We start from the raw sequence: 271371 nt of genomic DNA, 5'->3' as shown, positions 1-271371 counted from the left end.
ACAGTGACTGCAATTCACGATACAATTTTGCAGGATTGTCAAACAGCATTGCAGTACACTGAAACCAAATTTGGAATCTCCCATGGGTGTGCTCATGACATTGTTGTGGATATTTTGGGAATGCGGAAAACTTCATCTCAGTGGGTCCCAAAAGACTTAAATGCAGATCAGAGACAGGAATGTGTGTAGTGTTGTGAAGAAGTCATCCACTAATTTGAAGCACATGAAGACGGGTTTCTTGCAGGTATGTGACAAAGGGCAAAAAGTGGGTTCACCACTTTGATCCTGAGGCAAAACAAGTCACAACAATGAAAACATCCTTCATCCCCTACTCCAAAAAACTTTCAGGTGCAAAAATCAGCCGGTAAGGTGATGGCATCAGTCTTCTGGGATGCAGTTGGGGTAATTATGGTGGATTACCTGCAAAAGAGCATAATTATCAATGCGCCGTACTATTGCACCCTCCTGCATCATTTGAGAGAAGAGAGAAAGAAAAAAGGCACAGAAAATTGTTGCGTGGAGTTCTTTTGCATCAGGACAATGCACCGGTTCACAAAGCCCCATCAGTCTCTTTTCTTTTTCCAAACCTAAAAGAAGACCTCAAAGGATGATTATTTGGCAATGATGATTCAATGATTGATGCTGTTAATGCTTGGTTGGACTCAAAGTCAAAGACCTTTTATTTGAATGGTTTGCAGAAGATATCTGAGCGTGTCCGCAAGTGTATTAGTGTACACGAGTATTATATTGAAAAATAAATTGGTATTAAGAAATTTCTATCATTCGTTATTTGTTAGGCTAGAAACTTTTTGACCTCCTTGTAAGTGAATTGTGCTGTCTAATTTGCTGGATTAAAACAACTAAATAAGTAGTAGTCAGTAACAGTGCAGGAGAGAGAAATCCTGCCAGAAGGATGAGGCCTCCACTATATAAGATTCCTGCTAACAGTGCTTGTAAGCCGTCCTTCAAAGCTGTTCTAATACCTAGGAGCACCCATGGCAAGGCTTTTGTGTACTGCTCCTTGTGGTGCATAATTGCTGCCTTGAGGGTAAGGTGCCATCACTACAATTGCTCTGTGGGTGGTAAGCTTCATTCTAAAGCCATTTGTTAAAACTGAACAAAGGTCCAGGCCCCGATGGAATCCATCAGATTCTGTACTGAATTTGTGGCTGAGTTAGCTCCTCTTCTAACTATAATCTATTGTAGAAACTTCAGACAAAAAACCATGCTCAGTTCTTGGAAAAATGCACAGGTCACACCCATCTACAAGAAGGGTAGTAGAAGTGGTCCAAAAAACTACTATCCAATGTCCCTGACATTGATTTGTTGTAGTATCTTGGAACATATTCTGAGCTCAAACGTACTGAGGTATCTTGAGTAGAATGACCTCAATGCCAACCAGCATGGATTTTGAAAACATCGATCGTGTGAAACCCAGCTCACGATTTTCTCACATGAAATACTGAAAGCTTTGGATCAAGGCAATCAAGTAGATGCAGTGTTTCTTGATTTCTGAAAAGCATTTGGACTTAGTAACGCACCTACGCTTATTGTGAAAAGTGTGATCGTATGGGGTATAAAGTGAAATTTGTAACTGGATTGAGGACTTTTTGTTAGGGAGGACACAGCATGTTATCTTCGGTGGAGAGTCATTGTCAGATGTGGAGGTAACTTTGGGTGTGCCCAGGAAAGTGTGCTGGGACCCTTGCTGTTCATATTGTATATCAATTACCTTGTAGACAATATTAATAGTTAAAACAGGCTTTTTTGCAGATGATGACATTATCTACAATGAAGAACTATTTTGAAAGAAGCTGCACAAATATTCAGTCAGATCTTGATAAGATTTCAGTGTGGTGCAAAGTCTAGCAACTTGCTCTACATGTTCAGAAATATAAAATTTTGCACTTAACAAAATAAAAAACAACAGTATCCTGTGACTACAATATCATAAATCACTGTTGGACTTGATCAACTCATACAAATACCTTGGTGTAAGATTTTGTAGGGACAGAAAATCGAATGATCACATAGTTGCAGACTTCAATTTATTGGTATGATATTGGGGAAGTGCAATCAGTCTATAAAGGAGATTGCTTACAACTCACTCATGTGACCAGTTCTAGAATGTTGCTCAGGTGTGTGGGACATGCACCAGATAGGACTAACAGAGGATATTGAACATACACAAAGGAGGACAGCATGAATGGTCGCAGGTTTGCTTAATCCACGGGAGAGCTTCACAGAGATACTGAACTGGCATACTCTTGAAGATAGTCATAAACTATGCAGAGAAAGTCTATTAACAAAATTTCAAGAACTGGCTTTAAATGATTGCTGTAGGAATATACTAATACCTCCTACGTATTGCTCACATGGGGATCATGAGGATAAGATTAGAATAATTACTGCACACACAGAGGTATTCAAACAATCATGCTCCCTGTGTGCCATACATGAATGGAACAGAGAGAAACCCTAATAACTGTTACAATGGGATGTACATTTTGCAGTGCACCTCATGGCGATTTGCAGAGTAGAGATGTAGATGTACCTGTAGAAGCACTGGACACTGCAAAGGCTGCAGAATCGTGAAAACAGGAGAGACTGGAACTGGCAGTCTTGGTCTGTTGTAATAGGCACAGGGCAGCCAAACTGCGATAAACCTGGTTTACAGTAACACGTTTGCCATTGTTTCTGCTGGAATAGCAGCTAGTGGCACCGCTTCTACTCAGCATGTTATACAATACGTGGTTATCGTGTATCTTAGGGCGGTAATAACACACTTTAGAGGGAAGCTTCCTCACTAGAACTCGTAATCGTCGTGCCAGCGCGGCAGTTGAAGACAGCGTCCAGTGTGAGAAGTGGGCACATTGGAAACTGTGCTGCCAGAGTCTCTTGTGTCAAACAGCTGTGTAAGCGGTGGAACGTCACTCGAAGTGTCTACAGCGTGGGGAGGCAGAGCGGCAGTGACGGCAGGCAGATTGGAAGCGTCGGAAAGCGGGATGGGGAGGGTCCATGCCAGCTTTAAGTGGTTAGCAGAAACTGTTTGAGGTCGTCTGTTCAGATGAATTATGAGCGTTTCACTCCATGGTGCGGGCCTGGATAAGGTGCTTGCAAGGTCGCTCACACGAAGTCCTTGTGCAGCATCATGAATTCACATGCAAGGTCCTTGTGGACGAACACCGGCGGCGTGGAATGAGGGTGAGGCAGGGGGGTGTGCAGTCAAGCAATGTGCACATGTACCCATTCCACAAGGGCCAGAAGATCCATGGCGACAGCCGGTGGTGCGCCCTCCACAAACTTTCCTGGAAGGAGGAGGCATTCTCTGTACAGAATCTCTGCCAGTGATGCATTCAGGCCTTCCTTATAGACAGAGCAGATGCCGCATAAGACCCAAGGTAGGGCCTCGGACCATAACCCACCATGGCAAATGAGCACGGCTTTGAGAGTTCGGTGCCACCGTTCGACCAGGCCGTTCACATGCAAGTGACAGACTGTGGTGTGGAATCTGGCTACACGGCACAGCTCGCACAGTGAAGCAAAAAGTGTGGATTTGAACTGTCGTTCCTGATGAGTAGTGAGGGGAAAAGGCCAGCCGAAGCTCACTAGCCACGTGGATATGAAAGAGCGAGCGATGGTCTGCTGTTATGTCAACGAGAGGGACCGCCTCGACCCAGTGAGTTATGTGGTCAATCATAGATAATATGTATTTGTAGCCCTCGGGAAGGGGGAGTGGCCCAACCACGTCAATGTGGACATGTTGAAGGCAACCCCTTGGGATACTGAACTTGCCTAGTGGAGGCTGCGTGTGGCTGCTGACTTTACTACTTTGGCATGGGACACATGCGCGAGTCCAAGTGTGGCAGTTGTGCAGCACGCCAGGCCACATGGAGCATTCAGTGACTAGCCTCATCGTGGCTTGCGTTCCGGGGTGGGCCAAGTTGTGTAAAGCACTGAAGATCCGGTGCCAAAGAGCGGGCGATACCAAGGGGCAACGAGTGACCGTAGAAACATCGCAAAGGTTAGGGCTCGTCGACCTGTGCAGACTAGAGGTTGGATAGCAAGTGATGACTCACTGTCTGAAACCAATTGCTGTGTATCATTGTATTCGGTCTAGAGTCAGGCAAGGTCATCTGAGTTCAAGGGTGCGGTAAGTGCCAAGATACAAGATAGATAGTCAGCTACAACATTCCCTGTGCCGCAGATGTAGCAAGCATCCGAGGAATGTTGATAAATATAGTCCATATGGTGGAAACATCTCAGTGGAAGGTCCTCAGCCAGGTAGTGTATTGCATCCACAAGAAGCTTGTGATCCGAGTAGATGAAGTTGCCCCTCGAGGTCACTCTAGAAGTGTTTGATTGCCTCATAAACCGCAAGAAATTCACGGATGAAAACCGACCACTTACACTGGCTCTTAGTTAGTTTCTTCAAAAAGGAGGGGGGCAGCTGGGTGGAGTTGATGGTGCACTGTTGTAAAACAATGCCCACAGCTGAGTCACTATCATCAGTTGTAATAGAAACAAGGGCCTCAGGATCGGGATGGGCGAGTGTGACAGCTTTGGCGAAGACAGTTTTGAGATTATCAAATGCATGGGTTTGGTCCAGTCCAACTTCCGTTTCCCCATGGTATTTTTGCTGGAGAGGGCGTCAGTGAGGGCCGATTGGACAGAGGCAATCTGAGGGATATGGCATCGGTAAAAGTTTATCCTATCGAGAAAACTAAAGAGTTGAGCATAATCTTCATGAAGAGGCAGGGCAAGAATGGTTTCGGCACAAGAATCCATTGGTTGGAGGCCATTGGCCAAGACAGTATGGCCTAGGAATGTATCTGATGTAGAATAGAGTTGAGATTTATTGTGGTTGGTCACCACACAATTGGCCATGAGGACCAAACGGACAGCACTGGTGCTCCTCGGCAGAGAAGGAAAAAATCAGAATGTCATCCAAATAAGCAAAAGCAAAAGGCAGAGATAGCAAAATGGAATCAATGAACCGCTGCCACATCTGCGCAGCATTTTTCAAGTCTAAGGCTGCGTTCACACTGCCGGCCGGGCCGAGCCGGGCTGACGCGTGCTGGCTCGGCTCGTGCCTACCCAGCTCAGGCCGACGTGTGGTGCATTCACAATTCGCGCCGCGCCGAGCCGGGACGGTGAAATGGGGGAAAATCCACTTCTCCGATTTTCATGTTCTAATAATTCTTAGCGGTATATAAGACTTCGCCACTTCGTTTTATGAACTTATTTTTTCCTTAAAAGCATTACTTACGTCGTGAAAAAAGAAAAAGTCTACTTTTCGTTTCGCGTGATTTCTTAGTTTCGTAACGCTTCCCAACCGATTTTGAAGAAAGTATGCTGCTAAAGAATCTGATTTTTGTACACGTGGTAGTGCAACATCTTAGCTTCGTATTGAATCATTTATCTTTCCATATTTCTTAACAGTCATTGTGAAATGATGCTATTTGTCAACGTTGTGCACTTGATTCACAAATCTTGTAGTGAAAAAGTTATGTAGCGGTTAGCTTACTGTTAGATCCGTTTTAGACCATACATTGTTGGGAATGAAATGTAGCTAAAAGTACCAAAAAGTTTTTGAAATGATAGTGATACTGATATCTGTCTCTGGTCTCAAGTAATGCGAGCTATTCAGTGGCGACAGTGCCGCATCCGCAAGCCACGGAGTTCGCGGGGTTACAGCTTGGTTTAGTGTAGTCATATAATTACTAGTGATCAGCGCAGACCTAGTGCCGGTACCTCTTATTATTTTAATGGTCTCATTCTCTAGATAAATCCAAATGTATAAGAATTTTTCCCTCGGCTACTGGACAATCATCTGCTATGCTTTTATAATTGGCCACACGTTGCATCACAAAAGACAATTATTTGTCATCAACATCCTACAATTAGTATGATGTACATTTCGTATTTCGAACTAAAAGATAACTGAAGCGCAATTCTGTAGTCTCGTTGTCTACTTTGACAGAAAAAATAATGGAGAGTTAATGAAACTACTGTAGATCGGCACAGATGTGCGTTTCATTGTTCTTCATTGTTTTTTTTTTTTTTTTCCTTCCTTGGCGGGCTGCGCTGCACTGTCAAGGTAATCCCCACTCTTTGGCTAAATGGCTGGCGGGAGGCCAAATAAATAAATTTAAAAAGATCTGCACCCTTCGACAGCTGACAAGCAAGTCAGTAGAAAACGCAGCTGCAGTCAACAGTTGCTCGCCTTTAGCTAGTCTGTGCTGTCGTGTAGAACAATGTCTTCACTCTTTTATTGGTATTGTTTTGACTCTGCAGTAACTCGTCGAGTTTTGAAGTACAGAAGAACTAGGAGGTTATGGATTCATCCTATGAATAGCGACAGACATTTAGGAGAGTTTTTTTCTTTATATGAAGAACTTAAAAACTATCCTGAAAAATTTTATTCAAATTACAGAATGAATCATAATACATTTCAGTATGTGCTGCAGAACATTCAAGACAAAATTTCTAAACAGAACACAAATTTTCACAGATGTATAACAGCAGAAGAAAAATTGTGTATAACGATAAGGTAAGATTCGTTAGTACACACTTTTTGGTTTGCAGTAGAACTTTGTACAGCATTCGCTACCTCCAGTTAATTGTAGTCATGCTTTTGTATTTTAAATTTCACAAACGCTAACCTCTGAGGGGAAGAGAGTTTATGGGACTCCTGAGAATCATTAGGAAGTAATTAGCTTCGTCATTTTGGGTAATGTCTTGCTGTGCCTTCAACGAAGAATCGCAGAAATACTCCTTCAGAATTTTCCAACTTTTTTCTTCTTTTTTCTTCATGATGCAGCGCTTGGCAGTGGTGATGGTTCATCATGTGGAGCCACTGATGACCTCACAGAATACTTTTCATTACCTTGTAAGATAGACATATTGATGGGCGAAGAGTTTTGAGATAATGCCCTTTGACTCAGTGGTTCTATCTCCACTGATAAGGAACTGCCACAGCATGACTTTACAATGCATTATCATCTGGTAGGGACACATTTCCGTCCCTCAGTGACACTCATATCTGTCTCCGTTTACAAGTAAATGCGAACTATTCAGTGGCGGCAATGCCGCGATCGCTGGCAAGCTATTGTTGTAAATGCATGTAAATACGGTAGATTAAATAAATGAAATAAAAGTAATTTCGCATGTATCATCATAATAAACGTAATTTTCCCTCACTGATTGTGAAATGTGAGGTAACATCTTAAAATAAAAGACGTATGCAGTCACACAGAAGGGAGACGTGTGATGCGTGTACAGCAGAAGCTGTAGTGCTGCTCCACAGGCTCGCGCCTGCGGTCGGCTCGCGCCGGCAATATTAAACACACGGGATGTCGCCGGCTCGGCTCCGGGAGGCTCACGCCGTGTCGGCGCGGCCCGGCCGCCAGTGTGAACACCGCAATTCAAAACCATGTGTTTGATATCGAAGCGGGCGGCGGCCCGGCCAGGCTCGGCTCGGCCCGGCCGGCAGTGTGAACGCAGCCTAAGGCATGTAACAGTATTCAAATAGGCCGTCTTCGGGATATCCGGCGTGTGCATAGGATTTGGTGATATGCCTTCAAACAATCTAAGACAGAGAAGAACTTGGAACCATGTAGTAATTGCGTGAAATCCTGGATATGAGGAATGGGATAGCTAATGATAATTGTCCAAGCATTAAGGGATCTGTAGTCCCCGCACATGCGTAAGGAGCTGTCCATCTTATGGACAAGGTAGATAGGTGAAGACCAGTTGCTGTTGGATGGTCAGAGCATGCCTGAAGCCAATAAATCGTGACCGATTTCTTTTGCACACAGAAGTTTGGAAGCATTAAGATGCCTAGCTTTCTAACGTACAGGTGGTGGTGTGGATTCTATGACAAATGCCATTGCTTTTGGCCGATACCTGCAAAGATAGGCAGGCAGGGGTGAGCGAGAAGGGGGCGGGGCAGATGTGACGACAGTTCACTGACCTTGCCAGGCCAGAACGGCATGGGCGGGGTGTCGGGTGCAGATGATGAGGGAAAGCGTGGCGCAGCAGCCACGTGATGCGAGGAATCCCGCAAAGTGAGAAGAATGTGATCATCCTGTACAATAACCAGCGGCAACACGGAACCGGCAGCAGGCAGAGGAAAGCTCGACACAGGAGCAATGTAGTGTGAAGACACAGTAGATGCGAATGTTGGTTCCTCTTGTTGTGGCTCTGCAGACAGGCTGCGAATCTTACTCCATGCGTGTGACAATTCAGCAGAGACGCTGACAATGCGGGTGTGTAATGCCTTGTTCTGTGTGCGGAGCTCATCGATTTGTGGGCATACATCTGACAAGTCAGAGAGCCATGCAGTAATATGCTCGAGCAAAGATGCAGATGAGCAAAGCATAGCGAGGGATGTGGAGAGCGCAGTCATGCTTAACGCGTTTGATCACGGAACAGTAGAACTAGATGCATGGCAGAGCGCAGCAGCCTGCAGGTCTGGTGAAAGTTCATAATGGTGTAGAAAGTCCAACCTGATCACAGGTTCATCCATGTCAGCGACATGGAAAGTCCAAGGGGAGATGGCAACAAGTGATAGGCGAAGTGACCTCTTGATGGAGCCAAGGACCGCGATAGGGGAATGATAAGCAGCGATAAAAGCAAGGTTAGCAGGGGAAAGCATCTTGGCCGGGATAATGCTGATGACGGCGCTAGTTTTGATGAGAAAGCAAGTGCCCGATGGCAAGTCAGTAACGTAGAGATGTCGCACCGCTGGAGTGAGTGGTGTGGTAGGCGCCATGAAGGATCATGTCAGGAAGTGGTGCCTAAACGTACCCACCGGAATCATTTGGGTAGCCACAAGGTGCGCGACAGTTATGTGCGGCATCCCCATAAGTAGCATGGTATCAGCATAGTGGGTAAGCTTGAAGGTGAGGAGTGGGAGGAGGCCACAGCTGGCTAAATCGTTGCTTGCGGCCACTTGGGCTGCTGCTCGGGCGGGGTCGGCTGCTGTTGAGAGGCTGCAGGCAGTACCTCCTGTGGGCCACTAGGTGGCAGCTCCTGACAGGCTGCTGAGGTGTTGAGGCGAGTGTGCTGGCCTCTGTCAGCAAAGCACAGAACCAAAGGTGCAGGCATGCCAACTGATGGCGATGGAGATGTCGTCCGTGGTAGTGTTGGTGACAAATGATAGCGTAGGCTTGGTCGGTGATGCGTAGGTGAAACTCGAGAGGGTCAGCAACATGAGATAGCAGATGAAGTTGTAGGTCTGAAAGCAGTTTGACCATCCACAAGGTCCAAAGCGCATCATCAGGTAATGCTTGATCATCAATTAATGCACGAAGGCACCGCCAAAGCTGCGAGGGTGTGCGGTCGTCAAGGTGCTCATCGTGAATAATGTGGTGGATATCCTCTGGCGGTGGGTGAGAAAGGCGCTCGATGAGCAAGTTTTTGCCGTCAAATACTTGGGCGAGGCAGGCGGAGAGAGCAGCAGATCACTGATAAGGTCTGGGTGAGTGTGGAGGTGACTCACCAGGCAGACAAAATGTGCATTGGTGTCCAAAATCCCAGGGATATCCAGTAGGTGATCCACCAAGCCCTATGGTTGTCCTTTTGCAAAGCAGGCAGCTTCGTAAACCTGCCGGGTAACACATGTTATGCAGCACTGGCAGACAAAGATCTGTGCATGCAGGGCAGGAAGCCCCCGACACTGGGAGTGAAGTAGCGGTGGACGGTGTGTCACATGAGGTATGCATGGGGAGGTGGCCACAAGCAGCACACAATGTGGAGTGAGCAGCTGCAACAGACGGCACGATGTGTCCCAATTGCAGGCCCAATGATGAACACAGTGAAGGTGTAATGTCTGGTGCCGTTTCAACAGTGGGCAGAAGGCGGTCGCAGTGCAGCTACGGTGGGGGAGGCTCATCCAGTAACCGGCACAGGCAGAACGGTCGGTGCCACTACAAAAGTGGGCGGAAGGTGGTCATGGTGTAACCACGGAGTGACAGTTGCGGAAACCGGCACGGTTGAGGTGACTGGCGTCACCGAAATGGTGTGCGGGAGGGGAAAGGGGGGGTGGGATGTTGTGACATTAGGTATATAAGAATGTGCAACCCCATGCACTGGAATGTTCGATTCACAGTTCTGGAACTTCATTGGCACATCAAACCAAACCTAAAGGAGACTGTGTAGCCGGTGAGTAAACCACAAAATCCTTGACTCAGTTGTCATTCACAGTGTCACTAGGCAGTGTGCACTGTCCATGTAGTGGCCGTTGTTGCATAGTTGCACTTGATGGTGGCTGTGTTGAGCCAGTTAATATTAAGTGGCTGCTGGCGTGGCTGGGCGTAAACGATTGTTCACTTTTAACTAAACACAGATTTGGTACACTTGATCACTCGTGCTCACAAGCACAGTTAATAGGATGCATAGTACTAGCATCGAAAGACACTGGTAGATCCATTGTTCTGAAGACAATGTGGGTTGGCACACAAAGTCTGTTAATGATGAATAGAAGCACGAAATAACGAACATATGACGACGATTTCAGGGTCTCCACTGTGGTTATCACACATAATAGGGCAGCAGTAACACACTTTAGATGTCGTTTATACATTTATTTAGCACTGAAGTAAGCAAGAACAACATGGCAGTACAAAAGTTGCACACCGAGGGAGCGTAGAACAAAAGGTAGTTCAAAGATGCTAGAGTTCAAAGATATGGTGCTTTATGCCAGAGGCCCCACAGATATATTGCCAGGAGTATGTAATGATAACTTTCTGATTCAGTCAGAGGTCTTAAAAGACCAAGACAGACAAGTTGCAACCACTCTTTTCGTATTTGATATTTGCTGTGCCTGCAGTACACTTGGCAGCCTACTTTACTCCATTGACAGCTGATGCAAACTTGGGTGCTCAGCTTGCAGCCTATCTTCACTTTGGCCAGACAAAATGTTTCATTATTAATTTTTTAGCTGGTCATACCCCTGGGTGACACATGTTATGCAGATTGTTGAAATGGTTGTACAAAATTTTTGTGGGACTACCAGACATAACCGATTTTGGAAGACATCACACCATAATTGAGTAGCTGTTCTGGGGATCATAACTGCTCTAATGTAAGTCCTGCAGCCACCTCTTGTAGCAATTCCTTGATTTGCAGGTCTATCTGTTGCATTGTAGTGAGCTCTTCATAACTGATGCTGACTGTTGCTGCATTAAGCAATGAAAGAAAATCAGATGAGGTGTTGTTCCCACTCTGAGGATACTGAACATCCATAGTGAACTGGCCAATAAAGTCAAGGTGGCAGAATTGGCATGAGGTACAGTCCTTGCCTGGATTAAGAAAGTGTACTAATGGGAATGGAACATAAAAATTGTTACTTGTCTGCTTTCAATGTCTTCTCAGAAATACCTGACCACCTCATAAAGTGCTAACAGTTGCTTGTCATAAGCTGACTACTTATATTGCAATGCCATGAGCTATTGAGAGAAAAACTATATCAGCTGTTACTGACCCATGACTTTGCTGTAGGACTGCACCTACAGCAGTTTTGCTAGCATCAGTGGTAACTGACAAAGGCACTGATTACACCGGATGTGCCATGTTATGGCTTGGTGTAAACTACCTTTTATTCAGTCAAATGCATGCTGCATTTTACTGGTTCATAACAGTTTGTTTGCCATGAGCACTTTGACAGCAAAATGTGTCAGTTAATGACACTTGTATTCCTGCAGCCTGTGGTATGTGTCAACAATAGAAACTGATTGTACCGATCAAGTGTCTCAAATCATGGAAGTTTTCTTGTGAAGGCATGTGTAAGATAATTTCCATATGTAGCTGTGTGGGTCTAATCCCTTTCTTTGTCTCCAAGTGGCCTAGAAAGATTTATGAAGTTGACATTTTTCCCCTTCCACACTATTAAAAATTGTTGCAAGGCTTCAAAAATTAGGTGTAGGTGGTCTTTTTGCTCTTAGAGAAATCTAAAAAATACTAGGATTTTGTCTAGACAAGAAAAATAAAATGGGTAATTATGGAGGACTTTATCTACAAAATATCAACAAGTCTGTGTGACATTTTTTAATCGATAGAGCACAAAAAGAAACTTGTGTAGCCCAAACGGTGTAATTATCAGGGGTTGTCGTGTGTCTTCATAGGCCACAGGACTTTGCAAATATGCTTTCTGCCAGTCAGACACACTGAATATGGAGGCTCCTGGTAACATATGCAAAATCTTGTACATTAGATGTAATGAGCTGAATGGGTACACTTTGGGAATTAAGAGCTCAGTAATTCCCACATAGGCAGTATGAACTGCCCTTTTCTTTGCTCTAAATGTATGGGGTTGACCACAGGTGAACTATTTCTGCTTGTACTAATTCATTTGTAATGGCCTTGGTGGCTCATGACCTGTCCAGCGCTAGCCAGCAAGGCTTGGTCTAGTCTTGTCTTGTATAGTATTTAACTTGTGTACCATATCATGTTTAACGGTCCTCGTTATCCAAGGAACACTTGTAACACAGGGAATACTGGGAAGAGTAGCATGTGCACTGTTATTTGCATTTGCAGTACTGACCTGCATGTATGTGCTTGTAGGCAGTCTGCCAATGATTCGTGCCAATGAATCTCCAATGTTGGTGTGCCTAAGTTTACCATCTGCACCCAGTAGCAACTGATTTACAAGGTGCATTCAAGTTCTAAGGCCTCCGATTTTTTTTCTAATTAACTACTCACCCAAAATCGATGAAACTGGCATTACTTCTCGACGTAATCGCCCTGCAGACGTACACATTTTTCACAACGCTGACGCCACGATTCCATGGCAGCAGCGAAGGCTTCTTTAGGAGTCTGTTTTGACCACTGGAAAATCGCTGAGGCAATAGCAGCACGGCTGGTGAATGTGCGGCCACAGAGAGTGTCTTTCATTGTTGGAAAAACCCAAAAGTCACTAGGAGCCAGGTCAAGTGAGTAGGGAGCACGAGGAATCACTTCAAAGTTGTTATCATGAAGAAACTGTTGCGTAACGTTAGCTCGATGTTCGGGTGCGTTGTCTTGGTGAAACAGCACACGCGCAGCCCTTCCTGGACGTTTTTGTTGCAGTGCAGGAAGGAATTTGTTCTTCGAAACATTTTCATAGGATGCACCTATTACCGTAGTGCCCTTTGGAACGCAATGGGTAAGGATTACGCCCTCGCTGTCCCAAAACATGGACACCATCATTTTTTCAGCACTGGCGGTTACCCGAAATTTTTTTGGTGGCAGTGAATCTGTGTGCTTCCATTGAGCTGACTGGCGCTTTGTTTCTGGATTGAAAAATGGCATCCACATCTCATCCATTGTCACAACCGACGAAAAGAAAGTCCCATTCATGCTGTCGTTGCGTGTCAACATTGCTTGGCAACATGCCACACGGGCAGCCGTGTGGTCGTCCGTCAGCATTCGTGGCACCCACCTGGATGACACTTTTCGCATTTTCAGGTCGTCATGCAGGATTGTGTGCACAGAACCCACAGAAATGCCAACTCTGGAGGCGATCTGTTCAACAGTCATTCGGCGATCCCCCAAAACAATTCTCTCCACTTTCTCGATCATGTCGTCAGACCGGCTTGTGCGAGCCCGAGGTTGTTTCGGTTTGTTGTCACACGATGTTCTGCCTTCATTAAACTGTCACACCCACGAACGCACTTTCGACACATCCATAACTCCATCACCACATGTCTCCTTCAACTGTCGATGAATTTCAATTGGTTTCACACCACGCAAATTCAGAAAAAGAATGATTGCACGCTGTTCAAGTAAGGAAAACGTCATCATTTCAAGTATTTAAAACAGTTCTCATTCTCGCCGCTGACGGTAAAATTCCATCTGCTGTATGGTGCTGCCATCTCTGGGATGTATTGACAATGAACGCGGCCTCATTTTAAAACAATGCGCATGTTTCTATCTCTTTCCAGTCCGGAGAAAAAAAATCGGAGGCCTTAGAACTTGAATGCACCTCATACATCCACAATTGTGAAATGCAAGGTGAAAACTTCATGCAGTCCAAGGTCCACTGTGAGTGCAACAGTTCATACAGTTTGATGTTTGTGTCACTGGCAGTGTGCAACTGGAGTATGGTAGCCAAAATCTCTGCTTGAGATGCTTCTTTGGGAACGGTGTTTGCCTCTGAACTGTTGTCAATAAGAAGATGCTGGTTTGATCTTTCGTCCATGACATAGAAACTGCAGCTGTCCTCCTTAGGTCATCCTAAATTTATTTGGCCAACCCATCTCTACTGGTGTGCCATGACCCACAATACCTATCGTAGGCTACACCTGACATTTGTCAGACTGCGTCAAGTACTCCCACTTGTTGTTGCACCCTTGTTTTTTCTGTGACATCATTGACATATACTTCCATGAGCACTCAGTTCCATTCAGCAACTTGTTGCTGTAGCTGGTGGGTTGGGGACTACTGCTACCATTGTTGTCCCTTCCATAACAGTATTGCTTTTGTTGCAGATTTGCAAAAATTCTATTCCTTATTTGTAATTTGATTTCTCATGTGTCATTTTCATATGAAATCATCACTGATTGAGTATGCAGTGGTCTTACTTACCCAAAGTGTCCAAAGTGAACTATCTGACATGTTTTTCACATCTATCAGTTTACATGTCTCCGAAACTGTGAAGGCATGCTGCTGCACAGGTTTTCTGTGTGTACCAGTCACAATATCTGCTGTTCTGGGAACCTAGCTAATTGCTCAAGCAAGGTAGCTTTTGCCATATCAATTTTGTCAGCAGCAGATGGCTTTTGTATCATGTCACTAATAATAGTAGCATATTCATCGCCATAGCCGAGTAATGTGCAATACTTCCAATCATCTTCCACTATCTCAAGACAGCCAAGAATGATTTCTGTGATAGAAAATGTGTCATCAGGTGATCTGACTGGAAAGGAAGTAGTTTAGGGTGAAAACAATCTCTCACACATACTTTGTGAAAATCATTTGTGTTCAGCACTTGTTTTACCAAATGAAACCCCAGTCGGCAGGGCTCCATATTTTTGTACTAATCAGTTCAGCTGCATTATTCTTGGTGTGGTTGAACTAATAAAAGTACACAGAGTACTGTTGCACAGATCTGAATTTCCAAGCACAACAGACTTTTGTGCATGAGCACTGTCCCCACACTGTCCTGTAATAGTAGAACATGATCTTAATCATGTTTGAAGTCACTGAGAAGATAAACTGTTCTGAACATTGTCTATGCAAATGTTTTATACTGTTGTCACTAGAAGAAGGTTGTGAAAGTTTGCCACTTTCCATTTTCACAATATTCATTGTCTGTTCAGATTTGTTAAAAACATTTTGAGAGCCAAAATTAAAGTCCTGCTAGTAAAAATGTTCAGATAAAAGTTGCTCATTGTAAGACACACTGTTGTCGCAAAGCATTCTGTTGCATATCTTGAATTTTGCTGAAAATAATTTTCTTGTTTGTCAAGGATCACCGCTGTGGATTCCAGGTAGGTAGGTAGGTAGCAGGAATGACACGCGCATTGGTTGCAGGTAAAATATTAACGGTACTTGGTCATAGAGTTGTGGGGCACATGTACAAGACATTCGCATTATCGAACAGCTAAAAATGAACTTAACTCTCATGCAACATTCCAAAGATATCACTAAACTCAAAAGAATTTCTGATAAACATAATTACACAGTTTGTACACAATAAGTTGTTGCTTGGAGGCTGAAGTCCCCGTACATTCATAGTTAGTTCTAACCCTTCCATGTTCTCTCCACTCATGCCATATGGGATTACATCACAATAGTGGAGATTCAGTAAAATGAGTTATGCAAAAGTGTACATTTCACATCTTGTGGAAACAGCTTTCAAAAAATTTTGAGGGTATAGAGACAAGCACAATACTTTCTGCATGTGATCACCATATTTTCTGTCCAGATGAGGTGCTCATTCAAGGTTACAACCAATTTCTGCACTGTCTTCTGATATGGCACTGAAATACCATTGAGAAGTATACGAGACAATTGTTTGCAGAATACTGGACTTATTAGTTTCTAATGTGATAGCACTATTACTTGGGCCTTCTTTGCATTTAGTTTAAGTCCCAGGTTTTGCACCAATCTTAACACTGAAGACTCATCTGGAGAACTGCAGTATTGATATCTTCAGATGAGGCACTTAGGTAAAGCTGGAGATCATGGACATAGAAATGATATTCGCACAAGGACAGAACTGATAAGAAATAATTGACTTACAACAGAAACAATAATGGGTCAAGAACTGACCACTACAACACTCCTGAGAGAATATGCTTGAAGGAACACTTTTCATACCCACAGACTACACACTGCTGTCTGATTTTCAACTAGCTTTCAAACCATTCCAGTGTACTATCCAAAAGTTTTAGCTTTCACATGTTTCTGAGCAGTATGTCAAAATTGGATGAATCAAAGGCTTAGCCGAAGTCTATAAGTGGAAGATGTGCATGGCATATTTCAGGTCATCAGTTACCTTAATGTAGTGTTTGTAAGTCAGACTAATGTTTGTCCCATAAGTTGAATTTGCAAAAGTGTTCAGTAATTTTGTCATGAACAATATATTTCAGGGTTTTGGGTACAGTGGATAGAATGCTGATTGGTTACCATTCCTAGGGATGGGTCAGGCTATGCTTCTTTTCCATGGAGAGAGATTCATAAGAAAGAAATTAAATGTGTCTGAAAAACAGATATTAAGCTATCAGCAGCATACTTGATCATGGTTATGCTGATACCATCATCATCTGTCACTTCATAACAGAGTGTCATCATTGTTTTTCTTATGTTTATAGTAATGAGTTTTAGGTCGAAAGTGTCATCGTTGGATTCTTTGCATCAGAGGGGTTGGCCGCTGCTGAGAAACAGTCATTCAGTTTATCAGCTGAGAGCTGAAAAACAGTTTCTGACTTTGCCTTTCCATGGAATTGCAGGTCTTGTATCAATGCACACAAAGGAATGAGCAAAATCGTGACACATTGTTTAACATTTTTTTGCAGCTTTCTGCATTTCTCATAGCTTTCTGGTTTTGGATCTAACATGAAACTTCTGTGAGCAGCATTCCTGTTGTTCATTATTGGGCAGATATCAGCTGTCAGTCAAGGAGCACGAATTTTTCTTATGCAGATTGTATGTGTAGGAGTAAATTTGGCATAGGAGTAAAGTTCACGGATTTTCCCATCTATTGTGGGTGCCCTGATTATACGGTGCCAACGGGTTCCTGAGCAGTCAGCTGTTAGAGCATTAAGACTACATATTTTATGTTCCTACAGATTATATGGCATGATTTGAGCTTTGGGTGCTTTTAGGATTATATGAGGAGAGAGGCCTGGAGCTGAAATCTGACCTACATATATCTCTTACTCTGTCAGTCTTTTCACTGAGATTACATCTATGGGAATCAGGTCACTTAGCTGCTGTAATAACCTGAACGCCACTGGTATGAAAGCTCGTATTTATTCTAACTGCACAATTACACACATACACACGCAAACAAGCCTTGCGAGCGTCACCGGTCGAAATGTAAACACACACTGCCCAAAGGCGCGTGCCAAGACCCGCATCCTAAGAGCGTGTCAGTGCACAGCGATACCACTCTGCTCTATTCCGGTGGTTGGTGACACCCCCCCCCCCCCCCCCTTTCCAGTGTGGAGCACGGTGAGAGGAGGTGATGTAGGTCGGCGTGGTGATTGGTCTGTTGTGATGAAGTCGCGGTGCCACGCCGGTGGGCGTAGCAGGCGGCCGAAACGGGAAACTGGTATCAAGCAGCCTGGCGATGCAGGGGCGTGGTGTGCAGTGAGTGGCACGCAAATGCAGAGGTGGCCGTCCTCATTGATCGAAGCAGTGATTGCCGGCTCCTCTGCATCTGTCGGTACAGCAAACGTGCGTAGGAGTGTAACCTGGGCAGCTGAATCGTCCAATGTGTGTGGGGGGAATGTGCAGGACGAACAGTGTCCCATCTCATAGCTGGAGAGACAGGTCCTTGACCGGAAAAGGTGACACGTGGACGTGGTAAATGGCGACGCTGGCGTCGTCGGTCTGCATCAGCAGGGCGATGTAAACACTAAGGTAAGGGCAGGGAGGGGTGAAACCTTCACACATGACCTTTCCTGCAGCCTCTGAGCTGGGGGGAGAACACGAACCCCTGGTGTCACACGCATCATCACACGCATCGTCACATGTGTCACGGGTACCGGAGGGAGGGTTCGGTGCGTTTGAAGTATTCGAGATGGAAGGTGGCACGAGAATGTGGTCGGGGTGGAAGTTGTATTCTGAAGTTGCCTCATCGTTCAGGTGCCAAGCTGGTTTAAGGTGAGAGATGGACACTGATTGTATTCTACCGTTGCACAGAATGTCAAAGGTCTGCGGCGAGCAGCTTATCACTTTGTGTGGGCCCGAGTAGGGCGGGTGTAGTGCGGGTCGTACCATATCATCGTGCAGTATCATGTAATCGCAAATGTGTAGGTCTTTCTGCATGAAGGCACGAGGGACCGTGTGTGCTCTTGGGGGTGGGGGGCCTACATTCGCGGCGCAGTGTCGGACGCGTTCTATAAGCGTCGGAAGTTCTGACTGAGGGGGAGGATCGGAATCCTTGATGAATTGTGCTGGGACGACGAGGGGTTCCCTGTACAACAATTCCGCTAGGGAGCCTTGCAAATCGTCTTTGTAAGCCGAACGGGCACCTAGTAGTATCCAGGGGAGGGCTTCAGACCAAGATCTGTTGTGGCACATCAGAGCCGCTTTTAATGTGTGGTGCTTGCGCTCGACCAACCCATTGCTTTGGCGGTGGTAGGTGGTTGTACGTAATTTGTTTGCACCACATAGATCGCATAATTTGTCAAAGTGCACAGCTTCAAATTGTCATCCTTGGTCCGTCGTGACCGAAGATGGGCAACAGAACCGCACAATCCAGGAGGCAATGAAGGCCTATGCGACATAGTCGGCAGTGATGTCTGTTATTGGAATCGCCTCTACCCACCGACTAACACGGTCGATGATAGATAAAATGTATCAGAAACCCTCGGAAGGAGGAAGCGGTCCGACCAGGTCAAGATGGACGTGACAGAACCTGCCTTTCGGTACCTCAAACGAGCCCAATGCATGACGGCTGACCTTAACGCGTTGGCAAGGTATGCATGCCCGTGTCCAGTTTTTGCAGTCTGCTCTAACCCCAGTCCAGTCGAATCGCTCTGTTATGAGGCGTGTGGTAGCCCGAATACTGGGATGTGCAAATAACTTACGGTGCAAGGCGGCTGGTACTAGGGGGCGGACAGTACCCGTGGAGACATCACAGAGGGCTGGTAAGGCCGAACCTGGAATTCAGCGGAGCTCAATTGAGAGTGAGGTGGACTCGTTATTCAGTAACTGTTGAATGTCATCATCCGCTTGTTGTTGGGCAGCTAGGTCGTCGAAGTCCCAAGAAAACGAGATCGTACCGACCCGTGACATGTAGTCAGCAATGACGCCTCGATATAACAGACGTCTGTTGTGAATTTACATATTAGGTCCATGTGTCTGAAGTGGTGGGGTGGGGAGGGAGGGGGCGGGGGGGGGGGAGGGGGGGAGGTTGTGGGATTACGCACAGCGTCCGCCAACGGTTTGTGGTCTGTATATATGGCCGCTGACCTACTCTCAATGTCCTCCCGGAAATGCCGAACTGCCTCGTAAATAGCAAAGAGTTCTCGGTCAAAAGTGGACCACTTACGCTGGGAGACTGACAACTTCCGTGAGAAGAAACGTAGTGGTTGTGTGGAGCCTGCCACCTGCTGCAGGAGCACAACACCGATAGCAGCGTCGCTTGCGTCAGCTGTGATTGATATTGGGGCGTCAGATACCGGGTGCGCGAGCGCGTCAGTGTTTGCTAGTGCCGTTTTTAGTGCGACGAACGCGTGTCGCATGTCGTCACCCCACGGGACCTTGCAGAGCCCTGAAGTATTCTTTCCAACGAGTGCGTCGGTCAACGGAGCCGGTAGGGATGCGGCGTGTGGGATGTGCCGCCGGAAAAAATTTATCATCCCTAAAAAACGACATAGGTCATGGTAAGTCTCGGGCAGGGGGAGGTCGCGTATAAAAGCGACTCTGTCTGACATGGGGTGGGTCCCTTCCACGGAAACAGTATAGCCCAAAAGTGTCACACTAGCGGACCGTAACTGAGATTTATCGTCGTTGATTTGGACTCCATTCTTGGCGAGAATACTAAGAACTGTTGATAGGTGCTGTTCGTGTTCCTCGAGGGTAGTTGAAATGAGGATGTCGTCCAAATACGCATAACAGTATGGGAGTGAGAAAAGGATGGAGTCGATGAACCGTTGCCAAGTCTGAGCGGCGTTTTTGAGGCCGTACGGCATGTAACAGTATTCGTACAGTCCGAAAGGGGTGATAATTGCTGTTTTAGGGATGTCGTACTGGTACATGGGGATCTGATGGTACGCTTTCCGGCAACCAAGTACACTGAAAATGGGTGCACCATGGAGTTGTTGGGCGAAATCTTGTATGTTTGGTATTGGGTAGTTGTCTAAAATCGTTCTGGCGTTCAACTGTCATTAGTCGCCACACAGACGAAATCAACCGTCCTTCTTTGGCACTAGATGGATAGGCGAGGATCAACTGCTGTTGGATGGATGGACAATACATGTATCTAACAGCTCCTGCGCAGCAGTTTTTGCATGCTGTAATTTGGTGGCAATAAGGCGTCGAGCCTTGTTGCGTACTGGGGGGCCTTCCATGATGTTCAAACGGTGACAGGTACCATTAGTAATCGCACCTATCACCTGCGGGACACCGGGGTAACACGCACTACATTAGAGGCAGGAATGTCACTGACCTGCGGGAAAATGCTTCGTTGTGGAGGTATCTGCACCTCGGTGGAGTTCTCGTGGGTGTATCCCCGCAGTGCAGAAGCGTCCCCTGCTGCCTCCCATGTGCGTGACAGTTCGGCTGACGTGGTGGTGATCAGCTGTTGCAGGCGCGCGTTTTCAGCGTGAAGGTCGGTGATCTCGAGACGCCGGGTTGTCAGGCGCGACTGGGCGGAGGAGAGCTCTGTCGTGAGATGAGCACGTTTGGCTGTCACGGTGGGCAAGGTATCACAGTGTGTGGCAGGGGGCCGGAGGAAGGTGGTGAAAATCCCTGGTATCCTGTTGCCAGAAGCGTGATGCAGGAGGGCTGCTGCCTTGAGGTCTGGCGAGAGCCCGAAGTTATGCAGGAAATCCACACCGATAATGGGGCAGTCGACATCCGCGACGCAAAATGTCCAGGTGCAGCGTAAATCAGGCGAGAGATTTAGTTGGAGTTCGGATGAACTGTGGACGCGAATTGCGGAATTGTTGGCTGCTCACAGTGGCATGGCAGGCGTCAATGTCGAAGATGGGGTGCTCGACTTAGGAATGATGATAGCATCGGCACCCGTGTCCAGGAGGAAATAGAGTGTGCTCGTCCTGTCATGGATGTACAGTCTACCGGCACGGTGGGCAGCGGGGATGGTCAGTCGATAATGTTCTTGGCACACTAAACTGCCGGTGTGAGCCGTGGCGCCTATTCTGACTCGCGCTTCCCGTTTGGGTAGTTGCAGGGTGCACGACAAGAATGCGCAGCATCGCCGAACGTGATATGATACCAGCATAGTGGGTATGCTGGGTGTTGTGCCTGAGCCGGCGAGCCGGCAATGTCACGTGGCATGTTCTATAGCGCCCGCGTGGAGGTGGGGCAACCGGCTGAGGAACCGTAACAAGTACGGCCGTCTGGTCACCAGGGGGCTAGATCGGCTGTTGCTGCAAGCTGCGCGCCCAGCCTCTGCTGGCCGGCCGGTGAAACGTAGTAGACGTGACGGCAGTGTCGCCAACATTCGGAGTGTTGGAAAAACAGGAGGACGCAACCTGGCGATGTTTGATGATGGAATGTGCCTGGTCTGCCAGTCGTTTTTCCTCCAGAGAGGCGTTTTGGTAAGCCAACAGGTGTAACTGGAGGTCTGGCGGTAATTTCACAAGCCACAATGCCCAGAATACGAGGTCGAGGAGTTGCTCCTTGCCCACCTGGGCCCTTAAATGGCGCCAAAGTTGTGAAGGCGTACGGTTCCCTATTGGCACATCATGAATTATGTAGTGGATGGCTTCTGCTGGAGGGTGCGATAAGCACTCGATGATGCGAGCTCTTGCGATGGCATATTTGTGCTGGCTTGGTGGCGAGAGCAATAGGTCACTGACCAGGTCCAGTTTGTCGTGGAGGTAGGTAATTAAACTAATGAAACGTGCGTCGTCTCCCTACACTCTGTGAATGTCCAGAATATTGTCCACTAACACAAACCATGATATAGCGTTGTCCTTCTGTAGTTGTGGGAGCTTCAGAAACTGCCCTACAGGTGGCTGCTGTGGCGTTGTGGGAAGATGGCGATGGGGGGGAGGGGGGGGGGGGACAGCAGAGGCCCGGAAACTGGTATAGGGTTGAGTGTCTGTACTGTAGCGCAATTAGGCCTGTGACCACATGACACACACGGTGCGGGAGCAAACGCGGTAGGCGCAGGTGTCGCAGCTGCTGCAAACGTGGTCGCATGCTGTTGGTATGTCGGGAACGTAGCGGTATCCGCTTCAGGCGAAAGTACCTGGTCATGTGTCGGGCTGGTATGTAACATATTTATACGGGATGTTGCTGAGCACTGTGGTGAGGGAAGTTCTTGTTTCACTGCGGTATGATGTCCGGAAACTGACACGCGTTTGGATGCACTGCAACATGTGTGGGCCACGGTGCATGAACTGTACTAGTGGGGTTATGTTGTGCACACGGGTTTAACACTGTAGTCGGAGCCGTTGATGGCTGAATTACCGGCAATTCATCCATGAATGAAATTGTAGGCAAACTCATGGCGAGCTCTGGGTCACAAATTATGTGGTCGTTCATCGGTGTGTAACGGTGGTAGGAGGAAAGATGAGAAATGGGTGTACTGTGGTCGTATCGAAAAAGTCCGGGGTCACCACTATGGGAATCAGGTCGCTTAGCTGCCGTAATAACCTGAACACCACTTGTATGAAACTCATATTTATTCTAACTGCACAATTAGACATATACACACATAAACAAACCTTGTGAGTGTCACCGGTCGAAACGCAAACACACACTGCCCAAAGGCGCGCGCCAAGACCTGCGTCCTAAGAGCGTGTCAGTGCGCAGAGATACCACTCTGCTCTATTCTGGTGGTCGATGACTGCCACACATCTAAAGGAGAGTGACTGTGTAGTGTGTGGGTTGCAATGGAAGAAAGCTCATGTTGTTGCATCTGCACAATCTTCTTAGGTTTATTGAGGATGGAAAGTCTCTCAGCCAATCTTTATTCATGTCTCCCATTATGATGATGTGCTCATATTGACACTGAAGTGAATGTATTTATGACTGTAAGGAAGTATTTGTGTTTATAGACTACACCATTAAGTGGTGCTTCTGGCTCTGTAAACTTATTTCAATGAACATGAGTTCAGTCTGTCTTTCTCTGATATGGTTCAATGTGGTTAAGACCATGGGTTTGAGGTTGATCATACATGTGCACCAACATCCCCACCACATTTCTTTGGCCTCTCAGCACTGAGAAATGTATGTCCCAGGAAATGTGTTATTTTAGCCAGACAGGATGATTGTGTAAAAGTTTTGTTGATAAAAAAGAAGGCTTAGTTCTTCTTAATGTGAGGGCAAGGACTGGACATCACAGTGAGCTACTAACAGCTCTGACATGCTCTTCCAGATGGACTTTGTTCACATTTCAAGGAAGTGGCGTAGCTCATGGGTGATCAGAATTCTGCACACTGGAGGTGATTCTTACTTACAGTCACTGTATGAGAGTAGGTCACAGAGTTAGGGTTCTCTGAGATTACACAAATATGTGAAATAGAGAATAAATATTCAGTATTATGAGAAGGAAAACTGCTACTCACCATATAGCGGAGATGTTGAGTTGCAGATAAGCATAACAAAAAGACTCTCACAATTATAGCTTTTGGCTGTTAAGACCTTCGTCAACAGAAGCAGACATATGCACCCACCCACCCTCCCACCCACACACACACACACACACCCACACCCACCCACCCACACACACACACACACACACACACACACACACACACACACACACACATGGAAACGCAACTCACACACACAACTGCAGTCTCAGGCAACCGAAACTGCAGTTGTGTGTGTGTGTGTGTGTGTGTGTGTGTGTGTGTGTGTGTGTGTGTGTGTGTGGTGTTGTTTACAAAGGCCTTAACAGCTGAAAGCTACAATTGTGAGAGTGTTTTTGTTGTGCTTATCTGCAACTTAGCATCTCCACTATATGGTGAGTAGCAACTTTCCTTCTCATAATATTGACTTTCCTTCTCGTAATATTGTTACAGTCCATCCTGGATTTTCCACTGTTTGAGAATAAATATTCACTGTGAGGAAATAAAGCCAGATAGAGACTAGTATGAAACAATTCAATCCTCTCTCTTAAAGGATGAAGTGTAATTAGTGTATCATACAGCTTAGAGTGGAAAGAAACAGAAGAATGATTTATGGAGCTAATGCTACCAGCAGAGAAAAGTAAACTTCATAACTACAAAGGAGGAGAAGGAGGAGGAGGAGGAGGAGGGGGAGGAAGAGGAGTTTAGAGTTTAATGTCCTGTTGACAGTGAGGTAATCAGAGGTGGAGTACAAGCTCAGATCAGGTAAGGATGGAGAAGGAAAGTGACCATGGTCTTTCAAATGAACCATATTGGCATTTGCCTTAAGCAATTTAGGGAAACCATGGAAAACCTAAATCAGGATGGCCAGGCGCAGGTTTGAGCCATTGTCCTCCAGAATGAATAATTACAAGATTAGCACTGGAAGCTAGAATTTAATTACAAATAACTATAATGAAACTTGTTGTGGTTTCCCTAATTAGGAGTTCAGAAAAGAGATAACCAAGAAAACATGTGAGAAATGAAAGCAGGGAAAAAGAGCAATAATCACAGTGTCACTAGTCAAAATAGACCGAAAATTAAAAATAGAAATATTTGTAGTAACTAAAGTTAAGTAATAAGTACAGAACAATAGGTGAAGGTACAAGTACATTTGCTAATTACTGAAACAATACAGTTGCAAGATAGTATTTCAGAGAAAAAAGGGTATTACACTAGTTCAGTAGTTTACACCTTGGTTTGTGTAGTTTCACTTTATTTTTCAGTCTTTTCACATTTTTAAGGGATATAAGAGACACTGGCACCCCCCGCCCCCCTCCTCCCCTCCTCCCAATCATCAGTCTTTTGACTGGTTTGATGTGCTCCTCTTTTGTGCCAACCTCTTTATCTCAAAGTAGCACTTCCATCCTACATTCTCAATTATTTGTCAGATGTATTCTAATTTCTGTCTTCCCTTACAATTTTTACCCTCTACAGCTCACTTTAGAACCACAGAAGTTATTTCCTGATGTCTTGACACTCATCCTACCATTTTGTCCCTCTTTCTTGCCAGTGTTTTCCGTATGTTCCTTTGTTCACCAATTCTGTGGGGAATGTCACCATTTCTTGTTTTATCAGTCAACCTAGTTTTCAATATCTTTCTACAGCACCACATCTGAAACAACTTCAATTTTCTTCTTTTCCAGTTTTCCCATAGTCTGTGATTCACTTCCATGCAGTGCTGTGCTTGAAACATACATTCTCAGAATTTGTTCCTCAATTAAGGCCACTGTTTCATACTATTATACTTCTTTTAGCCAGGAATGCCCTCTTTGCCACTGCTGATGTGCTTTTTATATCTGCCTGCAATGTGTTATTTTGCATCCAAGTTAGCTGAATTCCTTTACCTCATATACTTCATAGTCCCTATGTTAAATTTATTGCAAATCTCATTTCTGCTACTCATCATAACTTTCATCCTTTTTCAATTTACTCTTAATCCATACACTGTACTCATTAGACTGTTCACTCCATTCAACATGTCCTGTAATTCTTCTTCACTTTAACTGACCATAGCCATCTCATCAGTGAATTTTATCATTGATTCCCTTTTACTCTGAATTTTATCCCCACTTTTGAACCTTTTTTTTATTCCTAGCATCACTCCTTTGATGTATGTATTGAACAGTAGGAGTGAAAAACTAGATCCCTGTCTTACACCCTTTTTAATCTGAGCACTTCATTCTTGGTCTTCCATTCCCTCTTGATTGTTGTACAAATTGTATATATACTACCAGTATTTCCTATTTTTCTCATAATTTTGATCATCTTGCAGTTATGTACACTGCTGAACATTGTTACAGATCGATAAATCCTATGAACATGTCTTGATTTTTTCAAGTCTTACTTCCAATATCAATTGCAATGTCAGAACTGCATCCCTGGTGGTCCTACCTTTCCAAAAGCCAATTTGATTGTCTTTCCCATTCTACTGTATATTATTATTGTCAGCAACTTGGATGCTTGTGTAATAGTTCTCATATTTTCTGCCCTTGCTTTCTTCAGGAATGTGTGGATGATATTTTGCTGTAAGTGTGGTGGTATGTCTCACATTCATAGATTCTACACATAAACTTAAATAGTCACTTGATTGCTCCTTCCCCCGACAATTTCAGAAATTCTGAAGGAACATCATCTATCCCTTCTGCCTTATTTGATCTCAAGTCTTCCAAAGTTTTGTTAAACTCTAATACTGGATTGCCCATGTCTTCCATATCAACTCGCATTTCTTCCTCACTCATGTCATCAGACAAGTCATCCCCCTCACACAGGCCTTCAGTGTACTTTTTCCCCTTATCTGATATCTCCTGTGTACTTAACAGTGGAATTCCCATTACATTCTTAATGTTGATGTCTTTGCTTTTAATTTAATTGAAGGTTGTTTCAACTTCTATTAGCTGAATCAGTACTTTCAACACCAAATTCTAGCTGGATTTCTTCTAAAGTCATTTTGCCTCAGTTACTCTGCACTTCCTATTTAGTTCATTCCTAAGTCACCTGTATTTCTATATTTCCAAATTTCCGTAAATATTTTCCATTTCCTTCTTCAGATGATCAATTAAAGTGTTTCATTGGTTACCCAAATCTTCTTCACAGTTACCTCCCTTGTACTTATGTTTATCCATCCAACTCATGTGATTGCCCTTTTTAGAGACATACATTCCTCTTCAACTGAACTGCCTTCTATGTTACCCATTATTGCAGTATCTCAGAAAATTTCAAATGCATTTCATCATTTAACAGTACAAAAGTATCTCACTTCATTACACACTGATTCTTTTGGACAAGTCTTTTAAACTTCAGCCTACTCTTCATCATTATTGAGTTGTGATCCAAGCCTACATCTGCTCCTAGGTATGCCTTACAATCGAATATTTAATTTTGGAATCTCTGTATGACCACGATGTAAGCCAGCTGAAACCTTCTTGTATAACCAGGCCTTTTCCAAGCATACCTTCTCCTCTTGTGGTTTTTGAACAGTGTGTAACATCAATATCAATTTTAAGTAGTTTATACAGTGTAATTATGTGTATGTGACTATGAAGTGGTTGTTCTTTACTAGTTAAGATCTTTGAATTGTCAGAGGGAAGTTGAAGTTTGTAATGTACTTATTATAAAAAAACTTAATAATGGTTAAAAGTAATGAAACTTTATAAAATATTATTGTTAAGAAAGAGAAATGTGTTTGTAAAAAACTGGTTCATACATAGGGATCTTGTATTGTATAGTAAAAATGGTGTAGGGAACCCCCTCCGCTACGGAAGTGGCCTGGCATGCGCTAAAAGGTGGGTTTGGCAGTCGATATGGATGGCTACTGGGGGAGCATGCTACACAGTCAGTGGCTAGTCGTTGTACTGTTAACAGTGAGGGTGCCAAGTGAGGCATCTGAAAGCGAATTTATATTGAAATTGCCTCAGATGTAGTTTCAGCTGTTGTATGGTGCTCTTGTTATTATGGAATGGCTCTAAAACGAGGGTAATTCATTGCCAAGGAGAATTTATAAAGAGCATTCAACAGTAAGAGTGTGAGGCCAGATAGCCGTCACGTGCTTGCCACCACTATTGTGCCACTGCTCCGCCTGCTTCAGGAATTCAGATATGTGTCACAGTATGGACCAGCATGTTTGTGTGAGTGGTTTTCAATAATAATTCCAGTGATATAAACATGTGTGTGAACCTTAAAATTGTCCTGATCATGAAACCAATGTAGGGTCCCATCCTAAACATGCAGAAGACCGAGTATCCTGTTTCTGAATAACTATTGATTTGTGTCTGCATTAAATATGCCAAAGTTCAGTGCCAAAGTGTAAAAATGTCAGTAGTTAAATTACCTGCTTCACAGGTAGTGAGAAAGGCACACAAATTGAACTTATACAAAAGTAATTTTGCTTTGATTATTACTATGACCTATTTTCTGAAGTTAATTGAACTTAATAGGTATTTGAATTACTTGCTTTAAAGTATGAACATATAATTTGTTTCAAGTGGGCTTAGAAATCAATATTGGCAAATTGCAATTTGTTTCTGAAATAGTCACAGAATTTGCCTGTAAAGACAGTTTCAGTTTATGGGTTCCCACTATATTCCCTTCTATTATAAGAAAGATAAATGGAATATTGCCCTTGCTAAAGAAATCTGACACATTTACATAATAGTGAGAGTATAAAAAGTGTTTATGTAGTGTTATTTAACTTCATTTGTGGTGCTTGTATATTAGTTAAACCAGGGCACTTGTCACACCCAATTTTAGTCTCATGATGTCTTGAGTAACATCTTAGTGCTGAACTGGTTAATGATTGAGATAGTAACTATAATTGCTATGAGTGAAATATCATTTAACTTCCTACGATTGCTGATTTGTGGTAATAGTAACTACTGCTAACCACTACTCGTTTCATCCGGTAGTGGTGTGTGTTCGTTGCACTATTTAAAAGGAGTATTAATGAAAGTCACTTTAGCAACTCAGTTTCATTTTTCTTTAAACCTAATGTTTCAAATTATTATGCCTAATTAGGCTGGCGACCATTTGTTGTTTCATTCAAGTGAACTTCACTACTTTCATTACTTCCAAAATAAAGCCTTTCAGTTTTCTATTAACTGCCATAGATATGCAATTACTGTTCAATACCTTCTACCCATTAGGAAAACACAGGTTCAAAACATTTCTAAATTCCTCCCAGAGTGTAACGCTAGCTTGCTATATAGTGTTATACATCAGAACTTAAGGTTCAGTTACAGGGATATTGCAGCTCACTTTATAAGTGTTTTTGCTGTTACTACCGTAAATGTACTGCAGAGCTCAATTAGTCTTTCTCCTCTCGTTCCTACTAACAAGCCCATATTCTATCTTCTGTCCCTTCTCCTAATACTGTGCTCCAATTCCCCATGATTATTAGATTATCATCTCTTTTTATATCCCAGACATTCAATACCCTCATGTAGTTCTCTTTCTCCTTGATTTTAACTTGTGATGTCAGTATGTATGCCTGAAGTGCTGTTGTTGACATTGGTCTGCTGTTGATTCTGATGAGAACAAACATACCACTGAACTGTTCACAGTAATTCACTCTCTGTTCCATTTACATACTCATAACAAATTCTACTCCTGTTGTACTATTTCCTGCCACTGTTGATGTTAACCTGTATTCGGCTGATCAGATAACCTTATCTTCATTCCATTGCACTATATCTAGGCTGAGCCTTTGCAGTTCTCTTTTCAGATTTTCTAGCTTCCCTACGACATTCAAACCTCTGAGTGTCATGCTGATTCATAGTATGTTACACTTTTGTTGGTTATTCAGTCTTTTACTCGTCATTATCTCCCACTTTGAAATCCCTTCCTAGAGGTCCAAATTGGGGTCAATGCAGAATATTTTGCCAATGGAGAAAGCATAATACTTTCTCAATTACAGGCCGTATGTCCTGTGGGTACACATTGCGTGACTTAATGCAGTAGTTTCCATTGCTTTCTGCATCCTCATACCATTGATCACTGCGAATTTTTCCACCAGTTTCCCACCCCAAGTGCAAGTTGCCTAGAAACTCTGCTCCTCTACCCTCTTTAACAAGGTCATTAGTAGAATGAGGGCAACTCCCCGTACAGGAGTCTTCAGCCACCATTGCTGATGATTGCTACTAATAATACAATTGTCTATGCCTCCTTCCCTTCCACCTCCTCCTATTGTCTTAGTCATTACCACAAGATAGGGAGAATTGTAGTGAGAAACTTTCTGAAAGCTGGCACCCTACTTCTGTGTAATTTGAAGGGTCACAGGACTCACACAGAGTAGCCAAATGTGTAGTTTGTCCGTGTGTGCCTCTGCAACTTCTTAACCCATCCCCACAGTCCAGTGGGGGTTCTATGGTACAGCTGTCATACATCCTCAGTCCTTGAACAAGGTTTTGGTATTGAACTACAAGAATTGGATTCAAAGATGTGAGTGTTAAAAGAGGGCATTGCACCAAGAAGTTCTTATATAGTTGGTGAAGCAGCTGGGAATCAAGTGTCAAAATGACCGAGACGGGCCAGCACATTACTTCTAGAATGTCTGACGATCTTCTAGATTTTTCAGAATGTTCCATTATCATGTTGTGGTTAAGATATGTTCCAGTTTAGAATGGTATATATAGGCAATGGAGAAATGCATACATCTGTTTACTTTTGTGCTTGTGGAGATGTGAGTGTTTGTAGTGGTCACTATCGTCCTGTGATGGACACCAGAACATCTTCTGTCTCTTTTGTGTCAATATATATTTCAAAGCAAAAACTTTGAAATCTATCTATATTATTCTCAAGCTTTTGGCTATTCTTGAATGTTGTAGACTACTCCAGTATTCAGTGTTTTCAAACATTCTTGGATGTTTTAAAATGTTCTGTAAAGTTCCAGTTTTCTTTAACATTCTCGAAAATTTTGAATTCTTTGGAATGTTCTTGATGTTCTATAAAGAAATGAATAGGAGAGCGGCAGAGTATTTTATCTCAAACTAGGGCAGTTTTGAATACTAACGTGGATTTAAGAGTACTGAAGAATATTTCTGAGTAATTGAGTGTGAAATGTTAACATTTTTATGATGTTTTTGAATGTTAATTTTTATGATGTTCTCAAGCGACCTTGAACAGTTTCTGAAAACAAATAAAAATAAAGACATGTGAAGAGGGTCTTTTCAAACTACTATCTTAATAAGGCAAACGCTGTATGCAAATGTCAACAAGAGACACACTTCATGCCATCTGATTCCCTAGTGTTGAGCAGATGAAAAAATGAAATGAAGTGTCATGTGGCGAGGGCTTCCCGTCGGGTAGACCGGTCACCTCGTGCAAGTCTTTTGAGCTGACGCCACTTTGGTGACTTGCATGTTGATGTGGATGATATGATGCTGATGATGATGACGATGATGATGAAGACGACACAATACCCAGTACCTGAGCGGAGAAAATCTCCAACCCAGCTATGAATCGAACCCGGACCCCCTTATAAGGTATCCTGTCGCACTGACCACTCAGCTATCAAGGCAGACCGAGCAGATGAAAGCTTTATAGCAGGGATGGCCCCAGTGTTTGCTGAGTTTGTCGATGACTTTTACCAGATGTCACCCATTACCTGACTACAAGCTGCATGTTCCACATGGAATACCAGCATACTGTGTTTACTTACATTCCACACACCCCTCCCCTCCAAACATATACAATCAAGCCCTCTAAAAGCTGAAGACTTGTCTCTCCCATATATGGATAAAGTTATACATTTTACAACCACACTTGGGTCATTCTCCACCACAGATATCATAAAATGCGCACCTGCCATGATATTTCTGTTTTATGGGAAGTGGTAAATGGCTTACATGCTACTGACCACTTCCCCTTCTTAATCCACCTGTATCAGGGGTGACCAAGGTTTTGGCCCATGGGCTATGCCCTGACACAAGTGCCATTGCGCTCAGCTTCGCTTCACATTTCTGCTACCGCCACACCACGCTGTCTGTGCGGGAGGAGAGGGTAGGGGGGGGGAACCATAACTGCCACATTTAAATGGCAGTGCAATTGCACAGCTTACGTGTTGGTTTTACATTTCATATTTCTGAACAATGTAGATCACAAGCACAACAAATTTTCAGTATATTTAATTATTTTTGGTGTACCAAAGACGTAATTTTTATCTGGTACGAACTGCTGGAATATAGACAGATGCAGACAATTTCATAGATTTGTGTACTCAAGTTGCCACATAATCATGACTTATTTAGTTGCATAACTGTGAAAAGGTCTTTCACACAAATATGTCAACTGAAATATTGTAGCCCTTCTGTAACGTCATTATGGAGACATGGAAACTCTACCTGAGGAGAGCAATGTAGATGTCCTGGACAGTTTTAACATAAAATGATTTGGAATTAAAACAGGAGTTCCATTTCAGGTCAATCAGTTACATCTGTACATGCACATGGGCTCTTTCAACAGAAACAGCAAATGGTCTCAAAAAAAAAAAAAAAAAGTAGGACTGAAAGTGTTCTCGAAACATTTAGAAAACAGTCTTTGTAATTCAAGGCCACAATGAATTTTTGACACCTCACACTTTCTTTAATGGCAGTGGGTTTAGGGAACTGGGCTGTGTTTGTCAAAATGAGTCCCTTTCTATAACACAATTTTCTTTTTAAAAGCATCTCCATCAAATCAGAAAGAAGTTGCTCCTCTCCTAGCAATATATTGCTGTGGGCAGTATGCAGTCAAGTCCACTTAAAATGCGAGGTCTGTAATTCAGTCCATATGTTCTCATGTTCATTCTTGCACTCATTTGTCCTTCATAAATTCAACAACAGCAAGCTTTAAGTTTAAAAAATCATTCCAGGACTGCCTCTTGACTTAACAAATTTACTCTGCAGTAATATATCTAAAGACAAAGATTCTGTAACTTAACAAACGAAAGCGTTGGTACGTTGATAGAGACAAAAAACACACACACACACACACACACACACACACACACACACACACACACACACACACACACACACACACACACATATTTCAAGCTTTCACAACCCACCGTTGCTTCATCAGGAAAGAGGAAAGGAGAGGGAAAGACAAAAGGATGTGGGTTTTAAGGGAGAGGGTAAGGAGTCATTCCAATCCCGGGAGCAGAAAGACTTACCTTGGGGGGAAAAACGGACAGGTATACACTCGTGCACACACACACATATCCATCCGCACATATACAGACACAAGCAGACATAGTCTCCATGCTCCTCATTCGGTTCAATCAAAAACAGTGACAAGTGCCAGTAGACTAATGTGAGCGACATCATGAATGTTACTATTCATACCACCAATATCTTCAGCTGCTGCATACCTGCAAATTTAGTAGAAAGTGCTTCTTGACGTACTGAACAGTGAATCCATTGGTCATTGTAGTTCTTTGCTCTTTCATTGTTAATTAAATCTTTAAATTCTTTCTGCATGGTGTTGTAATATCATTTCCTAACAAATCTGCAGTACCTGTTGTTTAGGGGACTACATAATGTATCTCGGAAATTCTACTCTCTCTCTTCAGTCATTCCCATTCATTCTTAAAGGCTTGTGATGAGAGGTTGCTGGACTGCCTCCTTCTGTGGAAAAATCAACTGGACCTGTGAATGTCCTTCATACCACAAACAAATAGTGAAGTGTAAACAGCACTGACACAACAAACTAAAGAGTGTTGTGCTGACTGGAAAATGCCCTATCACAATACTAAATGAAATATTGCACAGTACCAATTACTTCCAGGAAAGAATGAGACGGAGTCTTCACCCACTCATGGCCCACACTTTCAGCCTGCAAGAAGTTTGGCATGCTGTTGGCGGTCCTGATCTATATCAATCTTCCTAGCAGAGAGAGAGTGAGAACAGTTTTGGAAAGACAGCCACAAAATGGGTGTTCAGTAAGGCTAGCTAGGCACTGTATTCCCAGCTGGCTGTAATAAAACACCCTGACAACATCCAGGAATGTGAGTAACACTTAACAGAAGTGGTCCACAGGGCTGTTAATGCATCCATTGTAGAATTTGCCTCACATTTTAGGTGAAGGCTTGTTTTGTGGTAGCACCAAAAAACAGGTTATATTGGGGGACGGTGGGATGCACTGTGAAAATTCATAATAAGTCTACCTACAAGAAATCTAACAGTGTTTTGGATAGTTCAGATTAAAACAAGAAAGGGAGAAAAGAAGACATGAGTTCCATTTTCTCAACAAAAGTAAGGGAATCAATGAAGAGAATTTCTGGGAGTGCTAGTCCTTGTGGATTCCACTTCATAAACAATATCAAAACACTCCTTGCAAATTACCAGACTAGCCAGCCAAAATCTTATATTTTATGTGTGTCATGAAGCTGTAGAGAGGACGTGGAACATTTGGAATGAACAACCACATTCGCGGTGTTGGATGGTTTCAACTCTTTCAGTAGCCCATGATATCTCATGTGGTCCTGGGTTGGCCAAACTAAAATAATAATAGCACAGCATGTTACATCATCTTGACTTGCTATCAATTTAATAACCTAGAGGCCAACAATTTCTTAAACGTATCTCAGTCAACTTTGTGCCTACGTAACCAGATATCTGAAGCTTCCGCATGGCTGCTTCAAGAGTCATACTGGAAAGCATTGTAGAGAATGTGTTCTCTTGCCCATCTCCTTTACTAATGCTAAACCAATTGCTCAGTTCTCCATCCACTCGCACTGCAGCCTTGGAACCAGCCAATGTTGCTTCAATAAGTGAGACATACTTCAATGGTATACCAAGTAGCAGCAAATTATTTAGCATTTGAACTCTATTGAGACTACCAAAGGCCTGCTTGAAGTCTGCATAGAGGTTATAAAGCTCAAAGTTATACTCTTAGGCCTTTTCATGCATTTGCCCCAACACAAATATCTGGTCTGTTGTAGATCTATTAGGCCAAAATCCAAACTGACACTCCACAGAATCTCTTCTGCATATAGCACTAACTTGTAGATAATACTATAAGAAGATCTCATAGGTTACATTCAGCAGAGTAACTCCTCAGTAATATGAACAGCAGGTCTTGTGTCTTTTCTTGTTTATTGATTGAATTCTTCTGGGATTATTTCCTGATTCCATGTTGACTTAACAAGTTTGTGGCTCTGCTTAAGATCAGTTCACCCAGTTATTTCATAAACTCCTGATGCTCTGTAATTTTTTAGGCAATACACTACCTTCCTCTAATATCGGATCCTCTAATATCGGATCCTCTATTTCTGGATCTGTAGTATAACAGAGTGGCTGCTCATTCCTGGTAGGATTGCTTTCCAAAATTTCCTTGAAGTATTCTCACTGTCTATCCAGAACACCTAGTTTATCTGTCAGCAAACTTCCCTCTTTGTCGTTATAAGATGTTATTTTCGGTCTATATGCTTGAGTTCCTTCTTTAATTTTCTTGTAGAATTTTCTGCTTTCATTCCTTTGGTAGTGCTCTTCCATCTCCTCTGTCTTTCTCTTCATGGATTCCTTTTTTTCCCCGCCTACATACCCTTGCTGGCTCCATTATCTTTTCATTATGTAACACTTGATTTGATCTAGTTTTCTACTGTAAGCATTTCAGCCTTGCTTCCTTTTTCTGTTCCATTGCCTGTCTACATTCATCATCATACCAGTCTTCATTCCTGTCCCCTTGTTTCCCTCAGTATTTCATGTGCTGTTGTCCTAATGGTGTCTTTAATAGAGTTCCATTCTTTGTCTGTATCATCTCCACCATCTTTTGTTTGTAGGCCTGTCTTTCAGTTGTTCTATATTCCGTTTCTTTGCTCTTGTACTAGTTTCTTTGGCAGCCATGGCAAGTTTCTGTCTCATTGTGGCTCCTACTACGTAATGGTCAGTATCAGAATTAGCTCCTCGGAAAGTGCGGACATTTTCCATGTCGGATGCCCACCTCTTTGGTGTCAATATATGGTCTATTTGGTTTGCTTCATTTGTCCCTGGTATTTTCCATGTCCCTTTGTAGATATTTTTTCTTGGAAAACTGGTACTTACTGCCTTCAACTTGTTTGCAGAAGCAAACAAGGCAACCCTCATACCATTATTATTAGTTTCGTCATGCAGACTTTCCTTACCAAACACACTTCTAAACGCCTCTTCCTTTCCCAGTTTTGCATTATAGTCGCCAAGAACTATTTTGGAATCATATCTGGGTATTCTGTCACAAACCTCCTGTAGATGATCATAGATGTCCACAGTATCTTCATCTGATTCTTCCGTAGGTGCATATACATTCACAAAGGTAACACAGTGAAATTTGCCTTTCATATGAAGAGTACATATTCTTTCATTATTAAGGGGTGAAAGCAATAACAGATCTATGCATATCCTTGGAGACTATAGATTCAACCCCATGTTCCCCTTGTCTTTTGTTTCTTCCTGCATAATTCAGGGAGAATTTCTGCTTATAAATCTCTCCTCTTCCCTTCCACCTGATTGTCTGCAGTGCAACAACTCCCATCCATACCCTAGCATCTCTTCTGCAATACCATTCATCCCTCCTGTTTGCAACAGTGTACACATGTTTCTAATTTAAGCACCAATAAATCCATATTCCTGTTTCCCAGCACAGTTTATCGTCATGAGGGCAGTCTGGCATTCACAATAACCCTTAAATGCATGAATTTTTTAATCTTTCAAAAAAATAAATAAATATAAATTTCAATCATAGGGAAGAATAGTGAAAAAATTCCTATGTCACTAGTTTTCCAAAAAAAGCACACATCGTGTGTGTGTGTGTGTGTGTGTGTGTGTGTGTGTGTTTATACAGTAGTCAGTCGATATTCCACAAAATACAAAATAAAAAGACATCAGTTTTCAATAGTTGTTTCTTATTTATTTATTTATTGAAAATCAACCTATATACATATCCAAACATAATTGTATCTATTTAAGAAAATATATTTAACACATTATGGGTACGGTACCGTAGTGAATGAATTGTGATTAATTTTTTGTAAAAGCAAAGAGGCTAACTGGTTTCCCCGCTATTGGTGGAAATTAGTGTAGCAGTTCTTCCCCTTGTTGAAACAAAGGTATGCATTACATTTACTGCAAGTAATGAATGTATACCCTGTGCATCCTGGAAATTTGCATCTATTTCTTTTTGTATTCCACGTAGGCTAATGATCAGTGGAGTCACTTCGGACATCTTGTGGTGGGATAACAGCCCTGTAACACTTCTTCTTTCTTGCCTTCAGTTGATTCTGAATTTCATTACTTGCTCTACGCTCTTCGGTCCACATCTTCCTAGGCTACAAAGACATTGTACCAACTCAAGCCTGAATTGCTTCTGATTCAAGGGTTTTTCGGATGGTCTCTTGATCAGTAGTATTTCCTTGTAAAGGATCCACACATGTATAACTGCAAGATCAAGCAAGAGGTAAAACAGTCTGAAATACCACTTCTTGGATTTGGCTGTAATGGAATGACGAACCAAATGACTGTCCATAAGGTCTACTCCTTCCATGTGTTTGTTATACACTGTCACAATTTCAGGACAGTCAACTTCCTTGTGGGCTCTTAAACTTCGTTCATAGCCTCTTACTTTACTTTCGGCAATTTTCCCATGAATGTTGACAGAAGAGGCACACATCTGTTTTCCTTAAATATCACAGAAGAGATGTCCACACAATCCACACTGGCTACAAATTCTTCTGATGTACCTCTGGGCACCTTACTTAGCTCCTTCTCTGTTGGTAATTTGCAATTAGGAATTCGGTTTCTTAGGACCGTCCCTATAGACAATAAGCCCTTTTTATGCAAATACACCATAAGAGGTAATGCTGTATAATAGTTGTCAAAATAAATTTTATGATTGACATGTTTTGGAATGTACCTCGCAAGTCTGACAACAATATTTGAGCTTGCACCCAAATCTGGTTCTGTTGGTAATCTACTAGCAGGATTGTTCTCTTGTCCAGAGTAGATCTCAAATCCTGTGGTTGAGGAAAGAACAAACAACTTGTAGCCCCATTTATGGGGTTTGTTTAAAAGTACTGTTGAAGACTGTGTTTCACTTTTGTTGCACACATTTGTTCATCGAGTGACAAACACTCATCAATTCTAACTGATGAAAAGCTTTCCATCAGATATTCAATAATTGGCCTGATTTCATACAATTTATCATAACCTGTCTCACCTTTAGGAATCTGTTTAGAATTATCATTAAAATGCAGATGTGCTCAATTTTTTTCAAATGCATTCAAAGACGTAGTCTTCTACACCAAGTCATTTCCAATTCTAGCATTCCAAAAATCTCAAATGTTGCTACCATTGGTAACAGATGTCAACAAGCAGATCCCAAATATTTTTTCACATCAGATGATGTTATTTGAAAGACTTTAGTTGGAAGTTTTTGTGAGATATACAGCATACTTTCATCTTTTATTTTTTGAAACAGTTCATCTTTGAAAATATATTTGAAAAACTGATAAGGTGTTTACAGACTTTTTATTTCTTCAGAATAATCTAAGTTTCCCTTGAACTTCTTTTGATTCTTGCACAAGAAAAGATTTTTTTTTCTTCCACATACAATGAATGCATTTTGCAGTTGCTCTGATAGTTTTAGGTGCACCATTCGTCTGTGATTGGTTTTGTGAAGAATCAATACTTTTGTCATAATTATGATCAGTTAGTGGTGCAACAGAGTGAAAAACATACCCATCATCCACCCTTTGTGAAGTACTTGGAAATACATGGGATAACTCAACAGTTTCTGTTCTATCATCAGCTGAGTAATCACTGTTAGAACTGCCATGACCAAATAAATCATTTGGATTTACTGAAGGATCATCATCACTGCAACTACTGAAGCCACTTAAGTAATCATCATCACTGCCAGAAGGTAAATCTAGTAGCTGTCTTACTTCTTCTGGAGAAATATTTTTCTTCAAAATACCACTGTGATTGAACAATCAATCCATAATCTAAAAGTCAATGACCAACAATTAGACACCACAGCACCTATAATACCCTATACAATAATGTCCAATTTCCATACAGGATCAATGAATGAAAATATTCAAGCAAAAGTCACAAGAACATAAAATGACCACAGCGGCATGGTTTGTCAGTATTCAAGTGATGTTGCACATATGCAACATACGGTCGTTGTTATTTATAATTCAAATTTGGATAGTTTGCGCAATTTTTTTGCTTAATATGTTTCTATGAGGGGCATGAAAGGGAAGCAGTGGTTGGGAAAGGAGTGAGACAGGGTTGTAGCCTCTCCCCGATGTTATTCAATCTGTATATTGAGCAAGCAGTAAAGGAAACAAAAGAAAAATTCGGAGTAGGTATTAAAATCCATGGAGAAGAAATAAAAACTTTGAGGTTCGCCGATGACATTGTAATTCTGTCAGAGACAGCAAAGGATTTGGAAGAGCAGTTGAACGGAATAGACAGTGTCTTGAAAGGAGGATATAAGATGAACATCAACAAAAGCAAAACGAGGATAATGGAATGTAGTCAAATTAAATCGGGTGATGCTGAGGGGATTAGATTAGGAAATGAGACACTTAAAGTAGTAAAGGAGTTTTGCTATTTGGGGAGCAAAATAACTGATGATGGTCGAAGTACAGAGGATATAAAATGTAGACTGGCAATGGCAAGGAAAACGTTTCTGAAAAAGAGAAATTTGTTAACATCGAGAATAGATTTAAGTGTCAGGAAGCCGTTTCTGAAAGTATTTGTATGGAGTGTAGCCATGTATGGAAGTGAAACATGGACGATAACCAGTTTGGACAAGAAGAGAATAGAAGCTTTCAAAATGTGGTGCTACAGAAGAATGCTGAAGATAAGGTGGGTAGATCACGTAACTAATGAGGAGGTATTGAATAGGATTGGGGAGAAGAGAAGTTTGTGGCACAACTTGACTAAAAGAAGGGATCGGTTGGTAGGACATGTTTTGAGGCATCAAGGGATCACAAATTTAGCATCGGAGGGCAGCGTGGAGGGTAAAAATCGTAGAGGGAGACCAAGAGATCAATACACTAAGCAGATTCAGAAGGATGTAGGTTGCAGTAGGTACTGGGAGATGAAGAAGCTTGCACAGGATAGAGAGCTGCATCAAACCAGTCTCAGGACTGAAGACCACAACAACAACAACATACCTGTCTTAGATGGTGTGATTTTTTTCTCCTTTCAAAAGTGGCTCTTATATGGAAAACACAATTTCAAAAAACACAATATTTGATTTGAACACCACGATTTAATACAAGTTCACACTGCAGCCAACCTTGACACAACTAACACCATAGGCACTTTCTAGACACACTGGTGCATCTGTTAAACACATATTAGTTCACAACATTCCCACTGGAGGCACGCAACATAGTTTTATAATCAAAGTTGCAGATATGCAACACTATGCATTTAAGGGATAATAGATTTTTTTAGGGTATCAACCCTGCGATCAATCTCCAATCTGAAGGACCGAGCCTTCATTTTAGAGTTAGCTCCCCTAGAGGAGTTGATGACCTAGCCTATACAGTCCCCCTACCCTATGGTGTGGGACACACTTCATCCGGCTTCTCAGTCAAGACCACTCCAGCTTGGGTGACCCTGCCAGAAGCTATGCTGCCACTGGCACAGCTCTCGACCTCATCAAAGCATGCAGACCCTTCCTCCTGGCAGTGAAGGTGCCTACGACAAGGTGGTGTCCCATCGGAGGGAACAACTGCAGTGTTCCACTTTGACATTTTCCTTTAGTTCCGAAGATGAATCTTCAACATCTACACGTGACTACTGATGCTTCACAAATGAACATTACATTTGGTACAATATCAGCAGTATTGTCTCAATAATCATATCTGATACAAGTCAACACCAGTGACATGACAATAGGCAGATGAACCATCAATTTACTTTCAACATGTATTAATACTCCAGTAGAAAAATGCTACTGCTGAAGCACAAAAAAGGTGAATGTGTTCCTCTTTAAAAGAAATTGACAGAAAAATGGGGAACTGCTGCATAGATCCTCATTCCGCCTTCCTCACCAAAAACTTTGGCATGTGAACATATTCACACTCTTTTTAACATATAACATTCTAAATCCTGTTACCCAGTCTCTCTCTGTAGCTAAGTCTTCACACTCAGCATCTTCCTCTCACTGCCACTGTCTATATGTCTCTCTCCCAATGTCTCCTTTTTCTCCCACTGATTTATAGTATATCTCGCCCACTGTCTCCTCTTGTCTTTCTTTCCCACTGCCACTGTCTCCACCATACCTTAGCCACTCAGAAAATCTTTCTCTATACCCACACATTTAAAATTTTGGTCCAAAATGTGCTATCCCGTATACATAGGTGTTAAAGTTCGGCAGTCTGGGTTGGTCTAGACCTACAGGCCTATGTATGCTCTCCACTCACCTGTATTTTTTGCTTCCACTGTCTCCTCTCTCTTTTGCTACCACTGCTTATTTCTCCATCCATCCAGCCATCCATCCATCTCTCTTCTCTCTTTCTCAGCCACTGTCTCACTGACTGTCAATATCTCCACTCTCTCTCTCTCTCTCTGGCTTCTGTTCCTATTGTCTTCATCCATATCTCTTTCTCTTTCACTGCCACTTTTTCTTTCCCACCATCAATCCCTCTCTTCTCTTTCACTGACACGCACTGTCTCTATGCTACTCTCTTTTATCATCAAAAAGTGTGAATTATCTGCATGCCAAAATTTTTGACGACACAGTTGGAATGAGGTAGCTTGCTCCCTTAGTGTTTTAAACAAGTGCATATTAGCCATTTCAGTGTTCTTGCAGAAGCATTTTTCTCCAGGTTTCTTTCTTTTATTTCCATATATACTTCAACATATTTATATATTTTATATAAAAACAAAGATGAGGTGACTTACCAAACGAAAGCGCTGGCAGGTCGATAGACACACAAACAAACACAAACATACACACAAAATTCAAGCTTTCGCAACAAACTGTTGCCTCATCAGGAAAGAGGGAAGGAGAGGGGAAGACAAAAGGAAGTGGGTTTTAAGGGAGAGGGTAAGGAGTCATTCCAATCCCGGGAGCGGAAAGACTTACCTTAGGGGGAAAAAAGGACAGGTATACACTCGCACACACGCACATATCCATCCACACATACAGACACAAGCAGACATATTTAAAGACAAAGAGTTTGGGCAGAGATGTCAGTCGAGGCAGAAGTGTAGAGGCAAAGAAGTTGTTGAAAGACAGGTGAGGTATGAGTGGCGACAACTTGAAATTAGCGGAGATTGAGGACTGGCGGATGACGAGAAGAGAGGATATACTGAAGGGCAAGTTCCCATCTCCGGAGTTCGGATAGGTTGGTGTTGGTGGGAAGTATCCACATAACCCGGACGGTGTAACACTGTGCCAAGATGTGCTGGCTGTGCACCAAGGCATGTTTAGCCACAGGGTGATCCTCATTACCAACAAACACTCTGCCAAGATGTGCTGGCTGTGCACCAAGGCATGTTTAGCCACAGGGTGATCCTCATTACCAACAAACACTGTCTGCCTGTGTCCATTCATGTGAATGGACAGTTTGTTGCTGGTCATTCCCACATAGAATGCATCACAGTGTAGGCAGGTCAGTTGGTAAATCACGTGGGTGCTTTCACACGTGGCTCTACCTTTGATCGTGTACACCTTCCGGGTTACAGGACTGGAGTAGGTGGTGGTGCTAGGGTGCATGGGACAGGTTTTGCATCGGGGGCGGTTACAAGGATAGGAGCCAGAGGGTAGGGAAGGTGGTTTGGGGATTTCATAGGGATGAACTAACAGGTTACGAAGGTTAGGTGGACGGCGGAAAGACACTCTTGGCGGAGTGGGGAGGATTTCATGAAGGATGGATCTCATTTCAGGGCAGGATTTGAGGAAGTCGTATCCCTGCTGGAGAGCCACATTCAGAGTCTGGTCCAGTCCCGGAAAGTATCCTGTCACAAGTGGGGCACTTTTGTGGTTCTTCTGTGGGGGATTCTGGGTTTGAGGGGACGAGGAAGTGGCTCTGGTTATTTGCTTCTGTACCAGGTCGGGAGGGTAGTTGCGGGATGCGAAAGCTGTTTTCAGGTTGTTGGTGTAATGATTCAGGGATTCCGGACTGGAGCAGATTCGTTTTCCACGAAGACCTAGGCTGTAGGGAAGGGACCGTTTGATGTGGAATGGGTGGCAGCTGTCATAATGGAGGTACTGTTGCTTGTTGGTGGGTTTGATGTGGACGGACGTGTGAAGTTGGCCATTGGACAGGTGGAGGTTAACGTCAAGGAAAGTGGTGGTGGTGGTTGTTGGGATGTTTAAGGGGGACTAAACAGCGAAGGTCATCAGTCCCCCATTCCAAAATCAGGCAAGCCGAAAAGCAACAGAGCAGGTAAAAACCAAAGGGGGAGGAGATGTCCCCCCAGGCACGAAAAGAACACAAATGCAGCAACAAACACTACAGACAAGAACAGGACAGAGGAACACCAGACAGAAAGAAACAGAAGAAACAGAAGAAAGGAAGATGGCCGGAGACTGGTTGACTGACCACGAGAACAAAAATGGGAAAGAGTCAACCATCGCACGGCACACCAGAACAGCAACAGACACAAGGACAAAAGACACAGAAAGGGAAAGGTGCAGGACCTCCCTAAATCGAACCATAAAACGGACTACCACGGATAAAATTTAAAACGTCATCAGCCATGGAGGCATCATCGGATAAAACCAGAGCCAAAGTGCCCGGGAGATTAAAAGAATGCCGGAGTGTGCGCAGTCGAGGACACTCCAGCAAAATGTGGCCGACCGTCAGCCGGGACCCACACTGACACAGGGGGGGATCCTCCTGACGCAACAGATGGCCGTGCGTCAGGTATGTATGGCCGATGCGCAGCCGACACAGGACCACTGAGTCCCTGCGAGAAGCCCGCAGGGAGGAACGCCACACAGCGGTCGTCTCCTTGACAGCCCGCAGTTTATTCGGGGCTGTCATGCCACGCCACTCAGCTGCCCACATCCCAAGCACCTTACGGCGCAACACCAGCTGCTGGTCGCGAGCCGTAAGGCCGATCTCCAAAGCTGGGGCGTCTATCGCCCCTTTGGCCAGCCTGTCAACACGTTCGTTCCCTGGGATGCCAATGTGACCTGGCGTCCAAACAAAAACCACCAAACGACCAGAGTGGGTAATGGTGGAAACAGACTCCCGAATAGAGGACACCAGAGGAGAAGAGGGATAGCAGCGGTCGATGGCCTGGAGGCTGCTCAGGGAGTCACTGCAGATGACGATGGACGCACTTGAGCAGGAAAGCATATGCTCAAGAGCGCGCAAGATGGCCACCAGCTCTGCAGTAAAAACACTACAGCCAGCTGGCAAGGAGCGCTGTTCAACATGGGCAGCGTGAGCAAAAGCGTAGGCAGTGCGACCATCAACCAGGGAACCATCAGTGTAGACAGGCTCACAGCCCGGAAATGAGGCGAGGAGCGCAAGAAAACGGCGACGGAGGGCCACAGGCGGAACCGAGTCCTTGGGTCCCTGTGCCAAGTCCAGACGGACGGACGGCCGGGACAAACACCAGGGAGGCGTAGGTGCACGGACCCGGAAGGGAGGCGGAAGAGGGAATGAACCCAATTCCGACAGCAGGGACTGAACGCGGACAGCGACGGAAAGCCCAGACCTAGGTCGCCGTTCGGGCAGATGGAGGACCATGGCAGGGAAAAGCAAGCGACGATTGGGATGGCCTGGCGAGCAATGTACGTGGACAGCATAGTCGGCGAGCAGACGATGACGGCGAATCCGCAGCGGTGGAACCCCGGCCTCCACCAGTAGACTATCCACGGGGCTCGTTCGAAAAGCGCCAGTTGCAAGCCGGACCCCACAGTGGTGTATGGGGTCTAACAACTGCAACACTGAGGGTGATGCAGACCCATAAGCCAGGCTCCCATAATCAAGCCGAGACTGCACAAGGGCTCTGTACAATCGCAGCAGCGTGCAGCGATCCGCACCCCAAGACGTGTGGCTAAGGCAGCGGAGGGCGTTGAGGTGCCGCCAGCATTTTTGCTTCAGCCGAGTAACATGAGGAACCCATGTGAGCCGGGCATCAAACACGAGTCCCAAGAAGCGGCAAGTGTCCACCACTTCAAGCGGGTGGCCGTCAAGGTAAAGGTCAGGATGAGGGTGGACCGTCCGACGCCTGCAGAAGTGCATAACCCGAGTCTTGGCAGCAGAGAACTGAAAACCATGAGCCAGAGCCCATGATGCTGCCTTGCGAACGGCGACTTGCAACCTGCGTTCGGCGACTCCCGTAGTCGTGGAGCTAAATGAGATGCAGAAGTCGTCGGCATACAAAGAAGGAGACACCGACGACCCCACTGCTGCAGCCAGACCATTAATGGCCACTAGGAATAAGGACACACTCAACACCGAGCCCTGTGGGACCCCATTTTCCTGTGTATAAGAAGAACTAGAGACGGCACCGACTTGCACCCGGAAAGAGCGGTGCAATAGAAAGGTTTGAATAAAAGCCGGGAGCCGACCACGAAGACCCCACTCATACAACGTGGCGAGGATGTGATGCCTCCATGTGGTGTCATACGCCTTCCGCAGATCGAAAAATACAGCAACAAGATGCTGACGTCGGGCAAAAGCCGTACGGACAGCAGATTCCAGCCGCACCAAATTGTCCACTGCAGACCGGCCCCGACGGAAGCCACCCTGGGATCGAGCGAGGAGACCGCGCGACTCAAGGACCCAACACAAACGCCGCCCCACCATACGTTCGAGCAATTTGCACAAAACGTTGGTGAGGGTAATGGGACGATAGCTGTCCACCGCCAGTGGGTCCGCACCGGGTTTCAAGATGGGGACAATAACGCCCTCCCGCCATTGCGACGGGAACACGCCTTCGCTCCAAATGCGATTAAATATCGCGAGAATGTGTCTCTGGCAGTCCCTGGAGAGATGCTTCAGCATCTGCGCGTGGATGCTGTCTGGGCCTGGTGCTGTATCAGGGCAATCGGCGAGGGCGGCGAGGAATTCCCTCTCGCTGAAAGGAGCATTATATTTTTCAGAACGACGCGTGTGGAATGAGAACGGCGTCCGCTCGGCTCGCTCCTTTAGAGAGCGAAAGGCTGGGGGATAGGATGCAGTCGCAGAGCTCTGAGCAAAGTGCGCGGCTAGCCGTTCAGCAATGGCGGCAGCGTCCGTGCAGACAGCGCCGTCCAAGGAGAGCCCAGGGACACCCATAGGGGTCTGGGAGCCATAAATCCGCCGGATCCGGGACCACACGTGCGAGGACGAGACACGGGAGCCCAGGGAGGAGACGTACCTCTCCCAGCACTCCTGCTTACGCCGTGCAATAAGACGACGGGCGAAGGCACGGAGCCTCTTAAAGGCGATGAGGGTCTCCAGAGACGGGTGCCGCCTATGACGCTGGAGAGCCCGCCTACGGTCGCGAATAGCCTCAGCAATCTCCGGCGACCACCAGGGGACAGCCTTCCGCCGAGGGAGGCCAGAGGAACGGGGGATGGCAGCCTCGGCCGCCGAAATGATGGACGTGGTGAAAACACGGACCACCTCGTCAATGTCACCCTGTGGGGGAGACGCAATGGTTACAGCGGAAGTAAAAGCTGGCCAGTCAGCCCTGTGGAGAGCCCAGCGGGGCAAGCGCCCAGAAGAATGACACTGTGGCAGTGACAAATAGATGGGAAAATGGTCACTGCCACACAGGTCAGGATGCACCCTCCAGTGGAGGGATGGGACAAGTCCAGGGCTGCAAATAGAGAGATCGATGGCCGAGAACGAGCCATGGGCCACACTGAAATGCGTGGGAGCACCGGTGTTCAAGAGGCTAAGGTCGAGCTGAGCCAACACATGCTCCACGGTCCGACCGCGATCATCGGAGACAGTCCCACCCCATAGAGGATTGTGGGCATTCAAATCGCCCAGAAGCAGCAATGGTGGTGGGAGTTGAGCCAGCAGCGCAGCCAAGACATGGCGGGGGAGCTCCCCATCCGGAGGAATGTAAACAGAGCAAACAGTAATAGCCGGCGAGAGCTCAACCCTGGCAGCAACTGCCTCTAAAGGCGTCTGAAGGGGTACTGGCGAGCTACAGACAGAGTGGTGAACAAAGAGGCAAACCCCACCTGACGCTCGTTGACAGGCAGCACGGTTCTTATAGTATCCCCGATAACCGCGAAGGGCGGGGGTCCGCAGTGCAGGAAACCAAGTTTCCTGCAGAGCAATGCAGAGAACAGGGGAATCACTCAGAAGCATCCGGAGCTCTGGCAGGTGGCGGAAATAACCGCCGCAGTTCCATTGGAGAATGGAAGCAGGAAGGGACTGGGAGGGCGTGAAGGCGACTAAGAAGCAGACAGCGCTTCAGAGCCAACCGCCGCCACTAGGGGAGAGTCAGCTGAGTCCATAGGAGAGGCCTCCAAGGGTTCCGTGAGGGCGAGATCCGCGGCAGAGGCGAGGATCTCCCCCTCATCCCCGGAGCCAGGACTATGTACAGCAGGCGGTGCTGAAACCGCCGGAACGTCCTTCTTCTTGGACACATTCCGTTCCTTCTTCTCGCGTCTGCCCTTAGGGTGAGAGGGCTGGGAGAGCTTCTCTGAAGGAGCGTCGGAGGCTGACGACGACGCAGAAGCCCTACGACCAGCAGGTGGCGGAACCTTCAGCCACTGGCTGACATCTGGCTGGGAAGGAGAAGAAACGGAGGAAGGGACAGCCCCGAGGGACCCCTTCCGCGAGAGAGGAACCGGCGGAGGCAACGCCGCCGGAGAAGGAGGGGGAGGAATCGAGCCTCCCAGTTGTGGAGCAGATGTCACTCCCGAAGTAAGCTTGGGGGGAGCAACAGAAGAGGGTTTGCCCCCAACTGCTAAGGGGGCAAGAGAGGAAGGCTTGCCCCCAGGCACGAGGGGGGCAGACAGAGATACATGGCCCCGAGGGCCCACTGAAGGCGGCACAGATGAAGCGACAACCGTCGCTCGTGCGGGCGACGATAACGTGGCTGCAGCATAAGATGTTCGAAGGGAAGCAGGATACAACCTTTCATATTTCTGTTTAGCCTCTCGATAAGTAAGCCGGTCCAGGGTCTTAAATTCCATGATCTTCCGCTCCTTATGAAGAACGGGGCAATCCGGCGAGCATGGAGAGTGGTGCTCCCCACAGTTAACACATACAGGCGGAGGTGCACATGGAGAATCAGGATGAGAGGGGCGTCCGCAATCTCGACATGTAGCGCTGGATGGGCAACGGGAGGACATATGCCCAAACTTCCAGCACTGGAAGCACCGCATCGGGGGAGGCACGTATGGCTTGACGTCGCAACGGTAAACCATCACCTTGACCTTCTCGGGCAAGACATCACCCTCAAAGGCCAAGATAAAGGCACCGGTGGCCACCCTGTTTGTCTTGGGTCCTCGATGGACGCGACGGACAAAATGCACACCACGTCGTTCCAAGTCGGCTCTCAGCTCGTCATCGGATTGCAACAAGAGGTCACGATGGTAAATAATCCCCTGGACCATATTTAAGCTACTGTGGGGAGTGACGGTAACAGGGACGTCACCCAGCTTATCACACAAGAGCAACGCTCGTGACTGGGCTGGGGAGGACGTCTTGAGGAGGATGGACCCATTCCTCATTTTTGACAACCCCGCCACTTCCCCAAACTTATCCTCCAGGTGTTCCACAAAAAACATAGGCTTCGTCGGAAGAAAGGAGTCACCATCAGTCCTGCTGCAGACAAGGTATTGCGGTACGTAAGGCTCCCGCTTGGCACTAGATCGGCGTCCCTCCCATGGCGCAGCCAACGAGGGGAACGTCTGAGGGTCATACTGCGCAGCATCGAAGTCGACTCTACCTCGCTTAGAGACGCTGGTGGCCGTGCGACCACCAGCTTGATGTGATTTATTGCGCTGCATTGCGCCACATCCGCCCAGATGCCACCTACTCCGAACGAGGGCTCTCCCCAAGGGCGCCACCCAGCCAAAGCAACGGGTACCTGGCCGATATCCCGTTGCCCGGAGTCCCCGTGCCCCAGACAAGATGGGCACATACTCCTTGGCATGCATGGGGAGGAAACAGCTCAGGCATCTGTAGTGCGATCCCTGCGTGGTCAGGGGGCTACCACCAAGAGGGTACATGACGACCCCACCACAACGGACTGGCTACCGTGCTGGATTTTAGGTGTTTAAAGGGTCCACAGTAGTCGTAGGCGCTAAGAAGAAGAGTGCGCACAAGGCGAGAAGGAGACCACCCAGAAGATGTTGGGCGTAGTCCCCCCCACACGACAATAGGTAACATGCAAGATGGTGGAGCATGATGGACCAATACAAAAACACCACGTAAGGTGTCCTTCCCCAAATGGCACGCACTGACGACGGAAATTTGGAAGAAAAAAGGAGGTCAAACCCAAGAGGGGACCATCACAGAAGGCCGAAACGTTTGAGACTCCTTTTAGTCGCCTCTTACGACAGGCAGGAATACCGCGGGCCTATTCTTACCCCCGAACCCGCAGGGGGAGTCAAGGAAAGTGGCATGGGATTTGGAGTAGGACCAGGTGAATCTGATGGAACCAAAGGAGTTGAGGTTGAAGAGGAAATTCTGGAGTTCTTCTTCACTGTGAGTCCAGATCATGAAGATGTCATCAATAAATCTGTACCAAACTTTGGGTTGGCAGACTTGGGTAACCAAGAAGGCTTCCTCTAAGCGACCCATGAATAGGTTGGCGTACAAGGGGGGGGGGGGGGGGGGGCCATCCTGGTACCCATGGCTGTTCCCTTTAATTGTTGGTATGTCTGGCCTTCAAAAGTGAAGAAGTTGTGGGTCAGGATGAAGCTGGCTAAGGTAATGAGGAAAGAGGTTTTAGGTAGGGTGGCAGGTGATCGGCGTGAAAGGAAATGCTTCATCGCAGCGAGGCCCTGGACGTGCGGAATATTTGTGTATAAGGACAGGGCATCAATGGTTACAAGGATGGTTTCCGGGGGGTAACAGATTGGGTAAGGATTCCAGGCGTTCAAGGAAGTGGTTGGTGTCTTTGATGAAGGATGGGAGACTGCATGTAATGGGTTGAAGGTGTTGATCTACGTAGGCAGAGATACGTTCTGTGGGGGCTTGATAACCAGCTACAATGGGGCGGCCGGGATGATTGGGTTTGTGGATTTTAGGAAGAAGGTAGAAGGTAGGGGTGCGGGGTGTCGGTGGGGTCAGGAGGTTGATGGAGTCAGGTGAAAGGTTTTGCAGGGGGCCTATGGTTCTGAGGATTCCTTGAAGCTCCGCCTGGACATCGGGAATGGGGTTACCTTGGCAAACTTTGTATGTGGTGTTGTCTGAAAGCTGACGCAGTCCCGCTTTCAGCACTATCGCCGCTATAATATCCACCGTTTCTAGTTCACAAACAGCTCCTTTCACCTTTTAAACAACCATTTCGGCCAGTTCTAATAACTTTCGCTTTATTTCCATTTCCGTTTTTCCCACATCACTTATAATTTTTAGCCGCTTCCCACAGGTTTTAACGTCATTATTTCTTCGTCAGACAATTGTTAGCCTCATTTTCATAATCTGCCACCACAATACCACTTCTTTTAATATACTACACGCAGTTTTTTCGAACTTTTCCCGAATTTCTCCGTCCTTTAACGTGATTTGGCGGCACAACCACCTAACCTTTATGCACAACGTTGTCTACCAACCCAAGTCCAACATAGCCCAGCTGTAACCAACACCTTTTCGCCTTTTTTCATTCCAGATCTCCAGTTACTTTCCGGTTCACCTTTATCTCTCCCCATATATTTTTATTTTCATTTTCATTTCACCTCATGTTACACTTTCCCCTTCTAATACCATGTCACCCTCACAACACCCCCACAACGACCCCATTAAGTTTTATTTACATTCCCTCCGCAAACATGCCTTCGCCCTAGCCAGATTACGCTCCCATATTCTATTTTCTCAGGCTTGTCTGACATTTGGCATCACCCCCAAAGGCCTCACACTTAAAGTTCCCATCTCTGGCTGCAACCCTTCCTTCCATCAGTCCCTATACCAGTTCCAAACTGAACAATCCATTGCCCTCACCCACCTAATCCTTCACCTACACATCAACTCAGCCAATGAACACACCCGTCAACTCCTATCCTTAATAAAAGTCCTTAATCTTTCCTCTCCCACATCCACACCGGCTGTTCAGAGCATACTCCTACAGGCCAACCGTAAATTAGAACAGCATGCCACCCTCCACCTCAAAAAACTATCCAATCTCCTGGTTTCCCACCTCCGGAAAGGCAACTCACTCACCCTTCACAACCTTTCCAGCAAACCTCAACCTCCTCTCATTGCACACAAACCCAGTCTCTCCCATCTACTCCATCTCCCACTTCCAGCTCCACTCCCTCCAAAACCTCAAAATTCCGATCAACACAATCTAGAACCACAACACCCTAATTCAGTAGTTAACCTTTCCTCCAAACCTCTCTCCCAATCCGAAACCTCTGTCCTATCCAAAGGCCTCACCTTCAGCCCCACTCCCAGATTCAACCAAACAGCCCTCGTCAAAGATTTACTGTCCTACACTCGTACTCTCTGCTGGAAGTATCACTTTGCTACGAAGAAAAATGATCCTAATCCTACTCCTAATGATCCAACTCCTCAAGACACCATCCAAATTGAACCCTGCCTGGAACAGTTCCGTCCTCCGTCACAGCGGGACCCACCTCCTCTTCCTCAAAATCACCCTCTCCAAACCTACCAGGAATTTCTGACTTCCAGCCTTGCATCTCAATCCTTCTTAAAAAACCTTAATCCTACTCCCAACATCATCACTGCTGAAGCCCAGGCTATCCGTGATCTGAAGGCTGACCGATCCATCGTCATTCTTCCGGCGGACAAGGGTTCCACGACCATGGTACTTGATCGTCGGGAGTATGTGGCTGAGGCACTGCGTCAGCTTTCAGACAACACCACATACAAAGTTTGCCAAGGTAACCCCATTCCCGATGTCCAGGTGGAGCTTCAAGGAATCCTCAGAACTTTAGGCCCCCTGCAAAACCTTTCACCTGATTCCATCAACCTCCTGACACCACCGACACCCCGGACCCCTACCTTCTACCTTCTTCCTAAAATCCACAAACCCAATCATCCCGGCCGCCCCATTGTAGCTGGTTACCAAGCCCCCACAGAACGTATCTCTGCCTACGTAGATCAACACCTTCAACCCATTACATGCAGTCTCCCATCCTTCATCAAAGACACCAACCACTTCCTTGAACGCCTGGAATCCTTACCCAATCTGTTACCCCCGGAAACCATCCTTGTAACCATTGATGGCCTGTCCTTATACACAAATATTCCGCACGTCCAGGGCCTCGCTGCGATGGAGCATTTCCTTTCACGCCGATCACCTGCCACCCTACCTAAAACCTCTTTCCTCATTACCTTAGCCAGCTTCATCCTGACCCACAACTTCTTCACTTTTGAAGGCCAGACATACCAACAATTAAAGGGAACAGCCATGGGTACCAGGATGGCCCCCTCGTACGCCAACCTATTCATTGGTCGCTTAGAGGAAGCCTTCTTGGTTACCCAAGTCTGCCAACCCAAAGTTTGGTACAGATTTATTGATGACATCTTCATGATCTGGACTCACAGTGAAGAAGAACTCCAGAATTTCCTCTTCAACCTCAACTCCTTTGGTTCCATCAGATTCACCTGGTCCTACTCCAAATCCCATGCCACTTTCCTTGACTCCCCCTGCGGGTTCGAGGGTAAGAATAGGCCCGCGGTATTCCTGCCTGTCGTAAGAGGCGACTAAAAGGACCTTCGCTGTTTAATCCCCCTTAAACATCCCAACAACCACCACCACCACTTTCCTTGACGTTAACCTCCACCTGTCCAATGGCCAACTTCACACGTCCGTCCACATCAAACCCACCAACAAGCAACAGTACCTCCATTATGACAGCTACCACCCATTCCACATCAAACGGTCCCTTCCCTACAGCCTAGGTCTTCGTGGCAAACGAATCTGATCCAGTCCGGAATCCCTGAATCATTACACCAACAACCTGAAAACAGCTTTCGCATCCCGCAACTACCCTCCCGACCTGGTACAGAAGCAAATAACCAGAGCCACTTCCTCGTCCCCTCAAACCCAGAATCCCCCACAGAAGAACCACAAAAGTGCCCCACTTGTGACAGGATACTTTCCGGGACTGGACCAGACTCTGAATGTGGCTCTCCAGCAGGGATACGACTTCCTCAAATCCTGCCCTGAAATGAGATCCATCCTTCATGAAATCCTCCCCACTCCGCCAAGAGTGTCTTTCCGCCGTCCACCTAACCTTCGTAACCTGTTAGTTCATCCCTATGAAATCCCCAAACCACCTTCCCTACCCTCTGGCTCCTATCCTTGTAACCGCCCCCGATGCAAAACCTGTCCCATGAACCCTCCCACCACCACCTACTCCAGTCCTGTAACCCGGAAGGTGTACACGATCAGAGGCAGAGCCACGTGTGAAAGCACCCACGTGATTTACCAACTGACCTGCCTACACTGTGATGCATTCTATGTGGGAATGACCAGCAACAAACTGTCCATTCGCATGAATGGACACAGGCAGACAGTGTTTGTTGGTAATGAGGATCACCCTGTGGCTAAACATGCCTTGGTGCACAGCCAGCACATCTTGGCACAGTGTTACACCGTCCGGGTTATCTGGATACTTCCCACCAACACCAACCTATCCGAACTCCGGAGATGGGAACTTGCCCTTCAGTATATCCTCTCTTCTCGTCATCCGCCAGTCCTCAATCTCCGCTAATTTCAAGTTGCCGCCACTCATACCTCACCTGTCTTTCAACAACTTCTTTGCCTCTACACTTCTGCCTCGACTGACATCTCTGCCCAAACTCTTTGTCTTTAAATATGTCTGCTTGTGTCTGTATGTGTGGATGGATATGTGCGTGTGTGCGAGTGTATACCTGTCCTTTTTTCCCCCTAAGGTAAGTCTTTCCGCTCCTGGGATTGGAATGACTCCTTACCCTCTCCCTTAAAACCCACTTCCTTTCGTCTTCCCCTCTCCTTCCCTCTTTCCTGATGAGGCAACAGTTTGTTGCGAAAGCTTGAATTTTGTGTGTATGTTTGTGTTTGTTTGTGTGTCTATCGACCTGCCAGCGCTTTCGTTCGGTAAGTCACCTCATCTTTGTTTTTATATATAATTTTTCCCACGTGGAATGTTTCCTTCTATTATATTTATATATTTTGACACACATAAACAACAAACAAGTACAAATAAATAATGGTTCACACAAAATTGTTTGATTTACATTTTTTCTGGATACTTTGCTCATCGATCACAATTCATTGGAAATGACTGGCACTGATTTGCATCTTAAAAGAGTAAAAATGTCATTAGAAATATTTTACTGAATTTAGTCTCTCCAGTTTTACATGATTTTGGCAGTCATTTTAAGTTCTTTCCTGGCATGTTAAGAACTTTTTTGTCCATTTTTTCTCACTGAAATACCACTTTGAGCATATTTGTTTGCGTGTGAAGCACCCATGACATTGAGACAGCACGTCATGAAGTTTCATTGGTGAAAAACTGCTGAATAAAAACATATGCTGGTGACTACAGAATCCCTGCATTGATCTTAGAGCCCCTGTTATGTGTTCACTGTATCAGTTAAAACTGCATTTACACCTCAGAGCAGATATTCTGCGAGTGTTTCACATGCTTAATTACAGTAGCTTTGAACCTCTGGATCTCAGAGACAGATAATGATACTGAAAAAAAGTTTCAAAATTCCACTAGATCATCATCTTACCAAAACGGCCTTGCTGTGCTGGTACTGCGAACGGCTGAAAGCAAGGGGAAACTACAGCCGTAATTTTTCCCGAGGGCATGCAGCTTTACTGTATCATTACATGATGATGGCGTCCTCTTGGGTAAAATATTCCGGAGGTAAAATAGTCCCCCATTCGGATCTCCGGGCGGGGACTACTCAAGAGGATGTCGTTATCAGGAGAAAGAAAACTGGCGTTCTACGGATCGGAGCGTGGAATGTCAGATCCCTTAATCGGACAGGTAGGTTAGAAAATTTAAAAAGGGAAATGGATAGGTTGAAGTTAGATATAGTGGGAATTAGTGAAGTTCGGTGGCAGGAGGAACAAGACTTCTGGTCAGGTGACTACAGGGTTATAAACACAAAATCAAATAGGGGTAATGCAGGAGTAGGTTTAATAATGAATAGGAAAATAGGAATGCGGGTAAGCTACTACAAACAGCATAGTGAACGCATTATTGTGGCCAAGATAGATACGAAGCCCACACCTACTACAGTAGTACAAGTTTATATGCCAACTAGCTCTGCAGATGACGAAGAAATTGAAGAAATGTATGATGAAATAAAAGAAATTATTCAGATTGTGAAGGGAGACGAAAATTTAATAGTCATGGGTGACTGGAATTCGAGTGTAGGAAAAGGGAGAGAAGGAAACATAGTAGGTGAATATGGATTGGGGGACAGAAATGAAAGAGGAAGCCGCCTGGTAGAATTTTGCACAGAGCACAACATAATCATAACTAACACTTGGTTTAAGAATCATGAAAGAAGGTTATATACATGGAAGAACCCTGGAGATACTAAAAGGTATCAGATAGATTATATAATGGTAAGACAGAGATCTAGGAACCAGGTTTTAAATTGTAAGACATTTCCAGGGGCAGATGTGGACTCTGACCACAATCTATTGGTTATGACCTGTAGATTAAAACTGAAGAAACTGCAAAAAGGTGGGAATTTAAGGAGATGGGACCTGGATAAACTAAAAGAACCAGAGGTTGTACAGAGATTCAGGGAGAGTATAAGGGAGCAATTGACAGGAATGGGGGAAATAAATACAGTAGAAGAAGAATGGGTAGCTTTGAGGGATGAAGTAGTGAAGGCAGCAGAGGAACAAGTAGGTAAAAAGACGAGGGCTAGTAGAAATCCTTGGGTAACAGAAGAAATATTGAATTTAACTGATGAAAGGAGAAAATATAAAAATGCAGTAAATGAAGCAGGCAAAAAGGAATACAAACGTCTCAAAAATGAGATCGACAGGAAGTGCAAAATGGCTAAGCAGGGATGGCTAGAGGACAAATGTAAGGATGTAGAGGCCTATCTCACTAGGGGTAAGATAGATACCGCCTACAGGAAAATTAAAGAGACCTTTGGAGATAAGAGAACGACTTGTATGAATATCAAGAGCTCAGATGGAAACCCAGTTCTAAGCAAAGAAGGGAAAGCAGAAAGGTGGAAGGAGTATATAGAGGGTCTATACAAGGGCGATGTACTTAAGGACAATATTATGGAAATGGAAGAGGATGTAGATGAAGATGAAATGGGAGATATGATACTGCGTGAAGAGTTTGACAGAGCACTGAAAGACCTGAGTCGAAACAAGGCCCCCGGAGTAGACAATATTCCATTGGAACTACTGACGGCAGTGGGAGAGCCAGTCCTGACAAAACTCTACCATCTGGTGAGCAAGATGTATGAAACAGGCGAAATACCCTCAGACTTCAAGAAGAATATAATAATTCCAATCCCAAAGAAAGCAGGTGTTGACAGATGTGAAAATTACCGAACTATCAGCTTAATAAGTCACAGCTGCAAAATACTAACACGAATTCTTTACAGACGAATGGAAAAACTAGTAGAAGCCAACCTCGGGGAAGATCAGTTTGGATTCCGTAGAAACACTGGAACACGTGAGGCAATACTGACCTTACGACTTATCTTAGAAGAAAGAGTAAGGAAAGGCAAACCTACGTTTCTAGCATTTGTAGACTTAGAGAAAGCTTTTGATAATGTTGACTGGAATACTCTCTTTCAAATTCTAAAGGTGGCAGGGGTAAAATACAGGGAGCGAAAGGCTATTTACAATTTGTACAGAAACCAGATGGCAGTTATAAGAGTCGAGGGACATGAAAGGGAAGCAGTGGTTGGGAAAGGAGTGAGACAGGGTTGTAGCCTCTCCCCGATGTTGTTCAATCTGTATATTGAGCAAGCAGTAAAGGAAACAAAAGAAAAATTCGGAGTAGGTATTAAAATTCATGGAGAAGAAATAAAAACTTTGAGGTTCGCCGATGACATTGTAATTCTGTCAGAGACAGCAAAGGACTTGGAAGAGCAGTTGAATGGAATGGACAGTGTCTTGAAAGGAGGATATAAGATGAACATCAACAAAAGCAAAACAAGGATAATGGAATGTAGTCTAATTAAGTCGGGTGATGCTGAGGGAATTAGATTAGGAAATGAGGCACTTAAAGTAGTAAAGGAGTTTTGCTATTTGGGGAGCAAAATAACTGATGATGGTCGAAGTACAGAGGATATAAAATGTAGGCTGGCAATGGCAAGGAAAGCGTTTCTGAAGAAGAGGAATTTGTTAACATCCAGTACTGATTTAAGTGTCAGGAAGTCATTTCTGAAAGTATTCGTATGGAGTGTAGCCATGTATGGAAGTGAAACATGGACGATAAATAGTTTGGACAAGAAGAGAATAGAAGCTTTCGAAATGTGGTGCTACAGAAGAATGCTGAAAATTAGATGGGTAGATCACATAACTAATGAGGAAGTATTGAATAGGATTGGGGAGAAGAGAAGTTTGTGGCACAACTTGACCAGAAGAAGGGATCGGTTGGTAGGACATGTTCTGAGGCATCAAGGGATCACCAATTTAGTATTGGAGGGCAGCGTGGAGGGTAAAAATCGTAGAGGGAGACCAAGAGATGAATACACTAAGCAGATTCAGAAGGATGTAGGTTGCAGTAGGTACTGGGAGATGAAAAAGCTTGCACAGGATAGAGTAGCATGGAGAGCTGCATCAAACCAGTCTCAGGACTGAAGACCACAACAACAACAACATCATCTTACGAACATATGGTAAAAATTTTGTGAACTGCTATGAACAGAAATTACAGAACTGGCTGTCCGACGACTGGAACTGTCCATATAAAAAAAGTCATAGTTTTTCGAGGTTTCCACAGGAACCACCCATGAACAAATGGTGCTTTTATATTCCATGTAAGGTCCACCCTAGACCACACCTAATGCAAATAAATCAACTGATTTGCTCAATTTGCCGAGGCTGGAAGACGTATGTAACATTCAAATTTTGTCCCTGTACTCTTTGGTAGCTATAGTGTGCTCATTATTCCAATAAGCAGGCAAATGGTCACTAGGCTAAGGGCTACCCAAAACATTTAACCTCTTATCTCTGTGATCAATAGAACTCGAGATATGAGCCCCTGAAAAATCCCATTTTTGCATGTGGCTTTTTGGAACACATTGGTTCCACACGGGACCAATTCTTGAGGAACATTGTTACGCTTATCCTACTGGAACATGGATCGTTCGTTCTTGCCGACATTAAATCAATGAATTGTGTCATAAGCGGATGTTCAACACAAATACATAAAAAGTGAGGAAAAGCTTAAAAATGACATCATTCTTGAGGAACTGAATAAGCTAGGTATCTTTACGGAAAAAAAATGGAAAGTTAAATTTACATTTATAAAGTCAGAATTTTAGTACTCGTGAATAATGCTTAGATCATAAGGAAAGAAAGGTTACATGTCAACAAACTCTGATCATTACTAATCACCTATAATAAAATTTAATGATGCTGTCGATCGACTGGACTACCTGTGAACATTTGCACTATACTGCAAACAAGAGCAGTGCATGGAAGGCCCGTAGTATAGCTTAGCCAAATTTTACCTTCCTAGGGAACGAAAATCACTTTCCCATTTCCCATGTCACTAAGTATGAACAACTTCATAAATCACAGATGGCTACTGATGTAATAAAACAGTTTCACAAAAAACACATTCACAAAAGCCTATACAGTGTTATCAAACAAAAGAAAATCTAGGCTGGAATAATGGCAATATATTGTGTTAGGTTTCTTTTAATTTGCATTGGGAGTGTTCATTAATTTTGTACTGTGTGGCAGATGATCGTTATTCACTACTTGTCAATGGAAGTAGGAAGTTGTCGTTATTGGAACTACTGCCAACCTATGCAGTCTGATAGTGGGTGGCACTCATTGAGTAACTGTTGTACAACAGTCTTCATTTAATTAATTTCATAATAACTATTGCAAATGAGCACCACATTTGAACATGAACATCTCTATGATGTGCTGCCATGAAACTCAGCTGATAGGTGTGGCACAAGGATGCTGCCAGGAGTGAATGAAGTTGTCTCTCAATTTTTCCATAGTCAACAATGAGTTGCAAGTGAGGAGTGGTGCATGAGTGTGGTTTATCTAGAATTCTGTGCATTGTGAGGTGTAAAAGTACAGTGAATAGGAAGAAAGAATGACTGATATTCTTAAGTTTTTTGTACCTCATCAATTATAGAAAGCCAAAAATGAAACTGATGGAACTGAAAAATACACTACCTGTGATGACATATTATGAGAAAAGGGCGACTCAAAATTAAAGGTAGGAATACAATTAGTTGAGAAGCAGGCCTTATGACAGGACCAACAGAATATAACGTAAATGACAGGAAAATGCGAAATCTGGGAATGTAAAAACGTATTTTACTATAATTACTGTAATTATACTGCTAACTCATTTATGTTTTTAACATTGCCCAGGTACTAAAAGAGCACTATAGAAACCAATAAGAAAATAAGATGAGCAGACAACAATGTTCTGACAATTTCTAAATCATATGTACGGGGAAAATGTTTTGTCCCAACTGTCATGAAAACCTGTGTGTGCCCCTGCTTCTGAGTGAACACTATTTTCATCATAGAGACTTTTACTGACTATCATTAACAGAAACAGATCACCAACAAACAGACTTGCAAAACGTCTTTCCAGTCTACTTACTCTGCATGTGGACCACTATGTGCATCACATTAATAATATTAAACAATGGAAAGTCCAGGTTGGAATATCAACAATATGATCAAAAGGATAGACTGTTACTCACTGTCAAGATGACACTGTGTAGCTGACAGGCACACCAAACAAACTGTTACACGTCTAGCTTTCAGCCAAAGTCGTCTTCAGAAAGAAAGCCAGAAATTAAGAATTCAGTAATTTTTATCAGCAGAACTAGATGTCTGCATTTTGGACACATGATATTTAAGGTCAGTTTTGATGTGACCTCATTATTGTGTTCCCATTATAAATTTCATATATCTGCACTTCCAATTCTGTGATTGCACAGTGATGGATCTCTTCAACCACACCTTAATGTCATCATTTTTTTTTTTTTTTTTTTGTATGGTGGAAATCTTTTGATCGGATGGATGGTATTGTGATGGGTATCCCGTTAGCTCCAACTACAGTAAATCTGTTAACAGAGAATTATGAGTACATCACTTTGGAAATGGTTCCAACAGCTTATTACTGCACTGTTATGTAGAATGACAAATTTGGTTATATGCCCTGAGAAAAATGGGAATTTCTTGGATTCCTCAACAGCATCCATGACAAAGTCAAATTCACAATAAAGGTGAAAAAAAGACACTTCCTTGCTGTCCTCATTTGCTAAAAACTCTATGGGCATTTCAGCAACAACAAAATCACAAGCAGTTTCAGGAGATAGTCGAAAGGACAACACTAACAAGGAAGAGAATAAGTAGCTTCCACATCATAACATTTATCATGAATATGAGCCAAAGTACTTTAAATTAACTATGTAATTAAAAGTGAGATAACTAGCCACAGAGTTATATCATGAAACACGATCAATACAATGAAAGAAAATGGTACATTGACTCCATGCTGATGGTAAATGTGGGAAAAATTCTCTCCCAAATGGGTAGTGGCCCATACTCTGCTCCAGAAAACATCCTGTCTATGCACTGTACACCGAAGAGGTTTCTGAGGTGAGCTGTAATTAATCTGTGTCGGTGAGACGGGATAATTCAACAGACACTATAGGAGAACAAGTGTCTTGTACAGATCAGATGACAAAATAAATTGGCAGTAAGATAACTCATAAATAAATATGGCTGGCTTATGCAGAAGCCTAAAGATTTGCTAAGACAAATTTAAGAGAGGTGAATCTCAATCATCTATACAGGCTTCTATCCAACAGCAAGAGCCAGCATGCAAAATGACAATGTTCACAGATCAGTAAACATTTTAAGTAGAATAACATAATGCATCGACAGACTAATGTTACCAGACTTTCTGAGAGTAATAGCGCAATGTTGCAGCAGAAGCATCTAACTGATTTATTAATACAGGCAGTAACATAAGTCTGTGTGCTGTGAGGGAGTGATGTTTACAGGACTTCTTGCAGTTTAAGATGATGAATTATGTAATCGTTGCAGGGGACTGTGAGCATAATGTTTTAATACCTTAAGCTGCCTAAGGAAGAATCCACTTGTGAACTAATATGAAACATTACCTTATCACCTGCCACTGCAAAGTGTAGCTGACAGCACTACACCATAATTACTGCAACCAAAGTTATCATTGAGGAATTCTAGAGCTCCAACACTCAAATACTGCTTCTACTTGTTACACATTTTAGCGAGTAGGGCAGTTTTTATTCCTGTACCTTGAACATTAATGAGTTATCTATGACACTACTTCTTCCCAGTGCTACGTGTGTAGTTAATTTTCGTACAAGTAATATAGATATTTACTTACATACATTAATAAGTTAATGGCTGCTGCTCAAATTTACACTATTGATGGTCATTGGCTATCTATTGTGGTGTAACATATAACTTTGGGAAGGTGATATGTTGCACAACATCTACAGTACCTATGAATGATGATCACCACGTGTGAAAGTATTTTCTTTTACATACTGTCTTCTTTGTTTTTCAACCTCTTTTTTTCCTGCAGTTGCAGATATACAGTGGTGGTTAAATACTATCTTTTGCAAACTTGTTAAGATCAAACGTGTTCCTCTTTATTCTAAAGCATCTTCTATGGCCACTGTAACAATATGGGTGTAAGGTTTTGTTGAATTGTGTGTTAGAAACTGAAAAAACTGAGCCTTACTGTGATTTAGCATTAGTTTATTTTCTACAAGTCATGAACTTATGCCTTGAACTGCACTATTTGAAACAATGCCAATGTTGCACACAACGTCCTTTATTACCAAGCTAGTGTCATCAGCAAACAGAAATAGTTTAGAGTTACCTGTAGTACAAGAGGGCATATCATTTATACAAATAAGGAACAGGAGCGGCCCCAACACTGATCCCTGGTGCAACCCCCCCCCCCCCCCTCTTGACTGTACCCTACTCAGATCCCACATCACAGCCATTCTCAACACTGTGGATGACCTTTTGCTGTCTGTTGCTAAAGTGAGAGGTGAACCAATTGTGAGCTACTCCCTGTATTCTGTAACAGTACAACTTCTGGAGCAATATTTTGTGATCAACACAATCAAACACCTCAGTTAAAAAAAAAAAATGCCTTGCATTTGAAGCCTTTTGTTTAACCCATTCAGTATCTCACAGAGAAAAGAGACTATAGCATTTTCAGTTGTTTAACTGACTTCTAAAGCCAATCATGTGATATAAAATGATCAATCATCCTTACATACACAGCCTTTTCAATAACTTTAGCAAACACTGATGGCATAGAAATAGGTCTATAATTGTCTAAATTTTCCCTTTCTCCCTTTTTATAAAGCAGCTTTACTACTGAGTACTTTAATTGTTCAGGAAACTGACCATTTCTAAAGGAAAAATTACAATTATGGTTAAATACAGGGCTAACATGTGCAGCACAGTACTTTAATATTCTGCTACACTCATGCTCATAAATTAAGGATAATGCTGATTCATGGTGAAACAACGCTCTGGTGGGCAGTTTGCGGGTTTAAATCACCTTGGTGTATGACCATGAGGTGCATTTGACCTGTGGTGGTCGCTAGGTGGCGCTGGCAGCAGTCCACATGTGCAGAGGTGTGTTAGTGCATGTCAGAGTACGGTGCAGCAAGTAAATGTGCTGATGACGTTATGAGGGGTAGAATACTAGGGCGACTGGAGGCTGGTTAAACACAGCAGGTCATAGCACGGGCCCTCCATGTGCCACAAAGTGTGATCTCAAGATTATGGCAACGATTCCAGGAGACAGGAAATGTGTCCAGGCACTACAGTACGGAACGTCCACAGCGTACACCACCACAAGAAGACCGATATCTCACCATCAGTGTCCACAGACGGCCATGGAGTACTGCAGGTAGCCTTGTCCTGGACCTTACCACAGCCACTGGAACAGTTGTCTCCAGACACACAGTCTACAGACAACTGAACAGACATGGTTTATTCACCCGGAGACCTGCAAGGTGCATTCTATGGACCCCTGTGTCAAGAACACAGTACAAGGTCGTTGGAAGAGTGGTCCCAGGTTATGTTCACAGACGAGTCCAGATATAGTCTGAACAGTGATTCTCGCCGGGTTTTCATCTGGCGTGAACCAAGAACCAGATACCAACCCCTTAATGTCCTTGAAAGGGACCTGTATGATGGTGTGGGGTGGGATTATGATTGGTGCACGTACACCCCTGCATTGTCTTTGACAGAGGAACTGTAAGGTCAGGTGTATCGGGACGTCACTTTGTACCAGTATGTCCTCCTTTTCAGGGGTGCAGAGGGTCCCACCTTCCTCCTGATAACACATGGCCCACCAAGCTTCCATCATGGAGGAGTACCTTGAAACAGAAGATATCAGGCGAATGGAGTGGCTTGACTGTTCTCCAGACCTAAATCCCATTGAGCACATCTGGGATGCTCTTGGTCGACGTATCACTGCACGTCTTCAAACCCGTCAGACACTTCAGGAGCTCCGACAGACACTAGTGGAAGAACGGAGGCTATATCCCAGCAGCTGCTCAACCACCTGATCCAGAGTATGCCAACCCATTATGCGGCCTGTGTACGTGTGCAAGGTGATCATATCCCATATTGATGTCGGGGTACATGCACAGGAAACAGTGGCTTTTGTAGCACGTGTGTTTTGGGACAATTTTCTTAACTTATCACCAATACCGTGGGCTTACAAATCCGTGTCGTGTGTGTTCCCTATGTGCCTATCCTATTAGCGCCAGTTTTGTGTAGTGCCACATTGTGTGGCACCACATTCTGCAATTATCCTTAATTTATGAGCGTGAGTGTAAATACTCCACCATATCCATGAGAGTCCTTAGTCTTCGGTGATTTAATTATTGACTCAATCTCCCCCTTGTCTGTATCACAGAGGAGTATTTCAGACATCAATCTTGGAAAGACATTTGCCAAGAGAGTTATATGATTCCCTGTAGAAACTAAATTTTTACCAGCAATGCTCAAAAATTTATTGTTAAATACTGTACATATATCTCATTTATCACTAACAGAAATATTTTTACTGTGAACTGACTTTATATCGTCGAAGTTGTGCCGCTGACCAGTCACTTCCTCCACAAATGAACATATGGTTTTAATTTTATCCCGTGAATTAGCTATTCTATTTGCATACCACATACTCTCTGCCTTCTTAATAACACTTTTAAGCACCTTACAGTACTGTTTGTAATCGGCTACTGTAGCTTGATTGTGACTCCTCCTAACATTTTGCCATAAATCCTGCGTAGTTCTAAATGATATCCTTATCCCACTAGTCAGCCACCCGGGCAGCCTTTTACTGCTCCTAAGCCATTTAGAACGTTCTGATGGAAAGCATCTGATGCAGAAAATGTGTATCCACAATCCCAGCCAAAGAAACATTCAGAATAACAGAACAAGACCTAGATATTCAAATAACTATGCATGAGGTGGCATGAACTCTGTCCATCTGTTCTTTGACAAGTGTGAGATCAGGATTCCACGCAGAGCTTAAGCAAAAACCACCATCTCTATTGATAAGGTTCCTTGCTTATTTAATTTCAAGAGCTTCCTTAACAACACTATCCCAATAGCTGGAAGTGCATGCCAGAATCTCTCTGTTGTTATTTTCCATAGGACGACCAGTGACACGACAATTTACGGATTGACGGATTAGCTTGGCTGCATATGTGCCACTTAGGCTCAGTGCACAGGTCCTCCACAGTCCTGATAGTGTGACCAATATATGATGTGTCACTACTGCAATGAGTATGATAAACACTAACCTTACACAAATCAAGATCATCTTTTACAAAACCTAAAATGACCCTGATCTTAGATGGTGGTCAAAAAAACGCACGTCACACGTAATTCTGCTAGTCCAAAGCAATGATAGCATTGGCCCCGTCTGCAGGTAAAATAGCAATATCTGGCTCAACTTCTAAGTGAAGGTAAAGCAGCCCTCTCAGCTGTTGTGATATTGCTCTTGGGTGGATGTGCCTCAGTCAACACACAACATGCTTCCCTCCTAGCCCCCTCTGTAACATCAGGAGATGATTTAAAAACAGCCTGTTCAACAGAACCAATAAAATCAACCACTGGGGAACATTTGGGAGTTGGCACAAAATTTCATTTCCCTCGCATGGGTAAAGCCGCATTGTTGAAAGCTTTCTCAGTGAGAGTTACCACAGAATGTCAAAATATAGTATTAGACTCCAAGCCACAGAAAAGTTCAAACTTTGCCAAATGTCGGCCACTTACAGAATGAAATTCTCAATCAGATGGTGACCATGAAGCACCTTCCAGCCAGTCCCAAGGAAAACCCGAAATTTTTGAAGCCAACATTAAATGAAGCTGAAACAATTCCCTGGAAACAAACTTTAATTGCTGACAAGTGTAATGGATCCTTTAAAAGGCAAGAGCTAGGCCAGCACATTGCCTGATGTGACCGGCGGCAGGAGAATTAAGATAATGTACAATTTTGGCAAACAACGGAACAATATTTTGATCACGACACCTCAGCAAAACCAACAATACACACTCCAATCTTACTCTACTGCGAAGTTTATCCAACCTCTGTCTCTCCTGGCATATACAATGTTCAAATAACTTATGGAAAAGCAGCCTGATGATGACGGCATCGACAATTGCTGATATTTCAACAGGAGCATGCCCTGCCGTTTTCAAGGCGAAACTGCAGTAAGCAAGTAAGTGCTGTGAATTTAAAACCTCGATTTTCGGGGAAACACTGTGTAGATACAACACTCACTCTCTCTCTCTCTCTCTCTCTCTCTCTCTCTCTCTCTCTCTCGCTGTAAACACTACCTCCTGAAGTTGAAGAGGAGGCCACGGAGGGAGGCATGTTGCCTGTTGACTGGGGCATGTCCACCCAAGAGTAATATCACAGCAACTGAGGGCTGCTTTATGTCCACTCAAGAGTTGATCCGGATATTGTTATTTTTACCTGCAAACAAGGGGAATCCTACCGTTGTTTCAGACAAGCATAATTACATTCAAAGGATGCAGGTTTTACTGTCTGATTCAGCGTATTGCAGGATTGGTGCTGAACTCACAAAAAGTAGTGAGAGAAAGTCAACAGCCTCCTGAAGATAAGTTCCTTATTACAATAGACTATCAAGAATTTGAATTCTTACTGTACTGTTCATCTAGGTTATAAGGCTTCCCTAAGGCCCACAAGGAGGGGGTACTGTGAGTAACATTGGTACTCTGACATGTCATGTAGCAAAACATCTCGTAACTCTGTTGAGCCCTACAGCAGGTCGCTGAGAGCATCACATTAAGAACTTGGAAGGATTTCTTATGTCAATTAGAGGAAATTTATTTGAATGATTCTGATATTATAGTAAGTTTTTTGATGTGGTCTCACATGTTCCTCTGTTTGATTCATTATGGTTGTTTGGCGCTGAATTAATGAACCTATTCTGAAATGTGTAGATTTCTACTTTTTATTCAACGACCACTACTACGGGCAGACAGACTGAGTTGTGATGGGAAGCCTATTGTCACCTATTATGGCCAATTTGATTATGGAAGATTTCAAGAAACTCGCCTTGCACTCGGCAGCTTTGAAACTTGCATGTTTTTTTTTTTGCATATGCAGACGATACTTTTTTTGTTTTGCCTCATGGCAGCGATGCTTTGAATGACTTAAGAACACCCGAATCCAAACCAACCAAATATTCATTTTATGATTGAAGTGGAAAATGATGGCTATCTTCCCTTCCTTGATATATTGGTCAGGAGAAAGGTGGATGGTATGATGTGATGCTTACAACAGCCGAGCAAATACACCATCGCATAACATTGTCTTTGCAGTGGCCGTCCTATGGAATGTAACACCATGGAGATTCTGGCATGCACTTCTAGCTACTGGGATAGTGTTACTAAGGAAGCTGTTGAAATTAAATTAGAAGGTAATCTTATCAATAGAGATGGTGTTTTTTGTTTGAAATCTGCATGGAATCCTGATCTCTAAAAACTCCACCCACACAGGCCATAAGGTCCAACAGTACCGACCAGCCGCCACATCAACTACAGCCCAAGGTGTCACTGGATGCAGATATGAAGGGACATGTGGTCAGCACACCGCCCTCCCAGCACTTTTGTCAGTTTATGAGACCAGAGTTGCTACTTCTCAATCAAATAGTTCCTCAGTTTGCCTCACAAGGGCTGAGTGAACCTCGCTTGCGAACAGTGCTCGGCAGACCAGATGGTCACCCATCCAAGTGTTAGCCCAGCCTGACAGCACTTTACTTTGATGATTTGACAGGAAATGATGTTACCACTGTGGCAAGGCCATTGGTAATCCTGATCTCTCACTTGTCAAAAAACAGAGGGACAACATTTATGCTACTCAGCCACTGAGCATTAATTTCACTATCAATGACTTCTGACGTCAGTCATCTTTGGTTTGCGGTGGCTCTTGTGTTTACAGAGCGCGCTTGTTTCTCTGAAAATCAGAGGTTTTAAATTTGGTGTGGCAGCACTTACTTATTGCAGATTTGGCCTGAAAATTGCAGGGTGTGCTCCTGTCAGGATATTGGCAGTTGTCGATGACTTACCTGCTGCACTCCTGTAAGTTATTTGAACTTTGAATATGCTGGGAGAAACTAAGGTCTCACAAGACCTACATACATACAATCAGCTACCACAAGAACACACAACAGAGGTAAGCACAATCCTACACTTCGCTAATGACCAAAATTACTCTGAATTAAAGAATTCTGCTTGCACAAAAACAGATTGTCAATGGGAACCCCAATGCTAGCAAATATCTTTATGAGCAAAACAGAAAAAAGAATTTTCCACAAAATAGTATCATGAAAATAAAATATACTGTACTGGTGGAGATATGTGGATGATATCCTCTGCTTGGTAAATGAACCATAAAATAAAATAGAACAACAACATGCACAGATAGGCACATTACACAAATACAAAAAGTTCTCCAAGAGACAGAACCAGCAGTCGAAATAAACTTCTTAGATACATCCATCAGAAAGAAAAATAACCAACACTCACACAGCTTTTACAGAAAATACACTACAACAGGCAATATTACATCAATTGCCTAACCATCCACAGATTCAAAAAGAATTTGCCTACTGATATATGCTCCACAGACTAAACACAATACCACTCGACAAAATAACTATAATAAGGAGCTGGACATGACAATTCAGATAGCAAAAAATAATGGATACCAAGAATCCTCCAATAACATAATTGTACAAGAAAATCCTGGAAGAAAAAAAAATAAATAAATAAAATAAAATAAAAAATCCAGAGACCCCCCCCCCCCCCCACACACACACACACACACACGTGCACGTGCCATCATCCCTATCACTACACAGCAAGGGCACAACACAGGAACAAAACAGACAAGCTGTTAAACACTCCCATACTGAAAGAAACTTGACAAGCAAAACCGTGAACATCCTCAAGAAACAAGGAATAAAAATAGTATACCAAAGTAATAACACTTTACAGAATTGCCCACAAAAGGAAGATCACGCTGATACGTAACAAGAATCTGACATTTAGCATCTCCAGTGTAGCATTTGTTATGCTCTATACTTAGGGCAGATAGGCAGAACTTTGAAATATGATATAAAGAACACAAAAGAGTATGGAAATATTGTACCAGCCATTCAATATTAGCAGGGCACTTTTGGCAAGAAAACCATCACACCACAATAGGAAAGCACATGAAAATAGTCAGCTTCAGTAATAAGAAACATCTCCTAAATCTGCCAGAGAACTTCCAAAATGAAAAAGAAATAATAGAGATGATACACACAATAAATGACCAGACTGTTCATGATCTAGGCAAACAAAACTGTAAGAGAAAAAAAACCACATTGTTACAGTGACCATTGAAGAATGCTTTAGAATAAAGAGAAACACATTTGGTATTAATAAGACCTTCAATACATTTGTAAGACAATGGTATTTAACCTATATGATTTGTATTTTCTTTTAGTTAAGTGATTTAAAATGGAATACCGTTCAGAAGTTTGTTTTTCTATTTGCGCATGTATTCTGGTGTGGAGGGATGCTGCAAGTCTTCAAGTCTTCAAGACAGGATAATGAGAGCAGTTCCTCTTATGCTTGTGAGACCTACTTGTGTGAGGTTTATTCGCAGCAATCTTGTTCGAGCTCAGAGATGTGCCATACGTCATAGGGCTACAAGTACTATGACAATCGGTACTATGTCACGGGAACAATAGACGAAATTCACCTGTCAATCTAAACCAAACTGTCATGCCAATTGTACAAACTGCATTTTTTAAAATCAGTTTTCTGTCTGGTTCAACACATCCCACCCTGGATTCGTCTCCTGTGCTAACCTTTTCGTCTCACAGTAGCACTTGCAACCTATATCCTCAATTATTTGCCGAATGTATTCAAAGCTCTGTCTTCCCCTACAGTTATGACCCCCTATAGCTCCCTCTAGTACCGTTTAAGTTATCCCCTGATGTCTTAACAGCTGTTCTATCATCCAGTCCCTTCTTGTCAGTTTTTTCCATATATTCTTTTCCTCAAAGATTCTGCAGATAACTACTTCATCTTTATCTCATCAGTCCACCTCCATACTAGAACATCACCTCCTTCATATTTCTCTGTTTGCATTATACATTGTGGCAGGCAATGTTCTCAAGGCATTTGCCAAACCGCAACTCCTTCATCAGACTGCTAAAGGTAGAGTGTAGTTAATCATTCCAAATCCCTCACTGCCAGTGGTGGCTCTGCTCTTTGCATCACCTCAAACTTTGCTAAGCGCTGACTACATTAATGTGTGGCTTACGAGGAGCTGCTCGGCCACTGTATCCCATTCTTTTTAACTCCCAATGGACAGTTACTGTGCTAGCTGGACTACTCATAGCACTTCGAAAATCATGAGTGATTTGCTCTGCTGATATTTTTTTGCAACCACCTTTCGCAAAGTTTGATGGTCCTTGCCAATCAGTACCTGAGCTCTGCCTGGTCTTCGTTCAACTGTAGTACCTTTGTGTTTCCACTCGGTGCATACATCATAAACACCTCATCCAATGTTCATTAGATAAACACTTTCAGTGTTTCAACACAGAAACAGCTCCTGCACAGAAGACATCATCCATCTGAAGAACTACAATTCCAGAGAGATAGGTGGTGGTTGTTGGGATGTTTAAGGGGGACTAAACAGTTAAGGTCATTAGTCCCCCATTCCAAAAACAGGCGAGACAAAGTCGCGGAGCAGATAAAACCCCAAGGGGGAGGAGACCCCCCCTCCCCCCCCCCCCCAGGCACTAAAGAACACAAATTAGGCAACAAACACTACAGAAAATAAGAGTACAGACGAACACCAGACAGAAAGAAACAGAAGAAAATAAGATGGCCGGAGAATGGTTGACTGGCCACAAGAACAAAAAAAGGGAAAGAGTCAACCATCTGACGACACACCAAAACAGCAACCAAAAATGAGAGACGCGAGGACAAAAGACACAGAAAGGGAAAGGTGCAGGACCCCCCCTTAATGGAACCATAAAAAGGACTACGACGGATAAAATGTAAAACATTGTTAGCCATGGAGGCATTGTCGCATAAAATCAAAGGCAAAGTGCCCGGGAGATTAAAAGACTGCCGGAGGGTGCGCAGTCGGGGACACTCCAATAAAATGTGGACGAACGCCAGCCGGGACTCACACCGACACAGGGGGGGATCCTCCTGACGCAAAACATGGCCGTGCGTCAGGCAGATACGGCCGATGCGCAGCCGACACAAGATTACAGAGTCCCTGCGAGAAGGCCGCAGGGAGGAGCGCCACACATCGGTCGTCTCGTTGACAGCCCGCAGTTTACTCGGGGCTGTCATGCCACGCCACTCAACAGACCACATCCCAAGCACCTTACGGCGCAACACCAGCTGCTGATCACGAGCCGTAAGGCCGATCTCCAAAGTTGGGGCGCCGAGCGCCCCTTTGGCCAGCCTGTCAACACGTTCGTTCCCCGGGATGCCAACGTGACCTGGCGTCCAAACAAAGACCACCGAATGACCAGAGCGGGTAATGGTGGAAACAGACTCCCGAATAGAGGACACCAGAGGAGAAGAGGGATAGCAGCGGTCGATGGCCTGGAGGCTGCTCAGGGAGTCACTGCAGATGACGATGGACGTACCTGAGCAGGAACACATATGCTCAAGAGCGCGCAATATGGCCACCAGCTCTGCAGTAAAAATACTGCAGCCAGCCGGCAAGGAGCGCTGTTCAACATGGGCACCATGAGCAAAAGCGTAGGCAGTGCGACCATCAACCAGGGAACCATCAGTGTAGACAGGCTCACAGCCCGGAAATGAGGTGAGGAGCGCAAGGAAACGGCGACGGAGGGCCACAGGCGAAACCAAGTCCTTGGGTCCCTGTGCCAAGTCCAGACGGACGGACGGCCGGGGCAAACACCAGGGAGGCGTAGGTGCACGGACCCGGAAGGGAGGCAGAAGAGGGAATGCGCCCAGTTCCGACAGCAGGGACTGGACGCGGACAGCTATGGAAAGCCCAGACCTAGGTCACCGTTCGGGCAGATGGAGGACCACGACAGGGAAAAGCAGGCGATGGTTGGGATGGCCAGGCGAGCAATGCACGTGGACAGCATAGTCGGCAAGCAGGCGATGGCGGCGAATCCGGAGCGGGGGAACCCCGGCCTCCACCAGTAGACTATCCACGGGGCTCGTATGGAAAGCGCCAGTTGCAAGCTGCAACACTGAGGGTGATGCAGACCCATAGGCCAGGCTCCCATAACCAAACCGGGACTGCACAAGGGCTCTGTACAATCGCAACAGCGTGCAGCGATCTGCACTCCAAGACGTGTGGCTAAGGCAGCGGAGGGCGTTGAGGTGCCGCCAGCACTTCTGCTTCAGCTGAGTAATATGAGGAACCCATGTGAGCCGGGCATCAAACACGAGTCCCAAGAAGCGGCAAGTGTCCACCATGCCAAGCAGGTGGCCGTCGAGGTAAAGTTCAGGATGAGGGTGGACCGTCCGGCGCCTGCAGAAGTGCATAACTCGAGTCTTGGCTGCAGAGAACTGAAAACCATGAGTCAGAGCCCATGATGCTGCCTTGCGAATGGCGACTTGCAGCCAGCGTTCGGCGACTCCCGTAGTCGTGGAGCTAAATGAGATGCAGAAGTCGTCGGCATACAAAGAAGGAGACACCGATGACCCCACGGCTGCAGCCAGACCATTAATGGCCACTAGAAATAAGGAGACGCTCAACACCGAGCCCTGCGGGACCCCATTTTCCTGTGTATAAGATGAACTAGAGGCGGCACCGACTTGCATCCGGAAAGAGCGGCGCAATAAAAAGGTTTGAAGAAAAGCCGGGAGCTGACCACGAAGACCCCACTCATGCAACGTGGCGAGGATGTAATGCCTCCATGTGGTGTCATACGCCTTCCGCAGATCAAAAAATACAGCAACGAGATGCTGACGTCAGGCAAAGGCCGTACGAATAGCAGATTCCAGCCGCACCAAATTGTCTGTGGCAGACCGGCCCCGACGGAAGCCACCCTGGGATGGAGCGAGGAGACCGCGCGACTCAAGGACCCAACACAAACGCCACCCCACCATACATTCGAGCAATTTGTACAAAACGTTGGTGAGGGTAATGGGACGATAGCTGTCCACTGCCAGTGGGGCCGCACCGGGCTTCAAGATGGGGACAATAAGACCCCGTCGCCATTGCGACGGGAACACGCCCTCGCTCCAAATGCGGTTAAAGATGGTGAGGATGTGTGTCTGGCAGTCCCTGGAGAGATGCTTCAGCATCTGTGCGTGGATGCAGTCCGGTCCTGGTGCTGTATCAGGGCAATCGGCGAGGGCAGCGAGGAATTCCCTCTCGCTGAAAGGAGCATTATATTTTTCAGAACGACGCGTGCGGAACGATAACGGCGTCTGCTCGGCTCGCTCCTTGAGAGAGCGAAAGGCGGGGGGATAAGATGCAGTCGCAGAGCTCTTAGCAAAGTGCGCAGCAAGGTGTTCAGCAATGGCGGCAGCGTCCGTGCAGACAGCGCCGTCCAAGGAGATCCCAGGGACACCCATAGGGGTCTGGTGTCCATAAATCCACCGTATCCAGGACCACACGAGTGAGGGGGAGACACGGGAGCCCAAGGATGAGACATACCGCTCCCAGCACTCCTGCTTACGCCGTGTAATAAGACGACGAGCGAGGGCACGGAGCCGCTTAAAGGCGATGAGGGTCTCGAGAGACGGGTGCCGCTTATGACGCTGGAGAGCCCGCCGACGGTCGCGAATAGCCTCAGCAATCTCCGGCGACCACCAGGGTACAGCCTTCCTCCGAGGGAGGCCAGAAGAACGGGGGATGGCAGCCTCGGCCGCTGAAATGATGGACATGGTTAAAACACAGACCACCTCGTCGATGTCACCCTGTGGGGGAGACTCAACGGTTGCAGCGGAAGTAAAAGCCGGCCAGTCAGCCCTGTGGAGAGCCCAGCGGGGCAGGCGCCCAGAAGAATGACACTGGGGCAGTGACAAATAGATGGGAAAATAGTCACTACCACACAGGTCAGGATGCACTCTCCAGTGGAGGGATGGGACAAGTCCAGAGCTGCAAATAGAGAGATCGATGGCCGAGAACGAGCCATGGGCCATACTGAAATGCGTGGGAGCACCAGTGTTCAAGAGGCTAAGGTCGAGCTGAGCCAACACATGCTCCACGGCCCCACCGCGGTCATCGGAGACAGTCCCACCCCAGAGAGGGTTGTGGGCATTGAAATCGCCCAGAAGCAGCAAAGGTGGCGGGAGTTGAGCCAGCAGCGCAGCCAAGACATGTCGGGGGAGCTCCCCATGTAAACAGAGCAAACAGTAATAGCCGGCGAGAGCTCAACCTTGGCAGCAACTGCCTCTAAAGGCGTCAGAAGGGGTACTGGCGAGCTACAGACAGAGTGGTGAACAAAGAGGCAAACCCCACCTGAGGCTCGTTGACAGGCAGCACAGTTCTTATAGTATCCCCGATAACCGCGAAAGGCGGAGGTCCACATTGCCGGAAACCAAGTTTCCTGCAGAGCAATGCAGAGAACAGGGGAAACACTCAGAAGCATCCGGAGCTCAGGCAGGTGGCGGAAATAACCGCCGCAGTTCCACTGGAGAATGGAAGCAGGAAGGGACTGGGAGGGCGTGAATGCGACTAAGAGGCAGACAGCGCCTCAGAGCCAACTGCCGCCACTGGGGGAGAGTCAGCTGAGTCCATAGGAAAGGCCCCCAAGGGTTCCGTGAGGGCGAGATCCGCGGCAGAGGCGAGGATCTCCACCTCATCCCCGTAGCCAGGACTATGTACAGCAGGCGGTACTGAAACCGCCGGAACGTCCTTCTTCTTGGACACATTCCGTTCCTTCTTCTCACGTCGGCCCTTAGGGTGAGAGGGCTGGGAGAGCTTCTCTGAAGGAGCGTCGGAGGCTGACGACGACGCAGAAGCCCTACGACCAGCAGGTGGCGGAACCTTCAGCCACTGGCTGACATCCGGCTAGGTAGGAGAAGAAACGGAGGAAGGGAGAGCCCCGAGGGACCCCTTCCACGAGAGAGGAACCGGCAGAGGCAACGGCGGCAGAGAAGGAGGGGGAGGGATCGAGCCCCCCGGTTTTGGAGGAGATGTCACTCCCGAAGTAAGCGTGGGGGGAGCGACAGAAGAGGGTTTGCCCCCAACTGCTAAGGGGGCAACAGAGGATGGCTTGCCCCCAGGCACGAGGGGTGCAGACAGAGATACACGGCCCCGAGGGCCCACTGAAGGCGGCACAGATGAAGCAACAACCGTCGCTTGCGTGGGCGACGATAACATGGCTGCAGCATAAGACGTTCGAATGGAAGCAGGATACAACCTTTCATATTTCAGTTTTGTCTCTCGATAAGTAAGCTGGTCCAGAGTCTTAAATTCCATGATCTTCCTCTCCTTATGAAGAACAGGGCAATCCGGCGAGCATGGAGAGTGGTGCTCCCCACAGTTGACACATACAGGCAGAGGCGCACATGGAGAATCGGGATGAGAGGGGCGTCCGCAATCTCGACATGTAGCTCTGGATGGGCAACGGGAGGACATATGCCCAAACTTCCAGCACTGGAAGCACCGCGTCGGGGGAGGGACATATAGCTTGACGTCGCAACGGTAAACCATCACCTTGACCTTCTCGGGCAAGACATCACCCTTGAAGGCCAAGATAAAGGCACCGGTGGCCACCCTGTTAGTCTTGGGTCCTCTATGTACACGACGGACAGAATGTACACCACGTCGTTCCAAGTCGGCTCTCAGCTCGTCATCGGACTGTAACAAGAGGTCACGATGGTAAATAATCCCCTGGACCATATTTAAGCTACTGTGGGGAGTGACGGTAACAGGGACGTCACCCAGCTTATCACACAAGAGCAACGCTCGTGACTGGGCTGGGGAGGACGTCTTGAGGAGGATGGACCCATTCCTCATTTTAGACAACCCCGCCACTTCCCCAAACTTATCCTCCAGGTGTTCCACAAAAAACAGAGGCTTCGTCGTAAGAAAGGAGTCACCATCAGTCCTGCTGCAGACAAGGTATTGCGGTACGTAAGGCTCCCGCTTGGCACTAGATCGGCGTCCCTCCCATGGTGCAGCCAACGAGGGGAACGTCTGAGGGTCATATTGCGCAGCATCAAAGTCTACTCCACCTCGCTTAGAGACGTTGGTGGCCGTGCGACCACCAGCTTGGTGTGATTTATTGCGCCACATCCGCCCAGATGCCACCTACTCCGAACGAGGGCTCTCCCCAAGGGCGCCACCCAGCCAAAGCAACGGGTACCTGGCCGATATCCCATTGCCTGGAGTCCCCGTGCCCCAGACAAGATGGGCACATACTCCTTGGCATGCATGGGGAGGAAACAGCTCTGGCATCTGTAGTGCGATCCGTGTGTGGTCAGGGGGCTACCACCAAGAGGGTACATGACGACCCCACCACAACGGACTGGCTACCGTGCTGGATTTTAGGTGTTGAAAGGGTCCACAGTTGTCGTGGGTGCTAAGAAGAAGAGTGCGCACAAGGCGAGAAGGAGACAACCCAGAAGATGTTGGGCGTAGTCCCCCCCCCCACACGACAATAGGTAACATGCAAGATGGTGGAGCATGATGGACCAATAGAAAAACACCACGTAAGGTGTCCTTCCCCAAATGGCACGCACTAACAACGGAAATTTGGAAAAAAAAGGAGGTGAAACCCAAGAGGGGACCATCACAGAAGGCCGAAACGTTTGAGACTCCTTTTAGTCGCCTCTTACGACAGGCAGGAATACCGTGGGCCTATTCTTACCCCCGAACCCGCAGGGGGATCCAGAGAGATAAGTTCAGGATTTGAAGTTATCAGTGATTGTGATTTGACCCCACAATTATTTTCCACAAATGAAACACCTCACTATCCATTAATTATAATTGCCTGCCATATCATTCATTGAATAACCTGCTCTAACTGATAGCTTTTAGTCTGGTACCAGTATCATTACGGCCACTCGGTGAATTACTCCTTTCTTTTACAAAATTCTTTCGGATCACATGTTAATGAATTACACTATCTGATCAAAAGTACCTGGACACCTATTAGTGGACATTAATGCAGATGGCATGTGGATGCTGTCAAACTTTATGAAGGCTGTTGCTATGCTGGGGACATTTTCGATTGTTATCTCAATGTCTATGGAGAAATGGCAGCCCATTGTCCCTCAAAAATCGAAACCAGAGAGGATAGTGATGTTGGACATTGGGGTCTGGAGTTAAGTTGATGTTCTATCTCATCACAAAAGTGTTCCATTTAATTTAGGTCATGACTCTGGGTGCACTAGCCTACTTATGAAATGTTACTGTTAACAAATCATTGCCTGACAGGTACTGCTTTATGTGCATTGTCTTGCTGACACACACATTCTCTCTGAACTATTCCTCTACAGTTCCTAGTACACAATGCTGTAAAATGTGTTCATGTATTTCCCCATTTAGCATTTTCTTAAACGCAACAAGGGGGCCACACCATAATCACGGAAAACGCCTCCCGAACAGAGCATCACCTCCTCCATACTACACTGTTGACACTACATGTGATGGCACGTAAAGTTCTCCAAGCATTCGCCACACCCAGTCCCTTCCATCAGATTGCTACAGGGTAGTGTGGTATCACTCTTTGAATCACCTTAAGTATCAGTTAGCACTGATTCCAGAAATTTGTGGTTTATGACCAGCTGCTTGACCACTATATCTCATTCTTTTTAACTCCTGGTGGACAGCTATTGTGCTAGCTGGACTGCAGATAGTACTCTGGAAATCACGAGTGATTCCCTCCACTGATTTCGTGCAATGTTTTTGGAAACACCCTCTGCAAAGTTCGACTGTCCCTGTCTGTCAGCACAAGACATCTGCTTCGTCTTTAACTGTGGTTGTTCCTTTGCAAATCCAGTTCACAATCACACGACCAACAGTTGACTTGGGAGCTTTTGAAGGGTTCAAATGTCCCTGATGGATATCTTACTCAGAAAACATTCACTGACTGGCTCACACTAACTTACTGTGCTCTCTTGATTGACCGATTCTGTTGTTACTGCTTCTATACTGACAACACAATACTCCTTACCATTTTTAAGCTGGTGAGTCCACCTCTTGTGACACTAGTGGTCAGTTTCTCATTATACAACGGTACCTGCACACTTCTGATCAGATAATGTAATATTGTCTATTAATTGTGAAAAAAAAAAATCTTTCCAACAATGTATGACTGGGTGTACGCGGTATATTACAAGCACATGGACAAAATCTGTTAATCATACTGTGTAAAACAAAAGGAGGACTAGGAATTGTACATGAATACAGGAAGAATAGAAAGGAATTCATTGTTAATGAAATAGTAATCTGAATTATTTAGTAACTATATAGTAGCAATTTACAATAAAATAACAATTAACAGTAGCAACAATTTATAAAGATCATACAATGCAGTAACCTCATACATTAAAATATGAAAACTACAAGCAAAAACAATATGCACAAAGTCAACAGGTGTTTTCTCTTACCCAAGAATTGTGAGACGCAGTTCAAATACCATCTCCCCCACTCCAGTTGAAATAAACATGACTAGTCATATAGTTACTTAAAGAAAATATTCTTGCACATTTTACAATATTCACAATTAAAGCAGTATTTTTGGCACAAATACACACTGATATAAAGATACTATAACGCAGTAACAAGTAACCATATGAATTATATGTTTTAACAATTACTTCCAAAATTCCTTCAAGTGCCCCTTGTTATTTGTAATGTACATGGCATATGAGCACAAAAAAAAAAAAAAAGGAAGTTCAAATTACAGCAAAGTGAAATAAACATATTTTTTTTCTTTTTCATCATGCTCTCCTCCTACTTTCAACCCTCCCCCTCCCCCTCCCTCACACACACACACACACACACACACACACACACACACACACACACACACACACACACACAATATATGTATATACACTTCATTCATCAGACTTGGAACACATTCTGCAAGTCAGTTCCTTCTACAGAAAACTGGATAATACCCTAAATCATTCCCATTGTCAGTCATTCTTTGGTAACAAAATATCATCACAGATCTAAAATATCCTACAGAACAAAAGGAAGAAAAATATAAAACTGCATTTTTTTTCAATATGTCTGTCTGCAGACGTATTACATTTCTGTTTAGCTGCAGGGCTTTTACAGACCATATCGGAACTTCTGGTAAACATGATGATTATTTCATTTAAAAAAGAAAAGTAACATTTTTACATGTACACACAGTAACAAAATATAGTCTCTGAATAGATCTTACTACTTGATACACAAATGTGACACTTGTGAGAAACTACAAAGTCACTGAGCACACAACAAAGTTCTAATACAACAGACACAAAATCCGAAAGAAAATACTTTTGTATCATGCTGGCTCCTCAGGCACTCCAAAATATGTTAATGCTATAAGACTTAATACAGGATTAATTTTAACACAGCCATAATACTGGCCTGTTTTCTTTTTATGGTCTGCAAGATTCCTTCACTTTTTTAGTGATATAACGTATATGAGATATATGTGGCTACTATTTCATCATAATATTAATGTAGATCTTACACATAAGAACAGAACCACAGTGGCAGATTCGTAATTTCTCAGTGACCTGGTGAAAGCTGGAATCCCTTAGCATCAGTGAGAGAACAATTACTTTTTCTGCACACCGTTACACAAATATGATTCTTAGCCTGAGAATAAAATGCACAAGAAGAAAGACTGTTATTGTACATTTCAGAAATACTATGCAAGTACCATGGAAATATGTGTAGTAATTTCTCCAAGTCCCTTCCAGGCCATACTGCCATATTACACAACAGGTAATAGGTTTTCATTTGAATAACCTTTCTTCTGGTTGTACTGAGTAATGTCCACAATCATGCATCTCTTATATGCAGCTTGGATGCTTTGAGGGTAATCCCAAATTAGTGGAAAGAGAGGAAGGGGAAAGCAATGAGCAATAGTGCAAAACTATATCAGGATTATTTCAAACAGGACTATTAAATTTTATATTGAATAGACAGAACAAGCCTCAAAACAAGTAAAAATAGTCTGAAAAGAATGTTATTGATGACTGCAATTTAAACAATGGCTTATTTAGTGTACATTTTGGATTAATTTCAATGGTAAACAATTAATGGTCCAAATCAACAAAATGAATTTTCCTGCTGGTAATTTTGTACTTTTGCATAAAAGAAATACATGTTGGGGTGTTTTAAGGAGGTTCATTTTGCTGAGGTTATGTATAATTATGTACTTCTTGCAGTCAAAATTTAAAATGCATGCAATCTAAAATAAGTGACATAGGAATTTATAAAAGAAATGGTTACACAAAAATTATAGCACCAGAACAAAGAAGCAAAGAAGCATTTAAAATTAGGTTTACAGAAATACTGCCCCTCAACAGACTAAATAATATAACATTGTTCAATTAACAATGATTATCCAAATATTTGGAAAATATAAGGTCAAGTTTGTGTGTCTAAAATAATGAAAAAAACAATCATGCAGAAAGGAACTTACATACTGCTTACTCAAAATGTGAGCACAAAATTATTGCAATGCATACAACAGTCAAGTTTCACTATAAATTTAAGAAAAACTACAATTACAAAGGGAATTATAGAAATGAAAGAAATATAGGAGAAAACCAACAGATTACATACAATGAATAATCAGTTCACATATTACATATATTAAAAATGTCATTTATAAAATACTATACTCTGTCAATGGGCTTTCAATCAGTGAACAGCATTTTTGTCAACCAAAGCTTTTGCAGATTACAATTTAGTTTTTCACTGAAAGTGTAACGTGAGATTCTGTTGTCAATGAGACAGTGGACCTCATGGCTGGAAATGGAGCATTCTAACATTCCTGTCACACAGAATTTGTAGTTGACATATAAAGCTTTACTTTGCTTTCCTTCAATATACTGCGCCATTATTTACACAAGGCATTTCCACATTAAACATTATATGAAAATAAATAGACCTTAAGAGAGAAAATAGCTGTACATGACAACATAAAAACACAGAAGATTCATTGTTTGACAAGAACAAAACATGTTAGTTCTCATTTCCTCTCACTTCTCCATGTAAATGTACTGTCAAAGATGAAAGTTATGGTACTTGTTGTGGCCAAGATATTATCGCAGTACACGACCAACATTGTCTGATGCTTCTGGTGACTCAATATGTCGTAGTGCTGCCTTATTAAAGTTGCAAATTGATCCAAGGAGTGCAGACCGGCTGCTATCCATGGCGACTGATGTGGAGTGGGATGATTCGGAGGGTCCTGAACACATTAGTTGAGTAATCAGACACGATATGTTACACAAAAGATACAAATAATAAATTTTAACCCTTTAAAGATGATTTATTGCTACTTAAGAATCAGTTGCTAGCCAATGCACACACAAAAGAAATATTTTTCAGGATAAGGTGTTAGCTTCACTATTAACACATATGGAAAGGGTTATAGTAAACAAGATGGGTCGAAACAACATGTTGCAGGAGAGACAGGTGGTCAAGACAAGACGGTAAGCTACAATACAATGAAAATGATAGATTAAAAAAAAACAATTAAGTAAGACACAATTTTACACATTATTTTGGACTTATTTGATTTTTTATACTGAAAGAAAAGAGGAGGAGGAAGAAGAAGAAAACAGTAAGGAGCAGGAGGGGGTAAAGAAACAAGGCAAGAAAACAGCAAAGACTGAAATATAAAAGAAATGTTAAAATGAGAAATGAATAATTTATTGAGATGGGAATAATGGGAGTGGTAAAGACAGAAACATGGCTTACGACAGAAAATTGAAAATAGATAACGAAAAACATGAGGAACTGTATTATCTATGTTAGGACAATATTGGAATGCTATTTTCGTGACAACACATTGGATGATGTCAGGGTTAAGATAAAACTCAAATTTGTGATAACTTGTTCCGTTTTCATCATACAGAGCTGACAGACTTAACTGATACTATCGTCAATCATAACCAGAATCAACTCCAAATCCAAATGCTGGGTCGTCAATTAAGTACAACACTTAGCACTGAAAGCATATTTGTTATATACACCAACACACAGTTAGAACAGAACAAAACTGATTTCCTGGAGAGAGGATGCTCTCGTTTGTACAAACATTTAATATTCCAGAAAAAACAAACATTATAAACATAAGAAATTTTGAAAATCTTCCCCAAAAATGATAAACATTGCACAACAAATGATTGCTGGTGGTCATACTCGAACTGGAGAGCCTAAACCTGGTACCCAGTGACACTAACAGCTACACCACACAGCTTGTGGCATTGCTCCCTCTACTGTTTCAGACGTTCTGATTGGAGTAGACTACAACACCCCAGATCTATACCTTAACAACGACCCTCTGTGTGCCAAAGTTTAGTGATCATCAAGTGGGTCTTCAGTTTTCTTCAACAAGATGCCATGACAGTCCTGATCATAAGATTTTTTAATAGCCACCCAATTCTGCTGTACAAGTTGCACAATCATTCAAAGAAAGGCTATGCTCCGTAGCATGGAAGTATCCTCAGTGTCCAATATTAGTACATTGGCATTTTGTGCTGAGTTAATCCTGATTTGTGTGATGTGCCCACCCACCCACCCGCCTGCGCCGCCCCCCCCCCCTCCCCCCCCCCCCCCCCCCCACACACACACACACACACACACACACACACACACACACACACACACACACACACACACACACAGAGAGAGAGAGAGAGAGAGAGAGAGAGAGAGAGAGAGAGAGAGAGAGAGAGGCAGGCAAATAGTCACCACAGACTTAACATAGCTCTGAACATATTTTTTTGACACATATTCCTTAATTCTATATTTACTTAAGCCTGTAATCAAAAATCTATTGATGTCACCACTGTTCTAGGACCTGAATATTCAAAATCCCAAAGTAGCTAGATATCCACATTGAATGTCCTCCTCCCCTCCCCACACATTTATTTTGTTTTAGAAATGTTAATGATTGAACACAGAATTCATGCATCTCTTTTTGTGATTCAAGATCGGTTTGTCCAGTTTCTGTGACTGCTCTTTTTAGGGATGCGAATTCCTCCTCAACTGAATTGCTTACTGTGGTAGTCATTATTCTAGTATCAACAGTTCTGGAGTCCTTCAAATACACGATACCAATATTAGAGAAGGAAAGTTGTGGCTCACGATGTAGCAGAGATGCTGAGTCGCGATACGCACAACAGAAAGATTCACACAATTATGGATTTTGGCCATTAATGCCTTTGTCAACAATAGACACACATGCAGACACTTTCAGTTGGTTTCAGTTGTATGAGACTGTAGTCTTGAGAGCAAGTTGCGTTTGTGTGTGTGTGTGTGTGTGTGTGTGTGTGTGTGTGTGTGTGTGTTGTTGTTGTTGTTGTTGTTGTTGTTGACAAAGGCATTAATGGCCGAAAGCTGTAATTGTGTGAGTCTTTTTGTTGTGCCTACTGCAACTCAGCATCTCCACTATAAGGTTAGTAGCAACTTTCCTTCTCTAATATTGTTACATTCCATCCTGGATTTTCCATTGTTTGATAGATCATGGTACCATTGCTCAACACTTCATTACCCCACACATGGGTTCATCCTGACAATTTTCTTAAGCTTCAGCCTATTCTTTATTATTACAAAGCAGTGGTCTGAATACCCATTGAGTCCTGAGTATCAATCACAAACAAATATCTGATTTCAGAATCTCTCTTTCACCCTGATGTAATCCAGAAAGAATCTTCCTGTGTCTGCCAAGATTTTTCAAAGTATACCCCCTCCTCTTACAATTTTTGAAGAATGTATTTGCCATTAATACATGAAATTTATTTCAGAACTCTAAGAATCTTTCTCCTCTCTCATTCCTACTATCAAGCCTGTATTCTCCAGCGACTATGTCTTCTATTCCTCCCCCTACTATAGTGTTAATATGAATTTATTTAATTGCATAGATAAAAAGTCTACTCACCAAGCGGCAGCAGAACACACATATAAAAGACTGTTGTAATTAGCAAGCTTTTGGAGCCAGTGGATCCTTCTTCAGGCAGAAGGGTTGAAGGGGAAGGAAGAAGTGTGAAGGAAAAGGACTTGACAGGTCTAGAAAAAGGGGTTGATTTTGGGAAAGTCACCCAGAACTGCAGGTCAGGGGAGACTTACTGTATGTGACGAGAAGGAAAGACTGATTATTGGGGACTGCATCAGAGGAGAATTTAAAACCTCAGAGCTTAAAGGTGGAAGACAGGGTAATATGCAACACAGAGATTACTACTACAACGTTGTGCACGAGTTAATAAGAATGAAAAGCTAAGGGCATTGTACATAACAGAGGTGGGAAGGGGGTGGCGAAAAATAGATGGGAAAGACAAAGAATGATGTAGAAAATTAAATGAAGTGAAGCATAGAGTAGTTACAGTGAAAAAATGCTGAGATGAAACAAATTAATGTAAATTACGGCCAGGTGGGTGGGGAGAACCAAGGACATGTTGTAGTGTTAGTTCCCACCTGTGCAGTTCTGAGAAACTGGTGTCTGGGGGAAGAATCCAGATGGCGTATGTGGTGAAATAGGCACCGAGGTCACAAATGTCATGTTGTAGAGCATGCTCTGCAACAGGATATTGCGAGTTCCCAGTATACACCCTCTGCCTATGTCCGTTCACCCTGCTTGATAATTAGGTGGTAGTCATGCCGATGTAGAAGGCCAAACAGTGTTTACATAATAGCTGGTATATGACAGGTTGTTTAGCAGGTGGCCCTCCCTTTGATAGTATATGTTTTACCAGTTACAGGGCTATTATAGGTGGTGGTAGGAGGGTGCATAGGCAAGTCTTGCAGCAGGGACAGTCACAGGGGTAGGAGCCATAGGGTATGGAGATGGGTGCAGAAGGAACATAAGGTCTGACAAGAATATTGCCAAGATTGGGAGGGCGATGGAAAGCTTTTCTAGGTGTGGTGAGCAAAATTTCAGACAGAATGGCTCATTTCAGGGCGTGATTTTAGGAAGTCATGGCCCTGTCGAAATAGCTGATTAACACATTCCAGACCAGGATAATACTGAGTCACCAATGGTGTGCTCCAAAGCTGTTTTGTAGAGAGATCAGCAGTACCAGGATTGGATGTGATGGCCCAAGAAATTTGCTTTTTAACTAGGCTGGTGGGATAATTACGTGCAGTGAAGGCCGACGCGAGAATGATGGTGTGTATTGCTGTAAAGAGTCTGCATCTAAGCAAAATACGTTTGCCTCAGAAGCCAAGGCCATGTGGGAGGGAACGTTTGACATGGAAAGGATGGCAACTGTCAAAATGTAAGTATTGTTGTTTGCTGGTACATTTAATGTGGACAGAACTGTGTAGCTGGCTTTTGCTGAGGGCAAGATCAACATCAAGGAAAGTGGCATGGGATTCGGAATAGGAGCATGTGAAATTTAATTGGAAGAAGGTATTAAGAGATTCCAGGAATTTTAGCAGGCCAGCCTCACCATAAGTCCATACAGTAAAGATGTCATCAATGTATCTAAACCAAACCTGGGGCTGAAGACTTACGGATCCCAGTAAATTCCCTCCAAGCAACCCATGAAATGGTTGGCTTAGGAAGGAGCCATCCTGGTTCCCGTGACTGTACCCTGATCTGTCTGTATGTCTGCCCCTCAAAGGTGAAGTAGTTGTTTGTAAGTACAAAGTTGATGAAGGTGAGTAGGAAGGGTGTCATAGACTTGGAATTAGGCGGGCGCTGAGTGAGTAAATGTTCAGCAGCAGACAGACCACGTACGTGGGGGATGTCGGTATACATGGTGTTTTGGGAGTAAGGGTAAATATTTTAAACAGTAATGGTATAAGTAATCCTGAATAAAAAATGTTATATGAACATAGGTCCACAAATCCTTTGTTAGGGAGGTACGAGTATTGAAAGGAACTTTATTTCTGCAAAATTGGTGTGCACAACATGAACATATACGCAATGCTACTGGACTGTAGCATGATTTTCTTGCAAACAATGCACGGATACAAGCCATGTTTTACATGCAATGTTTACGCTATGTAGCCTACCACGTATTATGGTCATGTAACGTACGTAGTACAATCACCCGTTATTTGTGCAGTTGTGCTGTGTAAGCCACATTGTGTAGTATACCGGCGACAAATCGGTTAGCTGTATAGTGTATGGTGTTAACTGTGTTTGTACAAGTGCTGCTAACAATGCCACACGTCTACAGTAATGTGGAGTATGCAGATATGGGTTATGTTTATGGCTTCTGTGATGGTAGTGCTACCGCTGCAAGAGAAGAATACCACAGGCGCTTTCTGACTCGGCGATTACCTCATCACACGGTGTTTACCAAAGAGTTTGTCACTTTGCGTGCAACAGTAGACAAGTAGACATTTTTCGCCTGAGCGTGCACGTCAACTAACTTTGAAATAACAGGAACAAATTATCGCAAGTGTTGAGCAAAGTCCCAGTACGAGCATATGAAGAATGTTCCTGCGTATGAATGTCCCACAGACACTTGTATGGGAAACATTACACGCGGAAAACCTGTATCCATTTCACATAGAGCGTGTCCAAAATCTCCACGTTGGCGACAATGCCCCATGACTTCAATTCTGTCACTGGGTAATTGAGAATAGTCATTTGCTTCCATACATACTATTCACTGATGAAGCCTAGTTTTCACGACATGGAATAAACAACACACACAGTAATCATCGATGGTCATCGGAACATACACACGCTTTAGTGGATAGCAATTTCCAAGTTCGTTTTGCCATCAGTGTTTAGTGTGGCAGGACTGGTAACCTTTTGGTAGGTCCCTTTATTATCAATCAGTGGGAGAGAGGTACTTGCATTTTTTGGAAAATTCATTTGTGGAACTATTGGAAGACGTCCCTTTAGCCAAGTGAACTGAAATGTACTTTCAACATGACAGCGCCCCTCGACATGTTACCTTAACACGTGAGGGACCATCTCAATCGCACCTACCCTAATTGCTGGATTGGGCGTGGCGGTGCTATATGGCCTCCAAGATCACCTGACCTTACACCTTTAGATTTCTGTTTATGGGGTTGGATGAAATCATAGGCGCACAAAGTCAAGGTAAATACATGAGATGAACTGCTTCGTCGCATCATGGGCGCTGCTGAATTGATTAGGAACCAACCAGAGGCAACTGAACAAGCAACACAACATGTTATCATTAGAGCGCGGCCAGGATGATTGGGTTTGTGGATATTAGGAAAAAGGTAAAAGGTGGGGGTGCGTAGTTTGGGTGGTGTGAGAAGTCCTATGGATTGTCCTTGCGATGGGCTTGAGGTTTTAAGGAGGGACTGCAGGTCAGTTTGAATCACAGGGATGGGATCTCGATGGCAGATGCTGTATGTAGAGATGTCAGACAGCTCGCATGGACCTTCATTAACATACTCAACATATGTTAGTGAAGGTTTATGCTAGCTGTCTGACATCTCTACATACAATGTCTGCCATCAAGATCCCATACCTGTGACACAAACTGACCTACACTTCCTCCTTACAACCTCAGGCATCTCACAACGACTAACACCTTAATTCATAAAAATTTTTACTCCATTCAAACCACAACACCCCCACCTTTTACCTTCTTTGTAACATCTACAAACCCAACCATCCTGGCCATTCTATAGTTGCTGCCTTCTAAGCACAGAACATATATCTGCCTTAGTTGATCAACACCTACAAACCATAGTACAAAGACTCCCTTCCTACATCACAGATGCCAATCATTTCCTAGATCGTCTGAAATCAGTGCCCATCCCACTCCCACCACACACCTTGCTTGTCACCATTAATGCCACCTTTTTCTCTATCAACATCCCCCACGTACACGGTCCGCCTGCTGCTGAACATTTCCTCAATCAGTGCCTGCCTGATTCCAAACCTATGACAGCCTTCCTACTCACCTTAATCAACTTTGTACTTACAAACAACTACATCATTTTTGAGGGGCAGACATACAAACAGATCAGGGGTACAGCCATGGGAAACAGGATGGCTCCTTAAAACGCCAAACTTTTCTTGGGTCACTTGGAGGGGACTTTCCTGGGATCTGTAAGTCTTTAGTTCCTGGTTTTATTTACATACACTGATGACATCTTTACCATATGGACTCATGGTTAGGCTGACCTGCTAAAATTTCCGGAATCTCTGAATAACTTCTCCCAATTAAATTTCACATGGTCCTATTCTGAATCCCATGCCACTTTCCTTGATGTTGATCTTGGCCTCACCAAAAGCCAGCTACACACTTCTGTCCACATTAAACCTACTAACAAACAACAGTATTTACATTTTGACAGTTGCCATCCTTTCCATGTCAAACGTTCCCTCCCACACAGCCTTGGCATCTGAGGCAAACATATTTGTTCAGGTGCAGATTCTTTACAGCAATACACACCACCATTCTCATGTCAGCCTTCACTGCACATAATTATCCCACCAGCCTAGTTAAAAAGCAAATTTCCTGGGCCATCACATCCAATCCTGGTACTGCTGATCTCTCCAAAAAAACTGCTTTGGAGCATACCACTGATGACTCAGTATTATCCTGGTCTGGAATGTGTTAATCAGCTACTTCGACAGGGCCATGACTTCCTAAAATCACGCCCTAAAATGAGAGCCATTCTGTCTGAAATTTAGCTCACCACACTTAGAATAGCTTTCCATCGTCCTCCCCATCTCCGCAATATTCTTGTCAGACCCTATGTTCCTTCTGCACCCATCTCCATACCCTATGGCTCCTACCCCTGTGACTGTCCCTGCTGCAAGACTTGCCCTATGCACCCTCCTACCACCACCTATAATAGACCTGTAACTGGTAAAACATATACTATCAAAGGGAGAGCCACCTGCTAAACAACATGTCATATACCAGCTATTATGTAAACACTGTTGGGCCTCCTACATTGGCATGACTACCACCTAATTATCAATTAGGATGAGCGGGCGTAGGCAGAGGGTGTATACTGGGAACTCGCAATATACTGTTGCAGAGCATGCTCTACAACATGACATTTGTGACCTCGGTGCCTATTTCACCACATACGCCATCTGGATTCTTCCTCCAGACACCAGTTTCTCAGAACTCCACAGGTGGGAACTAACACTACAACATGTCCTTGGTTCTCGCCACCCACTGGGCCTTATTTACATTAATTTGTTTCATCTCAGCATTTTTTCACTGTAACTACTCTATGCTTCACTTCATTTTAGTTTTCTACATCATTCTTTGTCTTTCCCGTCTATTTTTCGCTGCCCCCCTTCCCCCCTCTTATGTACAATGCCCTTAGCTTTTCATTCTTATTAACTCATGCACAACGTTGTAGTAGTAATCTCTGTGTTGCATATTACCCTGTCTTCTACCTTTAAGCTCTGAGGTTTTAAATTCTCCTCTGATGCAGTCCCCAATAATCAGTCTTTCCCTCTCGTCACATACAGTAAGTCTCCCCTGACCTGCAGTTCTGGGTGACTTTCCCAAACTCTGCCCCTTTTCCTAGGCCTGTCAAGTCCTTTTCCTTCACCATTCTTCCTTCCCCTTTAACCCTTCTGCCTGAAGAAGGATCCACCGGCTCCAAAAGCTTGCTAATTACAACAGTCTTTTATATGTGTGTTCTGCTGCCGCCTGGTGAGTAGACTTTTTATCTATCCAATTAAATAATTTTGTCAATAATTGATTGTTTTCAATTTGAATTTAGCTATACATACTGGGTTACCCTTTCACTCCACAGGTGTAATACCTCTATCTCATGATCATTTGCTTGTGACTTCAGTTTGTAAAACTAAACCACAGTTTACACATACCCATATGGTAAGATTATTTCCCTGACTGTCTGATTAAAATAGAAATAAAATAGCATAACCAGTCCCAGAACTGGGCCCTTACACCAGAGCCAAGTCTTATTATCCTAGCCAGTCTCTATTGTTATTTATTTTATTATGTTTGATTTATCATTAGCAGTAGGGAGAAGAGACCAGCTGTTTATGAATTTGGCTGTAAATTTTTCATGAAAAACATATGTATAGAAATTAGTACAAAAAAGCATGAAGATTAACTAAATGTGCTTCAAACCACAATATTTGCATAAAGAAGCAACAGGAAGTGCATAAAATTATAAATACTATGAAAAAATATCAAAATCATCTAGCTATTAGATAGTTTTTGCCATCTAAGTGAAAAAAGGGGGGTGGGGGTTGAAGAATTTTTTGCAGGAGAGACAAAGACAAGTTATACACTTGTAGATGCTGACCAGGGAGTTGCTATCTTTTATATGCACTAACATCAAATGTTTTATTCTCTTATTTCCAAAAACAGTTTTCCATGCCTCATTTTCAATATGACCATGGAATGGTACACAGCTTACCTCTGTAACGTGTAGTATACATTTTACCTACGTGTTCAAATATGCTTCTAGAAATAGCTTTACGTGTTATTAACACAAGCAATCTTCTAAAGGTCTTATCAATATAGACAAACAAACAAATTACAAACCCACTGAAGATAGCGCATCATATGTTGAAAGAAGCATGGTTGAAAGAAAATAAATGGTATCGTGCATAAATTTGAATTCTGTATTGGTGTCTCCCATTTTCAAAGTGTTCATAAAAATTCATTTCACTGCTGGAATATATTCTATTTCTTTGTTGTAAAGAGTGCAACAAATGTGAAAATAACAATTTTTTAAAAGTCCAGCACCTTCCTTATCTTCTTTCCTTCCTGTACACACACACACACACACACACACACACACACACACACACACACACAATACACAAAATTCTAAGATCCACATGTAAGCTTACAGTTTCTGGACCACCACTACTGCAATCACACAAAAGAGAAATAATGTATTACAATAAAGGACAATTACATACTAATCTCACGATTTCTGGAAAAATTAAGGCTTAACAATATCCCAATTAAGTACGTCATTAATCCAATTTTATTCCTATTTTCCTTATCACTAAAATAGATACAAAACATTTACAAAATGCATGCTCATATATCTGTAGAGTTTCACATTCCACAAACACAAAAAGGATAGTAAAAAGACTGCATCAAAACTGCCTACAAATGCTGCAACAAATTTAGGATGTCCTACTCTGGACTGCAACTCAACTATGCAGTAAACTTGCCTGCTTACCTTAAACTCTCTGTGCAATGAAAGCACACAAACCATACCTATGTCCCAAAATTAATCAAATGACAACATACTTCACATGGGTTTTGTACAACTCTATCTGAACGTGCCTCCGAAGGCCCAATGGTACCATCCAACCACTGTGTCACTTTCTCACTGGATGCGGATGTCAAGGGGCATGTGGTTAGCATGCTGCTTTCCCTGCTATTGTCAGTTTCCATGACTGGAGCTGTTGGTTTTGAATCAAGTTTTTTCATTTTGTTTACAACATAATCCATTAATTATTTGCAATACTACATGTATGTATTTTGTGTGTGTGTGTGTGTGTGTGTGTGTGTGTGTGTGTGTGTGTGTGTTTAGTGTAATATTTGTGTTGTATGATAATTATTACGATGATGATGATGGAAGGAAGAGGGTGAAGCTCAGTGCCAGCACATAGCCTACTCCTTGCAAATAGCACCAAATGGGCCATCAAACTTAGCAAGTCCCCATCCAAAGGGCAGATCAGCATCAACAGTGTCACATGCCCTCACTTCATGACACACTGTGGAAAGGTTTGGTATCTAAACCAACACACTGGCGCAAAGTCTGGTGATCTGGAATTTTATGCCGCCGCCACCACCTTTGCCCCCTCCCCCTCCCCCTCCCCCCCCCCCCCCCTTGCGAGCCAAATACTGGCAGCAAAAATTTTTTCCACCACCAGGATTCGAATAGGCTCACCCCCAGGTCGAGCGTAACAGCAAAAGCAGGTGTTAGTGGCCTCACCCATGGAGGTGGTTTTTGAATCAACTCAATTGTCCTTATAAGGGCTGAGCGCACCCCACTTGTATACCAGGTGTACCAGTATGAAATGAGCGATAAAATACAAATGTGTCGATAGGGAACATTTGCTGTAAATGAGCTTTAATTTTTTTTTTTTTTTTTTTTTTTTTTATGACATCTGTCAAAGATATTTAGTATACATCAAGTCATAGTCATGGAACAAACAACATCATATGTTTTCATCATGTTAACAATGTCGAATTGTACAGAAAGTGTTGATTTGCGGAAAGCATTAATTTTTTGTTTTCATTTGGAAAAAAAAAAAAAATAAAATAAAATAAAAAAAAAAAGTAGTGCTGCAGAGTTGCATCGAATGCTTGTCGAGGTATATGGTGATCATGCTCTATCAGAAGCAACATGCAAGAGATGGTTTCAACGGTACAGAAATAATGATTTTGATGTAAGAAATGAAGTACACGGAAGACCACTAAAAAAGTTCGAAGATGCCGAATTGCAAGAAATATTGGATGAAGATGATACTTTGAGTCAGAAGCAAATGGCAGCAATGCTATATGTTGCACAACAAACAATTTCTGACCATTCGAAAGCTATGGGAAACATCCAAAAGTGTGGAAAATGGGTGCCACATGAATTGAATGAAAGACAGATGGAAAACCGAAAAACCATTCGCCAAATTTTGCTTCAAAGACATGAAAGAAAATCAAATTCGCATTGAACTGTTCTGGCGATGAAAAATGGATTTATTTTAAGAACCCCAAATAGGAAAAATCATGGGTTAATCCGGGACAACCATCTGCAAAACCAGATCGATTCGGCAAGAAGACCATGCTCTGTGTTTAGTGGGATCAGAAAGGTGCGGTTTATCATGAGCTTCTAAAACCTGGTGAAACTGTGAATACTAATCACTACAGACAACAAATGGTCAATTTGAACTATGCATTGATCAAAAAAAGACCAGAACGGGCCAGAATACATGCAAAGTAATTTTTTTTACACAACAATGCACCTGCACACAAAGAAAAACTGGTTCAGGATACAATCAAACAATCAAAACACTTGGCTGGGAGCCGCTACCCCACCCGCTGTATTCACCGGACTTGGCCCCTTCTGACTACCATTTGTTTTCATCAATGGGACACGCATTGGCTGAGGAACACTTCGATTCCTATGAAGAAGTCGAAAATTGGGTGTCTGATTGTTTTGCTCCAAAAGACGAACATTTCTATTGGCGTGGTGTCCACAAATTGCCAGAAAGGTGATCAAAATGTATGCAAAGCAATGGTCAATACTTTGAATAAAATGTTTTTACTTTTCAATTCAAAATTAGTGTTTCGTTTCCAAAAAAAAAAAACAAAAAAAAAAAAAAAACGCTCATTTCATACTGGTACACCATTCGGCAGACCTGGATGCTCACGCAGCAACGCGGCTAGCCAAGCCTGCAGTCGTAACTTCAGCGATCTGATGTGAACCGGTGCTACCACTGCAGCAAGGCCATTGACAGAAATTTTATATAAGCCAAGAAAATTTTTTTACATCATTTAATACAGACATAACTACTACCAAAAACAAGCTGTATCTACTTCTGACATTGTGTTAGAGGAATGGAGCAGAAAAGGGTGTTACACAGAAGAAGAATTATAAACACAAGCCATGTAACTCCAATTAATATATGTGGAAATAGAATACAAGCCATGGAATACTTATTTTCGCAATTCAAAATAATTCTTAACAACTTGTCACTGAATTATAAAGGCCAGAGAACTCTTACTGTAATGTCCACAATGGATACCGTCAACATATCCATGAGCAGATGTTTATGAAACTAATAAATAAATCTATAATCATACAGGGTGCAGCAATTGCAATGTCCACAGTTGAGGTGTCAGTTCTAAATTTTTAAAGGGTTGATAAGAGATTAATGAAACAAAACAAATATTATTTATATTATTTATAAAAATCATAATTATACTGTATGATACAATTTTTCACTCACTTTTACATATAAGACCATTCTAGTACCAGCTATTCTTGATGAACTGTTGACACTGCCCACATAGTTGTCAGTTCAACATGCAGCTGTTTGTGACAACTAAGTTAAAAGATTGAACAATACACGAAATAAGAGAACAGCAACCACTCATATATAGTAGACTGTCATCTATAGTGGACTGATGTGTGGAACATTGAAACATGCAACAGAAAACTATTTTCACTAGCTTTCAAGTTTTTGCTCTTTTTCTAGTAAAAAGTACACACATCCACACATGCAACCACACACACACTCTCAAATGTACACTCCTATGGCCATATTTTACTTAAAAAAGCACTGCACCACAATGCAAACTGTGAGAAGCTAACAGGGACTCCGCATCAGGGCTCTGTACCCTTTATAATTGGTCATATGAGCACTGATAATTTGAGTGGTTTTGGATGCTGCTTGATTTTTTCTGAAGTAGTGGCTGGTAAAATTCAGAGTATCGTGACAGACAAATCATGTCAATATTCCTAAGAATGAATGGACACACAATATTGTTAACAAAATTCAGCTGAGTGCACAGTGGGTATCGTATCTTTTGACTCCAGATTAGTATTCAAGGAAGGAAATTTCAAAATTATGTTTGGAAATCTGAAGGTTGTTTGACATTGTTACTCAACTCCTTAAAAAATGTTGATTGCTATTACACTTTGAAAACAGAATTGCAGTCAAAGCAGTATTCTGGTGCATGCGAGTTTCTCCAAAGCTAGATAGCATATTGGGTTCCTCCAGCAAACCCTATCAGCTGGCACAGTTTCAGCTTCCTCTCAGTTTGTGTCCCTGCACTAAATATCCTTTGCAAAGGTTCAACTCCAGGTGTTATCAGGTTTTTACTCTATTTCTGCAGCCATCCATTGGTTTCCACAACATCGCTGATTTTGGGAGTCTTCATCTTTCATGTGTAGAACATGCCCTGCAAGCTTCAGTCTTATTTCAGCAACTGTTTTCAGTATGCTGCATAGACTACTACTTTTCAGCACTTCAATTATCACACCCATGGTTTGAATGATGCTCTTAAAAATTTGCCTCATGTAACATTTGCAAAAAATATTGAGCCTATGTGCTGATTTTACTTATTTCATGCCTAATCATTTCCCCTCTTTCCTAGTCCATTCATAAATACTGCATGGAAAGAACTACTGTTGGTAAAGCTTTGTACGAGTTTGAATTTCTTCAACTTTCTCAGCATGATAATTTTGCAACATATGTAAGAGGGGCAGTTGTAAGACTGTCTTACACCTCTTCAAACATATGGTCACCGAGTTTCAACAGTAAACCTCTCTTGCAACATCTGCCACTACAGTTTGATGAGCATTCCATGATGCTTTCCTTTGGAGCCTCTCTAATTCTACTATTAATTCTATGTGGCAAGGGACCCAGACAGATGAGCAATATTCAACATGCAGACCAAACAAAAGATTTGTAAGCTTGCAGTTTTGTGAATAAATTACATTTCCTCGGGGGTTTTCATCTGGCATCTACTTTTCTCCACCACTAGCTTCACATGATGATTACATTTCAGATGAATACCTCTCAATATTTTACAACTATTACTGTTTCCACTGATTGTTGGCCAATAGAGTAATCAAATAACAATGAGCTTTTCATCATATTTATGCACAAAGTGTCACATTTATTTACGTTGAGTGACAACACTCAACTGCCAGTTCCTTCACAAAGGACCAATCCATTCTATTTTGCTACAATTTTCTGGCATTATAATTTTTCAATATACAACAGTATTATCTGCAACAATCCCAGAGAACTCCTGGCACTACCGATTGGATCAATTAAATATACCACAAAAAGTAAAAGCCATGCAATGCTCACTTAAGGTATGCCAGAAGTTACTTCCACATGTTACAATTTCATCCCCATCAAAAACAGCACGTTGAATTCTATTTGCTAGAAAGTCTGTAATTTTACCATAAAGCTAGTCTGGATGTTAAGCTTCAACAGTTGCCGTAATTGAGAACAAAGAAAAAGAGAGAGAATACTATTAATGCTGGCAGAAAATTAGTTTTTTGGCATCCTTGTTTTTCTTGGTATTTATTTACCTTTGAAATATGGGAATTATGTTTCCAAATGTGCACATGAGCACTTTGAGTAAGGAGACAAATCAATTTACATTATGGAAGGCTCTAGCTGAAACACGTATTCTTTCAGAGTTAATTAAAAACAATATAAAAGTAATACAGAACTTGTGGAGAGGACAGAGTATATAATATTTTGAACAGGAACCCATGTCCGAAAACTTATCGTTTTCATTCTATGATGATTTCAATTCAGTTGTTTAACTCATCCATTTATGCTTGAGGTGTGACAATACAGTTATTAGGTAACAATTCGAAAGGAAACTTTATATGAACACTGGCTTGTTGGTGGATGGCCTCCAGTGCTGATACGATATTTTGCATTTGGTTATCTGATCTGATTCGTCTCCACTCCAAATTTCAATGTAGCCAACCTTCACCAAAGTTATCCCTCAGTCAAGATGGGATCTATTGGTGGCTGAAGAGTACATTCCTCTGGTGGGTGGTCAGTAATGGTAACATAGCATGATTCTCCATTGACGACACTGAGGTGAGGTTCCTGACTGCTTCAGTTGTCCCTACATAGATGCCCATGAGGATGTGTTCTGGCACATCAAGGCAATAGGTGAGCTTTCCTTGTCCACTTGTAATGATTATGTCTGCCACTAATATATAGATTTGTTTTGTGAGCTTGAGTATCTGTTAGTACTTCACTGGATCTTCACATTTAAACTAAGTTTCTGGATTGTTGACTAGAATTCATCTCATTTAAGATAGTTGGAAGTGTGTTCAATGGTACACTATTGCCAAGAGCAATGTTGTACAAACTTGATAGAGTACCTTTGTCAATTCTGGAGCTCCAATCTCCCACAGTCTATCACTGCTCGCAATGTAAATAAGTTGTGGAATGAGTGGCTGGAACTTCTGATACTGATTGAGATTAAACGAGGCACATCTGAAAGAGATCTTGGCCAGGGTACAAGATGGGCTTCACCCTACTGCCTTTTCCAGGTGCGCACAGAAATGCCCTGTTGTTCGTCTTCTTGTAGTGCAATAGAAACTGAAAATTCTTTTTTCTTTCTTTGCAGTAGCATATAAAATCTCTGGTCATCCACAAGGGAGACATACTCTCATTTTGTCCTCCATTCTACAAATGTCCATTTTTCTGTGTGGTTACACAATTGGTAAGGGAGCAACTTGCATCTTTATCATGCAGAAACTCTGAAACTGTCCGAATGTTGTGGCACTTGTCTGGGATTTCCAGGTTTTCTTTTCTTGGTGTCAGCTTTTCTTTTAGGCAGCAGTGTCAATGATCAATGAACCTCTTTCAAAATTAATGATGCTACTTCCCTCTGGTTGGGTTCAACAGTCAATGCTGCTATGTCACCTATTTGGTTTGACATTATAAGGCATCATGGATTCACATAACTCTTTTCTTAAAAACGGCATTCGCCACAATAGTGACAGAAATTGCTGATAGTGCTCAATGACTGGCACAACATCCAGAAGTCTGTCAAATGTCTTTTGGTGTACTCTTTTGTGACGCACTGCATCGATGTGCTGACACCACCTGATAAAATCCTCCCGTGAGGTGACATCTTTCAAAACAAGCCACTGACAGACATCTTCAGCCATGGTCACATTAAGTGTGATACCTTATCGGCTTCATTGTGACCGTGTTGTCCCTCAACGGCACTGACTATGTTCTTCAGTTGTTCCTCAGCTATGTGTATCTGCTGCTAGCTGAAACCCAACATTTTCTTAATTTCCATCTGAAATTTGTTCCAGCTCTTTATCTTTTCCTTATTGCACTTGAAACACTGCTGGGATGCACCGTCAAAGTTAAAATAGCTGCTAACAAGACACACACGTAATCCTGCTTCTACTGAGACATTAAATAATGTTCCAATAAATTACTATATTTATTTAATAAGTCCCAGAATGTTCCAGAAATCAGAAATGTTAAATCACAAAAATTCTCTGAGTCAGGAATTAGATTGTTGACCAAAATATCACACCCCAGCGACTATAACTGCTCCACAATGGTGTATGTATGATGCACAGCATATGGCAAAATTTTCCTATTTTATTTATCACAGTTTTTATTCCATTCCATTTCAGCTCTCTTCTTAGTTTAGTCACCCCTCACATCTTGCTATTTCTTTCAGGTTTAGTTCTCATCCGTACCAAATGGAGACCAGCAGCTCGTCGTTACTAATACTGTGGTAACTTTATCGGAGCTTTTAATAGTTTTAATGTGTAAAAATTTTCTTATGGCTCATCTCTAATTGTTTCTCTCATGAGACTTAAGCAATATTTTCTTCCCTTATGCACCATTTTAGCACCATTTTTCATGTTTTCAATCTTTTCCATTTCTCCTGATAAAGGAATTTTATCACAAGTATTAACAATAATCATTCTTACTTTTGATTTTCAGAAAATTGTATACCAAGTACAATCTTACCATCGTGTAAAGCTTTGTGGTTCACTTGCATTCAGCAAGGACAAAAAAGAGGATAGGAAGAGATACAATTTTCATAAAACTATATAGATCCTCCAAATGCAAGTACAGGCACTACAGTACAGCTAACAACAACAGGAGGATGTGGACATTTTCAAATTCAAATACAGGGTTTTTCACAATTCCTATAACAGGCTTTGAGGGTTGTAGAGGGGACTTCATAGCTATAGTTTTCTAAATCAGACAAAGTCCATGTACAGGCCTGCAACTATTATGAATACAATTATTGGAAAGAATTTAAAAAGGCTGTTTGATTGCTTAAAAGCAGTTGCTGGTTTTCTCTAAATTTGTTTATTAATTCTCACGATGTGTTTCAGGATTAGCCCATCATCTGACGACCTATTATGAACAGACAAAATTATCAAACGTTACGTTACAAATTTTACAGAAACGCTAATTTCTTATAAAAGTCAGTTCTAAAAGAACAGTATTTAAGAACAAAGCACTTTTTGATACAGAGATGCATACAAGTACAAATGACTTTCATGTAGATTTCAAATACCGCCTTTGCTAACATACTAATATATAGTATAACAGGTAGCACCACTAATTGCACAGTTCAACCCTAACTGTTGAAATACCCAACAAGCAATGACCAGCACCACCATGTGAGTTGAGAGGAAGGCTTAGTGACACTAAGTGGTGTAACTGAGTTGATGCAAGTTTAAAGAGTGCCACAGAGATTTGCGACCAATGTAAGCATTACAATTAAATTTTTAAGAGGCAGTTGCCTAAAGTGTGTGTTGATACATAAAACATTTTAAAATTACTTGCTCACCCATGGGCAAAAATTCTATATTACTTATAAAAATTCAAGTGGCACATTATCATAAAAGTAGTGTGTAAAAATCTTAACAAGGCTTTTTGTTTGTATACAGAAGTAAAATCGTCGAGATATGAAATATGTTACAGTGCAAACTGGTTATGTAACTTAGCACAGAAACACATTTTCATTTTTATCACAAAGTGGAAGTTCTTGGGTTGTTGCTGATCCAACCAAGTACAAATACGTAAAACATTAGATGAAATTCAAACTTCACAAATGAAAGATTACAATTTAATTTTTACAACTGACGAAATACTGAGGTTCAAATGGCTCTGAGCACTATGGGACTTAACAGCTATGGTCATCAGTCCCCTGTAGCTTAGAACTACTTAAACCTAACTAACCTAAGGACACCACACAACACCCAGTCATCACGAGGCAGAGAAAATCCCTGACCCCGCTGGGAATCGAACCTGGGAACCTGGGTGCGGGAAGTGAGAACGCTACTACACGACCACGAGCTGCGGACGAAATACTGAGGGCTCATCAATCTGATCTAGTGCAAAATTGGTGTAAAATTCATTAAAAAATGGTTCAAATGGCTCTGAGCACTATGGGACTTAACATCTGAGGTCATCAGTCCCCTAGACTTAGAACTACTTAAACCTAACTAACATAAGGACATCACAAACATCCATGCCCGAGTCAGGATTCGAACCCGCAACCGTAGCAGCAGCGTGGTTCCAGACTGAAGTGCTTACAACTGCTTGGCAACAGTGGCCAGATAAAATTCACTAGAGGAAGTTATATTTTCACAAATGAAAGGTTATCAATGGCATAGATAATGGTACAAGCAGGAAAGGGATACTGTATTATTTTTTATTTTGATGGAAGAACAGTCTGTATTAAAAAAAAAACAAACAAACTAATGGTTGCTCATTGTCTGCTCGTTAATCAAAAGGGTAGGGTTAGAGTGGTTATTGACGTAAATGTCCATTTCTTCAAGTACATCCAAATTATTACCCTTATTTTCACTTTGCAATATTGATAAACAATTCCCAATAGAAACTAAATGATGATTCTATTCCCTTGCATGGTATCCCAGGGCACTATCATTACTTCTGTATCCATGCTCCCTGAAATATGTTTCGAATTCCCTTTCCGTTTGGCCAATGTAGTAACATTCTCAGGATCCACATTTGTTCCTGTACATCCCAGCATCACAAAACTTATTTTTTTGGGGCTTCCAAACGATGTCACATGATCTGTCCTAGTTAGTTATTGGTTTGGAAATGGACCTATATTGATTTTTTTTGCGATTTTGTACAATAATGAACCATGGTAAGACAAGGGAATATGTCTAATGTTTTCCTTATTTGTTATTTTGCTTCTTTCTATTTTCCTGAATATTTTTTTCTCACTTATATTCCTAATATCTTTTTCATTGAAACCATTTCCCAAACCTATATGAATAATTGTTTACATTTCCTTACTTCTTTCCACACTGCCCATCCCAAGACATAGCTAGCCTGTGGAAAATGAAATTAAAGATAGCTTTTTTTTAATGAGAGTCAGGGCGTAGTACTTACACTGGCCATGAATATGTGTGGTGCTCTTTAAACATGCATCAACACAGTTCCGCCACCTAGAATGACCGACCCTTTCTCCCAGCACACACAGTGGCACTGTTCATTCCTTGTTTGGTATTTCATCAGTTAGGGTCAAACTGCACAATTAATGGTGCTACCTATTATTCTGTGTGTCAGTAATGACAATATTTCTAAAATGGTACGTATTTCTGCATCAAAAAGCATTCTGTTCTTGAATATTGTTCGTTTAGAACTGACTTTTATATGAAATTAGTGTTTCTGTAAAATTTGGAAACGTAACATCTGTTTATAACAGTTCATCAGCAAATGGGTTAACTCAAACAGCATCATGACAGTTAATAACAAATTCAGAGAAAGGCAGTGACTGTTTTTAAGCAACCACATAGCCTTTTTAAATACTTTCCAAGAACTAGATACAGTTTTGATAAGGCACCCATGTCTGGGATGTTCCGCTTGGATGTAAAGTAAGTCTGAAGACTGGATCAGTTTCAAATCTCCCACTTCATGGTGCACCACAACTGAGACAATGAGCTCTGACTTGGGTGTTCCACAAGAGCCTCCAGCATTGGCAACATTTTGAGCACTTGTCGTCAGGTTCTATTCTACATGATAAAGGATGCCTTCTGCAAGATTAAGAGTGCAGCGTGTCTGGAGTATCACAGTCAACCACGCTAGTTTAACTGTACTGGTTTCTTGCAGCCATTGTTGTAGTCAGACAAAAACTGTATGTGATGTCACAATTACAAAAGAATCTGATAATGGCGCCCTCTTCTCAGTTTTTGTATGTGCTGCAAAGGAGGAGATCTAAAAGTGGTCCAACATTCAAACTCATTTTGTATCCAAATGGTACACTGCCAGACTTGGGTTCCTTATCAAAACTTTATCTACTGAGTCCCTTCTAAAACTGCTAGTAGCCTGTAAAAGGAATTGTGGAACATCTTGCATACACAAAAATTAACAGGTAGGGTTTATAAGTTATCTACTGTGCATCACTAAAATGTGCTGAACACATGACAACTTTTTTGATTTTTACAGTTTCGACTCTTGGACATGACTGATGGAATTAAATACATGCTACTGTTACAAACAAATAACTAGGAGTTGCAAGAAAAAATGCCAGGCCACCAATGGACAGCAAAAACTACCAGCTACGACAAGGGAGACTAGTTTGCTTAATCGTGTATGGATCTTGAAAGAACAAAAAAAATTTAGAAAGTATTTCTTGCAGAAACATTTGAATATAGAGAATCATGCGTAAGTCTACATAGATGTGTAACCTTTATTTTGATGGAATTTTGATGAGCAGCTTCACAGCCCTACGACACAAAAGGAACCACTGTCAATATGACACAAAAGGAACCACTGTCAATAAGAAAAAATGACAAAGTTATATATTCTTAGAAAATTTTGTAAAAAGTAGCACAAATACACAGCCAGAAAAAAAATTAGTACACCCTTTTAGAGGTTTCCAATTCAATCAAGATTTATGGTTGCAACATTACATATAAATTACAAGATATGATTACATTTACAGACCAACAGCACAAGTGGTTCTAAGGTACCAGATTTTGACCCATGCCGTAACACCCGTATTAGTTACGTGGAGCAGCCCCCTTGGGCAGCAAAAGCAGGTGCCGAGTCTGGCACCCAATGAATCACACAGATGGTGAATACTGTCCTGGGGTACATTACGTCATGCCTGTAAGACTTCTTCAAATAGTTCTGTAAGAGTTGTCAGTTGTTGAGTTGCATGAGTCACTTCTTGTCCCATCATGTCCCAGAAGTACTTGATTGGTGACAAGTCCAGAGATTGTGCTGGTCAGGGAAGCTGCTGCATGTTTTGCAGAGCACGTTGCATCTCACAGGCAGAACTATCCTACTGGAATAACACATCACCTTCCTGTTGCAAGAATGGCAAAAGAACAAGTGTAACAACATTCTGCACAAACCAAGCTCCCTTGCAGAAACACTAAAGATGAATAGAAGTTATAATCTATTGCACCCCAGACCATAAGGCACAGGGTGGAGCCACTGTATTGGCATCTGTGCTGCGTGGATGACCAGAACCTTGTCTACCGGTGTGAGAATATTCACATGACCATTGAAACCAGCATCACTGCACGACTGACACACCAACTCATGTTGTAATCCTCTGAAAGTGGCATCCCGTCACTTGAAAGGCCACATTTTGACCCATTTCAAACTCGCTCAGTTGGCTGTAGGAAGCATGAGTGTGTCTCCGTGGCATGGTTGCCTGCTTATTTCACATGTTTGCACCACACTGAGGCTTCTGGCTGTGAACATTCCCTATTAAAGGTTAGATACAGATAGTGCTCTGGTAGCTATGCACTATGCTATCCATCAGTCGACAATGCTGAAACTGTTATCAGTACACAGGTGGCATATGCCATTATCAGATCAAAATTGACATTGTTTTCTCAGGGGTTTTTTTTTTTTAAATACAGTGTATGTATTAATCACTTTCAAAGCAACACAAAAATACTTTTTTTTTGATAAAATCAATCTCAGCAAACTATCTGCTTCTGCACTGACCAAATAATATTTGTTCCTGTAATGCTTATTTAGATAACCACTCTGACTCTCATCACCTTCAGCAACCTCACACCATTTTGCCAGTGCCTTCTTACGCAAGAAAAACTGACAGATATCTCATTTCAGAAGCATCTCTGCATCATCAGCGTGTTTCCTCAACCATTTTCACTTTCTAGAGATTTTAATTTTTTCCTCTGCAAACCAAATCTACAAAATATTTTGGTCCATCTTTATGCCATACCTAGCCCAAAACATGATATTCTTGCTGAAGATTCATTTGCAAGGCTGTCCCACACACCCTCCCAGCACTTTTTATTCCATTCCCATCACAAGCATGCCTTACCTGATCAGAGAAAGTGCCACTGATGTAAAAACCAACATCATGTATCAATTCCTACAGCACAGCCTTCTGTGCGGGCTAAATCCAAATATATGCCCACTGCTAAACTGGGGCCAACAGCAAATTGACTGGAGACTTCCCCAGAGCACAGTATACTTTGCTTCAACGCCTACTACACAAATCCAACAATATCAAACCACCTCCACCCTCAAATAACATCTTTTCTGCATTGTGTAAATGGAAACAGTCCTTACAACAAATCCTTCACTTCTATGATCCTGCAGTCCTCCTGGCATCAATGTTCACTAGCCCCTGTCCCACAACATCCTCCTCCACTCCTATCTCTGTGCCTACCTTCCTCCTCTCCCTTCACCAAACTTCATTTCAGTTTGATCTAACTCTAAGCCATACAATTCTTTCTCTGATCATGTTCAGATGAACATCTGGAAGCACGCCGTTAATCAACCACACTGAGAATAGCATTTGATGACCTCCTTCTTTGAAGTCCTAACATGGACAGCTTCATCCATTATTTTCAAATGTGTGACGATCAGAATACAGGATGGTTATAAATTACTGGAGAGTTTTGTAATGCTGTATTTTCACAAACAAGGGAATTAAATACACCTTATAATAGATGGATTTTTAAGTATCAATAAGGGTATCTGCTTCCACATGGAATTTCATAATGAACACTTATTTTTGGTTACTGAAGAACCTGGCAGAATTTCCAACAAATTCATATTGAAGTATGCTTAGATATGACATAATGAGTGTTCAGTAGCAGATGACAATTTGGGCATCATACTGGTATTGCAAAGCAAGTTCAAAAATTGTTTAAACAATTTCACAAAATAGGATGCATATGCCACCAAACAAAACAGAATGAGCTGACAGCCCAAGTGTAAATGACAATACAATATGCGAAACGTACCTACAGAGATGAAATCAGTGCACAGAGCTAAGCAACAGTTGCACTTACCAATGTCTACAGTAATGTTGACTGCAAATTGTACACACATTGTAGTGTAATGATCTCAAAGAGGACAGAATGTATTTTATGGTCATTACCATGAGCTTGGACACTGTCAGCATATATAATGGCAAATAATTACGCTGCAGGCATCAGGAAATACTTGAATCAATACCTACAAGGCACAAGGGCAGGTTGCACAATTCCTGCAGATATTGCTTCTTGCATGTGGTCACCTCATACCACAGATCTCTCAGTGAGTTCTTTCTGCACAATTTATGCATGGGCAAACTATCTGTCCCTCAATTTCTAGTAGTGTTACCACAAATGAGAAATTGCACTGCCTCATTCATTGAGGACATTATGGTAGTATCTCACACAAGTAAATTTAAGATGGGTGTAAAAATTATACAGGGAACAACAGGAAGTAATACAAACAATAGAAGAAATAAAGGTATCAAATCACTGCACAAGACTCAGCAGCAAACAAGTTCATCCAGCACATCATTTTCCAGGCTCATCACACAAACATATCCCACTTTACCAAAAGCAGAGCCAACCATGAAAGCGATACTGTACACCAACTCAGTTCGTACACAGTCTTTTATGTGGGCATGACGACTAACCAGCTGCTCCTCCCACTCCACCTCCATCCCCCCCCCCACCCCCCCCCAAAAAATTAAAATCAATAGGCACCACCTAACCATGGCCAAGAGCAAAGTTGACAAACAATGACATATCATGCTGCTCAGATAAGCACTGATGACAACCTGCTCAACTCCGATGGCTGCTTCATAATGTGTGTCATCTGGATCCTCCATGAAACCACTGTCTCTGAAATGAATGGCTATTCTCCTCACAACACATTCTTCGATCCTGCAATCCTCATGACTTCTATCTGCACTAGCCTTATCCCACACTCACTTCCAACACTTCCAATCTTGACCCCATGCAACCCCCTACACCCCATTAATCTACACTAACACTCTTCTCTGTGTGGCCTTCGTCTCCTGAGAAAGAGAGAGTGAATTTCAGATATTTGGCCTCTGTCATCTTGACATTATTGTTGCATTCTTGAATACAGTAGAGCGTTGATTATCTGAAGTAATTGGGGGACATGGGTGTTCGGAAAACTGGTTTGTTCGGATAATCGAACTGTGCATGTTTATTTGCCAAAAAGAAGTACTGTACAGTAAATTTATTCATAAAAACAGGCATCTCTTTTAGTATTACAAAGTAACATACAATGGCAACTTCAGTAGAAATATATAGTATGTGGCACAGTTTATTAAACAAAAATATATACATATTACATACGCATTTTGCATGAACAATACACACAGTATACAAAATTAACGTTTAAAAAAAATCCTTTATTTTGGTCTGTCTAAGCAAGCCTACACGCTTACGAGCAGCTAAGCCATGTACTTTTTTCATTACAGATATCTGAAACTGGTCACTTTCATCTTGGGCTTCAAACCATCGCAAGACAGTATCTAAACAAGTGAATGCCTTAGAAACTGTTGGTATACTTTCATCTTCACTTTCTGGAGCACTGATTGATGAGATGCTGGCGGCGTCATCTTTATCAGTGATGACGTTTACAATCTCGCTGTCCTGCATGATTTGGTGTCCTGGATCTGCATCATCGATATTCATCCATTCATGAACGTCTTCTTCATCACATTCGTGGCAATCTATTTCTTTTAGCATACCGAGAATTTCGGACATATCATTCTCTTCATCACTTTCAATCATACCTTGTGAATTTTCTTCTGTGTCCAAAATTTTATTCCAGGCTTTCTTCAAATTCTCTTCCTTTACACTATTACATGCTGTGCTGATCATGTATGACGCGTCTTTCAAGTCAATATTCTTATGAGTTCTTAAGAGACTTTCTTCTCCATCCTCTCCTCTTTCTAACAATAACTTACGCAACAATTCTTTCCTGTAATATTGTTTGAAAGTTTCAATAATGCCTTGATCCATGGGCTGTAATAAGGAGGTTAGGTTAGGTGGAAGAAATATTACCTTTATGAACTCGTCTTTTTCATTTAAAATATCACATGACGGATGAGTTGGTGCATTGTCAAGGAGAAGTAGGTTTTCTCCCTCTTCCCGTTCTTTAGCTGATGAGCTTTTACAGAGGGTACGAAAACGTCCAGAAACCACTTCATAAAAATCATACTATGCATCCAGGCACTCTTTTGTGAGGTGTACACAACAGGCAAAGCTGGCATATTAATGTGCTTGAAACAACACGGTTTTTTACTTTTATCAATGACGAACATAGGCAGTCGGTGACTTCCAGTAGCATTAGCACAAGCCAAAGCTGTAATACAGTCCTTGCTTGTTTTAGGAACAGGTGCTGCTAATTCATGACGTGAAACAAGAGTTTTTCTCAGTAAAGCTTTCCAGTTAAGTCCAGTTTCGTCAGCATTGTAAACGTTTTCGAGACCATACTCTTCTTCCCTTAATACGTCCCCTAGTTTGACTTTGAAAGAATCAGCTGCTGAAGAATCAGCCGACCGTTTTTCTCCCTGTATTGTAAGCTCACGAATGCCATGTCTTGACTTAGCGTTTTAACCAGCCCATGCTCGCTTTAAAGTTCAAAGGCCCTCCAAGTTTTTCGTTGAACTGCATTGCCTTTTCACACAGAATGGGACTTGAGATACGTTCTCCTTCCGATCTCTTTTGTGTAAACCACCTGTAAACAGCATCATCTAGATCTGTGTTAGTGGCAAGCTTCATTGTTTTACGGCTTGTTGATCCATCAGTAGAATCATGCATAGCTATAAAATTTGCTAGGCTCGTCTTTTGTTTTTGTTATATCTGTAATTGTCGACTTCCCCACCTTGTACTCACTGGATAAAGTGGTTGCAGATTCACCTTCTTCTAACCTTTTAATAATCTCATACTTGTCCCTCATAGAAAGGACGACATGTTTACGTTTAAGCATTTTGTATCTTCAAGTTCACTTCTTCACGCAGCAGCACACAAATGGTCATAACAGAGAACAGAAGGTGACTGTTTGCACCGTGAGAAGCTCTTCTTGGGGGCGCGCAATCCTTCAAACTGCACGGAGCGGCACGCCTCAACTCTAAGCTGGCACAGCTGTTGCTGCGAACAGCTTTGATACTGCTGCTACTTCTACTGCCAGTGTCAAGCCGCCAGAAGTGTGCTGATTGTTGAAACACAGCGACTGGCAGCTTGGCCGGCCAGCAGCGCCTTGTGAAGGCCCCATTAGAAGCAATGTCCCGCTAGCTGTGGCCCAGTGCGGCGACTACTGTGGGAAACTTGGTTTGGGAGTGAGGGGGATGACGGACGGTAGGGTGGGAGAGTAACAGGTGCGAGCGAGTACACAGTTCGGTTAAGCGGTCGTTCGGTTGACCGATATTTGGATAATCGACGCTCTACTGTACCATGTATAGGATGAGGCAGCTACTGTACTCATACTTTTTGACATGCTGAATATATTAATGTTAATCTTCTGTTCATTCTGAGTAATGTCACTATGGTCTCATATAAGGAGAAATGGTGTTATCGTAACCTGATTAACCACCGAGATGCAGGTATCAAATTCATTTTTTTCAAATGAAACTACGTCATTTTCAATTCCAGAATACTAGTTCTAGACGAGTTCTGCTACTCACTATGTATTCTCTATTAGTTAGTGCACTGTGAACTATTTCTTCATTACTAAAAATCATGGTAGACCAACAAAACATTTACTTAATAATGATACAACAACAACAAATATTTCAGAAGAAGAATTAAATGAACTTCAGCTTTTTTACCAATATGCCTTACCAACTCAAGACTGATATCATATTTCACTCAAATATATAGTAAGGCTGTAAACCATACCAACACAGACTTTCAGTCCACTGTACTTCATTCAAATCTTCATGAAGACATTATACAATTAATTAAATATATCCCATCTCAGCAAAGCAGATCATTGTTGAAAAAAGCATAAAATTCTGGATGGTGTGTATTCAATCGACCACAAGAATATCTAGAAATTCTGATTTTAAATGCACACCATTGCTCCTCAGAAATTTTACGTAATTACCTTAAAAAATGTTCATAAAAATATTTTCCTTTTTCATATTTGAGTATTTCCTTACTTTCTGGCCCACAATCATTTTAATAATCTTTGTGGGATTGTTTTAAATGGCTGCAGAGATTAGGTGTTTCCTTAAAAATGGCTTAAGTCTGTCCACACAAGTACGAACAGCTTTCATTCATCCTCTATTCTTTCAATCCTCAAATCACAGCTCTATTTTGAGATATCTGAAAAATATTAATTTTCTGTGAACTCAGCAGAGCACATCCACCCACAGTGACCACTTCAACCACATCCTCATGTCCTACAACAACAGCAATGTAGACAACCGGAGAGAGCACACTTGGAAGAAGCTCCAATTTAGTGTTTTGTATAGTTAGCTCCAACAAGGGACACTGACTGAAAAGAAATGACAGAATGGCTGACAAGTGCTAAATTTTCTGGATGTAAAATTCCAGTACTGCCAATATACACAATTGAAAGTGAAAAAAATTATTTCTCGCCTTTGTAATTGTCAGTTCCTTCCTCAGGGAGGAAAAAGGAACTCATTAGAGAAGGTTAGAAAGAAGGGGAATGTCACTCATACCCCCAGACGAGGGGGGATGGCACCTGTTGTGGGGCTGAGGAGAAACTATGATCATATTTAGTAATCCACTGATCACTGTCTCCTATCAATCGTAGATTCATGTTATACTTGTGTCCGAGTGATCTGCCTCACCTTTCTAACTCTCCCCACCCTATAGCACATTGCTTCCTACAGAAAGAATTATTAATTCTGAAAGCTAACACCAGTTTCTTCCGCTTTCAATTCATCTATCAATAGTATTGGAATTATATCTCCTCAAGGCAAGTGCTGGTTAGTTATTCCGTTTCTTTGTAATTCTACAGCTGTTACGTGGTTAGGATGATGTCCCCTTACTACAATTAAGAAAACGCTAAATGCCGAAGGAAATGAATAAGTTTTACAGCACTGTAAACTGTATACAGTAGAGGAACAGTTAGGAGACTACGCCTGATTGTATTAGCATGACAATGCACTCTGTCATAAAGCAGCCTCTGGGAGGCTATGGATTGTGGACAGTAACACTACTGAAATTGACTGTCCCACCCAGCACCCTAATCTGAAGCCAATGGAACACCTTTCCGATGAGTTAGAATGTTGGTCTTGCTCCAGATCACAGTGTCCAGCTTCACTACTTTCTCAGCTCTTGATTTTCTGAACTCTTGAGGAAGAATGGGTTGTCATTCCTCCACAGACATTCAGGCACTTCATTGAAACTGTCTAAAACTCCAGATATTTTTGATCAGAAAGTGTATCTTCCATTAAACAAAGCTTACAATCTCTTATGTGTGTGAAGGAGTGATACAACATATGAAGTTTTTCTAAGAGAAAAGTATGATTATTATATAAACAAAAATATCACAAAGCATAACACTGGCAAGGAAACTCACTGCATTTCTGAAACACTGAAAATGTTTTCTGGTTTCTTGCATCTCCCCCATTCATCCATCCAGAATACAGGTGATACCAAATAGTAATGAATCTAGTTTATTGGCATTCTTTTTCTACATCCTGGAACCTGGGTCACTGAATTATTCAGACAGCAGCAGTATACAGGTTTCAGGACAACAATTTTATAGCAGTGATTATTTTACGTAACTGCACTGCTGTCCCTGTAGCTTAGGTTGTTCTGAACTGAACAACGATGAAAATTTTTGACACATGGAACTGGCATATCAAAAGAATAAAACAAAATAAAATGCTTTTTTTAAGCACGTAACAACATCAACTATTTACCTGCTAAAGTGGAAGGGTCAGAATGTAATAACACACTGATATTTAAGTCGGTTGGACAAGGAAAGGTCAGTTAAGCATTTATGGCCTTTAGACAATGCCTGAAGTAAATTATGATAATAATCACCCTCAGATGAGCAGACAGGTTTCTGAACCTCACAGCTCCAAATGTGAAGCAGTGTATTAATTAACCACTGTGTCACCAGCGAAACAGGGGAACAATAATGAGGGCCTGGGACTTAACAGATTCCTTGAGCAGTATTTTAGTGTCTCCATGTTAGAGCTATACTGGGTATAAGAAAATATACAGAACAGCTAAACACGGAATTTTGTACCTCTAGTCTGCCACAATAAGCACAGTATAGTTCAAAAAACATTTTTTAGAGGACATCGTGACTTTCCTTGTGATTGCATAAATCATAAAACTCATAAATGGTACTTACGTGTTGCTACAGTTTAGGTGCAGTAAGCTCTGTTTCTGGGTGTTTAATAATATTTTTGCTATTAAAACACAGCCATCTAAAATTATAAAACTTTATGAAGAAATGTGTGTCAATAAATGAAACTGAAACTACAGGAGAAAATTTCTTCAGTTCCAAATTACAAAAATTCAAAGTAAAATGGAATGATACAGTCAATGCCTTCTTCTGCACAGTGTGATAAAACATACCTGATGGAGGTGTAACTGTCCCAATGGATGTTGCAGTACTGGTACTGTTCGGACTTTCTGACCGTTCTGGTGATTTTCCATTGGTAATTAATTGTTGTTGTGGAGCAGTCTGTTCCTGCAGTTTCTGTGGAACAAGAAGAGAAGTAGAGAAGTGAAAATATGACACGTCATAAAAAAAAAAAAAAAAAAAAAAAAAAAAAAAAAAAAAAAAAAAAACCACACACACACACACACACACACACACACACACACACACACTAACTTAACAAGGTAACTATTACATATTGTAAAATTACCCATGTTCATAAACATGCAATGGAAATTGAAGATGAGTTAACACAAACATTTAACGAATAGTACTTCTCCGTATGTGTAACACAAACAGCAAACTTTATGCTTAATACAAGTACAGTTTTCATTCTCAATTACTGTACCTGTACTGAAAAGAACTGTATAAATTAATCATCTCCTGCTTTCAGCACAAATTGGAGGGTCACATTCCAGAAAATATTTTGCTTAAAATATGTCCAGCTCATAATGCAATAATACGGCATCTGATACATGTGGATTGTAAATTAAGATTCAAAAGGGGTGAAGGTACAAGGGGATTTGGAGGGGGGGGGGGGGAGGCAGCTGTTTGAGGCAAAGGGAAGAAGATGGGTGCGGGCACGGTGACAGGGAGCAATGTGGATGGCGCATATGCACCATGTAGAAGGCACGGTGGCCGTAGGAGGGGCCCAGGGACACATGGCGCGCGGGAGGGGGGGGGGGTGGGAGAGGGCTCAGGCACACGCAAGGGACAGGAGGGTGGACCCCAGCAGATGTGAGAGGCAGAAGGGGGGGGGGGGCCAGCAGACAAGAGGGGTGGGGAGACACAGACGGGCTTGTGTGTGGTGGTGGTGAGGGGGTGGGCACGCAACTGACGAGGGGTGGGTGTTGAGGTTGGGGGCCACAAGGTTGGAAGGGGGTGCGGGGAAATGCGGGCGCGGAGGTGGGGCCATGCAGTGGTTGGGGGGACAGCCACGCGGTGGCAGGGGGACAGCCATGCAGTGGCAGCGGGAGGGACACACTTCGCTGTTGGGAGGGACATGCTTCGCCGTGGGAGGGGCACGTGGTGGCGTGGGGAGGGACAGGTGGCGGCGATGGGTTCTCTGTAGGAGGGCAGGCACTTGGCAGCAGGGAAGGGGGTGGGGTGCCACTCAGCAACAGGGATGGGGGAGGTGGGGGCCACACTACAGAGGGGAGGGGTTTTCAGGGGCCACGTGCCAGCAGTGGCATTGATAGTGGGGCCACGCGACAGATGGGCAAAGCTCCGCAGGGTAATGGGTTGAGACTGAGGACGGAGTGTCCCCACCGGGTGGGGGGAGAGGTGGAGTGGGCCCACAGGGGGCAAGGCGACACGAGTCCATCGGGGGGAGGGAGGACAGAGGCAGAATAGGGCCACAGTGACGGTGGACGTGGCCCGGGGCCACAGGGGCGAAGGCGGCGCGCGGCCACAGGGGCGAAGGCGGCGCGCGGCCACAGGGGGGGGGGGGGACATTGGTGCAAGGCAAGAGAGTATGTATGTAGTAGATGTGGAGGGCAGGGAAAAATAGGCAAGTCAGATAACAAGATACAGAAAACTGGAATGGATCAAGAAAGGAGTAGTTACTGAGAAGAAATGCTGGGTTCAATGAAGTTAACGTAAGTTAAGGCCAAGTGGGTGACAAGAACCAAGGACATGTCGTAATGCCAGTTACCACCTGTGGAGTACTAAGGAACCGGCATATGGGGGGAAGAGTCCAGATGGCACTTGTTGTGAAACAGACACCGATGTCACAATTAACATGTTGTAGAGCATGTTGCACAACAGGTTATTGTGTGGTGCCTGTATCACCCTCCCTATGCCCATTCATCCTAACTGATAACCTGGTCACAGTCATATTAATGTAAAGGGCTGAACAGTGCTTACATAACAGTTTGTGTAAGACGTGCTGTTTCACAGGTACCTCTCCCTTCGATAGTATACGTTTTGCCAAATACAGGGCTGATATCGGTGGTAGTAAGAGAGTGTATAGGCAAATCTTACAGTGGAGACAGTCACAAAGGTAGGAGCCACTGGTGCAGAAGAAGTGTTTGGTCTGACCAGGATACTGTGGTGATAGGGGGATGGGAGGGGGAGAGAGGTGCCAAAAAGCTATTCTAGGTGTAACAGCAAAAGGACAGAGTGGACCTCACTTTATATTCTTCTGGAATTGCTGCATAGTCTTTGGTTTTTATGGTCATTGGACAGTTGTAATTCCAAGTATGCTGTTAATTTTGACTGCTTTTATTTTTACAGGGAGCCTATTTCAGCTGAAATTCCATCATCAAGTTATCTTGAACTAATGGTTCAAATTTTGGTACATTATTTCTTATTTTATTTGTATTATTAGATATATTTCATTATTACATATTTTTACACATGTCTGATGGGCGTTACATCATGCAATGTCAGTTGTTCAGCCACTTTCTACTTGCTTGATACTACACTTCTTTGGTGTTATTGGAGTATATGTAAGACTTGCATTCCAAACAAGACCACTCTTAGATCACTAATTCAAATTCAATACAAAATCTGTGATAAATAGAACATAGGTCAGACAGGTAGAAACCTCATCATTACATACAGGTACACATTAGAGACAGCAACAATGACCCATCTACTTCTTTCCACCACCTCAAGACCAAACAGCACACAGCAGATAATACAGAACAAGCTATCTAAACTTAACACATAACACCAAAAGGACCACTAATGAACATTCTGGAGGAGATGCGAATTTATGTATATACCGACAGAAAACATTAAATGAGCAAATCAGTCTGAAAACACAAACCACATACAGAAAACTTTATTGCAATTATCCTTCAGGACAACAGATAGATACAAAAAACAAATAATACGAGACAACCAGAGGTTACATTATAGCTAAATTCACAACAGAATAGAGATTCGAACGAGCAACACTGTAACTGTACAGCACGACTGGAAATCCTTTCAACAAGTAGATAGAAAGACAAACCCACAAAAATTACAAAGAGTGCGTAGCACACAAATAACAAGAAACAAATATTTAATTCCATTTACAACTGAATATAAATGAACAACACAGCCTATATACTGAATTTCTTTTTTTTTTTTTTTTTTTTTTTTTGCCCACAAAAATAGATTACAATGACAGTATCCAGTGATGTCATACGGACACACAGATATATAGAGTGAGTAAGTAAGTAATAACTAAAAAATAAAGCTACCAAAATTTGTAAATAATACCAAAAGTTAAAAAATACATACACTTATAAAAAAGAAAATATACCGTCACACATATAACCCACAGAAAAAGAAAAAGCATAACAGTAGCCAAAATCAGTACCTACAATACAGCAATCATAAGCAGAACTTCCTGTAACCATACAATATTGCTGGATTATCTGTCATGAAAATACTGATATAAAGAATATAATCTGATAACTACATAAAGTAATAAATCAGATAAAGTGATAACCAACCATTGCTACTCCAACGACATCAAAGGAACATAATCAACATGCAAATATGGAGTAATAGAACCATCTATGTCAAAACCATTAGATGTACATAAAAATGTACGTTAACGAAGTCTATTTAATAATTACCTATAAAATTAGAAATAATGTACCAAAATTATGCACCATTAGGTACAGTTAAGGTGAGGATGGAAATTCAGCCAAAACAGGCCTATTGTAAAAATAAAAGCAATCAAATTTAGCAACGTACTTGGAATTATAATTACTACAGAATGGACCTCATTTCTGGATATGATTTCAGGAAGTCATGAGCTTGTCGAAGTAGCTCATTAATCCATTAAATACGAGAATAACAATAAGTGACAGGTCTATTCCTAAGCTTTTTCTTGGAAGGATAAGCAGTATCAGGATTTGTTTGATTGCACAGGAAATTGTTTTTGAACAAGGGTGTTGGGGTAATTATCTCCTGTAAATGCTGAGGTGAGAGTGGTATATTGCTTGAAAGAGTCTGCTGAACAAACCTATTTGCCTTGAATGCCAGTGCTGTATGGCAGTGAACATTTGACATGGAAAGATTGGCAACCGTCAAAATCTAAGTATTGTTATTTGTCAGTAGGTTTAATGTGAACAGAAGTGTGTAGCTGATTCTCGGTTAGGATGAAGTCAACATCAAGGAAAGTGACATGTGATTCAAAATAGAATCATGTGAAATTTAATTGGGAGAATGTACTACGAGATTCCAAGAATTTTAATAAGTCAGTCTCATCGTGAGTTCCTACGACAAAGGCTTCATCAACGTATCTGAACCACCTACATTATTGTCTCCTGCATTACTTTATTTTCCAAACACAGTAGATTCTGCTTTCTACAATGACTTCCTCTTACTGTTTGCCATGTTAACTTTTGTCTTTATGCACATCTTCTACAACTGCAATTTACTGTTGTTGTATTTTCTATCGTATAGTCCACTTTTCTGGCAAGAAATTCTCATTCACTCATTATCTCTTGTTTACCCTTGCCTTTTCTCATGATTTTCATATGAATTTTTCTACATTTTTCCCATTATGTTCCTTCCTTATTTCCTTTGCTTATCTCCCTTTCTTCTCTCATTTTCCCCACCCCTATGCTTCTTTATTGCAAACACCTACCATCTCTAGTACTCCAAACCCTCCTCTTTTGACATGATAAATCCCATTACGTAGTATATTCGGTCCTCTCAAAAACATTCTTTAGTTTTATCAAAATTAAGGTCTCAATGTCTGTTTCTTGAAACCCACCTGTCCCTGAGAGTTACCCTCAAAGTTCTAACACTAAGTCCATGTTTCGGGATGTAATCCTACTCTATAACAGCCTCTTATACAGTTTAAAATACAGCAATCTCTCACAAATACCCAGCTAATCTATGCTGATTGCCATTCCACCAGCCTTTTCTCCTATCACAATATCCTGGAGTTATCTGCCCCTGATGTTTCCATGGGTGGTATCATCTGCCAAGCCACCAAACTACACATCAAAACACTATCTTACTTTCTCCTAAACTACTTCAACAGCAGTACTCCCTTTCCCATCCCTCACCAGCTCCCTACAGAGCCACACCATCAACCACCACTCCTCTCTTACAAAATGAGTTTGGCAAACCTTCATAGTAAGCCACAGCGTTCACCACTGCCTCCCAGAGCCATGATCACAAGAACAGAACCACACATGTACTGGGTTCTCAACCTCTCATCTAAGGTATTATATCCTTCTGAATTATCTGTATTATACAAGGATCTCACTTTCAGCCCTAAACCTGCATCTACTCATGCTGCTTAGGAAGGATTTACTTTCCATCACATGTAATGTCAACTGGAAATATCACTTTGCAACACAATTCCAAAACCTTTCCAACAGCATACCTGACACTGAACCCTGTCCTGAGTTCCAATCTCAATCCCAACTTGATCCACTGCTACCACCTCAAAGTCGCCACTTACCACTCTTCCAAGAATTTCTTAACATTCCGTGTTGCTTCAGAGCCCTTTCCGAAGCCCCTATAACATGACCCTAACCTGACCTCTGCACAACTCCAGGCTCTTCATTCCCTAAAAGCTGATGACTCCTCCATTACCCTCCCAGCAGACAAAGAACCTACCACTGTGGTATGACACCTGAAGGTACAGCATCTGCCATCAAGATACCATTCCTGTGACACAAACTGACATACACTTCCTCCTTACCACCATGGGCACCTGACAAGGACTAACACCTTAATCCATAAAACTTTTTACTCCTCCCAAACCACAACATCCCCACCTTTTACTTTCTTCTTAAGATCAACAAACCCAATCACCTTGGCCATCTCATAATTGCCGGCCTCAAAGCACCCACTGAACATAAGTCTGCCTTAGTTGATCAACGCTTGAAACCCATAGTGCAAAGATGTCCCTCCTATATTAAAGACACCAACCATTTCCTAGATTGTCTGAAATGGAGTGAGTGGGGGGAGGGAGTAGAGGGGAGGGAGTAGAGGGGAGGGAGTAGAGAGGAGGGAGTAGAGAGGAGGGAGTAGAGGGGAGGGGAGGGGAGGGGAGGGGACGGAGGGGAGGGAGTAGAGGGGAGGGGAGCGAGGGTAGGGAAGGGAGGGTGGGGAGGGAGGGAGGGAGGGAGGGAGGGGAGTGAGGGAGTGAGGGAGGGAGGGAGGGGAGGGGAGGGAGGGAGGGGAGGGAGGGGAGGGAGGGGAGGGAGGGGAGGGAGGGGAGGGGGAAGGGGGAGGGAGGGAGGGGGAGGGAGGAGCATTGAATGCATGTATTCTGTACACTCAAAGATTTCCTGAATGGCAGAAGAATAACCGAAGCTGACGTAAACTCTTCACGACTAAACTGGACTCAGCAAAGGCAACATGGAAGAAGAGCCAAAAATATCGACGGTCTTCATAAAGATGTACAACATGCACTCAAAGCTTGTGGTATTGCAATTCCTACAGCAGTGATCCAGACCCAGTATTCCAAGTTACCAACGCCACAACGATGTCAAGATTGCAAGAGAAACGAAGATCGGGAAACAAGATTCTGTTGTGTAACGTGCAAGAAACCTGTTTGTAATATATACAGAGAAGAAACTGTTACTGTGAAGTGCATGCAGTGCAAAAATGTACTTGACTGAAAAGTTGAAAAAAAAAGTCTTGTGTTATTTTACTGCAGTGACTGTTGAGGTACATAGATTACTAATTTTCCGTTCATTGAGTACTGAATTTAGTGAAAGATATAAAATTTTTTTTGTACTTTGTATCTGTGATCTGATTAAATACTTCTAATAACCTGAAAAGCTGTTTTTCAATACTAAATAAACCCATTCAATGGAAATAACTAAATCTGAGAACAAATATTATAATAAAACACAAAACTCTTTTGGGGTAGTCAAAATACCCCGCTTGGTAAAATAGAGGTGTGAAAAAGCTTGGTAACGGGAGGGTTAAGCTGACCTTGTGCACAAGATGTCAGTTGCGTAAAAATAGGACATTAAAATGGTTTGTCATTGCTGAAGTATTTAAAAATATAAAGCAACTTGTGCAACACGCTATGTCCATATACATATTGCTCACAGTTGCTTGTTGTTTCATACAAATATGGAACAGAATAGCACAACTGTTTACATATGCTGGACATATTCTAAACAGTTTTTATCAAATATTTAGGTTGCAACTGCAGCATTATCCCTGACCAATAGTTTCCCTTAGTGGTTGCTATGACTTTAACATTTGGGATCCCATGCTGTAGTAATTTGGAAGCTTGGCCCTCAGGTCACAAGATTTGCTGAGTTGTGAATTTCCATTTTTTTTTTATTACACTGTCCTGGTACAACATCAAGAAGAGAATTTTAGTACTTTGTAGTCCTTATTGTACCCCTTTCTGTGGCAACACTCAGCCGCTTCAGATTTCTCTGGTTGGTTCGGACATGTGTGTCACCAATGCTTGATGAAATCTGTCTTCCATGGTGTGACAAGTCTGTCTGACATATGACTTCCTACAGGTACTAGGAATCTTAGAAATGCCTTGATTGTCCTTTACTGAGGCTAGAAGAGTTTGAATTTCACTGGTGCACAGAAAACATATTAAACATTGTCTTTCTTCAGTAATTTTCCTATTTTTGAATAAAAAACAGCCAAAGTATGGCGTGGCAACTATTCCTCTCTGTTGTTCTAGCCCCTCCCATTGACTGACATGTGCAAGGTGTAAGGCATGGGGAATCTTCCATTCAGAATATCCATTTTGCAGGAAGACAGTGCAGAGATGGCGTAGCTTATTGCATCAGCTCTCTGGATCCAATATGGCTCATGCTCTGTGGACCAACGTTCTAAGTACACAACTTTGTTGTGAAGGATGGTCACAGCTGGTGAGTTGTAAGTGTATATCCAAGTTTGTTGCTTTAAGTACACAGCATGACTCAAGGTCCCATCCTGTTATCTGCAGCAACACTCCCAGGAATGGAATTTCTCATTTTTCTCCATCTTCGTTGTAAACCTGATGTTAGGATGCTATGAACTGACATGATTTAATGCATTCAGCAATGCGGTTCTGTGGGGCAGAATACAAAGACGCCATCGACATTATGCCAACAACACACTGATTTTGAACTCTGCAACCTGCAATGGTCTCTCTTCAAGGTCTCCCATGATGTGAGTTAACGAGCATTCGCTCTCATTTAAGTATACGGCCAAAGGAGTCACCCTTCAGAAATTGTGAAACGAACCCTGTCATCTAGGACTGTGTGCCACAAAGAGCACAGATCTGCCACAAGATGGGGAAATTCACATGCATCTACTGTACTGAATGAGGCCTAAGTGCTGTAGCGTGCGAGTGAGACAGACAAGAACCTATGTCTTACGGAAACCCTGTAGAAGATGTTTGTGCCCAAGGAGAGGAAGCAACGTTAAATATGACAGAACTAAGATTGGCCATAAAGGGAAACATTTATGAAAACAATTTAATTCTGTAGTAGTGCAGGTAATGAAGCCACAATAATTTTAATCTCCCATCCTCCATAAATTTTCGTGGTGATCCAAATAAAACTTTAATATTGCTCATATCTATAATAGTTTAGGACTTACTGTTAAAGTGAAATTAATAAGTTTTGTAACAAAGACCTGAATGCTAAAAGCTGAATGCTTTGGTCGATCTTAACGATCAACATCTCATATAGAAGCACATAATTAAAATGACAAATGTTGTAACTATCAACTCTGAAACTTTATTTGTTTAAAAGATATAGTAAATTTAAATTATCAGTATTTTCACTTAAGCATCAGAGAAACATTTCCTCCACACATTGAATGATGACAGCATGACAACTTATTGAATCATTAGGTAATAGAATATTTGTTGTAAAGTTTAGTGCATAATACTTAATTTTGTTCTTTATTTATTTATCAGAAATCACATTGGTGCAAGGCTACTGGCCGCGACATTCAAAGCTAAGAAGGAAATTGTATTGGTTTGATGTAGACAAATTTAATGTTTATTATGTAATGGATATTATTGTTTCTTTATTTAGAATGTGAAAGTGGTCAAGCTTTGATTATTTAAATATGTTAAAATGTTAAATAATGTAGAATAAGCTGTAGCCAATCAGATGGATGGCTTCAGGAGTGAAACTACTTAGAAAATTTCGCGTTGTATGGTATCGCAGGACAGTCTCTGAGCGGTGAGCAGCTGTGCGCCTGGAGTGAACTCTAACTTTTTTTGTAGTTAACTAGGTGGAGTATTGGACTTGTAATTCACAATTGTGAATGATCGAACTGTGTCAAATGGATATACGCTAGAATACAACAGTAATTCCAAATACGACCACTTTCACTATTAGTTTACTTTCTGAATAAACATTATTCTAATCAAATCGCAACTGTATGGCCTACGTCATTTATGGGTCGTTAATTTAGCTCCCGATATTATTCTTACTGATGATGTATGTTATATTAATATTGTATGTTTCACACAATTTCTAAAACTTGACATCAGTCAGACAATTTAACCAAAGGGTTACATGTGTCTAATTCAGGGTGTGTAATGCAACACGTGCAGTTCAACCGCTAGACAGTTTGAGCCAAGACATTTCAACAAAGAGGAACCGTATGTGAGCCCGAACATCGATGGGATGTTCTCTCACAATAAAAAGATTAGCTACAATGGGTGATAAGTGGCTACCCATTGCTACACTTTTAGTCTGTTCAAAGTATTGATCACTGGATAAAAACTAGGTCAAAATGAGCATATAATAAAACAAATCTATGAATACCCCTATCAGCTTCTCATCAATGAACAACAGTGATTTCTGCAACGGGATTTGACTGAAAGGTGAGACTACGTCAAAATTCAGTAGTATAACTGATGGTTTGGATTCCGTAGAAATATTGGAACACGTGTGGCAATACTGACTCTACAACTTATCTTACACGAAAGATTGCAGAAAGGCAAACCTACGTTTCTACCATCTGTAGACTTAGAGAAAGCTTTTGACAATGCTGACTGGAATACTCTCTTTCAAATTCTAAAGGTGGCAGGGATAAAATACAGGGAGCGAAAGGCTATTTACAATTTGTACAGAAACCAGATGGCAGTTATAAGAGTCGAGGGGCATGAAAGCGAAGCAGTGGTTGGGAAAGGAGTGAGACAGGGTTGTAGCCTCTCCCCGATGTTACTCAGTCTGTATATTGACCAAGCAGTAAAGGAAACAAAAGAAAAATTCGGAGTAGGTATTAAAATCCATGGAGAAGAAATAAAAACTTCGAGGTTCGCCGATGACATTGTAATTCTGTCAGAGACAGCAAAGGACTTGGAAGAGCAGTTGAGCGGAATGGACAGCGTCTTGAAACGTGGATATAAGATGAACATCAACAAAAGCAAAATGAGGATAATGGAATGTAGCCGAATTAAGTCGGGTGATGCTGAGGGAATTAGATTAGGAAATGAGACACTTAAAGTAGTAAAGGAGTTTTGCTATTTGGGGAGCAAAATAACTGATGATGGTCAAAGTAGAGAAGATATAAAATGTACACTGGCAATGGCAAGGAAAGCGTTTCTGAAGAAGAGAAATTTGTTAACATCGAGTATAGATTAAAGTGTCAGGAAGTCGTTTCTGGAAGTATTTGTATGGGGTGTAGCCATGTATGGAAGTGAAACGTGGACGATGAATAGTTTGGACAAGAAGAGAATAGAAGCTTTTGAAATGTGGTGCTACAAAAGAATGCTGAAGATCGGATGGGTAGATCACATAACTAATGAGCAGGTATTGAATAGAATTGGAGAGGAGTTTGTGGTACAACTTGACAAGAAGAAAGGACCAGTTGGTAGGACATGTTCTGAGGCATCAAGGGATCACAAATTTAGCATTGGAGGGTAGCGTGGAGGGTAAAAATCTTAGAGGGAGACCAAGAGATGAATACACTAAACAGATACAGAAGGATGTAGGTTGCAGTAGGTACTGCAGATGAAGAAGCTTGCACAGGATAGAGTAGCGTGGAGAGCTGCATCAAACTAGTCTCTGGACTGAAGACCACAACAACAACATCTGATGGTACGAGCCGACGAATGAAGTTTTCCAAGTTGCACATGTAGTGCTCACATTTTCCTACTGAAGGCTAAAGGGCTAAATTGCAAGACTGGATGTTTTGTCAAGCCGTGTGTTCGCACGCTAATAGCCTAATATTACTCACAATGGCTCAAAGTGGCACTATCCTTGTGAATCAGGCAATCTGTATAGCCTGGGAAGGATGGATGCCTGCGCACATAGTCTCTTGGCCACAACATGACCCTGATGCCCTTGAGGAGCTCTAAAGTTCTTTGCTGTCGTTTTGGCTTGGGGTCCTTGTTTAGTACACAATATGCAGAGCCATCCAATAGCTAGTTCATCTTGCTTAAGTATGTCAGTTTGGATAGGATGTCGTATGTGTTACCCTTATCCTTCTGGAAAATCAGAACATGAGGAGCCTGTTGTAAGTATTGAGACACTGACCTCTCTACACTTAAGATATTGTTCTTGGGTACTGACGTCCATGTCCGAGCACTGCATTGCTCCTCCTAGTCATCTCTACAGTGTCCCTGGTAGTTTCACAACTCCCTGTTTGACAGAGCTAATGATATCCAGAATTAGTAGTATCCTTGGGGTGGGCATGAAGTTCAGACCCTTCTCCAAGACTAAAACCTATGCCTCAGACAAGTTTTGGGCATTAGGCTGCACTTGGTCCATTTAGAAAGTGTGTCATCTAACTTACCTTCTTACAGCAATCAACAACAAAAGCAATTAAACTTTTCAATTTTACACTTTGTGTCATGTTGTTGCTTCCAGTTCAAAAACACCTAAGTAGCAATATAAACCCATGACTAAGAATCTGCTGACGGTCCAGGCAAAAATTTTCAGATCAAACACAAAGACTTCAGAATATGATGTCCAATACACTCTGAGTATGGTGAATCCTCTCCCTCACTATTATTAATTCTTTCGGCCACTGCAGTCTACATAAACTGCATCCCCTTAGTGAAGATCGGAATAAATCTAACATATTGGAATCTTCATAAGAACGTAAGGGCACACAGCAGTCTGCTCCACTTTTTCTAAAGTTTATCAAACTTATTTTTTTCACAATTTCCTCTCCTGGGCAGGTACTGGATGTGCTGCTATAGATTTTCCTGACGGAATAGTTGTAGAAATGGTTTTCAGGTGAGTAGTTGGATGTCATTGTGATATCCCAACAATATTTCACCAGCACAACTGACCAACATCTTCAGGTGTGACAAACACATTGCTGAGCTATGACTGACACCTATTTAAGCAGACTAATTGGGAAACACACAATTGTGAAGGTACCAAATTCAGTGGGCAGTAGTTAAGATTTTCATATCAAAAGCAAACAGGACACTTCTTGGATGATGAATCAACGACTTTGGCGCATGGGGAAAAGCTGTCATTCCTACTATGTGCTGACATCGGTCACCCCAGTGCCCTTTGACTGAAGCTGCATGCTGAAATAACCCTCTGCACTGTCATATGGCCATCTCTGCTATTGTTGTCCAAATATTTAAGTTGACACTGCACTGTCACCCCTTGGATGACCAGTAGTTCCCCATGATGGTCACTGTAACTTTAGAATTTCCATCACCAGATCCCATGCTGTGCTAAATTGGAAGCCTGTGTGTCTGTTCACAAGATTTGTTGAGCAGCGTATTTCCACCATATTTTTAATCACACTATCCGTGTACGAAGATATCAATGAGAGAACTTTGGTGCTTTTGCAGTGGATATTGTGTGTCGAACTGAGAGAAAAAGTGGTAGACATTCACAGCATCATGTTTACAACAGAGTTGGAGAAAAAATGGAGAACTACTGCTCCTGGATGTGTTGATGTGGAGGAAAGAGGATGGTACTTTGGATTGTGCTGTATATTGTTAACCAACACTGACAGATTCATACTTACAGGCCAGTACCTGTCACCATCTTTCCTACCAAAATGGTATTCTTGTATTGGAGCATTGATCATGAGTCATATCAGATTTAAACAGCTGATCCAATGAGCAATGCCACCTTCATACCACCTCCCTGCAAAATGGAAATATTCTGACTGGACTATTTGCCACGCATTACACCCTGTGTATGTCAGGCAATGGGAGGGGCTACAAGAAAGAGAAAAATAAAGAGGAATAGTCATCCTGTCATACATTGACAGTGTTTCTTAGAAAATAGGAAGATCACCGAAGAAACACAATGTTAAATTTGTCTTCTGTCCACCAACAAAACTGAGGACTGTTCTAGGCTCAATGAAGGACAATCTCGGATTGCGAAGGCCTGGTGTTTGTATGATTCCTTGTAGCCATGGACAGCCATACACTGGACAAACTTGTCACAACATGAAAGGCAGAAGTGTCAAATTTCGATGACACACATCTAGACCAACCAGAAAAATCTGCAGTGGCCGAGACTGTCTCGGTATGGCGTACAATATTATCCACTAAACTGCCAACATTTTATCTTTTTACTGGAACTGCATAATAAAATAAGTGGTGGAAATTAACAGCTTGACAAATATTATGAACAGACATACAGGTTTTCAATTCACCAACACTGGCAATATTAAAGTGACAGTGACCAGAATTGGAAACTACTGGTCGTCCAAAGGATGGCGATGCAATGGTGACTTAAATGTTTGAATGACAACAGTGAGAATGGTGCTTCAGCATGTGGCTTCTGACAGAGTGCAATGGTGTGGCCTACGGCAGTGCACAATAAGAACGACAGCCTTTGTAAATGCCCTTGGGTCCTCGGTTCATCGTCTGACAGGTAGTGTAATTCTCCTTCCCACTACTGATATGAAAATATTTACTATTGACCACTGAATCTGGCCTCTTCAGGCCCTTGCATTTTCCACTCTGATATTAATGGCAGGCTTCGGCAATACTAAGCACTGTATTTTTCACAGCTGAAGATGTCGGTCATTTGCATCAATGGAATATTGTGGGGATATCACAACAACATCATCTAATGTCTCATCTGGGAAGCATATTTACAACATTCTGATGAAATCATCTGCCAGATACAGTTACGTAAAACCGAGATATAGCAACTTGAGTGGTAGCTGAAGACCGCATTATTGGTTGCACTAGAGTCCGAACAGCTTATTTTCCTTGCTTTCCTCCTACTGGATCCTAGGTGACAGTAAGAGTAAATCTATGTAAGTCCTCTACAACTGTACAGCCTGTGTTCCAGCTGGGTTATCATCATAATGATGCCGTTATTTATGGCAGCTGTTAAAAAACATCTCTCACGTTACCCCAAAATCATCATGATAGTTTTCCATTGCTTAGTTCAGTCACACACTATATAGTTTTACAAGTAGCTTGAAAGGTTGCTATGTTTTCAGCAGCAAATGTAAATTTTAATCTCCATTATACTACTGGTCTCCCATCTTGAAGAGTGACACTCCATACCATCAAGCGACAGATTACTTTATCCACTCACAGGTTTTAGGAATGGAAATATCAGTATAGTGGATGAAATCTGTAATGTGAAAGTGGTTAATCACTTGTAGGCCATCTGTCAATTCCCACTGAGCAGAATTCGCACCAGCAAGAGAGGAGAACCAATAGGAATGTTTCATGCTGAGATCATAAATTCCACTGATATCTCAATCTAGCGCAAAGCTCTGAGCAAGATTAATGAAACTGGGTTACAGCAGATGCCCCACCAATTGCCCTGTGATTTATGTTTTGCCTCACAGCCATTCCCACTTGGCACATGACTCACCCTGATGTTTAAGAGGTTTATTTTTATTTTTACAGAGATGTGTACTACCCTTACAATCTAGGCAATGAACCTAGGAGTCTCAATCTTTGTGACACACAATCTCTCACTGATGCACTTAGGTTGATTTCTAAAGCATGCCTAGAGATTATAGGAAAAAAGGGTTGACAATATTGAAGAGCCTCTAATGAGCCAAACTTTTACCAGCCCAGACTGGCCAAGTTCGCTGTTGTGTGCACTGCTTAGAAAAATTCAGGATGCACATTTGGTCTGCAAAATGCTTTAGGTAGTGTGTGTGTGTGTGTGTGTGAACAACTCTCTTAACATATCAAACAGCCATATAACAACAAAGCTGGCAAATATACAAACCAGTTTTTGCTTCCTGTTTCTTTTATCACCTTCTGTTGTCAGTAACTCTTGCACTTTCACCAAACGTTTCTGCTGCCTGACCTATATAAAATGCAGATACACACAAAAAGATTAATTTTTTGATGAAAAAATATATATGCTAAATCTGATACTTTGTCACAGAAATTACCATTTTCTGTTCTTCTTTTAGTCTCTCTTCCATCTTTTGTCGTGCATCCTTAAGGGACTCTCTCAAATGAGATGAAAATTTTAGATACGCTTGTTCATCAGCTGACGTATTTGAAAGACCATTTGAAGTGAAACCATTAAAAAAAGGATGCGCCAAAAGGGTAGGAATTGAGGGCATACCATCTTTGCATGCTTCTGTAGATAAAATGGACTCCAAAAGTGAACCTGAAAGAAGAAGAAAATATTATACATACTGAAACATAACAAAAATTTATTGTTTGCAGCAATAATGGAAATTCCTGGATTGAAAAATATATAAAATAAAGGCACTCCCTCCCTCACCTAAACCAGACTGACTTTGGTCTGACTGTGCTATAGGTGAGTGGTTGACTTTCCATTATTGTATGGCAGAAGAAAAATAAATAGTTACAAAATGAAGCAACAGATGGCACTATAAGCATCATTATTTAATAGTGGTTGACTACAAATGACAAATGAATCGTACAACAATGCCTAAGGTGCACATCTGACGTTAAACAAACTGTACTACTCAGTGTGCATGGGTGTACAGGTGTGATACGTTAGTTACGTAAGCCAATCTACCACGGCAAGGTCATATCACATCAGATGGGAAAAATTGGTTTTTAGTGGTCCTGAGGCCTAAAACTGCATAAAAAGCATCAATCACATCAGTTTTTAATTGTCCTGAGGCCAAAAACTACAAAGGAATCATCAAGCAAAATCAAATCTGATTATTAATTTCCATGTGACTGACGCAAACCATGTTCAGTATGCTGTCCACCGTTTTCTGCAACAAGCTGAAATCGAGAAACAGCATGTTCCACAACTGATCAAAGTGTTTCTGGGGTCATGTTCAGAATGTGTTTTGCAATGCGTGTGTTCAATGCAGCTAAGTTTGCAATTGGAACACTGAACACAACATCTTCCGGATAGATCCACCGCCAGAAGTCACACGGATTAAGATCAGGTGATCTTGAAGGCCAGGCTGTAGGGAAATGTCGACTGATAATTCTAGCATTTCCGAAATGGCACTTCAGCAGCTGCTTAACTGGATTTTCAGTATGTGTAGGTGAGCCATCTTGCATAAAAATGATCCCATCCACACATCCGCGCTGTTGGAGAGCTGGAATGACGTGGTTGCGCAAAAGACACTCATCGCGATAAATGATGCCGCAAACCCGCACAGTGACCTTTTCAGGAAGAAGTGTTACTGGTTGATTTGCATGTGGACTTTTGGTTGCCCATATTTGACAATTCTGTGTACTGACATATCCTGTCAGATGGAAGCTGGCTTCGCCTGTCCACAAAATCTTCCACAGCCAATCATTGCCCACTTCCATCCGAGCAAAAAATTCTAAAGCAAAGGTCTCTCTTGCTGTCAGATCAACTGGAAGCAACTCATGAACATGGGTAATTTTGAATGGATAAGAAGGATGTTTTGTAGGATTTTACGCACCATGCTCACGGGTATGTCCAACGTTCGGGCAATTCTCCGTGCACTACACGTTTGCACACCACCACTTGTCTCCTCCCACATTGCTTTGGCCACCACTTCAACTCACGTTGAATCAATTCGTTTCCTCCCTCTACCAGGTTGCACACCAAAAGAATCTGTCTTTTTTGAATAATTTTCTCCCGACCCATGGCAGTCATCGGACCAACGTCTTTTTTCAAACCGGAACTTCTGCACAGTGATGTGTGTACAGTCATCATTCTTGTAATACAGCTTTACAAGCAGAACGCGATCCTGCATTGAGACAGTCATGGCGAAATCACAGACGCGAAAGGAGGAAAAGCCGTGTACCCAGCACGTTTATACCAACTTCAAGGGAACAGGTGTTTTTATTTACATATTCCGACACATACAACGCCACCTACTGATCAATTTTCACACTATTTTTTCTACTGCCATAAGTTTTCCCCCTTCTCCGATAATATTCTGTTGCAATTTGACATCATTCTGACCAGTGGTGTTATTTATACAGTGTTTCAGAAAGATTAACTTTGATTATAATCACCCTGTACACAACAACTAAAGTTATAGTCTTTTATAACAAGAAACTCGACACGAAGCTTTTAAACTCCTTTTGTTGTTAGTCAGCCTCTGTTTGTCATTACACACATTCACCCAATGAGACAAAGAAGAACAAGTAGCAAGCAGGAAAAGTAACAAATAGACTCATGAAGAAACTTTTTCTTTTGTGTAAATATTTTGAAGACACGAGGGGTAAAACCCTGTTATAATGGATCTTGAATACAATTCAGTATTCTAAATCCTACAAAGATGTAACAAACTAAAGGATATAAAATAAAATAAATTAGAGGCTTCAATGCAATTTAAACACTGTCTTAGGTTCAAAGAAATTAAAGTAGGGAATACAGGATGGTTATAACCAAACTTTCATTACTTGAAAGGGCCCTCACGACATATAAGTGATAGTAAGACAGTGAGACTTTGTAGAAACATTTGTAAGGACGCACAAAAGAGAAATAATGAGTAAACATTTGAAAGAAACGCATGTTAATTTCCACATCAGACTGCACAACATGTTTATGTTCCAGGTTACCAATGTTGCTCAAAGTAATGACTACCGGCATCCACAACAGCCTGGCACTACACTACAGATTGCTCTACCACTCTCCAAAACAGATCAGGTGGGATGTTGGATATGTCCCTCATTATAGTCATCTTCAACCTCCAATGTGTGAGACCGTCCTATTGATAAACACTCACCTTCAAGTAATCCCACAGCCAGAAATCACACAGATTCAAATCTGGTAATCTTGGTGGCCACACAGTTTGATATGATCAGCCAATGATTCAGTTTTCTTCAACTGTGTGAAAGCAAATGACCTAATTAAAAATATGAGGTGGAGCTCCATTGTGCACCAAAGCACCTCTCTCCCATAGAGCAGGGATCACATGTTGACGAGGCACATCAGACTGTCCTTGGTCCTCTTATGTCATCGTACCAGTACTGGCTTACACTAAAACTATTAGTACTGCAAATCCTGCACATCATTCCTATAAAGTTGTGTACCCATATAGTACAAAGTTTTCCACCTATGCTGACTCAAGTAGTGAAAGTTTAATTATAACCACTTTGCAAATTAAAAGTAAAATAGAGACAATATTATGAGACAGATAGATTGCTACTTTCCATACAGTGAAGGTGTTGAGTAACAGACAGGCACGCCTTGGTCAAAGGGCCTACTTCTGAATCAGACAACATTCACACAAATACAAATCACACACATATGACCACTGTCTCTGACGTAAGCAGCCAGAAACAGTGGTCACATGTAAGCAAGCTGTGTTTGCATTAATGTGTATACATGTTGTCGTCCCCCCCCCCCCCCCCCCCCCACCCCCCGACCCCCCCCCTCGAACCATGAACCTTGCCGTTGGTGGAGAGGCTTGCATGCCTCAACGATACAGATAGCCGTACCGTAGGTGCAACCACAACGGAGGGGTATCTGTTGAGAGGCCTGACAAACGTGTGGCTCCTGAAGAGGGGCAGCAGCCTTTTCAGTAGTTGCAGGAGCAACAGTCTGGATGATTGACAGATCTGGCCTTATAACACTAACCAAAATGGCCTTGCTGTTCTGGTACTGCGAACAGCTGAAAGCAAGGGGAAACTACAGCCGTAATTTTTCCCAAGGGCATGTAGCTTTACTGTATGATTCAATGATGATGGCGTCCTCTTGGGTAAAATATTGCGGAGGTAAAATAGTCCCCCATTCGGATCTCCGGACAGGGACTACTCAAGAGGATGTCGGTATCAGGAGAAAGAAAACTGGCGTTCTACAGATCGGAGCGTGGAACGTTAGATCCCTTAAACGGGCAGGTAGGTTAGAAAATTTAAAAAGGGAAATGGATAGGTTAAAGTTAGATACAGTAGGAATTAGTGAAGTTCGCTGGCAGGAGGAACAAGACTTTTGATCAGGTGAATACAGGGTTATAAATACAAAATCAAATAGGGGTAATGCAGGAGCAGGTTTAATAATGAATAAAAAAAATAGGAGTACGTGTAAGCTACTACAAACAGCATAGTGAACGCATTATTGTGGCCAAGATAGACACGAAGCCCACGCCTACCACAGTAGTACAAGTTTATATGCCAACTAGCTCTGCAGATGATGAAGAAATTGATGAAATGTATGATGAGATAAAAGAAATTATTCAGGTAGTGAAGGGAGACAAAAATTTAATAGTCATGGGTGACTGGAATTCGACAGTAGGAAAAGGGAGAGAAGGAAACATAGTAGGTGAATATAGATTGGGGCTAAGAAATGAAAGAGGAAGCCGCCTGGTAGAATTCTGCGCAGAGCATAACTTAATCATAGCTAACACTTGGTGCAAGAATCATGAAAGAAGGTTGTTTACGTGGAAGAACCCTGGAGTTACTAAAAGGTATCAGATAGATTACATAATGATAAGACAGAGATTTAGGAACCAGGTTTTAAATTGTAAGACATTTCCAGGGGCACATGTGGACTCTGACCACAATCTATTGGTTATGAACTGTAGATTAAAACGGACGAAACTGCAAAAAGGTGGGAATTTAACGAGATGGGACCTGGATAAACTGGAAGAACCAGAGGTTGTACAGAGTTTCAGGGAAAGCATAAGGGAACAATTAACAGGAATGGTGGAAAGAAATACAGTAGAAGAAGAATGGGTAGCTTTGAGGGATGAAGTAGTGAAGGCAGCAGAGGATCAAATAGGTAAAAAGACGAGGGCTAGTAGAAATCCCTGGGTAACAGAAGAAATATTGAATTTAATTGATGAAAGGAGAAAATATAAAACGCAGTAAATGAAGCAGGCAAAAAGGAATACAAACGTCTCAAAAATGAGATCAACAGGAAGTGCAAAATGGCTAAGTAGGGATGGCTAGAGAACAAACGTAATGATGTAGAGGCTTACCGTATTTACTCGAATCTAAGCCGCACTTTTTTTCTGGTTTTTGTAATCCAAAAAACCGCCTGCGGCTTAGAATCGAGTGCAACGAAAGCGGAAGTTCTCAAAAATGTTGGTAGGTGCCGCCACAACTAACTTCTGCCGTCGAACATATGTAGCGCTATACAGGCATACTTTGCAGGCACAAAGATAAATATTGGCGCCAAAACCTCTGCATCAGTAAATAAATTTTAAAAAAAGAGGTGGAAGACGAACGTTTTCTCTGCCCCGAGTTTCGACCACTGCATTTTTCATACATTATACAACGAAGTAAATACGAATTACGTATTGTTCATCTTCGAATGTAGCAGCATTTCACCAATGTGCTACGAAAATCCGACTGGAAAGACTGTTTTGGATGTTTATCAATATGGTCAACGCTACGTTCTGAATTTTTTCCTACCTGACTACCTGTGAGAAGAGATCGTCGCTAATAGGAGTTTTACAAATTGTGAATCACATGCAGTATTCTCTTAACCATAAGAACATAAACATTATGCCATGTATTCTTTCGTGTTTGCTGCAATCTCATTTAAATCCTGTCTGCGTAATAAACCACAAAACTAGAGTGAGACAACAGCAAACGCGGAAGAATATAATATCATGTCATGTTTATATTCGTATTCTTCTTATGCCAAATAGTGATACAGTCAGAAATGAAGCACGGCAATTGACTAGTTTTTAAATCTACGATGACTCTAATTTCTGTGCAGAATGTAATGTACTAAAGAGGCGTCTGCAAAGATTTTCAAACGGAGAAAAATTTTAGCTAAACTCTCGCTCAGAACAACTTCTATCATACGCAGTCTATTATTTGGTTCTTGTTGATCTTTATCAAAGACAGCAGCAGTGTAAGTAACAACAAATAGCAGTCTCTTGCCATTGTTTCGCTAATAAGACGATATATATATATATATATATATATATATATATATATATATATATATAAAAAAAAAAAAAAAAAAAAAAAAAAAAAAAAAAAAAAGGCCACGGTAGCGCGCACAACAGCAAGCCATGCGGCAAGCGGCGACAGGTCGTAAAAACTCATTAACAGAATGCGACAAACAATGCATGACACAGTACAATAATACATTTTTAGCTTAGAGTGACGTAAACCCTATAACAGAGAACGACACCTATCAGATCAAAGAAAAATAAGCAATCAATTCAAACCAAACGAAGCACCTGAAAAAGGAAGGGTACCCGTATAAATACGGACGGAGCCCCTGACGCATAGCAATGGCTACCTGGTAAAGCTTAACTGCTAAGCTTACGACTCGAACCAAACTGCTGTAGCTAGTTGTATCCTCATTCATTCGACCTAAATTGTGTCTCGTATTACAATGGACCAACTTTGTTTCGATTTGGAGGTGCGGCCTACAACTTTTCTCTCCCCTTGAATTTCGAGTCTCAAATTTCAGGTGCGGCTTAGATTCGGGAAAATTTTTTTTCCTTGACTTCAAGTCTCATTTTTCAGGTGCGGCTTAGATTCGAGTGCGGCTTAGATTCGAGTAAATACAGTATCTCACTAGGGGTATGACAGATACTGCCTACAGGAAAATTAGAGAGACCTTTGGAGAAAGGAGAACCACTTGCATGAATATCAAGAGCTCAGATGGAAACCCACTTGTAAGTAAAGAAGGGAAAGCAGAAAGGTGGAAGGAGTATATAGAGGATCTATACAAGGGTGATGTACTTGAGGACAATATTATGGAAATGGAAGAGGATGCAGATGAAGATGAAATGGGAGAGACGACACTGCGTGAAGAGTTTGACAGAGCACTGAAGGACCTGAGTCAAAACAAGGCCCCCAGAGTAGACAACATTCCATTACAACTATTGACAGCCTTGGGAGAGCCAGTCCTGACAAAACTCTACCATCTGGTGAGCAAGATGTATGAGACAAGCGAAATACCCTCAGACTTCAAGAAGAATATAATAATTCCAATCCCAAAGAAAGCAGGTGTTGACAGATGTGAAAATTACCGAACTATCAGTTTAATTATTCACAGCTGCAAAATACTAACGCGAATTCTTTACAGACAAATGGAAAAACTGGTAGAAGCCGACCTCGGGGAAGATCAGTTTGGATTCCGTAGAAATGTTGGAACACGCGAGGCAATACTGACCCTACGACTTATCTTAGAAGAAAGATTAAGGAAAGGCAAACCTACGTTTCTAGCATTTGTAGGCTTAGAGAAAGCTTTTGACAATGTTGACTGGAATACTCTCTTTCAAATTCTGGAGGTGGCAGGGGTAAAATACAGGGAGCGAAAGGCTATTTACAATTTGTACAGAAACCAGATGGCAGTTATAAGAGTCGAGGGGCATGAAAGGGAAGCAGCGGTTGGGAAGGGAGTGAGACAGGGTTGTAGCCCGTCCCCGATGTTATTCAATCTGTATATTGAGCAAGCAGTAAAGGAAACAAAAGAAAAATTCGGAGTAGGTATTAAAAGTCCATGGAGAAGAAATAAAAATGTTGAGGTTCGCCGATGACATTGTAATTCTGTCAGAGACAGCAAATGACTTGGAAGAGCAGCTGAATGGAGTGGACAGGGTCTTGAAAGAAGGATATAAGATGAACATCAAAAAAAGCAAAACGAGGATAATGGAATGTAGTCGAATTAAGTCAGGTGATGCTGAGGGAATTAGATTAGGAAGTGAGACACTTAAAGTAGTAAGGGAGTTTTGCTATTTGGGGAGCAAAATAACTGATGATGGTCGAAGTAGAGAGGATATAAAATGTAGATTGGCAATGGCAAGGAAAGCGTTTCTGAAGAAGAAAAATTGGTAAACATCGAGTATAGATTGATGTGTCAGGAAGTCGTTTCTGAAAGTATTTATACGGAGTGTAGCCATGTATGGAAGTGAAACGTGGACGATAAATAGTTTAGACAAAAAGAGAATAGAAGCTTTTGAAATGTGGTGCTACAGAAGAATGCTGAAGATTAGATGGGTAGATCACATAACTAATGAGGAGGTATTGAATAGAATTGGGGAGAAGAGGAGCTTGTGGCACAACTTGACTAGAAGAAGGGATCGGTTAGTAGGACATGTTCTGAGACATCGAGGGATCACCAATTCAGTATTGGAGGGCAGCATGGAGGGTAAAAATCGTAGAGGGAGACCAAGAGATGAATACACTAAGCAGATTCAGATGGATGTAGGCTGCAGTAGGTACTGGGAGATGAAGAAGCTTGCACAGGATAGAGTAGCATGGAGAGCTGCATAAAACCAGTCTCAGTACTGAAGACCACAACAACAACAACAACATGTTGTCTGATTCAGAAGTAGGCCCTTTGGCCAAAAATTTACTTTTGATTAGTCTGTTTGCAACTCAATGTATCCACTATATGGTCAGCAGAAATCTATCCTTTTCATAATGCTGTTATTATTCTGTCCTGGAATTTCCACTGTTTCAAAGAAAAACTTGGTAGAAATAGAAGTGTCAATGGACATTGCAGAACAGAATATGAACAAACCAAAACAGTAAGAAATGTGAGAATGGCACTGGGAGGTAATCTGTACTCAGCGGCTGTAAACTGTAATTAAATATAAAACTAAACTACTTTGTTAAAAAACTTGAACACCAAAAACAAACAATGGAAAGACTAGATTGGATAGCAAAAATATAAGGAAAAGACAGATTGCTACTCGCTGTAAACATGACACACTGAGTTGCAGACAAGTACAAAGAAAAGACGCACATTAGTGTCATCTTTACAGTGAGTAGCAATCTAGTTTTTCCTTTTATTGGTGAACACCAAAAAGTTATGGAAACTAAAGCAGATGAAGGTTGTTGTTGTTGTTGTTGTTGTGGTCTTCAGTCCTGAGACTGGTTTGATGCAGCTCTCCATGCTACTCTATCCTGCGCAAGCTCCTTCATCTCCCAGTACCTACTGCAACCTACATCCATCTGAATCTGTTTAGTGTATTCATCTCTTGGTCTCCCTCTACGATTTTTACCCTCCATGCTGCCCTCCAATACTACACTGGTGATCCCTTGATGCCTCAGAACATGTCCTACTAACCGGACCCTTCTTCTAGTCAAGTTGTGCCACAAACTTATATTCTCCCCAATCCTATTCAATACTTCCTCATTAATTATGTGATCTACCCATCTAATCATCAGCATTCTTCTGTAGCACCACATTTCAAAAGCTTCTATTCTCTTCTTGTCTAAGCTATTTATCGTCCACGTTTCACTTCCATACATGGCTACACTCCATACAAATACTTTCAGAAACGACTTCCTGACACTTAAACCTATACTCGATGTTAACAAATTTCTCTTCTTCAGGAATGCTTTCCTTGCCATTGCCTGTCTACATTTGATATCCTCTCTACTTCGACCATCATCAGTTATTTTGCTCCCCAAATAGCAAAACTCTTTTACTACTTTAAGTGTCTCATTTCCTAATCTAATTCCCTCAGCATCACCCGACTTAATTCGACTACATTCCATTATCCTTGTTTTGCTTTTGTTGATGTTCATCTTATATCCTTCTTTCAAGAGCCTGTCCACTACGTTCAACTGCTCTTCCAAGTTCTTTGCTGTCTCTGACAGAATTACAATGTCATCGGCAAACCTCAAAGTTTTTATTTCTTCTCCATGGATTTTAATACCTACTCCGAATTTTTCTTTTGTTTCCTTCACTGTGTGCTCAATATAGAGATTGAATAACATTGGGGAGAGGCTACAACCCTTCCTCACTCCCTTCCCAACCACTGCTTCCCTTTGATGTCCCTCGACTCTTATAACTGCCATCTGGTTTCTGTACAAATTGTAAATACCCTTTCGCTCCCTGTATTGTACCCCTGCCACCTTCAGAATTTGAAAGAGAGTATTCCAGTCAGCATTGTCAAAAGCTTTCTCTAAGTCTACAAATGCTAGAAATGTATGTTTGCCTTTCCTTAATTTAGCTTCTAAGATAAGTCGTAGGGTCAGTATTGCCTCACGTGTTCCGATATTTCTACAGAATCCAAATTAGTCTTCCCCGAGGTCGGCTTCTACTAGTTTTTCCATTCATCTGTAAAGAATTCGCGTTAGTATTTTAGAGCCGTGACTTATTAAACTGATAGTTCGGTAATTTTCACATCTGTCAACACCTGCTTTCTTTGGGATTGGAATTATTATATTCTTCTTGAAGTCTGAGGGTATTTCGCCTTCTCATACGTCTTGCTCACCAGATGGTAGAGTTTTGTCAGGATTGGCTCTCCCAAGACTGTCAGTAGTTCCAATGGAATGTTGTCTACACCGGGGGAATTGTTCCAACTCAGGTCTTTCAGTGCTCTGTCAAACTCTTCACGCAGTATCATATCTCCCATTTCATCCTCATTTACATCCTATTCCATTTCCAAAATATTATCCTGAAGTACATCACCCTTGTATAGACGCTCTATATACTCCTTCCACCTTTCTGCTTTCCCTTCTTTACTTAGAATTGTGTTTCCATCTGAGCTCTTGATATTCATACAAGTGGTTCTCTTTTCTCCAAAGGTCTCTTTAATTTTCCTGTAGCCAGTATCTATCATACCCCTAGTGAGATAAGCCTCTACATCATTACATTTGTCCTCTAGCCATCCCTGCTTAGCCATTTTGCACTTCCTGTATATCTCATTTTTGAGGCATTTGTATTCCTTTTTGCCTGCTTCATTTACTGCATTTTTATATTTTCTCCTCTCATCAATTAAATTCAATATTTCTTCTGTTACCCAAGGATTTCTATCAGCCGTCGTCTTTTTACCTACTTGATCCTCTGCTGCCTTCACTATTTCATTCGTCAAAGCTACCCATTCTTCTTCTACTGTATTTCTTTCCCCCATTCCTGTCAATTGTTCCCTTATGCTCTCCCTGAAACACTCTACAACCTCTGTTTCTTTCAGTTTATCCAGGTCCCATTTCCTTAAATTCCCACCTTTTTGCAGTTTCTTCAGTTTCAATCTGCAGTTCATAACCAATAGATTGTGGTCAGAATCCACGTCTGCCCCTGGAAATGTCTTACAATTTAAAACCTGGTTCCTAAACCTCTGTCTTACCATTATACAATCTATCTGATATCTTTTAGTATCTCCAGGGTTCTTCCACGTAAACAACCTTCTTTCATGATTCTTAAACCAAGTGTTAGCTATGATTAAGTTGTGCTCTGTGCATGTTGACCATATATATTGTTTCTTAAGTTTAAGACTCGACATTTGCCAGATTACAATTAGTGAAGAGGTTCTATTCACTGACACAGATGCTGTGCCTCTGTACAAAGACTACCTTTCAAAGTTAATTAGCAATGAGGGGATTTCTGGGGAACAATTGTAAAATTACAATGATAGTAGTTTAAATTTCAAAATGCTCCCTATGAAAATGTTTGCTTCAAAAAACAAAACTGCAGCACCTGGATCCACGAAAAGTAATGAATGAGTTACTATATTGGCTTGCAATAATGCCTGGCAACCACAAGCTTAGGCTTACATTAATAGGGAAATCACAGAAACCTGGAGCTTTCAAATACCTGATAAATCAAGACTCACTGCCCCTACATTACAATCATCAATAGAAAGCATGGATGAATTCAGAAATCTTTATAACCTGATCCAAAATGAATTTGTATCAGCTGTAGAGAAATATTTGAAAGACAACAATTTACCAAGAAAAGCTCTGCTGCTTTTTGATAACACATCTTTGCACCCTGCCACTGACAGACTCACAGATGGAGATATCAAAGCATTATTTTTACCACCAAATGTGGCTGCTCTTTATCAACCAATGAACCAGGGCATCATAGAAATGCTAAAGAAGAAGTATTGCTACCATCTTCTCAGTTTACTGATAACAACAATCGTGAACAATGAAAACTCTGTAAGTGGTGTGAAGGCAATTGACTTGTTAGATGTCATTAGGCAGTTGGCCGAAGCACGAGAAGAGATTCTGAACATATTACTTTTAACGTCTTGGAAAATTCTTTTCGACAATGAAGGTGGACATTTTAACTTTGAATCTGTGAGCGAAACCAAAGTTAAAGATGGAAACTATGACATATCATTGCTCAAAAATGTACCGGCCAGTGAGGCTGTTGATGCAGAGGACATCAAAGAATACATGGCAAATGATTAAGTCGATGAACTGACAATATTGTGGAAGTGGTGATGCAGGTGGAAATAACACATGAGGAGGTGGCAATCTTAGAAATGGAGGGATACTGCAACACAGAAGAGGGAGTCATTTATTACAGACTTGGGCCTGACCTTCCGCCACATAGTTGAGTCAACTGTATATGAAACCGTTATCATCTTTGTTGAAAAATAATAATAATAATAATAATAATAATAATAATAATAATAATAATTAGTAATAATAATATTATGTTAAAATTTTAACACAATAAGATAAGTAATATAGCTAGAAACTCTGTCTTGAGGCAGCCTAAATAATGGCATGCCAATATTTGAACCATATTCCTCCAGTATTTGAGAATGAGAGCATTTACTGACTTCCACTACACTTTACATATAACCTCATATCTTTACAACACTTGACTGTTTCATGTTGCCTACATGTCGGCACTAAGTGTTTAATTCATTGTAACTATTTATGCCATACAGTACATATAGTTGTTCCAGCACTTTTGTATGCTATTTTCACTCTGAACAGGCAGGCAAATGTTCTGTTCTGGTTATTTGTTTTGCTTTAGACATCTGCAACCAAGCTTATTTTTATTTTGACCATTGTCAGTTTTCTAGGTATTATATACCACCAATTACAACTCAGTCACTATGTAGTGCCGTAGTTGCATATGCAATGTCATCTGGTGTCTAACCTCGTACCCTCATCAATACTGACGCGGAAAGTGCTGTGTATTTTACTACGTAATTTTCTTTACATTGAACTCATCTTCTGTAAATTTTTATTGCTGTTCTTGTACATTTTCTTTTATTCTTCTTGGTTTAATGCTGCTTGTAAGTCATACGTAATTTCATGCAATGCCGCTGTAGAGTGCCATGTCCATTCTTGTAACATCGGCTGGTTCAGGGTATGTGTCTTTCTATGATTGTAATGCTTTTATTGTACATCTATGTTGGTTTTGTGACTCATTTTATTTCATGTATAGTTAAGGGATTTACTTTATTTCTACACACATATGATTATAGTAAATGCTGAAATGCATAATAATGGATTAATAAAGTAATTTTGCATTAAGTCAATGATTTTTCCTTCAGCGACCTATTCAACAGTTTATAACCTTGATATATTTTTCAACATGGTTGCATACCTCCTTTGTGACTTTGTCATGGCTATGTTAAACTCTTTCTCACTGACACACCTGCACAATATGATGGAAGAAAAAAGTTTATCACTTACTTCATTTTCACTATTTATGCAGTCACACTGCAGCATCAGGAATGACATTTTGATTTATTACTTCTTTACTATCTATTCAGAACACAGTTTTCAGAGTATTCACTTCTACCACTGAATGTATCTGGAAAATTATGTAATTGTAGAACACACAGTTCAGGAGATATGTTGTCATAAACATTGAGAACCTTGAAAAACTAGCTTTTGTTTAAAACAGGGCACAAATCACACATACTTTATTCTTCTAGAGTTTCATGATGAGAACATTTAGTGTCTTCTAACAAACTTTAAGTGTTTCGAATATTTCCTAAACTTTTTCTCAGTTGCACTCTTATTATCAAATATTTAGCATATTAACTCATTTGCAAAGCAATCAGATGTTTGAGAGTGTTTTATACATGGGAACTTGATTCTTTAAAGAATTTGATATTTATGTAATAATAACAACAGACATTGTGCTCAATCATTGCCCTGCAGTATACCAGGTGTATAAGTATGAAACCTGAATTTCCCTGTAGATGGTGCTAGCCTTTAAGAAAACTGTGCAGAATCACATCGAATGCTTGTCGAAGCTTTTGGCGAAAATGCTCTTGGAAAACACAGCATTTCTAGCAGTTCAAAAAATTCAAAAGTGGTAATTTTGACGTGAGAAACGGCAAGCACGGGAAATCACTGAAAAAGTTCGAAGACAACAAATTGCAGGCCTTATTGGATGAAGATGGTGCTCAAACTCAACAGGAACTAGCAGAACAATTGATTCGAGCGTTTTAGTGTCGACATTCTATCAAGAAATTGAAGAATAACAGAATAATATCTTTGTTGTAAGAAAGTTCTTGTAAAACATAAAGACTTTAGAATTAATGGTGGTCTCCTTTAATCCTAAAAAATAATATTTTTAGTAGTCAATAAGTGAGTAAAATCTTAACTTCAAGAATTAAATAACAACATTACAGTATACACTAACAAGAGGGAAAGACATTATAGAAACTTAATCTGCATTAATAATAAACTTACACTATACTGCTTGTTCACGCTTATGCCATCACAATTTAATCAAGTAAATTAGCAAGAAAGCTGCTGCCTTCTGAATGTTCCTATTTAGCTGCTGTTTCTCTGCTATTAGTAGCTTAATAGTTACTCAATTACAATGGTATTTCTCACGAAAAATAGTTTTACACCTATAAACAGGGTTGTTCTTATCAGAATCGACAGCAAACCAACACTGACAATTATAGTTCAGGTATACATGCCAACATTGCAATCTGAAGACGAAGAGATAGAGAAAGTATACAAGGATATTGAAAGGGTAATACAGTATATAAGAGGAGATGAAAATCTAATAGTCATGGGGGACTGGAATGCGATTGTAGGAAAAGGAGTGGAAGAAAAGATTATAGGAGAATATGGGCATGGGACAAGGAGTGAGAGAGGGGAAAGACTAATTGTGTTCTGTAATAAAATTATGTAAGGATGTAGAGACTTATCTCACTAGGGGTAAGATAGATATTGCCTACAGGAAAATTAAAGAGACCTTTGGAGAAAAGAGAACCACTTGTATGAATATCAAGAGCTCAGATGGAAACCCAGTTCTAAGAAGAGAAGGGAAAGCAGAAAGGTGGAAGGAGTATATAGAGGGTCTATACAAGGGTGATGTACTTGAGGACAATATTATGGAAATGGAAGAGGATGTAGATGAAGATGAAACGGGAGATACGATACTGCGTGTAGAGTTTGACAGAGCACTAAAAGACCTGAGTCGAAACAAGGCCCCGGGAGTAGATAACATTCCATTGGAACTACTGACGGCCTTGGGAGAGCCAGTCCTGACAAAACTCTACCATCTGGTGAGCAAGATGTATAAGACAGGCGAAATACCATCAGACTTCAAGAAGAGTATAATAATTCCAATCCCAAAGAAAGAAGGTGTTGACAGATGTGAAAATTACCGAACTATCAGTTTAATAAGTCACGGCTGCAAAATACTAACGCGAATTCTTTACAGACGAATGGAAAAACAAGTAGAAACCGACTTCGGGGAAGATCAGTTTGGATTCCGTAGAAATGTTGGAACACGTAAGGCAATACTGACCCTACGACTTATCTTAGAAGCTAGATTAAGGAAGGGCAAACCTACGTTTCTAGCATTTGTAGACTTAGAGAAAGCTTTTGACAATGTTGCTAAGAAGGATAATATACAGAAGAATGAAAAAAAAAAAATTATGGGTGCACTAAATGACGATCAGTTTGACTTCAGAAAAGGTAAAGGCATCCTAGAGGCAATTCTGACTTTGTGGTTGATAATGGAAGCAAGGCAGAAGAAAAATCAAGAAACGTTCATAGTATGTGTCAGCCTGGAAAACGCATTAGACAACGTAGAATGGTGCAAGATGTTTGAAATTCTGAGAAAAATAGGTGTAAGCTATAGGGAGAGACGGGTAATATACAAAATGTACAAGAGCCAAGAGGGAATAATGAGAGTGGATGGCCAAGAACAAAGCACTCAGATTAAAAAGGGTGTAAGACAGGGATGCCCCTACTGTGCAATCTGAACATCGGAGAAGCAATTATGGCAATAAAAGAAAGGTTCAGTAGTGGAATTAATATTCAAGGTGAAAGGATATCAATGATATGATTCAATGATGACATTGCTATCCTGAGTGAAAATGAAGAAGAATTACATGATGTGCTGAATGGAATGAACAATCTGAGGAGTACAAATATGGATTGAGAGTAAATCGAAGAAAGACAAAATTAATGAGAAATAGCAGAAACAAGAACAGTGAGAAACTTAACATCATGACTGATGGTCACAAAATACATGAAGTTAAGGAATTCTGTTACCTAGGCAGCAAAATAACCAATGACAGATGGAGCAAAGAAGACGTCAAAAGCAGACTAGCACTGGCAAAAAGGGTATTCCTGGCCTAGAGAATTCTACTAGTATCAAAAATAGGCCTTAATATGAGGAAGAAATTTCTGAGAATGTAAGTCTGGAGCACAACCTTGTAAGGTAGTGAAACATGGACTGGGGGAAAACCAGAACAGAAGAGAATTGAAGGATTTGAGATGTGGTGCTACAGGCAAATGTTGAAAATTAGATGGACTGATATGGTAAGGAATGAGGTGGTGCTGCACAGAATCTGAGAGGGCAGGAATATGTGGAAAACACTGACAAGGAGGAGGAACAGGATGACAGGACATGCGGGAATGACTTCCATTGTACTATAGGGAGCTGCAGAAGGAAAAAACTGTAGAGGAAGGCAGAGATTGGAATACATACAGCAAATAACTGAGGATGTAAGTTGTAAGTGCTACTCTGAGATGAAGAGGGTGGCACAGTAGAGGAATTCGTGGTGGCCCGCATCAAACCAGTCAGGAGACTGATGAAAAAAGGGGGAGGGGGAGGTCATTCCATGTCAATTCAACCATTTTTAGAATATGTTCCAGCTCATGAGTCTCAGATTTGGCTGAAATTTAGCACACCAATGCTACCATGTGTGGAAAGCTCATCTACAAATTATTAAATTCCCCTGAGAATAAGTTCCAGAATTATAGCTTGCAAAAGAAGGTGGTGAAACCCAGAAAATGCAATTACCACCTAGTAACATTGACTTAGGGAACCCACTCAATGTGTCAAAACACCGACATGTTTCTGATGGAAAATAAAAGATGTCAAAATGTGATAAAATAAACAACATGTTAAACGATACATACCGTAGGTGCCACCACGCCAAATATAATGCACTCAGGAAGAGGATAATACTTTTTGTAGTGAGCCTGATATGAGCTAAAAACACACACAACGTATTGTGTTCACATCTTACTCTTACACACACACACACACACACACACACACACACACACACACACACACACACACAGAGAGAGAGAGAGAGAGAGAGAGAGAGAGAGAGAGAGAGAGAGAGAGAGAGATACATGCACAGGAAAATACAAAAAAATTGAAAAATCACTGGAAAATGTGTATTTTCAAAGTGTTGTAGCACAAAAGGGACAAGTGATATCCATGTCAAGTTTCGTACACTGCGTAAGTAGAAGATAATGTAATACGTCTCAAACATGTTATTGCAAGGCATTTATGTATAATGAAAACTGACATATTTATTTGGTTACATTTGGTTTAATATGATTTACCAATTAATAGAGATGAAGATGACATCTCTGGTCTCCCTTACCTGAGAGATTCCATTCATGATTCACATAAAGCTGCAGCAAGTGTTGGAAACCATTTGACAACTGAAAGTTAAACAATGGAAGTGTTCCAGAACAGGATGAGCCATTGTTAAACAGGAAGAACAGAAGAAACAAGTAAGCTTCACAGGTTACTCATGCTTTCAAGATTCTAGTTCAGGCTGGTCAGTGCTGTTGTGGTAAAGGCAGTATGGAGGCAGAAGAGAGTGTCTGTGGTGCTTTTGTCCCAACAAGTTGCAGTATTGGTAGACAAAAAGAGTCTAAATGTCATAAAACAACGTATGGACCTAAATATAGCATTCGCTTTGTACACGATCTGGATAAATCAGACCAAGATTTGTAGCTATGGAGACCTAGTATCGCCCTGTGGGTGCAAGAAATACAATTTCAGGGAACATGAATATTTATCATCACTGCATGTAAGTACTTGTGGATAAGTATTCTTTCCCACAAAAAAGTTGTTTTGACCCATTTCGGGTCCGTAAGGAGACAGTGAGGTGTAGCCTTCGAGAAGTTGATGTAAAAACAGTACTGAAAGTGAATCAGTGCACAGGACTTAACATGAAACAAGGACAAAAGTTACATTCCAGGTGTGTCACACTACTAAAAAGTGAAGGACATTCTGATAATGTGTACGATAGTGACGAAGAGTATCAGCCACCTTCAACCACAGGGGCCGAGCAATTAAATACTTTACCTCTTGTTTTGTCTCCCATGAAGACAAAGAGATTTGGGAAAAGAGACAGACCCAGTGTGGTAGTAGAAAACTACAAGAAGCTGAAATGGAAACTAAACACAAAACTGCAGGGACACTAATGGTGGTAGAGGAAGAATTATCTGTTCCAAAGAAACAGAAATCGTGCTCCAATTTGGACAAAATTGTGCATTATTTGAAAGGAAAATGTGCGTTATCCACAGGTCACAAAAAAGTAGCTATTCTTACCATTGCAACTTCCAGTTGGTCTAGTGAGCATACTGCAAAGGAATTCAATGTTTCTTGACAAATAGTACGGCAAGCCAAGAAAATCAAAGCAACCCAAGAAGTGCTTCTAGAACTTCAACAGGCTCAGGGCAAGCAACTGAGTTCAGAAATAAAGGTGCTAGTATCATAGTTTTACAAAAATGATGACTACAGCAGAATAACACCCAGCAAGAATGATTATATTAGAGCGACAATGGAAAATGTACATGTGCAGATGCAAAAACGTGTCTAACTATGTAACATTTCTTAAATATTTAGAATTCAAGAAAAAGTACCCTAACGCCAAAGTGGGTTCATCATCTTTTTTTCCAATCTTCCATCAAAACAGATTGTACATGTAAGTGCAAGGGGGACAAACAATGTATGTCTATGCCAGACCCATCAAAATGCTAACCTGATGATTGCTACTAAAAGGATTCTGTTCTGGATTACAAAGATGCGATGAAACTACAACTGTGTGACATCACTTCCTATCAGAGCATGACTCAAAGATGCAAAAAGTGCCCAGGTAAGGCAAAACTTGCAGAACACATGAATAATGAACTGTAAAAATCTCAAGAATTTATGCATGCATTACCATGATTTTCACATTAACGCATAATGGAACTTTTTCGCAACAAGTTGTGGTAAAACTGTACATGATGGTACTGGTGCTACCATTAAGTGCAATGCATCATGAGCTAGTCTGCAGCTTCCTGCAGAAGGCCACATTCTAACATTTATAAAGTTATTTACCTGGATACTGAAAAATATCTCTGACATACAATCATGAAGTGAAATTTGTCACAGAGTTGCTAAAAAGCAGACTGGAACACATTAAAACTATTGCAGGCACTAAGAGCCATCATCACTTCCTCCAGTGCACTCTGATAATGTGCAGATGAGTGGGTAATTTTAAGTTCATGCTCAACATGTGTATTCAAACATGTCTGTTTATGGTGTGACTGACCCTGGATTCAGAAGCAAAAGTGGTAACATACAACCAGGTTGCTACTTATGATGACAAATGGTACTTAAAACGTGTTGCAAAGTGCTGTGAAGCTTAAGCTGACGTGTTAGTGAAATTCACAGCATGGCAGGACCAGCAAGATCATTTCACTGGGCACATTTGACAGACGTGTGTTGGATTCCTGTTGCACATATTCTTATGACAGTTACAGTTCCTACTACTGTGTCAAGAAGATAGTACAGTTTGCTGTACAGTACCTATGGTTTATGGCAGTTGAAGTGCAGTAAGTACTCATGATACATTGTGTTAATCTACCTGTATGTTGTAGCTTAGTGATTAAACAATGGGGGAGGGGGTAAGAAGAGTTTAAGATACGGTGTCGTCCCCGCCCCCCTCCCCATTCTCCTATGGCTCCTACCCTTGTGACCACTCCCCTGCAAGACTTACCCTATGCATCCTTCTATCACCACCTATACTAGCCCTGTAACTGGCAAAACAAACTATCAAAAGGAGACCCACCCGTGAAACAACATGTTGTATGCCAGCTCTTATGTAAACACTAATCGGCCCTTTATATCAGCACGACTACCAACAAGTTATCAGTTAGGATGAATGAGCATAGGCAGAGGTTGTATACCGGCAACACACAATATCCTGTTGTACAGCATGTTCTACAACATGATAGTTGTGACCTCAGTGCCTGTTTCATCACATGCGCCATCTAGATTCTTCCCCCAGACACCAGTTTGTCAGAACTCGGCAACTAGTGCTGCAGTTGGGAGATAACACTTTGCTCTACTAATCTTAGTGGATATCTTCTTTGCACATGTCCATCCATCAAAATGTTGAGCCACTCATCGATGACATATGCCTGTGAGAACTTACGTAAATTCGATGACTTTATCCAAATGTTCAATGACTGTAATATACAATTCCAAGTTAAAATCATCATTTATTTCTCTGCACAACTGCTTCCTACATTCAACCACATGTCATACTGACGAACTGAGCTTTTTATGCCTTTGTTGCAGGATTCTGCTGTCTGTGATCTAAGCTGAACTTATCATTATCTTCACACTGCTGTGAGCCTAGCCATAGTTTCATCTTCAGAAAAAGGTGAAAGCCACTGAGCAACAAATCAAGGCCACACAGACAACAATCAAACAATTAACTGTTAAAACTATTCAACAGCTTTGGTGTGCATGCTGCACTATGTGACCTAACTTTTTGTGCATAGAAACGATGCCAGAAATCAACATTTGACACCTTTTGTTCTGGATGGCTATTCTAAACTTGTTTATGTTCTCAAAGAAATTTCAGACTTTACTGTAATACCTCTTTTCATAAAATCAATGAACAGTACTCCTTTGCTGGCAGAAAAAACAGCTGTCATCAGTCTTTATGCAAAAAATGTTTGGCGGCACTTTGAAAGCTTACATGGTGGCCCCAATCCATCAGATCCCGCCCCCCCACATACACACATTGACATATATATGTTACGGCCCATGTTAAAACATGATTTAAGGAATTAGTCTTCTCCTGCATCAGAAATGTTATGGTGGCTCCCAAGGTATCCATTTTGTGGACAGCAGCTATACCTGAGGGGAAGTGACTGATAATTTTGTAAACATAAACCAACAATTTCCTCTGATTCTGTCATTCACCTTCACATCAAAACAGATTGTCATCCACTTCTTTCACCCGACCTTTCCAAAACGTGTACAGCACGTAACTCACAGGCAGTAGAATTTTCGATGATAGCTGCCATTTTTATTTACAGTTGTGGTGAAAACAACAGTTCCATAATCTTTACACAGCACTGCCAGACTAGCAGCTATGCAAAAATCACTCCACTGCTCCACTCCTCTGCACAGCAGCAAGCATTGGAACTTACTTTCTAAACAGCCTTCATATAGACATTGTTGTTGAATTTGATGTTGCATGTTCATTTCAATGCAGCTGCCAGACTTCAGCATCATTGATGATAGCTGCAGTAATAGGAACTGCGACACTCAAACGAAATATAAACTAAAACTGAAGGAGAGTTTATGATAGTTTGTCTTAGCCAGAGCATTGAACTTCGTGATATATTATGAGCTTGTACTATATATTAGGACATGGTAATATATTCAAAGTACTGTGCTTTGACTTTTGAATGTGGACGTGGATGCTTGGTTCTTAGTAGTGGAATATTGTAAATTAATAATCAGTGATTTGTGTACAGGTTAGAAGGTAACAGATGAATGGGGTGAAAAGCCTATGTATTTGCTTTGTAAAAAAAAGAGAAGTGGAGCTATGTAGGAATTTGCTCCAATTTTTGTTTTATTTCTTTGAGCATTTGATGTCAGTTAGCCACAGCTAGGGAATCAGCTGAATTTTAAGGGGAACTTTCCTGACTCAACACCACATGCAACGAGGTAGATTTTCATAAGAAATGTGTGATGTTCCATCCTACTTGTGTGTTAATCTGACATATATTTAAAAAAGTGAAATAATAATAAATATAAGTTGTTGATAAATAAATATATCAGTTGCTGATAAGATTATACTAAAAGAAACCTAAACCACTGAATAATAAAGTTATGTGTTTCACTATACAGCAGTACTACCAGTCATAACAAAAACGCTAATCGCAGATACACATTACGAATTGTTATTATCTGATACAAAAATCAGACTTCATTCTGATTAAAAATATAAATCTATTCTATGATACTAAGACAATTCAACTTTGGTCACACAGTTTTAGTTTCACTTGTTAACACGAGAACACATTGCACCCGGCACTATACCACCAATTTTAAGGGTAATAACTGAGGAAACTAAATGTCATAATAAATCACAATTTATACTGGCTATGGGCAGTTTTGGCCCCCCTGGCATATAAGGTACCACCTTTTAACACATGTACGGTGAAGCAATGTAAAGACAAGTGCACAATATGTAGTGCAACATGTGACTGCCATATTATGTAGTAAGTTATAGAATCAAAACAAATCAATATCTAATACAATTAATATTGAAGAACATGCACGAGTATAGGGACAAGAGCTACAATACACCAACTAGGTGCACAACACAGGAATCCAATACAGTTCTAACCCAGAGACCAAATGGCAGGAAAGTTCTGGGATATCCCATGAAGAGACAGACTGCAACAGTCCTTTTAGAAGTAAGACACTTCCAAGATGATAGTGATAATGAATTCTACCCAATAAGTATGTTGCTATATACATTGCTCAACAAGAAGTAGTGAAGCACCCAGAAGGGGAGGAGGAAACAAAATGAAACATCATGGGATGAGAGGGTTCTTGCTTTTGTTTCAGCAATAAGAAAATCGAGTCAAATTTGCAAAGAGCTTAGCAGTATGAGCCCGCTTATCAGTATGATGTTGCACTCCTCTGGCTTGAATATGTGCAATGAATGGGTTGCAGAGATTGTCACAAAGCTGTTGTATTCTCTCCTGAGGAAAGCTGTCCCACAACTGTTGTAACTGATCCTTGACATCTTTGATAATGGAACTATAACAGAGCTGACATCCAAGCTGGTCCCACACATTCCATTGGTGACAGATCTGGGGATATCATTGACTACAAAAGTACCTCAACATTGTGTGCACAGGTCATACACAAATGTGCCATAGGTGGATGAGCACTGTCCTTTTGAAAAATGGCACCATGACACTGTTACATGAGAGGTGGCACATGATGTCCGCAACATACTGTTGTGCCATTAGAGTTTCCTCAGAGCACCACCAACGATGACATAAGTCACGCTTTATTTCTCCCCACAACTTGACACCAGGATAAACATTGTTGTGCCTCTCAAAAACATTGTACAAATGGGACCTCGCCCCAGGTTGCTGCCATACTTGCCGACAAGGGTCATCTGGGGGAATGCAGAACCATGATTCATCAATGAACACAATGTGATGCCACTCATCAGCAGTCCATGTTTCCTTGACATGGAATCACTCCAAACACAGCTGTTTGTGTTGTGATCTTAACAGCAGCCTACACTTGGGACAGTAACTCCCTAGTCCAACTGCGGCTATAGTTGAGCTGGCGTAAGTTGATCCCTAACAGTTGCAGTGGTCTAGATGCAGCAGCTTCTCAGGCCTACCTCAATCAATGGCATAATGGGATTTGGTAAATGTATTTATGGCAATGCCTCGGTGCTGTCACAGCTTTGTAAAAGGCTAGTTTTTGCCTGCAACCATTAGCACCGCAGATGAAAGCCGTCAACAGCAATGCGAGCTGTCTGGAATTTTCTTATGCGGTCTCGACTATAGTTTCTGGCAAATCCTGCAGGATGACACACATGAAGTTTCACAGTCCGTTACTTGTTCTCAGATGGTAAACAGAGATGTGAAGGGATTACCAGCTGTAATATGACAATCTTCCCTTATGGTGGTCAGATGTGGTTAACCAGAATTTTTATGACTACTGCACCTGGCCTCATGTTCCCATGCAGTCAATATCGCGTCACTGTCACAACCAAATGCCCCACAAATCTGGATATTGCACAGTTCAACAAGCCGGCCAAATGGAGACACACAATGAGGCACATTGCAAAATCAAGTACTGATAACACTGTCTCACAGGAGTATGTGGCATCTTTATGTCCATTACAGTGATCACTCAGCATCAAGCACTCTTCCCAATGTCTTATATACCCTACCATGGCTGGTAACAACATTAGATTTGAAAAACAGTAATCATTTACATACCTGCCAAGAGTACAAATGTGCTGAAGTTACAACATCTGAGCATGCCTTCTGAGTACTTCACATTTTTGTCAGGCAATTAGAACTATTTTCTTAATGCTACATAATTACAGAAATGTAGTAGTAGTAGTGGTACAGTATTTCCACTATCTTCCTAACAGTTCAAGAGATTGTATTCAGATATTTGAGCTTCTTACGTAAAAAATGTTGTATTTCTTCTACACTTACGTAGTAATGGCGGACAATGTGGTGGCAGAATATCACAGACTGAGTCATAAAGAGGATAAGCGAAGGCCATTTCATAAATTACATGTCCAAAACAATACACATCTACTGCTTCCATTGTCTTAATTTTTTTGTGGTGTAGTATATATGGCCTGTAGAAAGATGGAAGTCCCAAAATACCATTTTCAATGTCGATTAACTTGATTCGTCCATTTTCTACGATTACATTTCCTGGGTGCAGATGGCCTGTAAAATGACACAAACACCTTAAACAACCAGTGGTAACATTCATACAATGATCATCCACAATGTGATGAAAATACTTACCATATGGGAGTCCTTTATAATTCAAGAAAGAAAGGGCTTCAAGGATCTGCTTTCCATACAGTGAAACTTCTTCAACCAACAATGGCTTACGCTGCTTGGGGTTGCCGTACTTTCTCAGAAACGTTGATTTTGGTTTTGAACAATACAGTAAATCACGCAAGGTTCCTGCATTATTTAGAGCACGAACTACATACCCTCCAATCTCATTGCAGTTTATAAATTCTGGTTTCTGGATAAATGGATGCTGTTGGAATAAAGAGCCAACAGATAAATCACTTGCACAGCTACTTTTCTTGGAAAAGTGGTGAAGATGGGTTGAATGGAATTTGCAATTATCAGATAATTTAGTGCAAACAAGATGTTTGAGTGAATGCCCTTCAATGTTTTCAGTTCAATTCACTTAGATCAGCTGCAATTACAACGACATACATTTCTACATTTCATTATCTTCTGCAAAACTCTGTATTACACAAATATTGATAATGACTATAAAAAGAAAGAAAATAAACTGCCTGAATAATGTTAGATCCATACCTGCATACTTGAAATGCTCTTGCAAGCACTTAGCATTTCACGGTCATCCAGATGTTTGTCAGGTCCGTATTCAACCCAAGAAAGCACCATTTCATCTTTAGGTTGGTTATGATTTTTTACCAGGAAATAATGTTTCCGAATACGCCAACCCATTTCAGGTATAGGCCTCATTATTTCATAGTTAACTTCTCCTCTAAGAGCCATTGAGACATGTTGTAAAGCCACTTCTGTAAAGACAGCAGTAGATATATTCAAGAGAAACAGACTACAGAGATTTATTGTGGATTATTAACTAAACATCTAAACTCAGAGTTGTTTCATTAAATTAGTAACACTGATAATAGTAAGTACCCAATCACTCATAGATAAAAAAATGTTCTTTAGCGATGTTCTTGAAATAACAGTTTCTACAATAACTGTATTATGGAGTATCATACAATGATTATGTTATGTAAACGTTGTTCAGCTTTTTACATTGGAATGACTATCACCAAGTTGTCAGTTAGGATGAATGAGCATAGGCACAGGGTGTATACTGGCAACACACAACATCCCTTTGCAGAGCATGCTCTACAACACAACAGTCATGACCTTGGTGTCTGTTTCAATACATCCGCCATCTGGATTCTTCCCCCAGACACCCGTTTCTCAGAACACCGCAGGTTGGAGCTAGCACTACAACACGTTCTTGGCTCTGACCACCCACTTGGCCTTAATTTACATTAATTTCTTCTAGCCCAGCATTTCTTCACAGTAACTACTCCTTTCTTCACTCTGAGTTTTTTTACATCTTTCATTTTCACCACCACCCCTTCCACATCTGTTACATACAATGTACTTAGCTTTTCAATCTCATTAACACATGCTCAATGTTCTAGCAATAAACTTGGTCTTGCATATTACCCTGTCTTCCACCCTTAAGCTCTCAGATTTTCAAATCTTGTCTAGCGCAGTCCCCCAACAATCAGTTTTTCCTTCTCATCTTGTCCAGTAAGTCTCCATGACCCGGGTTTCTGGGTGACTTTTCTGAACTCTATCCCTTTCCTAAACCTCTCCCGTTCTTTCCCTTCAAACCTTTCCTTCTCATATAAGCTTTCTGCCAGAAGGAGGAGCCACTGGCTCCGAAAGCTTTTATAAGTAAAATCTTTTTTTTATGTGTGTTTTCTCCTATTGCCACTTGGTGAGTAGATTTATCATCTCTCCAATTACATTATATTGTCAAAGGTTGATTATTTTCACTGTTGAATTAAAATTTTAAACCAGTAGTATGTTACAATACAAAAGGAACTGTACAATGCTAAATCCTACTATGAAATGTAGTGCATGCCCAACATTCTAGATGCTTCCCTAACTTGTGAGTGGTTTGCTGTACAAATGGCAAACTATTTCACAAAACATTCTTTGCCAAAATCATTTTTTATAATGCAGTTAGTCAGAGGGCACAGTCATATCTGCTCTCTAGCTTGAATAAAACAACATTGTGATTAACAAATCACTGACAGAGGGCAGTGTTCCTGAAGTAAAGCTAGCTACAGATGACAAGGCTCTGCATAAACCAACAGAACAGACAGCACAGCAGGCATTTAACATCTTCACATTCATCCTGTAAGGAAAGACAAAGAATCTGCAGCATTTTTTTATATAAAATCTTTATTTCTATCGATGATATACTACTTAATTTGTGCCTAATTGTGTCCTCAACTGGTTAAGCTGATCAGAAACAATTTTAAGATTTCAACTAACGTAGTAGTTTGTAAAGTTCCTATCCCCCCCCCCCCCCCCCCCAGGCTACTTCCAACAACCATTATATATTTGAGAAAGAGCATGACATAAAACTGTATTAATCTTTCTTTATTATCATGATCAATGTAAGTAAAATACCATCATCACAGTACTTATATCAATGAAAATAAAAAGCCAACTACAGAAAAACACATACTTGTAATACTTACAAACAAAGACTAATATTAATCACACGTCATTACATATATAGACATGGAGTCCATACTGACTATACATTCATCGTGATGTATCTTTAGCAGAATAGTAGATGTTCTAACACGGTAAGCAGTAACCCATAGGATAGTAATTGAAAACTGATCATGATGTAGTGATCATATACAGTAAAACAGATATTAAAGATGACTGATCATAGAAGTCAAACATACAGAGATGTAACATATACTACATACTTCACATAGTTGACCTTTACAGATTGTTTGACAATACCAATAAAGAAGTGGATTCACAATATTTAGAATATGTCCATCATATGTAAACAGATGTGCTATGCTTACCGCGTTTGTATGATGTAACAAGCATCTGTCGGCAATATGTATATGGACATATGCTTTTGCTTCAGGTGCTTTACGTTTTTAAATATTTTAGCGATGACAAACCTTTTATAAGTGCTGATTTTTTATTCACCTGACATCTCGTGTGTGAGGTTCAGCATAAAGCGAACATGTTTTACAAGAAAAGATTTTAAGACCTGACCATCAAAACATAGTCCGTTGAAACGGGTTGTCTTAAATAAAGACATATTTTATGCAAGCTTGGCTATTGAATAGTTTTTTGCAATATAAAACCACCACTTAATATGTAGTAACTACAAGGTAAATCATTATCAAACAATTCACAAAGCGATATCAACAAAAATAATTGATTTTTGAAAATATAACTGGCTATATAAAAAAATCTATTCACCCAGCAGGGGCAGGAGAAAACACACTCAAGTTAACAAAATGTACAAGCTTTCGAACCCATTAGGCCCTCCTTTTGGCAAAAGAGTTGAAGGGGAAGGAAGAGGGATGAAGGAAAAAGGTGTGGCGAGGTTTAGGAAATCCAGAGAATTCGGGAAAGTAAGTAAGGAGACTTATAGAATGGAATGAGAAGGAAAGACTGATTTTTGGGGGCTGCATCAGATGAGATTTGAAAAGATGAGAGCTTAGTTGATTTTTGGGGGCTGCATCAGATGAGATTTGAAAAGATGAGAGCTTAGTCGTGGAAGAAAATTAATAATCAAGACAGATATTACTGACAAAACACTAAGCAAGAGTTAAGAGAGGAAAGCTAAGTGGCAGAGCTGGGGAACAGGGAAAGACAGATATATCAGAAAATAAAATATGTAGAAAACTAAAAGGGAATTGAGAACAGAACAGTTATGGAGAAGAAATTATTAGACCGATAAATTTACATTTATCAAGTAAAGCTAGGTGGATAGCAAAAAGCAAGGACATATTGTAACGCCAGTTCCCATCTGCGGAGTTCTGAGAAACTCCTGTCAGGGAAAGAATCAAGATGGCATGTGTGGTGCAACAGTCACCAAGGTCGTAATTTTCATGTCGCAAAGCATGCTCTGCAACAGGATATTGTGTGTCACAGTATACTCCCTCTGCCTATGCCCATTCATCCTAAGTGAAAACTTGGTTTGGTTTAGTTTCGCTTCAGGGTGCACAAATAACTGGGGTCATATGCACCAAAGTCAAAACTATAGAACACAAAGACAGAGAGGAGTTAAAAAAATGACTATGCATCAGTCCCAATTGACATAATATAAGACAGCTAAAAACAGACACATGGAAAAGGGCTAAAAAAAACAGCATACGGAAGCGAAGGTCCAAAACTAAAAATTAAATGGCCTTTGCCATATTGCTTTCGCAGGTAAAAAGTAAGACGCAGTCAACAGACAGCGTGTCATTTGCTAAAACGGCCAATAACTCAGATGGCAAACCCAAATGAGAACATAAACAGTTAAGAAATGGACATTCCATCAGGAAGTGGTTGACAGTTAAAACTTGAGTGTGATAACTTGGTAATAGTCATATCGATGCAGGAGGTCGAATAGTGTTTATGTAACAACCGGTACACAACATGTGCTGCTTCACATGTGGCTTTCCCTTTGATAGCACATGTTTTGCCAGTTACAGGGCTGGTATAGGTGGTGGCAGGAAAGAACACTGGGGAAGTCTTAACCTATCTTCATCCTTTAAGCTCTCAGGTTTCCAAATATGGACTGGTGCAGAACCCCCAACAATCATTCTTTCCTTCTCATCCCATCTATGAAGCCTCCCCTGATCCAGTGTTCTAGGCAACTTTTCCCTGATTCTCCGTATTTCCTTAACATCTCTAGCCTTTCGCCTTCATTCTTCTTCCTTTGAAAGCTTGTACATTTTAACTTTTATGTGTTTTCTCCTGCCCCTGCTGGGTGAATAGGATTTTTGTCAATTCAACTATATTAAATTTACGAAGATAATAATTAAAAAACTTATGTTGAGCAACCGATCAAAAAAAAAAAAAAAAAAAAAAAAAAACTGAATAATAAAAATTACAACTATGTAACTACCAAGTCACTTTTATTACAGTACAAGGAGCATCAATAAGTAATGCAACAATTTCTTTTTTCTGAAAGCAGGTTGGTTTTATTTAGGATTCTATTACAACATATTATTTCCCACTCTTTTCGCTACAAAGCCCTATTTTTCAACATAGTCTCTGTTCAACATGATGGGCTTATGCCACCTTACTGGGAGAGCCTGTATGCCCACATGGTACCATTCTATTGGTTGGCGTCAGAGCCAATGTCTTGCAATATAAATAACCTCCCTATCAACCACTTACTGCTTCCCACAAAGTGAATACTTCATTGGACCAAACTCATTGCTTTTGATGCTCTTCTGTGGCAAGGAAGCCACACACATTTATGTACCCCATCTGTTGGACTAGTGTGTCAGCACTACCAACACAGAACTCCAGTTGTGCAGTGTGGTATTTTATTGTGATCCGTCGATTGCCTCTCCTTGAAACGCACTTCCATTACAGACACCATTTTGAAGGGTATGCATAGTGCAACCACCTAACAAAACTTTGTGAAACTACAGGGGCTGAAGCAGGAATATTGCACAAAGTCCCGCAACAAATTCTGCATTCTTTCACCTGACATTGGCCAAGAAAAAAAAAAAAAAAAAACAAGAAAGAAAGAAAGAAACAAGAAAGAAAGAAAGAAACAAGAAAGAAAGAAAGAAACAAGAAAGAAAGAAAGAAACAAGAAAGAAAGAAAGAAACAAGAAAGAAAGGAAAAAACAAGAAAGAAAGGAAAAAACAAGAAAGAAAGGAAAAAACAAGAAAGAAAGAAAAAAAACAAGAAAGAAAGAAAAAAAAACAAGAAAGAAAGAAAAAAACAAGAAAGAAAGAAAAAAACAAGAAAGAAAGAAAAAAAAAACAAGAAAGAAAGAAAAAAACAAGAAAGAAAGAAAAAAACAAGAAAGAACAAGAAAGAAAGAAAAAACAAGAAAGAACAAGAAAGAAAGAAAAAACAAGAAAGAAAGAAAAAAATAATGTGTCGCATTACTTATTGAACGACCCTCATAAAACAAGAAAGAAATGTATCCTCCTTTTTTGACTTTGGCATCGTAAGCAAAATGTGGCATCATCCCGCACTGCATCAGGTTGGTACAAATACATATACTCTTATGTACATAATATATATATCAAAATAAACACACAAAATCTAACAACAATTGAGTCATACATATCAAAGTCAGAAGATAGTCAAATAACACAGTGGGAGCACAGTGATGATAGTGAACAATTGACACGAATGAGGGAAAGAAATACAGTAGAAGAAAAATGGGTAGCTCTGAGGGATGAAGTAGTGAAGGTAGCACAGGATCAAGTAGGTAAGAAGACGAGGGCTAGTAGAAATCCTTGGGTAACAGAAGAAATATTGAATTTAATTGATGAGAGGAGAAAATATAAAAATGCAGTAAATGAAGCAGGCAAAAAGGAATACAAACGTCTCAAAAATGAGATCAACAGGAAGTGCAAAATGGCTGAGTAGGGATGGCTAGAGGACAAACGTAATGATGTAGAGGCTTATCTCACTAGGGGTATGATAGCTACTGCCTACAGGAAAATTAAAGAGACCTTTGGAGAAAAGAGAACCACTTGTATGAATATCAAGAGCTCAGATGGAAACCCAGTTCTAAGCAAAGAACAGAAAGCAGAAAGGTGGAAGGAGTATATAGAGAGTCTATACAAGGGCGATGTACTTGAGGACAATATTATGAAAATGGAAGAGGATGTAGATGAAGATGAAATGGGAGATACGATACTGCGTGAAGAGTTTGACAGAGCACTGAAAGACCTGAGTCGAAACAAGCCCCCGGGAGTAGATAACATTCCATTAGAACTAATGACGGCCTTGGGAGAGCCAGTCCTGACAAAACTCTACCATCTGCTGAGCAAGATGTATGAGACAGGCGAAATACCCTCAGACTTCAAGAAGAATATAATAATTCCAATCCCAAAGAAAGCAGGTGTTGACAGATGCGAAAATTACCGAACTATCAGTTTAATAAGTCACAGCTGCAAAATACTAACGCGAATTCTTTACAGACGAATGGAAAATGTGGTAGAAGCTGACCTCGGGGAAGATCAGTTTGGATTCCGTAGAAATGTTGGAACACGTGAGGCAATACTGACCTTACGACTTATCTTAGAGAGAAAGATTAAGGAAAGGCAAACCTATGTTTCTAGCATTTGTAGACTTAGAGAAAGCTTTTTGACAATGTTGACTGGAATACTCTCTTTGAGATTCTAAAGGTGGCAGGGGTAAAATACAGGGAGCGAAAGGCTATTTACAATTTGTACAGAAACCTGTTGGCAGTTATAAGAGTCGAGGGGCATGAAAGGGAGGCAGCGGTTGGGAAGGGAGTGAGACAGGGTTGTAGCCTGTCCCCGATGTTATTCAATCTGTATACTGAGCAAGCAGTAAAGGAAACAATAGAAAAATTCAGAATAGGTATTAAAATCCATGAAGAAGAAATAAAATCTTTTGAGGTTCGCCGATGACATTGTAATTCTGTCAGAGACAGCAAAGGACTTGGAAGAGCAGTTGAACGGAATGGACAGTGTCTTGAAACGAGGATATAAGATGAACATCAACAAAAGCAAAACGTGGATAACAGAATGTAGTCGAGTTAACTCAGGTGATGCTAAGGGAATTAGATTAGCAAATGAGACACTTAAAGTAGTAAAGGAATTTTGCTACTTGGGGAGCAAAATAACTGATGATGGTCGAAGTAGAGATGATATAAAACGTAGACTGCAATGGCAAGGAAGCGTTTCTGAAGAAGAAAAATTGGTAAACATCGAGAATAGATTTAAGTGTCAGGAAGTCGTTTCTGAAAATATTTGTATGGAGTGTAGCCACGTATGGAAGTGAAACATGGACGATAAATAGTTTGGACAAGAGAATAGAAGCTTTTGAAATGTGGTGCTACAGAAGAATGCTGAAGATAAGGTGGGTAGATCACGTAACTAATGAGGAGGTATTGAATAGGATTGGGGAGAAGAGAAGTTTGTGGCACAACTTGACTAGAAGAAGGGATCGGTTGGTAGGACATGTTTTGAGGCATCAAGGGATCACAAATTTAGCATTGGAGGGCAGCGTGGAGGGTAGAAATCGTAGATGGAGACCAAGAGATCAATACACTAAGCAGATTCTGAAGGATGTAGGTTGCAGTAAGTACTGGGAGATGAAGAAGCTTGTACAGGATAGAGCAGCATGGAGAGCTGTGTCAAACCAGTCTCAGGACTGAAGACCACAACAACAACAACAACAACAACAACAACAACAGCAGTAGTGAAATTGCCAAACAACAGGAACATTATTTGCCAAACAGTAATAAGAGCTAGCATGATTATCATCTTTCGTCGTAACCATAAGGGAACAAAATTAGGGGACATTAAAGCGAATTAATACCAATAGTACTTGAAAAATGGTGCAGAAGATTTTGTCATACCAATTTCAAGTGTTTCAAAGATTTGCCAATTTCACAAAAATTTTTCACAAAATTAGTTCTTTGACGTAACTCTTCAGTTAGTTTGGTTGGTTTGTGGGATTAAAGGGACCAGACTGCTAAGGTCATCGGTCCGACTCTTCAGTTAGATCTAATACAATTATTGTTCCTTTGGCCTTACTCCCACTTTTACCTTACTATGACTGAAGCAGCTTTGTATTTATATTTATGTAGGTTATGATATTATCCTTTCTAAATGACAGATGACCCTTACTAGTTATTTACCATGGCCTTTGTGTTATTTCTTAAATTTTATCCAATTTTTCAATATATGTAAAAAGGTTTGGTTTTGTAAGATAAATGCTGTTATAATGCTTGTCAACATGCAAGGCTGTAGTCCTAAACTGTGTAAAACTTTATCACACTATATGGGTTTAATCTACACAGACAGTTTTTTTTTTTTCACACACTCAGTATTTGATTATTGATATCTTAATGTCTTGTAAACATTTCTTAAAGATGCTTGTGTTCTTAATGTTGCATTTTTTTGTTATTCATTCATTTCACATCAGTAATTTTGGGGATTTCTTTTCCATTAGGTTACTCTAAGGGCACCTCTGATGCCATTTTACTGCATTTATATACTTTGTGATTTATCTTATGATATGACAAATAACGTCTTTCAGTTAATGTTAGTGCAAACAGCATTTGACTGTTTCATTGGGTATCACCAGCCAGTTTCCTGTTAGCCACCTCCTATGAGGAACTGATGGGAGACGTATTTATTACATGTGAATGTCATTCTATTTTCTATATTATGGAGGTTATCACAGGTGAGCCAATTGTTCTTCCCTACATTAGGTTTTACATCACGTACATTCCATGTTTACGATAGGCAACATTTGGTATGACATAAAATACTTTTTAAATGTTTCATATGACTGACTTTTGTACAATGTCATTAATATCATTCACAGACTACAATATTTGAAATTATTCTATCTGTGTAAGTTACTATAAATAGCGATCAAAAAGTTTCCGTCGAAGGTCATGAAGTTTAGAATCGGTACGACAATTAGGTAAAATCACCTTGAGCACTGAGGCAATCATCCCACCGGTGCACCAGGTTGAAGGTACCCCTTTGATAAAATACTGTGTCCTGCTGTGTGAAGAAGCCTGTAGGTCTATTAACTGCCTACTGCACATCCTTGACTGACAGGAATCACTGACCTTCAAGGCCTTTTTTAAGGGACCAAAAGCGAGACAATCACCTGAGGAAAAATCGGGGCAACATAGAAGGTGCTCCAGTGTCTCCCTCAAGTGCTGCCATATTGAGACGTGTGTTGTTACAAAGCAGCAGAAGCTGCACATGTCGCAGCTGTCTTTTGACAGACATGCTGCTCCACACATATTTTTTAATTCTCCGATGGTTGTCAACTGGCATTTGTCCTGAAGCATCCCAGAAAAGAACAACAGCATATTGGTCTCGCTAAGACACATTTGGTAACAATATCATCATAGTTCACATTTCTGCATTTACAGCATGCACATCGAAGAGAGAGAGAGAGAGAGAGAGAGAGAGAGAGAGAGAGAGAGAGAGAGAGAGAGAGAGAGAGGAGGGGTGGGGGTGGAGGGGACAGATGGTACTTAAATACCCACATCGGAGTCCTGCTACATTGCATATATGCTGCAACAAGGCCCTCAAACGGAAACTTTTTGATCACTGCTTATAATTTTTAGTTTGTGTTAAATGACATACAATATTGGTATTAATTTGCTGTAATGTTTCCCAATTCTGGTTACCTATGGTTACAACTACAGGTGGGACTGTTGTACTAGCTCCTATTACTGTTTGTCAAATAATTCCCATGTTGTTTGTCACTATCACACAGTGAAATAATTTACCATGTGCATTGCGTTTCCACTATACTGGAATTACTGGTGTTAGTTATATTGCGGTATCAGTATGATCTGCTAAGAATATATATAGTACAGTTGTTGCACTGTTGCTCCATACAGTGACTATAGCACAACATTTCATGTCTTTTACCATGTGTTACAGTGGTTAGCGGTGCTTAAATTACATGGCTGTCCTTCGATAAGGCCTACTGTTCTTTACATAGCTAATCAAACTGTTTTATTTGACACAAGGCCTTTATGTCATACAGTCATTTATTGTAAATTTTATCTGTTTTTCAATTCTGAATGGTTCAGACCACACTGATTGTATTTATAGGTAGTTTTACAAGGTATCATGAACAGGAGGGAGAAGAAAACCATGTCTTGTTTTTCTGCTTTTAGCTTTAGTCCTCCTCATGTGTATCTGTATTTGATGTGTTGAAAATATGTTACAACAGACTGCCTACCTTGCAATTACGCTACAATGGTGCCTGTGATGGGTGGCTTCATACAGATTTACATGTGAAGAAGACAGTTACCTACAAGGTGGGGCAGAACGGACTCCCTAGTTTCACTTCCTCCGTAGCCAGAGGCCTCAAATTAGGTTGTGGAGCCAAGTACCTACATGGTGGTGTTAAATAAATGAATAGGACTCGACCAGGTTTAACTGAGGTAGAAAGATGACACTTGTTTCCATGGAAAGAGTGGTGTTTTGTGTGACAATCTGTTGACTGACTGTATTCCAGTTTTATCTTTCTGGAGACCATTGGTGGGAGTAGTTAGGAGTCAACAGGAGATGGTGTACAACTGTTTGCGGTGTACGTTTTCCAGCCCAGTGGTTGTATCAGAGAATCTTTATGAAAGCAAAGGATTTTATTGTGACTTTGGATTAGAAGAAAGATTAACCCTGTCTCACAGGTCAAAGTGAGGCTGGTGCCCACTATCTGACCAATTTAATAGGTTAGTAGTTTGGAAAATTAAACTTGGTCTGCCACTAAAAGTTTCCAAGAAAATCTATGGAGCTATATGTCATGCAATTTGTCTCATGAACTTTACATCACTAAGAGTGCACAGATTGTGGTCACAACTGCAAGTGCGATGACATGCAATGCCACAAATGCTCTGATGACGGACAGATGACGGGTTTATTTACAATATGCTACTGGGTCTTCATCCTCAGCAAAAGACATGACTTTTTCCCATTCCCACATATAGATGGGGCTTTCATACTCTTCTTGTTTTTCTGAACTGAATTCCATCTGGGGCATCTTAGCAGCTTCCTTCAGTGCAGCCAGGAGTGTGGAGTCTTTGTTGCATTAAATGTTACATTAAAGAGATAATTAGCCATTTCATGTGTTATGTCAGCTGGACTATATAAAATAGTCTCATTACTCATTATGGCAGAGGCAGATGACGGTCTGCCTCTATCAGAGACTCTTGTGGCTGTTGTGGCTCTTGTGGCTGTTGTGGAATGACTAATGGAATTCAGGATCTCTTGTCATGACATTTTCAGGACTAATTAAATGTTCACTGTGCTTCTGTCATTGCAAACAGAAAGGCTAATAGGTTCTCTTCTAATGATCTAGCCTTGAACTTTGGCACTGTGGCTCACCTATCTGTGGTCACAGTGCAGAATTCGTTGTTCCAGCAGGAGACAGATTGCTTATTAGAATGTTCCGTGGTCTTTGGTATGACTGTCTCAGCCCCATGGTAGATTACATTTGTAGCATGATCCATCCAGTTCTGGATGCTGTATATTATCTTGTTAATTGGCTATACAGCATCCAGTTTGTTCTGCTCCATACCCTTTTTGACAGCCTCCAACTGTGGTGTCCTTTGGTACAGTGCAGTTCCCGAGAACTCAATCCCTGTGGAAAGTGTTGATGGAAACCCAAAGCACATGATAGGCATTAAAATTCTCCATTAAATAGCAATGTGTGTAGGTGTTGCTTCAAGCAGCCTAAGAGAACCTGTTTATCAAGTGTATAATGAGAGGGAAACACAATGGGCATATGGCGAATTTCATTGGCACATGGAGGACAACAGCTGCTCCCTGAGAGCTGCTGGAGACTGGAATGGGTGTGGTGTGGCAAGTGTTAATAATTAACACCAGTCCAGGGCTATTTGGTTTCTCCAAGGGGACATCAGCACCTGCAACATGGCTTTCGCCATAGGGAAACGACGGTGATTAGCAATCCAAAGGTTTTAATCCGATACTCTTCAGCTTTGGTTGGTTTTTAACTGATCCTTTCTTTTTATTTGGATCTGTTTGTATGTCTGCTCCGCAAAGATAAAGTAGTTATTGGTAAGTATAAAGCTGATTAAAGTGAACAGGAAGGATGGAATGAGGAAGGTGTTAGCATAGCGCGAGGTGTCATCAATGGTGACAGGCAAGATGTGTGTGGGAGCAGGACAGGCACAGATTGAGGAAGATCTAGGAAATGGTTGCCATCCATAACACCTCTGTATATAGGTTGCAGTGTTGATCAACTAAGGAAGATATACTTTCAGTTGATACTCTGAAGCCAGAAACTATGGGACAGCCAGAGGGACTGGGTTTGTGGATCTTAGGAAGAAGGTAGAAAGTGGGAGGTGGGAGTGAATGGTTTGGGTAGGGTAAGAAGTGCAACTGAGATGTTAGTCCTTGCGAGAGGCCCGTTGTTTTAGGAGTGACTGTAGGTCAGTTTGTATCATAGGGATAGGATCTTGATGGCAGATTCAGTACATAGAGTGGTCAGACAGCTGGACAGACTCTCACTTACTCCCACTGCTCAAGTGCCACAGTGGTAGATCCCTAATCAACTGGGAGGATAACAATGGAGTCATCAGTTTTTAGGGAATGAAGAGCTTGGAGTTCCTCAGAGGAAAGGTAAGACGTCATGATTGGTTGGTTGATTTGGGGGGAGGGGACCAAACAGTGAGGTCAAAAGTCCCATCAGAGTACGAAAGATCAGGAAGGAAGTCAGCCGTGACCTTTCAAAGGAACCATCTCGGCATTTGCCTGAAACGAATTAGGGAAACATAAATCAGGATGGAATACGAGTTCAGTATGCTAATCATTGTGCCAGAAATTCTTGGAAAGCTTGTAAGGGATAAGTTTTGAGGCAGTGGCAATGGATCAAATTGGGATCATGGTTGGAACTGTTGAAAGCAGGGTTCACTGTCGGGTTTGCTGTCCAAAATGAATTGGGAGTATGTTGCAAACTGATATTTCCAGTTGACAGTACATGAGAAGGGAAGCAGGTCCTTCACCAAAGCAGCATTATTACATGCTGGTTTAGTCCTGAAAGTGAGACACATGGATAACACAGATAATTCAGGAGGGGAGGATACCTTAGACGAGAAGTTGAGAACACTGCACTCAAGATCCCACCCCAGTGATACAAATTGATCTACTGTCAGTACAATAATATGAAGACTTCCCTCCTGTATTAAAAACACCAACCATTTCCTAGATTGCCTGAAATCTGTGTCCACCCCACTCCCATCATACAACTTCCTTGTCACCACCGATACCACCTTCATCTAAACCAATGCCAAAATGTACATGGCCTGTCATTGGAGAATGTTTTCTCAATCGGCACTCACCTGGTTCCTAACCTATGACGTCCTTCCCGTTCACCTTAATCAAACAACTATTTCACCTTTGAGGGGGAGATATACAAACAGATCACAGAGTCAGGTATGGAAACCTGGACTGCTCCTTCTTATATCAACATTTTCACAAGGCACTTGGAGGGGACTTTCCTGTGATCCACAAACCTTCATCGCTTGATTTGGTTTCGACACACTGATGATGTCTTTGCTGTAAAGACTCATGGTAAGGCTGACCTGTTAAAATTCTTGGAATCTCTAAACACATTCTCCCAATTACATTTCACTTGGACCTATTCTGAATCCCATGTCACTTTCCTTGATATTGACGTCATTCTCACAGAAGGTCAATTACACATTTCTGTTCACATTAAACCTACTAACAAACAACATAACTTACATTTCGACAGTTACGATCCTTTCCATGTCAAACATACTCTCTTGTACAACCTTGGCATTCAAGGCAATTATATCTGTTCTGATGCAGGTTCTTAACAGAAATATACCACCCTTCAGTGGGTAGAATTACCCTACCAGCCTAGTTCAAAAGCAGATTTCCTGGGCCATCACATTAAATTCTGGTAGTGCTGACCCCTCCAAAAAACGACTTAAGACTACACCCCTTGTCATTCAGCATTCACCTGGTCTTGAATGTATTAATTAGCTACTTTGACAAGGCTATGGCTTCCTAAAATCATGCCCTGAGATGAGGTCCATTCTCTACAACATTTTGTCTACCATACCTAGAATAGCCTTTCACCAACCATAGATCCCCACAGTTTCCTTGTCAGACAATAGCCTCCTACTGCACACATTTCCCTACCCTATGGCTCCTACCCTTGTGACCTTTCTCGCTGCAACAATTGCTCTATACACCCTATACCACCTGTACCAGCCCTAAATGGCGAAAGACGTACTGTCAAAGGGAGAGTCACTTGAGAAACGACATATCATGTACCAGCTGTTATGTAAACACTGTTCACCCTGTTGCAATGGCATGACTACCACAAAGTTATCGGTTAGGTGGGCATAGGTGGAGGGTGTATACTGACAATATACAGTATCTTGCTGCAAAGTGTGCTCTACATGTGCCCCCTGGATTCTTTATACAGACACAAATTTCTCAGAACTCCACATATGGTAACTGGCATTACAACAGTCCTTTGGCTCTCATCATGCACCTAGCCGTAATTTACATTAATTTCTTTGGTCTAAGCTTTTCTTCCTACGAATTATTCCTTTATTCACTCCCTTTTAGTTTTCTGTCTTTTCTTTGGTGACCTGTCTATTTTCCCTGCCCCTCACCTCTACCACATACCATGCACTTAGCTTTCCACTCTTATAACTCATGCACACTGTTTTGTCAGTAGCCTCTATCTTGCATATTCATCTACTTTCTAACTTTAAGCTCCCATTTTTAAATCTCATCCATTGAAGTTTCCAACAATCAGTATTTCCTTCTCATTCCATTGGTTAAGTCTCCCCTCACCAGGAGTTCTGGGCAATATTTTTATAATTCTCTGTATTTCCTGAACCTCACAATTCCTTTTCCTCCATCCCTCTTCCTTGTCCTTCAATCCTTCCGATGAAGGAGCCATTGGCAAAGCTTGCCGATTTCTTTAACCTACCTATATGTTTCCTCATGCTGCCACTTGGTGAGTTGATTTTTTATCTATCGAATTACATAACAATTTTCATAGTATGTCCTAATGTGTATATTCCGTCTTTTGCACATGACTTCAATGAAGATTTAGACAGTCCAGTGAACGAATACAACATTTTTTGCCTCTGAAATGTTTAGCAGAAACCATGTAGCTATTTTACAAACAATTAAGGAAAGCTTAGAGCATGGAGTTGTCTAGTTCTTATGGTAGTCAGAAAATGGTTCAGGAATATTGAATAATCATTTAAATGCAGTACCGCTTTGTATTTCTCCTATCTGTCCCACACGCAGAGTGGAATAGCAGTTAGTGTCACTGGCTGGCATGCTGCAGGTCACCACTTCAAAGACCATCACCAGTAAAAAAATTTTATTTAATATTTATAACAATAATGGGAATTCCTGGACGGAACAATACATAAAATAAGAAAAAGCAACCACTAACTACTAGCAGACTGATGTATGGGGCATAGACGCATGTAACGGGTAGCAGTATTTACACTAGCTTTCGAACTCTTGCGCTTTGTCTAGCAAAAGTACACACATACACACACACTACCACACAGACACCTAAATGCACACTCCCACGGATGTGGCAAAACGTTTTTGTGACATTTCTTTCATGGGTGTTCCAAGAAACACTTCTATGCTTAAAATTCCATCTTCCAATGCTGGCGACTATATCAAAGGTTACAACAACTAAGAAAGCAGTTACAATCTCAAATAAGCCCAGCAAGCCAATCCGTTTAGGAGAAAACAACACGTTCTTACATACAGAATGTCTTGGCTCTATGCCACATTATGGAACCAAATATGCAGAAGGGGAAAGGAGGGGATAGAGGGGGTGAGAGGGGGGAGGAGGGGGTGAGAGGGGGGAGGAGGGGGGAGAGGGGGGAGGAGGGGGGAGAGGGGAGAGGGGAGAGGGGGAGAGGGGGAGAGGGGGAGAGGGGGAGAGGGGGAGAGGGGGAGAGGGGGAGAGGGGGAGAGGGGGAGAGGGGGAGAGGGGGAGAGGGGGAGAGGGGGGAGGGGGGGAGGGGGGAGAGGGGGAGAGGGGGGAGAGGGGGAGAGGGGGAGAGGGGGAGAGGGGGAGAGGGGGAGAGGGGGAGAGGGGGAGAGGGGGAGAGGGGAGAGGGGGAGAGGGGAGAGGGGGAGAGGGGGAGAGGGGGAGAGGGGGAGAGGGGGAGAGGGGGAGAGGGGGAGAGGGGGGAGAGGGGGAGAGGGGGAGAGGGGGAGAGGGGGAGAGGGAAAGGAGGGGATAGAGGGGGTGAGAGGGAGAGGGGGTAGAGGGGGTGAGAGGGAGAGGGGTAGAGGGAGGGGTAGAGGGAGAGAGAGAGATTTGGAAACTGCTAGGAGGTGACTAAATGAGCTAGATGGGGAAAGGGCCTACCCTGAAAATTGACATAAGATAGTGAGGATACAGGAATAAAGGTTATGGTGCAAAATCCACCAGTTCTGAGTGTACTTGGTTTAGAAAAATATAGCAGAACAAATATGGAAAATGACACAAACAAAGCTTTGAGTGGCACCACAAGGAAAGCACAATGACAAAAAGGAACCAATATAAATGGAAATGCATACATAAAAGAGTGGTATGGGTACGTGTGATACACGCAAGGAGGAAGAGAGTGAAAAGAAAACTATGGAAAGATATGCGAGGTAACGAACAAGCGGGAAAAAAAGAAAGAAAGAAAGACAACATTGCACAACTGGCCGTGTAACAAAAAAAAACCATCATGATCAGATCTACTTTGCTGTTGTTTCCCGCTGTTGTTTCCCATGTCTAAGAGACAGCAAGTGCAAGCTGTGAAATATTAAATTTCACGTCAAGCGGCAGCAACAAGGCCCAGGCAAAGACACTTTTAAAATAACTATGCTTTTGCGACAGAAATAGTGGTAAAAAGTGTGTTGGACTGAGCTGTATTAAGCCAGTTTAAGTTAGGAACATACCATACAGCGAGTGGACTGCGCAGAAGTCGGTGAAGCAATCCTTTTAGTTAAACTGTGGTAGTACAGCAAGTGAAAGTAGACTAATTTAGTGTTGCATGCACAGGCCCCGAGGTTAAGCAATATCTGACATTTCTTTCTTGACTATTCCATGCATCAGTCATATGATTGGTGGAGGTGGGGGGTCTGCAGAATATGAGCAGCTGCAGTGTTTGGGGCTCTGGCAATGTGGACAGAGATGCGTCATGTGCCAGGAATTGGTGTCATAATGGTTTCACAAAGCCTAGAAGAATGAGCAAGACTGCATCAGCTGCAACTCCATTTACCATGGGTGGAGGCGGGCGGGTGAGGGGGGGGGGGGGGGGGGGGGCGCTCACACACAGAAATATCAACAAGCCACAAAAGTGGGCCCACTAACTGAGCAACGGAATGTACAACACAGTTGCTGCACTGTGCCCGCACTGCTACTGGATACCACACATCTGATGGGTTGGAAGTTTGGCACTGGCATGAGTCCAGTGAAGGCAGGGTACTACCTGCACCTACTCACACACCAGTTTTCCCAGTACAACTTCCAAGTGTTAGTGAGTGAAGTGAATGTATGCAAAGTGCAGTGTTAACAAAAGTGCAAAGCATTAATAAGTGATTTTTCTTTTGTTTCTCTTACAGCAAACACAATTAGATCATCATGCCTAATTCATCATTGTTTATATAAGCTTGTTTACTTATAATAGTTTGTTTGGGAACATTCTAATAAGATTTATTAAAAGGAAAAGAATACAGAAGTGACTAGTCTTCGATTCAGGTGATTTCTGGGCACTGACTGCTTGATAAACTGTAGATTTAAACCAATATTTATGCTTGGAACATAATTATGTTCATTCATGTACAATGTGCTAATCCTGATTATTCATACTCTTGATCTTTCTAAAATTTTGCTGAACAGGTTTTGAATACTTGTTTATCTACATTTGATGTACTACATATACTGAAAATACTCAGTATCATTTGTAATTTGTATCACTTAACATACCTCATGGAACATAATTTCACAAAGACACACCTTTAATTATCTGATACTACATAATTACTGAGGTTTTCTTTTTTTCTTATAGATTACTATAACTTTCTATAACCTTGTCATGTATCCAGTTTTTGTCGTATTTAGGGTTTCATAATTGAGAAACATTTTGACACTAATATCTATAAGTGCTTGATTTCAGTAACTTGAGTCAAGTCAAACTTGTAAACTGATGTGATATTTTTAGTGTACCAATGAGTTGCATGCTGCTCTATTGAAAAATGTGGCAAAGCCACAGACAATGGGTCGAGTGTTTAAGTGTTTAGTTTTGGCTTTTGATCTAGGTGGGGTATTTGTATACGTTATGGGATTTTGAGCTATTATTTTTGACAAAATTTGCGCTTTGGAGGATGTAATAATACCATGACTGATACCCCTGCTAGCAAACTACCTAGCAGCAGGCACTAGCTGGTGATCCTTGGCTTCTAGAACTTGCTGCAGTCACCTGCCTCTTCCGGCAGGTAGAGCATTCCATGTCATTCGAACAGTGTGAGTTACCAGCGAGCGCACAAGGCAATAGTGGTGCAGACTCGGCCAAATGTACATTTTGTGAAAGAACTGAGAGTCATAAACATGCGAAGTTGAATAATAAAGTGTTTAATAGTGCACTGAGGGAGCTATTTTGTCAGAATAGGAATGCCAAATTTGTCTGTGGCTTCTTTAGAGTGAACGACTTTTAGAATTTGTCAGTATCATCATAGTAGTAAGTCTGATGTAGTTAGGCACTTTTTCCATTGTTAGACATGGAATAAATTATGTCAACAGCTGTTACTGTAGTAATTAATTATGGGATGACAGCTTACAAGAACTTTTGAAGGCAACTCCTATGACACCAGACATTAAACACCATAATTGTTCTATACACACCAGTGAACTGTATATGATTGCAGTCAACATGTGGGGCAAAGCCCATCACCGTAACCTGGATGAGGTTGCTCTCCTACAAACAACAGCCACTTCCAGTCACCATAAAGAGGTACCAGCCACTCGCTTAGTACACTTCAGAAAAACTATGTGAGGCAACTATCTACTGAGATGAAGGTGCCACAGGTGCAAATCCTCGATGGACAACAGTTGCTAACAAGTCTGGAAATTTAGTCAACATCATCACTGATTGCCATCCTGTGCAGGTGCTAGTCAATTCAATAATTTCTTTTTCTGTGATGTCAAGTGTCTCTTGTCAACAGCTATAGAAGACTATGTCCCATATGATACAAAACCAGTTGTGCTGGTAGTCACAAATGGGAAATACAAGTTGACAGGAACATGTATTGCAGAATGCATTTATAATGGTATTCTCAGATAGAACTTCTTACGGGCATCACAAGCAGTCATCATCAGTAGAATATAGAGCTCCAGACTGGAGGAGCTATTCCAACAATCACATACAACAAAGACTGTTATGGACAGTTGTTTGCTGCTGAAACTGCTGTTATCCCACAGACCTCAATAAGAGAAGTTCCAGTCATCAATCTAGACGCTCAGTTAAAATGAGAAGCTTTCATTGATTATGAAAAGTTATTCAGCCTCACAAAAGAAAGCTGCACCCCAGTAACAATCACAAACACTGCAGGTGGTCAAGAAGAACTCTGGATCACTAACTGCCACGAGTAGCCACAACTCTTCCTTAAAGGTATTTGCCTAGGAACAACCAAACCAGTCCAGGATAGGCAGCTCAGTGCAATCAATGAATCATCATCCTCCACTACAACTCCACAGTGCAGTGGAGCAAGCTACTATCGGAACATTCAAGAGGATCGGGCTTGACCAAGGAACAAAGTTGTTGAATGTTAGCCATTCTCCACCAATTTTCAGATTCTTTCAAATCCGGAGTGGAGACAAGACAGGCCAAGCTGCCCAAGGTAAAACACCAGAACAGCACTGGGGATAATCCACCAATTTTTAGCTGCACTTGTATTGGGTATCACCGGATGAATGACAGATAATCCGGGAGGAAGTGGAGATGATGTTGGAAGATGAAATCATCGAACCTTCACAGAGCCCTTGGTCCTTTCCCGTGTCCTTTGTTGAGGAGGAGGATAACGAATGGCATTTCTGCATCAAGTAACAACAACCGGGAAGGGGTGAGTGGGTGGGGGGTGGGGTGGGGGGGGACAAAAACCATGAAGAAAAATTTCTACCCACTGCAGCATGTTGACGACGCCCTAGACTGCTTAAGGAGCAAAGTGTGCCTCAACTGCGAACGAGCAGACAGGCTACTGGCAAATTTAGATTGACGAAGCTGGCCAGGAAAGGACTACCTTCGTAATACCTGACAGTCTCTACGATTCCAAAGTTATGCCGTTTGGACTGTGTAAAGCTCCAGTGACATTCGAGTGTACGGTGGACAGCTTGCTTCAACAACTTAAATGTACACTATATATTTGCTATCTGCTTGACACTGTTTTTATGAAGACTTTTGAAGCACATCACATCTATCTGACGACTGTGATCAAGTGTGCTATTACTGCAGGTCTCCACACAATTTGGGAAAAAGCCTCTTCACTGGCAAAGAAATAAAAATCTTGGAGTACCTGTTTAATGACAATGGATTCTGTCCCACTCAAGAGAAAATATGAGCAGTCACAGATTTTCTGTCTCCTTGGCACATTCGTGATGTAAGAAGTTTTCTCAGCAAGTGCTCGTACTACAAGCGACTCAAAGAATTTCTGTGGCAAGGCATGTCCCTCAAAAGAACTAATGCATGAAGATGGTAATTTTTCTTGGAATGAGATGCAACAGAAATCTTTATTTGGTCTTAAGGAAGGACTACAATCTTTTCCAGTCCTAGCATCGTACAACATGAACACAGAGGCTAAACTTCACACTGTAGCTAGCAGTTATGGGACAATTGCAGCTCTAGTGCAAATTTGGGAGATGCTGAAAAGGTCTTATGCTTCCAGAATACTCTCCACATCCAAGACAAACTGCTCAACAAGAAAGAATGAGCGCCTTGCAGTTGTTTGGGCAATCAGTAAGGTACAGCTGCATTTATTTAGCAAACAATCCACTGTTATGACAGATCACCACACACAATACTGGCTGACTGATCTGTCAAGTTGACTGCTAGATGGGCACCGAGGACTCAGGAATATGATGTCACAGTGGTATACAAACACAGACACAAACCTATGGACGCTGATTGCCTTTCAAGGAATGTTTTGGCAGAAAATGGTTGCATAGACGAATTCTCAATCACTGGTGCTTGGAGGAGCCAGCACTGCTGAAAACCACACAGAACCCTTGAAGGAGGAAGACCCAGCCAAAGGGGAATTCCACTCGTAAGCAGAAAACTGTATAGTAGGAACTATGTTCCACTATGGTGCAAATAGTTGCTTGTCGTCCCACCTTATCCAAGACCAGCAACCCTGAAGCATTTCCATGATGCTTGAACACCTGGATACCTGGAATTCATGAAGACTCTGGACAGAATCAGAAGGAGGTATCACTGACCAGGTCTCTGCCAATCCATTACACACTATGTGAACCACTGTAAGGGATGCCAGCAATGGAAGCATGTGCTACATATTACCTCCAGAACACCTGATACCAATTCTGCCAGCAGCTGTGATATTCCACTGTATTGGAATCAAATTCTTTGGGAGGTTGTCAAAGTAGATGAATGGGAATTGATGGACAATAATTGCTCTGACTACCCCACCAACTACACTGTCACTAAAGTTGTGGCAACTGCCAAGGCTCCAGGAATTGCAAGGTTTTTAGCATAAGACATCATCTTGAAGTGTGGCACACACCACATGATGATCTTTAATCATGAAAATGTTTTCCTATTGAAACTGGTATTCCACAATGTGACATCATCCACAGGATGATAACTACCTACCAACCACAGATGAATGGTCTCAAAGAATGTTTTAATGGGATGTTGGCAGATGTGCTCTCCATGTACATTGATGCTGAACATTAAAATATAACACTGTTCTGTTCAATGGTCACGAGGTCGAAACAATAAACCATACGATACTCAGGATGATTATGTGAAACACACCACCAGGACCAAAGGAACAAGACAGTTAGCTCACCTATGGTCCTTGGACACCCAGGAAAAGGATCGAGAGCACTGTAATGCTAAGCACTGGTCAGTGAGACACAGCCCAGGAGACTTGCTAGGGACTTTTACACCTGTGCAGAAAGTGAGACTATCAAAAAGGTTACTAAAATGTTACTCTGGGCCATGTTGTATCTTTCAACACTTGTCAAAAATCACATACAACGTCAAGGATTATGATCCTTCATCATCCATGTTCTCTGTAGGAAGCCCTACTACAGTCCTGATATGCAGATCAACGATAGGGGCTTCTTGCTCAATGGAACTAAAGTCCTGCTTTGTGGTCTTGAAGCTTCAATGCGAGAGGCTACCTTCGATGTTAATCACAGCAAAGAGGATGTGACAAAACAATGACAAGATCCTAATGTTGCAGGGATTTCCAATGAGAACATCTAGAACAATGAATCAATATTTCTCCAGGAGAGGGAGCTGTGTTGCATGCAGTGTGGAGTAGTGGTTAGTGTCGCTGGCTGGTGTGCTTTTGGCTGCCAGTTCAAATCCAACTACCAGCAAATATTTGTTATTTAGTATTTATCGTTTCTGTAAGGTTAACGAAATTTCTTATGCTTGTAATGTTAGTATATTCTGTAATATTCGATGTTTGTATAAATAGGACTTTTTTCCATCAAGGAGGCAGTTCTGTTTCATCAGTATGTTTGTGTCTGTAATAAACATGTGTTCACTGCTAAATGCTGTAGTTCACTGAGGTCCCTGCTTTCAGATTTGGAATTGATTGTGGTTACAATGTAACAGTATAATAAAACAGCTTAGTAGCTAATGGCCTCTTGATTTCATTAGAAATGAAAACAAAACTATGAACATTTGATTACTATAAAATGAGGTATTGAGTATTAGTTAGGATTATGCCATACCTTGGAATGATGTAGAGTAATTCTCTGGGTCTAGGAATTTTCTTACAGGAAGAGATGAAGCTAATATGGGATTCATAAGTATTAAATTCAAGTAACTCTGAAATTGAAACAAAGACAGAATGTATAATAAGTGACCACAATTGTGACAGAATTACATCTATATAAATGCTAAGTACAGTAGAAACACTAATCAAAATAGGAATGGAAACAGTAACAATCCTAATAGTAGAGCCTTGTTTTAATATGTTCAGGCTTTTAATATACTTATTCCAAGTCAAATTTCAATGGTCAAAGGACACACACACACACACACACACACACACACACACACACACACACACACACACACAAATCACATCACAGTCTTCTTCTCACAACACAACTACCACAAACTACAATATCTCGATAACATTCTTCACCAGAGATTTGACTATACAAAGTTACGTCACATACCAAAATGAGAAATATTCGTCCTCTGCCATCCGACCAACGTATTATTCTTATCCACCCTTGCACAATTCGTGTTGCCAAACCATCACCCTTGGGGTCACATCCTTGTTACAGGGGTAACAGAAGAATGGCTTCCCCTATACATCTCCTCTTACCACTACTCCAATTCTTTTACTGGCATGATCATACCATTGGAGGCAATGTCACTTCTGAAAAAACCTCTGTAATTTATCAACTCTGCAGCAATCACTGAGCAGCTTTCTGTGTCATCATGTTCACTCAGCCTCTGACACCAACAAACTACAGTGAAGGGAAAAATCTAACACACATGTGGACAGTAAGTTGTTAAATACAATGTGGCTGTTTAAAGAGCTGCTTCAAACCTCTTGTCAACTAGGTCTCACCATGCACAACAGTAACACCATCATTGAATGGTAGGTACGCGAAATAAGAATTTTCTTATCTTTTTGCAACTGCATTTGCACTTCTGCTTTAAGACCTTACTAGTCGTAAGCACATGTAGACAAAACCTTGATGATCTGCAACCCCATAAGACTTGTTGATACTGACAGTGTCAAGTGCAGAAACTTCTACACATTGACAGATAAAGCCAAAGAGTTGCCATCACACAGACTTTCCACATCAAATATAAGAATCACTATTCCATACTGTATAATAGCACAGTAATATTTAGCATCCTAAATTTCATAACAGAGGACTTAATAGCAAAATGTGACTAACAAATGTATTTTGGCCACTACATTACAGATTATGATGAACATGATCATGATTATTAAAAAGCATGATTTTTTATGTACTTAACAACTTGGTTATTAGTACCCTAATCCTCATACTGCATTTGAAGATATACAGTTGGACTCAAGGCCCTTTTTTTCCTCAGTAGTGAGAATACCATCATAAACCGTTAGCCAAACTCATGAAATTAAGCTGTCACAGAGATAAAACAAAGTTAATGGCAATCTAGTTTGTATCTAACATGTTTAAAAATAATGACAAGCTTATATAACTTAAGCCTGTCATGTCATCCAATAGAAACTCTAGTAAGCAGTTTCCTACTTGCAATTGATGTTGCATGTCTCTAGTAGCTGTGCTATCTTCGAGTGTATTAAAAACATTACAACCGCTTTGCAGAGCACCTACTTTCTAGAAACAAAAATAGAAAGATATTTCATCATTCATGTTGGGTTCAGGTGCAGAGTACAGACTGAATGGTGATCAAGGGAGATACCAGCAACATGGGTGTTCCCCTTCTGTACTCACTTCCTAAGCCGACATGTAACAGACCTGACTTCAGATTTTGCCATAATATCCACTGTTTCATAGGAAGCTTAGCACACAACTTATGGCTGTTACATCATCTACTGTAATATATGGTAGGTGGGTTCCCTAGTTTCTAGTAACATTGCATGTCTTGGGTAACTGTGCAGTTTGCGAGATGTGGCAAACTATTAGGACTGCTTTACAGATGTGCTGTAGGGGTTCTTCTTGCATAAGTTCATGAGTACATAAATTTCAGAGACCGCATAAGGTAACAGCTTGTCTTCTTGCACTCAGTAGCAATGTCTCTCAGAACTTAGAGGCACTTTTGTTTTTTTCAGGGTTGACTGCAATGTGTAGTGTTTTGCCATTCCTCTCCCCATTTCATCAGGATGCAGCATATTGTGTACATTCTTATATGAACACTTGGAATGTTTAGTTCTATTGTTTATAAAAGTAATATTTCTTTGTATAGTTGGTCCAATAGCTCGTAACTTAGAATGATGAAAAGACTTCACGTCCAAAAATTCACAGTCTTGTCATACTCTGTTAAAATTCTTAAGACAGCATTTTTATCATTTTTACCAAGACGTTGCATCGGCATATGTCTTGTTTGGTTGTGGGGACATATATCTAGACTGATATAAAGGACTATTTAACCATTTCACTGCTACAGACAAGCTTCCTACATTCTGCATTGATGAGTCTTTTGTTATGGCTGTATCACTCGCCAAATGCTAAGAGACAGTGCTCCAGCCAATATGAAGTACTTATCTGATTTTTCGAAAACTATTCTGTGAAAAAAAAAAAAATTGATTTTTGCAAATCTTACAGTCTGATATCTTGATTTGCTGAATTTCTTTTTATTATCCGTCACACTTACTGCACTGCATCAAATTAAGTAATACATTGCACAAAATTTTTAAGAGTTTGCAGAGGTAAAAACACACTGCATAAACTGTGTGTACAGTTGATTTTAGCTCATACATTGCAGTGAATGAAATGCAGATAAGATATCTAAATTTATTTCAAACTCTCAGCAAGAAGATATCTCATTTCATTCTGGAGTTAATGGGTTTTATATCAAAAGGACTGCAGTGCGTGATGCGCCCATTCATGTCCTTATGCATCGCGAATCATGGTCATAACAACCATCATATCTCAAATTACTCAAGACATTGAAATGAGGCTTTCTGCAAATTATAGCGTGCAATGAGGCACATATGGTGCATGAGAAATACCTGAAACATTTGTATTAATCAGGATATGGACATAACTTGTTCACAGCAGTGAGAAATCTGTAGCTCAGGAAGCTTACAGACATCCACAGCACTGTACGAAAACCAAAGCACCATGCTTATACACATCCACAGCACCTGGGGAGCAGTGTAGGAGGATGTGCATAGCAAAAGGGTTAATCCCTAATCTGACAAGGGGATGTTGTACATTTCAAGTTATTATAAGTTAAAAGATAGGGCATTACAATCTGTCAATAGGTGACATTGTGTGAATTTAGGGTGATATTTATGGGATGCAGATATTTCCGCGTACTATATTGCTAGAAGTTCAGCAATATTGATGGAATTAGTGTTAAGTAGACAGACGGAACCTATGTCACTGTAGTGCTCTTTGTCTTCTGTGATAGCCTCTGCTATGTATTCGGACCACCATGGAAAAGTCTCGTGTTAGGAGCAATTGAAGAGATGGGTATTGTAATGTCTTCAGCATGAATTACTGTTTCTGTTGTTTCTTGAACAACTTTGTTGATTCTCTTCTCTGCATTTATGGTCCACACATTAGCAGTTTAAGCTCCCAAATTAGCTCTTTGCAGTAATCAATGTGTTGCAGATATGGGACCTATGCAGTAATTGGATAGTGGTTACTATCACAAAGGTCATATAAAAAACAACAACATTGATTGTCAGAGGGATTTCAGTATCTTGTCAAAGGAAGTGGAAAGGCATATGTTGGCAAGAACAAAGAGATCTTGCAGCAGTTCTGCACTACAGAAATTCAAAATTACAATGAAAAATTATTAAAACATCAGGGAACATGCAAATTATAACAGAGTAACATAATAAAACGAGAGATAGGACAACCAGCCACAGAACAGGATAATGTCACTATTGAATTGAATTAAGTTATGAATGATGAGTCACAGGTATAAAACATTTTAATGACATTTCTTAAATATAGTAGAAAGTATAGGGACAACCACTTCAAGAGAAAAATCGCAGCAGTATGTTGAGAAAACGATTTTCATGAAATTCAGTCATACGAATATATCACCATCTTCTTCTGAAATTATGAAAATTATATATTCTCTTCAAAAATGTTTCTAACAAAGTACTAATGATTTGTTCCTATGTAATAAGCCCATACTTATCTGAAATATGTGATACATCCCAGATTGAAGTTTTTTCCAGAGAGACTGAAGTATGACATTCTCAAAGCCCTATTTAAGAAAGGGGATAGAGAGATGTTAAAAACTACCAACCCGTTCAACTGCTGACATTTTCCAAAATTTTTGAGAAGGTGAAATGTATTCTAGAATAGTATCTCAACTGAATAACAACAATGTCCTCCACCAATCACAGTTTGGACCTCAGAAGAATAGCTCTACTGAGAATGCCATCTACATTTACACTCAGCACATTCTACAACCATTAAATAACAACACAGTGCCAGTTGGTATTTTCTGTGACCTATCTAAGACATTTAACTGTGTAAATCACAGTATTCTCCTTGATAAATTGAAATTTTATGGGGTTGGTGGTATAGCCAAGTGATGGGTAAGGTCATACCGAACCAAAAGAATGCAGAAACTAGTAACTCAACCAATGCAGTTTGCAGACATTAATCTGACTGGGGAGAATCCACATATGGGGTTACCCAACACCAAATCTTAGGTCCACTTTTGTTAATCATACATGTAAATGATCTTCCATCTAATAAATATACAACAAGCAGAATAATATACTATAACTGGACAGACAAAAAGTGTACTCACCAAGTGGCAGCGAGAGAACACACTTATAACAGTATTAAAATCTGCAAGCATTCAGAGCCAGTGGCTCCTCCTCCTGGCAGAAGGGTTGAAGGGGAAGGAAGAGGGATGAAGGAAAAGGACAGGTGAGATGTAGAAACTGGGAGAATTATGGAAAAGTCACTCAGAACCCTGGGTCAGGGGAGACTTACCCACAGGGATGAGAGGGAAAGTCTGATTGTTGGGAACTGCACTGGACAGGATTTGAAATCCTGAGAGCTTAAAGGTGGAATATAGGGCAATACACAAGACAGAGATTAACAGAGATTACTGCCAGAACATCATGCCCAAGTTGGTAAGAGTAGAAAGCTAAATGGCGGAGGCGGGGGGGGGGGGGGGGGGGCAGAAGGGGGGGACAGACAGGTCTGAAAAATAGAAGATATAGAAAACTAAAAGGGAGTGAAGAAAGAAATAATTACTGTGAAGAAATGTTGAGACTGAAGAAATTAATGTAATTTAAGGCCAGTTGGGTGGCAAGAACGAAGAACATGTTGTAACGTCAGTCCCCTCCTGTGGAGTTCTAAAAACTGCTGCCTGAGGGAAGAATCCAGGTGGCATGTGTGGAGAAACAGACACCGAGGTCACAACTGACATGTTGTATAGCGTGGTTTGCAACAGGATACGGTATGTTACCAGTATACACACTCCACCTACGCCCATTCACTCTAATTATGTAATTGGTGGTAGTTATGCCAACAGTGTTCACATAACAACTGGCACATGACATGGGTTATTTTACAGGTGGCTCTCCCTTTGATAGTATACGTTATGCCTGATCTCACGTACAAGTCAAGTGCCGGCATGATGGTCAGGAATGGTAGACCAGAGAGGGCTGTGATGAAGACATCAGCCAACGATAGGCTGACTGACCCCTCTCTAGGATGACACCATGACAGCAGCGACCTCTAGGTAAAGAGAACATAAGCGCTGCGCCACCTGGCCAAGGTACCAGTTGAAGACTAGCCATTCTACGAGCTCTACAGCAGCGACTTAGGAACTGCATTGTTTCACTTGTATTAGGAGTTGTGCATACTGAAGAGATTTTCTTATATTGTCTGTCCCCCACCGCCTATGACACACCACTGTAAATTCTCAAAGTTAAGTATTGTCATTTATCTTACTGTCATAAAAATTCATTCATACAATTTGCTTGAATTGTTGTCTAGCAATCCAAGAAAGCAGGTTTCCTAGGCACCCCATATACAACGAGTAGGCACAACACAACACTGGCGAGTTGTACCACGAACCAAGAGCCGACAGCCACCACAGATTCTCTGTTTTCATTTGACGGGCTATTGTTTAGCTGGTGCCTTAATTCTATATTTGCTTCCCTCTGTTAGGGTGTATCTACTTGCTTTAACAGTCTCCTATAGTGTTTTTGCTAATTAATGTTTTCAGGAGCAGAAATTTTATTTGCTTTTGTACTTATTTTTATTGCTTGCCTTGTCTGCATTTGTTTCTTCTAGCATGCGCACCCCACCTGTCCCACCCCCTGCTCAGGTCCCACAGCTGCCAGTGTTAGATGCAACGCAGCTAATGCAGATGTTGATTCTCTAACTATCAGGACCAACAAGTGAATGTGGTAGCAGGTAGCTACCAATTCTTTAACTGCAAGAAATGGTCAGAACAAACTTATCGGGAGTAGGTAACGTCAGACTTAGAACAGATTTTGAAACAGTTCGATCCATCATTTCAGCATGTTGTGCAAATATTAGATCAGTATGTTGCAGGTGCCGTGTCGGCCGATAAGTTTGAGCAGCCAGCAATGAGTCGAGTTGCCCCTTGCTCGAAACTACCCATTAGACAGCAGAAGCTCGCTGCGCCACACCACGTAAACAGCTCTCTCCACAGGCGAACAGAATTAAGTCATGCCCATGGTGCTATTCATGGCACAAACACCAACACTACCCATCCCGACAAGCACAGTGTTATGCTTGTGGCAAGAAAGGACACCTACAATCCGTATGTTTGTAATGGAACAATCATAGGAATTCTGCCCACTCACAAAAATCTAGTCACAAGACCCATGTAATTAATTCTGCGTATTCTAAGCCTGCAACATGCATTAACAAAATTAGCAAGCAATCAGTTTCTTCAGGGCTATGCCAGTCCAACAAACTTTTTGTTCATTTGCATCTGAGTGGAAAACATGAAATTTCATTTGGACACAGGTGCCTCTATTACATTGCTAAATCATAACACATACAAACTATTAGGCTCCCCACGCCTGTCTAAAACTAGCTCACACCTGATGGCTTATAATGGACAAGACATTCCCGTCCCAGGAAAATGTACTTTGCCTGCCACGTATCACTCGCATATGCGAACCGTGACTTTTATGGTGCTACAGTCACACAATTGTGAGAAAATATTTGGCGTTGATTCATTTGACTTGCTTGGCTTTAAAATTCATGACAATGTGTTGTCAGTGTCTACATTCCATGCTAAAGACAGTGTAGCTAGCTTGCTGAAAGAATTCCCTGAACTCCTTTCTGAAGGTTTAGGCAAGACTAACAATTTTGTTGCACATATTACTCTGAAAGACAGAATTGCAAGATGGCAGAGCTATTGGGCCCATACAAGCTAGTCAATGGGCAAGTCCACTGGTTCTGCTCCCCAAACCTTCAGGTTGCATTTGCCTCTGTGTTGATTTTAAGTCTACAGTCAACCCACAACCTGTGACTGATACCCACTGCTATGCCCAAAGGATCTCATAGACAGATTAGGCACTGGTCGTTACTTTTCAAAAACTGATTAGCGCGACGCATATCTTTAAATACCACTCGATGGAGAATCTCAAACCATGTGTGTTGTGAACACTCATTTGGGTTTGTTTAAATATTTGCGTTTGCCTTTTGGCAGTGCTTCCGCACCCGCCATTTACCAATGGTATTTGGAACAGCTGACTGCTCAAGTACCAAACTGTTAAAACTACTTGGGCGATATTGTCGTAGCAGGTCGTACACCCCATTTTACCTAATGCAGGGCTAAAGTGTAGACTGGACAAGTGTGATTTTTTTAAAACCTGAGTTGCAATATCTTGGTCATGTCATAAACAGTCAAGGTGTACATCCTCTTCAGTCACATTTGTTAGCCATACGAGACCTGCCAGTTCCTTGCAATGTCACAGAATTGCTGTAAGTTCTAGGGAAAATGAATGATTTATATTTGGTTCATACCGAATGCTGCACAAATTGCGTCGCAAAAATGGTCTCCTCTGTTTGGACAGAAGAGTGCCAAGAAGCTAATCAGAAACTTAAAGATGCACTGCTCAGTAATCGACATTTGGTTCACTTTGATCCTGACAAACCAGTTGTATTGCAAGTCAACGCTTCCTCGCAATCAGTGTAGTGCTTTTGCACAGAACTGGCGATAAAGACAGGCCTATTGCTTTCGCATCAAAGTTTTGTCCAAAGCTCAGTGCAACTGTTCACAAATAGAGAAAGAGGCAATGGCTATTGTGTAGAGTATCACCAAATTCCACCACTATTTGTATGGCAGAAAATTCTACTTGGTAATGGATCACAGGGCATTGCAGTCCGCTGACGAAGCCGGTTCCTGTACGAACTGCCCAAAAATTGCAACAATGGGCTTTGCTGTTGTTTCAGTATCAGTACAAGATTGTGTATCGTCCGACAGCTCAACATGGTAATGCGGACAGACTTTCATGTCTTCCGATTGTCCCTGACACAGATTTTGATGCTTCTGCTGCATCTTGTCAAACTGAGTCTCACGATTCTGAACTGCTTCAATCCTTTCCTCTGAACCATAGAAAAATTGCAGAGGCCATGGTAGCTGATTCCAATTTGAATATTTTGCTAAAATACCTTCGCACATCTTGGCCTTGCTCATTGCATAGTATCAAGAACTCTGCAGCGCACCGATACTTTGCATGTTGGCATAGCCTCGCTATACAGCTAGATGTGATTCTTGTTCAAAATGACAGTGGACAGTCAGTCATGTGTGTCGATCCCTAAGGCTTTGCAAAAACAAGTGCTGCAGTTACTTCAACAAGGACGTTAGCGCGTCAACACTGTAGTTGGCAGGATATTATCAGCCAAATAGTACAAATGATGTCACAGTGTCACGCTCATGCAGAAAATCAGTCCGTTCCGACACAAAAATTCTCTGCTTGGCCTAAGTCGTAATCATCATGGCAACATGTGCGCATAGTCTTTGCTCGACCTTTTTGGAACACTCGTTGGTTGATTGTGGTCGACTCTTATAGCAAGCTTCCTTTTGTTGTGCCAATGAACTCGACAACGTTACGCAGCACAATTCAGGTGTTGTCCTCTATTTTTTTCCTCAAAGGTTTACCTGAAGTCATAGTGTCAGACAACAGCCCTCAGTTCACATCAAATGAATTTAAAACATTCTGTGAACACAATAGGAAAACAGCATCTAACTAGTGTACCGTTCCATCCACAGTCAAATGGCAAAGCAAAATCTTTAGTCACAACCTTCACAGCAGCAGATGGCAAAACTTCACACTGCACACACCCGGGATCAAGCATTGCAACTATTTCTCACTTCCTACTGTTTGCATCCAAGAGATGATCTGTCACCAGCGGATTGCTTCACAGCGGCCACTATCTGACACTGCTCCACCCTCCTCAGCATCTGGCGCCAAGGGAAGGCCACAAGTATCGCTTTGCATCACATGATATTAGGTTTTTTGCAGATTTTAGCAGCAGCAGATGGTGGGTGTGAGGTAAGCTCCTTCTATAACTTGGCGAATGCATGTATCTCATTTCAGACTCAGACGAATCGCAGTGCTGAGATCACAATTAATTTCCCCACTGTCATATGCAAGGTGATCCTTCTGTGTCTCTCCCCCCAGATTCACGGATCCCGAGGACATCGCAGGCACAGCAGCTGCCAGAGTGTGTCATAACAATACCATGGGACGAACCCATGGAGACAGAGCCTTCATGGCCTCCACCTCTTTTTGTCCTACCAATGGAGCTGACCCACCCATACCGCAGCAGCCAACACCTTCTACATCCGGTTACAAGCCTCAGGACGTGGATGTGTACCCTTCTGGTTGTTCTCCAGGGGATGCATGGACCCTGCATGTTATCACGGGACTGTTCAAGTTGGTGGAGGCTTTATAATGATGTGGGACCCCCGATACATCTAGATACGACTCTGACAGGTGTCACGTACGTAAGCATCCTGTCTGATCACCTGCACCCACTCATGTCGACTGTGCATTCCGACGGACTTGGGCAATTCTAGCAGGACAATGAGACACCCACACATCCAGAGTTGCTACAAAGTAGCTCCAAGAACACTCCTCTGGTTTAAACACTTCCGCTGGCCACCAAACTCCCCAGACATGAACATTATTGCAATGTGCTGTTCAGAAGAGATCCCCACCCCCTCGTACTCTTACAGATATACGGACAGCCCTGCAGGATTCATTGTGTCAATTCCCTCCAGCACTGCCTCAGACATTAGTCAAGTCGATGCCAAGTCATGCTATAGCACTTCTGCGTGCTCGCGGGCGCCCTACATGATATTAGGCAGGCATGCCAGTTTCTTTGGCTCTTCAGTGTATACTCGCTTTAATTTTCCTCAAATATCTCACTGCTATTGAATTTGGATTTTAACCAGCTTTCCATACCTACAATCTGATTAAAATTACTTGACTGTTGACACTTCATGCGGTGGAGTGTCTTCCTCCAATCAGAGTACTCAACATCACACCCGAACTCTTCACCATTGCCAAACTGCCACAACAATTCTTTTTTCTTCTTCTTCTTGTGTTTGGATCCCAAATCCTAGACTTGGCATTTTTATTTCGCATTTCATCACACACGATAAACACACCCAAAACAATACACACAAAACAATGGTGATGAAACAACACACATTTCATACACACCACTAACTAACGACTACATGATTCGTTCACACAAGACATGATTCACCTTCACATATTCAATTATTAGCATCATATATCTGCTTACAGTAGGTAAGATTCATACGACATGGTTTAAAAACAAACTTTTTGAAAGCAGCAAATGATGGTTTCAACTGATTCTATAAACAAATGAATATAACACTGAAACCTGATGGTCTTCCATAGCACAGTGGTAAAGTTACTGCCTGCAAAACTGAATGTAATGGGTTCGAATTCCATTGAGTGATTATATATTTTTTTAAATTTTTAAATCTTTATGAAGATAACTGAGTATGTTATTATTTCAATTAATTGGTTACAAAACAATTTTTTTGTTTTTAATCTCGTTGTATCACCATCATCATCATTCTACTGATTTTTTTATTTGCTCTTATTTTTCTTGCTATCATTCTTTTTTCGTTTGGAATCTGCTTGTGTCACTTATTAGGTGTGAATGAGCTCCAACCAGGATTGCTCATCGGTCAGTACTGCATAAGTTTGCATAGCAAAAGCGAGATGTTTCAGTTCGCTTTTTGCACTGAAACTGAATTTTCTCTGTCTTGAGTTTGGTAATACAGGTCAACTTTAATCATTGTGAGCAAAACGAGTGCGATTAATAGTTCTGCCACAGGTTGCCAACCGTTGTTTTCTCAGATACATTGCGCATCAAGAGACTGTGGTTAGGTTAGGACACGAGTGTAAATTCAGGGCTACAAAATGTTTTGTCTACTGCCATTCAGTCACTTGCCATTTAAAATCAGCTGTGGACAAGAGCATCTGGCATTCCCACCATACTTGATGGCAGCAGCTTCCACTGTTGCTCAGCATTATATGAACGGCATTTCAGCTATTACGAGGTGACCCGCCGTGTCTGCACGACACCTTTAAGGAGCGATAACCAATGAGGCAACACTGTGGTACCCAGTGACGGACATCATCGATCAATTAATTTTAATCGGACTATAGTATAATGTGAACTCCAAGCTCTTTAGGAAAACTTCAAAATCTAGCACTTTGTTGTTAATTCTTCAGCAGTTCATCACTAGCACTTTAATACTCTCATCTGTAGTGTAAATTTCGTTGGCTCTTATATTGATGTTTCCAAGTCCATTGCAGTTATTGTTATCTAAAATACTCTTGTGTGTACCCCAACACAGTGGGCCACCTGGGTGGTGCACACCTGACCCATGTAGGGAGACCAACACCATGGTTCAAGTTCATCATGTCACAGAGAACCTTTGAAGACTGTAGCTCAATCCTTCCACTCAATTCAGAAACAGGAGACCACCATCAGTTATGGGGACAAAGCTGCATATTTCGAGCTTCATTGAAACTCCATGCACAAGACTGGTCCTCCCAATCTTCTCTATCACTTGTTGGAATGATTGAAATATGACCTAGGAGCCCAGGCAACAGTCATAGTTTGTTCCAGCATGCACCATTATTTGCAGCTGGTTGCACAATGTCCCCTAAAAGGCTGCCGCAATAGCCTCTTAAACGTGTTGAATGAGGTCCCCAGATATACACAGGCTGCACCTGGTGTCCCTTCCAAACCTCTGCTGGCATTTTCATAAGGGGTACCATTGTTCGCCATATGCTTGAACTGCCATTGATTAACAGACTCCTACCCTTTTGTGTGTGCCTCCTTTTGATACAGAGCACAGCTAGTTTTCCAATGGGTGAAGAAAGTTTCACTGACAGTTTCTGTTCCAGTGAAAGACAGCACCTCAGACTTTTTTGTTATGGGGAGCAGTATAACAACATGCATTCTCCCTGGTCCCTGTCTACACTGTACAACGTGCCTAAATCTACCACTGACACACCACTCACAGCTGAGTGTATGAATAGTGACCATCACACACTTTCTTTAAAGGAGAGAGGATCTGCAGGAGAGGATAATATTTGGGGTACCCATGGTACCTCTAGTATATGCCTCTCAGGAGCTCTCCCAACACACACATTGACAGCAGTTTCCAACTGCTTGACAGTAGTCAGATCAATATCCAGCTGCTTATGAAGGTCAACTATTTCATCCTACATTCCAGGGCAGCATTGTGGCTGGTGCAATATCTTACAGAACAGTACACAATTATCTTTAAAATAAAGCTTACTGATTCTCTTTTAATTTATGAATGTGTTAAACTAAAGGTATTACTACTTCCCTTTAAGAACTGAAGAAACCAATATGTAAAACAAGATTTCTATTAAAACGAAAGAAAAACCTGTATAAAACTTACCGATTACTTGACACTTTTTTTGGTTTTAGTCACTAACAATTTCGAAAATAGTGTTATTTCATGATAAATGCATATAAGACACACTCCTGATGACAATGAATACTAGATGTAACAAGATATGTTAGTTATAATGTGTGCTACAGAAGCTGACTACACAAATGTTGATTTGCTACAAAACAGACTACACACAACACTCACAACTTACAGAAAACTAGATTTTCAACCACCAAAAAATTCTCAAAAATATACCAATTTTTCACATAACTGTACACTGAAATTAGAGAATAATTGTTTTCTAATGAGGATACTGTTGCTAAAAGTTTCTAAAAATCACAAATTAATTTTATAATTACAACACAGTATCAGTTTCTTGTGGCACGCACAAATGTTTGAAAATGTGTTATCACAATATACAAGTATTGGCACAATCAATGAAAGATTATGCAAAATGACATGAACAGCAAATTGTTAGAATCCAGAATTTTGAATCGGCCCAGGAATGTGGTACACATGGTTTCACACAAATGAAAATTCGGAAGTTGATTACATGTGTAAGTAAACATGCTGTAAGTCCAAAGTACTGAATAATATTCTTCATTTGTGTGGCCATAGTGTCTGTAGTTGCTTTGTAATTTTCGAGGGTATTTTTGTTCTGTCGTTGCAACTACAAAAATGCTTGATTTTTTCCACCAGATGCGTTTTGCTTTTTTGAGGTAAAGCATCATCAGTGGTCTGTAATTAAGTTATTTGCTTTTCGATAAAAAAACAGCTCACTGTTCTTACCGAACTGTTTTTTTTTTATATAAAAGCAAAACAATAAAGCGAAACCCCTCTGGTGGGGGGGGGGGGGGGGGGGGGAAATCGCGCATTTTTGTAGTTGCAATGACAGAACAAAAATACCCTTAAGAAATGAATAATATGTTTCATTGATTGTCTTCTGTTTGTTGCTTTTTCCCATGGGGCAGCCCCAATAGGGAAAGCTATTGGGTTGTAATTTTCTGCACAGAATTTTCTCTCTCTTCTGCAGACAACCGAATCAGTACAATCATTATTATGGCATTAATTTAATTTGTCTCTCTTCTGCAGACAACCGAATCAGTACAATCATTATTATGGCATTAATTTAATTTGTTTCATCAGACAAATGTGCACCCTGATGCCACTTCCTCCAATCAAGGACTCTCACCCTGTGCACCACACAGCCACCACAAAGCTCATTTGGTACGATGGTCATTGCCGAGAATCCTAGTGCTCCAAGATAACATACATCTACACTCGGGCAGTTGTGGGGAACTGGCAGTTCAGGCATCATCTGAACTATGATCCACATGTTATGAGGATGCTCTACTGAGAGTGTACACGACAAGCCCTCCATGCAGGATTGGCTAGAATGTTGGTTTCCAAAGTGCATATTTATGTCCACACAAAGAAAGAGAAACCTAAAGGGTAGCAGGTCTGGCATTAAGGACTGTCAGAAAGGGACATGGAAGTAAGCAGAAGTGAGCATAGTTGAAAATGGGATGCTGTGATGGCTCAGGAGCCTTGGTAACCACAAAGACATTTACAGCATAGTCATGAGTATGCTGAGGGGTCTTCAAGACAGAAAATCCTGTTACTTTTAACAGTAGTACTGAACATTTGCTCAATGTGACCACTGAAATTGATAATACCTTCTTAAGATTTATCAATTGATGACAGAGATAACTAATGGCTATATTAACCTGAGCATCACATCAATGGTAAAAGCAAAAGCAAAACTTCTGTTTCACAAAAACATCAGAAACTCTGCAGCATATGTTAGGCTGAATTCCACTGAAACAAACAAAACTGTGTCCTTGATTAGAACAAACACTGATATCTACCTACGAAAGGGAAAGAGGTTGTTAGTTTCAAGTCCAAACCTAACAAACTCTCTCTGTGTGTGTGTGTGTGTGTGTGTAAATGTAGTTTGTACTAACAAGTTCAGAATGAAGAGAAATTTATCTAAATTACCTGAAGACCAAGCTGCCGCTCAGCTACGAATTCTCGATCCATGTTTCCAATAAGTTTTTTAGGAGGTAGTGGTAGAGGGAGACTTGACTGCTGCAACGCATTGTGCAGCGATACAAAATCACTATACCTCCTACAGACATGCCACGATTTCTCTGGTATTGGTCCACGTTGCACACGTATAACATATTCCTGCAGCAGGACGATTCACATTATTAGAAACAAGTTACATGAATGAAGTATTCACAGAAAAATTCAATTAGGCCTAAATAAAAAATAATTCATACATGATGCCACAGTCAATTAAACAAAATCAATGCACTTTACCCTAATTTTCTGTACTAGTAATAGCATACTCATAATACCACACAACCAGAAGCTGATAATTTATAGCAGGTACTAAGAACTGATTTTTTGTTAGTAAAATGAAAAGTTTCTATGCCTGTATATACAGTCAACAAAACAAAACTGTTCACCTATTCTGACAAGCTCAGGTTTCTTCAGCTGTGTAAAGCTTGCACCAGTGGTAATGCAACATAAACTGGCAATGGCAGCAGCACCACACGCAATACGCTTTTAGCACCATGTATATTCCCTTCTTATTGTGACAATTTTACTTATAGACCTTTCTGATTTTCCATGACTGTGTATAATTCCCACATAACTGAAACAATGATATGTTTAAGCTTCGAATATACAAATAAGAGTGAACTTTTACAGTAATGTGGTAACCATGTAGCTATGTTTGAGGCTCTGGACTTCCTGCCTACTTCAGTGTTGGCGTTACACGTGATGGCGGATAATGTTCTCCAGACAACTGCTAAAACCAACGCCTTCCATTGGAATGCCACAAGATATAGCGTGATACGTCACTCCAAATCACTCGCTTACAGTCATCCTCTGTCCACCTTCATTGTGGCGCTTTGCGCTGACTATAAAAAAAATTGGCTTATGAAGAGATGCTCAACCGTTGTAGCCCATTCTTTTTAACTCCCTACACACAGTCTTTATACTAGCTGGAGTGCTGATAGCACTTGGGAACTCATGAAAGGATTTTCAACGGAAAATGCTATATATGGTTTCACTGATCAAATATTAAATGCATTGAATAACCGAACATCATCCATTGGGATATTTTGTGATTTCTCAAAGGCTTTTGATTGTGTGAATAATGAAATTCTTCTACATAAGGTTAAGTATTGTGATATGAGTGGGACAGTGCAAAAATGGTTTAATTCATACTTAACCAGAAGAATGCAAAAAATTGAAATAAACAGTTTGGATAGTCTGCAAAAACCAACAAGAGTCCTCTAACTGGAGGGGTGTTTAATATCTAGAATGGTGTCCCACATGGTTCAGTCTTGGGTCCCTTATTGTTCTTAATATATATTAACTACTTGCCACTCTATATTTATGAAGATGCAAAGCTAGTTCTTTTTGCTGATGATACAAGTATAGTAATCACACCTAACAAGCAAAACTCAGCTGAGGAAATTGCAAATAATGCCTTTCAGAAAATTATTAAGGGGCGCTCTGCAAATGAACTCTCACTAAATTTTCAGAAAATACAGTTTATACAATTCTGTAGAGTAAATGGCATAACACCATTGATAAATATAGACTAAGGCAGAATGCTCAAAATTTCTGGGTGTGTGCATTGATGAGAAATTGAACTGGAAGAAACACATTGATGATCTGCTGAACCGGTTAGGTTCAGTTACTCATGCTATTAGGGTTATTGTAAATTTTTGTGATAAACATATCAGTAAATTAGCCTACTATGCCTATTTTCATTCACAGCTATCATACGGCAACATATTTTGGGTCAATTTGCCATTAAGAGAGAAAGTATTCATTACACAAAAGTGTGTAATCAGAATAATAGCTGGAGCAAGATCATCTTGAAGACATTTATTTAACGAACTCGAGATATTCATAGTATACATTCACAATACATATATTCACTTATGAAATTTGTCATTAATAACCCATCCCAGTTCAAAAATAACAGTGAAGTGTATAGCTACAACACTAGAAGAAAGGATGATCTTCACTATTCTGGATTAAATCACTTCGGCACAGAAAGGGGTGAATCATGCTGCCGCAAAAATCTTTGTTCATTTGCCAAATATTATTAAAAGTCTGACAGATAGCCAAACTACATTTAAAAGCAAATTAAAAGAATTTCTGAATGACAACTCCTTCTACTCAACAGATGAATTCTTAGATATGAAGTAGTAACTGAAAAAAAAAATTAATTAACTATTTTGTGTAATAAAAACTTGTTAAAGTGACATGTTCCACATCATTGCAAAATGTCGTATTCATGATCTATGGAACAAGGATTAATGTATGTATGAATAAATGAATGAATGTGCAATGCTGCATAGAACTGTACAAACAATGTAATCAGTAGCCTGTGGACAGATGTAGTAGATCTATGGATAGGTCACTTATGGTACAAAAAGTGTGTTCAGATTCCTGAGGAATGGTATTCAACTTAAATTTCATTCATTCGGCATTCTTTGATCATTTTCTATAGGTCTCATCAAGCAGAACTATCAGATGTGGTGGTGGTGGTAAGTTCTATTGGACCAAACTACTGAGGTCATCAGTCCCTAAGCTTACACACTACTTAATCTAACTTATGCTAAGGACAACACACACACCCATGCCCGAGGGAGGACTTGAACCTGGATGGGGCAGCCACGCGAACCGTGACAAGGCACTCAGACCGCACGGCTACCCCGCATGGCAAACCATCCACAGGCTGGTCGGTACACCAGACCTCGACACTAATCCGCCAGGCAGATTCATGCCAGGGACCGGTATCAGATGTGGAGTGAGTCTAGGTATACATTAACAAATGACAGAAACTTGTAGAAACATAGTCTGTACACAGTATTAATAGTAGAATTTCACTAATTAGAATGAATTCTGCTTTTCATAAAAAAGCTGCTGCTTTCTCAGTCACATTAAACTGACGGTGATAGTGAAATTCATCAGAAGTTGCCTGATGGTCTGGCAAGGTTTTTTTTTTTATTTTTTTATTTTTTTTTTCGGCTAAGACTATTAATTTTGTTGGAGGCAAAATGAATGAAGGTGTTCAAATCGTTATAGAGAACAATGTGATGATACACTGTGGCACCATCTTGGATTTTTGCTGTGCAACACATATGGTGGAGAAGAGCGACATTCACTTTGGTGGCAGCAACAGGTAGTGTAATATCCACATCTACACGTAGTTCTTCTGTAGGGGAAGGTTCGTTGGGCAGTATCAAAGAGCTTTCTGAGTTCTTTATTTTCTTTTCCTTCTCTCCCTCTTTTTTCTTCACAGGATTTTAAATCTTGAAGGGCTTACCCAAGTAAGACGACGATCAGACCATTCTATGGTCAGATACTTTTACGCCTTTCTTCCACAGCCTATTCTTTGCATGTGGGCCAGTTAAAATACAGGACAGTAACATCCTAGGCGAGGGTCACCACCTCTCCTACATGCTGGAGAACAAGGGACGGTCTCCAGATGGGGTCAACGGAGGCATCTGATCCCACCTGTCAGCTTTGACCCGAGACGTTGTGTGACGTCATGGAGTTTAGTTTGTGAGTGTATTGTGTTTGTAGATGTCGTCTTGTTGCACTTGGTGATGTCCTCTGGTGGTGTGTATATGGTCCGCGTGTTATGTGGTGTATTGAGTTCATTTGGGTGTCGGTGCTTGAGTGTGCATTTATTGGTCGTGACTGTTATAGAAGAACTGAAATTAGTTTCAGTGAATTGAAAATAAAGTTTCCATTGTGTTTATGTTATTGCAGGGTCCTCTGATGTTATTGGTTTGCTGTTTGTCATGCGGTAAGTCGCTTAATTCAATTTGTGGCTTCTTTTGTTAGGTACGGATATGACTTCTTAGTTTAATAGTGCGCAACTGCGGGCTGAAATGGGGGATGACATGTTGTCCATCATTAAGTTTTTGCAACTTTTTGGGCTTGTGACAGAGATAGTGAAATATGGTATACGCAAGCGGAATGTGCGAGTTGGGGGTTAGTGTGTAGTTTCGGAACTTTTTTATGGTAAGTAGTCTTTTTTTTTGGGGTCTACTGTTCGCCTGTTATGATGTTTGGTGGGGTTTTTGTGTGTTGTTTGATCGGTGTTATTTACTGCATGTGTTGGTGGTTTGGTATCGGCACTTGTGGTTTATTTATGTATCTTAGGGGAAGTACTCCATTTCAAATTTTTTTTTTTTTTTTTTTTGTTATAGTCCGTTGTATTTGAGCTGTATAGGTTATGGGAAGTGACCAATTCCAATTTGTCATCGCAGCTATGTGTGTTTTGGTATCATGAGCTGTTGGTGACCTATATAAGTCAAGGGAACTGCTCGATTCCAATGTGTCGTCGTAGCTATGTGTTTTGGTACCGTGAGCTGCTGTTGACCTATACAGGTCAAGGGAAGTGTCCGATTACAATTTTTGTTGTTTTAGTTGTTGGTTTTGTGGTATCGATTGTTGCAATGTGATTATAATTTTTTAAGTAGGCCTAGTTGGTTTTTATTTTGTGGTATAGACAATTGTGGTTGAGCTATGTAGTAAAGGGAAGTGACCGATTCCTGTCGATATTGTAAGTGTAGCGGAATTTGGGAATTTTGTGGTGTTTTTATGTCATCGTTTTGTGTGGTTTGAGATCGGGGTGTATGTCTGTATGTGTTTATATTTAGTTTGTCCCCACCCAAAAATCCCCAATTTTATGCGCTGGTCCCGTCAGTTTGATTATATTTGTGGAGAGAGATGTGTCTGTTGGTTTTATATGTATTGCCGTGTTTATGTAATGACATTCTAAGCACCATATTGGAGACGTTGAGAATGGTCGATTCCGCCAAATTGGTGACACCATGGGTCAAAACAGAAGGGTGTAATCTGACACTTCTGTAAGACCTCCAGGTGGAGGAGGAGGATATTACCGTTTAACGTCCCGTCGACAACGAGGTCATTAGAGACGGAGCACAAGCTCGGATTAGGGAAGGATGGGGAAGGAAATCGGCCGTGCCCTTTCTAAGGAACCATCCCGGCATTTGCCTGAAGCGATTTAGGGAAATCACGGAAAACCTAAATCAGGATGGCCGGACGCGGGATTGAACCGTCGTCCTCCCGAATGACCTCCAGGTGCATCACCACTGGTACAATATGGATATGTACAAGGGAAGTTTTAATTATTTAGACAATTGTTCATGTCTTTGAACAGAGAAAGTGCTGGGTGCAATTTTTGAAAAATTTATTATCATATCCATAGGATGAAGTTACTAATTTTTTTTCAGACGTCAAAGTATGGCAAGTGATTGCCTTATACTCCTGAATGTTCTTTTATTTTTTTAAAATTAGGCTAGACTTGCAAGCAGGGAATGCCATGGTCCAAGAAGTTTGTGTAAAATGAAAGTTGTCCACAAGGGCAATATCTGTGAAGAGTTCTGCTACAGGCAGGATATGAAGAACAGTGGAATGATAGCTGACCAAAATAGGAACATTGAATGCACCCTACAGGTGTTCAGAAGTAAGGCTCAACACTATATCTACATCCCAAAACTTCTTTTTCCAACAGGGTGCCAATATGAAGGAACCTGGGTCAACTCTTGTTTTCTGTTAGCCCTTTGTGTGCACTGTACAGAATGAACAATGCCATGACATTTCAGATTTTGCCTGAATTCTTTGTAAGACTGGAGGATTAAATCTGTTGTGAAATATAATGCCCTGAGTCACATTAAGGCTTTTGTGTTGGGTAACAGTGACAGGGATATCTCTCAGCTTGGTACAGGCTGAGGCTACGTGAGATTGTGATTCAGTCACTGCTTAAATTAATATGGATCCATTCTGCATGTTTTCCAGTGTGGCTACTTTGCCAAACATTCTTGTTGATTCTCTCCACAAAAAATGTAAAAATATATGTTTTGTTGTTGAGAAGAAATCACCATTTAATGCAAATCCAACAATGGATAAATTGTTTGACGCCCTTTTCCCTAGCCTGACCACTGTCCAAAGGTGTGGCTATGGAGGGTACGGTCGAGGGGTTATGTTTCCACATTAAATTTTCTTCATTCACTCACTGATGCAACTGATACAGTATGGCCAAGATCTGGTGCAAGTTTTATTCCTTTCATTTGTGGGATGTCCCTTATGAAGCCAGCTACTCTGGTTGAGGGTTCTACCCATGCACAGCAAAGTCCATCTGGCTTGATTGGCATTGCTCAGGGTCTCCTCTCCTCTCTCTCTCTCATTAATGCTCCTGCTGACTTAAGATATTACAGCACTCATCTTCAGCTGAGTGTAGTTTTCCCATTCACAATTAAAATTGGTCCTTCCAGTCTTTATGTAAACTGTCAGTTTTTCTGTATGATTGACTCTCTACTTACGTAATCTCATTTATAACCGGACAAGGTGATTGACAAATCCAAATTTTACTCCCTTAGAAATAAAGGAAAGCACCATTGCACTCAGTATTTAACTAGACTGAAAAAATATTACGACACTATTGTGACAACCAGGGAGCCCTGTAATGAAACCACATTTTTTTTTTTTTAATGATGACAGCACCTAAGATCCTAACTTCACTGACATATCTGCATAATTATCTAGAATCGAGTAAACTGAACCTTTCAATACTGTGTCTGTTCACCAATTAATATGACAACGATGTAGCATGTGATATCATGTGTATACAAACAGAAAGAGAATACGGCACAACATATCTTTTGCATTTATGTTAGTTTTTGAAATGCAGGAAATTGTGAAAGACTGATCCGTAGAGTATCACAAAATTTTGATTAGTATGGTTGGTGACAGTTCTACAAGTTGACAAAGCAAAAAAATAAGAATATGAAATCTTGGAAACGATTACACACTGATTGGTAGCATAACTCAACATCTAGGTGAGGTCAACTTAGCTCTTTGATTGGGAACTGGCGAACTGGTATCAAGTGCTTCAGGTAATCTTCTATGGGCCATTACATGGAAACTTGTTTAATCTGCTTATTTCAATTTTCATATAGTCTAGGAGAACTGTATCAAATAAAAAGTAGCATCTTGTCAGCAACACTACAAGCTCAGATCTTAAATATTGATACACTATTGGTGTGATGCCTTTTAAGTTAGTATATGTATTATCTTATTTCAATCAAAAGTTTTTAAATTCCCGGCAATTCAATACAACTAGCACATTTGTATTCTTCACTGGAGTCAAACACTATCATAATTAAGACGGCCAAAAGAAATTTAAAATCTGAATGATTATTTTTCCTTAGTTCTGTAATCCCGTAACAAGATAGCTACTATTCACATAAACACAAGTACTTAAAAATAAAATACAAAAACATAACTCAGTAAAATACTTTGGTAAAGAGTTCTAAAATACTTTGGCAAAGTACTCAGAGCCTGTACGGGAGAGGGACTATTAAATTTTAACTCCAGTTGCAATCAGCAATATTTCAGTCCAGCTGTTGATGTAAGTACAAGGACTATCAACAAGTTTTCGCTTTAACCAGCTACTTCCATTTTCAAAGTAGTCCTACTAAATTACTTTAAAATATACTTCCATAAAAGTTGTCTTGCAATCATTCCATGTATAGACAATCACAGATGCAAGAAATATTCATTCAAGATCTTTAATTGTGCTTTAATCAAAAATATACATGTGCAAAATCAACAATTTTGTCAATGTGTTTTCCCCGATCAAATTTCTGTAAGTCTACCAATAAAATTACGTAATATCACACCATCTTATCACTGTGCGACAATACTACTCTTGCAGTGAATCCTCCATGTACGTCTTTTTCATTGTGCGCTGATTATAGTACAAGTTACATTAGATGTAACTTTTTTAATATATCAGTACAAGGGAACTCCTCATAGTGAAAATAACGTGAACTGTATTTCATGATTTCAGACCTTACACATCTGACACATCAATTTTTAGTATTTGGATAATATAAAATGTTGACTTGTTTGTCCTACTTTCAACCACTAATGTTTCATGGGAGTTATTTCTTTAAAACATTGGGCATACTAAAAACAGTCTCACGGTATGTTTACTCCCTTATTAAGTTCATTGTGGGCAATCAATTACAGTTTGAAAACAACATTCATAAACGAAATAGTAGAAAAGAGGAAATGTTTGACATTATCCATCACTCAGCTGTAGAGTGACACAAAAACAACGAATGCATTCAGCCACACAAATATTTGACCACCTACCCAGTGATGTAAAGAATTTAATAGGTAATACAATTAACTTCAAATAAAAATTGAACTTATATCTGCTTAACAACTACTACATAGTACAACTGGTGTATGTGGTGTGTGTGTGTTTGTGTGATTAACTCTTGATTACTAAACCCTCGTAAAATTTACGATTGCAGTTGGTACCAACTCAAGAGTCCCTGCCAATCTGGGATTGTCAGTACAGGGCGTAAAACAGGATATCTTGCGCATATTTTGTATGTGGGATGCCATGGGTAATCTCCTAATTGTAACTGACTATGAATAAAATACGTAGTACTAAAATTTACGATGGTTTAGTAACCATATGATGTTTGCTCCTCTAGTGTTCTGCGATTAAGGAGGGTAGAGTCTAAACACTGTAAATAACAAATTACTGCACCTATGCAGAAAAACTTAAGAAACCATATACATGGTCAACATGTAGCTCATATTTTTCACCGATGAAGACTTCTGTGATCGTAGAACTTAAGTTTTTCGCATCACAGCAAGGGATTCGGAACATGCAAATCAATCATTATCCCAATTTTGTTTCCATTAACCGGAAAGTCGTAAAATAACATACGAATACATGGCTGGCTCGGTGCTAGGAACTGTCATTTCAGTTCACTCTGACAGTTACCTACCGTGTGCCCTTGTATGTTTTGATAATTTTCAATTGCGCATGTCAACGTTTCCGTATCGTCTAGACAAATTTTCCTTTGGCTCTTCTTCTCGAACATCGCCATTTGTCGCTACAAAACATTAGCCGCCACATCTGTACAATCTGCGGCTTTCCAAAACTCCCAACACAAATTTTTCACGCCATCACCCCTAATAGCAACAAACAACCACTGCTACACATCAAGAATGTTTTAAGTTGTTATTAACCACTGACAACTGCGATTAGGCAATGGACTAACATCTTTGAGCAGTCGGATTACACGGGATAAAAGCGTCTCGCTAGAGACTGGCTGTGGTTTGTTGATTGACTAGATTGTCAATCCTTCAGTGTAATGAAGCAGCCTCACACTATCAATAATATTGACAAAAATCGTCTTTTGGCTACACAAGGCTAAGATGCCGAACACCCAAAAGAAAGCGAGGAAATGGGCTCGAGAATGTTCGATGAAAAAAAAGGAGCGACTGGCAGTATATTAACTTAATGACAATCAGAACGATGCAGCGGAAAGATTTGATATTTTTTCCGATGAGTCCTCTACGTACCAATACAGCCAGTTATTAATGTTGAAATGAAATAAAACAGAGAAGCAAGATGCTTTAATGAGAGAGGAAAACGCAGTCAACCAGAGATTGGGCGTAAGGCTAATGCCACACTAGGCAATTTTCTCCTCTCTATAATAATCGCGGCAGGAACAGTTGCCTATGGTGCCACACTTCGAACGATTATAATCGTGGCGGATGAAGTCGCTCCGACGATACTGGGTGCCGCACTAGCAGCAAAAATCGGTGGCTTCTGCAGTTGTGTTGCAACCAGCCACGAGAGGCACCATGCATGATGACCTGTCATTCAAAACTGAAATATTTAGCTGCAGTAGCATTACACGCAGTTCAACGTCGCAGCAGGCGTAACAGCCAACGAAAATGGTGGATTCATCAAATTATTATGAATCGTCCAAGTGAAGGAAAGTTTGTGTTGTTAGACAAAAAATTTAGGAGTTATCCAGAGAAATTCTTTGATCATTATCGCATGTCCGTAGCATCTTTCTACTTACTGCTCTCGAATATAGAAACTAACTTACAAAAGGATACCAAGTTAAGTGACAATATTGGTGCGGAAGAAAAACGTGTAGTAATATTGAGGTACGTTTTTAATTAAATAGAGTAAGTAATTTATGGACATGAACATACACTTCACATAACATTAACTAGGTTACAATGAAAGAGTTTACATTACAAGTTCGTGTCAGCCGCCTAATCACTTGTAATATTCTTCAAATGACAAGATCGAGTCTTCGTCTGGCAGTCCAGTAAGTGGTGAAAAATAAGTGATTGGACTCTCATGTGTAGGGCTCTGTGTGCTTGTTGATGTCGACGTACCTGACGGCGCAGTATTTATGAAGGAGTCAGTTGTAGTGCTGCTCTCTATAGTCTTTCGACTGTAGGATTTTATTAATTGTAATGTTTTCATTTGAAAGTCTAGTTTATCATCAGTAGTAATTTCTTTTAAGTAATGCAAAAGAGATGTCAAAAACAAGTCATCAGGATCTTTTTGCGGTACAGCACAAGTTGAACAATGTGTCAAAACTCTTACCAACTCTCTTCCAAATGGATCCTGAAGTTTCCTTTTATTTGCTTTAGCAGTGGAAGGCTTAGCAGCAGTGTTAGGTGGCGATGTACTGTCTTCATGATGCTTTTCCGCTTCACCATACTCAAGAGTAGAGGCATCAATCATATTCGCTGAGGTCGTGAAATTAAAAGAAATTTTTTTGGAAAAACCCACATGTCACTTTGTATAGTCAAATGTGTGTGAGGTGATAAGCAAATAGTAAGTCGGTATTGAGTAGGTAATTAACTATCAATCCAATGGAAATACATTTAAATGTTATGAAATTATAAAAGAAAATTTTTACTTACTGCCTCAATTCCATGGCCTCTAGCAGGAAAGACATCTGTCTATAGTAGACATATGATTTTTGTAGTCGTTGTGCTGCCAGTCTTTTTATTTTATTTTTTTTTAGTTCCTTCAGGCTGCGACTGTATGCATCACGCATTTTTTCCGCCGCTTTTGTACTTCTTTTCCTGTAGGAACATTAAAAACCATTATTCTTACTCCTGCTCATTGAAATTAATTAATTTCCACCAACCTGTATTGTGTTTTAGACTCTACTTATTTATAACAGATATCTTGGAATGGGATGCTCCATGCTCCATTAAGACTCTGCAACATGAGTTTTTACTAGGACGCTCAACTGTTGCATTTATAATTGAAGATACGTGCAGAAAAAATTAGAACAGCTTACAACCAAAGTACATGTCAATGCCAACGAAAAAGGACGTTCAAGAAATATCTCTGAATTGTGAGAAAAGTACAAATTTTCCTCGCAACGTAGGTGCTATTAACGGTAAGCAAGTGTGGTCAGTGAAGCCCTCGAATAGTGGAAGTGATTTTTTTTTTGTCTTAAACAGTTTGATTCCATAGTGCTTATGGCATTTGTGGATAATGACTATTGCTTCAGGATACATTGATATAGGACACGATGATGATCCAAAGATTTTATATGGAATAACTTCGGAAGAGCACTTTATAATCTAAGGTTACCTTTTCCAGACGCCAAACGTTTGACTGATGAACCAAACAATGAAGATGCGCCTTTCGTATTTATAGGCGGCGAAGGTTTTGCTCTTGATAAACACTTGATGCAGCCTTTTGCAAGAAAATCACACACATTCTCGAGGAGAGTGTTTAATTATAGGCTGAGTAGAGCAAGGCATGTAGTAGAATGTTCGTTTGGCATCCTTGCTAACAATTTGCGAATTTTCCACAGGGACATAGACGTTAATATTAACTTGGCTGAAAGTTTTATAAAAACCTGTTGCATACTGCATAACTTTGTGTGGAAGCATGATGGCTATCGGTTAAAAGATACTTTAACCTGTTCTTTGGAATCTATGGAAAATGTAAGACTAAGAGGTAGCAATCATGGTTGTGACATTAGAGACATGTTTTGCAACTGCTTTTGCTCTGTGGAAGAATCAGTTCCTTGGAAAAATGCATACATTGTGGATAAAGATAAATAGACACCTACAGATGAGGATGTCAAAAGCCATACTTAGTTGTATTAATAGTTGATACATTTCATGTTCACGTTGTCATGTTACACTATTTGGTTTATGACTTAAACACATAATGCTACGAATACATTCACAAGAATACCGTTCTTTCAAACAACCCTTTGTAGTTTCCCTTTTAACTTTTGAAATAACTTAGTCCATAAAACCTTACGTTTTCGACTTTTTTCAACTGTATCCTCATAAGGGTTATTTTTTTAGCTTAAGTAATATTGGATTATGATATTAGTAAGAAAAATTTGTACAAATTCAGAGTATTTTAGTATTTTTCTTACTTTGATAAAATATTGAAAATAGTCTGAAAATATCTGTAAAAAACATTGTGTTAAATACTACAAAGTTTCAACACAATTAATGATATTGTTTTGGGGCAACAGGTTTGTATGCATGTCAAACTATTAGAGGGAGAATGAAAAATAAAAATTAAATTACTATTTTAGTAGTTACTAAGCGAAAGTTACATCGATTGTTAAGAAATTTGCATGCACATATATACAGGTATGTATGTATATCATTGCATTGTGTGCATCCAGTGATGACTAGTTCCATTTCTCAGCCCCATCAACATCTGCACACACCTTCTACCATGCTTCTGTCTTCAGTAGACGATTTTCATAATCTTGCGTTTTTATGTTGTAGAGACAGGGATATTTCTCCATCTCAATTATTATCAGTTCACTGTCCAAATGGTCCATTGGAACGACATTTGCAGTGTTTTCGGACATTGCCACACACAGACCAAACAGAAGTGAGCACAGTATCTTTGTGGCTGCTGCGCGACTGGCGATAATAACAGTTTAGTGTGGCAGACATGCCGACGATTATTGCCGCGCCGAAAATAGGCCAAGGCCCATTCGACAGCGACAGTCCCACGTGGAAACTTAAAGGAGCGACACCTTCCGTTTGCAACATGGAGCTCCATTTCCGGCGCAACAAAAATCGTTGACCTGGAACAGAGAAAATCGCCTAGCCTAACGTTGAAATTTCTGGTGACATGTATGTCATTTGAATGCTCAAAGTCTAGTTGTGTAATATCAGCAAACACGATTACTAAAATTCCATGGACACTCGTGAAGGAATTATATCCGCCTAACAAGGATATGTCCAGGCAACCGACATAAAACTGTTTTTTACGTTTTGCAATAATTTGGTGAAACTGACAGGCATTACGCAGACCTCCTACTAGTCACTGCGGATATATGACGCATTTTTCGAAATGGAAGCGTTTTTCCAAACTTGTTATCTAATTCACCAACCTGCACTGAAGTAAGCAACAGCATAGAGAATCCTCTGTCGACCATTCTGAAGTGGTATATACAATGATTACTCTTGCATAGGTCTATTAAAATCGTTTTATGTTAAAAACACCACTTCAAAAATTGAATCCAAGGTATGGAACGAAAAAAGGTGGATTAAAACAAACAGTGCACACTACCGCCGTGAGGGTGATACATGAAGCTCTGTCAACATCTGAATGGAGAATATTGTCAGACTGTTAGTACTTGACCTCAAACGTTCAATATGTATTGACAATACCAAGATATTTTGAAGGCTATCAATACTGCTCGTCCATATTTCTACCATTGACGTCCTCAAACTGTCAATATTATTGAACATGCGAAGGCATAAGAAACTTCCGTAAGGGCCAGTGTATAATCTCCGGTTAGCAGCAAGTAAGCACTATTCTTTACCGGAATAGCGCGAGAAACGCGTTATACGAAACTGGAATAACGCCTAACTGGAGCATAAACAAGGAATAAATAATCGGCGATTTCTGGCCAGGTAGGGAGCATACCTGTGGAGTAAGTTTTCAAGGTGGTGGAAATACTGACAAATGCTGCCAGCGATGACGGCATTTTGGCTATAGCGTTCATGAGGATGAGGAAGAAGAAGAAATGAGACGTCGCCGATTCCGAATTTATGTCCATATTTCGCTTACCAAAGGAAGCCATGCTTCGTCTTTCCAACCTTGTAAGTGAGAAACTGGAGCATATGACACACAGGTGAGACTATTTCTCTTTTTTTCTTAAGTAATATTGTTTGTTTATAGTAATATGAATTTGATTTCAGTACTTTGTGAATTCTGTCGTGTTACTTATGCAAACCAGGCACATTACAAGGACTATTCGTGCAAAAATAGCCTTGTTTATCTGAGGTGTGTTACAATTGCTGCAGCAATGGAAAGGACTGTTTCGTTTTATTTAGCAGACAGAGCCATAATGACGTAACCATATCGAAAAACCGTATGAGTTACGTATACTAATTGTACAGGGTGTCTATAAATGAATATTGTGGTTTAAACGCTTCATAATATTTATTACATTAAACTTACATTTATAAATGATATGTCAACTGAAAGAGCAACTCAAACAGTTTTACCAAGAACCTTAAAAATGTTCAACCTGAGCACCATACCTAGATTGGTTGAACTTCACTGTACCCAAGCGCTGTATAGGCCGCAAGGGGCCCAATGACAGTGCTTCCTTTGCATGGCCTCCACATTCACCCGACCTAACGCCATACGATTTTTTCCTTTGGGGCTTCATCAAGAATCGTGTCTACGTGCCTTCGCTACCAGCAGACCTCCCTGAATTAAAAAACCGGATTGAAGTAGCTGTTGCTACAATCACTGAAGACACACTTAACAACATTTGGGAAGAACTCGGCTATAGACTTGATGTGTGCCGTATGGCAGATGGTGCTCACATTGAACATTTATAAGGTTCTTGGTAAAACTGTTTGAGTTGCTCTTTTATTTGGCATATCATTTATATCTGTAAGTTTAATATAATAAATATTATAAAGTGTTAAAACACCGATATTCATTTATAAACATCCTGTATTAACAGCTTTTTCTGTTTTAGACAAAACATCGACTTTTCGTGTGGCAAAACGTTTTGATAAAACAGTAGTATCCCAATTTCACTCAGCCGCATTACGTCAATAGCAGAAAATATTGTCCCACTTTGTTTTGTATTAGGAATGACCACAGTAGTGTCGGAACGACTTCCCGTTATTTAGTGAAAATATAGGGATGACAGGTCCATTAATACTTCAGAGCAACAATATTGTCTTCTAACTACCATTATTCACTGAAGCCTGTGAACTATTTGTGCATGCACATGCTAAGTTTAACATACTAAGTTTAAGAAGAAAGTTAGATTTAATGTTTACCCAGTACAGAACATATCTGCTGTGTTTTTCACTTATTAGTATTATCCACACACCATATATATTCAAAAATAATAGCTATATACATATTTTATAAGAGACGAAGAGGAATCTAGTTATTGAATCTTCATAGTTGTAATATGTATGAGTGCATAGAATGCTTTGTTTTCACCTTTCCTTAAATATCAACTTATTTTCAGTGTCTTCCTTCATGTGAAGTTGTAGCTAGTTGAAGGTAACTTTAATTGAAATATCTTATATTTACTTGTGTGAAGTACCATTTTTATGAAATTGATGGCTTATTCTGATCGTTTAATATCATAAAAGGTGTAATAGGACACTAATGTCCTGAGTTCATTAAGCTACATCTGTGGCAGAAAATATTGTTCGCTCTTATCTCCCCTTGGGACAACATCTTTCTGTCTTTTGGTGAATGCGTCAGAGCAACATAATTGTCCACCAACTAGCATTACCCCCATAAACATTTAAATCATTTGTGCTTACTCAAGCTAATTTTAACACTAAAATTAACAGGAAAGTCATCTTTTTAAGAAAGCTAGAGCAGATAACTGTTGTATTTCTCAGTTATTGGTATTATCCACATAACTACATCCATATTCATTATAAAATAATTGTTATCTCTGTGTTATAAGAACGTAGGTACTTGTCATTCAGCTAACAGGAATCTTTAGTTATTGACTCTATATAATCATAGCAGTAGAAGGAGTGGCTGGCAAGCTATGTTTTTAAATATCTCTTGAATTGTCCCATGTCATTCTTTTCTTTCTTTCAGAAATGATTTTGTTCCACCCATGAACCAGCTACTACTGACACTCAGATATTTTGCCTCTGGTGATTTCCTTCTGTTCATTGGAGACTTCATTGGTATTGGCAAGGGGACAGTCAGCAGAATTATTAAGAGGACGCATATGACACTGGACAACATGCAGGGGAGACAGTTTTTTAATTGTTTAAGTTCTCTGGTGCTATTAAATGAAAATAAAATAAACCAATGTATATGGATTAACATATTTTTATTCTGAAATCATTTGTTTCAGTTTTCATTTTATGATCCTCCTTTTGAGCTTTACATAGTTCTTCCTCCATTCTCTGGTTCTTGTCAAGCTACTTTCGCAGCAGTGCCATCTGCAACTATGCTAATTCTTTTACATTTGGGAACAGGGATTTTTGTTCTGAAAACGAAACTGATAGTTCTAAACTTTGGTGACTATAGACAAGAAGGAAGAACACCGTGAAGCTGAGACATCTCCAGTTACTTCCCCTTCCCTCTCAGATTACATGTAGCTGCTAGAGATGATTGCACAAGCCAAAACTACGTATGAAATAGTTACAGGGCAAAATTATGTATTACATAGCTACTGTTAGTCTAACATTTAGTGTCACATACAATAACAACACCCTCCAGTTTGGTATGTGCTATAGGTAAATATCTACTCCAGGATTTTAAAAGAAAGATCCCTGGATTTACTCCGAGATTGTACAATTGGCCCTAATTCACTTCTGAAAGTAAATATTTTCCTAATGTGTTTACAGTAGAACAAGAACTGGCGCAAGTTTTCTTCTGCTTGTCGCCTGGGGAAGGAACTCGCTGCAAGTAGTTGGGAAGTCATGTCAAGGCCAATTCACACTGACTGTCACGTCACATCATGTTCCATCCCATCAAAACATTCTGCAATGCATTGCAAATGGCGGCATCCACACTGGCCATCCTGTCCCATCATATCATATCAAGGCACTGTTAAGGTTTCTAAGCAAAGACGTTTTGATGACTGAGCACTCATCTGATGTTGATCACGTGATCCCCAAGCTAGTTTACTCCTGATATATGGCCATGCCCAGATATCCATATTTCGTTTAGTTGTGGTTTTAGTGCAATTGTTTTTTGTTTGTTATTTGTCATAAAACTGATTTGTTTCGTTATTTCTTTCGTTAAAATTCATAATAAATGATGTAAGATTAATTGAAGCAGTGAGACAGCAGTCTTTGTTGTATGACAAGAGAATACTAAATTACTTGCCCTCTACTGTATTTATAAAGCGGATTTTTGTACCTAAAGGTATGATATTTAATATTTTACAATGAAATTCATGCAATATGGCTGCAACTGAAAGTTTGGAAAGTAATGTGGATAGAATCAGATTGATTAGTAGGAGGAATTTATTTGTATATTGCTGTATTCCCTTTAGCCGCTTTTTTGTCACCTCATTGTCCCTGTAGAGCTGTAGAATGGGAAGCAAGGAGAGGAGGTTGGTTGATGCCGTTCTGTAACACAAACAGCACGCAGTTATTAACTGGATCCGTTATTCATAAACAATGAGTTACTTACCGTCTAAGGTGCTGCAGTCATAGACTGTGCAGCTGATCCTGGAGGAGGCTCGAGTCCTCCCTCGGGCATGGGTGTGTGTGTGTTTGTCCTTAGGATAACTGAGGTTAAGTAGTATGTAAATTTAGGGACTGATGACCTTAGCAGTTAAACCCCATAAGATTTCACACACATTTGAACATTTTTGAGTTACTTACCTTATTCTCCATGTGCTGTGGTACAAGCTCTCTTCTGGGGCCCTATTCTATATCGTTCCTATCGATCGGTGTAGTAGGTTTGTCTCGGTAGTGACGTCATTTTCGGTTCTTTACCGAAATATCCCCAGAAGTGCAGCATGGCGGACAGCTGGCTGGCCACGAAGGCGAGCAGCGCCGCGGCGACGGCGGCCGGGTAGCCGGCGTACAGGCGGGCCCAGGGGCGGCCGCGCGGCGACCACGCCCCCACGGCGCGCAGCAGCGTCCGCGGCAGCCGAGCGTCCGTCCGCATGGCCGGCGCCGTCCCTTCACAACACGTTCGTACCCCGCATCACGGGCCCTATTCTGTATCGTTCATACCGATCGGTGCAGTAGGTTAGTCTCGGGAGTGACGTCATTTTCGGTTCTTTATCGAAACATCCTATTCAGTAAGCTTCTGAGACCTGTTACCGAAAGGTCCTCCCACCGATTTTACGATAATTGTACCGAGAGGTTTTGGATTTCGGTGTGGCCCTGTCGATCGGTGAGCTGTGGTTTATGTACACCTATAATTTGTTATTTTAAACATATTTAGCGGTTTTAGCTTTGGATTTAGTGATTGTGTTACTAAAGAGTCACCAGATGACGCATCCAGTTGGAAAGTGAGTTCATAGTAGACTATTTTCCTTTGTTAGAATTGGGGTTAGGTTATGTTAGGTTGTTACTGTGGATGACTACATAAAAAAAAAGTTTTCGGTCAATATTCTCTCAAAACACATGTTATTTTTATGCAAATAAGAGTTTAATGATCATGAAATATAAGGACATTGGCTGTGCTTACGTATATTACATGACTGTGAACTGACATTACTAGTGACTTTGTGTACTTTTTCCCACAAATGGTTTAGTTAGTAATTATCAAGATGTGTTTAGAACTTTCAAGCTACAATCGAAAGCAATCATGTGAAGCCTGATATTGGAAACCTTCCAAACTATCACACATTTATGCCTTACACAGCACTGTTTGGCAACGAAGTCAGCCTTCGTTCCTCTCCGCTATAGTACAGGAATTGAACTTTAATTTCTGTTGTTTGGCGTGGCCAAGTGGTAATGAGGGATCAAAAAAAAAAAAAAAAGTGGTTAGCATGCGAGAATGGGAAATGAAAGACCACGGGTTCGCGCACGGATGGGTACAAAAATTTTTTTTTTCCTCTTCACATATGCAACACGTTCTGAGACATTGTTATTCATGTCAGTTAAGATTTTTCTGCAATATTCGTTATTACTTACATGTCAGAGCGCACATCCTCAGTAATGATTTCGTGATTTCTGTGTGTTTAAGAAACGAAATATGAAATTGCTGGAGATGAAATTTCTGTGAGTGAAACTACCGACAGTGACCTCTATATTTTTTCTTGTCAGAAATAATTCACCATTTTTTCTGAATATGTACCGATTTCCGAGTATTTGGTTAAACAGGAATCTAAGAGCACAATTTAAATTTCTGGGAATGTAACTAGCACCAGTCATCTTCATAATCTTGCTTGTCACAGGTATTTATCTGCGATCGAATCCTCAACAACAGTAGAAAGAGATAAAAGATCTCCGTCATAATATTTTCAGACTGTAGTACCATATACGAAATATTTTCATTCATGAGATGCATGTTATAAACTTCGACGAACTGCAGGAGCTCTCGAAAATGCATTTTTTCAGTTTTTTTTAAGACCCAAATCGTTGACGTATCATATAGGGAAGTGGGGTACTTAATCATTTGGATCTCTAGGAGCGAGTTATAACCACATTCTGTTTATCTTCTTATTCTTTGAAACTCTCAGAATCAATTTTTCGGGTGTTTTTATAGATGTATTAGTACAATGTGGTACTACACATTATTCCTAATTCATTTTCCGAAACGTAAAATCCAAAACACAATGTCAGTGTGAATGAGAATAAGATGACATAATGTGGCATTTACGACAATCTGCAGAATACAGTCATGGAAACATGCAGTCAGGGAAACTGTAAAAAATTTCAATGCATATCAGCTGAGAATCATGGAAATGGATATACTGCGCCTGATACTGTTAAGGAGGAGGCAAGAGCAATGAAGGTGCGCACGTCAGCTCGATGGAATGCTGCATCATGTGTTATGCCATAACGTTATGACAGCGTAAACACAATTTTCGGTACTTCGAAGAATAGCGCGCCTGTGTCTTCTGCTAGCCGCTTTGTGTTCGTGGCGCTGTGCGCGCCGAAAGTGCGCATGCGCGAATCTGCGGCAGCTTGCTTTTGATTGGCTTGCGCGATGCGAACCGACAACAGCGCTTCGGTTCTCTAGAGCCGAACGGTATCGCTTCCGAAACGCATACTGAATAACGCAGGGGCTTTAATTCGAGTACTAGACCGATCGGTGCTCTTGAGTACCGAAACGATCGGCACAATGGCGGAAAGATACAGAATAGGCACCCTGTATAATCCACGTAGCCTCAATGCTGTTGAAGTCCACTATGTTCACTATAAGATTACTGTATGCTGCCTGTCTCTATGGTAGAGGCTAACTAAGTCTGTGGCTCCATTTTGATGACATGCTGGAACTCCATGGCGTACAGACTCGAATTACCTGGCTACTTACTGGCCCTCTGGGCCATGGCGGCGATCCTAAATACTGGCGGCTGAGAGGGCATTGGTGGTATGTTTCCAGCAAGTCTTGTTGTTGGCCTCTATCGATACTCTCATAACCTCTATGCCACATGGTGTGCTGGCGCCAGTGCACGCCAGCACCTATACAGGGTGATTCACGAAGGTATGTAGATATTTTAATATATAATTCTAAAAGTAAAACTAAAGACAAAAGTTCATACAAACATAGGTCCGAAAATGTTTAGTTACAGACTTATGGCTGATAAAAGATTCTGCATAAAATTTAGCAACTTCGCTAATATGAAGCAATCACACAACTGTACGAGGTAAAAGTAAAGCACAATTTCCATTTATTTTGTTGTTATTGGTCTGGTGAATCTAATAAAACACGTCCCAGACGTGTATCTACAGTAGTTTTCCAGAACATCCAGAGAAGCAAAGATTATTATATGAGTAAATTTGTCTGCATTAAGAATGTAGAAACGTTTATGCCATTGCTGGCAACCATTAGTGAGTTGTTTCAGTCGTTTACTAACTTTGAAACGAGTTAGTTCTCTGTATTGTTCAGTGAAAGAACATAATAACAGTGTATTTATGTGAAACCACATAGTTTGTAGATTATTTATGAAATAGGGATGCCTTTCAAATTTACGACATATCAATACGCCGATGTGGTGTTTATTTATGCAAATTTGATGGTAGTGCTACAGCTGCAGTTAACGAATATCGTGTACATTATGCAACTTGGAGGATTCTGAATGCATGAACCATTAGTGGAGTATTTCGAATGTTATGGAAGACAGGTTCTCTACCTAGCGTTCATAATCTGGGTGCTCTGGAAAACTACTACAGGTACACGTCTGAGACATGTTTTATTTGATTCAACAGATCAATAACAACAAAATAAATGGAAATTGTGCTTTACTTTAACCTCGTATAGTTTTGCGATGGCTTCATATTAGCGAAGTTGCAAAATTTCAGGCAAAATCTTTTATTAGCTGTAACTCTGTAACTAAACATTTGTGGACATATGATTATATGAACATTTTTCTTTACTTTTACTTGTAGAAAAACGTATTAAAGTATTTGCATATCTTCTTGAATCACCCTGTATTTAAGGCATTTCTCTACAGACACTGCTAGTTGACTGTTTGAATATGTGTTTGTGGCAGGATTATTTATTGTTAAATAGCTATCAGGATTGTGTGTGGAACAGTTTTGCAGGTATCAGTGGTCAATATTTATGTGATTTCACTAGCTAACCTCTGTACAGATAAAGCACTTGAACTATTAAAAGCCAAATACAAGATGGAAAGAAAACCTATAAATCTTGAAGGGAAAGCTCTTGAGGGAGATGTGATTATTGCACAAAACTTAGCACTGGACTAACAACGAAACTTAACCTTAAACAAACAAGTTTTTCATGGGATGTGATGGCAGCTCGTAACAATGTGTTTCTTTTAGTAATTCTGGGTGCAATTTGAAGTAACAAATAAAAAAACTGATGCTTCGACTTTGTCCAATAGAAAATAAAGATTCCTCTTCCTTGAGCTCCTTGTATAGTGTGTGAAATACCTTCTCTGTAACACATAATGATAATTTTCGGACCTGAACTCTTTCTTTTTGTTATCTTCCTTTTCTAATACAGGAGGTATCCCTGCAAACCATTTGAGTCCAATAAATGTCATTTTGGTACAAATGTGGACTCAAATATCCGTGTATATAAGCTACCACGCTGTGTATGTACACTTCATGTGTAAAAACAATTGAAATTCATCTAGCGAATGCCGCAATATCTCCTAGAAAAACAGTTGAGGACAGCCATGCGAGTTGAGAGCACGTGATTTGAATTGACCTGACGTGCTGTGATGTGACAGACAATGTCAATACACCTTGACATGACGGTGCCGTAACGTGATGGTGCCGTGACGAAGAGTATGAATTGGCCTTTAGGAGTTAGGAAAGTGTTAAATGAAATGAAATGTCATGTGGCTAGGGACTCCCGCAGGTACACCGGTCGCCTGGTGCAGGTCTTTTTAGCTGACACAATTTCGGCAACTTGAGTGTCGATGTGGATGAAATGATGATGAAGACAACAGAACACCCAATCCCTGAGCAAAGAAAATCTCTGACCTTGCCGGGAATCGAACCTGGGCCCCTCGGCATGGCATGCTCCCTCCCTGACCACATTTTTTTCTTTATTTTCCCTTTATAGTTCGTTGTGTTTGGTCTGGGCGGACGTCACAAGACATCCGTTCAAGTTGATCGTTGATTCCTTGACTCAGTTTTTTGTTTGTTTTTTATTATTACAGAGAGCACGCAGCCCTCTGACCGAACACGCTGAGCTACCGTGCCAGCGATTTCAAGGAACATTATTGACCTAACTATTACGTGTTCATTTTACAGTTGTCGACGGCAGAATGTGGAACTAAGCATACTGACGGGACCAAAGGCTTCTGACAGTACTCGATATTACCAAATGAGGGAAATGGCTCGGCACTGTACCATAGTGCATTGCTAATGCTGTGTATTCTTAGCTTCTTCTGAAATGAACATTAATCGAGCAAATGTTTGTTGTCAGAGAGTATGCTCAGACGGAAAAGTGTTGATTGGTAACGTAGTGCAGTTCTGTTGCCAACAAAAAGGGAAATCCAATACCTTTAGAAAGAGCTCTGGAGTGAGCAGCAACCACATTAGGAAAGAGTGTAAGGATAGTGCATAGTGTTGTGAACGATGTTAAGAAAGCTAGATAGAGTGGTCAGAAAACTGTGACAATAAGGAAGAAGAGACTGAGGAAAAAAACAGAGTGTCTCGACGACTTTGATAAGTGTTTACTGAAAATCAAGATCTTGGAATATCACGACATGAAAACAGAAATATCTGCTCTTCGAAAGTCTTACAATTGGGTGAAGGAGGACACAGACATTAATTTCACGGGGAAACGAACCACTTCCAGGAAAATTTTGAAGGATATGTGGTTTCGTTTTAAAAAAATTTAAAAATAGGCGAACATTTCTGGATGAGAGGGAGGACATCGTAGCATGACATGCTTTCTTACAATTCTGAAAGAAAATGAGAAAGGTGCGAAGAAACCCGTCTTGTATACTGATGAGACGAGGGTGCATACTCTCTATACTGCCAGTAAATGCTGGCAGCATAGTGACGTAACAGGTGTGCAGACAAATGAAAGTTCTGGACGAACGGTAATAGTTGTTCATGTGGGAGAAGAAACGGGTTCATTGACGGTGCAGAAATCATCTATGATTCGATATCAACTTCCGAAGATTATCACAACAGAATGAACACTGGGAATTACATAAAATGGTTGCAAGAGTGCCTGATACCAAATATTCCAGATGAAGGTATTGTGGTATGAGGCAATGGACTTTACCATTGTGTTCATGAAAATAAAGCGACAGACACATCTCGTAAAGCAGACACACAATCATGGCTGACTACGCATAAAATTATATTCGGTGGGGATTAAATACGTGATGAGCTCTTGGAATTTGTGAACATTACAAACCCGAGCCAACATACAAAGTAGATAGAGTACTAAAAGAATCCAAGAAAGGACTTACAGTATTACGCCTTCTACCCTGCAATTGTGAACGGAACCCCGTCGAACTTATCTGTAATTTAACGAAACAGAAAGTTTCATAGAACAAAGTCAGCAGCATTACCCTTTCTCAACTTAAACAAATGACTACAGCAGCAAGACAGAGCATTACGAAAGACGACTGGAAGAAGGCGTGTGATAAAGTGAAAACTATTATGGACGAATACTGGCACAGAGACTCACTGATGGATAAAGCTATTCTGAGTGCAATTATTCAACTTCAACTAGACACTGACCATGAAATTTCGTCGCTTGGTTCTAAGGATATAGCGGATGAGGCAGATTCAGACTCGACAGAGACAGGTGCTTTGGACATCAGCAACAGCTCTACCTAGTCAGCAGATGGGGCAGAAATGTGTACAGAAGAGCTAGGTGTTCAGCCTTTATATGGATTAAGGGTGTTTGAAAACATTGTATTAAATTTTTCACTAAGTCACATTTTTTGTTCCTGTCTTTCTTTCTTCTATTGTAATCCTTTTCTACGTGATTTTAATATCTTTTATTTGTCATAATACTTAAACGTTTGAAAATGCGGAATTATTGATTAAAAAACGAAAGCAAAACACTCTGTTTCTGTTGGTTGAGCAATGCAGTTAAAAATGTATTTCTCACTACAGGATGTAATAACATAGTGATCGAAGCCATTTCGATAAAGATTTGAAAATAAAAAAAAATACAGCACCTGATGAGATTTAAACCCTTGGATGGGAAGCAGACAGCCGGCCGGTGTGGCCGAGCGGTTCTAGGCGCTTCAGTCTGGAACCGTGTGACCGCTACGGTCGCAGGTTCGAATCCTGCCTCGGGCATGGATGTGTGTGATGTCCTTATGTTAGTTAGGTTTAAGTAGTTCTAAGTTCTAGGGGACTGATGACCTCAGCTGTTAAGTCCCACAGTGCTCAGAGCCATTTTCGATAGAAAGCAGACAGGTTGTACACTGTACTACTTCAGCTGTCAGTACTTGTTCTCAGTTTTAATGTTATATAGTGTCACGTGAAAATCCGTAACTTTTTCTCCTTCATCCGTTACTTGTGAACGAGGGTCCACTAAGGTGAATCGCTCCAGGAGGTGATACCTGGGATACAAAATCATATATACGGTGTCAAACGTCGATCCCCCAGTGGGGACTTCACTTTGTTAGTAATTAGATCTTACGCCAAAATTTCTATTTCATTTTCATTTCTTGTGCTTTGCGGTTGAATGATGTATTAACAATGAATGTATTTTTATCTGCCGCTATGAGATGGGTGAGATTGTGAACACTCTCAAAATTGCCCTTGGTAGCATTCCAGGCACGAATAGTCTAAATGAGGATTTAGACAGGTTACAGCAAATAGCAAATTCACTTGTTTTAGCTGAAGAGCTGTTGAACTGTCATGCGAAAACTGATGCAGCTGCTCATCCGTAGCTTGTGCTGCCCTAAGGTGATCATAATTTATTCCAAAGGAAATTGTAATGACTCCAGAAAAAAATCAGCCACTAATTTTGTGCCACTCTTACGTATCTTATGTCTGAATTACCCAATAAAATCTATCTGGCAGAACCGCTGGCGCGAAAAAATTTTCCTTGATCTTACTAAAGGCGAAAGTGATCGATTTATGATCTGTGTAGGTTGTGAAGGGTCTAGTTTCAACATTAAGGAGGTAGTTTCACACAACTTTGTAAATAGCCAGCAGCTCTTGCTCGTATGCACTCCAATTAGTTTGGGCCTTCGTCAGCTTCCGGGAGAAAACCCCAAAGGCTACCATCTATTCTCGACATGTTGATGTATAAGCACCCAATAGCGTGTTGGATGGCATCCACCACTATCGCTAATGGAGCGTTATGGACTGTGTGGGATAAGAGTATTGCTTTTCGCAAACCAGCCCTTACCATTTCAAAGGCTTGCAGCACTGCGTGTGTCCATGGCAGGGGGCACCTGCCCATAGCGTTGTTACCTGCCACTGTGCCCTTTAGCAGCATCTACATCTCTGCTGCTCTGTGTAGGTAATGTCGGTAACCGTTCATGATCTCCAAGAATATTCTTAATCGCAGGTAATCCAACTGCCGATGAATTTTCTTAATGGCCTCCATCTCCTCTTTAAGAGGACTAATACGCGTAGCTGAGACAATATGACAGAGAAATACCATTTGTTTTTTTATGCAGAGGACATTTTTCTTCATTTATTATCAGACCATACGTATATTTCCTGTCAAACACTACCTTGAGGTACACAGCTGTCTTTGAAAATATCAAAATATCGTCTTAGTAGATGAAGCAGAAATTCAAGCCCCATAGGACTTCGTCTACAAACCCCTGCCATGACTGAGCTGCAGTCTTTAAACGAAATGGTATGGATATATATTCGAACAGACCTAAAGGCGTTATTGCAGCAGTTTTGGGAATATCTTCCTTTGTTACTGGAATCTGGTTATAAGTTTTCTTGCAGTCTATAACACTGTGAAACGCGTATGTATTCAGTACCAGCGATGGCGAGGCATGACAGAATCTCTGACGAGAGAGTTGTTTATCGTTGCTAGTCTGCGATTGACTGCGCGAGAGTTCAGTTGCGAGTTGTACTCAGTCGGAGTAGTGTGTGGGGAGTCGGCGGGCGTCGACATGGGTCTCTGGTCAAGGTTCGGGACGAGGTATATTGTTAAATAAGGTAATGAAGCAGCATTGCGCACATCTGATAATGTAATGTATGTTAATTGTAATTAATTTGTTCAAGAAATGCCCCAATAATAATTTTGTTTTCAAAGCAATCGTTTTTAAGAAAAGAATCATTCCAATTGAAACAATATTTCCTATGCTTTTCTTCCCAGAATCAATTTATCAGATTAATTATTGCACAGGGCCTAAGGTCAGCGATGCTGCCCTATTTTTGTAGGTTTAATGATTAATTTTCATTTCTTGATTTTTGTGTCGAGTTTACATTGGGACCTTGTTTTTCAATATTTTTGTAGCGAAGGTACAGTTGCTTTTATTTCAATTTAACGATGTTTTGTGGGAGCTCAACAACATTTGGGTCATTATTATTCAGTAATCTTGTGGGGAACTAACTTTTGGCACGTTTTCATTATCATAGAATTTTCTTTATTTCTGCTGGGAGGTTACGTTTTACAGCACGATGTCCATTCACATTTAATTATTTTCCATCATTTTTGTGGGGAGGTTACACTTGGCTGTATTCCGATTAACATTTAAATATTGCCATTTTCTTTCATTTCTGCGGGGAGGCTACACTTGGCTGTATTCCGATTAACATTTAAATATTGTCTTTTTCATTAATTTTTGTGGGGAGGTTACAACTGAAATCTGCAGCTCCAGCTAAAACGTTCCTAAATCCCTTAGGCTACTCACAGGATAGTGGTCGGGGATTGTTCATACATTTACAGTGCAGTAATCGCCACTGGACCTCAAGGTGCCGTCTCTCTTTTGACTAGATGTAATGGCCCGTGGGCTGCCAGTCCTTCATATGATGCCTGCCTGTAACACATCTTGAAATTCTGCTTTCGCTGCTGAGAACCTGTAGGATACTTGTCTCTTTGGCCTTTCAGAGACCGGTTGTCTGGTTGTCGTCTTAATCTGATGCACTGTGGTAAGCAATACTTTCCATAGTTCGCAGACAACTTCTTGTCTAGCTTCTGGACTAACCAAACCACTGGGTGAAGTGACACTATTTTTACCACTTCTGTGTATAGTACCCATTATCTCTGCACTGTCCATCTCAATTTGTGCCGTACTTAGCTTCATCTTCGGTCCTTGGTAGTGTAATATCGGTTCATTAATATTTGCCTGTATGAACCTCCACGTGAACTTTTTACTGAAGTCCAGGTCCACTGTCACTTCATACTCGCTTTATGTTGTGATGCTCAAGCATACGGTCTGATTCCACATTTTCACTTTGACCCATGACGTTTTATAGGACATCATGGAAAGAATATAAGTGACCGGTTGTTAATCGAAAGAAAGTTATTCACAATTGCGAATATGATCAGACTCCAGCTACACAACGCATGGGCGACAGTGAAGATTTGTACCTGACTGGGACTCGAACCCACATTTCCTGCTCTTCACAAGCAGTCGCCTTAACTGCTTTCGCCATCCGAACACACCTACAGGGTGCGGCTGGACCCGGCGGAGGTTCGAGTCCTCCCTCGGGCATGGGTGTGTGTGTGTGTTTGTCCTTAGGATAATTTAGGTTAAGTAGTGTGTAAGCTTAGGGACTGATGACCTTAGCAGTTAAGTCCCATAAGATTTCACACACATTTGAACATTACAGAGTACATTGTAAAAACACGCGCACTTCAGTAGAGTTTTTCATGCCAAGGCAGAGCCGCGACAGTAAGTCTCACAGTAGTTGTGAGAGTATAGGACATAGACACAAGGAAACACATAAAAGTCTGGGTCGATCCTGGAGGCGGGCTCATATGGCCAAGACGGATAAGGCGATCGCTCATTGTTGTTGTTGTTGTGGTCTTCAGTCCATAGATTGGTTTGATGCAGCTCTCCATGCTACCCTATCCTGTGCAAGCTTCTTCATCTCCCAGTACGTACTGCAACCTACATCCGTCTGAATCTGCTTAGTGTATTCATCTCTTGGTCTCCCTCTACGATTTTTACCCTCCACACTGCCCTCCAATGCTAAATTTGTGATCCCTTGATGCCTCAGAACATGTCCTACCAACCGGTCCCTTCTTCTTGTCAAGTTGTGCCATAAACACCTCTTTTCCCCAATTCTATTCAATACCTCCTCATTAGTTATGTGATCTACCCATCTAATCTTCAGCATTCTTCTGTAGCACCACATATCGGATGCTTCTATTCTCTTCTTGTCCAAACTATTTATCGTCCATGTTTCACTTCCATACATGGCTACACTCCATACAAATACTTTCAGAAATGACTTCCTGACACTTAAATCTACACTCGAAGTTAACAAATTTGTCTTCTTCAGAAACGCTTTCCTTGCCATAGCCAGTCTACATTTTATATCCTCTCTACTTCGACCATCATCAGTTATTTTGCTCTCCAAATAGTAAAACTCCTTTACTACTTTAAGTGTCTCATTTCCTAATCTAATTCCCTCAGCAGCACCCGACTTAATTCGACTACCTTATATTCTCCTTTCAAGACACTGTCCATTCCGTTAAACTGCTTTTCCAAGTCCTTTGCTGTCTCTGACATAATTACAATGTCATCGGCGAACCTCAAAGTTTGTATTTCTTCTCCATGCATTTTAATACCTCGCTCATGTAAAGCAGAAAACCAGTGTTCGAGTTCCAGCGCTGCACAAACTGTCATTTTACCAATACATTGTGCACCTGGAGTCTGGTCATATTCACAATTGCGAATACATTTTTGTTATTTCAAACATCTGTCAATTGCAGCAGTACTCATTTCTTTAAGACGCGTATGTATGTCTGAAGGACATTGCCGAGTACATTGTAAAAAAACACATTAAATGTTACCTGTCAATGTCTAAGTAACGTGTGTAAATTATGATGTTTATTTCCGTTTTCGTCATGATTTCCGAGGGTAAAGTTAGGCACGAGCTTATGAACACAACTTAAATTGTTATGCGTTTAACGATTAGTGATTATAGTGTTGTTTCTTACAGTTCTTTGGCTGTTTTTGTAACATGGTACGTTTGATGAGGTTAGGCACGCACCTAAGTGCATAGCTCAATTGGTTGTGAGTGGAACGAGTAGTGATTTTGAGGTGCGGTGTATTGGGAATGGATTGTTTTTATGATGGTCAGGTTGTTGTTAGCGTAAGTATATGTGTGTGTGTAGAATTTTTTGTGGCCAGCCTTGATTAATTTGGAGTTGTTTTTATGAGCTTCTTTATTTATATTGAGACTGTAGTTCCGTCCTTTCATAGCTTTGGTAATGTCAGTTGGTAGAATGATAGGGCCATGGGAGGCTAGTTAATGTTTTTCATGGGTTATAAGAGGAGAATGGCTTTGGGTTGGGTTATGAGATCTGCTTTTTTTTTTTTTGCCGCTTAAGTAGAGAGTTTCAGTTGGGGGTGGGGGATGATGTTTGCTTGGCGTGTGTATGTCGGTATCCAAAGTTTTTGTCCTTTATGTGTTTTGGATTTGTGAATGTTGCGTGTAAACCTATATGCAAATTCTTGATTTTATTTGAGTACTTTGTTGGGCACCGATATTTCTGGGTCAGTGTGTGTCTCGTCATTACATGGGAGAGGTTTGTGAGGTGCGGTTTTTTCAGGTGTGTGTGTGTGTGTGTGTGTGTGTGTGTGTGTGTGTGTGTGTGTGTGTGTGTGTGTTGTATATGTTTGAGTCGGTGTGTTTGTTTTGTTATATGTTTGGTGGCCAACCAAGATTAGTTTGGAGCAGATTGTGATTGGTAAGCATATTTTCATTATATTTATTTATTCTAAGTTTCTATTTTGTTTCTGGAAGGGAGATTTACTTCAGTTGTTGGTTTTAAATTTCGTGTTTCGTTACTTTCATTTGGAGGAGTATGTTTTTGGTATCGATACCTGCGTTTCAGTTGTATAAACCTAACAAAAATTGCAATATTGCTTCTCATGGTTCAGTTTCAAGTTTTTTGGTATCATTGTGTAGTTCCACAGATAAAGTAAAACATTCAATTCAAATTGTGCGATTTTGTTTTTATGTTTCATTTAATCTAGACGGATCATTGTGTGTTATTTCTCGATTGTCTAAAGTTTTCGGAAGCGGGATGTCCGATATCGCTGTCTTCGTTTGAGTTATACATGTCAAGCTAATTGTTCAATTCCAGTTTTGTATTTTATGCCTTTTTAGGTATTCCGTTTCTTCTAGATGAGTTCGCCTGCCACATTTTTCGATGTTTTTTGTTTAGTGTACAATAACAGATTTATATCCTCCTCTTTTTATGTATGTTCCTACTCAAAACCCCTTCATTCCCTCAGTAGCCCATTAATTTCATTTGCTGATTGCGATACACTTTAAGACAGAAAGACGCTGCATCACAAAGGAATTATCCTAATGGGACAGAAATAGGCTGGGATGGTGTTCATGTACAGACAAACAAATGAATACAGTTTCAGAAAAAACGGGTGATTTTTTGAAGAGAAAGAGCTTCACAAATTGTGGAAGTCAATAACACATGGTCCACCTCTGGAACTTATAAGTCAGTTATTCGGCTTGGCACTGATTGGTTGAAAGGGCTGTTGGATGTCCTCTTGCGGGATATCATGCCAAATTCTGTCCAACTGGCGCATTACATCGTCAAAATCAATAGATTTTTGGAGGGCCCTGCCCATAATGTTCCAATGTTTTCAATTTAGGGGAGATCCAGCAACATTGCTGGTCGAGATAGGGTTTGGAAAACACGAAGACAAGCAGTAGAAGCTCTCACCATGTGGTGTATTATCTTGGTGAAATGTAAGCCCAGGGTTCCTTACCATGAAGGGAAACAAGGCGGCGTTCAGAATATCGTTGAGGTACCACAGTGCTGCTGCCTCTGATTACGTCAGCGCTGGTGTCTGCAAAAGTAGTGGCGACTCCTTCATCTACACTTTGACGCACTTCTGGAACTGTGTGGCCTGTTGTTCCTTGTGCAGGCCGCTGTAGCCATTTTGAATGAGCAGGGAGATGTGCATCTCGTGGTCTGATCGCCAAAGCTCTTGAAATACCAACACACACAGCAGTTTTGTCCTCATTGTACCAGCTGGCCATCTGTTTGATACTGCTCACTGGATGGATACCCCTCTGTTTTATCTTTTCTTGTCTAAGTCTTCTTATCAGTTGCCAGCGCCTGCAGTTGTTTCTGGATTGCGCCTGTGCTGGCTTAAGCTGTCGCCAGCACAACCGTCGGCAAAGAAGTTGCAAGAAGATCGATAATAGACGCTGAATCAAGTGCATCCATCAGGAGAGAGGCCAAAGACAGACACACAAGCAATGTGACGCCAACGCCCTCTTGTTTGCCAGTATTTAGATCGCCATCATGGACCGGAGGGCCCAGTAAGTCACAGATAGTCAGGCCAGTCGCAGACAGAGTCAGTCGCAGTTGCAGTCAGTACACTAACTAGCTCAGTCACTATTCTAGTTGGCGTCTGTCAGTTCACATCAACGGCTCCGAGAGTGTAGTGTTTATAGTGGGACATACTTCTCCTGCAGTGAGGCCAACGCGGGCTATTAAGCAGGAGTTTGTACCACAACAACCTTCTTAAAGATAAGAACAAGAAGCTTCTTATGTATCAAGAACCCTGATAATATATGGGGTGGCGCACGAAATGTGTTACCATTTTGTTTTTGAATATAAACTTTATTGTCAATACAATCTGAAAGGAACATATACTACAATGAAGAGCCGTCCATGGATATTTGTTCTAACTCAGCACATGTTCAATATGTCCACCATTTCGTTTCCCAACTTCCTTCAAACGAACACTGAAGTTAGTGATCACTCTACGGCACATGTCTTCCGTAATTTCATTGCAAGCTTGAAGAATAAGTCTTCTGAGTTCCATTAAATCACATGCACGTTTCGGTAAAATTTTTTCCTTTAGGTACCCCCAAAGAAAAAAGTCACATGGATTTGAGGTCTGGACTAATGGGGGGCCAATTTTGTCTGTCATTGAAGCGACCTGGAAACCTGAGTGAAATGATCCGCATGTCGAAATGCTCGTGTAGTGTAAAAACTCCAACACTGTGTTTGCAGTATGTGGCCTTGCTCCATCTTGCATGAACCACTGCTCGTTGAAGGGCAAGGCAGTAGCAATAAGCAGTGGAATGACGCTATTGCGAAGCATGCTCAAATAACGCTCGCTGTTCACAGTTCCTTTAAAAAAAAAAAAGTCCAGTAAGTCCGTGACTGGAAATTGCTGCCCACGCTGTAATCCTTGAGAGTTTATTCCCTATCCTCCGCTCACTTGAGCAAACAGTAGTCTCTGCTGCTTGTGTTCTTCAGTGAGTTTCTGTGCACAGGTCATCTTGTATGGGTACATATGGAGGTCGCTTTTAAGAATGCGTTGAACGGAGCGTCTGGATGTTCCCAGTTGCACTGCTGCCTTTCTACACGATTTCCCAGGACTTCTCTGTACAGCAACTCGTACCGCTTCAATATTCTCCAGCGAACAAACAGACTTAGGCCGAGGTCGCCTCGCTTCCAATACTATACCTTCCAGTACAAATGTTTCCTACAACCTGTGGATGGTCTTCTTGCAAGGGACCCATCGTGTGTTAAACTGTTGTCGGAAACGCCTCTTGAGTCACAACAAGGCTTTTCGTTTCATGAAATAGTAACACAACTGCCGATCGTTATAGTCTCCTAGCGGCAGTATCATAAATTACACGTCATTTCGTAACTCATTTGTTTTTCCAAGCTCTGCTGGTACTGCTGTGGAGATCCCAGTGGGATATCTAATGTGCGTCGCAAATTGAAAAAGAAACAATTGGCAACACATATCGTGCGCCACCCTGTAGTTGGGTTGTAGAAAAAGGATACCAGCCACCAAATAACATCCTCTCCTTGTTTCCCGTGGTACAAGACTACGGTGGCAATGTGACGATACAAAAGTGACGACGAAGATAATTCAACAGTGCAGATTCAATATGGCCGAAGATTTTGTTCACTTCTCTAATGCTTTAGCTTGCAGGGGTGATCATTTTGCTAATTTGTTGTTGTGTTCTTGCATTTATTGCAGGAGGGAGCCGCAGAACTAACCAAGTTTCTCTTTTCAGAGCCTTTGCTTGTTTTCTTTGCTATAACATCTTTATGTAAACCATGGACACCCTGACTCCTCCACCAGCTGTCCCCGCGCCTCAGCTGCAGACAGCGTATTTGTTGGATCTAATACTAATTTTTCAGTTTCAGAAGCAACAAACTGCTACTTTACTGACGATGGTACAACCACTACTGGCTGCACAGGCCGCGTCGGTCACACAGCCAACCAACGAATCAGCACACAAGTGCCGCCGACCAGCATACATACCACCGTTCCGGCAATTTAACAGACAGAAGAGGAATGGCTTGAATACCTGACAGTTCCAAGCACATTGTGAAGTTCATTGAGTTAGAGGTACTGTGAAGCTACAACACTTTTTTCGATTGTGGGGTCCCCAGTGTTCAGGTTAATACAAAAACTATTCACAACTGCGTCTCCCGGCAAACTCAGTTATGACCAAGTACTAGCTGCATTAACTCAATATTATGACCAGCAAGTCCAAGTACCTGCAGCCAGATATCAGATTTTTCGCTTGCAGAAATAGCCGGAACAGACGTACCGTCAATGGTACACAGAATTAACGGGCATGAACAGAAAGGGTAAATTCAAGTGTAGTTGTGGAAACTTTCAAGGTGATTTAATAAGAGATCCAATAACATTCAACGTCCCAGATAGCAGAATATGGGAACAGACCTTAAAATACTCTAATCCATTACTTCCTGAAGTACTGCAAATCTTTGAGCAATACGATTCGGTTGCCACAGCGGCCAATAAGTTTGACCACGCCGGGGTTTTTTGTCGGTCGAGTCGCCTCAAGCAGCCACAACAATGAGCGCGTACATAGCCGAGCGAACAGCCACTTATACAGGTAAACAGATCTCTGAACTTATCTTGCCCTAGATGTTTTTCTCGCTACAAAAGACAGGATTACCCATCACGTAATGCAACTTGTTACACGTGTGTAAAAAAAAAAAAAAAGCCATGTGCAAGCAGTTTGTTTGAGACGGCACAAAAACGCCCATTTTGCCCACTTTCATAAGAAAAAACAGGCTCCTGTACTTCCAGTGAACGCTGTGTTTTCAAAACCTAGAACAGGTTCTGACAAAAGTAGGGTTCAGGTTGTGCCTCCCTCCCGCCGTAGTGCTGTGCAACGACGTCCTAAAAAAACTATTTGTCTCGTTACGAATTGCTGGTCGTCGTGTGAACTTTGGCTCTGAGCACTATGGGACTCAACTGCTGAGGTCATTAGTCGCCTAGAACTTAGAATTAGTTAAACCTAACTAACCTAAGGACATCACTCACATCCATGCCCGAGGCAGGATTCGAACCTGCGACCGTAGCGGTCTCGCGGTTCCAGACTGCAGCGCCAGAACCGCGCGGCCACTTCGGCCGGCATGTCGTGTGAACTTTCCGTTAGACACAGGTGTCTCAGTAACTTTTCTTAATCGTGCCACTTACGAACAGTTAGGCTCACCATGCCTTTCTAAATGTAGCAGGCACCTCACTGCTTACAACAGACAGGAAATTCCATTGCTTCGACAGTGTAGTTTGCCTGTGTATAAGTACATGATGAAAGACCCCCAGGATGCCGCAAAGTTAACACACTATATGATCAAAAGTATCTGGACACCTGGCTGAAAATGACTCACAAATTCGTGGCGCCATCCATCGGTAATGCTGGAATTCAATATGGTGCTGGCTCACCCTTAGCCTTGATGACAGATTCCAGTCTCGCAGGCATACGTTCAATCAGGTGTTGGAAGGCTTCTTCAGGAATGGCAGCCCATTCTTCACTGAGTGCTGCAATGAGGAGAGGTATCGATGTCGGTCGGTGAGGCAAGGCACGAAGTCTGCGTTCCAAAACATCCAAAAAGTGATCTTTAGGATTCAGGTCAGGAATCTGCGCACTCCAGTCCCTTACAGGGATGTTATTGTCATGCAACCACTGCGCCACAGGCCGTGCATTACGAACAGGTGCTCTATCGTGTTGAAAGATGCAATCGCCATCCCCGAATCACTCTCCAACAGTGGGAAGCAAGAAGGTGCTTAAAACGTCAATGTAGGCCTGTGATGTGATAGTGCCACGCAAAACAACAAAGAGTGCCAGCCCCCTCCATGAAAACCACGACCACACCATAACACCACAGCCTCCGAATTTTACTGTTGGCACTACACGCGCTGTCAGATGGCGTTCACCGAGTATTCGCCATACCCACACGCTGCCGTCGGATCGCCACATTGTGTACCTTGATTCGTCACTCCACACTACGTTTTTCCATTGTTAAATCGTTCAATGTTTACCCTCCTTACACGAAGCGAGGCGTCGTTTGGCATTTACCGGCGTGATGTGTGGCTTATGAGCAGCCGCTCGACCATGAATTCAAGTTTTCTCACCTCTCGCCTAACTGCCGTAGTACTGATGCAGTTTGAAATTCCTGTGTGATGGTCTGGATAGATGTCTGCCTATTACACATTCTGATCCTCTTCAACAGTCGGCGGTCTCTGTCAGTCAACAGGCGAGGTCGGCCTGTACGCTTTTTGCTGTATGTGTCCTTCACGCTTCCACTTCGCTATAACATCGGAAACAGTGGACCTAGATGTTCAGGAGTGTGGAAATCTCGCGTATAGACGTATTACACAAGTGACAGCCAATCACCTAACCACGTTCGAAGTCCGTGGGTTCTGCGGAGCGCCCCATTCTGCTCTCTCATGATGTCTAATGACTGCTGAGGTCACTGATATGGAGTACCTGGCAATAGGCGGCATCGCAATGCATCTAATACGAAAAACGTATGTTTTTGGGACTGTTCGGATACTTTTGATCACATAGTGTATTTATTTAAGAACAAAACAAAAATGAAACACCGGTCGAACAGAAGCATTAGCAACGATGTTAATTATGAATGCGCGGTAAGACGCAGACAAATGAAAATACATTTTTTCATTCATTTTTTTAGTACACTTTCTTTTTTTTAGAGACACACACTCATACTCTCTCGTATGTAGAAGGACGATGAGGATGTGTGATTTTAGATATGAAATATTGCGATCTCGTTGTATCATATGTGTGCGTGAATAATACGATGTTAAAAAACCGTATCAAGCATTTTATTTATTGAAGTGAAGAGGAAAACTATAGTAAGAGAATTTTCGTAATTACAAGCGCCGGTGTTCCCTGAGTCCACAGCATGCACCTTCAACTAAAAAATAAGCGAAGTCCGATCGCCAAGAAAAATTAAGATAAGCACAGACATTTTAATAACGCAATCATATTCAGTTATATTTATTTAATAATTATATATATTTAAGTTGTTTTTTATATTACAACTGTCGAACTGTGTGCCAGGACTTCAGGACACCGGTCGTGAGTAGTGTTTGTTAACTATTGGTATAGTAAGAAATTTGTCTGACATTGTTATGTATTATAAAAACTAATTGCCTGTATTTTCTGTTTGCATGAATCACGACGGGGAGCAAGTAACGCAAAAAGGCAAAACTGAGGAGAAAATTTTTGAAAGGAATAAGAATTGGACCCAGGTCACGCAAAATTTTCCATAGTAAGTTGTTTTGTTCAGGGCAGCGAAGATAGAACGGCTAGCAAGTTACTTGCATAGTTGACGCTTGGTAGCGCCTCTTTTGATGTAGATAGAAACCTTTTCCTCATTATTCCCTTCCTCGAATTTTACTGGCGAAAAATTTACAGGAATTTTTCGGTGTGATACGCATTGCCAGTGAAACATAAATAATTGTGACACAATAGTTTGCACATTATAATAGACGTAAAACAGGTTTAGACATTACGTAAATTACATTTATCAAGTGTAACAATTAGCGTATGAAATTTTAACAGTTTTGTGAAATTTCTGTTTTTGGCATATTCAGTTAACGTGGCCGACAGTTGTATGCCCATTGTTGATAACGATAGCGTAAACGCAATCAGCCAAGATGGCGTAGAATTGGGAGATCGAACAATTCAAGTTGAATCGCCATGCATGCCTACTGCAGAATGTTAAAGTAGATCAGAGATGAGTGTCGCAGGAGTGACAAATGATAGCGACGCTCCACAACAGAATAACCTTGACGATACAATGTTTACCACTGACGAAACACTATCCCTCGTCTCACAGAGCAACATATTGTTCATGAATGAAACGTCGGAGAGCGATCCAAATATGAATCTTGACAACACGCTACAAATACCACTTGGTCACAACACAAACATTAACTTGGGATCAAATGGTTCAAATAGCTCTAGGCACTAAGGGACTTAACATCTGAGGTCATCAGTCCCCTAGATTTAGAACTACTTAAACCTAACTAACTTAAGGACATCAAACATATCCATGCCCGAGGCAGGATTCGAACCTGCGACCGTAGCAGTAACGCGGTTCTGGACTGAAACGCCTAGGACCGCTTGGCCACAGCTGCCGGCATTAACTTGGGAAGCACAGCGGGCAGCACCCACGGTAGTAAAACTGACGCACAGCTATGGCAGATATTATATACCATAAACACCAATCTCAGCGATATGAAACAAGATACGAATACCAAAATTGATAATTTGACACAAGATATGAACGCGGTAAAATAGCAACAAAACACTGTTACACAAGATCTAAATGCAATGAAGCAAGAGTAAAAACAAGTATTCAAGGATTTGCAAGACACGGTCTCACAGAAATTCGATGACTTAGCCAAAAATTTGCGCACTGAAATCGACGAAAAATTGGAATATGTGAAAACACAAATAAAGCATGAAGTACTTTCTGAAGTTAACAGTAACATTACGGAGGTAAAACAGAAGGTAGAACAACAGATAAAAAAAATCACAGACGCAAACACAACCATTGAAGCCACACAAAACCAATTGGCTTCGACAGTAAAAAAGGTAACCACTGTCATTAACAGACTAAATAGAGACTATGAAGGTGTACCTCTAGCTGTAGAAGAGCTTACTTAAAGGGAAGCAACATTAGAAGTTGACTAAGCATGTGCTAAGAAGGAGAGAGAGAAGATTAATGAAAATCTGAGTGATATCATTAGTCAAGTTGAAGCAAGTACGTTAGATAAGGGTAATACCATTGCAGAGAAGTTAGTAACCGATTGCAAGTTATACACAGATGTAGCAGAAATGGCTATTCAGAAAAAAGAAAATGAAATCGTGAACAAGGTAAACATTAAACTACAAGCTGCGGCAAATAGAATCCGCAATTTTTTAGAAGAAAATGTTACCGGATCTCAAAATATGCATGTAAATAATACACACTGGCTATAGTGAACAAACCACAACCTTATGGTACTTATTCACAAATTGTCACCAGTCCCACAGCAGGTACAAGTGACAGTTGTAGATTGCAAAATGTTAACATTCCCACAACTCCAATATCTGAACGATTACCAGTCGAAATTACAGGTAACTACATCAACAGCATAAATACGACCGAAAATGCCATGCGTCTATCAACTATTGTTGCAGACGAGGGTTTGCTGAGACATCGACAATTTCCTACATTCACTACCGAAGGTAAAAGAATGAATCCCGTAGTATTTATTAGTTCTTTTCGTCATGTATTTCCACGCAACGACGGAAGCACAGAAAATCAGATTTGTTGTGGGATATACGCAAGGTGATGTGCTTTTGCGGGCAACTGGAGTGGCCGAACGTTGCAGCACATATACCCAATTAAAACGAGCTTTCCTCGACAAATATTGTCTAAGGCAGTGCAAGGACTCAAACGCGAGGTTTTCAACCCCGCACCATTCAATCGAAAATACTGTAGTCTATGTGGATACTTTGAAAAATACCTGAACAAGACACGCTACTGGACGAACCCCATATCACAGGTAGATGTGTTAAAAATTTTGAAAAGTCGTTACCATCGCATATTAGAGAAAAATTAGTCACAACGCCAGAGTATGACACTGAATATTTTTTGTCAGTTCTTGATTCTATCGACTTAATCTATGAAGAAAGACCTGTATCCAATACAGCAGCAGAAAATCAGGCACAACAACAACATAATTATGTAAATCAGCCAGCAAATCGTGATTTAAACACACAGCAAGGCTGGCACACACCACAGCAAAATTACGTACCCAGAGGAAACGAGTACGGTAACGGGAACGGGAAAAACAAACGTTTTAAAAGAAATTTCCAAAACAACAGGGGTAATTTCAACGCACGTGCGAATTACAATTTACCATTACAAGGCCCCATGCCAAACATGAATAGAAACAAGTGAGCCACAGCAGTGGCCGACGCGCGGCAACAATGCCATGCCTTACGCTGTACCGCAGCCGACCTTTGGGCAGAACAATACCCGAAATATAGAACAAAAGATATAAAAATTAGTTATCCTGATTTTCACGGTAGCTACTGGCAACAAAATATTAACACTATTGAAAGTTTGACCAACAGAAATACTAGGGATCTAACAACATCTATTCCACGGAAAGAACTAAACGAAAGACTATCAGATGATCACATAATCTACGAAGCATGAAACTCTAAATAAATAATTCAAAATATATGCTTTACGAAGATTAAAACCCAGACGAGATAAAGTGATCAGAGATAATATTTATCCAAGAAAAGAGCTGTAGCCGCCTCGAGCTGTAAGTTTGCTGCCACTACAATGAAAACCTTCCATGGAGATGATAATTCGCTATCTTGTAGACGTCGCGATAGAAGCACGCTTATTGACCGATACTAGATTGTTTCACACCGATCTGGAATTTTAAAGTTTTTCAAGTTTCGTCTTGACGTATTAGTCAAAGTTCTCAAGAAAAGCGATAGAACGTTTACCGTTTAACCAGACAAAGGAACAGATATTATACGCGAGGGAAAGTAACTCGTCTGATACTTAATCAATTCTGGGACTTAGTCGCCGTGATCTGTGATCGTCACGAACATTGAAGGGCACAACAATATACCAAACGCCGACATAAACTCTACAAATAGACCTGAGCAGGAAACATATACACGCAATCATGAAGAATTCACAGGTGCGCCGTGTTCTCGGAAGCTGTAGTCAATATCAGAATTGCTGATGTAAATCGTAGCTTCGATTCCTTGATTAACAGATCGGTGTGCTTTCCAGTGCAGTGTTTAGGTTAATTCAGAAGTTCAATAAAGTCAGTTATAACTTTAATACTTCGTGTCGTCTACATCATTTAATTGAACATTGTATTACGACGGTTTCTGTGCGTTATTTAGAGAATACATTCTCTCTGGATCTACGACTTAGGAGTTGTTGAATTAGCACCGTAGCGACGCATTAATGGCGCCATAATACTTCACAAATCAACATCCTCGCAAGACTATAATGTGGCATCGGCTTGAACGGTGGAACTTGTAATTAGAGATATCATATTATCTACGTTTGAACATTCATTTGCAAACTGAGCATACTACTCAATAAAATTCTTCTGGGTTCGAGACCGCATTGCCATCTGTAAAATTCCGACGTTTCGGCGACTGTTGCAAGGCGTTAACACACCCTGAGAAATTTTACAGATGACATTGCGACCTCAAACCCAGAAGAATTTTATTGACTGTGACAACGGCCGCGGAAGCCTACGTTTACATAAAAACTACTGTCATCAAGTTTCCCGTAAGCTTGTAAGTCCGTCGCGAACACGCGAAGGATATTTGGTTTATTGTTTCAGATAAAGGGAGTTCTTGCGGTACCAAGCAGATGCAGACGCTGTGTGTAGCAGTAAAGAATACTGACATACTTCGAACACCATTGCTTCAATTATAAGCGAAGGCCGCTTATGCATTTCGGCGTGCTGCTCCATCGATACGCGGATATCTGTTAGAGGGAGATAGTATCTGAAACTAAAGAAACAAAGCGAGGAGTTTGTTTTAACAGTTACAGAAGGAGTTGTCGCGGTCGACGGACGCCGACCTGTGTCATCCAGACTCGAACAACTATCTCTATCGAGCCGACACACACACACACACACACACACACACACACACACACACACACACACACGCCACATTATTTGGCGCCGACAACGCGCGGGGCAGACGATCCGCGCCTATGAGACACTTATCATCCCATAACCAAAGCCTATTTTTTCGTAACAAGTTGAGCAATGCATATTGTTCATCAGTTATTGCGGAACGAATTTTCGAAAAAACTAAGATAGTCCTAAAAAGACTTAATTCTCTTTTACTCCTTGAAGCTGGACAATTGCGTATGGCATCAAGTTTTTGCAGATCAGATAATATACCTTGTTCTGACCAAAACTAGACTTTTTTAAACTGGCTGTTACTCCATAACCTGCAAATCGTTGAAGCACCTATTAAATATGTTCTAACCAAGTGGGTGTGGATTAGCAGGTCGTCAACATAGACAGTGACTTTGCTAAGCAACTCTGGTCCTAAAACCTTGTCCAATGCAGATATAAACACTCCTGCGATAATGTTCAGTCCAAAAGGTAGATCACGGAATTCGTAACTTCGGCCACCACAAACAAATGCTGTATATTTTATACTTTCTTCGTGGAGTTTTATTTGCCAGTAGGACATCTTGGGATCGAGTATACTGAAATATTTTGTATTGTAAAACTTTAGAAGCTGTTGGTCCTAATTGTCTGGCCTTACGTGTACTGGTACTATAATCGTATTGATACCTCTAGCATCGAGAACTAATCTCACAGAACTATCTGGTTTGCTTACTGGTAATATTGCACTACAATAAGGTGAAAATGAAGGTTATATTTATTGTTATTTAATCACACAATTGATCCCTTCCCTTACCGCCTCTCGTTTTGCCCATGGAATAGGATATGACATTACACAAAATGTTTCATGTGGATAGACTTCAAATTTATATTCATATTCTTTGAATGCTCCTGGATGCTAACGGAAAACACTGGCATACTTAAATAACAAGTTAGAAAGTTCTTGTCGTTGCACCTCATTTAGTACCTCTGGTTCACTTAGTTTCTGCTCTGTCGTTTCGTAACTAACCACAGTGCTTCTTTTTGTTCAGTATCATATTTGTTTGTGACATATAGCTGGCATAGAATATTGTACAACTATATTAGACTCTGGTTTGTTTTTATTACTTTATCAGGTGCTTCGACTAAGTCAATAGAAAAAATATGATCCTTTACATAAAAGTGGCATTTACCTTTTACCTATGTCAATTTGTGTTTTGAATGTTCTAAACGTGTTCATGCCAATAAGACAGTTAACTATAAGTTTGTCAGTTATAAGAAAGTTGCACTTCACTGGAAAATGTTCAGTTTGTAATGGAGTAAATGCCTAATGTTTAACCAATTTAGTCTTACTGTCTGCAGCTATTTGCTCCTTGCGATTTTGTAGAAGAAATGTTGGGAACTTGCCTCTCTTATTCAATTCATAAAAAAATGTATTCGACATTAGGCTGGTATCTGTATCTAAAATTAACTGTGTGTCAATGTTAAATATTTTGACCTTAATTATTGCGTGTATTTGTTCTTCCTTGACTTTATCTTCTATATCTAACTCATGCTATGCAAAACATCCTTGATGTCTCCTCGTTTCTCAAATCTTATGAAACATGTTTATAGTGCTGCCTTGCCCCCACTCTCTGAGAGGTCAAGAGCCTGGGGCTTAACTACGACCAGTTGGTGTTTTCCGACGGTGTAGTATGACTTAGTTGATTACCTGGAGAAATTTCAGTTAGTTGCACTATTTGTGTACCTCGCCAATTTGTGTCGTTAGCTGCTGTGCAGTTATTTTGCTGCTGTACCAAATCAACACAATAGGTGGATCAAATTAATTGAAGATTTTGAAAAGATGTACAACGACTACCAAATATATCAACTGGGTATTCGCCCACTGAGGTTATATTTAATAAGCGGATATTAATAATTGGCTTAATAATTTATCATGTGTTAAATTAAACCAAAGGATCGTCATGCAATTATAAAGGAGGTCTACCTGAACTAGCAACATAAAACAAGTATTCGTAAACATCAATTTGATTAAAAGTTAGGCTTAGTAGTCACTTATAAGGTCAAGGTATAAGTCTTTAAAGCTAAGAAAAATAAATCGAAAGTGGAACAATCTTTATAAGGCACCATATAAAAATCATTAATATCCCACATGAAGGAAGCTACTTATTAGAGGGTGAAGAAACCAAGAAGAACAAGTGGGTGTATCCTCACATTGAGTTAAAAACATACTTTAGTTGATTGAAGATTTAGCCGTTAATTCCGCAAAGGAGAAGGCTTGATGCAGAAATATGTTTCAATAGCGTTTGTGAATTTTTTTGATTATTTTATATGTAGACTTAGTGAACACTAAATTAGTTTTAAGTAGTTCTTGCTAAAGGAGTTACTGATGTTACGATTTTATGCGATAGAATATGGTTACGTTAGTATAAGTTCACTTTGGGAGATTCCTAATAAAAAGATAATTGTATTAAGGGTCAAGCCCAAAGATAGTAATAAGGAACAGGAGATATGTTGGATCTAGTTAATTCATTAAGAACTGTTATGAGCAGCAAGTTCTCAACAATAATTAATTTGTATTCATTTATCTTTGTTTAGTTAAGTAGAAATTGTTATGTTGATGTTCTTACGTTAACAGTTTATGTTTTTATGTTGACAAGCCTCAATATGTTTTGTTTAACAAGGCACTAGTTTAGAATGCTCATTCGAACACAATGAAAGATCTTACCATAGTCATTCGTGAATAGGGGAATGTATTTAACAAAATCACTTGTTTTGAGGAGTGAGACGCTAAGAGATGAATAAAAGTGAATATGAAGTAAACGACTGAATCAGTAATGCTTGAAAAAGTAAAAGCTAACTGGTAGGAACAAAGGAACGGTACCGGTTTAAGGAGTGTTGTGTGTGTTCACAAACTGACAGTGGATGTGTGACAGTGAAAGTATTAACTAAAGTACTTACCACGAAAAGAGAAGTGATTTATATGTTTCAGCACGCTCAACAGAGGTGATGAAGAATATCTTCGGATGGATTGTGCTGACATGTTGGTACAGTCGGATGGTAGCGCAGCCACTGAGCAGCGAGAGCGACCAGACTAGAGGGCGTAATCGGATCATACTCGCTGTCGTATGCGGTTCGATGCTGTTGCAGCTTCGTCCTGGTCGGTCGATAAGAAGACACTAGCATCGAACTGGGCCATGTTCGCAGCTTTGCAAGGTCTGTTGCGGTTGCAGCGGCAATGCGCCGAAGATATAAGTGTGATATTAAAATGAAGTAATGAAATATTTAAGGAACATGTAATCTAGGTTCATTATTGATGTAAAAAGAACACTTTAATGATTTTGATTTTTAGCATGTGTTTGTGTGTGGACTCTAATAAGCCAATAAAAAGAGACTTCATCTGGTTAGGGTCATTGAAGTGGTAAGTCACGTACCCACTTTATCATCCGCAGGGCATACATAACACCCTAAATATAGAGCCCCTAATGACGTCCCTTTTGACAGCAAAAGATATAAAAAATTGTTATCCTGACCTTGACGGTAGCTACTGGCAACAAAATATTAACACTATTGAAAGTTTGACCAACAGAAATACTAGGGAACTAACAACATCTATTCCACGGAAAGAACTAAATGACAGATGATCATTTAATCTACGAAGCGTGAAACTCTAAATAAATAATTCAAAATATATGCTTTACGAAGATTAAAACCCGGACGAGATAAAGTGATCAGACATAACATTTATCCAATGTTGGATAAAACAAGCATTCCTGGTTTTCTTATATTAACCAAATAGTCACCGGTAATCTTTCTCAACATGGGCGTTACGTTATGTCCTAAGAATTTTATCTGATTCCTACCAAATTTAGATTTTGTTAAATTGATCGTGACTCCATACTCAAGAAATTTACTAAACACTCGATCAATTAGCTCGATATGCTCGCTCCAGGTCTCGGTGGTGATCAGTTGATCGTCCACGTATACAGTGACACGCTGTAACAAATCGGATCCGAGCATTGTATCCAAAGCCGCTATGAATACAGCTCTGCCAATATTGAGACTAAACGACATTACCTTCAATGGTAACTCCGTCCCACGAAAATAAATGCTGTTTATTTTCTGGATTCTTTTGAGATTTTCATTTGCCAGTAGAAACTTTGGAGGTCTAGGGAGGTTACAAATTTCGCCCTGCAACAGTTCTTCCAAGTTTTCAGGGCGAGTTCTTACGGGTTTTATGATTTTGTTAATGTCGCGAGCGTCAAGAACTAGTCGAATATGGCCGTTCGGTTTAGTTACTGCTAACAATGGACTCGAATATTCACAAGTCAAAGTTCCAATTATTCCCCAGTCTATCATCTTTTTTATTTCTCTGGACATGGCTTCTCTTTTTGACCAGGGAACCGAATAAGTTGGTTTACAAAACGTAGAGTGTGGATTCGTTTGAATACAATATTCAGTGTCTTTAATAACGCTTGGTTTCTTATTGAACACGGGCATATATCGTTGCAAAGCTTTTCCCAAGTCGTCTTGTTGTTCGATAGACAGACATTCCGATTCACGTACCTGTTCTATGACGCTTGACACATTTATCTCAGCATCGTTTAGTTCCACACAAGAAATACTTCCCAAATGTAAAGCGTTTACAGTTAGACAGTCAACAGTTACATTTTGGCAATATTTTCCCAAAGTAAGTTTTCTCTTGAATACAGTTTGTAAGTAGGCTGTTTAGGTTTTTTTATTGGTAACGCCACCTCTGTATGAAAATCACTGGCTGTGCTGTGTGCAGTCTGTGGCTGCTTTCCATTGTTGTAATACTCGCCATTGTAGTGTTAGGCAGCTGGCTGTGAACAGCGCGTAGCGTTGCGCAGTTGGAGGTGAGCCGCCAGCAGTGGTGGATGTGGGGAGAGAGATGGCGGAGATTTGTAATTTGGCATGAACTGCTATATTTATATATGATGATATCAAGGTAAATACATTGTTTGTTCTCTATTAATATCTTTGATTTGCTAACTATCCCTATCAGTAGTTAGTGCCTTCCATAGTTTGAATCTTTTATTTAGCTGGCAGTAGTGGCGCTCGCTGTATTGCAGTAGCTTGAGCAGCGAAGATTTTTGTGAGGTAAGTGATTTGTGAAAGGTATAGTTTAATGTTAGTCAGGGCCATTCTTTTGTAGGGATTTTTGAAAGTCAGATTGCGTTGCGCTAGAAATATTGTGTGTCAGTTCAAGCACAGTCGCAACAGATGGCTGCTGGCCATTTCTACAAGGACTACAGTGGGTCTACACCTTTGCTGACTCACCAGTACCATTATTTCTACAAGGCCTGCAGTGGGTCTGCACCTCTGGTGGCCCACCAATACCGTAATCTCTACCAGGACTACAGTGGGTCTGTTCTGTGATGACCTACCTACCAATATTCTTCAAAACGTCGAATGACTCTGCTGTGGGTTTGCTATGTTGTGGCCCATTACCTGTCTGCATGTCAAGAGTCAGCACTGTCTTTCCGTTGGACGGACAACACTACTTCTTCAAGACTGCATGGAAATCCACTACTTCTATGTGCATTTTCTTTTACTGCTCAGACTTTGAGAAAAACTCTGCATTTTTACTGTGATGAACAATGTGGAGTGTCTTTATGGACTGTGAGAAATTTTTAGCTTTTGACCAACATTGTATCAATAAGCGTGTGCATTTGATTTCTTTGTTATTGTAATTATGAAAATTTTTTTTCAAATCTGTATTGGCCACTGCCCAATCCAATTTGTAAAAATTTTTGTGGGGAGCATGGGGGCTATGTAAGTAGGCTGTTTAGGTTTTTTTATTGGTAACGCCACCTCTGTATGAAAATCACTGGCTGTGCTGTGTGCAGTCTGTGGCTGCTTTGCATTGTTGTAATACTCGCCATTGTAGTGTTAGGCAGCTGGCTGTGAACAGCGCGTAGCGTTGCGCAGTTGGAGGTGAGCCGCCAGCAGTGGTGGATGTGGGGAGAGAGATGGCGGAGATTTGTAATTTGGCATGAACTGCTATATTTATATATGATGATATCAAGGTAAATACATTGTTTGTTCTCTATTAATATCTTTGATTTGCTAACTATCCCTATCAGTAGTTAGTGCCTTCCATAGTTTGAATCTTTTATTTAGCTGGCAGTAGTGGCGCTCGCTGTATTGCAGTAGCTTGAGCAGCGAAGATTTTTGTGAGGTAAGTGATTTGTGAAAGGTATAGTTTAATGTTAGTCAGGGCCATTCTTTTGTAGGGATTTTTGAAAGTCAGATTGCGTTGCGCTAAAAATATTGTGTGTCAGTTTAAGCACAGTCGTGTATAAATTGTTCAAAGGGGACGTTTCAAGTTACCTTTAATGGTTGAGTTTTAACCATGGAAGTGCATACACCGTCCTTAAAATCTATTACTGCGCCGCTGTCACACAAAAAACCCATCCCCCAAATACACGGCACTGACATCCGAGATACTACTAAGAAAGTGCTTTCAACTGTCTACACCTTGTAGTTCTACCGTCACCGGTATCTGTTTAATAATGCGTTGCGCCTTTGCGATAAACGCTCCTGACACCGCGCACCCCCTTATGGTAAGGTGAGTATCTTTCTTTGCTTACTAACCATGTTTAGACAAGCCATTGTCATTACGCTAACTGTAGCTCTTGTGACTATGAGCACGTTTATCGGTACGTCATTGATTTTTGCCTCTGCAATTGCTTGTAAAATGCACCACTCTCGTTTGTTTCCTGTCTCGGTTCTAACATAAGATCCTCACAAATATCGCTCTCCTTATTGTAGTCCAATATATTTGTTAGCTCACGACGTGTGCCTACCTCCTCAATACCAGTCACCCGAGGAAGACCTAAAATGACTGGCATTAAAAAGCCATGTCTCCGCAATATCCTTTCTTTCAGGAGTGCTAGTTCTGCAAGGTTCGCAGGAGAGCTTCTGTAAAGTTTGGAAGGTAGGAGACGAGGTACTGGCAGAAGTAAAGCTGTGAGGACGGGGCGTGAGTCGTGCTTGGGTAGCTCAGTCGGTAGAGCGCTTGCCCGCGAAAGGCAAAGGTCCCGAGCTAGAGTCTCGGTCCGGCATACAGTTTTAATCTGCCAAGAAGTTTTATATCAGCGCACACTCCGCTGCAGAGTGAAAATCTCATTCTGGACGACTGGCATTAGTTTGACCAACTTTCGTTTTGGTTCCTCGGCTGCTCGTGGACCTCAACTACATGAATTTCGTTCCTCGGTTTTGGATACGAATTATTTGTAACTCCACCTCTTTCATCTGATAAAGGTTTGGGTCTATTGGACCCGGAAGATGCACTTGGATGGTTTGAGTTTCCCCAACTTACATTATGCATCAGACAGTTTCCCCAATTCGATTGATTCTGTTGATTCATAGGAACGTAATTGTTACTACAACTACTATCGCCGGCCGGAGTAGCCGAGCGGTTCTAGACGCTTCAGTCTGGAACCGCGCGACCGCTACGGTCGCAGGTTCGAATCCTGCCTCGGGCATGGATGTGTGTGATGTCCTTAGGTTAGTTAGGTTTAAGTAGTTCTAAGTCCTAGGGGACTGATGACCTCAGAAGTTAAGTCCCATAGTGCTCAGAGCCATTTGAACCATTTTTACAACTATTATCATAGTATTGAGGGTTCAATGTTTTCTGGCCCCATACTTTCTCTTGCTATTAGTGGTTACAACAATAATTTTTCGTTCCTGGCACATGACTGTTGGTTCCCACCACATTCCCTTTCTAATATCGATAATTCGAGATCCTTTTCTGAATCTTAATTTGGGAGTGACCAAAATGATTATTACCATTCTTGGAGTTACCGTTATTACTGCTGAATTCCACAGAATGATTATTAAATTGGTTACCACTATTCCACGCGTTGTTACCACCGTTGTTCTTAGCATAATATTGGTTGTTATTATTATTCTGCCACTGTTTTGCATCATCCATTAGAATATCGATTGAATCGATCATTGAGAGGAACTGCTCGACGTCTGAATCAGGAACATGAATCAATTTTCAACTTTTGTAGTCCTGTCTTCCTCAGTTGTGTGTAATAGTACGGTATACTGATAATTTTTACTTATGGACCGTCTGACAGCAACTGAATAAAACATAATTTTAGTGCCATACGCGTTTCGCCTTTATTTTCTGCAAGGCATCATCAGTTGCAGGTTGCGTGGACAATTTCTTACATATTACGCTCCTATTGCATTTTTTGGCGTTGTTCTTCTTCTTATGAATGCCAATTTGCGGTTTTTTTGCCCACATTCCACAGCACAGGTTTTCGGGTGGAGGTCGATTGCTTCTTTCTTTTAGAAAAAGTGTCAAAATTCCGCAACAAGTTCTTTATTTCTTTAGGTTCAAAATTAAAGAATTAGCGATCAGCCCGTATTTATTTAAACGACTAATATCAGTGTCCTCAGCCCACAGTTCCTACAACTCAGTATACTCGCGAGACAGCCAGAAATGTTTTAAGTCCGACCCGGATTATTACGTGATCTACAGTCGATGCTCTGCTACAATATATGAGTTTCACATTCAGCCTTTTTTTCAGTCGATTTCTAATAAAGCAACTGCGCGCCTACTATTCCATAGATGAATATGAAACATGCCACGTGGTATTTTACAAAGGCCGAAAGTTCACACGCGTTTATCTTTCCAACTAAACACTTCACAAAGCTCAAATTTCCACAATCTGTCCGTAAATGCAACTGCTTTCACGGCAGTACCCTCCGGACGCGAAATACCAGTAACTTCTTCATTTGACTCATAACGTAGATGGACACGTCCAACATGACCTGTACGTCTGATAGCTAGCCCATGACTGACTCCCTGCCGTTCCTTCCAGGGTCTATAACTACATGCTATAGCGCGGGAAGTGCTTAACTCTAATCGGTTATTCAAAATGACCTGCCAATCAAAACAATCCTTCGAGTTCTTTCTCGAGCGAAAACTGTCCTACGCCAATCAATATTCACAGATGCATTTACTCACTTCAGCATGCAAATCTTAATAAAATGTTTAAAAATCCAAAACGAAAAGAAAACTAATCTCGAAATGACTTTAGAAAATGGCTATTCTGTCTCCGTTCTTACAAAAGCATGTACCCTTGGACATACGTCATCAGCACAGTGGGAAAATTTCAGCTTTCATTGCAACTGCTTGCTTCACACTTTCAGATAATATTAAATCTTTATGTTGTCCCACATATATTCTATCACCCACTCACCTTTATTCACACAACAAAACTAATAGTTATTAAATAAATATTAATCCTTTCTGAATTCTATGTTACGAAAATGAAAAATAGTGAACATTTTTAATTATAAAAAATCTAAATAAATTGTTCTGCCATTTAGCGAACTTCAGTAATAATTCCAAATGATACCAAGAAACAAACTAATATGAACCCTGACTGACTTTAATCTTATAAGAGTCGGTTTTTGGTGTTTTATGTAATTGTCTCTAAATCTGAAAGTATCTCAGCTAGGTAGCTGAGATTTTAATACAACATTTCTTTTAATAATAAAGGGCTGTACATTGACTTTTAACACAACTGAATAATATGTAATACTGTTTATTTAGATTCTTAGGGTCTTGAGTATTCTGTCGCTCGAACTAACACAGGTTGCGCTTCCCACGGCTAGGCTAGCAACTGCTGCGAGTGAGTCCGCGGCTGTATATTGCCACCGCCAACGGCTCCAAAGCTACGAGCCCGTACTTCAAAGAAGCTTACTGCAATAAAATGCTATTGCGTATTGACTCGCGACGTTACAGTCCCCATACCCTTTGTTGTCAGCGTAAAGAAAACTATCAGTTCTCTGGGATGTAATTAGTTTTATGTGTCACCTACAAAACTTGATTCTTGGGGCATGACATATTGCGAAACTCACTAACTAATTTATATAAAAAATGGCAGTTCAAGAGGTTTGCCCTCTCCCACCTGCATGCATTTCTGCGGACACTCTTGCTCACTGGATAGTTTGTGGAAGATTTTTATGGATGAATATCTCACTTCTTTTTGTACCATACTAAAGCTAACTGATAGACAGTGTAAGTCATTTCTCCTACTAGTATTATATTTATGAATGTTACCGTTTTTGCTGTTTGTGATAGATTGTTGACGGCAGCCTTCATAAGGGAGTAAATTTCAATGGTGAGGCTGTTGTCAGTATGCACAACTTTTTAACCCTAGCAATATCAACGCCTTTTCATAACATGTCTTACCAAGGGGAGGGGAGGGGGTACTACATGCCCACCCTAAGAAAAGTAAAAAAAATCTAATCTGATTATTGTTGATAACTTATAGTAACAAAATATTTTTTAAAGAGGAAATGACGTGTAAGTAGGGCCCAGAACATGAAAATACGTTTGAGCACACTCTTAGCAATACCAATGCACTTTCAATGAAGTATACTACCAAGGGGGGTATGGATACTTTATGACAACCTCAAAGAAAATTTTTAAAAAATTCGTTCAATTTCGTTGACTTCTAATCACAACATATTTTATATAGAGAAACTCATCTGTAAGTAGGGTCCTGACATTCAGTGTGGAAAAGCACATCTACTACTAAGAATTAAATTTTTAAGTTAAACGAAAAAATTTAAAACATTTATGGAATCTCGTAGAAGACTTCATTTTAAACAATAAATACTTTTTCAAAATTTAAAATAAAAAATACCTGGCTAGATTACAATATTTTCAAAAGGTGGGTGTAAAGTGTCCCTTCCCCGTTGGTATTCCGTTAAAGAGTTGTCTACAAGAGGGTCTACAGTGCGAACCACACGTTATCCCAACTACACGATTCTGTACAGCAAACACTTCTTTCCATAATGACGAATTACCTCAGAATGTGATGGCATAAAACGTTTCCGTTTTGCTGTTTGGGCAACAAAATCAATAAAGATGAGTGAAGCAGAGATGATACATAATGAAGGTAAGCAATAGCATGAAATGAGTTCCTGGAAAAAAGTTAACATCAAATATAAATTTAAGTGCTAGGAAGGCTTCTAAGGTATTTCTCTGTCGTATAGCCTTGTATGGTAGTGAAACGTGGACGGTAAACAGCATAGACAAGAAGAGAAAAGAAGCTTTTGAAATACTTTGCTTCAGAAGAATGCTGAAGGTTCTGTGGCTACATGGGACAGCTAATGAAGAGGTACTAAATCTAAGGCGAGAGAGAAGACATTTGTGGTGCAACTTGACTAAAATACGGGATCTGTTGACAGGACACAACCTGAGGCCTCAAGTAATTGTCAGTTTGATGTTGGAGGGAATGGGGTGGTAAAAGTTTTAGAAACAGGCCAAGGACTGACTACAGCATTAAGTGGACTTAGTTTGCAGGAGTTATGCAGAGATGGAGAGGCTACCACAGCGCAGACTATAATGGAGAACTGCATCAAACCAGTCTTGGGACTGAAGTCCACAACAAAAAGAGATTATTGAATGAAAATAGGAAAAGCAAGTAAGCTTTTTGACATTTTTATTTCCAAAATCTGATTTACACGTAACACACGTTTAGACTTTAAATAAGGTCTGTAACACGTGACTTGCAATTCAGGTTTTTATCAATATAAACACCTCAGAAATTAGAATTTCTTCTTCAGTTTATTAGTTTACCCTTCTATATTATGTCTATGGCTGTGGTCAAACCTTATGCCAATTTGCAGGGAACCAATTATTAAGTATTGATGTTATTTCCAAGTGTTGAAGTTTCTCCACTAGCAGAAGCTGGACGAGATAGTTTCATAAAATATCTAGATGCTGTGTAAATGCTGTCCTTGAATAAAGGTGCATCTGTTACTTCATCTGCCATGTTGGCAGATTAGTTTTCCGGGATTGTGTTATTATAAAAGATGTAAGCATGTACCGCAACCAGCCTCTATGTTTGAGATTGTTAATCTTATGTCATTCATTTATTACTGACACGTTACGAACCACCAGTGCTCATCGTCAGGCATTAATTCATGAAAACCACTTGAACATTATTTATGCTACCACTTCCTTACCAACGCACGCCTTCACGAAATGACGCTTTATGGCGGAGGAAAATTTATAAAAAAGTTTGAAATGGTCTACTACGTCCTTTCAAATTGTTGTAAAAAGAACAAAATGAATGGCTGGATTGGAACAACTTAAGGACTTCTCAAGATTGCAACCACAGCTGAAAACATCAAGAAAATGCCCAATACAATGCGACAATTGGCGATTCAAGGTAGACAGTATAGCTAGAAGCAGCTATTAGATGATCTGTACAGTATGGGTCTGCACTTGTTAAATGCTACCAAAAAGCAAATGCGAAAGCGCGTTTCCCAAGAACGATTGCTCGGTTTGAAACAAAAATAGATCGATTGTTTTCAATGGGGGTGGTGGCTGATTGGTGAGGCATTGGACCACCATTCGGGAGGGCTGCGGTCCAAATCCCCATCCCGCCCACCAGAACTAAATTTTTTGTGAGTTCCCTACACTACTTAACCCAAATATCGGGAAGATTCCCTTGAAAAGGACACAATCAGATTCCTTTTCTCAGCCTGAGCTTGTGCAATGTCACTAATGACCTCATCCTCCTAGGCTTCCTTCTTTCCTTACTTCGACTGATTTTGTGTGTCAATTTATTGTCCGCCACTTCAAACCAAAAATGAAGTAGCAATTAAAGCAGTGGCGGAAAGGTTATGGTCAGATTGATCTCGGATGCAAAACAGGATCTCCTTACTAATTATCCCCTAGCGTCTTTCTTTATCTCTCTGGAAAGCGACCTCCGAATTACATTTGCTACCGTGAGGCGATATGCAGATGAACTATTTACCGAACTCGGAATTCTATTATAAATTTCCCCAATGTGATTCTTACGTGCTTAATGACACATGACTATCCAATCCAGGAATCTCTTGAGAAATCGGATTGGGTGAGGTCGCTTGCCTCACAGAAAGTGCTAATGCGTATAAATTACGGACGTCGTTCAATAAGTAATGCTCCACATTTTTTTTTGTAAAAAAAAAAGCCATTTATATTCAACTTCCTTGTTGGTGCTTCACATTTGATTTTTGTCTGTGCGCCGGTGAAGTTTCGAACCGTTCTGGCAGGTGGCAGAGACGTAGTACAGCGTCAAAATGGCGTATACATACAACTCACATTACAAGCAGCGTGCTGTTATTGAATTCTTCTGTGCAGAAAAAGAAACCGCGGTGAACATTCATAAACGTTTGTGTGCAGTGTATGACGATGCTGCACTTGATAGGAGTACAGTTGGGCGACGGGTAAAGAAAGTTACAGCCTCAGGAAATGCAGAAACAGAGATCCATGATCAACCACGCTCGGGACGTCCTGTCACAGCCACTGCTCCAGACACGCTGAATCGTGCGGATACCATTACTCATGCCGACCGGCGCATCACAACTCGACAGTTGGCTCTACACTTATCGGTCAGCATTAGAAGTGCGTCTGCGATGACGGAGGCTCACGATGGGGTCCACGAACGCTCACAGCGGATCACAAGATACAAAGAAAGGCCATTTCATTTGAATTGTTGGAGCGTTTTGAGACCGACAGAGAGGCTTTTCTGTCACGGATCGTTACGGGGGGAGAAGGCTGGGTGCACCACTTTGCACCGGAAACAAAAAGGCAGTCCGTGGGGTGGCATCGTCCTCATTTACCACAAAAGAAGAAATTCAAGACATTCCCTTCCGCCGGAAAAGTCAAGGTGACAGTCTTCTGGGATTGTAATGGCATCATTCTCATGGGTGTGATGCCAAGAGGGTCAAACATCAATTCAGAAGCATACTTGAAGACTCTGAAAAAACTCAAGAACCGTTTCAGACGTGTTCGATCGGACAAGAATCCAGCAGAAATCTTGCTCCAACACGACAATGCACGCCCACACACAAGTGCGAGAACACGGGAACACATCGCCAAATTGGGTTGGACATCATTGCCTCATCCACATTACAGTCCAAACTTGGCACCCCTGGACTTCCATCCCTTTGGGCTGCTTAAAAATTCTCTACGGGGAACACACTTTGAACACGACGAGACTGTCAGTGATGCAGTGAATGCATGGCTGCGCCTACAGGACAAGAGCTTTTACCCAGCAGGGAATACATGCTTTTCCACAACTTTGGCGTACGACCGTAGAAAGTGGTGGAGACTACATGGAAAAATAGGACATGGTCAAGAATTGTTGATGTATATTGTCATCAAATTCTGACTCTTAGCAATAAATATGTTCTGAGGGGAAAATGTGGGACATTACTTATTGAACGACCCTCGTAGGTTGCCACCTTGCATCTCTCTCTCTCTCTCTCTCTCTCTCTCTCTCTCTCTCTCACACTCACTCTATATATATCATACACACAAACACAGACACACACACACACACACACACACGCGCTACTTAACTGTGCAGCAATCATTCCAGAGGTTTGGTGGTATGTAAATTCAGTAAGCAGGTGGAAATAATTTATTGGTAGCTCAGTAACCACATTGGAAGCCAAATGGAGAATGACAGAGAGAAGGTCGAAATACTGAATTCGGTCTTACTAAACTGTTTCACCGCGGAAGAGCATAATGCGGTTCCTTCTATCAAGAATCACGCGAACGCCGAAATAGCAGATATCTGATCGCGGGTCAGAAAAGCACAAATAATCGCCAAATACTGGGAAGATATCTTGACTGGATGAGATACCTGTGAGCTTATATAGAAATTATGAAAAAAGAACTTGTTCCCTCTTAGCAGTAGTTTACGGTAGGTCACCGGAGCAACTAAGGGTAAAAACCGATTGGAAAAAGCGTTAAATCATTACTGTTTCCACGAGAGAGGAGAGAAATGGTTCAAATGGCTCTGAGCACTATGGGACTAAACATCTGAGGTCATGAGTCCCCTAGAACTTAGAATTACTTAAACCTAACCAACCTAAGGACATCCTGCCCGAGGCAGGATTCGAACCTGCGACCGTAGCGGTCGCGCGGTTCTAGGCTGAAGCGCCTAGAACCGCTCGGCCACACCGGCCGGCCATGGAAGAGATGTTGGTAATTATAGGTCAATTTCGCTGTTGCCAATCTTTCGCAGAATTATGGAACATGTTTTCTGCTTACTTACTAGGATGTTTTTGGAGAACGAAAACCTCCTATGTAAAAATCGACATGGATTCCGCAAACAGAGATCTTAAGAAACTCAGCTTACCTGTTAGTCCATGAGATCCATAGTTCTGTAGACATCGATGCCCATGTTGATGCCGTGTTCGTTGACATCAGGAAGGTGTTCAGTACAGTTACACAGTTGCGTTTAGGGCACAAAGTACCGGCTCACGCTGTATCGCACTGGATTTGTGACTGATCTCAGGACTTATTAGCAGACAGACCTCAACACGTCGCTATTGACGGAACAAAATCAAGAGATGCAAAGATAATTTCAGGAGTAGCCCAAGGACGTGTGAGACGTCAGTTACTGTTAACGGTATATTTAAATGATCTAATGGATAACGTAGGAAGCCCCATGAGGCTGTTGTCACATGATTGCAGTTGCCTGTAAGAAGATAGTAATGCAAAGAGATTGTAACGAATTGCAGGAAGACCTGTAATGGATCGGCGCCTGCTGCAGGGTCTGACCTTTGTTCCTGACAGTAAACAAACGCGACAATTTGCGGATAAATAGGCGAAAAAACCACAACTGAGATTTTCAGCCACCTCAAAGAGGAAACGCTGCAAGAGCGACGTACTGTATCGCCGTGTGGTTTGCTGTTAAAGTTCCGAGAACGTATATTCCGTGAAAAGTCAACCGATAAATTGCTTCCTCCTACGTGTATCTCGCCAGAAGATTATGAAGATAAAATTATACAGATTCTAGCCCACACAGAGGCTTGCAGCTATCGCTCTTCCCGCGAATCACTCGCGGCTGGAACAGGAAAAAGGAAAATAGACACTAGTTGCGCAAAGTACACTCTGCCACATACCGTAAACTGGCTTGCGGGGTGTAGATGCAGATGCAGATGAAGATGTACTGTACAATCACACTGTTGGTATCAAATCACTGGTAACAGTAAATACTGAAAAATACCCAGGAGTGACCATTTGGAGAGACTTGAATGTGTAATGGAGAAGCTTATAGGAAAAGCAAGCTCCAGACTGAGATTCATTGGAAGAGTCTTATGGAAATGTAATTCGTCAGTGAAAGAAGCGGCTGGCAAAACACTTGTAACGTTGATTCTTGGGTACCGCCCGTCAGTCTGGGAGCCTTACCGGATTTGGTTAATAGAAGAGAGAGAGAAAATCCAACGACGAGTGGCGCGTTTCGTCACGGGATCGTGCAGTCGATGGGAGAGCATTAAGGAGCTGCTTAGTAACTTCAGTGGCATACACCGCAAGAAAGCCGACGATCATCACGGAAAGATTTAGGGTAAAGTGACTATATTTAGGATGGTTGCCTAATTGCGTGTAGCGGAATATTTACCTTGCATGCTGCTGCACTCTGTAAATCTCTCCGACAACTGGTAGCGAAGGTCATTCTGGTACACCATTGTAAAGTTGGCGCCGGTGCTGTTAACGTTTCTTCTCCGCAGCTGTTTTTTCGTTCTGGCCAAGATAAGCATTTTCTACAGCGTTCCATTGGAGGTCCTCCTCAAGCCACGTAAGACTTATTTTCAACGTATTTCATATGAGACAGTAGTTTGAGTCATAATCTTTCTTATCTACTCGATAAGATGTGTCGTCCACAGACCACTTGGGTTAGGTTGTGCCTAAACAGAAAAATGGTTCAAATGGCTCTAAGCACTATGGGTCTGAACATCTGAGGTCATCACTCCCCTAGACTGTTACCTAAGGACATCACACACATCCACGCCCGAGGCAGGATTCGAACCTGCGACCGTAGCAGCAGCGCAGTTCCGGACTGAAGCGCCTAGAACCGCTCGGCCACAGCGGCCGGCGCCTAAACAGAAGTAAGGGATGGATGGTCCCTTAATAGCGTGTACTAATGGGCTGCACTAATTAGGGTACCCGAAATTTGGCGACAGTTTATACAAACAGATGTTCCGAATTTTATTCCAGATATCACCCATCTGGTGTTTGAGAGACAAAAGTCACTGGGGCTGCGCGTACTGCAGAGCCGCAACAATGGAAGTGGCTGCAAATGGTTTCAAAAAATGTGGGATCTGTCTATGTGACCCCGTTGTTTCTTCATCTATTGATTTTTCTCCTCAGCAACCTGCAGCAAATGAGGATGAGGCCTAAGAAGCCACAGCAGGGCCATTGTCGACTTCATTTAATGGAATGCACGCACAGTGGTTTCCAGTTCGAAAGCAATCCACCTCCAGTACTTCTACCCCCAAACCCAAACACAACAGGTAAATTAGTGGTGCTGACCTTATCTCCTTTTAAAAGGAACCTCTGGCTAAACGGAAAAACGAAGCAAGTACCAAGACTACAGGAGAGACACCACCTACTCCAGGAGCCTGATTCGATGCATCTGATGCACCTTTGGCACCTGGGGCTACCAAAAGAAAGCTCTTCACAAAGAAAGACCCAGAGAGTCACGAAGCAGCAGCAACATGGTTAATATGAAGAGGACAAGGAGCGCATTTACCACGACCCACTGTGGTCAGCTGATACATCTAAAGAGACTTTAGGTGTATCCGTTGCTTTCGCTGGTGTTATGAGCTTTGTGCAGGTACCGACGATGATACTTTTAAAGTATATAAATGTAGCTTCTGTATCAAAAAGCACGAAGTCCGAGCATTTTTCTTGTTATGGTTGAAACGTCTGCAGAGTAACAGACATTATGTAGCACTCTTTACTCAATGAAACAAACATTTGTATGAATGAAGGCTATGATACTGATGATTAAATTGTAGTGTTCATTTGCAACTTGTAATTAGGAAATTCGAAATTAGCAGACATATTTTCCAGAGGTAAAAATTATAGATTTAGGTTGTTTGTTCAACTATACAGAATGAGAAAATATTCGGAAGATTTCTTTGCAAGCATGTTATTGGAATATTCCTTAGCGACAGTATGTAACATTTTCCATAATTTAGAGACTTCTTATTTACTGGTAATTTGAAATTTAAAAACGGTACACGGTAACAGGGCACTTTAACCTACTACAGAAATTCCGAGAGAGTACGTTCCGCGAAGAATCTGGCAATATACGGCTCGCGAGTTGATCACAACGAGAAAGTTAGAGAAATTAGAACTAATGCGGACGTTTACCGACCCATCATTCTTCCAAGACACCGTTCACGAATGGGACGGGGTGGTTGGGAAATGGGTAATTACACTCCGCTACAGACCGCAAGCTGGCTTGCGGAGCTAAGATGTAGACGGAAGGCAGGATGGTGAGAGGTGTACAGTAGAAAGTGGGACGCGGACCTTGTTCACTACGTTTAAACTGATAGCTGACGAAGGGACCTTGTTTCTGAAACATGCGGCTTAGTTAAATGGAAACAAAACATATGGAAAAAAGTAAGAAAACTGTTTATTAACTGAAAAAATAGCCATATCTGTCAATACGATTATCCCATTGGGAGACAAGACCGTCAGTGCTCCATGGAAAAATGTTTGCTCTTGCCTATGGAACCATGATTGTCCCAAGCGTGCAACTCTTCGTCCGAAGCACATGGACGGCCACGAATGTCTTCAAAAAGAATGGTTCAAATGGCTATGAGCGCTACGGGACTTAACTTCTGAGGTCATCAGTCCCCTAGAACTCAGAACTACTTAAACCTAACTAACCTAAGGACATCACACACATCCATGCCCAAGGCAGGATTCGAACCTGCGACCGTAGCGGTCGCGCGGTTCTCTACTGTAGCGTCTAGAGCCGCTCGGCCACCCAGGCCGGCACGAATGTCTTCCTTTACGGTTCTAAAAATATGGAAATCACCTGGGGAGATATCGGGAATCACCCCATAGAAACTTCTGCAGCGTATTGGAAACAATCTTAGCAATGTTTGGTCAGGGATTATCTTGCAAAAGAATAATGCCGTTCGTCAACATTCCTGAGCTTTTCAAATGATGGCGCCCTTCAATTTTTGCAAAGTGTCCACGTATCGCTGTGCGTTAACTGCGGGGCCGTGTTCCAGAAGGTTCGACTTTTCCGGAGCGTGTCTGTTGTTCGAAGAGGCTGTAGAAGTTTCGCTGGGAAGCAGTTAGACATCCACCGCAGAGTCCCGATATCTCCCCATGCCATTTCCATGTTTATGGAGCCCTGAAGAAAGGTCTATTTGCTTCGGACGAAGACGTGCCCTCGCGGTTCCGTAGGCAGCCGCAAACAATTTTCTACGAAGGCACTGGACAATCTTGTCGTACAGGGGGCAAATGTGTTAACAGTTACGACGATTACTTTTGAAATAATGAACAGTGTATTTACTTTTTTCGATTTGTCTCGTTTTCATTTAACTGCCCCGTATTCACTGTAAGAAGGAAGAAAGAAAGTTTGCGGTTTAACGTCCTGTTGACGTGGAGGTCAGTTGAGACGGAGAATAACCTCGGCTATGGCAAGATGGAGAAGGAATTCGGCCGTTGTCTTATCAAAGGAAACATCCCGGCGTTTGCATTAACCGTTTTTGGGAAAACCACTGAAAATCTAATTTCCGATTGCCGGACAGTATATTAAACTGCCGGTCTCCACAACGAGACCCAGCGACATACTCGGCACCTCACTCGAGTGTAGGATGTGGAGCATGTGAGTAACATATCTAAAATCGACAACTTCACTACTTCATGGCTACATCTGTCAGACGCGTGATATCCATTTCTAATAGCGGCCGACTGAGGGGGATACTTTACGTCAATAATGCAAAACGCTTCTAATGGCAGGTAAACAGTTCTTTGAATTTCGCTGACCAACAGTGAGCAAATAAAAGAAGAAACAGCACGGCATGTCTCTAGAAGTTAGGAACAAGTGTTTGTAATTAGCGAAGAATGGCATAAAAATTTCAGGACAGGCACTTGGCAGCGTACTGTTTGCTTCCACGACAAAAAGAATAAAAAGTAGCAATTCAGGACACTACGAAAGATTTTTCCTCTCAAGTGGACGCAGATTTGGCGGTGAATTCGTACACACAGAAGTTAATGCTTCATTAAATGCGTTCTTCAGAAACGCAGAGGTCCCATCGCATTAATAGTGACTCATCGCTGAGAGACCGTGGACACAAACGGAATGGAAAATTGTCCAAGTCCTTGGATTCGGAGAGAGTTTTGCCGGAGAAGTTCCCTCATCGTCTCTGCTGCGGCAACTGTGGACGCGACCATGGAGAAGATACGCGAAGAAGGTATAGCTGGTCTGATGTCAGACGATGTCATTGCAGCTTATTGTCCTTCCCTTCAAACGTTTTCGACCGGGGAGGAAAACTTACTGCTAACGTGCAGAAAGTTTAGTGGTGTTCAAATCATTTAACTGGAGCAAGGTACACCTGCTCCTATTCTCTGTAAGCCATATAACGGTGTGTCGCAGATGATACTTCTTCTATTATAATTTCCCTCTACCGCTTGCGAATGGCGGATAGAGGAACCACTTTGAGGATACTCTGTACGACCTGGATTTTCTCCGATTTTCACGTCATAGTCATTCTGTAGAGAATAAAATGGGAAGGAGAGAGGAAGTAATGCACTGACGGAAAAAATCACAACACCAAAAAACTAATTAATGTAATGAAATTTCGGGAATACTTTTGTCTAGGTAACATTGTAAGTGATAAACATTGCAAGATCCCAAGATGATGTAAGCGCGAGATAAGCCATTACAAATGTGAAATGTTGGTACACTAATAACCGATGTCACTGTCAGAATGTTGAATGCAAGCATGGAACTTGCATAGGTTGTGTTGTACAGGTGCCGGGTGTCAATTTGTGGGATGGAGTTCCATGCCTGTTACACTTGGTTCAATACAGGGACGGTTAATGCAATTTGTGACTGATGCTGGAATCCTCATCCGATGTTGTCACATATGTGCTCCATTGGAGACAGATCTGGTAATCAACCAAGCCAAGGAAACATGTCGATAACTTTTAGAGCGTGGTGGGTTAAAACAGCTGTATATGGGCGTGCGTTATCCTGTTGGAAAACACCCCCTACATGGGCGTGCGTTATCCTGTTGGAAAACACCCCCCCCCCCCCCCCCCCCCCCCCGGAATGCCATTCGTGAATAGCAGCACAACGGGCCGAATCACCAGATTAACGTACAAATTTGCCGTCAGGATGCGTGGTATAAACACCAGAGTGGTCCTGCTGTGATACGAAATCGCACCTCAGATCTTAACACCCGGTGTAGACCCAGTGCGTCTAGGTCGCTGACAGGTTGGTTGCACCCCTTCATCTGGCCTCCTCGTAACCAACACACGGCCATCACTGACAGTGAGGTAAAACCAACTTTCATCAGAAAACACATCACACCTCCACTCTACCCTCCAATTATCTCTTTACTTGACACCACTGAAGTCGCAAATGACGGTAGTTCGGGGTCAGTGGAATGTGCGCTACAGGGTGTCTGGCTCGGAGCTGTCCTTGATGTAACCCATCTGCAACATTTCATTGCGTCACTGTGACGCCAACTGCTGCTCAAATTGCTGCTACGGATGCAGTACGATATGCCAACTGCGAACACGATGTTCTTCTCTCTCTCTCGGTAATGCCACGTGGCGTCCGGAGCCCGCTCTTCTTGCGACACTACATACTCGTACTTGTGGCCACCGCACAGTGGCTACATTCCCGCCGAGTCTTTCTGCAATATCGCAGAAGGAACATCCACCTTGTCGTAGCACTATGTCGCCTTAATGGCATTCTTGGACTAATATAAACTAACTACGTCCAATCTCAAAGTCAACTAATGCTCACGACTGTTGCAACGTATAATTAAAGCAAACCTGACCTGCATCCTCATAGTGGTGCTACTAGCATCGCTCTTATGCGACTGGCGCAAAATCTGAATAGACGTCATCTTCCAGATGTAGAAAAGCGCCTACCAGCCTACTCCTTCTTGGTGCTGCGTTTTTGTTTGTCGTCGGTGTATTTCGTCTTGCCCTTCTTGGAGCGTAAGTTCTAGAAATTTTCATTGTATTTTTCCCCCTGAGACACAGCACCATTCTTGTAGACTCTGTCACTAGAGTTTGATGAGCGCTACCGCAATGCTCACGTTCCTATTAAATTAGCTCGTGTCCAAACCACCACTCTTCTTAGTATCTCAGGTATGACGTATCTCCTAGATATTTTGCAATGATTTGATTAATCACCATTAGTGTGATAGAGCAATAATAAGTCTGCATCCCTTTTTATGCACAATACCCTACATATACGAGGGTTGGAACTTTAATAGTGGCAACTATTTATTTCAAAGTTTTACTGATCTTCAAACTAGTCACCAGCATTGTGTATAGCCCGTTACCAGCGGTGTGAAAGTCGTATGATACTCTTAGCAGTGCCAGTTGTGTTGACAGTTCGAGTGGCGCGGTCTATTGCCCGACGAATTTGTAGCAGTTCTGAAGCGAATGGCGTGAAGCGTTTCCTTCATTTTAGAAAACGAGTTGAACTCACGAGGGCTTAAGTCAGGGGAGTGCAGTAGGTGGTATAGCACTTAGAAGCCCCATCAGTCAAACAAATCAGTAACAGCTTGCACTGTACGTGCTTGAGCATTGTCCTGCAAAATGATGGTCAGGACCTGCAGAAAGTGTCATCACTTCTGTATCTTAGCTGGTCATAGGTTGTGTTCGAAAAATGAACAGCACAGAGACAGAAGTGGTAACACTTTCTGCAGGCCCCAACCATCATTTTGCAGGACAATGCTGAAGTACGTACAGTGCAAGCTGTTACTGATTTGTTTGACTGATGGGGTTGTTAAGTGGTATACCACCTACTGCATTCTCCTGACTTATGCCCTCGTAAGTTCAACTCGTTTTCTAAACTGAAGGAAACACTTCACGGTATTCGCTTCAGAACTGCTAAAAATTCGTCGGGCAATAGACTGTGCCGCTCGAACTGTCAACGCAACTGGCGCTGCTAAGAGTATCCTACGACTTCCAAATCGCTGGCAACGGGTTATACACAATGCTGGTGACTACTTTAAAGGTCTTACAATTAAATGTTTCCTTGAGACATTTAAGTCTTTATTATCTACGATAATGATCGAAGCAGAGGAAATGAATTAGAATTTGTACCACGGCCGGTACTAGAATCCAGGTCTTCTTGCTTGCTAGGCAGAAATCCTAACCATTACACCACCGCAGGACAATGGTCAATATTGCTGCACGAACTACCTAAGCTGCGTGTCCTCCCCAACACAAACTTCAGTTCATTTTCCCCTTACATATTGTCACTACTGCCAGGGCTGCTTGCCAGTATCAGAGAGCCCTGGCAGTAGTGACGATATGTAAGGGAAAAATGAATTGAAGTTTGTGTTGGGGAGGGCACTCAGCTTAGGTAGTTCGTGCAGCAATATTGACCATCATCCTGTGGTGGTGTAATGATCAGCATTTCTGCCCCGGTCAGTGCACAAATTTTAATTCATTTCGTCTGCTTCGATCATGATCGTAGACTTTAAAGGTCAGTAAAACTTTGAAACACGTATCTATTTTGTACGAGCTGTAAATAAACAGTTGTCACTATTAAAGTTCCAACCCTCGTATAGCGTGTCCCAGAAAAATGACCTGTTTTAAACATTTTATTTCACCATGTAGATGTACAGCTATATTAGTATGCATTGTTCCAAAGATCATTTCACACCATTCTATTAGAAATGTCATTTTTTATAAATTATGGCCTTTAGGTGTCCATCATTTTCGGCGATGTAATTTTCGGCACGAACACACACAATCGTCTTAGTCTTGCGAAGAATGCCACTTGTTACGGCCTCGATTTCGGTGTGTGTTGTTTTGTCAAGTCTTCAGTAGTTGTTGGTCTATTAGCATACATGTTGGATTACAGAAACCCCGAATGAAAAAATTCACAATCCGATAAACCGGGCGAACGGCTTGCCTTCTTGACGTCACCCTCTGGAAACATTCTGCGTAAAACAGTCATCGACGCTCCAGCTGTGTGAGTGGTTGCACCATCATGTTAGAACCATGACACATTTCCTGCATTAAGAACTGTTGACAAAAAAAGAATGGTTCAAATGGCTCTAAGCACTATGGGACTTAACATATGAGGTCACCAGTCCCCTAGACTTAGAACTACTTAAACCTAACTTATCTAAGGACATCACACACATCCATGCCCGAGGCAGGATTCGAACCTGGGACCGTAGCAGCAGCGGGGTTCCTGACTGAAGCGCCTAGAACCGCTCGGCCACAGCGGCCGGCAACTGTTGACGCATAACATATCGATCTGATGTTACTGTGGCGGTGTCACATGCATCATTCTCAAAAAAGTGCGGACCGATATCAGCTTCCACCGACATGTCACACCATACAAAAACTTTGGCGCTATGATGCGATCTTTCGTGCATTTGATGAAGATTCGCCGGCGCCCAATTTTATTTGTGCAAACAGCCCCATAAGTGAAAACGGGCCTCGTCAGACATTATGAAATTGTTGAGATAATCTGGTTGATTGTTGATCTTCTCCACAGGCTGTGTATAGAACTTGTGACATTCTCACTGCTCTCTGGGCAGTAATTATTGCATCAATCGGAACCTGAAAGAGTGGAAATGAATTCCCAGAAACAACGTCGGTCGTACGCTTTTTTCCAAGATGTTACGGACTTGCGAGAGCCGACGAACTAGTCGCGCTGGATTTCCCTGAAAAGCAGCTGTCAGGCGTCCTACAGACGATCTGATTTGGTCAGGCGCTCGGGTGGATTTTGTCAGATCAGATGCACTGCCAGTCATTGTCACGTCCATCCACTCGATAAAATTTGATACGGTACTCGTCCGACCAGGCAACGTGTTTCCAGTCGTCAACCTTCCAATGTCGGTGTTGATGGGCCCAGGTGAGGTGTAGAGCTTTGTGTCGTGCAGTCAACAAGGGTACACGAGTGGGCCTTCGGCTCCGGAAGCCCATATCGATGATGTTTCGTTGAATGGTTCGCACGCTGATACTTGTCGGTGGCCCAGCATTGACATCTGCAGCAATTTGAGGAAGGGTTGCACTTCTGTCACGTTGAACGATTTTATTCAGTCGTCGTTGGTCCTGTTCTTGCAGGATCTTTTTCCGGCCGCAGCGATGTCGGAGATGCTGTTTTATCTGATTCCTGGTATTAATGGTACACTCGTGAAACGGTCGAACGGGAAAATCCCAACTTCATCGCTACTTCGGAGATGCTGAGTCCCATCGCTCTTGCGCCGACTATAACACTACGTTCAAACTCACTTACGTCTTGATAACCTAACAATGTAGCATCAGTAACCGATGTCACAATTGCGCCAGACACTTGTCTTTTATAGGCGTTGCGGACCGCAGCACCGTATTGTGCCTGTTTACATATCTCTGTATTTGAATACGCATGTCTAAACTAGTTCCATTGGCGGTTCAGTGCACCTCGTCAGGTCTGCTTGGAAATTCACCACAATAAGTTCGTGCGCCCCAGAAACATAATTGTCACTATTTCTATTAAGCAACAAGTCATTGTAGAGTTCTTAGAACTCTGTAAGGACTTCAAATGTTTGTGATATAGTTCCGAAAAACGGTGTTGAAACAAGGAAATCAGAAATCACGCTCTATAAATCCTTGCAGAGAAACCAAAAACAGTTGCAGGTACTTGAAACACATATGAAAGGAAACACGGCGTATAACATGGAGGAGAAAACGTGCTACAAATATCACAAGAAAACCGGAAACAGTAATCGACATGGCACAGTCATTACTTTCAACTGAAGAGAAACCAGCGAAGATATATGGAATGGCTGTTGTCCTACAGGTAGGAGAGCTGAATGATTTTCAACGATGCACTGCAGAAAAACAGAAAAACTAGTATCCGATGTTATTCTGAACTGACAATCGGGAAGGCTCAAAGTACAGTCATCGATAGCGAATTTAAGTGATACCATCCGGTGCTCTCACAGCCACCTTCATCGTCATCAGGCAAGTACAGCGTCAATTGTTCCAGCAGTACGTGCAATTCAATAGTTCCCTCGATTGTTTAAAATATACGCAGTTCTACTGTACAACGTGAAGCAGAAGAACAAGAGTCCCAGACAGTGTTTACAAACTCGGCCAACTCCATTTTAAAAAAAGAAAATCGTGCTTATGGTTGTCTCTTATAGTTAAGAGTACGAGGAATCTGATGACGGTGTTTGTTTCAAAATCGGCCCGAACAGTGTTAATCCAGCAGTAGAAAATCAACCTACGTTACAAAAAGTCCAACTCCTTACTACGTTGGCCACCTCCACACCAAGATTCGATTTGGTCACGCGACTGGCGCGGGTGTTCATGAGAACTGGGAGTTAACAGTGGCTGTTGTTGACATCGCTCTGTAACACGGAGAAAAGTATAGAAAAAACGCCACTTGGTGAAAGCAGATAGAAAGTCGTCAGACGAGAGACATGGAAACGTGAAAAAGAGAAGAAAGTGAGATTAGTAAATAAAAACTTATTTCCTCCAGAAGCAACTGTTATAACGTCCCAGTTACAACATGAGTTTTTATTAGTGTTTAGCGTCACTGTTGTGCTATAGGAACGGACCGAAGTGTAAGTCTAATGAAGTGGCTTCTGCAGTGTTTCATGAGCTACACAGTAAAGCAGATTCGGGTACTTTCAGAGGTGTACACACTGTACGCCTTGTCGTGCATGGCTGCCCGGGACAAAGTAAAAACACCACAGTTTTGACAATGTGCCTTTCCTGGTTATACCGTACTCTACGGAACATTCAGAAGATAGAAGTTGTTTTCCCTGTCACTGGTAATTAATTCATGCCCAGTGATAGAGTTTTTGGAACAATTGAAATAGATTTAAAGAAAAAGGAGAAAATTCTTCAACTGGAAGAGTAGCATTAAGTTTTTAGGAAACAAGGAATCGTAAAGCTCCTGTATACTCACTGGAATGATGTTGATTGGAGAGCTGAAGCTAAAACATGCATGAAAGATCCAGTAACACTTCACTTTAAAATTTCACAAATTAAAAGACTTGTGCTGTCTAGGAATTCAAACTCGGTCACTGTTAGTGGAGAACTCAACTATAATTTCGAGTTTGAGCAGCCTTTGTCAGTGAGGAAGGAAGGTAAACGGCCGAAAGACATAAATCCTACAGAACTAATTCCTGGCTGGCATCAGAGTAAATCCCTTGAAGGTTGCTTCTAAAAGATTAAGCTGAGCAATGGAACAAACCTGAAATGGTTTCAGAAGTTGATCGATGAAAATGACACAAAACAAGAGGTGCCCACAGAAGCTGATCGCCGTGACTGCCTCATTCAGAATAGTGAGGCTGGTTATGACGTTGTGGAAGTGGCTTTATAATTTCACGAACTGAACACTATTGTGGAATGTATAGGCTAACAGAAACACTTTCTTACATACGTATCGTTCGTAAAATAATCTCATGTTCTTCCATAAAATTGGAAGCTTTGAACGTACCTATATTAAAATTTTGCAATACTGACGATTTTTCGATGTTAGAACAGTGCAATTTGCGGAGTTCAGTTCTTTATATACACTACCAACTCCATTCCTTAGTTACAAACATGTCCAAGTCCATATTCCAACAGTCATTTCCTACTAAGCCATGCAAGATCATATGAAAATATTGATGTAAATACGATTCTGATGATGTTAAGAACTGTACTATAACAACCAATTCAGAAGGCAGGTAGCAAATGTGCAAAACTGTTTTTTGTCTCTCCTGAAAAATTTTAAGAAATGGAGTTGGCCAAGTTTGTAACTAGCCTACTCATATTTAATAATACTGGTACACAATAAAACGCCTTCTCACGTGAAATAAACTAACTAAGTGATTTACATTCTCAAAAAAAGGTTTTGTTTATCTGTATGTAGTTCCTCACGTTTCAGGGAGTATTCCTGACAGTAAATGTCGAGAGGCTGCAATACTGTACTTAAGCTCTGTGTGGTCTCTTCCAGTAGCCAAAAGTTTTAAAGTAGCAACCAGTCTTTCTTCAGCATGACACTGTTCTGCTTCGAAACCAATGGAGTCACCAAGTACAGCAGTGTAAAGAAACTATTCTATTCTATTCTTAGGTAATTGTGAAAATCGTCACTGTCCAGTTCTCTCAATAACGCCAAATGACTGAACTGTTTTCGCTTCAGTATCCATTTTTTGGCCTATGTCGTTCTCTTTCTTGGCGAGGATTAACTAGCAGTGCTACCAGACTAATGTGAACTTTCTTTTGTTTCATAGAACAAGAGGTATGGCCCACACGAGCATGATGTTCGACAGAAGCCAGGACCTGACCGACAAAAACGGTTGTTAAGTCTGGCTCTGGGAACGCCACAACGGACTCCGTCGCGTCCGCTGTCGGGCAGATCAGCTTGTCCGCAGCCATCTTTACTGTTATAATGATGTCCGCGATGCTAACGTTTCGTGGTCTAACGGGTGCCTCTGAATTGTTGAACCAATCGCCTAATTGACTTCTTGGACACAGCTTCACGATTACGACCAGTGTCAAAATGTTGTCTAAATAAGCGTTGCATAAGACCTTGTCACCGCATTTGAGGCGGTCGGGGTGGACGAGCTGTTCTAGGCGCTTCAGTCTGGAACCGCGCGACCGCTAGGGTCACAGATTCGAATCCTGCCTCGGGCATGGATGTGTGTGATATCCATAGGTTAGTTCGGTTTAAGTAGTTCTAAGTTCTAGGGGACTGATGACCTCAGCTGTTAAGTCCTATAGTGCTCAGAGCCATTTGAACCATTTGAAAAACGTTTCGAACTGCAAGCGCACGATATTCGTTTCAACGACGACTGATGCTGATGGTAGTGGTGAGACGCCCGCTAAACCCGCTGGGCAGAACAGATAATAGGATTGTGGAAAGGGTCAAGGGTTGAGGTCAGTTTCTGCTTCTAATTGTCATTTATTGTAATTTAGCAACTCTTTCACGGCTGAAGGCCTCCAGCAAGAAATCTTAACAAGATAAAAATCCAATTAAGATAGCAATAAAATAATTCAAAAAACAACATACGCAAGATGCAATACAAATGGCTGAGGGCCTCAATTAATTTCCAAAATTTTAGAATATATTACTATAGACCTTTAAAGGTAGAAGGCCAACAAGAAATCTTAAAAAATCAAAAATTCAATTAAGATAGCAATAAAAATAATTTAAAACCCAAAAGGCAACAAATAAAAGGTGCAACACAAATGCCTGAGGGCCACAATTAAATTTCAAAACTTCAGAATATATTACCATAGACCTTTAAAGGCAGACGCCAGCATGTTTAACAAGAAATCTTAATAATCAACAAGATAAAAATCCAATTAGGATAGCAATAAAATAATTCAAAGAAACAACATAAGCCAGGTGCAATACCAATGGCTGAGGGCCACAATCAAACTTCAAAATTTCAAAATATATTACCATAATCCTTAAAGGCAGAAGGCTGCAGTGTTCAAGCTTGAAAGATAAATTTAAAAATTTATTTTCCAAAATTTATGAAACCACAAACAATAAGCACAAGCCTAAATTTTAAAATAGCTGACAACAGATAATGAAACACTGGTGGCACTCAGAAGCCTCCAGGGAGGTCGGTCTGCCCTCGTTCACTTAGGCGAGACAGGTGGTGAGCCCAACTACACTTGATCCGTCGTAACCCAACCAGGGGACAGCCACGGACCGACCGACACAACGACTTGCTTACCACCAATCGGTACATGAGAACTCAAACACCAAAATGTTACCGACGTAATTATCCACAATCAAATATGTTTAATTGCACCGCTTGGCAGCTAAATTTCAGTAAAACAAACACTCGGTGTTGCTGACAGGAAAACCTCCCTAACAGCGAACCACCGAAACGAACCACCACAACATGAATGGACTTGAAACCACTACTCGACCTTGATGTCTTAGGTCGGTGCACCACGAAACTCGTAGCGATCGAACAGCTCCACACACGCTCCGAGACTGCGCAGGGACCGGCAGCGGATTCAGCCGACTGCACCGTGCGGAGATGTCCTCCCTGGTCCGCACCAACCGACCGACTGCCTGCTAGTTCGTCCGCGACTGCTGCTCCGTCGCGACTGCACTGCTGGTGCGTCTTCCACTGACTTCCAGACACACGACGGCGGAAATACTGGCTCGGACCCAACCATGCAGAGGAAACACGCCCACTGGCTAAACGACATCCCTGCACCAGGAAAGGACTGACCCAAGTTCCGCAAGATCGTAACTGAAGGGACCCAGAAGCCCTCGGAGAACCAGTTACACGTCGCCCGATGAGACGACCGACCTCTAAGAGCCAGCACGGGGACAACATTTAAAATAACTTGACAATAAAAATGACACCAACTACACACACAACCTGACAAACACTTGCACGAAGACCTGAACGATACCCAACAGTAACTAAGCACACACGAAGACAATCGGGAGTCGATGCACATACACACCGCCGACTCATGAACGATCGGCGAGCCAAATCGCGTCGTCCGGTAGGACGACCGACCGACGATCCACCAAGACCGTGGCCTGGCTCAAGTGATCCGTGGCGGCAATGTCGACGCAGACCTCACTGCTGCTCAAACCCAACTGCACCAGCGCCGCATTGCAACTCCCGACTAATAGGTCCGGACTGCACTCCAGACACGTTCTAACTGACTGGCAGCCAGAACTCGCAACCGGAACTGCGAGCAACTCACAACATACAACGAGCGGGAAGTTATAGCAGTCGAGCAAAGATACTACGAGAGGGGGGGGGGTATATCGATACGCGCTTCTAACGCCGCTCCCGGTCAGGCAAAGCAGCAACTCAGTGACAGTAGTAATTTAAATTAACGTAGTGAGATGGAAGTGCGTTAAACACAGGGTGTAAAATACATGATGGCGGGAACACGAGCCACGCACGGCTCAAATGGATTGAACCGTACTGCGCAAGGATACCAAGAAATAAGCTCTCTAGGAAGCCGTGTTCAACAGTGGTGCTCAAGTCATTGTCTCTGTCGCTGTCTGTATTTACGTTGAGAGTCAACTGCCAAGGCCCAGTCCCTGCACCAAGGACCGAACCTCTGCAGTCTTGCGGTATTTCTCTACAGTTTTTTGCCGTTTTTCTGGAGCCTCACTGAGCTTCCCACTTTATCACTACACCTGTATCAGAATAACAAAGTGACTCAGGTAGCTGTTTATAAGCAACTACCGTAGCAACAACCAGTCAGAATGCGAGTCTGGACACATCTTCTGTCTTACGCACAGTTGTCACATCGCTCTGCTGCCCCAGCTGTCTGCTGCAAGACAGTTGTGGATGAAAATAGAGATCTGCAACGTAACTGCTGTGATTTGTCCTTGTGTGGTTTGCTTCTCAGGGCGATGTGTTTCTTTCATGGAATTGATGAAGGTAACAGTGAAATTGCTCAGCAAAATGGTGAAACTGTTATGATTCTCAGGGTCGGTCTGAGGCCCAAGCGACACAAGCCGCCGCTTGGGCCGGCCGCTGTGGCCGAGCGGTCCTAGGCGCTTCAGTCCGGAACCGCGCGACTGCTACGGTCGCAGGTTCGAATCCTGCCTCGGGCATGGATGTGTGTGTTGTCCTTAGGTTAGTTAGGTTTAAGTAGTTCTAAGTCTAGGGGACTGATGACCACAGATGTTAAGTGCCACAGTGCTCAGAGCCATTTGAACCATTTGAACCGCCGCTTGGGACGCCATGCTGAGGCGGGCGCTTGGTGCGCCATGCGTGTAAGCTTTCTGTGCAGGACGTAACACAGTTACAGGATCCAGTCACATTAATGTGTCCACAGCCTGTGTTCGACGTCAACGAGCCAGCAACATCGAAAATAAGGTAATTCCTTTTCGTAAATTTTAGCTTGAAGTATAGCATATTGTGTACATCAAAGTTATGTGTAAGTTTTCAGAAAAGCAGCTGAGATAATATTGATCTGTCAAAATTCGAAAAATAATACTGGTATCGACAACTACTGTTGAGGAAAAGTAATGACAGAGGAGGATGTCCCGTTACAGTGGTCCCAAGTTTTACGTTACGTTTGTCGCTAATCTCGTTTGGATTGCTTCTGCTGCTCTTGCTCCTGTTTTCTTTCAATCCGTGTTCAGCAGGACCTGCAACTCATCTTACTTTCGCAGTGAATAACAATGTCATCATCAAATCTTATCGTTGACATTATTTGATCCAGAATTTTACTTCCACTTTTGAACCAATCCTTTATTACTACTTCCTTGTCCTACGCCTTTATTAGTTTGAGCACTTCTCTTTCGAGGACTTCAAACATCCTGCAGCGCCTTACATTGTGAATGCTTTTTGTACGTCGACGAGAAGTGTCTTGATTTTTCCATCACTAAGCTTAACGTCACAGTTGCCTCCACCGAGCGAGGTGGCGCAGTGGTTAGCACACTGGACTCGGATTCGGGAGGACGGCGGTTCAATCCCGCGTCCGGCCATCCTGGTTTAGGTTTTCAGTGATTTCTCTAAATCGCTCCAGGCAAATGCCGGGATGGTTCCTCTGAAAGGGCACGACCGACTTCCTTCCCCGACCTTCCCTAATCCGATGAGACCGATGACCACGCTGTTTGGTCTCCTTCCCGAAACGACCAACCAACCAACAGTTGCCTCTTTTGTGCCTTTACCTTCCCTAAACCTAAAATGATCATAATCTAATGGATCTTCAGTTTTTATTTTACGTTATTTTGTTCGGCAATCTGGACAAATGGACTGTGAAGCGTATTGTGCAATAGTTACCACATTTATCTGCCCTTGCAGTTCTTTCGATTGTATGGATCACATCCCTCTGAAGGACTAAGGACGCCATCAAATATAATATCGACAAGACCTAAAGCTTTACCTTCACACCCCGTCCGCTTTTTTTCCTTTTTAAGATTTTCATTTAATCGTATGGCTATGACCCCCCGTAGGGCAGGCCGTTCTCTCAAGTTGACGCCACATCGGCGACCTGCAGTCGATGAGGATGATAGGATGATGATGAGGACAGCACAACACTCAGTCCCTGGGCGGAGAAAATTCTCCGACCCAGCCGGGAATCGAACCCGGGTCCAGAGGATTGACAATCCGTCACGCTGGCCATTTTTTTTTTTTAATCTCATTTTGTTCGCTTTTGTTCGTTGGATCTCCTCGGGGCGGACGTCGTAAGACATCCGTTTAAGGTCGTTGTTGATCGATTAACTCAGTTTTTTTATTACAGAGGGCAGCTAACCCTCTGACCGAACACGCTGAGCTACCGTGCCGATGCCATTCAGCTACCGGGGCCGCACTTTTAAGATATGATCCTCTAGGATGACAAGCTTGTTGCGTTCTACGGCTATGTCTAATGAATTCAAGATACCTCTTTACGGACTGATAAGTTCCGACGCATCAGGTCATGCACTCCAAGAGGCACCAGAAGCTAGGCGAACCGCCCTGGTACACTAGAGCCCCCTCCAACAACTCAGGGAGAGCGCTCGGAGCTGGGTCTAATGATCGTGCATGTCGTTTGATGGCACTCACTCCAGATGTGCTTGGTAGAGTTGACGTGAAATTATCTGGAGGGTCAGTCACACAGGCATTTACATATTGTCTAGTGTTCCTCAAATCAGTCAGACAAATACAATAAGAAAAAAATGTAATGTTCGTTACTGTTGATTAAAATTATCTTCAGCTCAAAACGAGATGAATACGCTGCTATCAAAATCATCGCTCACTTACCCAATAAAATAAAGTGCCCAATAGATAGCAAAACTCTGTTTGAAAGCAAGCCAAACTCCTTCTTTGCAACTCTTTCTATTTCTTAGACAAGTTTTTATTTTAAAATTTGTAACTGCTTTATTACAAAAGTATTAGGTGTTTACTCCTGGAATTGAACTAAATATTATTTTCTGTTCTCTGAACTGGACTGCAAATTGTAAGTGTGTACTCGTACTAAAGTTATCCTCAACCTGAGAATTGATTTGAACAGAGTAGTGTTTTCCTGCTCAGTTGTAGGGGGACCTAACGCTTAACATACGCTCCGAAATAAGGAGCTCAAAAATGGCTCTGAATACTATGGGACTTAACTTCTGAGGTCATCAGTCCCCTAGAACTTAGAACTACTGAAACCTAACTAACCTAATGACATCACACACATCCATGCCCGAGGCAGGCTTCGAACCTCCGACAGTAGCGGTCGCGCGGTTCCAGACTGTAGCGCCTAGAACCACTCGGCCACCCCGGCCGGTGAAATAAGGAGCGACTTGGCATTTTTCTCATATACGAATCGCTGCCAGAGGCAAAAGAAGCAAGTGACAACAATAATCCTACGACCGGCTGAAGACTTAATACTGTATCTTTAGATTTATAACCTACCACTTACCCCCTTCGACAGCGAGTCACACATGTTGCCATATACAAATACAAATTAACTGAAAACTGACTCGTTCTGCATCATTATGATGTGGAATCCAAATGACCCATGGAGCATCTAAAATCCTGGAAGCCAGTTGCTTTACACGATATGTGCTTAATTTGTGTTTGTTCTTATGAAAATCTATTTGCAGATGATACGCTATCTGATCAGTTGCATCAGGACATCAGTAGGTAATATGGATCTGGCCATTAGGTGCCACGAGAGGCGCACACGCAACTATGAAAGGAGGCCGGGAGTATTGTGTTGCCAGTAGAGATGCAGTAAAAGCACAGTGATTCGGCTAGGAGAGCTCTGTGACTTCGAATGTGAAGTAATCATTGGACGTCACTTCAGTTGCAAATCCATCAGGCACATTTCAGTCCTAAAACTTCCCAAGTCGACTGTTCGTGATGTGACTGCGAAGTACAGACATGAAAGAACAATCACAGCTAAACTAAGACCAGATAGCCCTCATGTGAAGATGGATAGGGACCCTGGAGCACTGCGGAGGTTGGTTGTAAAAATCCGCATGAAATTTGCGAAAGGAATGATTCTAGAGTTTCAAAGTGCTAACAGTTGACCAGCTGGTATAAGGGGCAGTCAAATGAAACCGAGACAGGTGGGAAAAAGTAATATTATATACTATTATTTCGAAAGTAATGGAAAAATGTTTGCGATTGCCTACGGAATCATGATTGTAGACAGCCGTCCACATATTCGTTCGAAGTAAGATTAGCAGTGCACTCAAAACGTTTAGAGAATTGTTCCTGTAATTCTTTCAAGGCCACAATGAATTCTTGAAGCCAAACATCAGTAAACTTAGCGAAGTGGACGCTGCTGTTTTGTCAGAATTTGTCCCTTCCATAATGCGATTATATTTTTAAATGCTTCCCGATCAACTCAGAAATAATTGGTTTCTCCCTTGCAATGTCTTGCTGTGGACTGTGTGCAGTCAAAGACATCTTAAAATGCGAGGTCTGCAATCCACTCCGCATGTTCTAATTATCATTCCTGTACTCCTTTTTCCTTCATAAACTGAAAAAAACTAATTTTATATCAAAAATCGTTCCAGGCATGCCTCTTGACTTTGCTGCATTATATGCACTGAGGTGACCAAAGTATTGGATAGTGATATGCACATATACGGATGGTGCTAGTATCACTTACACAACGTATAAAAGGGCAGGGCACCAACTCTAACCCCACCTTCCCCCTCCTACTCCTCAGGGCTCCCTCTCTCCTCCTATTCCCTCCTCCTTCCTCTCCCTTCTTTTTTTTGTCTCTCGCTCTCTGCTATTTTTATACTGTGACTGACATTTTGTGAGTGACTCCAGGGTATTTTAAGTGCCCCACAACTCGCCAATTGCGTTTCTTTAACTTTCTGTCTGGCAATGAACATCCCCATCTCAATGTATATTTAAACTTCCATTGTCTCCATTTACTGTTTTTTTTACATCCCCCTTTTTTTCGACCTTTTTATGTATGTTTCCCCTCCCCCCATGAACCATGGACCCTGCCGTTGGTGGGGAGGCTTGCATGCCTCAGCGATACAGAGGACCGTACCATAGGTGCAACCACAACGAAGGGGTATCTGTTGAGAGGCCAGACAAACATGTGGTTCCTGAAGAGGGGCAGCAGCCTTTTCAGTAGTTGCAGGGGCAACAGTCTGGATGATTGACTGATCTGACCTTGTAACATTAACCAAAACGGCCTTGCTGTGCTGGTACTGCGAACGGCTGAAAGCAAGGGGAAACTACAGCCGTAATTTTTCCCGAGGACATGCAGTTTTACTGTATGATTAAATGATGATGGCGTCCTCTTGGGTAAAATATTCCGGAGGTAAAATAGTCCCCCATTCGGATCTCCAGGCGGGAACTACTCAAGAGGACGTCGTTATCAGGAGAAAGAAAACTGGCATTCTACGGATCGGAGCGTGGAATGTCAGATCCCTTAATCGGGCAGGTAGGATAGAAAATTTAAAAAGGGAAATGAATAGGTTAAAGTTAGATATAGTGGGAATTAGTGAAGTTCGGTGGCAGGAGGAACAAGACTTTTGGTCAGGTGATTACAGGGTTATAAATACAAAATCAAATAGGGGTAATGCAGGAGTAGGCTTAATAATGAATAAAAAAAATAGGAGTGCTGGTTAGCTACTACAAACAGCATAGTGAACGCATTATTGTGGCCAAGATAGACACAAAGCCCATGCCTACTACAGTAGTACAAGTTTATATGCCAACTAGCTCTGCAGATGATGAAGAAATTGATGAAATGTATGACGAGATAAAAGAAATTATTCAGGTAGTGAAGGGAGACGAAAATTTAATAGTCATGGGTGACTGGAATTCGTCAGTAGGAAAAGGGAGAGAAGGAAACATAGTAGGTGGATATGGATCGGGGGGAAGAAATGAAAGAGGAAGCCGCCTTGTAGAATTTTGCACAGAGCATAACTTAATCATAGCTAACACTTGGTTCAAGAATCATGAAAGAAGGTTGTATACCTGGAAGAATCCTGGAGATACTAAAAGGGATCAGATAGATTACATAATGGGAAGACAGAGATTTAGGAACCAGGTTTTAAATTGTAAGACATTTCCAGGGGCAGATGTGGATTCTGACCACAATCCATTGGTTATGAACTGCAGATTGAAACTGAAGAAACTGAAAAAAGGCGGGAATTTAAGGAGATGGGACCTGGATAAACTGAAAGAACCAGAGGTTGTAGAGAGTTTCAGGGAGAGCATAAGGGAACAATTGACAGGAATGGGGGAAAGAAATACAGTAGAAGAAGAATGGGTAGCTCTGAGGGATGAAGTAGTGAAGGCAGCAGAGGATCAAGTAGGTAAAAAGACGAGGGCTAATAGAAATCCTTGGGTAACAGAAGAAATATTGAATTTAATTGATGAAAGGAGAAAATATAAAAATGCAGTAAATGAAGCAGGCAAAAAGGAATACAAACGTCTCAAAAATGAGATCGACAGGATGTGCAAAATGGCTAAGCAGGAATGACTAGAGGACAAATGTAAGGATGTAGAGGCTTGTCTCACTAGGGGTAAGATAGATACTGCCTACAGGAAAATTAAAGAGACCTTTGGAGAGAAGAGAACCACTTGTATGAATATCAAGAGCTCAGATGGCAACCCAGTTCTAAGCAAAGAAGGGAAAGCAGAAAGGTGGAAGGAGTATATAGAGGGTTTATACAAGGGCGATGTACTTGAGGACAATATTATGGAAATGGAAGAGGATGTAGATGAAGATGAAATGGGAGATAAGATACTGCGTGAAGAGTTTGACAGAGCACTGAAAGACCTGAGTCGAAACAAGGCCCCGGGTGTAGACAACATTCCATTAGAACTACTGATGGCCTTGGGGGAGCCAGTCATGACAAAACTTTACCATCTGGTGAGCAACATGTATGAGACAGGCGAAATACCCTCAGACTTCAAGAAGAATATAATAATTCCAATCCCAAAGAAAGCAGGTGTTGACAGATGTGAAAATTACCGAACTATCAGTTTAATAAGTCACAGCTGCAAAATACTAACGCGAATTCTTTACAGATGAATGGAAAAACTGGTAGAAGAGGACCTCGGGGAAGATCAGTTTGGATTCCGTAGAAATGTTGGAACACGTGAGGCAATACTAACCTTACGACTTATCTTAGAAGAAAGATTAAGAAAAGGCAAACCTACGTTTCTAGCACTTGTAGACTTAGAGAAAGCTTTTGACAACGTTAACTGGAATACTCTCTTTCTAATTCTGAAGGTGGCAAGGGTAAAATACAGGGAGCGAAAGGCTATTTACAATTTGTACAGAAACCAGATGGCACTTATAAGAGTCGAGGGGGAATGAAAGAGAAGCAGTGGTTGGGAAAGGAGTGAGACAGGGTTGTAGTCTCTCCCCGATGTTATTCAATCTGTATATTGAGCAAGCAGTAAAGGAAACAAAAGAAAAGTTCGGAGTAGGTATTAAAATCCATGGAGAAGAAGTAAAAACTTTGAGGTTCGCCGATGACATTGTAATTCTGTCAGAGACAGCAAAGGACTTGGAAGAGCAGTTGAACGGAATGGACAGTGTCTTGAAAGGAGGATATAAGATGAACATCAACAAAAGCAAAACGAGGATTATGGAATGTAGTCAAATTAAATCGGGTGATGCTGAGGGGATTAGATTAGGAAATGAGACACTTAAAGTAGTAAAGGAGTTTTGCTATTTAGGGAGTAAAATAACTGATGATGGTCGAAGTAAAGAGGATATAGAATGTACACTGGCAATGGCAAGGAAATCGTTTCTGAAGAAGAGAAATTTGTTAACATCGAGTATAGATTTAAGTGTCAGGAAGTCGTTTCTGAAAGTATTTGTATGGAGTGTAGCCATGTATGGAAGTGAAACATGGACGATAACCAGTTTGGACAAGAAGAGAATAGAAGCTTTCGAAATGTGGTGCTACAGAAGAATGCTGAAGATAAGGTGGGTAGATCACGTAACTAATGAGGAGGTATTGAATAGGATTGGGGAGAAGAGAAGTTTGTGGCACAACTTGACTAGAAGAAGGGATCGGTTGGTAGGACATGTTTTGAGGCATCAAGGGATCACAAATTTAGCATTGGAGGGCAGCGTGGAGGGTAAAAATCGTAAAGGGAGACCAAGAGATCAATACACTAAGCAGATTCAGAAGGATGTAGGTTGCAGTAGGTACTGGGAGATGAAGAAGCTTGCACAGGATAGAGTAGCATGGAGAGCTGCATCAAACCAGTCTCAGGACTGAAGACCACAACAACAACAACATGTATGTTTCCACTTTTTATATTTTGTAATGCCACTCGGCTGAAGAGAGGCGGATTGTGCCGCTGCCAGCCCTCCCCTGCCCATATGGGGCAGGGGAATGAAATCACAATAAAGGGGAAAAAAACCTGCCGTCAGTCTTGCAACTCACCACAAAGACGGCCAGACGATACGCGGCCGAAATGTCGGTGGAAGAAGTAGTATTTGCGGTTGCATGCCCAGAAATTAATGGATTACTCATTACGTTGCAGGAAATTAAAAATGCACATCGAAAGTCGATTGTATCATAAACCAGTTATTTTGAGCGGTTTTAGCAGCCAGGTTAAATTAGAGACAAAGAGAACCAGCGTAATGAAAATCGGTTGTTCCAGTGATAACCACCATCCCTGACCACAATCCTAAATGAAATATCGCCCTGTATCGAATACTACCGAAAAGTTGAGAGATTGAAGGGCACTCTCACTTCTGATTTGGTGTAGGGAATACAATCTATGGCGTTTTGACTTCATACATTGTGATGAAATGGTGGGCAGCAGTTTATGGTCTTGTTTGCGTGCTCTAGGGAAAGAAATACAGTAAGCTTTACCTGCGTTCAAAGGAACAGGGTGCCGACTTAAACGACTGCAGTAAAAGCACGGCATTGGTGGGGCGACAAAGCGCGTTTTTTCTGGAGAACGGTGAGGAGACATTTCCAGACGGGCCATGCCGTGGTCGCACTGTGCAGAAACACATTAAGCTTTGGCGCCAGACGTCCAGGTATACGGCCTAGCGCCGAAAAGTCGCTGACAGCGCATTGTAGGCCTTGTTAGCGAGCAAGAAATGTAAACTTTCTGCAAATGTCCGTGGGACAGGAAAACTGGCGCCCAGACATGCAGACTCTGTTTCAAAACATCT

At 41.6% G+C, this 271371-nt stretch overlaps 1 protein-coding gene across 2 annotated transcripts; it reads right to left on the bottom strand.

Moving 5' to 3' along the window:
- Window positions 1-80372: 80372 nt before the first annotated feature.
- LOC124797930 (PX domain-containing protein kinase-like protein) lies at window positions 80373-198806 on the bottom strand. Of its 2 annotated transcripts, XM_047261065.1 has the most exons (11): window positions 198543-198806; window positions 189667-189855; window positions 174759-174855; window positions 151838-152064; window positions 151304-151547; window positions 150980-151222; window positions 126556-126779; window positions 126387-126467; window positions 111222-111345; window positions 102099-102137; window positions 81073-81183 (listed from the first exon to the last, which is right to left on the bottom strand). In XM_047261065.1, the coding sequence occupies exons 1-10, from the start codon at window positions 198642-198644 to the stop codon at window positions 102130-102132; spliced, it is 1539 nt and encodes a 512-aa protein (XP_047117021.1). In that variant the 5' UTR covers window positions 198645-198806; the 3' UTR covers window positions 81073-81183; window positions 102099-102129. The 2 variants fall into 2 exon arrangements, with proteins under 2 accessions (XP_047117020.1, XP_047117021.1); XM_047261064.1 differs by lacking the exon at window positions 102099-102137 and having other exon boundaries at window positions 80373-81183.
- Window positions 198807-271371: the final 72565 nt, after the last annotated feature.

The sequence above is a fragment of the Schistocerca piceifrons genome, chromosome 5 (assembly GCF_021461385.2).
Source record: "Schistocerca piceifrons isolate TAMUIC-IGC-003096 chromosome 5, iqSchPice1.1, whole genome shotgun sequence".
Lineage (NCBI taxonomy): Eukaryota > Metazoa > Arthropoda > Insecta > Orthoptera > Acrididae > Schistocerca > Schistocerca piceifrons.
The sequence above is the reverse complement of the archived record's forward strand: the minus strand, read 5'-3'. Positions and strand labels throughout refer to the sequence as shown.

Bases quoted from the DNA above. Each gene is read 5' to 3' on its own strand.
- LOC124797930 (XM_047261064.1), bottom strand. From the start codon at position 198,644: ATGGCGATGTTCGAGAAGAAGAGCCAAAGGAAAATTTGTCTAGACGAT. The intron at 189,856-198,542 runs GTAGGTAACTGT...GTCCTGCTGCAG, and splicing joins AAAACATACAAGGGCACACG to GAATATGTTATACGTGTGCA. The intron at 174,856-189,666 runs GTAATTTAGATA...TTTCAATTTCAG, and splicing joins AGCGGCAGCTTGGTCTTCAG to AGTTACTTGAATTTAATACT.